The sequence below is a fragment of the Microcaecilia unicolor genome, chromosome 5 (assembly GCF_901765095.1).
Source record: "Microcaecilia unicolor chromosome 5, aMicUni1.1, whole genome shotgun sequence".
Taxonomy (NCBI): Eukaryota; Metazoa; Chordata; class Amphibia; order Gymnophiona; family Siphonopidae; genus Microcaecilia; species Microcaecilia unicolor.
In genome coordinates this window covers 6,996,069-7,239,861 of record NC_044035.1, presented here as the reverse complement: position 1 = coordinate 7,239,861, position 243,793 = coordinate 6,996,069, and the positions used below count along the sequence as shown (strand labels likewise).

Here is a 243,793-nt window from a genome sequence, read left to right as displayed (position 1 = left end):
CCCAGTTACCAGCATGTGGATCATATAATGCCATGTGCTATGTCACATTCTTTATCTGTAAGGCAACTATAGATAAGCTATGTTGTAGGATCATGTGATGTCATTCCCTGGGTCACATTCCATGGTCTATGCAGTCTTAGATACTGATGTCATGGATCACGTAATATCATGGGCCATTTTATATCCTGTGTTTTGTACTTCAGTCATAGACATGTGCCGAGGCGCATATGATGTGATATGTTTCCTGTCATATTCTGTGCTTTATATTGCAGTGATCGATACCTAGACCAGCTGATGACAGCGCAGCCTATAATTAGTGTCCTGTTGAAAAGACACAGGGGCTGATGCACGAAAGTCCACATTTTGTGGGACTAATCCGCTGCTCAAGGGGATTGGTCCCGCCAATTTGAATGTGCTCAGCTGGAGTATTAAGTGGGATGAGCACCTCTTAAAACACTTTTCTCCCCCTGAAGCAGCGGATTGGTCCTGCGAAACGGTGGCCAGTAATAGGGTGATTGATATGCTGCAGTTAAGCTAAGTAGCTGTTTTTTTGGAATTAAAAAAAGCATAAATTGCTAATTATTTGAAAAAAACAAAATATGTTAATTTTAAACATTAATGGGGGTGAGGTCTTTTATGGTGATGATTGATGCAGCAGGGTCATTTATTAACAATGGAATGAAATGTGAGGCTTTTTCCTCTCTCATTTTTTGTGAGAATTTTGATATAGAAAATTATGTCTTGCTAGTAAAAGAAGCTGAACACAATATTAGTGAAGTGCTTTTTTTGATATTGTTTATAACTTCACTTCTCTGGATGTGGTTCATGAGTAGAATGCCACCATTTACATGTGCCTAGAATATGAAACAACCTAAAACTGTAGGTATCTACCTAATATTTTTTGTTGTTTTTTTCTAAATATATTAAAATTAAGAGGAAAAAGATCTCTGCCGCTGTACCAGTGATGCTTATCAATTACAGCTTACAATTTATTAATAGCTTTTATTTATTTATTGCGTTTGTATCCCACATTTTCCCACCTCTTTGCAGGCTCAATGTGGCATACAATGTGTCGTTATTAGAAGATAGTAGATTAGGAGATAACAGTTAGTGTTAAATAGAAAGTAGCATGATCGAAATATAGACAGGTAAATATAATTAGGAGACATTACTGATAGTAGGTAAGGTGGAGATGTCGTAGAAAATAGCGTGATCGAAATTCAAACAAATAGATATGAGCAAGAACATTGTTGATATTTATTTATTTATTGTATTTGTATCCCACATTTTCCCACCTCTTTGCAGGCTCAATGTGGCGTACAATGTGTCATTATTAGAAGATAGTAGATTAGGAGATAACAGTTAGTGTTAAATAGAAAGTAGCATGATCGAAATATAGACAGGTAAATATAATTAGGAGACATTACTGATAGTAGGTAAGGTGGAGATGTCGTAGAAAATAGCGTGATCGAAATTCAAACAAATAGATATGAGCAAGAACATTGTTGATATTTATTTATTTATTGTATTTGTATCCCACATTTTCCCACCTCTTTGCAGGCTCAATGTGGCGTACAATGTGTCGTTATTAGAAGATAGTAGATTAGGAGATAACAGTTAGTGTTAAATAGAAAGTAGCATGATCGAAATATAGACAGGTAAATATAATTAGGAGACATTACTGATAGTAGGTAAGGTGGAGATGTCGTAGAAAATAGCGTGATCGAAATTCAAACAAATAGATATGAGCAAGAACATTGTTGATATTTATTTATTTATTGTATTTGTATCCCACATTTTCCCACCTCTTTGCAGGCTCAATGTGGCGTACAATGTGTCGTTATTAGAAGATAGTAGATTAGGAGATAACAGTTAGTGTTAAATAGAAAGTAGCATGATCGAAATATAGACAGGTAAATATAATTAGGAGACATTACTGATAGTAGGTAAGGTGGAGATGTCGTAGAAAATAGCGTGATCGAAATTCAAACAAATAGATATGAGCAAGAACATTGTTGATATTTATTTATTTATTGTATTTGTATCCCACATTTTCCCACCTCTTTGCAGGCTCAATGTGGCGTACAATGTGTCGTTATTAGAAGATAGTAGATTAGGAGATAACAGTTAGTGTTAAATAGAAAGTAGCATGATCGAAATATAGACAGGTAAATATAATTAGGAGACATTACTGATAGTAGGTAAGGTGGAGATGTCATAGAAAATAGCGTGATCGAAATTCAAACAAATAGATATGAGCAAGAACATTGTTGATATTTATTTATTTATTGTATTTGTATCCCACATTTTCCCACCTCTTTGCAGGCTCAATGTGGCGTACAATGTGTCGTTATTAGAAGATAGTAGATTAGGAGATAACAGTTAGTGTTAAATAGAAAGTAGCATGATCGAAATATAGACAGGTAAATATAATTAGGAGACATTACTGATAGTAGGTAAGGTGGAGATGTCATAGAAAATAGCGTGATCGAAATTCAAACAAATAGATATGAGCAAGAACATTGTTGATATTATTTATTTATTGTATTTGTATCCCACATTTTCCCACCTCTTTGCAGGCTCAATGTGGCGTACAATGTGTCGTTATTAGAAGATAGTAGATTAGGAGATAACAGTTAGTGTTAAATAGAAAGTAGCATGATCGAAATATAGACAGGTAAATATAATTAGGAGACATTACTGATAGTAGGTAAGGTGGAGATGTCATAGAAAATAGCGTGATCGAAATTCAAACAAATAGATATGAGCAAGAACATTGTTGATATTTATTTATTTATCGCATTTGTACCCCACATTTTCCCACCTTTTTGCAGGCTCAATGTGGCTTACAGAGTATAGATATGATAACGTCGTTACATGATTTAAAAACAGTCGATCATAAGCAGAGGTGAAAGAGGATTTAGATGGAAGGTGTTAGGTAAGGTCGTGTGAGAGGTGTTGTTTGGTGTACTTGGGTGGTTTAAGGAATGATAGGCAAGATTGCGATGTATTACATTTATAGTTGCTGCTCTTGTTGGTATGCCTTGTTGAATAGGTGGGTCTTCAGGGATTTGCGAAATTTAGTTAGATCATAAGTAATTTTTAAACTGCACGGCAGTGCGTTCCACAGCTGTGTACTCAGGTAGGAGAAGTGAGATGCATGCGTTAGTTTATATTTTAGGCCTTTACAACTGGGGAAGTGCAGATTAAGGAATGTTTGAGATGACCTTTTAGCGTTCCTGGGCGGCAGGTCTACCAGATCTGACATGTAGGCTGGGGCATTTCCGTGGATGATTTTATGAACTAGAGAACATATCTTGAACGTGATGCGCTCTTTAAGTGGAAGCCAGTGTAGTTTCTCCCTCAGGAGCTTAGCACTTTCATATTTTGTTTTTCCGTATATGAGTCTAGCTGCGGTGTTCTGGGTGGTTTGCAGTCTCTTGATAATTTGTTCTTTACAGCCGGCGTAAAGTGCATTGCAGTAATCTAGTGATTGTAGCAGGTTGCGAAAGATGGTCCTTGGGAAGAAAGGTCTTATCCTTTTTAGTTTCCACATTGAATAGAACATCTTTTTAGTTGTACTTTTCACATGATTTTCAAGTGTAAGATGTCGATCGATGGTAACTCCAAGAATTTTGGTGTGTTTATGGTGGTGAATTTGTGTTGTGTTGTGAAGTGAGTATAAGGCATTGCGTTTTTTCTGCGTTAAGTTTCAGCTGAAATGCATCAGCCCATGAATGCATAATATGGAAACCTTGGTTGATGTCGTTGGTGATTTCCGTTAAGTCTTGTTTGAATGGGATGTAGATTGTTACGTCATCTGCGTAAATATATGGATTGAGGTTTTGATTGGATAATAGTTTTATAGGGAGAGCTTTTTCTCAAAAACCTCTGTTTCTACATAGCAATGATATTTTATGATATTTAATATATTTTCTTCTGGCGATGTGTCTTAAGCCTTTTACTTTTTATTTTTTCCCAATACAAAGCAACAGACACTGGTCTGCCCACGCAGATACAAGTGTACAAGAAGGCAGAACAAAAAAATAAAATAGAAGTGATTTATTGAAACAATTTCCCGACGTGGCCATGTTTTGCCCTTAGGCTGCGTCAGGGGTAAAAACTACAAAATAAAAATCATACATAAAATTTGCATAATAACCATAGTTAAAATGAATACAATACAAAACTTAAAGTATCAGAATTAAAAACATATTATAAAACAATATAATAAAATCATAGTGTAGATTCAGAACTTACATACAGAAGAGCGATACATTTAGTGTGATTTAGTGTACGTGGAGAAGTTGGAAAGAAAACATTCAGATCAGTGCAATTCTCTCTGAGACATGCAAAAGTTCCATAATATGCAATTTGAATTCATCTAAACTTAATGTGATACTAATAAGAAAGTGCTCACATCAAAACGTTGCCAAGTGATGAATCCATAATGTATTGTATTGTAAGCCACAAAGAGGTGGGAAAATGTGGGATACAAATGCAATAAATAAATAATTAAGCAGGGCTGTGCCAACACTGTAAGCGCGGTAAGCGCTGCAGGGGGGCGCCTGCCTTCAAGGGCACCGCGCTGTCGCGTTGTATTTTTTTTAAAAAACCTTACTCCTCCACTCCCCTCCATCCGCGATTCGCCGGCGCTTTAAATTTACCTCGCTCCGCCTCTGACGTCTGCGCAGCATCAGTGAAAGCGCTGCCTGTCTGACGTCTCTCCACCAGCCCAGCCTTCCCTTCGCTCGTTCGTTCCCTCTGTGTCCCGCCCTCAAGGAAATGACTTCGGAAGAAGGTGGGACACAGAAGGAACCAATGAGCGAAGGGAAGGCTGGGCTGGTGGAGAGAGGTCAGACAGGCAGCGCTTTCACTGACGCTGCGCAGACGTCGGAGGGAGGTAAATTTAAAAGTCTGGGGGGGGGGCGCGCGATGGTCTGCAGGGGGCGCCAGAGACCCTAGGCACGGCCCTGTAAATAAGTGTATACGTACCTAAAAGGGGACTATAACATAGCATTCCCCTAAAAGTTAACTAATCAAAACACCTAAAATAAAGAATAAAAATCTAACTTTATAAATGAGAGGTGACCGACTCACCCGCAAATGCGCAGTAGAGAGCAGCTGTTCTGCGCATGCGCAGCACGTCACAGGTCTCTCCCGACATCAGCTGATCATAACTGCAACACCTACTACTACTTATCATTTCTAAAGCGCTATACTAAACATACGCAGCGCTGTACAGCGACCCTCCTCTCTCCCCTGCCCCCCTCCAGCCACCCATGTCCAGCGACTCTCCTCTCTCTCCTGCCCCCCCCTCCAGCCACCCAGGTTGTCCAGCGAATTCTTCGGGGCAGGCAGGAAAGATCCCCAGTTTTGCCTGCCTGCCTGCCCGCTGCTGGCGCTGACTCTCCCCTGCTGCTGGATCTCTCTTCAAAATGGCCACCGAGACTTCAGCAGAAGTCTTGCAAGGCCGCCGCTGGAAGTCTCGGCAGACATTTTAAAAAGCGATCCGGCAGCAGGTGAAAGTCAGCGCTGGCAGCGGGCAGGCAGGCAAGACTGGGGATCTTTCCTGCCTGCCCCGAAGAATTCGCTGGACAACCTGGGTGGCTGGAGGGGGGCAGGGGAGAGACAAGAGTCGCTGGACATGGGTGGCTGGAGAGGGGGCAGAGAGAGATGAGTCGCTGGACATGGGTGGCTGGAGGGGGGCAGGGGAGAGAGGAGAGTCGCTGGACATGGGTGGCTGGAGAGGGGGCAGGGAGAGAGGAGTCGCTGGACATGGGTGGCTGGAGGGGGGGCAGGGGAGAGAGGAGAGTCGCTGGACATGGGTGGCTGGAGAGGGGGCAGGGAGACAGGAGTCGCTGGACATGGGTGGCTGGAGGGGGGGCAGGGGGAGAGGAGGGTCACTGGACATGGGTGGCTGGAGGGGGGGCAGGGGAGAGAGGAGAGTCGCTGGACATGGGTGGCTGGAGGGGGAGCAGGGGAGAGAGGAGGGTCTTAGTATATGAAAGTGTACTGTAGACATCCACTCTCATTTCTTGCTTTGGCTATTTCATTACATTTTTCACAACAAAAATGTCGCCCTTTTTAACGGGCTTTACAGCTTGTAAAAAATAAAAACAACAGCGTCTTAATGCTTGGTCACAATCTTGTGTTACTTCATTTTAAAACCAAAAATGGTTTTGCTCAACATGACTAAAAATGAATCATCAGTTCAAAACAGAGTATTCTTTCGCTCGACGCAATAGTCATCAGCTCTAAAGTCCTAAGAATTCCAACAGGAAATATTCAATGCGCCCATAACAATTAGAAGATTAGCGAGCCATAAAAAGCAATAATGCCGTTACGCCACTAATGTGGGCGAAACATGGCCACGTCGGGTAATTGTTTCAATAAACCACTTCAATTTTATTTTTTTGTTCTGCCTTCTTTTACACTTTTTAATTTTTCTCCAAGTTCAAAGTAAAAACTTGTGACTTACCTGGCAGAATGAATCTTCATTAAGTAACTCAACAGAGTGTCGCTGTTTTGCCGGAGCTTTTTCAAGAGCTCAACTATTCATAATCACCAGCTTATTCTGCAAACAAAAGTTAAAGGTTCGTCATTCAAATTTGAATTAAAAAAAAAAGTAGTATTTTGCTAAGACCTCAGATTTTTTTTTTTAATTCAGATTTGAATGACGAACCTTTAACTTTTGTTTGAACTTGGAGAAAAAATAAACAGTAAAAGGCTATGGAATGGCCTCCCAAAAGCTGTGAAAACAATCCACGACCACCTGAACTTCAGGAAATCACTAAAAACCAACCTCTTCAAAACGGCCTACCCCAACGACCCCACGTAACCCTCTTCACCCAGCAACACAGCAAGACTATAATCGTACTGGACAACACGCAATCTTCATCCCTTCCGACCCTCCACTTATACCTCATACGATCACTATACAACCTTGTATCTGTTATCAACCGACTGGGCCTTTGACGGTACTATGTAAGCCACATTGAGCCTGCAGATAGGTGGGAAAATGTGGGGTACAAATGCAACAAATAAATAAATAATAAGACACATTGCCAGAAGAAAATGTATTGAATATAATAAAATGTCATCGATATAGTAGAATTGGAAAAGGTGCAGCGAAGGGCGACTAAAATGATAGCGGGGATGGGACGACTTCCCTATGAAGAAAGACTAAGGAGGCTAGGGCTATACAGCTTGGAGAAGAGACAGCTGAGGGGAGACATGATAGAGGTATATAAAATAATGAGTGGAGTGGAACAGGTGGATATGAAGCGTCTGTTCACGCTTTCCAAAAATATTAGGACTAGGGGGCATGCGATGAAACTACAGTGTAGTAAATTTAAAACAAATCGGAGAAAATGTTTCTTCACCCAACGTGTAATTAAACTCTGGAATTCGTTGCCGGAAAATGTGGTGAAGGCGGTTAGCTTAGCAGAGTTTAAAAAGGGGTTGGACGGTTTCCTAAAGGACAAGTCCATAAACCGCTACTAAATGAACTTGGAAAAATCCAAAATTCCAGGAATAACATGTATAGAATGTTTGTACGATTGGGAAGCTTGCCAGGTGCCCTTGGCCTGGATTGGCCGCTGTCGTGGACAGGATGCTGGGCTCGATGGACCCTTGGTCTTTTCCCAGTGTGGCATTACTTATGTACTTATGTCCTGTACTTGGCTCACTTTTATTACATAGAGCAGTGATTTAACCTATTGTGATGTCATAGTGGCTCATTCCACCAATAAGAGCCAACCTCATTAGTGATGTCACAATGGCTTGATTGTATAGAATGTTTGTACGTTTGGGAAGCTCACCAGGTGCCCTTGGCCTGGATTGGCCGCTGTCGTGGACAAGATGCTGGGCTCGATGGATCCTTGGTCTTTTCCCAGTATGGCATTACTTATGTATAGAAATGGAGGTTTTTAAGATCGATGAAATGTCCTTATAAAAGCAATTAATAAGTTGCAAGCTTTAATTGATAAACAGGATCTTTTTCCTCCTAATTTTAATATATTTAGAAAAAACAACAAAAAATATTAGGTAGGTACCTAGGCTATGTATAGTTTTAGGTTGTTTCAATTTCTTGCTACATTTGGTCTTGACAGTATATTAGCAAGCAAGAATTATAGGGGGTCTTTTATTTATTTATTTGCTGCATTTGTATCCCACATTTTCCCACCTATTTGCAGGCTCAGTGTGGCTTAGGTAGTACCGTAAGGCGTCCGCCTAGTCCAGATTAGCTTGAGTTATCTGCAGCAGGGCCCATAGGAATAAAATGCGACCTGCTGCAGATAACTCGAGCTCACCTTTAGTGAAAGACCCCCCCCCCCCCCTTTAGCCTTTCTTTGAAGTATCATGCCTAGAATACTCTGTTTACAGGTGTACTTGGCTAGAATTTTCAGGTGGTTTTTAACACCCGAGGGAGAACCTCAATTTCCTCCTCAAGTTCTCCGTCCAACCCTAGACTAAGCCAAGATGTTAGTCTGCAGTTACACATGACCGGGATAAATGCCAATGAGGATGTTTTTTTGAAACCTTTGTATAGTGCTGTAGTGAAATTCGGAATACACGTATATTTTACAACCACACCTAGAATTCACCAACTTTAAATCTGTGCATGTGCACACATTGAAGCAGTGTCTGTTTTAAAATTAGCAAGTTACACGTGTAAATAGCTGAATTTAAAATTGCTTGCGTTATTCTCTGTGCTTCAATTCCAATCCCATCTCCATCACTAATTTGTGTCTCTCTGGCCAGGTCACTCCATTATGAGCGTCATTTTCAAAGAAATGGATGCAGAGTCACTGTTCATTTGGATATGTGATGCAATAACCCTGGGGGAGCCAGCGTCTCGTTTAATGCAATCTGTGCAATAATGAGTTCAAGCCTACATCAGGAAATTTCCTGCCCCATGAGGACTGAGAATGATGCCACATGCCGCTATCTAAGTATAAACAACATCCCCAGATTTCTGAAGGCAGCGTGTGCTCATTTTCACTATCTAACACTTAACCAACACAGGAAGAGAGACAGATTTCAGAGGAGTAGCTTTAGTTTTTAGAGGGAGTTGGTTACTTTAGCTGCTACTTGGAGTCTTGCTGAAATGTTTGCTTTGTGACATTTTAGGGAATGCAATACATGTGAATGTGCAAAGTGTTCCCAAGTCCTGATTGGATCTTCAATGTTTAATGAATTTGCTACGGCGCAAGATACTCCCGGTCAATAGAAGTTCTGCATCAATCAAAGGCAGTGCGTGTGCGAGTCACTCCCTGATGTCCGGCCAGTGAAATGTCATGTGCAATCTGCAGATGTTGTTCTCTGTATGCTTTGGGCACAATAAGCTGTCTGCCTGCAGTCCAGGGCCTGTTAGGATCAATGGGATCAGTCTCTCTGTACAGCAAGCCCTCTTTCCATAGGATGCAATCTTTACAGGTCTCATTGGTTGGCTGACCAGCCTTCTGCTGCAGGGCTTCCAGATCAGGGTCAGAATGTTGTGCTTCCTGAAAAGCATGGCTCTGTCCTATATCAGTATCCCTTGCTGGAAGGGTCATTGCTGATGACTGTCAAACCAGGGACAACAGGTATATCAGAGACAGGTCAGGCTGCCCCATATGGCCCCAGTCATCTCTGGAACTGATTCTGCTGGAAGCTCTGGAGCACTTCCTCCTATTGCCTGGTCAGCTGGTTTCACCTGGATGGGCTCAGTATCTAGAACTAGGGAGGTGATCTCTGCTGGTTTTGTTTGTTGGGCCGCCCGGGTACAACTTCAGGTCACCATAGCGGAAATGCGGACTCTGAGGTCGAAGGTAATGTTCATTGGACCCATATCGGTTCCAGACCATGTTGGTACCGGCATGGTTTTTAATATTCCTACTTCTCTGTATCCAGGCTTGTTACCCCAATCCAGCTATACTCAAGCAGTGGGTACAGTCTCTCTGGATCCATTAGCTAACACTACATCTGCAGTGGGCAGTGTGTGTGTGCTATCTTCCGGCACCAGCGCCGGTCGTAATAAAGACATGCTAGAGTCAGTGACCTTGAGCTCAGATACCTGGGTCTGATTCACACTTATAACAGTGTTGCAGAAACCCATCTGCTTCCTTGCTTGACGAATAGCCAGCAGCTTTTTGTGCTGCGACCACTGCGTAGGCCTCGTCCATGGGCCTGGAACTACCCATGAAAGCTGCCAGCGTCGGTGCAGGAACTGGAATACTCTTCAGTGCAGGCTTGGGGCTATCTGGGCAATCTGCTTTGAAATGTCCTAATTAACTTTCTAGCTTCCTAACTTGTTCAAGGGCCTATAAATCAGAAATCAGGCCAGGGGCACGTAGAAGGGAATTTGTGACCATTAACTGTGATCTACACTGATACTATAGTAAACTCTAAAATAGTCCTTTTAAACGTTAGCCTGTGGAACTGTAACAGAGACTTTAAATGCTAGAAACTATTCCCTAAATTGCTTTTGCTACATAAGCAGGTAAGCATAAGATTGTAAGCTCTTTGAGCAGGGACTGTCTTTCTTCTATGTTTGTGCAGCGCTGCGTATGCCTTGTAGCGCTATAGAAATGCTAAATAGTAGTAGTAGTAACTTAAGGTAAAGACACTGAGATTACCTATTTAACTCTAAGGGGTATGTTTACTAAGGCGTGTCAGTGTTTTTAACGCTAACATGCTAATACATTCCTATAGGCGTGCCAGTGTTTGACGCGCGTCAACCATTAACTCACGTTAAAAACGCGAACGCGCCTATAGCGCACCTTTGTAAACACGAGTCTTAGTTTAAAAGCCATTTCCTAGCAAATACTTACCAGTGAAGTTCTCTTCCTCTCTGGAAGTCCTCACACAGCACATCTTCTGGACTGAAATTCAAGTACAGTAGACATTGCTCCTGTCCCTGGAAGGCTTACAATTTAAGGGGTCCTTTTACTAAGGTACGCTAACGGATGTAGTGTGTGCAAACAATTAGCATGCACTAAATGAGATGATGCCCATAGGAATATAATGGGCTGTATGGCATTTAGCATGCCTTAGCAAAAGGACCCCTAAATTTGTACCCGAGGCAGTGCAGGGTTAAGTGACTTGCCCAAGATTGCAAGGAATGGCAATGGGATCTGAACCCTGGCTTCCTTGGTTCTCAGCCTGCTGCCCTAACCATGATATTCCTGCTCCAGTGACTGGTTATTTATTGAGAGATTCCTGACTGGCCAATTTTAGATCTGAGCAGCCCCTGAATATAGTTCTTAAACTTTACATTTTTCTAGGTTTACACAAGAAAGAACATTGTTTCTAAAGTTACACCCTGATACTTTGGGTGCTACCTATGTGCTTTATTTTGTTACATTTGTACCCCGCGCTTTCCCACTCATGGCAGGCTCAATGCGGCTTACATGGGGCAATGGAGGGAGGGATAAGTGACTTGCCCAGAGTCACAAGGAGCTGCCTGTGTCGGAAGTGGGAATCAAACTCAGTTCCCCAGGACCAAAGTCCACCACCCTAACCACTAGGCCACTCCTCCACTTTATTGGCTTTATTTTCCTTGCCAATGTATTAGGATTAAAAATGTGACATATCTAGATCTATACTTATTTATTTATGGTGATTACGTTGGAGAGGTTTTTTTTTTTATCCTAGGCAGTATGAACATGATGTTCCAGCCGAGGTTACTCCAAGTGATGTCAGTGTCAGTAGTGGAGTGGATGGTTAGCTGGTTTAATTGAGTTAAGGATCTCAGGGTTTTTTAAGATTATTAAATACTAGTAAAACAGGCCCGTTTCTGACACAAATGAAACGAGCGCTAGCAAGGTTTTCCTCAGAGTGTGTATGTTTGAGAGAGTATGTGTGAGATTGACTGTGTGTGAGAGAGAGAGAGTGAATGTGCGAGTGTGTGTGTGTGTGACAGAGAGTGAGACTGCTGGGTGCGAGTGTGTCTCTCTGTCCCCACCCAGCAATTCTCCTCTCTCCCCTGTTCCTCCTCCAGCCACCCAGTGATTCTACTTTTTTCCTTGCCCCCTCTCAAGCCAGCCACCGATGCTCTTCTGTCCCCTGCCCCCTCTCCAGGTACCCACCGTGTCGCCTCTGTTCTCTGCCCTCCCTCCAGCCACCCAGCAATTGTCCTATTGCCCCTGCCCCCCTCCAGCCACTCCTCCACTTTAATCAGCATATATTAAATTCCCCCCATGTTCTACAGAAAAGCACAGAGCACATCCTATAAAATAAAACGCACCTCCAACGTTCTGAAGCCGTAGTTCCGGAACGTTGCAGGAATGCTTCAAGGCTTGACAGCTTCACTTTCTTGGCTTCAGAACGTTGGAGGTGCGTTTTATTACATAGGATGTTTTCTCTGTAAGACACTGCTAGATTTATGACTTTCCACATTTCTTTGGAGCTGATGTACAGTCACCATCCTTTTAAGGTATTCTTATTGAATAGATATGATCACTACATTTTCTGATACTGTAAACAATTGCATTAAAATTTCAAAAGAGCCTGGTGTGGTCTCAAAAGCTCACAGACCTCTGTTATTCTTAGGCAGATTAAAAGAAAAAAAAAACAAAAACAAAGGGATAAGAACTTGAAAAAGATGCAGAGCTCTGAGCCCTAAAATCTTTGAGGGATTACTGTGGTCTGTCCTGCCCTAATTTTTGTTTCATAGAACTGACAGAGGGGCAACAGTGATTTGACGCCCAGGCGGGTGCATGTGTGTGTGGTATCCTTTCTCGTTGATATGAACATATGGATAAGATATCAAAATCAGAAAAATAACAGTTTTATAACACATCCACAAGTGCAAGGACTAAGAGACACACACCCCCCCGAGGGTGTGGGATGCTGAAGCATAAGACGACTACTACTACTATAAATCACTTCTATAGCGCTACCAGTCGTACGCAGCGCTTTACAATTGAACATGAAGAAGAAAGACAGTCCCTGCTCAAAAGAGCTTACAATCTAAATCAGGATAAATAGACAGAATCAATAAGGATAAGGGAAGGACAGACAGAAGGACACATAAGGATAAGATAAAAGTTACAAGTCAGGAGTCGAAAGCAACATCAAACAGGTAGGCCTTTAGCCTGGATTTGAAGGCAGCCAGGGATGGAGCTAGACGTAATGGCTCAGGAAGCCTATTACAGGCCTAAGGTGCGGCGAGACACAAGACAAATGAACTGTATCAACTTTTCTGTACAGGAACCTGGTACCTATGAATCAGCTTGTACAGTACTGTCCTGTCCACATCAGCAGTAGCATAAACACATATGTACAAGATTGTATTGGCGAGACAAATATCTTGACGATGACCACAACATTTCATAAATAAAATCCTGTTATATTTATTGCTAACAGGTGGTTTTGTGTGGTGTTTCTGTTGGCAGATTAACTGGGAAAGAGGCCTTTATAAAGGATACATAGTACAGTGCTGTTGAGTTGGGGTATCTTTCCAAAAATCCAACACCAGCATATTAAATCTTGCTTTCTTTGAGTATTTCATTAGAAGGTGCAGATGAATGGCTCTAGAGCTTCTTATACTGTGGCCCGGCATCTGCACCAGGCACTTCCATAAGCTTTCTAACACACCACAGATGAGCAGACCGCTCTGAACGGATACTGGACAGGAGCACAACAGACTAGGGATGTTATTTCTTACAGGGAAAGAAGCTGTTTCTACTTTAAGATACTGTAAATGTACACCAAGGAGTTATACATTGTTCTTCTAATCCACATGAGCTCCATGTTCAGTTTAGCATAGTCTTTGTGAATCCAGAGGCCCACTCTTGGCCGTCATCCTTGTACATCTTTCCAGCGAGTCTTTGCCTGGAAGAGATGCCGGATGCTCTCACATGTAGCCCATGTTGCTTTTTGTTTCCCACCTTTTCTTGGCTTCAAATCTGAAATGAAGTACAAGGTGTACATTTAATTCAAAATCTCACAGACCCAAAAGAACCCCATATATTGCCCAAGTAAAACCCAGGAATCTTACTTTCATTACAATGCAGATTTCTGAATTATGAAAACCCTCCAATCCCCCCTTCTACCACATGTAATATTATGATACAGACACAACACGATTATGCAAAGATTTTATGTTTAAATATTTTTTTTTATTGAGAATAAAGCATAACAAGAGTGAGTCATATTTTTGTTATTAACAGTAGATAACCCCCTTTGTGTCCCTCCCCCTAGCCACTTCCACCAACCTCCTTCCCCTTATTTAGGTTGTGCTGTAGAGAATCCCCTCTGGGAGCAATGCAAAGATTTTAATTTACAGTATGCAATTGTTAGTGCTCACTGCAGACTCCCTTCACACTTCATTACGAAGCCACATGAGAAAACTAAACCAAGTAACCAGATGCCCGCACATCACCTGTCTAAAACGCTCCGGCTCAGGCCCAACTCAGTCAACCGCTATGAGACTTCCAACACATCACACACAGCTTTCCCTGCCCTCGAAGTAACCGTGAGAGGTATCCTGCAGAGCACTGTGCAGTAAAGTGGGCAGACACACTGACCCAGGCCCAGATTTATGGACAAGCAATGCCGTTTAACATATGACTGATTCCTACTGCAATGAAGAAAAATTGTTGGCAGCACCGTGGGAAACCAGAAAAAAAATGTGCATTCCCTACACTGCACAAGCTGTTTCTTCTCCCAAACAGCTGGAATGAGCACCATCTCATTTTTTCATTGTAATAAAAGCACAGTGGTGGCGAGCTTGGAGGGAACATTAGTTAATAGCTACAACAATGAACAATTAAAACTGAGTAACCTGACCAGAGTGACCAAGAGGGTCTGTGCCAGAGCTGAATTGGAAATGAGGGCAGGGATTAAAGTGACTCACTAAGATGTAATAATAAGCTGTGCATTAGAACTGTATGAACAGATTCACAGCAGTTTCCTAAAGCACATAGTAGAATTAGAAAAGGTACAGAGAAGGGCAACGAAAATGATAAAGGGGATGGGACAACTTCTCTATGAGGAAAGGCTAAAGCGGCTAGGGATCTTCAGCTTGGAGAAGAGACAGGAGATATGATAGAGGTCTGTAAAATAACGAGTGGAGTGGAATGGGTAGACGTGAATCACTTGTTTACTCTTTCCAAAAATACTAGAACTAGGGGGCACACAATGAAGGTACAAAGTAGTAATTTTAAAACAAATTGGAGAAAATATTTCTTCACTCAACGTGTAATTAAACTCTGGAATTCGTTGCCAGAGAATGTGGTAAAAACAGGTCAACAGGGATTAAAAAAGGTTTGGATAATTTCCTAAAGGAATTCCATAAGCCATTATTAAAATGGACTTGGGAAAATCCACTGCATATTTCTAGGATAAGCAGCATAAATTTGTTTTAATTTTACTACTTTGTAGCTCCATTGCATGTCCCCTAGTCCTAATATTTTTGGAACAAGTAAACAAGCGATTCACATCTACCTGTTCCACTCCACTCAGTATTTTATAGACCTCTATCACATCTCCAAGCTGAAGAGCCCAAGCTGTTTTAGCCTTTCCTCATATGGAAGCTATCCCATCCATTTATTATTTTTGTCACCCTTCGCTGCACCTTTCTAATTCTGCTATATCTTTTTTGAGATGCGGTGACCAGAATTGCACACAATATTTGTGGTGAGGTCGCACCATGGCGCAATACAAAGGCATAACATCCTCATTTTTGTTTTCCATTCCTTTCCTAATAATTTCTAACATTCTATTTGCTTTCTTAGCTGCCGCTGCACACTCCGCTTAACACAAGACCATCTCTACTTCAGGAAGCAGGTGAAAGTTTGGCTCTTCAACCAGGCGTTTAACGGAAGACGTAACTAACTTGTTCACTCACACACACCAGGAGTGACTCAGGCTGCACATACTGCACCAGGACATGTTTATCCACTCCTACCCTAGCTGAGATAACATTTTATCATCTCTTTGACCTCATGTGCAACTTTCTTTAAATCAGTCACCTTACTTTCTAACTCTTCTTACTCTCTTTCCTATCTATATGTTACATCTTTGCTTTATCTTTCACTATCAATTACAATGTTCTATTAGGTATTGTGTTGACCTTCATAATCTAGACTAAAAGCCCACTTTTTTGATGCTATTTTTAACACCTAATCCTTACTCACTTGTTCAATACCCATATTTTATTGTTCCCACCTTAGTAATTCCCTTATCTCTTATTTGTCCTGTTTGTCTGTCCTAATTAGATTGAAAGCTCTGTCGAGCAGGGACTGTCTCTTTATGTCCAGTGTACAGCGCTGCGTACGTCTAGTAGCACTATAGAAATGATAAGTAGTAGTAGTAGTATTGTTATTTGAATATTTTTACTGCTGTAATTGCCTATTGCTCATGTTTGATCTATTCTTACTGTATACCGCCTTGAGTGAATTCTTTCAAAAAGGCGGTAAATAAATTTAAAAGATAAAATCATCAACGATGACGCCTAAATCTTTTTCCTGGTCGGTGATTCCTAATGTGGAACCTTGTATCATGTAGCTGTAGTTCGGGTTCCTCTTCCCCACATGCATCACTTTGCACTTGCTCACATTAAATGTCATCTGCCAGTTGGATGCCCAGATGTATTTTGCAGCAGTTTCTTCAATGCTTGCTATAAACCGACTCATCTGTAATCTGTTGTCCTGGGCTGCAACTATCAATCGCTCATCCTTAGGTTTCAATTCACTTCTCTTTACCCGTTCATGTTTCCGGTTTTAATCAACAAATAGTTCCTGTACTTTGCCAATTATTTTTCCTCGCTTGCTGATCTAATTTCTTGAAGATTTTTTTTTTTCACTTCCTTCATAAATTCTACTCTTACCCTTCCTTTTTGGTACCGGTGGATTCTTGCTCATTCTTTTTCCTCTTTGGAATGATTGTCCAAATTTAAATGATGGAAATGGATCCTAGAAGTTTTATTTCTTATTTCAACACCTTTTGCACTTTGGGATCTAATGACACCTAAATAAACCTGGAGGCCTATAACAGGACCTCTTCAACAAGGCCTACAAAAGAGAACCTATAGCCTTACTAAACTACCACGCCAAAACGAAAGGTCACCTTCTATACCTACCCGCCTAACACTATCCTTTTTTCTATTCCCATACTTAATCTCTGTGCATTACTAATTGTATCTGATATCCTGGAATGAAAATGTCATAACAAAACTCTGTAAGCCACATTGAGCCTGCAAATAGGCGGGAATATGTGGGATACAAATGCAATAAACAAATAAATAAATAAATAAATAAATAATCTATTTCTACGAGACTCATTTCTTCTTCACCAGGAAATATACAGTCTTGGCATACACTGATTCTTATAAATGACCTTCTGGGCATGGAGGAGTTTTCTCATTCAACAGCCAGTTTTTCAAGGTCTCTAAAAGGCCAGTCTACAATGTCAAAGTTGTGTGACAGTGCAGAATTGTCAGCTATTGACAGCTCGTATCTTTTTCTGTGATGTTAATGCACTCTTCAATATCAACTTTAGTCTTCTAAAAATATTTTCTTTACTGATCTTTTCTCTCCGTGATTTATGGTTGACTGTTGTTCCTTCACCCACTCCTAGATGTTTATAAACACTTTCCCATTAAAGTTCCTTTATCTCGCAGTCATCAGTCAAAGGATGATTTCAGTTTTGCTCAGATCTCCTCTAAGGAAAATCACCTTAGCAGATTTGTTCAGACCAAACATCATCTTGATGTCATCTGAGAAGCTTTTCATTACTTGGAGTTGATCTGCTAATTGTTGGTCACTAGAACTGTGGAGCTTCAGGTTATCTACAAAGAGAAAGTGTAACACTGACATCTTTAGGAGTAATAGCCCAAAATAATTAATAAAACTGATTAAGTGCCCAACAAAACAGAATTGGTGACAGGGAGTCTCCCTGAAATATGCCTCACTGGATCTTGATGGTAGGCAGGACAAACTGTCCATCTGCATATTGCAGGTGGAGTGTGGTTTGCCACATTTTCATGGTGAACTTCATGTAGTCAATCAATCCAGGGTTTACTTTGTGCATTTCAAAGCAACTTTCTGCCAGGTACCTGTAACCTGGATTGGCCACTGTTGGAAGCAGGATACTGGACTAGACAGACTATTTGTCTGACCCAGTATGGCTATTCTTATGTTCTTAACTTATTGTCCAGGAATGTGAGATGCCATCAAAGGCCTGCTTATAGTCAAACTCATGCTGTACTAAGATTTCTGCTTTTATTAGCACTGCCCACAATGGATTTATTCAGGATTCATTAGTCTTTGGTTCCATATGTTCCCTGTCTTATTACCCGCTTTACTCATACTACCCCTCTCCTCAAGACCCTTCACTGGCTCCCTATCCGTTTTCGCATCCTGTTCAAACTTCTTCTACTAACCTATAAATGTACTCACTCTGCTGCTCCCCAGTATCTCTCCACACTCGTCCTTCCCTACACCCCTTCCCGTGCACTCCGCTCCATGGATAAATCCTTCTTATCTGTTCCCTTCTCCACTACTGCCAACTCCAGACTTCGCGCCTTCTGTCTCGCTGCACCCTACACCTGGAATAAACTTCCTGAGCCCCTACGTCTTGCCCCATCCTTGGCCACCTTTAAATCTAGACTGAAAGCCCACCTCTTTAACATTGCTTTTGACTCGTAACCACTCGCCTCCACCTACCCTCCTCTCTTCCTTCCCGTTCGCATTAATTGATTTGATTTGCTTACTTTATTTATTTTTTGTCTATTAGATTGTAAGCTCTTTGAGCAGGGACTGTCTTTCTTCTATGTTTGTGCAGCGCTGCGTATGCCTTGTAGCGCTATAGAAATGCTAAATAGTAGTAGTAGTAGGAACAGGTTACTTCCTGTTCTGGCCGGGGCAGAGGGAGCTGCAGCGAAGTTAGGAAAGTCAGCGAACTCAGCTGACAGGCATGCGCCGCGGCACCCCCCCCCCCCCCCCAGCGGCGTGCACCCGGGGGGGTTGTCATTTCGCCGGGGGGGGGGGGGGGCCGCATCGGCGATCCGCCCCGGGTGTCATGCAGGCTAGGATCGCCACTGGGCACACCAATTCAGATCAAACTTGTGTAAAAACCCCGATTGCTGCAAAAAGAAAGCAGAAGTGGGGGCCTGCAGGAGCTGAAAAACATATCCATTTATCTTGTGAAAAACAAATGAACTTAAGAGATCTTTTCAAGAAATTTCTGGAAAGCAATAGAAAATGTCTGTTGACTCTAAGCAGTGATACGTGATGAGTGATTTACATAATTCAAAAGCATATTCAGCCTTTCCCTTCCCAGAGCTAAAACCCACAGTTCAACTTACCCCCAAGCAAGTTTCCTCTTCTTCTGAGCTTCTTGTGAAGCCTCCTCCTCTTGCTTAGCTTTCATAAAGTTACGGCAAGCTACAGCGTGGGCAATTTTTACACCCATCTAAAAAAAGACAAAAATGATCACCAAAAACCATAAATGATAATTTTATCAAAAAAAAAGAACGCCTTTTGAACAAGTGTTCATGATGTAAACATGTCTAGGAATAAGCCTTATTCTTCCCCCTCCTGGAGTCTCATTTCATTTTTCTCATCACAGACTTTACATTGGTGAGGGAATCTCATTCATTCATCATCAGTAACCTCATACAACATGACAAGAGACTCGCTCATTTTTCCCATCAGAAATCTTTCACATTGCACTGGAACAGGGGCGTAGCCAGACAGCAGATTTTGGGTGGGCCTAGGCAAGAAGTGGGTGGGCACCAAGTGTTCTCCCCCTCCCCCCAAAAAATATCTAAGCTGGTGTTGCCAGGTGGGCGGTTTTCTGCGACCCGCCGCGGGAAATTTTTGCCCGCGGCGGGTTGCGGTTTTTTGGGCTTCTTTTTTTTCTTTTGGGCGGTTTTCAGGCGGTTTTTTCGGCCGCGGGGGGCGGGGTTAGTGACGTTTTGGGCGGGGGCGATGACGGGGGAGGCGGGGCTGATGATGAGGGAGGCGGGGCCGGTGACGGGGAGGCGGGACCGATGACGGCGGGGGCGGGGTTGATGACGGCGGGGGTGATGACGCGGGGGTGGGGGTGTCAGGGGCGGAGTTTGAGTTTGGGCGGGTTTTGGGCTGTTTTTAGGCTGGATTGGGTGGGGAAAAAATTTTCCACCTGGCAACGCTGCTTGGGCAGTCTGCAGCAGGCATGCGCTGAAAACTGAGTATTCACAGGTGCCAGTAACGTGGAGCACACCATTTTAATTACCATCAGAGGGAAGTCTTCAGCTGGTAGAGCATGGAATCCCCATCAGCTACTGCTAAACATGTGCTACTATTGGGTGGGCCTGAGCCCTAAGTGGGTGGGCCCAGGCCCACCTGTGGTTACGCCACTGCACTGGAAGCTCACTCATTCCTCATATTTCTATTCACAGACAGTGCAGATAGTGCAGCAGTTACTTCACATATAATAAATTATGTCTGTCTACTGAACAACATAGATAACAGAAGGAAAAAAAACCCACAAAACTAAACAAACAAAAAAAAATGACCCACTCGGTGTGCCAGTTCTTTTTTTCTATACTGCAAGGATACATCCAAATTGCCCATCCTAAAGCATGAGCACACGTAAGGTGTCCCCTTATCCAGTGTTATCACCAAGTATAACCCTTTATTGTTAGACACCTTTGGCACATAGCTTTAGAGGTTTTTTTCTGACAATACGCAGTGAGCATACACACACCATAGCACTAGTATAACCATGACATCATTCCATTAGATGTTTCTCACATACATTCAGTATATTGTGCAACTCCACATCCTGTTAGTCTGGACAGTAGTGATTTTATATACATTATTCATTTTTAATTTTCATTCCTTATTTTTTGGACAGTCATTTTAGGCATCTGCTCTATGCGCTGGTTTTTTCCAATCTATTATACACCACACGTGAGTAACCTTTTACTGCATAATCTTATTCATATTGCTATTTATTTTTATTTCTTATTTTTTAATATTTCATTGTTATGATCTTTTATCATTGCTGGTTTGATGTATTTATATTTAGTGTTTGATTACATTCCTATTTTTAGGTTTTCCGTTTTTAGAGTTGCTCCTTTCAGAAGGTTTCAAATTACGTATGTGTCCACCACTCCATTTTTATTATTTAATATGTTACACAATATTTTCACATATTTATATATGTTCAAGGTCTAATGCTGTATATCAGTGCCCTTGCTTTGCTGTTTTTATGTATATGTTCTTATATAGATATTTATTATTTATTACATATATATGTTGGGAATCGTATACATGCTGGTATATATATACAATTTTTAAATACATATAATGCGTTTTTTGTGATGGGGTGATTGATTTATTTATTTCTATTAAGTGGTTCTTTCTATGTACACCACATATTTACTTATTCATGTTTAGATTTTACATACATGTATGTATAACATTTTATTATTATTTTATAGCGTATACATTATCTATTTGTTCATGAATATATGAGAAACTATGGTGGTATGTTGTTTTTATATTTTAAATTTTATTTATTATAATTCAATCTGTTTGTTTATTGTAGCCCCTGACGCAGCCCTTGGTGGGCGAAACACAGCCTGTGTCGGGCAATTTGTTTACATGCGGTATCTTCAATAAAATCTTTCTGATGTTATATTGATCTGGTGGCTTCTTTTTCCATATTGGATTTTGCAGATCGCTTGCCTTGTTGGTTTTTTGTTATCCCCTCTCCTTTCATGTATATATATTGAAGTCTGAGACTTTTTGGTGTAGACCCTGTACCTTCCTGATAACTCCTTACTATACTGTCTCCACTATATTTATGTCCACTTCTGGACGTACTACCTCTAGAACCACATGCAGAACACCAGCTAAAGTTTCACCAATGACCTGTACATTGGCATACATATTTTCTGGTCCAAGAAAGTCAGTAGGCAAACGATCCAGAAAATCCAGCACGGACATGAACAGAGCAGATCACAAATTCCAATTTATTCACCGCTTAAAACAATAAATAAATAAATATACCACTAGCCAAACTTCTAGCCAATCAAAACCTCAATCCCTATATATATGCAGATGATGTCCCGATCTACATCCCATTCAAACATGATCTAAACGAAATCACCAACGAGATCAACCAAAGCCTCCAAATCATGCACTCCTGGGCGGATGCGTTCAAACTGAAACTCAACGCAGAGAAAACACAATGTCTTGTACTAACCTCACAACACAACACAACACAACAAAAACAACTACTCCAAAATAACCACACCATACTGTTCTCTTCCCGTCGCACAAAACCTAAAAATTCTTGGAGTGACAATCGACCGAAACCTCACACTCGATACTCATGTGAAGAATACAACGAAGAAGATGTTCTACTCCATGTGGAAACTCAAAAGAGTAAAACCTTTCTTCCCGAGATATATCTTCCGCACCCTGGTACAGTCAATGGTAATAAGTCACCTGGACTATTGTAATGCACTATACGCCGGCTGCAAAGAACAAACTATCAAAAAACTCCAAACAGCCCAGAATACCGCCGCTAGACGGAAAAACTAAATATGAAAGTGCAAAACCCCTAAGAGAGAAACTTCATTGGCTCCCACTCAAAGAACGCATTGCGTCCAAGATTTGCAAGATTGTACACAAAACCATTCATGCAGATGCCCCAATCTACATGCTAAACCTTGTGGACTTGCCTCCCAGAAACGCTGTAAGATCATCCCGCAAATTTCTCAATCTGCACTTCCCCAGCTGTAAAGGACTAAAATACAAGTTGATACACGCCACCACCTTCTCCTACTTGAGCACGCAGTTGTGGAACGCTCTACCTACAGACCTGAAAGCTACTGATGAGATAACTAACTTCCGCAAAGCTCTGAAGACACATCTCTTCCAAAAGGCCTACAACGAAAACACATAGCCTACAAAACTACCTCAACAATCCACACAGTTATTACAGTTCACCTCTATCCTACCTAACACCTTCTGTCTATCCTCCCTTACCTAACCTTCAAACATCAATAATTGTACCTGTTATCATGAAATGAATATGTCATAACCACACTTTGTAAGCCACATTGAGCCTGCAAATAGGTGGGAAAATGTGGGATACAAATGCAATAAATAAATAATAAATAAAAGCCCAACACAGCCATGTTTTGCTCTCTCAAGGGCTGCATCAGGGGTTTGCAAGATTACCTAGAGGTTTAGTTCCACAGTATCACCCAGAGAGTCACAAGGAGCTGCAGTGGGAATTGAACCCAGTTTCCCAGGACACTGCTCTAACCACTAGGCTACTCCTTCACGCCAAAATTCTACTGGTCTCAGCAATAACAACAATACCTCTCTGGCTCTACCCACTACCTTAGTCCCACTATTTTACTACTTTGAAATGATCGAATATAACCACCCTAAGGCCTCTTGCCTGCTCTGTGAACATCAGTATGTCATAAGTACATATAAGTACATAAGTAATGCCATACTGGGAAAAGACCAAGGGTCCATCGAGCCCAGCATCCTGTCCACGACAGCGGCCAATCCAGGCCAAGGGCACCTGGCAAGCTTCCCAAACGTACAAACATTCTATACATGTTATTCCTGGGATTTTGGATTTTTCCAAGTCCGTTTAGTAGCGGTGTATGGACTTGTCCTTTAGGAAACCATCCAACCCCTTTTTAAACTCTACTAAGCTAACCGCCTTCACCACATTTTCCGGCAATGAATTCCAGAGTTTAATTACACGTTGGGTGAAGAAAAATTTTCTCCGATTTGCTTTAAATTTATACACTGTAGTTTAATCGCATGCCCCCTAGTCCTAGTATTTTTGGAAAGCGTGAACAGACGCTTCACATCCACCTGTTCCACTCCACTCATTATTTTATATACCTCTATCATGTCTCCCCTCAGCCATCTCTTCTCCAAGCTGAAAAGCCCTAGCCTCCTTAGTCTTTCTTCATAGGGAAGTCGTCCCATCCCCGCTATCATTTTAGTCGCCCTTCGCTGCATCTTTTCCAATTCTACTATATCTTTCTTGAGATGCGGCGACCAGAATTGAACACAATATTCAAGGTGCGGTCGCACCATGGAGCGATACAACGGCATTATAACATCCTCACACCTGTTTTCCATACCTTTCCTAATAATACCCAACATTCTATTTGCTTTCCTAGCCGCAGCAGCACACTGAGCAGAAGGTTTCAGTGTGTTATCGACGACGACACCCAGATCCCTTTCTTGGTCCGTAACTCCTAACGTGGAACCTTGCATGACGTAGCTATAATTCAGGTTCTTTTTTCTCACATGCATCACCTTGCACTTGCTCACATTAAACGTCATCTGCCATTTAGCCGCTCAGTCTCGTAAGGTCCTCTTGTAATTTTTCACAATCCTGTAACTTAATGCAGTATCTTACCCACTTAGACTTCCGTACCCCATATAATCCAGTTTTTAAAAAAATTTAAACTAAAACTTAGTTGCTAAAAAGCCAAATACTCCTCAAGCTTCAGAGACCTTTTCTCATACTATCTGCTCCCTCAGCTATGTCCACTTCTGTTAGTATTATCTTAAAAAAAAAAATGTAGTTTAAATTTTTGTAACAGAGTGGAAAACATGAAAAAGGATCTGCGGAAGCTAGAAGAATGGTCTAAGGTTTGGCAATTAAAATTCAATGCCAAGAAATGCAAAGTGATGCACTTATTTATTTATTATTACATTTGTATACCGCGCTTTCCCACTCAAAGCAGGTTCAATGCGGCTTACATAGTAACAGAAATACAGAATATTGTTAGACAGGGTAAGAGTTAAGTATACCAGAATAATAGAAGAGATGAGTAGGTAGAGATCGGTAATGGAGAGGGGAGTAAGGTGGGAGATATAGAGGGGCATAATTGAACGAAAACGCCTATCTCCATGAGCGTTTATCTCCAAAAACGGGTCCGTGAAGGGGCGGACCGAACCGTATTTTGGGAAAAAATAGACGCCCATGTTTTATTCAACAATGTGTGAGCTGGGCGTTTTTGTTTTTCAGCGATAATGGAAAATGAAAGCGCCCAGCTCAAAAACGAATAAATCCAAGGCATTTGTTCGTGGGAGGGGCCAGGATTCGTAGTGCACTGGTCCCCCTCACATGCCAGGACATCAACCGGGCACCCTAGGGGGCACTTTTACAAAACCAAACAAAAAGGTAAAAGAGCTCCCAGGTGCATAGCACCCTTCCCTTGTGTGTTGAGCCCCCCAAATCCCCCTCAAAACCCACTGCCCACAAGTCTACACCATTACTATAGCCCTAAGAGGTGAAGGGGGGCACCTACATGTGGGTACAGTGGGTTTAGGGGGGTTGGACGACTAATAAGCATTAAGCAGCACAATTGTAACAGGTAGGGGGGATGGGCCTGGGTCCACCTGCCTGAAGTCCACTGCACCCCCTAACAACTCCTCCAGTGACCTGCATACTGCTGTCAGGGAGCTGGGTATGACATTTGAGGGTGAAAATAAAAAGTTGAGAAACTTCATTTTTTGTGGTGGGAGGGGGTTAGTGACCACTGGGGGAGTCAGGGGAGGTCATCCCCGATTCCCTCCAGTGGTCATCTGGTCATTTAGGGCACTTTTTGGGGCCTTATTCGTGAAAAAAACAGGGTCCAGGAAAAGTGTCCTAAATTCTAGCTAAAAACGCATACTTTTTTCCCATTATCGGTGAAATGCGCCCATCTCTGTTCGGCAGATAACCACGCCCCAGTTCCGCCTTCGCCACACCTCTGACACGCCCCCATCAACTTTGTCCGCATCCGCGACGGATTGCAGTTGAAAACGTCCAAAAATCGGCTTTCGATTATACCGCTTTATTCGTTTTTGTGAGATAAACGTCCATCTCCCGATTTAGGTCGGAACTTGGGCGTTTTTCTCATTCGATTATAAGCAGGATAGTCTGAGTCAATGTCAAAATCCACAGGAGACGTATGTGTTAGGCGGTGAGAGTCTGATAGGTACGGACGGGGAGAGGGATCTTGGGGTGATAGTATCTGAGGATTTGAAGGCGACGAAACAGTGTGACAAGGTGGTGGCCGTAGCTAGAAGGTTGCTAGGCTGTATAGAGAGAGGTGTGACCAGCAGAAAAAAGGAGGTGTTGATGCCCCTGTATAAGTCGTTTGTGAGGCCCCACCTGGAGTATTGTGTTCAGTTTTGGAGGCCGTATCTTGCTAAGGATGTAAAAAGAATTGAAGCGGTGCAAAGAATAGCTACAAAAATGGTATGGGATTTGCGTTACAAGACATATGAGGAGACGTTCAAATATTTGAAAGGTATTAATCCGCAAACAAACCTTTTCCGGAGATGGGAAGGCGGTAGAACTAGAGGGCATGAAATGAGATTGAAGGGGGGCAGACTCAAGAAAAATGTCAGGAAGTATTTTTTTCACGGAGAGGGTGGTGGATATGTGGAATCCCCTCCCGCAGGAGGTGGTGGAGATGAAAACGGTAACGGAGTTCAAACATGCGTGGGATAAACATAGAGGAATCCTGTTCGGAAAGAATGGATCCTCAGAATCTTAGCCGAGATTGGGTGGCAGAGCCGGGGGTTGGGAGGCGGGGGTAGTGCTGGGCAGACTTCTACGGTCTGTGCCCTGGCGGAGCAGGTGGGGGGAAGAGGGGTTGGTGGTTGGGAGGCGAGGATCGTGGAGGGCAGACTTATAAGGTCTGTGCCAGAGCCAGTGATGGGTGGCGGGACTGGTGGTTGGGAGGCAGGAAATACTGCTGGGCAGACTTGTACGGTCTGTGCCCTGAAAAAGACAGGTACAAATTCAAGGTAAGGTATACACATATGAGTTTATCTTGGGCAGACTGGAGGGACCATGCAGGTCTTTTTCTGCCGTCATCTACTATGTTACTATGTTAGATACAAATCAAGGTAAGGTATACACAGAAAGTAGCACATATGAGTTTATCTTGTTGGGCAGACTGGATGGACCGTGCAGGTCTTTTTCTGCCATCATCTACTATGTTACTATGTAAGTCTTTTCCTGATCAGACCAGTATATACAGAAGTTGCATCTCCCTTTTCAAAGATAGTCCATAGTGCCACCTCCTTTCCGCATATACCCTGCATTTCATCAGTTTTCACTTTTTAAAAACTTTTAATACAGAGATATTCCCTATTTTTCGCTATCTTTGTCCTTTCTGAATCAATTATAGCCTGATTTCATGTGACTCACTTAACAAGGTCTCAGTAATAGCAATAATATCTGCCTCCAAGATGTACAAGAAGCCAATAGTCAATCAGATCAAAAGCAGAAGAATCTTATCCTGGTCCAGGTTAGAACAAATAGTGACATAGTAACATAGTAGATGACGGCAGAAAAAGACCTACACGGTCCATCCAGTCTGCCCAAGATAAACTCATATGTGCTACTTTCTGTGTATACCTTACCTTGATTTGTACCTGTCTTTTTCAGGGCACAGACCGTATAAGTCTGCCCAGCAGTAATTCCCCGCCTCCCAACCACCAGTCCCGTCTCCCATCACCGGCTCTGGCACAGACCTTATAAGTCTGCCCTCCACGATCCTCGCCTCCCAACCACCAACCCCTCTTCCCCCCACCTGCTCTGCCACCCAATTTTAGCTAAGCTTCTGAGGATCCATTCCTTCTGCACAGGATTCCTTTATGCATATCCCACGCATGATTGAATTCCGTTACTGTTTTCATCTCCACCACCTCCCGCGGGAGGGCATTCCAAGCATCCAGCACTCTCTCCGTGAAAAATTACTTCCTGACATCTTTCCTGAGTCTGCCCCCCTTCAATCTTATTTCATGTCCTCTAGTTCTACCGCCTTCCCATCTCCGGAAAAGATTCGTTTGCGGATTAATACCTTTCAAATATTTCAAATAAAACATATGACTCCCATAAGAGATGTTTCAGGGGCACACAACTACTACTACTACTTAACATTTCTAGAGCGCTACTAGGGTTACGCAGCGCTGTACAATTTAACAAAGAGAGACAGTCCCTGCTCAAAGAGCTTACAATCTAATAGATAAGAGTGAGACAAATATAGGACAATCCATTGTGACATCACTGATGAGGTTGGCTCTTAGGCATTGGTGGAATGAGGCATTATGACATCACAATCTCAGCTCTGGATACCAGAGACTGAAACTCTTCACACTAAGGGGGGAAGTGGGCCAAGTATAGGACAGTCGAGCCATTGTGACATCACTGATGAGGTTGGCTCTTAGGCATTGGTGGAATGAGGCATTATGACATCACAATCTCAGCTCTGGTTAAATCACTGCTATATGTAATACCACTACTACTACTACTACTACTTAACATTTCTAGAGCGCTACTAGGGTTACGCAGCGCTGTACAATTTAACAAAGAGAGACAGTCCCTGCTCAAAGAGCTTACAATCTAATAGACAAGTGAACGGTCGGTCCGATAGGGGCAGTCAAATTGGGGCAGTCTGGATTCACTGAACGGTAAGGGTTAGGTGCCGAACGCAGCATTGAAGAGGTGGGCTTTAAGCAAAGACTTGAAGACGGGCAGGGAGGGGGCTTGGCGTAAGGGTTCAGGAACCCTGTTTGATTGAAATGTTAGAGCTTCTCCTGCTCCAGACACTTAGGAAGCTGACCAGTCACTATAGTTTCAACTAGTTTAGAGACAAAAGACAACACGGCCACAGGTTGATAATTTGGTACCTCAGATCCTTTTTTTCTATCCTTAATCATAGTAACATATTTATTTATTTATACATTTGTACCCCGCTCTTTCCCACCATACAGCAGGTCCAGTGTGGCTTACATAGTAAAAGAAAGCATCTTACATGGTAAAGAATACAGTAAAAACAAGGAAATGTAGGCACAGTATTATAAATTGTGATTATAAATAGTAGATGACGGCAGAAAAAGACCTGCACGGTCCATCCAGTCTGCCCAACAAGATATCCTTAGACATGCATAAGCAATCTTCCAACACTGAGGGACATCCCCGCTAGCTAGCAAAGAGGAAATCAAATCATAACGATAAGGTAACAGAAGAGAGCTGAACTGTTTCACAAGGCCAGAAGGCAAAGGGTCGTGGATTGCTGTAGTAGGTTTAGCTGAAGTAAAGATCGCTTGCATTTCCTCAAAAGAAGGAATATGAAAAGAGCTAAACTGCCCACTATCAAGAGCAGAGCTCCTGGGGGAGTTAGGATAAGACAATTATATTACCCCATTATATTTTATAATTACCTCCTTTGTCTACGTTTGGGTTAGCTTCCGTAATGTGGTAAATTGATTGTTTTTCTTCCATTGTGGTAATGATGGTATATCTTGAATGTAAAGTATTTAGTTCTTATTTTATTCATTTTCAAAATTTAATTAAAAAAAAAAAGAAAAAATAGAGCTCCAGTGAACAGCTGCTCAATCAGAGCACCTTTCTGTAACCTAGATATGTCAAGCACCAGGTCTAAATAACGTCAATCATAGATTTTTTTTATTTTTATTTTTTTTGTTACATTTGTACCCCGCGCTTTCCCACTCATGGCAGGCTCAATGTGGCAGGCAATGGAGGGTTAAGTGACTTGCCCAGAATCACAAGGAGCTGCCTGTGCTGGGAATTGAACTCAGTTCCTCAGTTCCCCAGGACCAAAGTCCACCACCCTAACCACTAGGCCACTCCTCCACTGTTGCTACTATTTGAGATTCTACATGGAATGTTGCTATTCCACTAGCAACATTCCATGTAGAAGTCGGCCCTTGCAGATCACCAATGTGGCCGCGCAGGCTTCTGCTTCTGTGAGTCTGACATCCTGCACGTCAGACTCACAGAAACAGAAGCCTGCACAGCCTTCTACATGGAATGTTGCTAGTGGAATAGCAACATTCCATGTAGAATCTCCAATAGTAGCAACATTCCATATAGAATCTCCAATAGTAGCAACAGAATCTCAATAGTAGCAACATTCCATCTAGAATCTCCAATAGTAGCAACATTCCATGTAGAATCTCCAATAGTATCTATTTTATTTTTGCTACATTTGTACCCTGCGCTTTCCCACTCATGGCAGGCTCAATGCAGCAGGCAATGGAGGGTTAAGTGACTTGCCCAGAATCACAAGGAGCTGCCTGTGCTGGGAATTGAACTCAGTTCCTCAGTTCCCCAGGACCAAAGTCCACCACCCTAACCACTAGGCCACTCCTTCACTGTTGCTACTATTTGAGATTCTACATGGAATGTTGCTATTCCACTAGCAACATTCCATGTAGAAGTCGGCCCTTCCAGCTCACCAATGTGGCCGCGCAGGATGTCAGACTCACAGAAACAGAAGCCTGCGCAGCCTTCTACATGGAATGTTGCTAGTGGAATAGCAACATTCCATGTAGAATCTCCAATAGTATCTATTTTATTTTTGTTACATTTGTACCCTGTGCTTTCCCACTCATGGCAGGCTCAATGCAGCTTACATGGGGCAATGGAGGGTTAAGTGACTTGCCCAGAGTCACAAGGAGCTGCCTGTGCTGGGAATTGAACTCAGTTCCTCAGTTCCCCAGGACCAAAGTCCACCACCCTAACCACTAGGCCACTCCACCACTGATGTCCCTTCCCCTTCCGAAATCGGCGTGGACATCCAAATTTTGGCATCTGTCAGGTCCCATCTAAAAGGATGCCTAAACCACATCCACTTGCCATAAGGATAAACAGCAGTTTTAGACGTCCACGTCCTGGATTTATAAAATCAGGATTTGGACGTCCATGCAATATGGATGTCTGAATGCCTGTTTTCAGACATCCAAAACACTAAGAAGAGTTTCTGAAATATGGGCTGTAATCTACTTGGACTTCAGCAAAGCCTCTGACACGGTTCCTCCAGAAGGCTCATAAATAAAATGAGTGGGCTGAAGTTGGGACCCCAAATGGTGAACTGGATTAGAAACTGGTTGATTTGACAGATGGTGGCAGTAAATGGGTTCACTCAGAGAAAAGAAAGGCAAACAGTGAGTGCCTCAAGGTCTGGGACTGGGGCCGATTCTATTCTACTCAATATATTTGTGAGTGACATTACTAAAGGGTTTGAAGGAAAACGTTTGACTTTTTACATACGACATGAAGATTTACAGTAGAGTGTTTGGAGAGAGTGGACAATATAAGAAGTAAGCAACAAATAATAGAAGAATGGTCTAATGTCTGACCGTTAAAATTTAACGTGAAGGAGTGCAGAGCAGAAGTCCAAAGGATCTGTTTGTGCTAGGGGACAAGAGTCTGATATCCACGAACCAGGAGTGGGACCCTAGGGTGATAGTGTGCAATGATCTCAAGGTGGTGAACGATTGTGATAAGGCTGTGGCTACAGCCAGAAGGATGCTGGGCTGTACAGACAGGCATAACCAGAAGAAGAAAAGGGTGTGTTTATGCCCCTATACAAGTTGTTAGTGAGGCCTCATTTGGGGTACCGTGTTCAGTTTTGGAGGCCCTATCTCGCTAAGGACATATATAGACTTGAAGCAGTTTAGAGAAAGATGACAAAAATGGTATAGGGTTTGTGCCAAAAGATGTATAAGAAAAGACTTTAAGTTCTGAATATGTATACCTTAGAGGGATAGGGGAGTTATGATACATAAGTACATAAGTAATGCCACACTGGGAAAAGACCAAAGGTCCATCAAACCCAGCTTCCTGTCCCCGACAGCAGCCAATCCAGGTCAAGGGCACCTGGCAAGCTACCAAATGTAAAAACATTTTATACAAGTTATTCCCGAAATTGTGGATTTTTCCCAAGTCCATTTAGTAGCGGTTTATGGACTTGTCCTTTAGGAAACCGTCCAACCCCTTTTTAAACTCTGCCAAGCTAACCGCCTTCACTACGTTCTCCGGCAACGAATTCCAGGGTTTAATTACGTGTTGGGTGAAAAAAACTTTTCTCAGATTTGTTTTAAATTTACTACACTGTAGTTTCATCGCATGCCCCCTAGTCCTAGTATTTTTGGAAAGCGTGAACAGACGCTTCACATCCACCTGTTCCACTCCACTCATTATTTTATATACCTCTATCATGTCTCCCCTCAGCCATCTCTTCTCCAAGCTGTATAGCCCTAGCCTCCTTAATCTTTCTTCATAGGGAAGTCGTCCCATCCCCACTATCATTTTAGTCGCCCTTCACTGCACCTTTTCCAATTCTACTCTATCTTTCTTGAGATGCGGCGACCAGAATTGAACACAATACTCAAGGTGCTGTCGCACCATGCAGCGATACTTGAAAACTATTAATATACAAATAAATCTTTTCCAGAGACGGGAAAGTGGTAGAATTAGAGGATATCCTCTTATCAATTGAGGTTGCAGGGCAGTAGACTTAGGAGTACTTATCAGAAAACACTTTTTCATTGAAAGGGTGGCGGATGCCTGGAATAGCCTCCTGGTAGAGGTGATGAGACAAAAACAGTGACAGCATTCAGAGATGCTTGGAATAAACACAGAGGATCCCTTTACGGAAATAGGATGAAATCAAAACAAAAGTAACTTAATGGCTTATATGTTATGATGTAAAAAAGCCCCGTTTCTGATGCAAATGAAACGGGGGCTAGCAAGGTTTTCTTCTGTGTGCATGTGGGAGTGTGTGTGTCCCTGCCCTCTCTCCCCTCCCCCCTCTGAGTCCTTCACTGTTACAGAGAGAGCGATTTGATTTCCTGCTTTGCTGTGTTTTCCTTCACTGTTTGTGTTACAGAGAGAGCGAGGGCGGGGCAGACACTCATGGGGAAACCGGATATCTCTCCCCCTTCACACTTCCGGCTGGAGGCTTCATAGAACGTTGGTGTTGCCTTTTATATATAGAGATGATGGGCAGGAGTGGTGCTTAGACAGCGACTCCAAACGTTGGGCAGAAAGGCTAGGCAGGCTTCTACAATTTGTGTCTTGAAAATGGCAAAGGAGGTCAGAATCAAGTATGCCTATTTTATATCACACTTATTTCATATGCTATGAGTGTGGGTGTTATATATCTCCCTGGAGGAGGAGGAGAAGACATCTTGGGGGTTGAAATTAGAGAGCATGATGTTGCTAATTAGCAATATAGCAGGATTGTGGTTTTATCATAATGAATGTTACTAAGTCCATAATAATAAAACCAGACTGCTGGCATGGTGGTGCGATACTGCAACAACACATATAGATCTGCCTATACGTGACAGGCATGGTAACAAAGTGCCAACTAACCCTGGTCGTGATGCCAGTGTTCATTCGTCAAGGAGCGTAACCTGCACAGATTGGCAGGTATGGCTCTGGCGGCATTGCTGGACAATGCAAGTCTTTATCTGCTGTCATTTACTAAGTTATTGTGGATAAAGTCAAAATTCTCCAATGCCTGTCTATACGGTGCTATGTATGCCTAAGAGCACTACAGAAACCAGAAGCAGTAATAGCAGATAATGGTGAAAGGCAAGGGACTGAGAATTAGCACAGAAAACAGAACTATCAGTTATACCTCTCAATCAATACACTGCTCACACATTACATTCATTTAAAGCCAGGGTATCAGCATTTTCCACACAAAATATCCAGTGCTTTCCTGCATTTGAATGAAGACTTCCAAACATTAGCCCAAAGCAATTGCAAACCATGCAGAGTAGGAAGCAGGCAAGCACAGCTCCGAAGGCTTTTTATCACTGCATTTCAGGAACCGAGGGTGCAAAATGTTCTAATTTAGGATATATTAAAAGCCATAAAAGGTCTTTCACAAAGATTAATGGCACTTTGCTTGGATTTAAGATAACAGCTTTAGCTAGTGGGGAAAGCCGGGCCCAGGCGAGACCCTTGAGGCGTTCATCATTACAGGCACTGGGAAGATTTGTAAAGGCGTCTACATAACCTCCGGCAAATGCACTGCGACACCTTTGCAGCTCTCTTTAATACCTTTCAGTTTTCTTGGTTTACACAGTTTGCAAATCCTGCTGGGTAGCAGAGCAGGCCTGTCTGCGTTCAGCACTTCACATTCTACGCGTGTGTCTGTTTTATATATATACAAACCCTTAAAAAAAAAAAAATCAATTTTCTACAAAAACAGAATTTGCCTCCATATAGCAAATCCTCTATGCTTCAATTCAGTGAATATCATTTCAAACATCTTAATGTCACAGCAGCTTAATTCCATATCAAGCAAATGCATCCTTCTCATTAAAAAAAAAAAGACATTTTAGTAAAATGTTAAACTGCCACTGTTTCAAAGGCCTCCAATACCTATTCTAATCACAACCCAGATATACATAAACACACGCCAACTGCTCAATTACTATCCTCCAGCGTTTTCTTATCACATAAGAGGTCTTGATGAAAAATACTGACACTTCCTCATCGTGCCCCTCGTTGTTCTCATCTTTAATTAAAAGGAAAACAGCTGTTTTCTGAAGTAAATCAAACCCACCGCTTTTTTTTGGGGGGGGGGAGGGGGGAGGCTGCTGCTTAAAGCGTTAAGGTCTTTAATTTTTATATCAGTCTGGACTACAATTCCTGATTGTCTTCGCTCGAGCTCAACATTAAATGTCAAACAAGTTACCTAGGAGACGAAAGAGATCAAAGAGACAACCTCCCCCCCCCCCCCCCCCCCATTTCAAATGTCTGATTAATCAAGCCTGCAAACAGCTTATTTCATGCAAGTATGAAAATGAGATTCGCAGCCTAATACACTGGCCAGATCTGCTCATTCTTATCAGAACAAAGCCAGCGGCAGCTCATTTCATGGATCATTGGCGCTGTCAGGACGGCTACACAGAGCACTGACAGCTCCTCGTTCTGAAGCTCGAACAAAATTAGCAAAAAAGTTGCCACAAATTAGCCTCTCATCTTTTCGGTAATATGACATTATTCATTTCCGGTTTTTCTTTTTTTAAATCTAATTTTCTGCATCTCCCCGCCTCCCCCCCCCCCACCCCCACCCCACCCCCACCCCCTCGGGATCGCACTCTAGAAGAGCTGCAGTCAAAATGGATTCTGGAACCAAATGTATTTAAAAATAATAATAATAATAATAATAAAAGCCAGAAAGGAGCTGGAAATTACACTTTCTACAGCTCTTCAAGAATGTTTAGATAATCTGTAATCTTACTGCACCCAGGCTCTTTAAATACATTGGATGATGTCCAGCAAACTGCTCCTAATCAAGTTAATTCACTGAATCCCACTTTCCCACATACTGGAGGGGCCATTATGGTCAGAGCAGCAGGCTGAGAACCAGGGAAGTCAGGATTCAAATCCTATTGCCGCTCCTTGTGACCTTGGGCAAGTCACTTAACCCTCCCCATTGCCTCACGTACAAAACTATTACTACTACTACTACTACTACTACTATTTAACATTTCTAAAGCGCTACCAGGGTTGCGCAGCGCTGTACAATTAACAAAGAAGGACAGTCCCTGCTCAAAGGAGCTTACAATCTAAAGGACAAAAAAGTGCAGTCAATCAAATTGGGGGCAGTCTAGATTTCCTGGATAGAGGTACAATGGTTAGGTGCCGAAAGCGACATTGAAGAGGTGGGCTTTGAGCAAGAATTTGAAGATGGATAGGGAGGGGGCTTGGCGTATGGGCTCAGGGAGTTTATTCCAAGCATAGGGTGAGGCGAGGCAGAAAGGGCGGAGTCTGGAGTTGGCGGTGGTGGAGAAGGGTACAGAGAGGAGGGATTTGTCCTGTGAGCGGAGGTTACGGGTAGGAGCATAAGGGGAGATGAGGGTAGAGAGGTAGTGAAGGGCTGCAGATTGAGTGCATTTGTAGGTTAGTAGGAGAAGTTTGAACTGGATGCAGTACCTGATCGGAAGCCAGTGAAGTGACTTGAGGAGAGGGGTGATATGAGCATATCAGTCTAGGCGGAAGATAAGATGGGCAGCAGAGTTCTGAATGGATTGAAGGGGGGATAGATGGTTAAGTGGGAGGCCAGTGAGGAGTAGGTTGCAGTAGTCAAGGCGAGAGGTGATGAAAGAGTGGATGAGAGTTTGGGTGGTGTCCTCAGAGAGGAAAGGGCGAATTTTGCTGATGTTATAGAGAAAGAAGCGACAGGTCTTGGCTGTCTGCTGGATATGGGCAGAGGAGGAGAGGGAGGAGTCGAAGATGACTCCGAGGTTGCGGGCAGATGAGACGGGGAGGATGAGGGTGTTATCAACTGAGATAGAGAGTGGAGGGAAAGGAGAAGTGGATTTGGGTGCTATTCCACTAGCAACATTCCATGTAGAATCTCCAATAGTTTCTATTTTATTTTTGTTACATAGTAACATAGTAGATGACGGCAGAAAAAGACCTGCACGGTCCATCCAGTCTGCCCAACAAGATAGCTCATATTTGCTGCTTTTTGTGTATATCCTACTTTGATTTGTACCTGTGCTCTTCAGGGCACAGACCGTGTACCCTGCGCTTTCCCACTCATGGCAGGCTCAATGCGGCTTACATGGGGCAATGGAGGGTTAAGTGACTTGCCCAGAGTCACAAGCAGCTGCCTGGGCCTGAAGTGGGAATCAAACTCAGTTCCTCAGTTCCCCAGGACCAGAGTCCACCACCCTAACCACTAGGCCACTCCTCCACTCCATCAGTCTCGAAAAACCTCCAAAAATTATTTGGTAGACTTAGCTAATGTCAAAACTTTAATTCTCATTTATAACATCTACCAAACAAATGATATATCAAAAATTAGAAAAATAAGAATAATAGAAATAGCAGGGCGAACAGCAAAGTGGCTTCACCGTATATAAGTTTGACGGTACCACAGAATCAAAATATACGAAGGAACCCAGTCCTCAGGCATTTTCAGGCCATTCACTATGTAACACCTAGATTTTCTCTTAAGGTAGGCTAAGGTCCTGATGGGGACCTGTTTTGCAACGGCTTCTTCTGGAGACCTTGCCAAAGAATGACTTATGCTGTGCTGTTGACCAAGAGAAAAAGTCAGGATAGAAAGGGCCATTCATGGGATTTAAGTATCGTGAGGCCTGAAAATTGGAGAAACAATCAAAGTTTGTACTATAAACTTTGCACTATTTTTACATTTGTGTGTTGAACAGACACATTTGTGGTGAACTTAAAAACATAAAATCATTTGCGTTAATATTCAGCCAGCGGTGGTGAGTGTTTTCGTACCGTCCCATTCAGTAGGCAGTAGCGTTGAATATCCAGGTTACGGCCAATAATCCATGCTATACCTGCGCAGCTACCCAAGCACAGTCAGGGCAGCTTTTTAGGTGGCCCTATGTGCCTGGCTAGCTATCCAGCCACTAACAGTGAATATTGCCAGTGCCTGAATGACTTCTGGGACTAGGGTTAACATATTTTGTCCCCCAAAAAGGAGGACACATGCCCTGCCTCCACCACACTACTACTACTATTTACTACTATTTAACATTTCTAGAGCGCTACAAAGTGTACGCAGCGCTGTACAAACACAGAAGAAAGACAGTCCCTGCTCAAAGAGCTTACAATCTAATAGACAAAAAGTAAAGCATTTAAATTTAAAATATTTAAGCAGTCAAGCACAAGAGAACAGTCACAGAAGGACAGAAGATGTTGAAGGGTGGTCAGTGTGATTAGGTGTAACTCTGGTTGGAGTAGTGGGAGAAGGTGATAGGAGATATACTATAGGATGTCATTCTGAGGCCAGGCTAAGTCTAAAGCACACCCACCCCCCCCCCCCTTTCACGCCCTCGCTCCGACCTGTCACATTTTCCCCTCCCCCTGTCACACACCCCGTCACACCCCTCCCCTTACTTACTACTGCTCTGGTGGTCTAGTGACCTCTTCCGCCTTCGGGGCAGGAAAGAGCCCCCTCTTTCCTGCCCGGAGCGCTGCCCTGCATGCTTCCTTCCTGTTGCTGATCTTGGCGCCGATTCAAAATGGCCGCCGAGAGTTGCAGTCTTGCGAGGTCACTTCAACTCTCAGTGGCCATTTTGAATCGGCGCCGACATCAGGAACAGGAAGGATGCATGCAGGGCAGCGCTCCGGGCAGAAAAGAGGGGGCTCTTTCCTGCCCCGAAGGCGGAAGAGCTCACTAGACCACCAGAGCAGTAGTAAGTAAGGGGAGGGGAAGCTAGCAATCTGCCCGTCTGTCCGCCCACCAGCCTGGTTGCCCAGACATGTCCTCAAAAAGAGGACATGTCCGGGTAAATCCGGACATATGGTAACCCTATCTGGGACCGACCAAACCTTGCCCGGATTGTATCTCTTGTGACTGCCACGGAACTAAGTGGCACTGCCTGGTTAAATGCCTGAGGGCAGGAGCCTCTCCTGAAAGTTAAGCCACTTTGAATACTGGGACCATTATGTTTTCCATAAAGGCCACTTCCTAGAGCGATCAGAGATGAGGACTGCATCATGAATGAATGAAATGCAGTAAGCTGCACTAGTCTGTCCTCTCTTAAGATACCTAGAAATGGCTTGTGCTTAATAAAATAAATGCCTTAAATATGCAATTTATCATTTTGGGGGTAATTTTAGAAACACATTCCATGTATACAGCGTGTTTAGACTTGGAAGATAACGGTGGAAAGAAGAGCAAACAGCAGCCAGCATGGTTAAAAGGCTAAAAAGGCTTTTACAGCCGAAAGAACATCTTTTAAAAAATGAAAAAAAGAAAACAAGCAGCAGTATAAGCACCAAATGCAGAGAGTGATGAAAAAGGCTAACAGAATATATGAAGAGGAACTTGCTGCAGAGGCGAAAACTCAGTTAATAACCGTTTCAAGTATATCAGAAGCAGGAAGACGGTGAGGGAATGGAGTAAAAGGAGCTGAAGAGACTGAACAAATTCTTTGCTTCGGTATTTACTGAAGAGGACGGACATAAGAATAACCTGTGGCAGAAACGGTTTTCGAGGGTGATGATATGGAGGAACTCAAGCAAATCTCTGTGAACCTGAAAGACATAGAGGAGCACAATCGAAAGGGGCGCCCAAGTTCTGCTGAGGACGTCCTCGCAAAACGTCCCAACGGAGAGACGGGGAAACAGGTATTATCAAAACAAGGTGGGCGCCCATCTTTCGTTTCGATAATACGGTCGGGGACGCCCAAATCGTGACATTTTGGTCGTCCCTAGACTTGGTCTTTTCTGATTTTCAGCTATAATGGAAACTAAGGACACCCATCTCAGAAACGACCAAATGCAAGCCCTTTGGTCATGGGAGGAGCCAGCATTCGTAGTGCACTGGTCCCCCTCACATGCCAGGACACCAACCGGGCACCCTAGGGGGCACTGCAGTGGACGTCAGAAATTGCTCCCAGGTACATAGCTCCCTTATCTTGTGTGCTGAGCCCCCCAAACTCCCCCCAAAACCCACTACCCACAACTGTACACCACTACCATAGCCCTTATGGGTGAAGGGGGGCACCTAGATGTGGGTACATTGGGTTTCTGGTGGGTTTTGGAGGGCTCACATTTACCACCACAAGTGTAACAGGTGGGAGGGGGGGCCTGGGTCTGCCTGCCTGAAGTGCACTGCACCCACTAAAACTGCTCAAGGGACCTGCATACTGCTGCGATGGACCTGAGTATGACATTTGAAGCTGGCAAAAAAGATTTTTAAGGATGTTTTTTGAGGGTGGGAGGGGGTTAGTGACCACTGGGGGAGTATGGGGAGGTCATCCCCGATTCTCTCCGGTGGTCATCTGGTCAGTTCAGGCACAAATTCAGCAGGACACAAATCACACCTTTGAATCATTGTGGGTTGAAATTCCATGTATAAAAGGGAAAAAAACGGTGATAAGAGTGTACTACCATCCGCCTCACCAGGATGAGCAGGTAGATGCAGAAATGATAAAAGAAATCAGAGATGCAAACAAAATGGGCAATGTGATAATAATGGGTGACTTCAATTATCCAAATATAGACTGGGTAAATGTAACATCGGGACACGCTAGAGAGGTACAATTCCTTGATGAAATCAAGGACAGCTTTATGGAGCAGCTGGTGCAGGAGCCGACGAGAGAAGGAAAAATTCTAGACTTGCTCCTTAGTGGAGCCCATGATCTGGTGAGGGACGTTATGGTACTGGGGCCGCTTGATAACAGTGATCATAATATGATCAGTTTTGATATCAACCTTGAAGTAACTATACACAGGAAGTCAAATACGTTAGTGTTTAACTTTAAAAAAGAAGACTATGATAAAATGAGAAGAACAGTTAATAAAAAACTTAGGGGGGCAACTGAGAGGGTAAAAACTGTACAAGAGGCATGGACGCTGTTCAAAAATACTATCCTGGAGGCCCAGGCCAAACATATTCCACGAATTTGAAAAGAAAGACGGAAGTCCAAAAGACAGCCGGCATGGTTGAAAAGTGAGGTGAAGGAAGCTATTAGGGCTAAAGGAAACGCCTTCAGAAAATGGAAGAAGGAACCGTCTGAAAATAACAAGAAGCAGCATAAGGAGTGTCAATGCAAATGCAAGGCGCAGATAAAGAAGGCCAAGAGGGATTACGAAAAAAAGATAGCATTAGAGGCAAAAACACATAGCAAAAAATTTTTTCAGTATATTAAAAGCAGGAAGCCAGCAAAAGAATCGGTTGGGCCGCTGGATGACAGAGGGATAAAAGGGGCGATCAAGGAAGATAAAGTCGTAGCGGAGAGATTGAATGAATTCTTTGCTTCGGTCTTCACCGAGGAAGATTTGGGTGGGATACCGGTGTCGGAAATGGTATTTCAAGCGGACAAGTCAGAGAAACTTACTGACTTCACGGTAAACCTGAAGGACGTAATGGGGCAGTTCAGCAAACTGAAGAATAGCAAATCTCCTGGACCAGATGGTATTCATCCCAGAGTACTGATAGAACTGAAAAATGAGTTTGCGGAGCTACTGTTACTGATATGCAATTTATCCTTAAAATTGAGCGTGGTACCAGAAGAATGGAGGGTGGACAATGTAACGCCGATTTTTAAAAAAGGTTCCAGGGGAGATCCAGGAAATTATAAACTGGTGAGTCTGACATCGGTGCCGGGGAAAATGGTAGAGGCTATTATCAAAAACAAAATTACAGAGCACATCCAAGGACATGGATTACTGAGACCAAGTCAACATGGACAAAGGGGAGCCGGTTGATATTGTGTATCTGGATTTTCAAAAGGCGTTTGACAAGGTACCTCATGAAAGGCTACAGAGGAAATTGGAGGGTCATGGGATAGGAGGAAATGTCCTACTGTGGATTAAAAACTGGTTGAAGGATAGGAAACAGAGAGTGGGGTTAAATGGGCAGTATTCACAATGGAGAAGGGTAGTTAGTGGGGTTTCTCAGGGGTCTGTGCTAGGACCGCTGCTTTTTAATATATTTATAAATGATTTAGAGATGGGAGTAACTAGCGAGGTAATTAAATTTGCTGATGACACAAAGTTATTCAAAGTCGTTAACTCGCGACAGGATTGTGAAAAATTACAGAAGGACCTTACGAGACTGGGTGGTTAAATGGCAGATGACGTTTAATGTGAGCAAGTGCAAGGTGATGCATGTGGGAAAAAAGAACCCGAATTATAGCTACGTCATGCAAGGTTCCACGTTAGGAGTTACGGACCAAGAAAGGGATCTTGGTGTCGTTGTTGATAATACACTGAAACCTTCTGCTCAGTGTGCTGCTGCAGATAGGAAAGCAAATAGAATGTTGGGTATTATTAGGAAAGGTATGGAAAACCTTGTGAGGATTTTATAATGCCGTTGTATTGCTCCATGGTGCGACCGCACCTTGAGTATTGTGTTCAATTCTGGTCGCCGCATCTCAAGAAAGATATAGTAGAATTGGAAAAGGTGCAGCGAAGGGCGACTAAAATGATAGCAGGGATGGGACGACTTCCCTATGAAGAAAGACTAAGGAGGCTAGGGCTTTTCAGCTTGGAGAAGAGATAGCTGAGGTGAGACATGATAGAGGTATATAAAATAATGAGACAGAGTGGAACAGGTGGATGTGAAGCATCTGTTCATGCTTTCCAAAAATACTAGGACTAGGGGGCATGCGATGAAACTACAGTGTAATAAATTTAAAACAAATCTGAGAAAATATTTCTTCACCCAATGCATAATTAAACTCTGGAATTCGTTGCCAGAGAACATGGTGAAGGCGGTTAGCTTGGCAGAGTTTAAAAAGGGGTTAGATGGTTTCCTAAAGGACAAGTTCATAAACCACTACTAAATGGACTTGGGAAAAATCCACAATTCCAGGAATAACATGTATAGAATGTTTGTACGTTTGGGAAGCTCGCCAGGTACTCTTGGCCTGGATTGGCCGCTGTCGTGGACAGGATGCTGGGCTCGATGGACCCTTGGTCTTTTCCCAGTGTGACATTACTTATGTACTTATGTAGGATGCTTAGAAAAGGATTAAATGGACTCCAAGGCAAAAGAGATTTCATAGTTATGATTTCCCTAAGAAAACTAGGAATATAGGTCCATAAGAGAAGTTCCTATCAATGGAAAAAAAGAATTAAAAATCAGACAGAAGAAACAATACTTCATGCAAAACAATCTCTTAAATTCTAAAAGTGGAGGAGTGGCCTAGTGGTTAGAGTACTAGTCATGACATCCGGAGGTGGCCAGTTCAAATCCCACTGCTGGTCCTTGGGATCTTGGGCAAGTCACTTAACCCTCCATTGCCTCAGGTACAAACTTAGACTGTGAGCCCTCCTGGGACAGAGAATGAATGTTACTCACCTTGAGCTACTACTGAAATAGGTGTGAGCAAAATCCAAATAAAATAAATAAATAACATTGTTTAAAATAGAAGTAATAATGACCTCTGGGGACAACCCCACTTCCCGTGCTTGAGCAACAGAAACCAAAGCAGTGAGTAGTCTCTTGGGGGCTGGCGAGTTGTTAGGGAGGGTGTCAGTATTTCTCATCTGGAGTCCTCACTGTCATGTTTCTCTTCATTCTCTCTCCCTTGTACCTGAGTTTCCGAAGGTGCTGCCCCGATCGCACATTGCAGCTCAGAGAGAAAAGAGTTCCCAGTTAAAGACAAATTATCACAGCCAAATCTTTGCATATCTGCACACACATCTACCGCCTCTGTCTGACAGAAAAGGAAAAATAATTAAAGAAAGAAACCAGCCCTCTGCTAGATTACTTTCTATACGCACAGATCACTTTGAAGACAGACAGTTTAAAAAAAAAAAGCTGGTAGGGTTGCCAGCCATTTCTTTATCTCTCTTCTTCTAAGTAAGAAAGCTTATTAGCAAGCTTTGAACTTAAAATCACATTTATAATAATGTGCCATCAACAGTTTTATAAGCTAATTAGAAAAAAAAAGGATTAATTAATGACTGGCTGCTAATAAAATGGCATTCATGAAGAAAGCAAAGCAAGGGTGCTAAGCTTCAACTAGTACCAATTAAGAGCTAATTACAAACAAATTATATATGTGTTTTGCTGTGGGCTTTAATTTACTAAAATGGTTTTAATTAAAAGAGAAAACATGCTGATTAATTGAACGGCTGAAAAAAAATCTACAGTCTAAACTGTGCTTTGGCTCCCTTTAATGAGGCTTGCTACAGTGGAAGTCTTTTGTTAAGGAAAAGATACACACAGCTTAAAACGGCACTGCGCCATCAGTCTGGCGGGTCAAAGATGCATCCCCTCTTGCAGCCTCCCTGATTACAGACTGTAGATGAACCGTCACATCACTTCCTGCGCCAAGCCTCTCACTTATCACCGGAGATGCTCTCAAGTAGGCCGGTTCTTTTCTTTACGCTTCTTTCCCTACCTAACGTAGACTGCGATGTAGTAGCCACTAGCAATCGTTCAGCATCAATTTATTTTTATTTGATACGTAATACTTACGCTGCTTGTTAATTTTTTTTTTTTTTTTTTTTACAGATTTTGTCTAATTTTATAGTTTTAAATTTTAACTCTTATTTGTACATAAGTACTGCCACACTGGGACAGACCAAAGGTCCATCAAGCCCAGCATCCTGTTTCCAACAATGGCCAATCCAGGTCACAAATACCTGGCGAGATGATATCTGACAACGCCCACATGGGGAAGTGTCTTCAGCTTATAAGAATTTTTGCTTGTCACTGTCACTTGGAACCCCATTAGTCTTTAGCAAAGCTTAAACTAAGACAATTTTTAGGGGAGGTGAGTGGGTACATGAGGACCTGGATCCTGCTGTCGATGGAGAAGACCTGCTACAGGTAAGTAACTTGGTTTTCTCCAAAGACAAGCAGGATAGTAAGTCCTTACACATGGACTCCCTACTAATAAGCTACCTTCAACAAGAAAGGGAAATGGGACTTGATATACCGCCTTTCTGAGGTTTTTGCAACTACATTCAAAGCAGTTTACATATATTCAGGCAGTTATTTTGTACCAGGGGTAATGGAGGGTTAAGTGACTTGCCCAGAGTCACAAGGAGCTGCAGTGGGAATCGAACCCAGTTCCCCAGGATCAGAGTCCACTGCACTAACCACTAGGCTACTCCTCCAATCTAAGAAAGAGAAACAAAACATGAAAGGTAAAGGGCAAACAACAAGAATTTTTATAAAGGTGGCCTGAAAATGAAAAAAAAAAAGGTCCCTAGAGGAGATGGACTCTAATCCCAAAAAAAGATTCTGGAGGACTGACTGGTCAAACCTACTGTCACACCTGGAATCACTTTCCAAACAATAATGAGATGTGAATATACATAGTGAAGTCCACGTCACAGCCTTGCAAATCTCTTCTACAGAGGCCAACTAAGTGGGCTATCAACATAGCCAAGCCTGACATGACCCTCAAAGAGTTAGGCCTGCTCTGCATAAGTAAAGCAGATGCAGTCTGCTGGTCAAATGTATAGCATATCCTATAGCAGTCCCCGGTTTGTTGGGGTCAAAACAACTAAAAGCTGGGTGGACTTCCTAAGGGTTTTTATACGCTTCAAGTTGAAGGCTAAAGGCCTGTGCACTACAGTCATTTTTGTGGGCCTGTAGTTGAGGGAAACAAACTGGAAGGACAATTCACTAATTAAGGCGGAAATCAGACAACACCTTAGGAAAGAACCTTGAATGGGTGGGCAGAACCAATGTACAGTGTTGAAAAACTTAGCATAGTTCATTCATTAGGGCCTGAAGCTCACTAAATTTGAATGCTAACGTTATCACCAAAAATACTACTGTTAGGGTCAAATACTCCAGATTACAAAAGTCCAGTGGATCGAAGGAAGTTTTCATTAACTGGGTTAGAACAATGTCAAGGTCCCAAGATACTGTAGATAACTTGATAAGAAAGTTCAATAGAAGCAAGCCCTGGATAAAGCAAACAACCAGTGGCGTAGCGAGGGCGGCTGACACCTGGGGCGGGTCGCCGCTGCGCCCCCCTCCCCCGGAGCGCATTCTTACCACTAGCGCTCCGCCTCGAGTGTACGTCGTTGCTGGGAGCTGCGTCGGCTCCGCTGGTTCCCTGCTCTCTCTGCCCCGGAACAGGAAGTAACCTGTTCCGGGGCAGAGAGAGCAGGGAACCAGCGGAGCCGACACCCCCCCAGCGGCATGCACCCGGGGCGGACCGCCCCACCGCCCCCCCCCCTTCCTACGCCACTGCAAACAACTAATGGCTGTACAGAGATAGGTTTACTTTCTACATTAACCGTAAGTGCCAATGACAGTAGGGTGGTGAGTCCTGGCAGAATTGACTTCAAACTTGACTCAAAGAGTGTACTCAAGCAGTTTTTGTCTGGAGTAGGTAAAATGCATCTAGGGTTTTTCTACCATACCAAACTGCAAACCTCTTCAATTTGAAACCATAAAATTGCCTAGTAGAGTCTCTCCTGGAAACCAAGAGGATATTCAAAATGTTATCCGGCAGGTTCAGAGTGGCTAAGGTTACCTTCTTCATATAGAGGCTTTGAGGAAGAGGGGCCTGACATTGTACTGCAACAATGTCCCCTGAGCCTATGTGATCAGTGTTGGGGAATACACTGTTTTGTCTGCTATTCTCAAGCTGTACAAACACAAGTCTCCAGTCAATGCATAAACACCTACTTGAAGTTCCCAGTGTTTGTATAGTTAGTCTCCTTGGCTTCTGTTCATCCACTTTTCAAGTTATTGGTCCAAAATTATGGAATTCATTAACTCTGGACTTGTGCAAAATTCATTCATTCACGATATTTAGAAAACAACTCAAGACTCTTTGGTTTCAAAAAGCCTACATATGACAGTTTATGACGATTGAGGGGAAATATGATAGGAGTCTATAAAATACCGAGTGGAACAGGTAGACGTGAATCACTCATTTACGCTTTCCAAAAATAACTGGACTATGGGGACACGCAATGAAGCTACTAAGCAGTACATTTAAAACAAATTGGACAAAATATTTCTTAAGAACATAAGACTAGCCATACTGGGTCAGACCAATGGTCCAACTAGCCCAGTATCCTGTTTCCAAACAGTGGCCAATCCAGGTCACAAGTACCTGGCAGAAACCCAAATAGTAGCAACGTTCCATGCTACCAATCCCAGGGCAAGACGTGGCTTCCCCAATGTCTATCTCAACAGCAGACTATGCACTTTTCCTCCAGGAACTTGTTCAAACCTTTTTTTACACCAAATACACTAACAACTTTTACCACATCCTCCGGCAAAGAGTTCCAGAGCTTAACTATTCCTATATGTTTTGAAAACATTTCCATGTAATTTCGAGTGTCCCCTGATCTTTGTACTAAGAGTGCAAAACCGATTCACTTTTACCGGTTCTTCACCACTCAGGATTTTGTAGACCTCAATCATATCTCCCCTCAGCTGTCTCTTTTCCAAGCTGAAGAGCCCTAACATCTTTAGCCTTTCTCATATTAGAGGAGTTCCATCCCCTTTATCATTTTGGTCGCTCTTCTTTGAACGTTTTCTAATTCCACTATATCTTTTTTTGAGATACTGCGACCAGAATTGAACGCAATACTCAAGACGAGGTTGCAACATGGAGCAATAGAGGCATTATAATATTATTGGTCTTATTTTGCATCCCTTTCCTAATAATTTCTAGCATCCTGTTTGCTTTTTTGGCTGCCACACAGTGGGCTGAAGATTTTAGCACATTGTCTACAATGACACCTAGATCTTTTTCTTGGGTGTTGACTCCTAAGGTGGACACCCAAGAAAAATCATAGTTAGCATCGGGTAACTATGATTTAGATTATTATTCCCAATTTGCATCACTTTGTATTTCTCCACATTAAAATTCATTTGCCATCTGGATGCTCAATCTTCCAACTTCCTAAAGTCTTCCTGCAATTTCTCAGTCCACATGTGTTTTGACAACTTTGAATAGCTTTGTTTTATCTGTAAATTTAATCACCTCAGTTGTCGTTCCAATTTTCAGATCATTCATAAATATGTTAAATAGCACCGGTCCCAGTACAGAACCCTGCTGCACTTCACTATTCACCCTCCTCCATTGAGAAAAATGGCCATTTAACCCAACCCTCTCTGTTTTCTGTCCCATAACCAATTTCTAATACACAAAAGGACATTGCCTTCTATCCCGTGAGTCTCTCATGAGAAACGTTTGTCAAAAGCTTTCTGAAATGACATCTAGCAGACCTCCAAACAAAGGTACCAAGAAGCAGGCCTGCAAACTTTCATTGTGAACTCTTAGTAGTACTCAACATTCCTGTGGAAAATCTTGGGCTCCTCTATGGCTATGTAGAAAAGGGCTGTCCTTGGAAAAGAAATCTACTGCACTGAGTAGCACTCGCTCTTCCCAATCAATATTTCCTGGACTCCCTAAAGTGTCCTCTAGAAGAAAAACATGGTTGGGGTGATCTTCTAGGAACCTTGGCCCCAGAAAGACTTAACCGATTTTTTTGAAATTCTCACAAAAAAGCAAAAACCTCCTTTAAAAGGTAATTTACCGAGACACATTTTAGAAGTAACATCAGCACACCAATTTATCTTGATTTGTAGTTTAATGTTCCTAATTGTTCTAGTTAATTTTTGTCATGAATGAAGTTTAACCTATTACCTTCAGCTCTTATCTTAAGACGAACTTTCCTCCTGTAACCTAACCCACTCTGTCCCTCTACCTCAACTATGTATTTCTCCTATCTGGAACTGGTAATCACCACTTACGGAACTATGTAAGCCACATTGAGCCTGCAAATAGGTGGGAAAATGTGGGATATAAATGTTATAAATAAATAAATAAATTTCTGAGCCAGAGACAGTGTCAAGCAGCCACAAGGACAGCCATAAATTTTGCCATAGCCCTGATTAAATCATATGTAGCATGCTCCAAATAGGTTATGCCCATCTAAAAAATTGGAACCTGTTTTATCTCCCACTGATGACTGTACATATTTTTCCACCAATTGCTCTGACCACCTAAAACACATCTGAACTTCATAGACTCCAAGGACAGCCACCTGAAAGACTAAACACAGAGACGTCAAATGCTTGCTTCATAAGAGACTCCAACCTGCGGTCCTGAAAGATCTTTCAACATTACACCTCCTTCCACCAGGCTGCTAACCTTCTTCATTACAGCCAAAACCCTTGCATCTAGGCAGATTGAATCTTTTACATTGCTAAGATGCAACCAGGTAAAACCACTTAACATGAAAACTGGCATTTCGAACCTCCCATTCCATAGAAATGATATCATGTTATCTGAAGGATAGGGAATTTCTGCTTTCTGATATCAACCAAAAGGGAGTACTGGGAACCAGAATTATCACTGGGTATATCCACCGAAATCTTAAGAGTGGACAAACCAAGTCCTCCTTAACAAAAATACAGACCACAGAAGGATCCTCTCCTGATGGAACCATCCTAAACTTCTACCCTTTCCAACCTGAGCTGTGTAACAGCTAAATTAAGAGAAGAGGCAGGAATATTAAGTAAAACAAAAGAAGTAGAGGGTAAATCTCTGCCCATACAAAAGCTCTATGCAACAAGAGAATAAATTTAGATGAGAAATTTTGAGCAAAACTGGTGTCCTGCGACCTACCCACAAGAGAATGATCTGTCACTGCCAGCGGGGAAGGCAGACAACTGAGAAGACTGGTCTCTGGCAGTAACTGCCATGAGTGCTGCAAACATGGCAGTGGTTCCCCTGCCGCTTCAGTCACATCAAAGGGTAAAGGGTCATGGATTTGATATTCCGCCTTTCTGTGGTACAACCAAAGCGGTTTACATTTATTATATTCAAGTACTTTCTCTGTCCCTATTAACTGCTGGCTTTACACAGCTGAAGGAACCAGAACACTGTTCATCCAAAAGTAGGGTTACCATTTTTTGTCCCCGAAAAAGGAGGACACATGCTCCGCCCCCTTTCACAACCCACCCTGCCCCTTTCACACCCTCACTCCACCCCATCACACCCTCGCTCCGCCTCCTGTCATACCCTCGCTCCACCCCCTGTCACAGTTTCCCCTCCCCCCTGTCACATACCCCATCGCCCCCCCTCCCCTTACCTTACTACTGCCCTGATGGTCTAGTGACCTCTTCGGGGCAGGAAAGAGCCCTCTCTTTCCTGCCTGGAGCGCTGCCCTGCATGCACCCTTCCTGTTGGTGATCCTTGGCGCCGATTCAAAATGGCCGCCGAGAGTTGAAGTCTCGCGAAGTCACTTCAACTCTCGGCGGCCATTTTGAATCGGCGCCGAGGATCACCGATTCAAAATGGCCGCCGAGAGTTGAAGTGACCTCGCGAGACTTCAACTCTCGGCGGCCATTTTGAATCGGCGCCAAGGATCACCAACAGGAAGGGTGCATGCAGGGCAGCGCTTCGGGCAGGAAAGAGAGGGCTCTTTCCTGCCCCGAAGGTGGAAAAGGTCACTAGACCACCAGGGCACTAGTAAGTAAGGGGAGGGGAGGCTAGCAATCTGTCCGTTTGTCCAGATTTCTGGACAAACGGGCAGGCTGGCAAAACCCGCCCGGTTGCCCGGACATGCCCTCAAAAAGAGGACATGTCTTGGTAAATCCGGACATATGGTAACCCTATGCAAAAGGAAACTGAAGCTTTCTCCTTACACTGTTAACATTTTCCCATTGCCACGGTAGTGGGACCTTCACACCCCACAAACTGAACAGCACTTGTTTTTATCCTACAGGCCTGCCATAGTGAGGCGATATATCGTCTGAACTCTTTAGAACCCAGGGGTCTGAATACTCATTCACACTGGGGCTGTTACATGCGAGTTCTACTATTTTTGCCGCTCAATTGGCGTCAGTTCCTGCAGCTCAGCCCGATTTCCTGTAGAAGAACCGTTAAAAGACTCTGCCGCCATTGCTGTATACGGCGGTGCAAACAGTGAAGTCATAAAGAACATGTGAGGAGATGCTAGGTGATTGTGATTTTGTGGTTCCCCTGCACTTTTTAAGTTATGACTGACTGGCGTTTCTTTTTTCCACAGGCCAGCTGCAGCTCAGATCCCTTGACAAAGCAATTTGTGAAAAAGGAACCTGTCGGGGGTCCGGAAAGCTTGCAGATCACACAGGTAAGTGACTGATCATTTTGCCTGCCTTTAAAGTGTTCGGTTAAATAAAACATATATTTCCACATTTAGTGTGAGCACAACGCAATGAAAATGATCGGTGGATGGGGGTTTTGTCTATGATTATATTAGCCACACAAAGGACATCACTTATATGGTGACGGCAATATATACTGAGTCCCAGTGGCAGGGGCGTAGCCAGACACCCAATTTTGGGTGGGCCTGGGCCCAAGATGGGTGGGCAGAAGAACTCTGCCTTGTCCCACAAGTAATTTGGTCTCTCCCTCTCTCGCCTGCATACCATATGGTCTCTCAAACATCCCCCCCCCCCCCCCGCATACCTTTTAAATAGATTTTCACTTGGAGCGAGCAGCAACTAATACACACTGCTCATGCTGACCCTATAGCACGTATCAGTCGCTACTTGCTGCAGGTGAAGATCTATTTACTATGTTACTATTTACAAGGTATGCTGGAGGGACAGTTGTTGGGAGTTTTCGGCTGGTGGGGCTTGGGAAGAATGCCTGCCAGCCACATCATAGGTGTACTGCTACTGGATGGGCCTGAGCCCAAAGTGGGTGGGCCCGGGCCCACCCTTGGCTAGGCCACTGCCCGGTGGCATTATGAGACTTTCCCCTTACACCGTTTGGTTGCGTCAGAGTGAACCACTTGCTTATTTTTGTTTTTGAAGGTCATCACTCGTGTTTTGTAAAATACACTTGCACTTCTTTGGATTGGATAGTGAAACACACCAGCAACCCTGCACAGAGGTTAGTCTGACAAAGAAAAATCAATGCAGTCAAAGAAAAGCCCTTCCGGAGCAGCTTCCCCTCTCCCCCACCTTGCAGGTAAACCACAATGGGTAAATAAAGACCAAAAAAGCACAGACACAGGAAATTGCTAGTCAAACTGTCTGTTGAGCAGCAATTCAGTTCAGGCACTCAACCCCCCCCCCCCCCCCCCCCAAGGGAAAGGTCCAAAGCATGAGAAAAACCTAACCCCTTGAGAAAAGGGATGCTTTTTTTTTTTTGGGGGGGGGGGGGGGGTGACCAGGGAAATGGAAACAAAATTCTACCAGACCACCAAAAGGCAACACAGAAAGCCACCTAATGGAGAGAAAGTCCCTGCTCAACAGAGCTTGCAATTAACAAGGCCTGATTGGGCGGAACCAGAAGCAGGTAGGTTCAGCTGGGATTAATGAGGGAAGTGGGCTACTTAAACAAATTTCATGAACTTAGACCTATGCCATAAAAAGTCCAAATAAGAAAAAACTGAATGAGCGGCATTAAGAAAATCAAATTGGGTCTTCAATGCAGAGGGTAATAAACCCAGTCCTCAGCCGACGCACCCAGCCAGTGGGGTTTGGGATATCCAAAAGGAATATGCATAAATAAAATCAGAATAACCAAATTGGTGTCATGCATGCTCTTTGCAGGTATCATGGAAACCCAACTGGCTTGATGAGGGGAAAGGGTTCCCCATGAGATGGTTTGGAAACCCTGCCTTACAGCACCAAGCAAACGGTCAGAAGAATCAGACAAACCACCTTTAACACAGAAAGCTTAGAGAAATTGGTAAAGCAGTGCAAGAGAGCAAAGAATGATTAAACCTACAGACTGTTCACCTCATCCACACTGTCAGCTACAACAGAATGACTAGGACCGAATTTCTAGATTGCAGATACCAACAAAGCATTCCAAAGTCCTACTGCACTGGTCGCTGCATACAGATTAGACGTTTAGTCCTTTGTGACAGCTTTCAAGCAGAAGTGCTTTATCTCTAGATGTACAAGGCTGCAGCCCTCATCACTGGTACCCACTATGAGGGCAAGCAGAATACTCTGAAACCAGCAGCATCCCCTGCCTTTACCAGCAAGTCCCTGTTATACTTCCCGCCCCACCTCTAGGTGCTATAAAACACTCAGAGCACAGTAATGATGCAAAATAAAGCTGCCTTCTACTCCTGGATTCGTTTTTTCCAGCTTTCACCTCTGGATCAGTTAATCTGGCAGCATTCCTCATATTCATACTAGGAAACTAATCCAGTGATAAATGGGGATTAGCTTCCTACCGTAGTCATACTTAACACCCGAGCTGACTCTACAATCCCCTGCACTTAAATTAATCCAGCGTTAATCATTCCAGAAAGTGCTCATCTAGAATCAAGAATTATCTCTGTGAAGGACTCGCAGTGTGAAAACAGCCGTGAGTTTCTAGTGCACAGACCACTCACTATGGGCTGGGAAGCAGCTCTGGCAGAAGTGGTGCCTTACTCTGTTTTATGGGAATAAGTACATAAGTATTGCCATACTGGGAAAGACCAAAGGTCATCGAGCCCAGCATCCTGTTTCCAACAGTGGCCAACCAGGGCACAAATACCCGGCAAGATCCCAAAAATGTACAAAACATTTTATACTGCTTATCCCAGAAATAGTGGATTTTGCCCAAGTCCATTTAATAACGGTCTATGGACTTTTCCTTTAGGAAGCCATCCAAACTTTTTTAAAACTCCGCTCAGCTAACCGCCTTTATCACATTCTCTGGCAACGAATTCCAGAATTTAATTACACATTGAGTGAAGAAAAGGTTTCTCCGATTCGTTTTAAATTTACTACATTGTAGCTTCATTGCATGCCCCCTAGTCCTAGTATTTTTGGAAAGCATGAACAGATGCTTCACATCTAGCCGTTCAACTCCACTTATTATTTTATAGACCTCTATCATATCTACTACTACTACTACTTATCATTTCTAAAGCGCTACTAGACGTACGCAGCGCTGTACACTTGAATATGAAGAGATCTCCCCTCAGCCACCTTTTCTCCAAGCTGAAGAGCCCTAGCTGCTTTAGCCTTTCCTCATAGGGAAGTCGTCCCTATTGAGGACAACTCTTCTGAAGAACTCTTTTACTCCTAGAGCGAGTCTAATGTGTCCTTACTTCAAGTAAATTGTCAACCTCTGACTGCATGAGAAATTCTGCACATTTCCCACTGGCACACATAAGATGAGGGAAGAGACCTGGAGGGGGAGTGATGTGCAGTAATATTCATGCTTCTACTGACTGTCCCACAAGGCCAGTAGCATTCAGGGGCACTGTGTTAAGACACTGGTTCCAAAATGTGTCTTCAAGGACTTGAAACTGGTCAGGTTTCCAGGGCATTCACAATATGCGCTAAAGCAGCCTGTCAACCCAGTCCTCAGGACACAATAAGCCAGTCTGGTTTTCAAGATATCCACAATGAAATAAATTTGCATGAACTGCAAATTAATTGTTGCTGGGGTTTTTTTGTTTTATTTTTTAAATACGTTCACTTACAGGTCAACAAAGTCTTCAGTTGCTCCAGACTAATCTACAGGAGGGGAAAATATATTGAGGCTACTCCATTATTGAACGATTTGCACTGGCTTAGAGTTGAGAGTCAGATTTATTTTAAACTTGCTTGTTTAGTTTTTAAAAGTATATCCAGGCTAAATTCAGATAGTTCCAAGTAGGAGTTATATTTGTGAAACAAGCAACGATTGATATTAGATTTTCTGTCTGTGAAAGGAGTCAAACATAAATCTATGAGAGAAATATCAACTGACTTTCAAAGTGTACGGTTCTGGACCAGCCTAAATGTCGATTTCTGGCAAACTGATTCATATTTAAAAAATCTTTAAAAACCCTTATGTCTTCCAATCAAAATTTTTTTTTTAATAATTTATTTTTTTTATTGATGAATGCATACATGAAACAATTCCATGCCAATCGGTAGAACTGTGGTAATAAACATTTCAAACCTGTACTAATACAGCTAAACTGCTATCATCAACATTTTCTTTTGTTTCCCCCCTCCCCCCCCAACTTTCCCCTCCCCCCTTTCCATATTAATATATTGATTAACTTTGGCATATATATGCGAATGTGCTGTACATAGCTATTGTCAGGAAATCTATACATTAACTTTGAAATGTATCAAGTAGCAACCTGGGCATTCTTCAACAAAAGATTTTGAAAAATAAAATGTAGACTGCTGACAACATTCTGTGGTCTTGGTTTGGTATTTCATTGCTCTATTAATGTCATTTCTTCCCCGCCTTATACTATACTTCTGCCAATCAACAATGTATCATCCGCTAAGCAGGAGAATCACATCGCATCCGTGTGGTGCCACTATCTCTGTCCCACCCCCAGAAGCCTCCCTTCCCTCTATACTGTACCTACCCCCTCATCCCTTCCCCCCCTAAGGTATCTTCCAGAGAAACCAACCTATATCCTATGCCCTCCTTCTTCAAAGTCAAAGGGAATTTAGTACCAGACTTCTACCTCTTGTATGTAGCGACTGAATGTATGGGCCCCAAATGTCCAAGAAAGTCTTCCTCCTCCTAGAGGAGCCTCTTACTCCCCGGCGTTCACAAAGCATCAGCTCATGAAATATATTTCTCCAATGCCAGAAGTCTGGGAGAGTACTGCCTACCCATTGACAAACTAGCAACCTCTTACCCACCAGACAGGCCTTACGGACCAGATGCCTCCCAGATGTGCTCTGTAAGACAAAGACTTCATGTCTATCCAGCAGTACACCCATCGGAGAGCATACAATTTTAGAGCCCAGTAAAAATGACAAATACTGCAAAACAGCTTTCCAAAAATGCTGTACCTGAAAGCATTCCCACAAACAATGGAAGAGAGAGCCTGGCAATCTCCCACACTTTTCAAACAACGGGTCTTCCACCCCTCCCATCCGAAAAAGCTGGGTTTTTGTAAGGTATGCTCTATGAAGAATTCGGTATTGGCATTCACGGAAGCCCACATTACCGGTCATCTCCGGAATCCGAGAAATCAGTATATCAAAATCCAAGGATAGTCCCGGCCTGGCTAAGTCTCTAGCCCAACGCATTCTAATTGACTCTCTGTCCTTCTTAAGTGGCAGCTTCCCCAATAACTTAAACAACTTCGAGACTGAAAATCGATCCATTCCCTCTCCTTCCAGGAATTGTCTCATCCGATGACAATGCCTGTCTCTCAAAGCCTCCAAGTCTAAGGACCTCACATAGTGTGTTATTTGATGATAGGCAAAAATGTTGTTCATATCATAACCGATACCTAAAGCTCCCAGATTTAACAGCATCCCTTGCTTATTTAACAGATGTTCCAAACGACTAATGCCTAAGTGCCCCCAAACCTGAAATGTCCTATTATCCATCCCAGGCTGAAAAGATAAATTTCCACATATGGGTAACATATCCGATGTATTGTTCGATAGGCCCCAAATACCCATCAGGTCTTTCCAAAGAGACCACAAAGATGTCAGCAGCAAGCTGTTCCTCAGATGTTCCAGAACGCTAGCCCTAGGTGCCTGTAATAGAAAATAAAAATGACAAGGGGCAAAGAACTGACCCTCTATTTTACGGGGTGTATAATCTTCACGGTCAAAAAAAAAGTCACTAAAATGCCTCAATAAACATGCCCTATTATACCATTTCAGGTCTGGTAAGCCCAATCCTCCCTCCTTCCAGTGACCCATCAACAGAGGTACCAGCAATTTGGCCTTTTTCCCTCCCCAACAATACTGTCTAAGCAAGCGATATAATACTTTAAAATCTCGTGGTAGATAAGGACGGGCAATAGCCTTATACAATAAAGCCACCTAGGGAATTCCACCATCCGAAATAACTGAATGCGCCCATAGAGTGTAAGGGGCAAAGTCACCCAACTCTTCAGCCGTGTCTCCGTAGCGCCCAGCAGTCTATTCACATTCAATCTATATATATTAGCCGAGTTCATAGACAGCCAAACCCCCAAATAACAAAACGATCCTTGCGCCCACCGAAGTGGAAAAGTCTGCCCCCACTCCCCTAATTATGACTTCTGCATATTTACTGTGGAAAGCCCGAGACCCAAACAACTGCGGGTCCCTGAAGACAGACCAGAAACACTGGTGTAGACCAATGAACTCAGGGGAATCAACGGAGTGCAAGATAAGGGGAAGACGAGCTCATTTTCAGGAAAACTCAATGTGTAACAGAAATGCCCTGGAAAGATTGAAAAGTGCAAGTTTTGTGTATACTCTGTCTTCAACCTGCCTTGCCCCTTTATAACCTTGGGGACTGAATAAAAAACTTTTTTTTTCTACATGGGTAACCCCACATTAATTCGCAGAAAAAAAAACCTCTCCTAGGTTTGCAAAAACTGTGCACAAAGATGAGTAGAACTTTCTGTTTCTTGTGTCATTGGGTGCAGAAACTAGGGGTGGAAAAAGAAATTAACGTGTCTGCTGACAGCAGCGAAGAAATAAGTACATAAGTACATAAGCACCGCCATTCTGGGAAAAGACCAAGGGTCCATCAAGCCCAGCATCCGACAGTGGCCAATCCAGGCTTAAAGAACCAGGCAACCCCCCCCACCCCCCCCCCCCCCCCCCCCCCCCCCAAAAAAAATGTGAATGATGGTAAGCTGAAACAAACTAGACCAATTTAAAAATTATACCACGGACTTATCTGTGGAAAATGAAAGAAGCAGGAAGAAAGGGAAAGGGAAATTGGACTTGATATACCGCCTTTCTGTGGTTTTTGCAACTACATTCAAAGCGGTTTACATATATTCAGGTACTTATTTTGTACCAGGGGCAATGGAGGGTTAAGTGACTTGCCCAGAGTCACAAGGAGCTACAGTGGGAATTGAACTCAGCTCCCGAGGATCAAAGTCCACTGCACTAACCACTAGGCTACTCCTCCACTCATTCCACCAATAAGAGCCAACCTCATCAGTGATGTCACAATGGCTTGATTGCCCGATACAGTTCCCCAGGATCAAAGTCCACTGCACTAACCACTAGGCTACTCCTTCACTCATTCCACCAATAAGAGCCAACCTCATCAGTGATGTCACAATGGCTTGATTGCCCGATACAGTTCCCCAAGATCAAAGTCCACTGCACTAACCACTAGGCTACTCCTTCACTCATTCCACCAATAAGAGCCAACCTCATCAGTGATGTCACAATGGCTTGATTGCCCGATACAGTTCCCCAGGATCAAAGTCCACTGCACTAACCACTAGGCTACTCCTCCACTCATTCCACCAATAAGAGCCAACCTCATCAGTGATGTCACAATGGCTTGATTGCCCAATACTTGGCTCACTTCTGATATTGTGATGTCATAAGGGAAAGGGGGAAAGGGAAATGGGACTTGATATACCGCCTTTCTGTGGTTTTTGCAACTACATTCAAAGCAGTTTACATATATTCAGGTACTTATTTTGTACCAGGGGCTTAGCCAGACAACAGATTTTGGGTGGGCCCAGACAAGAAGTGGGCGGGCATCAAGTGTTCTCCCCTCACTACCACCACCAAAAAAATACCTCAGCTGGCGTGAAAATGCTTCTTTCCACCTTAGCACTCTGCAGCAGGCATGTGCTGAAAACTGAGATTGCGCAGGTGCCGGTATCGTGGAGAGTAGCGTTTTTGTTACCATCAGGGGAAAGACTTCAGCTGGTGGAGCTTAGAATCCCCACCAGCTACTGCTAAAAGTGTGTTACTGTTGGGTGGGCTTGAGCCCTAAGTGGGTGGGCCCTGGCCCACCCAGTCCCACCTGTGGCTACGCCACTGTTTTGTACCAGGGGCAATGAAGGGTTAAGTGACTTGCCCAGAGTCACAAGAAGGTGGCGAGGTCCCCTCACATCCCCTCATTACTCCACAGACATGTGTTCACTGGAAAAGCAGCGCTTTCTCCTTTGTGCAGATTAAGTGTTTCACTGCTCCCAAACGGCAGGACTGACTCCCAATCAAATCCTGCTTTCATGAGTCAGATCAATATCAGATACTCAGCATCTGATGGCAGGCTTTAATGGCCTTGTCTTCCCCATTTGACTCCATTTTTGTTAATGCTGTTGCTACCTTGTCTGATTTTACCAGCTTAGAAATGTTAAGACATGAAAAATTTGTTTCACTTGTCAAGAGAGGAAATGGTTTTCGGAACTGCAGAATCTGTGGCTGACAGCAAAAGCTTTATCTACAAGCTGCAGTCACTGCTTCTGAAGGAGAAACTAAACCCCCTGGTGCTGACTGGAGACCAGCACACCCGATTCCACCCAACCTCTCATCATTATACGCTACATGTTTGCAAGAAAAGGTTGCCCTACAGGCAATAAAATGATCCTCATCATTCCACAAACGCTAGCACCGCACAGTACAAACACTGGTCAGGCATGCCAAACTCCACTTAGCTTTCAATAAGATGGCTTCATCACTCCAACAGGTCTGAAAAAAAGCGTTCAATACCTTCTTCTGTCCCATCTCATCCATCCCCAGATCATCTCCCTATCCCTATGAGCACTGAGGGGACAGAGTCACCTCCTACTGTATTTACCTTTTATTTACTAGTAAAAAAGGCCTGTTTCTGACACAAATGAAACGGGCGCTAGCAAGGTTTTCCTCGGAGTGTGCATGTTTGAGAGAGTGTGTGTGAGTGACTGTGGGAGAGAGTGAGACTGGGTGTGAGTGTGTCTCCTCTCTCCCCTGGCCCCCCTCCAGCCACCCAGCGATTCTCCTCTCTCCCCTGCCCCCCCTCCACCCACCCAGCGATTCTCCTCGTTCCCCTGATTACCTCCGTCAAAGCGGCCACGTTATTGAAAGCCTTGGCCATCTGTAGCCTTCCCTTCGAGTTCGTTCCCTCAGAGTCCCGCCCTCACGGGCGTCCCCTTCCCTCTCAGTGTTCAGCCCTCGACGTCATAATGTTTTGATGCAAGGGCAGGACAGTGAGACAGATGCTTACAGGCAGCACGAACCCTACGAACCGCACGGACCCTACAAACCCTTCAGTGAGAGTCAGCTTCAGAACATTGGGAGTTGGAAATTATTATATAGGATTTTGTTTCATTGTATCCCACATTTTCCCACCTATTTCTAGGCTCAACGTGGATTACATAGTTCCGGAGGGGTGGTTACAGACTTCGGTGTGAGCAAATGCAAAGTGGACAGTACAATTAATCCAATAGGCGAGGCTCATCCCATACAGATTGCAAGGGTGGAATCATGCAGCAAGGAGTTGAATATTGTCCGTTTCTTAGTTTAATTGTTGTGTTTCATTATTCAGTGTTTATGTCGGTCCTGTGGGGTATGCCTTTCTGAAAAGGTGAGTCTTTAGGTTTTGTCAGAAGTTTAGATGAATATTCGAGGTTATAACCCACATTATTGTATGTACTAGGTAGGTTAACAGAAACATACATAATAAATAGATTGTTAGGCTGAACAGAGAGGCATAACCAGCAGAGGAAAGGGAGGTGTTGATACCCCTGTACAAGTCATTGGTGAGGCTCCACCTGGAGTATTGTGTTCGGTTTTGGTGGCTGTATCTCTTCAAGGACATAAAAGGACTTGAGGCAGCTCAGAAGAAGGTGACAAATATGATTAAGGGTTTGTACCAAAAGACATAAGACGAGACTGGAGGACTTGAATATACATACGCTAGAGAAATGGAGAGACAGGTGATATGACACAGACATTCAAGTACTTGAAAGGTAAAGCTTCTGTGGTTAAAAGGACAGATGACGGTTGGACAGGAATCTTAAAATCCACCACAATTCACAAACTAGAGAGACAGATGGACATGAACTCTGCAAGAAACTACTCCAGTCACCTTATAAGCATCTTAGAGTGCAGAAAGAATGAGATTAAGAAAGCACTCTTACCCCAAAAAGGGAATGAGCATGATAACTTTTTAAACAGTGAGTATTAAAAGCACAGGTTCTGACTGGGAGGCCTCTAGATAAGACTAACTGAGAGGTCTTAGCTTTGCTTCCCCCAGGTTTCACAATGAATGTTGGGAAGGGTCATCCATCCTGGAAGCAACCTCCCATCTCAACCCTCAGGGCTCAAGCACATCACTGTCATATTGATCACAAACAGCTAAATCAGAGTTTCCAGGGTTTCAACATAAGGCCTGCTTCAACTGGACACTCTGAGGAGTGCAGACTCTGGTACCAACTTCTGAAAGCAATGTAAGAAGAGACAGGAGACCCGAGATAACCACACACTGAAGGAGAGGACAAATCTACATGAGCCATGAGACTTACCTCACGAGTGGCTAAGGCATCACTCAGCTCCTCGGCTTTTTCAATATCCCCGCTGTTCACAGCTTGGTCTATGCTGTTTTCAAGGCCCGACTGGAAAAAAAGAAAGAAAGAAAGAAAGAACAGTATTATACGTAATCTCCCTGAAAGACCTCTCTCTTTACGTCATTCTTGCCTGGCTACTATCACGGTTTGTGTCCAACTCCCATCCACTGCATATCAACCTTTACTTCACGGCTAACCCCCAAACACAGTGCCTTACTGCAAAACAAAGTCATCAAGACCTATCCAAGCAAAACCTTCAACCCCTCCTCCTCCTCCCCCACCCCCTGTCCGGTCACACAGACACTGGGTGATGCTCAAATTGAAAGCCACTCGACATGCAACTCATTGTCTGCTCTGCTGGTCCTCCCAAAAACAGCAGCTCATGGAAGAAGAGTGGCCTCTGGATCACACAGGAACTTCTCCATTCCATCCCCAGGAAATTCCCTTTCTACTTTGGAAAAAGGCTTCCTCTCATTCTTAAGAACTTAGAGAGAAATTCGTTCCCAGGAAGCGTAACCATTCCAATGGGACACTACATCAGTTTTATTCCCACACAACCCTCCACACTAAGGTTAAGTTGCCCTGCAATAATACTGTAGAAGCTGCACCTCATGTGCACAGTGAACACTGGAGTAATAAATAAAACATTACACAGCCTGGTTTAAGCCTGCTGTAATACAAAATTTTATCTCCAGATTTAGCACATCTCTTCAATCCCCGGAGCCTTTCGAAGCACAATGTGAAGTGTCTGCTCCCTGCTGATGTGAACCATGTCAATTACCAGAGTGTATCCTCTGCTCTCAGATCTTATCTCCCTCCAAAACCTCCAGTCTGGCATCCTGCCACTTCACCGGTTCCCCAGCAAGTCAGATCCAAAGCTTTCCTAGACACACACACTGCCAAAAAGCAGGATGTTTAGAACTGCTGCCGAAAGACAGGTGTGCTAGTGAAGGTTTTCTTGTACTCATCATTCAGGGAGTACGGGAGAGTTTCACCTGAAATTATTTGCTATTCAGCTTGAGGTGAGCAACCACTGTCACCTTCAACAGTTCCATTTTTCCTAGTAAAAAAGGTGCCAATATGGGATGTCTGCATAGCACAGTGGCGTAGCCAAGGGTGGGCTCAGGTGGGCCCAGGCCCACCCAGTAGCAGCACATCTATGATGTGGCTGGCAGGGATTCCCCAAGCCCCACCAGCCGAAAACTCCCAACAACTGTCCCTCATACCTTGTGAATACCAAATGACTGCAGTGAGCAGTGACTGATACATACTGCTCGCACCAGCCCCACAGCCTTCCCTCTGATGTGTTCCCGCCTATGCGGAAACTGGAAGTTACATCAGAGGGAAGGCTGTGGGGGCAGCAGTGTGTATTAGTTGCTGCTCGCTGTCGATGAAAATCTGCTATTTAAAAGGTATGCGGTGGAGGGGGTGATGTTTGAGAGACCATATGACCATATACAACACTGCCACTTGATTATCTTTCTGAATAAGTACACAGGAGTCTTAAAAATGGTGAAGAAAAACTTGCAAGGCATGGAAGGTTAGCTCTGAGTTCCAAGTGATTGACATGAAGAGTTGACATATCTTGGCCACATTTCCTGTGAATGTTGATTGTTGAGATGAGATCCCCACCTTGGTTCAAGGCATCTGTATTCAAGACTGATACTCCCATGGTGCAAAGTGCTACACCGAGTTTGAGTCCACCACTGTATTATAAAGTGCAGATAAGGTTAAGAGGAATGGTGAAGCATCAAGAAAAGAGGTTGGAAGCATTGATCTCATTGAAATTTGAGATCCCATTGTGGACACTGCATTTTTAAATAGGCTAAGGGAACGACAAACAGCTGCGGTCATGTGCCCCTAGCATCTGTAAAATACATGCCAGCTGAGACTTTGGGTGCTGACTGGCTGGCATGAAAATGGGCCATTACTCTGAATCCTGTCTTCTGGAAGAAAAGCTTTGGACTGGATAGTATGTTGGTTGGATGTACAGTGGCCTTCTGAAAGTTGGTAAGAAATTCCAAATATTGAAGAGCAATTATTTTCTTCAGGAGTGTTAAGGTCTGTGACTATGGCTGAGCCACTATTAGCCAGTAATCTTTGGGAGTACCAAATACCCTTTTTTGGGAAGATGGACAGCAGCCATTAAGATATTCTGAAAATATTCTGGGGGCCCAACAGTCCAAAGGGCAGGACTTTGTACTGGAAATGCTGGATTGAAGGGTATGCCTGAGGTACTTCTTGTGAAGAGGATGAATTGGAATATGGGTATATCCATAGTGGGAGATCCCAAATACACATTGTGATAACCAGGAGTGCTGTTGGTCTTTGTGCAGGCCATAAACAGGTAAAGCGACAGTCATTTGGGGAGTCCCTCTATTTTAGAAGGCCAAAAATGTCACGTCTTGGTTCCATTTCCTGCTCTGACCATTCTGTGGACAAATTTTGGCTATGAAAAGTCCTCATATGGAGGTTTATTCTTCAGTGGTGGTAGCTGAAAGTCAGAATTCCTGTACAACCCTCCTCCTCATTCTCTGGAGAGGGTGGCTGGATACTGAAAAGATCTAGGAGACCCTCTACACTAGATAGGAATGGGTTTGGAAAGAAGGGAGGAAGCAAAGGTGCAGGCTCATCTTTGGAGTCTGAAGTACAGAATAGAAGGACACGGGGATCTGAATGAGTGTCTCTGTGCTGAGAGAGGGGCTCCTTGGCCCGTGGTGGCAAAGGAACTTCAGACAACTTCTTGAAATACCCTCCACAAAAAAAAATCACAATTTTTTGTTGTTGTTGTTGTTGTTTTGTTTTGTGCAAAAGAACAGAAATGCTCTGGAAACTGGAGAAATACCAAAGATATGATTAATCTGCCACTGAAACTAACACTGTCAAAGAAGGTGTAGGCTGTTACACAATGTACTACAGAGTCAGGCTGTTCTGCACTGAACATGTCTTTTGCAGTGTTGGGGGGGGGAGGGACTCAAATTAAGAAGTTAATACTACACTGATGGTGTTGCACAGAAAGTGTGTCTATGTGCCTCCTCCTGGGCGTAGGAGATTCTGAGCTGGCAGGTATATACTTTGTCAGCATTTTGGCTGGTGTTGATGACAGCAGCTTTTCCTCATGCTTTTGCAGGAACTCAGTAAGTGGCTACGCTGTAAGCCTGGGAACCTGAAGGGTTACTCAGTCTGCATTGACTAATGTAAGGCAGACCCCTTGGGTAACTAGAATCTTGGGGTCATAAAACCGAAAAGCTGATGACCTTTCCCTGGAAGATTCTTGACTGGTATTTGCAGATATAGGAATCTTTTTTTGAGTGATTTTCCAAGTAGCAAGCTTTAACTCAAGATTCCAAATTCAGAGGACTTCTCCATGCTCATGGCGGAATTCAAGAACAATTTATGCACTCCTTTAGATCAAGTATAAGACGTGTTTGGATTGAGTGTCACAAATCTGGATCTTTCTATTGCATTTCAGCAAGATTTAAAGCTCTTTGATGACATTAATAATCTGTTATCTTTTTTTTTTTTCAGAAAATTAAACTTATGAAATGCAAATTGATTGAGCACTCTTTCAGAAATTCAAAGACTAGAGGACAGGCCATGAGGTTACAAAACAGTACATTTAAAGCAAGTAGGAGAAAATTTCACTGAATGCATAGTTAAGATTTGGCAGTCATTGCTCGTGGAGGTGGTAGAAAGGAGTTAGCACAGCTGAGTGTGAAAAAGATTTGGTGGAGGGAGAAAAAGTCAATAGACTGTTAAGATAGACCTGGGAGTATGTAGCATAAGAAGCCAGTTACTTAATTGTGATCTGGATTGGCTACTGCTGGAAACAAGCTTGGCGGATCTTTGGTCTGACCCAGTATGGCTTTTCACCTCAGATCAGGCGAGGCACTAAAAGGCTTGGGTTTTATGTACGATTATTTATGTTTTACTTTTGTAGGTTTAGGACTGTGATTTTTGCCTGTAATGTATATTCTTGGATGTGTGATGACTGAGTACTAATCATGGAATTTAACTGCATGATAGGGATAGATATTCAGCTGGCGGCGGTGAGAATTTCCTTAGCCACTGCCGGAGTTATTCCTGGATATTCAATGCCATGTCTGGGCACCGGACCTGAATAGCCAGGTTTATGCAGCCAGCTAGCTCTTAATATCACACTTAACCACCTAAGCAACACTGCACAAAGAAAGGACTGTGCTTTATGTGATCCGATTTGGCCACCTAACTTAGGCAGTGGACTGTTGAACTGACTCAGCCCCCGGACCATCCACAAAGTAGCCGGCTTTCGCTTTAGTGGTCTGTGGCGATGCTCAGCAGCACTGACAGGTTAAGTGCACAGGGCAATTTAATCGGCCCGGAGCCTCTCCTGGCCACTTAAACCACTTTGAATATTGATTGGATAGTGTTTTATTGAACATCGTTTCTGGCAGGGGGAAGTCTCTGACCCACACAAGCTTTTAAATTAAATATTTAAGGCCAGTGATGCAGCAGCAAGAATATACAAATGAACTGGCTGGTTTCTGCCATTACAGTAAGACTTAAATTTTATATAAGAGAATAAGCCACATTAAAAACCCAACAAAAGTGCCAAGAAACTATTTTATTTATGTATTTATTTGTTGCATTTGTATCCCACATTTTCCCACCTATTTGTAGGCTCAATGTGGCTTACATAGTACCGGAGAGGCCTTTGCAGGCTCCGGTGTGAACAAATACAGGGTGATGTTGTGGTAAGATAAAGCGAAAACAAAAATAGGCTCTATTCAAACAATTGGGCAGACGTATAAATTAATTAAAACAATGATTTTTATTGTGAATAGGTGACTCATTCAACTGCGGTGCTCTATAATTCTGGTCCTTATCTGTCCACACTAGGGAATCGTACAACGGAAGAGTTGTGTTATGTCCATTACGTTCTTTAGTTTTGTTGTGTTGCAGAGATCAGGCTATGGGATACAGCCACCCCCACCCACCGATTTCTCCTTGCTGTTGTAATCAACCTCAATAATGTACATTTAATCTTCAAATGGTTATCACATCAGAAAATCATTACTACAGCATCAGAATCACCTTTTGAAGTTTCTTGGCAGTCACGGGTGGTTCAAATTTGTCATTTATACCAAAGAACTGTTTGAGCTCATCCAGAGGACTCTCTTTTGGTGGCTCTTGGCTGGAAAATAAAACCAAGTTGTCCATTAGCACAGCAGAGAAGCGATGAATTTCAGCAGCGGCTCCCTTACAATAGTCTCATCTGCTTGGGGACCTCAGATGATATTATATGGCACTGGGTGGGGGGAGGGGGCTTCTAGTTAAATTAACAGATGTACTGACACACAATCCAGCTGTTAGATACAGGTGTGGCTGGGCTAGTTCCACTGAAGGCAACTGTTAACCCAGCAATTAAAAGAAACTCAACTTTCACACATCTCTTTTAGTGCCTGCTGACTGAACAGAAACTGCAGTCTGAAACAGAATGACTGGCTCAGCTAAGTATGGCAGATGATTGGGAAAGGGAAATGGGACTTGATAGTAAAATAGTAGTAGATGACGGCAGAAAAAGACCTGCATGGTCCATCCAGTCTGCCCAACAACATAAACTCATATGTGCTACTTTTTGTGCATACCTTACTTTGATTTGTATCTGTCATTTTCAGGGCACAAACCGTACAAGTCTGCCCAGCAATATCCTCGCCGCCCAACCACCAGCCCTGCCTCCCACCACCAGCTCTGCCACCTTATCTCAGCTAAGCTTCTGAGGATCCATTCCCTCGGAACAGGATTCCTTTATGTTATATACTGCCTTTCTGTGGTTTTTGCAACTACATTCAAAGCGGTTTACATATATTCAGGTACTTATTTTGTACCAGGGGCAATGAAGGGTTAAGTGACTTGCCCAGAGTCACAAGGAGCTGCAGTGGGAATTGAACTCAGTTCCCCAGGATCAAAGTCCACTGCACTAACCACTAGGCTACTCCTCCACTAGCAACAGTCCGTCTAGAAGCCTGCCCTTGCAGATCAGCAATGCGGCCGCGCAGGCTTCTCTTTCTGTGAGTCTGACGTCCTGCACATATGTGCAGGACGTCAGACTCGCAGAAACAGAAGCCTGCGCGGCCGCGTTACTTATCTGCAAGGGCAGGCTTCTACATGGAATGTTGCTAGTGGAGTAGCAACATTCCATGTAGAATCTCCAATAGGGAAAGGGAAATGGGACTTGATATACCGCCTTTCTGAGGTTTTTGCAACTACATTCAAAACGTTTGTTTTTTTTTTTGTTACATTTGTACCCCGCGGTTTTCCACTCATGGCAGGCTCAATGCGGCAGGCAATGGAGGGTTAAGTGACTTGCCCAGAGTCACAAGGAGCTGCCTGTGCCGGGAATCAAACTCAGTTCCTCAGGACCAAAGTCCACCACCCTAACCACTAGGCCACTCCTCAAGGTACTTATTTTGTACCAGGGGCAATGGAGGGTTAATTGACTTGCCCAGAGTCACAAGGAGCTGCAGGGGAAATCGAACTCAGTTCCCCAGGATCAAAGTCCACTGCACTAACCACTAGGCTACTCCTCCACTCCAAGGGATTGCAATGAAGATGCTCAGCTCCATGAGAAGAAAAGACAGTAAAGACTTGGTTATCATTCACTGAATTTGCTAAATGTAATGAGAAAGCCTACTCTAGACCAAAGAAACGACAGTATTTCTGCTTCTACTGAGGAGAGCTACACGCCATGTTATAACCTAAGGACCTGATGAACATGCACAATGAGGCAACAAGTCAGTTTTACGTCCCAGAAACTGGCTACCAGTGTCACTGGAAGCACACAGGACTGACAGGTCACAAAACAACAAATGGTACACACATACACTCACATCTAAGATACAGAACAGCTAATCTGCAAAAGAACTATAACTCCCCTTTAAGGGAAGCTGAGGCTACATGAACACACTGCTTCTGGCAGAGATATGGTCTCAATCTTGCTCAGCTCCTGGGCCGTTACTTTTGTCTCTCAATCAAGAAACCTAGGGGCCCTGTTTACAAAGGCATGCTAGTGTATGCTGTGTTCACACCCCAGGGGCAGACTGACCATTCAGGCAACCAGGCAGTGCCCGAGGGCCCAGAGGCTCTGCCCGGATGTCTAGCGCAGAACATGTTCTTTCTTGCCTGGCCCGCTGGGCTGCCACAATTCCCCCCCCCCCCCCCAACCTGGCACCACCGTATTTTAAAAACGGCAGCCGAGACTGCCTGCAGAAGTCTCACGAGATGACTGTCAAGACCACTGTGGGAAGTCTCGGCCACCATTTTGAAAACACAGCAGCACTGGCAGGCAGGAGAATAGTGGCAGTGCAGCAGGCAGGAAAGAAAATGCCCCCTCCCCCTGCAGAGGCTACCAAGACCACCAGAACCCCTCAGGCAGGACCGGAGCAGCAGTGGCAGGGGCAGCAGCTGTGGCGGCAGGGGGGGTTGTCAAGCAGCGGCCGGGCGGAGTACCCAGACCACCCTCAGTCTGCCCCTGACGCACCCATAGGAATATTGTGTGCGTCTACACATATAACATAGTAACATAGTAGATGACGGCAGAAAAAGACCTGCATGGTCCATCCAGTCTGCCCAACAAGATAACTCATATTTCTTGCTTTTTGTGTATACCCTACTTTGATTTGTACCTGTGCTCTTCAGGGCACAGACAGTATAAGTCTGCCCAGCACTATCCCCGCCTCCCAACCACCGGCTCTGGCACAGACCGTATAAGTCTGCCCAGCACTATCCCCGCCTCCCAACCACCAGCCCCTCCTCCCAACCACCGGCTCTGGCACAGACCGTATAAGTCTGCCCAGCACTATCCTCACCTCCCAACCACCAGCCCTGCCTCCCAACCACCGGCTCTGGCACAGACCGTACAAGTCTGCCCAGCACTATCCCCGCCTCCCAACCACCAGCCCCTCCTCCCAACCACCGGCTCTGGCACAGACCGTATAAGTCTGCCCAGCACTATCCTCACCTCCCAACCACCAGCCCTGCCTCCCAACCACAGGCTCTGACACAGACCGTATAAGTCTGCCCAGCACTATCCCCGCCTCCCAACCACCGGCTCTGGCACAGACCGTATAAGTCTGCCCAGCACTATCCCCGCCTCCCAACCACCAGCCCCGCCTCCCAACCACCGGCTCTGGCACAGACCGTATAAGTCTGCCCAGCACTATCCTCGCCTCCCAACCACCAGCCCCACCTCCCAACCACCGGCTCTGGCACAGACCGTATAAGTCTGCCCAGCACTATCCCCGCCTCCCAACCAACAGCCCCGCCTCCCAACCACCAGCTCTGGCACAGACCGTATAAGACTGCCCAGCACTATCCCCGCCTCCCAACCACCAGCCCCGCCTCCCAACCACCGGCTCTGGCACAGACCGTATAAGTCTGCCCAGCACTATCCCCGCCTCCCAACCACCAGCCCCGCCTCCCAACCACCGGCTCTGGCACAGACCGTATAAGTCTGCCCAGCACTATCCTCGCCTCCCAACCACCAGCCCCGCCTCCCAACCACCGGCTCTGGCACAGACCGTATAAGTCTGCCCAGCACTATCCCCGCCTCCCAACCACCAGCCCCGCCTCCCAACCACCGGCTCTGGCACAGACCGTATAAGACTGGCCAGCACTATCCCCGCCTCCCAACCACCAGCCCCGCCTCCCAACCACCGGCTCTGGCACAGACCGTATAAGTCTGCCCAGCACTATCCCCGCCTCCCAACCACCGGCTCTGGCACGGACCGTATAAGTCTGCCCAGCACTATCCCCACCTCCCAACCACTGGCTCTGGCACAGACCATATAAGTCTGTCCAGCACTATCCCTGCCTCCCAACCACCAGTCCTGCTTCCCACCACCGGCTCTGGCACAGACCGTATAAGTCTGCCCAGCACTATCCCCGCCTCCCAACCACCAGCCCCACCTCCCAACCACCGGCTCTGGCACAGGCACAGACCGTATAAGTCTGCCCAGCACTATCCTCACCTCCCCACCACCAGCCCTGCCTCCCAACCACCGGCTCTGGCACAGACCGTACAAGTCTGCCCAGCACTATCCCCGCCTCCCACCCACCAGCCCCGCCTCCCAATCTTGACTAAGCTCCTGAGGATCCATTCCTTCGGCACAGGATTCCTTTATGCTTATCCCACGCATGTTTGAATTCCGTTACCGTTTTCATTTCCACCACCTCGCGGGAGGGCATTCCAAGCATCCACTACTCTCTCCGTGCAGGCTAATGAACGCTAGCTTGCCTTTGTAAACAGGGCCCCAGGCCTCAAGTTTCTTTTCCAAGGCAGTTATCTCTTTTTCTGATTTATACAATTTTACATAATTTACAAAGCAAATTCACAAGAAATTTTGAGAAACAAGAAGTCTACACATATCTACTATCACCAAGGATAACCAACCTAATAAAACTCAAACTTTCTACATCACGGAGACATTGCAATCATTCTACAGATCATAGCGATATACAATCCAAAAAGCCATCAATAAAATAATATAGAAAGGACAGGGTATCATTTACACCATAAGTAAAAGAGGGAGTCAGTGTTAAAGGTTGACATAGGCTCTGTAAGCAAATAAAGTGATCCCATAAACCAAAATGAATCTTTAAAAGGGATTTAAATTTATTAAAAGAACACTTAGCACAACTGGGCCTTTCAGAGAGTTTCCACTTTCTTATGGTAACATTAGGGCACATTTTCTGTGCGAGTTCACTTGTTTTCATGAACTGACCTTTGTGCACTTCTGTGGAATACCTTTTGGGGATTATCACAGAGACAATGCACACAACTGCATGCATCCAAAATACACCGAATTAATACATAATCCAGGGGTGGGCAATCTGAATTTTATGCAGCCCCGCGAGACCACGGAAGTATACACAGAAAAAGTCATTGACTAGAGTTTTGAGGGATACAATAACGGGACAAGGCTTGTTTAACAGTGTCAGCAACAGTTTGGAAAGACAGAAGTAAACGATAACAGACCCCTCTGGTAATTTATGTTCATTCAGTCATCAAATCGAGTTTTGTTGACAGCGAATGATGTGGCATATTTGTCCATCGCCCCACTTGGGCCAGAGAAAAGTACCTGCACATAATAAATGTAAACGCTTTGACAGAAAGGTGGTAATTCAGATGGCGGAAGTCAACATTTTCATGTCCACCACTGGTTGTATTCCCATATATTCAATGACGGGTCATGTCGGTTACCAGAATTAAATATCTAGTTTTAGATTAGATTGGTTTTTTTCTAGTCCGCCCTTATCCTACTACTACTATTTATCATTTCTATAGAGCTACTAGACGTACAAAGCGCTGTACACTTGAACACGTAAGAGACAGTCCCTGCTCGACAGACTTTACAGTCTAATCAAGACAGACAAACAGGACAAATAAGGGATAAGGGAATTACTTAAGGTGGGAATGATAAAACACGTAGGAAAAAGGCATCTGACACTAGCCTGTCATGTGATCTGAGCCTGAAACAGAACTGGGGAACTTTGATGTCGAGATGAGTGGCAAAAAGATCTACCGAGGGAGCACCCCATTCTCAAAAGATCTTGCAGGCTATGCCCATGTTGAGAGACCCCTCATGCGAGCTTCAGACTGAGTTATAGCACAGAGACTGTAATAACGACCCTTATAATCACAGCTCAGGAAGGAGGTTACTTTAGGTGGAAGGGTTATTCTATTGAAATTTGATATGTCGAGTGCTTTTGACTCAGAAAAGCAAAGTAAAAAATCGTTTCTCGCGACCTAACCCCTTAACACCTTTCCCTAAGGAATTACAACAGACCAATCCAAACAGGTGCTGCTCTTTACAAATCCCATGACAACACACACTAAGAGGCATCTCCCTTTAGACCATGGCGCCTTTGGAGACACGTCCACCGGTGGTGTATTCACTATTTCAGGACCACTCGGCTTTTCAACGCCGCAGCCCAGACATTATCAATAAGGAGTGTTCTGTGTCAGGACTAGAACAAGATTAAGTACCACCCATACACAAACTCCAGTAAGAATCTTTACTACAAACGGCAGAAGAGTTACCAAGCTCTCTTCCCTTCCCATACTCATAAGACAAGTCTTTAGTTTGTCTGTATAATGTTAAAAGCTCTCAGACCAACAGATCTGGTAAAAGGCACACCTTAGAGAACAAGAGAGAACAAACAAAATAAGGTAACACACCTTACTTTACAACGCAGTGCACCAAGAGTTTCCTCCTTTTTGGATCGCCTAGCATCCCCCTCCCCCCAAGACGACCCATCTAAACAACCTCCAACTCTGAAACATGTGACCATCTCCAGCAACAGTTGCATCTAAACATCCACAGGTCATCCTCCATCTCTCAAACTTCGGACTCCCAGCAGAGCTGGTGTATCACAATCTACTCAAGTCACTCACTGGCAATCTTACATTTCTTCTGGCAATGCCAACATATCCCAATATGTTTCAATACCCGACACGAGCCATGTGATGCCAAATAGAGAAATTCATCAAGAAGCAACAATGTTGAAAAAGAAAAGTATATATAAAACTGCAAATTACATGAGCCTTCAAACATGCATCACTCTTATACTAGTTCAATGTTTACAGATTTTTTTGTAAGAATGTATATCCGCAAATTTAATTTACTATTGACTGATGTAATTGGATGCTTAATGTTCTGCGTACTTAGATTGATAGGTGGACTATAAATTCAATAAATTCACTGAATGCAATAAAACTTCAACAGCCTGAAGATAAAGTGTACTTGGTACTCAATTTATCACAGGTGCCAGAATCCTCAGAATTCAAAGCTTTGAGCTCGACTCATTACCTTTCTCTAAGACCCTTAGTGAGACTAGATCTTTAGGATTTCCTTTCAGAAATTGAGTTAACTATTTTTTGTGTATATCTTTGGCTACACAGCTAAGGCAGTAAAAATGTTGCCTTTGAGAAAAGAAATAGCTTCCAAAGGGGCCAGGATTTTACTGCATTATCCTTATAAATGTAAGGTTAAAATTTACACACTGCAGATCATCTCTTCTGGGAGCTTTGCCAACTTCATCTTCAAAAAAGTAGAAATTTAGTTTAACCTGTTAATTTCCTTTTCTTGAGTCCTGCTAGACACCAGTGGGCTATATCCTCCAACCAGTAGATAACGGCAGAAAAACACACACATATTCTGGTGAACTCACTGGTATAGCAGCAGGTGCAGCCTGGAACTAGTCATTACACATCTAACAAAGCCTAAACGAAACCAAACCCCAAAGGGGTCAACTGAAACCAGTTCTAAGAACCCAAAATCAGCTTCTTTTCCTTTACAATTTTTTTTTTTGTTTTTTGAGAGAACACAGAAGTTGGCATGGCACTCCCAACCCTCTAGTTTTCCAGACTGGGGAGGGGGAGGGGGAGGGGAAATGGTCTAGCAGGACTCAAGGAAAGGAAATTAACAGATAAGACTAAATGTCTCCTTCCTTTGTTCAGCTACACCAGTCCACACCAAAGCTGATATATCTAGATGGGAGAAAGACAAAGTTCCCTGCACCACTGCTCTGCCAAAGGCACTCTCGCCTCTGGCCCTCAGATTTATTTTATAATGCTTCACAAAAGAATGGAGGACCAAGTAGCCAAACAGCAGATGTCCTCCAGAAAGATTGTCTATGCCTCTGCCCAGGAAGCAGAGTGGACCTGTAGGCCCAACGGACCTACCTTATTCACCAATATACAGGCAGCCTCTGTGGCCCCCTTGATGCAGCAAGTAATCAATGATTTAGACACTGCCTCCCATTTGTGCTGCTCATGAGCAGTACAGATGGTCAGACTTCCTGAACTCACTGGTCACCACCAGAAACTTCATCAGCAATCTGCATACATCCAATTAACGAAGCAAATAGTCTGCTTCCTCAGGAAAGTGGGTAAGGAGACACCACATTTGGGAGAAAGGAGAGCACCATACACAAGAAGACAGCATCAACTGTAAAAGACAAATAAGGATCACACAAGAAAGAGCCTGAAGCTCAGAAATCTTAAGTGCTGAGAAGATGGCTACCAGAAAAGCTGCCATCAAGGAAAGATATTTCAGGGACATCAACCTGAGGGGCTCAAAGAAAGTCCCTGCCAGCAAGCTCAACACTAAAGCAAGATCCCACTTGGGCAACATCAGTCAAAAGCAGAGGCCAAAACTATTTAAACAACACCTCCCCAAGAATCGGAGGACATCAGGCAGTAACGCTAGCTGCTTTCCCCCAGTGGTCCTCAAAAACAGTCCAAAGCTACCACCTGAACCTTGAGAGAGAGTTCAGGACTAGGCCCTGTTCAAATCCCTCCTGAAGAAGAGAAATGTAGAAGGTCCGCTTTCCATAGAAAGAGCATCCTCTTGATAAATAATGCCTCAAAGGTCCTCCAGACTCTTACATATGCAAGGAAGAGCGAGGCTCTCTGAGTTTGTAGCAAAGTTTCCACCACCCACAATGGATAGCCCTTGCACCTCAAGCAACGGCTCTCAAGACCCAGGCCGAAACACAAAAACATAGTAGATGATGGCAGATAAAGACATGCACAGTCAATACAGTCTGTCCAATAGATAAACTCATAGCGTGTGAAATGATGTTATATAACATACGCATACTTGATCTGTCCTTGCCTTTTAAAAAGCACAGACAGTAGAAGTCTGCCCAGCACTGGCTTTAGTTTCCAACAACTGGAATTGTTGTCGAAGCCCACTCCAGATCTATCTTGCCATAATCGGGACACAGACCGTAGAAATGTAGTCTTACTCCCCAACACTCCAGAAAGAATCTGGGTTTTTCATAATGGGTTTTTCACTTGTCCTTCCCTACACCCCTTCCCGTGCACTCCGTTCCAAGGATAAATCCTTCTTATCTGTTCCCTTCTCCACTACTGCCAACTTCAGACTTCGCTCCTTCTGTCTCGCTGCACCCTACGCCTGGAATAGACTTCCTGAGCCCCTACGTCTTGCCCCATCCTTGACCATCTTTAAATGTAGATTGAAAGCCCACCTCTTTAACATTGCTTTTGACTTGTAACCACTCCCCCCACAATTGATTTGCTTGCTTTATTTTTGTCTATTAGATTGTAAGCTCTTTGAGCAGGGACTGTCTTTCTTCTATGTTTGTGCAGCGCTGTGCACGATTTGTAGCGCTATAGAAATGCTAAATAGTAGTAGTAGTCATGATGGAGAAGACCTTGGCTTCTCAGCAGACAGCGAGGCTCCTGTACCACTATCCAAATAAGGTCCACATACCACGGATGCCTCAGCCAACCTGGAGCCATCAGGTTGGCCAAACCTCGGTACTGTGCAATCCTGCACAAGATCCAACCAACCAGAGGCTGGAGGGGAAAAAATACATAAGAGCATCTGCGTGGGCCAATTCTGTAACAGTGCATCAATCCCTGCTGAGCATGCTGCAGACCCGTAACTGAAGAATTAATGACGTTTCATATTGTGTGGGGATGCCATGAAACTGAACTCTGGATTCCCCCAGCAATCCACAATGAGCAGGAATGTCAAGTTGTTAAGGCCCACTTTGCCGTTACCCAATGAAAGGTGTATATTAAAACTAATAAACCATAAATCCACTTGTCTGAAGTGATGAGGGTCCATTCCCAGAAAGACTCAACTGACTGCCTACATGAACCAGTCTGGGAGTGACCACCTGACCCTCACTGGGCTCCTTTCTGGGTAGCAGAAGAGAAAACAGTGATCTCTCACCCATCCCTGACTTGCTTTGCCCCTCGTAAGGGCTGCCCTTTCTGACCCCTGGCATTGGAGCCCCCCCCCCACCGCCGACTTCCTACAGAGACCTTAAGAGCTCCTTGGGCTTTGTCTTCAAGCAGACAGTGGGGTCCATAAGGTTCTTGACCAACTTCTTAGGGTTCTTGCCAAAGAGCAAGCTTCTCTTAAAGGGGCCTGCTGACGAGCCCCCCCACTGTCGAAGTGACCAAGCTGGAACACATGCAGACCAGATCATAAAGCAAGTCCATCAGAAATGCCACCCAGGACTACAACTGAGCCATTTCCAGAGACAGCAAGAGCTGCTGCATCCACTGGAGCACTTCCCAGGACACATAACCCCTACAGGACTGACAAACCAAAGAGCTGCTTCAACAGCATTTCCTTTTTCCAGTCATGGGTGTCTTGGCGAGTGGTGCTGTCCTCCACTGGGAGATGGCTGTCTTTTTGGCCACTGCCATGACCAAGGTGTCAACCTTCGGGAGAAGAAAAAGATGATCGACATTCTTACCTAGGAATAGCTCCCCTGTGCCCCACGAAGGCAGCCCGATACTTGTCCCTCCATGGGAGTCTCGTGGCCCCAGTTAAATATAGCCACCACTTCCGCCAAAAACAGCAGGTCCCTAGTTGTCGGGGGCCTGATAGCAGGGACAGCTATGAAGGTGCTGTACAGCCCGATGTCTGCTCTGGAGCTCTCCTGGGGCCATTCTCCACCTCCCCAATAGCCCCGTCCCACAATCAAACCAACTTGCTTTGGAAGGTGTGAGGATGTTATAATGCCATTGTATCGTTCCATGGTGCGACCGCACCTTGAGTATTGTGTCCAATTCTGGTCGCCGCATTTAAAGAAAGATATAGTGGAATTGGAAAAGGTGCAGCGAAGGGCGACGAAAATGATAGCGGGGATAGGACGACTTCCCTATGAAGGAAGACTAAGGAGACTAGGGCTTTTCAGCTTGGAGAAGAGACGGCTATGGGGAGACATGATAGAGGTATATAAAATAATGAGTGGAGTGGAACAGGTGGATGTGAAACGTCTGTTCACGCTTTCCAAAAATACTAGGACTAGGGGGCATGCGATGAAACTACAGTGTAGTACATTTAAAACAAATAGAAGAAAATGTTTCTTCACCCAACGCGTAATTAAACTCTGGAATTCGTTGCCGGAGAACATGGTGAAGGCGGTTAGCTTGGCAGAATTTTAAAAGGATTTGGACGGTTTCCTAAAGGACAAGTCCATAGACCGCTACTAAATGGACTTGGGAAAAATCCACAATTTCGGGAATAACATGTATAGAATGTTTGTACTTTTGGGAAGCTTGCCAGGTGCCCTTGACCTGGATTGGCCGCTGTCGTGGACAGGATGCTGGGCTCGATGGACTCTTGGTCTTTTCCCAGTGTGGCATTACTTATGTACTTATATAATTGAAGAAAAGAGGGAGAAAGGCCCGGACTGGAAACATGCACAAAGTAACATAGTAGATGACGGCAGAAAAAGACCTGCACGGTCCATCCAGTCTGCCCAACAAGACAACTCATGTGTGCTACTTTTGTGTATACCCTACTTTGATTTGTACCTGTGCTCTTCAGGGCACAGACCGTATAAGTCTGCCCAGCACTAGCCCCGCCTCCCAACCACCGGCTCTGGCATAGACCGTATAAGTCTGCCCAGCACTATCCCCGCCTCCCACCACCGGCTCTGGCACAGACCGTATAAGTCTGCCCAGCGCTATCCCTGCCTCCCAACCTCCAGTCCCGCCTCCCACCACTGGCTCTGGCACAGACCGTATAAGTCTGCCCCGCACTATCCCCGCCTCCCAACCTCCAGCCCCGCCTCCCACTACCGGCTCTGCTATCCAATCTCGGTTAAGCTCCTGAGGATCCTTTCCTTCTGAACAGGATTCCTTTATGTTTATCCCACGCATGTTTGAATTCCGTTACCGTTTTCCTCTCCACCACCTCCCGCGGGAGGGCATTCCAAGCATCCACCACTCTCTCCGTGAAGAAATACTTCCTGACATTTTTCTTGAGTCTGCCCCCCTTCAATCTCATTTCATGTCCTCTCGTTCTACCGCCTTCGTATCTCCGGAAAAGGTTTGTTTGCGGATTAATACCTTTCAAATATTTGAACGTCTGTATCATATCACCCCTGTTTCTCCTTTCCTCCAGGGTATACATGTTCAGGTCAGCAAGTCTCTCCTCATACGTCTTGTTACGCAAATCCCACACCATTCTCGTAGCTTTTCTTTGCACCGCTTCGATTCTTTTTACATCCTTAGCAAGATACGGCCTCCAAAACTGAACACAATACTCTAGATGGGGCCTCACCAACGACTTATACAGAGGCATCAACACCCCCTTTCTTCTGCTGGTCACACCTCTCTCTATACAGCCCAACAACCTTCTAGATACAGCCACCGCCTTGTCACACTGTTTCGTCACCTTCAAATCCTCAGATACTATCACCCCAAGGTCCCTCTCCCCGTCTGAACCTAACAGACTCTCGCCACCTAACACATACGTCTCCCGTGGATTTCTATTCCCTAAGTGCATCACTTTGCATTTCTTCGCATTGAATTTTAATTGCCAGATCTTAGACCATTGTTCTAGCTTCTTCAAATCCTTTTTCATGTTTTCCACTCCCTCCGGGGTGTCCACTCTGTTACAGATCTTAGTATCATCTGCAAATAGGCAAACTTTACCTTCTAACCCTTCGGCGAGGTCACTAACAAACATATTGAACAGAATCGGCCCCAGCACCGATCCTTGAGGCACCCCACTACTCACCTTTCCCTCCTCCGAGCTAACTCCATTCACCACCACCCTCTGGCGTCTGTCCGTCAACCAGTTCCTAATCCAGTTCACCACTTTAGGTCCTATCTTCAGCCCATCCAGTTTATTTAAAAGCCTCCTGTGGGGAACCGTGTCAAAAGCTTTGCTGAAATCTAAGTAGATTACGTCCATAGCTCGTCCCTGATTCAATTCTCCTGTCACCCAATCAAAAAACTCAATGAGATTCATTTGGCACGATTTCCCTTTGGTAAAACCATGTTGTCTCGGATCTTGCAACTTATTGGCTTCCAGGAAATTCACTATCCTTTCCTTCAGCATCGCTTCCATTACTTTTCCAATAACCGAAGTTAGGCTTACCGGCCTGTAGTTTCCAGCTACTTCCTTATCACCACTTTTGTGAAGAGAGACCACCTCTGCCGTTCGCCAATCCCTCGGAACATCTCCTGTCTCCAAGGATTTATTAAACAAATCTTTAAGAGGACCCGCCAGGACCTCTCTGAGCTCCCTCAGAGAGATGAAAGGGAGTGAAGGAAAAAGGGTCGCAACCCTGTATCTACCTATCATTTAAAGGCTTAAGGGCCCAATATTAAAAATGATTTAACTGGGCAGGAAAGGTTCCTGCTCAGTTAAATTGTGCTGACCGGATGAACCCCAGATTTCCAGGGGATCAAAATGGGACAGTGTTTTTGAAATTCCGGGACAGAGTCCGAGTGGAACCAGGATTTACCCAGTAGTAGTGATTTTCAGTCTGCTAACCGGAGAAGTCTCCTGATAAAGTCAGTATGGCAAAAGGCTGTTCTAACTTTACCTGGGGACCAGTCTGAATATTGCCCAGTACCTGGATAACTTCTCATGGCCAGGCAAAATCCAAATATTCTGTGCCAGTGCCCAGACTAAGCTTGGCATTGAATATCTGGGGCAAAATCTGCCCGATGTGATCAGCACCTTAGAAACTACTGAGTGCTGCAGCTGAATACTGGGCCCCCAGTGCTCTACACATAAAAAAGCAAGAAAAAAAAAAGGTATAAGTAAAATCTGTATTTTGGTTACCTGTCTGTTCCTTCAGCTTTCCTTCTTTTTAATTTATCTGAAAAATAAAATAAAGGTTTGCTGAACAAACTACAAATGGAACAGGGCCTACAAGATCAACCTTCCATCCTTGCTTCTCCTGTGCACTAAGATGGGGCGGGGAGCTACTAAGGTGCATTAAGGCATGACTAACATGAGTTTAGGTTACTGCAGGCTACCTAATAATGAGATGTTAAGCAACATAAACACCTACACTCTGCAACACAGCAAAAACAAAGCTCGTAATGGACACTATATAACCTTTCCTCTTCTCGATCCCCTGAAACACATGTACCCTTTATTCGACCACAATATTATCTTGTATTTTTTATTTTTATTTTTTTTGTTATATTTGTACCCTGCGCTTTCCCACTCATGGCAGACTCAATGCGGCTTACATGGGGCAATGGAGGGTTAAGTGACTTGCCCAGAGTCACAAGGAGCTGCCTGTGCCTGAAGTGGGAATCCAACTCAGTTCCTCAGGATCAAAGTCCACCACCCAAGGCCACTCCTCCACTGTTGCTACTATTTGAGATTCTACATGGAGTGTTGCTATTCCACTTTCCATGTAGAAGTCGGCCCTTGCAGATCACCAATGTGGCCGCGCAGGCTAATGCTTCTGTGAGTCTGACGTCTTGCATGTACGTGCAGGACGTCAGACTCACAGAAACAGAAGCCTGCGCAGCCTTCTACATGGAATGTTGCTAGTAGAATAGCAACATTCCATGTAGAATCTCCAATAGTAGCAACATTCCATGTAGAATCTCAAAGAGTAGCAACATTCCATGTAGAATCTCCAATATATTTTATTTTTGTTACATTTGTGCCCTGCGCTTTCCCACTCATGGCAGGCTCAATGCGGCTTACATGGGGCAATGGAGGGTTAAGTGACTTGCCCAGAGTCACAAGGAGCTGCCTGTGCCTGAAGTGGGAATCCAACTCAGTTCCTCAGGATCAAAGTCCACCACCCAAGGCCACTCCTCCACTGTTGCTACTATTTGAGATTCTACATGGAGTGTTGCTATTCCACTTTCCATGTAGAAGTCGGCCCTTGCAGATCACCAATGTGGCCGCGCAGGCTAATGCTTCTGTGAGTCTGACGTCTTGCATGTACGTGCAGGACGTCAGACTCACAGAAACAGAAGCCTGCGCAGCCTTCTACATGGAATGTTGCTAGTGGAATAGCAACATTCCATGTAGAATGTCCAATAGTAGCAACATTCCATGTAGAATCTCAAAGAGTAGCAACATTCCATGTAGAATCTCCAATATATTTTATTTTTGTTACATTTGTGCCCTGCGCTTTCCCACTCATGGCAGGCTCAATGCGGCTTACATGGGGCAATGGAGGGTTAAGTGACTTGCCCAGAGTCACAAGGAGCTGCCTGTGCCTGAAGTGGGAATCAAACTCAGTTCCTCAGGATCAAAGTCCACCACCCAAGGCCACTCCTCCACTGTTGCTACTATTTGAGATTCTACATGGAGTGTTGCTATTCCACTTTCCATGTAGAAGTCGGCCCTTGCAGATCACCAATGTGGCCGCGCAGGCTAATGCTTCTGTGAGTCTGACGTCTTGCATGTACGTGCAGGACGTCAGACTCACAGAAACAGAAGCCTGCGCAGCCTTCTACATGGAATGTTGCTAGTGGAATAGCAACATTCCATGTAGAATGTCCAATAGTAGCAACATTCCATGTAGAATCTCAAAGAGTAGCAACATTCCATGTAGAATCTCCAATATATTTTATTTTTGTTACATTTGTGCCCTGCGCTTTCCCACTCATGGCAGGCTCAATGCGGCTTACATGGGGCAATGGAGGGTTAAGTGACTTGCCCAGAGTCACAAGGAGCTGCCTGTGCCTGAAGTGGGAATCAAACTCAGTTCCTCAGGATCAAAGTCCACCACCCAAGGCCACTCCTCCACTGTTGCTACTATTTGAGATTCTACATGGAGTGTTGCTATTCCACTTTCCATGTAGAAGTCGGCCCTTGCAGATCACCAATGTGGCCGCGCAGGCTAATGCTTCTGTGAGTCTGACGTCCTGCACGTCACAGAAACAGAAGCCTGCGCAGCCTTCTACATGGAATGTTGCTAGTGGAATAGCAACATTCCATGTAGAATCTCCAATAGTAGCAACATTCCATGTAGAATGTCCAATAGTAGCAACATTCCATGTAGAATCTCAAAGAGTAGCAACATTCCATGTAGAATCTCAAAGAGTAGCAACATTCCATGTAGAATCTCCAATATATTTTATTTTTGTTACATTTGTGCCCTGCGCTTTCCCACTCATGGCAGGCTCAATGCGGCTTACATGGGGCAATGGAGGGTTAAGTGACTTGCCCAGAGTCACAAGGAGCTGCCTGTGCCTGAAGTGGGAATCCAACTCAGTTCCTCAGGATCAAAGTCCACCACCCAAGGCCACTCCTCCACTGTTGCTACTATTTGAGATTCTACATGGAGTGTTGCTATTCCACTTTCCATGTAGAAGTCGGCCCTTGCAGATCACCAATGTGGCCGCGCAGGCTAATGCTTCTGTGAGTCTGACGTCTTGCATGTACGTGCAGGACGTCAGACTCACAGAAACAGAAGCCTGCGCAGCCTTCTACATGGAATGTTGCTAGTGGAATAGCAACATTCCATGTAGAATCTCCAATAGTAGCAACATTCCATGTAGAATCTCCAATAGTATCTATTTTATTTTTGTTACATTTGTACCCTGCGCTTTCCCACACATTGTAGGCTCAATGCGGCTTACGTAGTAAATATAATTACAAATGGGGGTCACGTGATGCTAGGCTAGGAGGAGGACGCCGCACGTTGTAGCTCCGCGGATCCTTGTTTAACATCTGCCCATCGCGGCAACAAAATCTGTTTAAACTCAGTGAAAACGGCGGAGAACGAAGCGGGAATTCCCCTGAAGTAACTTTAATCAAAAGCGCCGCTGCAAACAGGCCGGAATGGCATCAAAAGCGAGCCGCAAAGAGGGAACAAGGAGCCGCGTGGGAGACGGCAAGATGGCGGACGCAGGCTCCTCGGGTGATTCGCCGAGGTCGATCTGGGCGGCGGAGATCGCGGGAGAAGTATCAAGTCTCCTGGAGGTGTCCGTAGATAAAAAAACTGCAGCGGATTTCGGACCAAATCGAGCAGCTAGATGGTAAAATGGAGGGCTTGAAATCTGACATGTCAGGATTCCAGCAGCGCCTGTCAGACATCGAGGACCAGAGCCTGCAGCAAGAATCTAAGCAGAAGGAGATGCTAAAACGTCTGGAAAGCTTAGAGTCTAAAACTGAAGACCTAGAGAACCGCTCTCGCCGCAACAACTTAAGGCTGGTGGAGCTGCCGGAGTCCATTAGGGAAGTGGATCTCCGGCAGTTCTTGGAGAAATGGCTGCCTCAGGTTTTAAATTTGAAACGGCTGGAGAATTGCCTAAAGACTGAGTGGGCCCACAGGCTGGGAAGTCTTAGCCAAGGGAGAGACAGACCAAGAATCATGATCTGCAGAATACTGAATTATATCCACAAACAGGATATTTTGCACACCTGGCGTCTGCGGGGCAAGATCCAGTATGAGGACTCTACAGTGCTTTGCTTCCAGGATTTCTCAGCAGCGGTGGCTGCCCAGCGCAGACAATTTACAGAGGTCTGCAAGCAGCTATATGAGAGGCAAGCAAGTTTTGCTTTACTATTTCCCGCCAAGCTGCGCATTCAGGTGGACGGCAAGCCACACTTTTTTACGTCCCCCGCAGAGGCAAAGCAATTTGTTAAGCGAATGGTGGTCGCTGCGGAGAAGAACGATGAAGTGGAGGTATCTGGTAAAGAGAGTGGCGTGACCAGAGCAGAAAGAAAGCTGTCGGGGGAAGAACGCTGAGAGGAAGCGCTAAGAGCAGCAATGGACAGTAACATAAAGATGTGGGATTCTGTTTTTTGGGAGGTGGATATGTGGGTGTCTACTAAGTTACCTGCCTAAGAGAAGGGAAGCTTTTTGAAGCTGAGGTAATAAAAGTTATATTGATATGGTGATGTCGCTGGGTGAGGGGAGGAGCGGGGGGCGTGACCAGTTCTCAAACGAGGATGCAGTTTAGAGTGGTGGGAAGAGGGGGGGATGGGTTAGGGAGGGTGGGGGGAGGAAGGGTAGGGGGGGTAAGAGTGTGTTTAAGTATTGTGTGTGTTTGGTTTTGTTCATTGTTCCTTTTTCTGTTTTCATTTTTTCCTCTAGAGCAACATGTGACAAGAATGCTATTTTGCCATGCGCAAAGATAATTGGGAGATGGAGGACACATTCAAGGGCTGGGGGGTGTGGACTCACAATATTAGTATTCAGAAATAACGGTAACACAGGGGATTTGCAGGCTGATGGGTTTGATTAAACTAGTATCTTGGAATGTGTGGGGGGGGGATCTCCTCACCTATTAAGCGTACAAAGGTTCTGCAAGCCCTGCGGCGGCATAAAGCCGATATTGTGTATCTGCAAGAGACACATCTAACAACTCAGGAACATAACAAATTTCAGAAGGGTTGGGTAGAACAGGCAGTGGGTTCCCCGGCAGAAGGTAAGAAGGGGGGAGTCCTGATCTTAATTCGTAAAGGTTTACAGGTTCGGGTTAAGTGCGTTAAGCGGGGACCTGAGGGCAGATACGTACTAGCCGAAGTGGAATGTGTATGCTCCTAATGTATATGACCGAAAATTCTATCGACCTCTTGTGGAGCTGCTGGGTTCCTATCAGGGGGGCAATGTAATCCTAGGAGGGGATTTTAATCTGGTGTTTGATGCACAGATGGATAAAACGGGCCCCCCTGTATCAGGTCAGGGCCCAGGGGTGGGGGGCTTGCCCTTTCTCTGTTCCACATTGGACTTGATCGATGTGTGGAGAGTGCTGCACCCGAACATAAAGGATTATTACTCATGTGTCCAGAGTAGTCACGAGTTGACTACTTTCTCATTTCGTGCACTCTCTTTTCAAAAGTATCAGTAGCAGAGATAGGGCCATGCGAGGTGTTGGACCATTCAATCATTTGGTTACAGGTGCAGAGTACAGTGGCTAGGGGGGGAGGGGGGGGTTGGAGATTCCCCCTTGACTTATTTTGGGATTCACAATTTAAAACCTATATAAATGAAAAATGGAGGGAGTACGGAACTCATAACAAACAACATCAGAACCAACCCAGTTTATATTGGGAAACATCTAAAGCGGTGATACGGGGTGAGATAATTGCCTATAGGGCTCGCGTTAAGAAGATGAGGGATAAAGAGATCCTTAGATTGGAGAAGGAGGTCCGTTCTCAGAGGGTTAGGTGTGGGTTACACATGACGCCTGAGGAGAAACACTTTTGGCCACTCAGAAGGCATTGAATGAATTGCTCCATCAGAAGGCGGTAAAATCCCATAAGTATTACCAATATCAATATTTTATTCATGGGAACAAAGCTGGGGCTTTACTGGGGAGATTGGTGCGGGGGAAAAGGGGGGTTCAGAGAATTTTAGAGGTAAAGGACAAGGGTGGCCATCTCCTCAGGGAGTCTTTAGATATCGCAGATTGTTTTAAAAGGTATTATGAGAGATTATATAGGGAGCCTGATGATATTGTGCAGGATAGTATGCTCTTTTTAAGCAATCAAGCCTTGCCTCAGATCTCAGAAAAAGTATTTAAATGGTCCCATTACAGAAGGCGAGTTGATGCTGGCGCTTCAGCAGAGCAACATACAAAAAGCGCCAGGGCCTGACGGATATACCATAGCATATTAAAAAATAGTTCAAGAACAGGTGACAATCCCTTTATTAAATCTCTATAATAACATGGCAACTTCTGGATTAATGTCAGACACCTTGAATATGGCAAAAGTGATAGTACTATTGAAGCCTGGGAAAGTTGAGCAGGAAGTGGGGTCATATAGGCCCATTTCACTATTAAATTGTGACGTTAAACTATATGCCAAGATCTTAGCCAACCAATTGTCTCTGGTTTTGCCAGACTTGATTGCGTCCCCACAGTTGGGATTTGTGAAAGGCAGATCGATAGGGAGTAATGTTCGGGCGCTTTTGGCATCTTTGGAGATGGTGGAGAGACGGAAAAGACCTTCTCTGTTGGTCAGTTTTGACGCAGAGAAGGCCTTTGATCGTGTTATCTGGAATTTCATGTTCGCAGTGATGGAAAAAGTCGGAATGGATGGGCAATTTCGTGCAGCAGTGGGAGCGCTTTACTCTAACCCACAGGCGTTTATGTGGGTCAATGGGGAGCAGTCGGCACTATTTCAGATCAGACGGGGGACCCACCAGGGGTGCCCATTGTCCCCTTTGCTGTTTGTGCTCGCTCTCGACCCATTAATTAGGGAAATTAAGACCCATCCAGAGGTGGATGGGGTGATGTGGGGCGCCTCCTCATTTAAAGTTGCCGCGTTTGCAGATGACATTTTAGTACATCTCACACACCCAGGTCGATCGTTGAAAGCGCTGTTGGAGCTGTTCCAGGAGTATGGTGACTTCGCTGGGTTTAAAGTCAATTATTCTAAATCTTTGGCGTTGACAGCTCATGCCAGTGTGAAGGCGGAGTGTGGAATGGATTTTCCGCTCCTGTGGGCCACTGACTTCCTTATATATTTAGGGGTGAGGGTCTCGATGAGAACGTCCAAGTTATACCAGCTAAATATTGTTAATCTGTTAGACAAGTTAAAGAGTCGGCTGAGTCAGTGGGAATCGTTACCGCTTACGTTGCACGGGAGGATACATTTGTTCCGCATGGTAGAATTTCCAAGGTGGTTATACACCCTCCAGGTGCTGCCCCTGTGGCTTACACGTAAAGACTTCAATCAGTTATATCGACATCTGAGGATGTTTGTATGGAGAGCAGCCAAACCAAAACTACCATTGCACCTCCTCATGGGCCCATGGAGGGAGGGAGGCATGGGACTTCCCAATGTTCGCAGATATAACCAAGCTTGTCTGTTGTGTCATCTGGGAGATTGGTTATTGGGGAGGCAGGATTACACCCCACGGGGTATGGAATATGAGTTTTTTTAAACCATTTCATCCACATTACTTGTTGCATTGTGAGAGGAGAGCCATGCCGATCCATGTCCGTAATAGTGTTTTACTGGGCCCCTTGCGGGAGGTCTGGAGGGAATTGAATAGGATATGGGGTTTGGAGGCGGATGTTTCAGACCTACTGCCATTGCAAAATAACCCACAATTTATTCCAGGTTCAGAAAATCAAATATTTCGTAGATGGGCGGAATTGGGGATCACGAGAATTGAACATGTACTAGATGCAAGGGGGAAGATTTTATCTTTGGGAGCCCTGGGAGTTGGTATTAGTGGCAATCATTTATTTGCATACCACCAGTTGGCTCACTATGTCCGCTCTTTGGATTCAAGAAAGCTGGAGAGTGGACATGGTCGTAGGCTCAGGGCCTTTTGTGGGGCAATCCCCGCAGACCGGTTGTCAGTTTCAGGCTTACAGAAAGCTCTGGGGGAGCTGGAAGGGAAAAGAGACACGAATGTCATTTGCCAAAGATGGGCAGTGGATCTGGGGCAACCACAATTGCAGTTAGATTTCCTTAAATTGACTGCACGCATCCCTCAGATCTCAGTAAATGCAGGCCACCGGGAATGTCAATTTCGTACAATGTACAGAGCATATATGGCCAAAAGTCAATTGTTCAAATTTGGGGAGGCGGTGGATCCACTTTGTGTGAGATGTGCGCGGGGAGAGGGTACGCTGTGGCACTCCCTTTGGGCATGTCATAAGATTCAGGCCTTTGGGAAACAGATTTTTCAATATCTGGAGTCTCTGGTGCATCTTTGGATTCTGCTCTCGCCACAGGGGGTACTATTAGACAAATATGAAGTATTTAGGCTTCATAGTAGGGGGACCCAGCAGCTAATACGCAAGGCAAGTATGGTCGGGAAGAGGCTCATAATGTGCGCTTGGACGAGTGAGTCCCCGCCAGATTTTTGGCATTGGAGGAATAAATTGCATGAACTTCTTTTACTGGAACGCAGAGGTGTGGGGTCTTCCCCCAAGAGGCGGAAAGCATTTTTGGCGGTTTGGGAACCCTATATACAATCCTTGTCACATAAAGATCGTAGTTTAATATTCAATAAGCTGTGACTGAATGGATGTGTGTATGTGAGTGTTTTTTTTTTTCTTTTTATACATCAATTTAATTTTATGTTTTGGCCTTTAGGTGGTCTTGGGGATCTGCTACGAGGGGTAGGTTGCAGGATGAGGGAATTTTTCCTACTCAGTTGGGGACTGGGTGGGAACTTGCGGGAATGGGTTCCTAGTAGACCCTTTGATTGGGTGGGGTGCCATCAGAGTCAAGGAATAGCCTGTATTTTGACAGTTGTTAATAGCGGATTCCCATACACTTAGTGAGTTAGGTCTTTGTTGTGTAGGGGGGTAAAGGGGTGAGGGGGAGGAGGGTTGTATGGGGGTAAAAGAGGTTGGACCATAGTATATCGATCTGTTGAATAGGTGTATATAGCTTTAAGAGTACCTTGAGACAGTAATTATCTGGGGATATATTATCGTCCCTCAGCTGACGACAGTTGTAGGTATAAGGAGGGGGGGAGGGGGGAAGGAGGAACTCCTTCAATAAAAACTACAGTGGTTGTTGATGGTTATATTACTCATATTTACTGATGCAGTGTATTGCAGTAATAGTTTGTGTTGTTTACAATAGTTTAAATACAATGTGCTGAGTCATGCAGGGGAGGGTTTGGGGGGGAAAAGGTTGCGGGTAATCTGTACTATTTTATTAGCGCCATCCACAAACTTGAGCTTGGTCGTTTATATTTTTCTGTTCAATGGCAATGTTCTCTCTGTTTTATCATCAATAAAATGTTACAATCTAAATCCAACAGAAAACGAGTTCACAATATCAATGTCTCTGGTAACATTCAACTGCTAATAACCACAAACCAGGACTCAAAAGCCACCTACTGCGAGTAAGTGTAGTGATAAACAGTTATTTCACCCGTATGTGATCAATAATTTTTGTGTGTAGAGTACCCTCAGATATAAACCACCGTGACTGCAGTCAATAATGCTGCTACAACGTGGCATAGCACTTCTTTCATTGGGTAACTCTTACTATATTTTTTTGGGTAAAGAGCAACCTCTGCTCATAGTTTTTTGCATCCCAATCACCACAGTGCTATAAAATCATTTATATATTTGTTTAAAAAATTACATGTACTAGGTGAAAAAAACTGTACACTTATCTCGTGAGTTCTTGCCCCTCTGGCAGAACTATGTTGCCTTGCTGAAACAATTAGCAATTGCCTTCCCCTGGATCCGCCCGACTCCGCGGGGTTTCAAAACAATTTCCTCAGGGACAAAGGGTTAAGGCTACATAAATCGCTTCTTCTTCTTTATTCTGTCTCAAGCAATCCACAAAACAAGGCAAAACCTGCTTTTACCTTGTGGCTTATAAAGCATCTGCGTCCATGTGAAATCGGAGATCACGTCACTTTTTTCTTTTTTTCTTTTTTCAACTAGCTTTATGCAAACAGTTACAAAGCTAGCAAACAGACGAAATACCAACAGATGTAGAAGAGCTTTGCAGCTCAAATTATGGTGTTCCATTCAACATTGTCATTAAGTCCCAAAGGGTTGATTGTTTTTAAAGTAAAGATCCACCACTGTTCCCGTCTAATCAATGCCGTAGTCCGGTCCATATTATTTGTCCAAGCAGGAACATGGTCAATAATAAACCACCGTAGATCTGCAAATGTATGTTTAAATTGTTCACAATGTGGAACCAGAGGAGCTGTCATGGTTTTTGTAGATAATCTGCTTTTATGTTCTATCAGTCTTACCCTCATATGTCTAATAGTGCGCCCCACATAGAACAAATGGCAGGGGCACTCAATAATGTAAACTACAAAAGATGTAGTGCAGGTCGTGCTGTATCTTAGTAGAAATGTCCTTAACGTTTGAGGATGAGTCCACTGTGTCATAGAATGAGTTTGACTACAAAATTGGCAAGAGCCGCAAGGTTGGTGAATACCTCCCTCTATGCACAAATTATTATGTGTAATAGAGGTATGTACTAATCGGTCCCTAAGATTTTTTCCTCGAGTATAAGCAATGCATGGCTGTTCCAAAAAAATATTATGGAAAGTTAACACCTGCCAATGTTTGTTAATAATTTGAGCGATTTGAGGAGCCATAGTAGAAAAACCCAACACACATACCATCCTGTTTAAAGGTTCCTTAGGTTTATCAATAAGCAATAATGATCTCTGAGCGAACCACGCTCGTTTATATGCTTGTCTGATACAATTCTCAGGGTATCCTCGACACCGTAATTTATCCATTAATAAGGCAGCTTGATGTTTAAAGGATATATCAGTGGTACATATTTTGCGTAAACGTAAAAACTGGCCTATTGGTAAAGACCATTTTAACCTATGAGGATGATGACTATTGAACTGCAATAGAGTGTTTCTATCCGTGGGCTTGTGGTAAACTGTGGTCTGTAAAGTGCCATTTGCCTTAATAATTTCTGTGTCCAGAAATCTAGCATCTTCTTTCCTGCACTCTTTGGCGACTCTTGTCTTGAAATATAATTATTTTGAATTTGAGTCAACATTTTTTCTACAAATCACTGGAGTAGCTATGGGTACGGCAGCAGCCCCTAGCATTGCTAATTTGTATGTCAGTGACTTTGAGGAAATGAATTTATATGCCTCACAGTGGACTACCTATATTTTATACTGGGGTAGATTCATAGATGATATCTTTTTTATTTGGACATCTTCTGAGAGTCATCTAAATCAGTTTTTTGACTGGTTGAATAGCAAAGATGTCCATTTGAAATTTACTATGAATAAACATAGACAACATGATTGATTTCTGGACACAGAAATTATTAAGGCAAATGGCACTTTACAGACCACAGTTTACCACAAGCCCACGGATAGAAACACTCTATTGCAGTTCAATAGTCATCATCCTCATAGGTTAAAATGGTCTTTACCAATAGGCCAGTTTTTACGTTTACGCAAAATATGTACCACTGATATATCCTTTAAACATCAAGCTGCCTTATTAATGGATAAATTACGGTGTCGAGGATACCCTGAGAATTGTATCAGACAAGCATATAAACGAGCGTGGTTCGCTCAGAGATCATTATTGCTTATTGATAAACCTAAGGAACCTTTAAACAGGATGGTATGTGTGTTGGGTTTTTCTACTATGGCTCCTCAAATCGCTCAAATTATTAACAAACATTGGCAGGTGTTAACTTTCCATAATATTTTTTTGGAACAGCCATGCATTGCTTATACTCGAGGAAAAAATCTTAGGGACCGATTAGTACATACCTCTATTACACATAATAATTTGTGCATAGAGGGAGGTATTCACCAACCTTGCGGCTCTTGCCAATTTTGTAGTCAAACTCATTCTATGACACAGTGGACTCATCCTCAAACGTTAAGGACATTTCTACTAAGATACAGCACGACCTGCACTACATCTTTTGTAGTTTACATTATTGAGTGCCCCTGCCATTTGTTCTATGTGGGGCGCACTATTAGACATATGAGGGTAAGACTGATAGAACATAAAAGCAGATTATCTACAAAAACCATGACAGCTCCTCTGGTTCCACATTGTGAACAATTTAAACATACATTTGCAGATCTACGGTGGTTTATTATTGACCATGTTCCTGCTTGGACAAATAATATGGACCGGACTACGGCATTGATTAGACGGGAACAGTGGTGGATCTTTACTTTAAAAACAATCAACCCTTTGGGACTTAATGACAATGTTGAATGGAACACCATAATTTGAGCTGCAAAGCTCTTCTACATCTGTTGGTATTTCGTCTGTTTGCTAGCTTTGTAACTGTTTGCATAAAGCTAGTTGAAAAAAGAAAAAAAGAAAAAAGTGACCTGATCTCCGATTTCACATGGACGCAGATGCTTTATAAGCCACAAGGTAAAAGCAGGTTTTGCCTTGTTTTGTGGATTGCTTGAGACAGAATAAAGAAGAAGAAGCGATTTATGTAGCCTTAACCCTTTGTCCCTGAGGAAATTGTTTTGAAACCCCGCGGAGTCGGGCGGATCCAGGGGAAGGCAATTGCTAATTGTTTCAGCAAGGCAACATAGTTCTGCCAGAGGGGCAAGAACTCACGAGATAAGTGTACAGTTTTTTTCACCTAGTACATGTAATTTTTTAAACAAATATATAAATGATTTTATAGCACTGTGGTGATTGGGATGCAAAAAACTATGAGCAGAGGTTGCTCTTTACCCAAAAAAATATAGTAAGAGTTACCCAATGAAAGAAGTGCTATGCCACGTTGTAGCAGCATTATTGACTGCAGTCACAGTGGTTTATATCTGAGGGTACTCTACACACAAAAATTATTGATCACATACGGGTGAAATAACTGTTTATCACTACACTTACTCGCAGTAGGTGGCTTTTGAGTCCTGGTTTGTGGTTATTAACAATCTAAATCCAAGCAGGAGGATGGGAAGAGGGGTGGGGGAGGGGAAAAGGGGGAACTGGAAAATATGTTGAAGGCAAACTTTACTTACTTTGTACCAATGTTTGATGTCTTTACTGAACGATTGTATTTGATGCGATTTGGTTGTTTCATCAATAAAAAAGTTGAAACAGTAAATATAATTACAATTACAAAGTCTTGAAGGAGAATATTATAAGCAGTGAGTGGGTTTTGAGGATAAAAAAGTTGAACATGTAGAGGCAAACAAAGGAAAGGATAATCAAAAGGAAAAGAGATTGGGAGAGGTGAGGAGAAGATAAAGGGTAAAGGATAGAGAGGGAAAGATGAGGGTATAAGGAGATTGGGATATATAAACTAAAGGTATAATAATCATCAGGACCAGGATTATGAGGAAGGGTTTAAAAGTTAAGTAGGGTTATTCGAGTAGGATGTCTTGAAAAGGTGGGTCTTCAGCATTTTCCTGAATGGTAGATGGTTGTTGATTGTTCGGATGGATATTGTTTCTTTACCGAACTTGGCGTATGCCATTACGGTACTATGTAAGCCACATTGAGCCTGCAAATAGGTGGGAAAATGTGGGATACAAATGTAACAAATAAATAAATATTAATGCTTGCAAAACACCTCATTAATATGTAAGCCGCAAGCTGAATTATTCCTGAAAAATTAACTTTTTCCTGCCCGGGAACACTGGGCACCTAATGTGTGATTGATGCTCCCAAGTGCCATCTTAAAAGGGATGGTAAAAGATCAGTCTCATTCCTTATTGCATAGAGAAAGGTCATTCCATAAGAAAGAAAGCATATATAGATTGACTTGTATCTTTGACTTATTCATCTTCACTCTTGAATAAATATTTGGCATTTATCTTTACTCAAATGACTTCTTTGGCACTCATCTTTTCAAAATGCAACTGGAAACGGACGCCAGCGTCTACATGCGGCATGTTTCGCAACTGCTGCTTCGGGGTATGGTTGACTATCACAATGAAACAGACATTGATGAAATATGTGCAGTGTAAGAATACTAAGTTATGTCGGACCAGGCCCTGAAGCAGCAATTGCGAAACAAGCTGCATGTAGGTGGTGGAGTCCGTGTCTAGTTGCGTTTTGAAAAGATAAGTGCCAAAAAATTCACTTAAGAGTGAACATAAATGCCAAATATTTATTCAAGAGTGAAAGTTTATTTTTTTATTGCATTTGTATCCCATGTTTTCCCACCTCTTTGCAGGCTCAATGTCGCTTACAATACATCATGGATACTGGAGATAAGAAGAGGATATACATTTGATTTTACAGAAGGATTTTGGTTCACATGGTCATGGAATATAAGATAGTGGTATTACAGGACATGTTAACATACATTAGTAATACAAGATAGTAGTACAGCAGAAGACATTATAAGACATTAGGCGTGTTTCGAAGTTCCTGGGTATAATTGGAGATTTTTACATGCTTTGTGGTATATCTTTTCAAAGAGATGAGTCTTTAGTAATTTACAGAAGTTGGCCAGTTCGTTGGTCGCTTTCAAATTGCGTGGTAGCGCGTTCCAGAGTTGCGTGCTCAAATAAGAGAAAGTAGAGGCGTGCATTAATTTGTATTTCAGACCTTTGCAGTTGGGGAAATGAAGACTAAGGAATGTTCAAGAAGATTTTTTTGCATTCCTGGGTGGCAGGTCTATTAGGTCTGACATGTAGGCTGGGGCATCTCCATGGATAATTTTATGAACTAGGGTGCATACTTTGAACGTGATTCGTTCTTTGAGTGGGAGCCAGTGTAATTTCTCTCGTAGGGGTGTTGCACTTTCATATTTTGGTTTTCCGAATATTAGTCTGGCTGCCGTGTTCGGAGTTTTTTTGAGTATTTGTTCTTTATTTTATTTGTTACATTTGTACCCCACATTTTCCCACCTATTTGCAGGCTCAATGTGACTTACATGGTACTGGAGAGGTGTTGATAGACTCTGGAGTAAAACAAATACAAATAATGGTTAAGTTGTGGTAGAAAGGTTCATGTGGTAGAAGCCACATAAAGTAACATGTGGTGGGATCACATAGAGGAAAACAAGAACAGATGAGATTGTTTGGTGATCAATATGAACTGCAGTGTTCTAGTGTCGCGCAGTTCAGGCATTTATTTATTTTTGTTACATTTGTACCCTGCGCTTTCCCACTCATGGCAGGCTCAATGCGGCTTACATATACAGGTACTTATTTGTACCTGGGGCAATGAAGGGTTAAGTGACTTGCCCAGAGTCACAAGGCGCTGCCTGTGCCTGAAGTGGGAATCGAACTCAGTTCCCCAGGACCACAGTCCACCACCCTAACCACTAGGCCACTCCTCCACTGTTGCTACTATTTGAGATTCTACATGGAATGTTGCTATTCCATGTAGAAGTCGGCCCTTGCAGATCACCAATGTGGCCGCGCAGGCTTCTACATGGAATGTTGCTAGTGGAATAGCAACATTCCATGTAGAATCTCCAATAGTAGCAACATTCCATGTAGAATCTCCAATAGTATCTATTTTATTTTTGTTACATTTTTACCCCACGCTTTCCCACTCATGGCAGGCTCAATGCGGCTTAAATGGGGCAATGGAGGGTTAAGTGACTTGCCCAGAGTCACAAGGAGCTGCCTGTGCCTGAAGTGGGAATCGAACTCAGTTCCCCAGTTCCCCAGGACCAAAGTCCACCACCCTAACCACTAGGCCACTCCTCCACTCCACTGTTGGCTTTAGCGTGGGAGTTTATTTATTTGTTACATTTATATCTCACATTTTCCCACCTATTTGCAGGCTCAGTGTGGCTTACAAAGTATCGTAATGGTGAATGTATGATGAGTCTATGATGTACTGAGATTTCAGGGGGTTTTTTTTGTTGTTTTTTTGTTACATTTGTACCCCGCGCTTTCCCATTCATGGCAGGCTCAATGCGGCTTACATATACAGGTACTTATTTGTACCTGGGGCAATGGAGGGTTAAGTGACTTGCCCAGAGTCACAAGGAGCTGCCTGTGCCTGAAGTGGGAATCGAACTCAGTTCCCCAGTTCCCCAGGACCAGAGTCCACCACCCTAACCACTAGGCCACTCCTAGTGTGTTGGGTCGGGGGGGGGGGGGGGGGGGGGGGGTAAGTCTTTTGAAACAGGTGAGTTTTTAGTTTTTTCCTGAATTGGAGGTGGTCGTATGTGGTTTTCACGATTTTTGGTAGTGCGTTCCATAGTTGTGTGCTGATGTAGGAAAAACTGGATGCATAACTTGATTTGTATTTTAGTCCTTTGCAGCTTGGGTAGTTGAGGTCTAGGTATTGTCGTGCTGATGCGGATGTGTTTCTGGTAGGTAGGTCGATCAAGTTCGCCATCAGGCTTATTTTCGAAACTGATGGGCGCCCATATTAAGACACAAATCGGGAGATGGGCGTCCATCTCGCAAAGGCGCCCAAATCGGTATAATCGAAAGCCGATTTTGGGCGCCTGCAACTGCACTCCGTCGCGGAAACAGCCAAAGTTGACGGGGGCGTGTCGGAGGCGTGGTGAAGGTGGGACTGGGGCGTGTTTATCGACCGAGCAGAGATGGGCGCCTTCGGCTGATAATTGAAAACAAATGGGTGTTTTTAGCGAGAATTTAGGTCACTTTTTTGGACCCTTTTTTTTCATGAACAAGTCCCAAAAAAGTGACCTAAATGACCAGATGACCACCGGAGGGAATCGGGGATGACCACCCCTGACTCCCCTAGTGGCCACTAACCCCCTCTCACCAAAACAAAAACAACTTTAACAACTTTTTTTGCCAGCCTCAAATGCCATACCCAGCTCCATCACAGCAGTATGCAGGTCCCTGGAGCAGTTGTTAGTGGGTGCAGTGGACTTCAGCCAGGTGGATCCAGGCCCATCCCCCCCCCCACCTGTTACACTTGTGGTGATTAATGTTGAGCCCTCCAAAAAACCCCAAAACCCACTGTACCCACATGTAGGTGCCCCCCTGCACCCCTTAGGGCTATGGTAATGGTGTAGACTTGTGGGCAGTGGGTTTTGGGGGGATTTGGGGGGCTCAGCACACAAGGGAAGGGTGCTATGCACCTGGGAGCTATTTTAAATTTTTTTTTTAATTTGTAAACGTGCCCCCTAAGGTGCCCAGTTGGTGTCCTGGTATGTCACGGGGACCAGTGCACTACGAATCCTGGCCCCTCCCACGACCCAATGCCTTGGATTTGTTCGTTTTTGAGCTGGGCGCCTTCGGTTTCCATTATCGCTGAAAACCAATAGCGCCCAGCTCAAAAACGCCCAAATCCTAGGCATTTGCCCGGACAACCCGTATTATCGAAAAAAAGATGGGCGCCTATCTTTTTTCGAAAATACGGTTTGTCCCGCCCCTTCGCATGGCCGCCCACGGAGATGGGCATCCACTTTCGATTATGCCCCGCCACGTATTCCGGTGCTTCGCCATAAATGATCTTGTGAACCATACTGCAGATTTTGAAGGCGATGTGTTCTTTGATTGGGAGCCAATGTAGTTTTCCGCGAAGGGGTGTTGTGCTTTTAAATCGTGTTTTTACGAAGATGAGTCTTGCTGCCGTGTTTTGAGCGGTCTGAAGTTTCCTTAAGATTTGTTCTTTACATCCCGCGTATATTCCATTACAATAGTCAGCATGGCTTAGCACCATTGATTGTATCAGGTTGAGAAATATTTCCCTTGGGAAGAATTGTTTCACTCGTTTGAGATTCCACATTGTGAAGAAGTTATTAAGTCAAAGATACAAGTCAAGTTAAGCTACATATGCTTACTTTCTTATGGAATGATCTTCTCTGTGTAAGAAGGAATGAGACTGATCTTTTATAATTTTCTATGGACACTTTTGTTTAAATAAATTATGAAGAAAAAGGGAAAAACTGTGCGATAGAGTCATTCAAGTAGCTGAGAAGTTGTAGATATTTTGAGTGCCCCACTATTTTTTAAATAATTTTTTGACCATTTAATTGATTTATCTTAAGGGGATGGCATGAAAATAATGCAGCAGCTCCCTCCTCCCCCAAGATACCTCTGCACAACCAAGCCCCAGGTCTACCGTAAGGGATCCCTGTTGGTCTATGGCAGGACTGGGAAGAGCAATCCTCATGCAGGCTATGCCTGGAAACCAAAAAAAATCTTCTGCACCAAGCTGCCTCTGCAATACTGAATGAGCCCTGTACTTACTTCTAATTTAAAAATATTACTTTTTCCACTGGCTATGTAATCAGATTATACGATGTCGTAAGTGTACAGGAGGGAAAAATGTTATTGTTATCAAGGGATACAAGAAAGCCAGCTCACTCCAAAGCTGCAAGTTAATCCAGCATCTTCACCGAACAACGTTCTGTGGAAATTATTACGAAACTTGACAACAAAATAATTACACCCTGAAGAGTATTTCAGTTCTAGAGACCACTCATTCAAAAGAGTATAAACCTGATGAAGCAGGTCTAGGGAGCAGCTGCTAAAATGCTCAGTGATCTTCGGCACAAAGCATAAGGGGACTGATTTTAAGATCTAAATAGTCCAGGCAATTATTAGAAATACTGGGTTTTCTGAAGTCTACGGTGGGCTATTGTTGGAGGCACTTCAATTTTTTAGGAAGCCTGAAATTGGCAACACAAGACAAAGACAGCCAAAAGACCTGCTAAATGTTCAACAATTTTTAATAATTGAAATAAATACGTGAAACAATACCTTGTTATTTATTTTTGTGTATGGTGTACAGCGCTGCGAATGCCTTGTAGAGCTATAGAAATTATGCTTAATAGTAGTAGGAGTGGCCTGGTGGTTAGGGTGGTGGACTTTGGTCCTGAGGAACTGAGTTCGATTCCCACTTCAGGCACAGGCAGCACCTTGTGACTCTGGGCAAGTCGCTTAACCCTCCATTGCCCCAGGTACAAATAAGTACCTGTATACAATATGTAAGCCGCATTGAGCCTGCCATGAGTGGGAAAGCGTGGGTAACAAATGTAATAAAAATAAAAAATATTCTAATCATGCTTTTTCATTATTTAAGCTAAGTAACTGGAGAAAGAGGGGATAGAAGACTGAGACCAGACAGGTACTTGTGACCTGGATTGCCTACTGTTGGAAAAAAGATACTGGGCTGGATGGACCTTCTTATGTAAAATCTCAGGGAGTCACTTCCTGAATCCTGACTTAAGTAGACAATGTTCCAATTAAGCTGTGCGGGGGGGGGGGGGGGGGGGGGGGGGGAGGGAGGGGGGGGGAATCCTCCGCCTACATTGCTGAGAGTGGCAGTACTACTTCAATATCACATTCCGAATAGCGAGGGACGGGCTAGTTCCTGCGGGACTCCAGAGGACATGCATGTCCCAAGCGATTGAAAACATGATATTGAAGCATCACCCCCCCCCCCCCCCCCCCCCCCCCGTTGGCAGGAATGTGGCTGTAGGAGTCCCGCACATCTTATAGGGAACATTGCTGGTACTTTGCCAAGACCTTTACAAAGGAAGTGTATCCTCAGAGTTTTTAACAAGTTCATGCTGCTGGCATAAAGCAAAGAGAGGGATATGCTTCAATGCCTTTGCCTGCTGTGAGACTTCTATAGGCTACAGGAGACACCCTGGTACATGTGGTAAGGTCCTCAAATGGCAGGACTGCCTGGCCTTGTGCCCGTTGCTGGGTATTACAGTATATATGATCGGATACCTGGGTTGCAGGACTGCCCAGCTGTGTGCCCATTCCTGGGTATTACTGTATACATGATCAGATACCTGGCTGCATACACATATATCATTCTATACATGATCTTATGCCTGGAACGGTACCCTGACCTGACTGTACATCTTCACTTCTTTCAAGTAAATGAAGTACCTTTTCTACGTCGTCGTCTTCTGTGACCCTGGTCTCTATCATTTGCTTGAGTTTTTATTTCAAAATGCTTCTTCTGTAATTGCTGAAATTTCTGTTCAGAATAAAAGCAAATAATTACGAATGCATACTTCTAGGCAAGATTACACTATCAATGAAAATGAACTTTAATTTCCCCGACAATACTTTATTCTACAGCTAATATTTCTTACCCTTTGTACAACAGATTTAACCTTCTGTTATTAGAAAAAAAAAACTCACTCAGAAAGCTAAATGGAGACCTGCAATATGGACTAATTGCTATTCCACAGTTTGTCATGGCCGACGACCCACGTTCTAATCCTACCTTCACCAATCACCATGAGAAAACCTTGGCAAACTGTTACGGGGCTCTTTAGAACGCGCACCTAGGGCAGCTTAAAACGGCGTACTGTGGGATGCGCTCCGGAATCCTACGGTAACTTCCAAATGTGTGCATGCTAAAAATATATTTTTGAGGGGGCCGCTCAGGTGGGACAGAATGGGCATTCCTGCGCTAATCACTTACAGTTCATTTACAGCCAGCCGTTTCCCAAAAATATAGTTCAAAGAGGATTACAGTAAGATTCTAGAGCACAACAATCTAAGAAGTTACATAATATAAATGCAAAAAATACGTTAACCTTAAAACAATATAACATACTAATAATAAAGACAGAAAGCAACTATGAATCAAATTATTTGTTTGTCACATAGATCTGAAACAGTAGTGTCTTCAGACCTTTCTTAAATATGGTAAAATTATGTATAATCATACCTGATAATTTTCTTTCCATTAATCATAGCTGATCAAGCCATAGACTGGTGGGTTGTGTCCATCTACCAGCAGGTGGAGATAGAGAGCAAACTTTTGCCTCCCTATATGTGGTCATGTGCTGCCGGAAACTCCTCAGTATGTCGATATCAAAGCTCCATCCGCAGGACTCAGCACTTAGAGAATTACACCCACGAAGGGACACTCTGCCCAGCTCACCACCGCCGAAACGGGGGAGGGGAATTAACCCAGCTCATCCCCACACAAGTGGGGGAGGGGAATCCGTCCAGCTCATCCCCGCGGAGCGGGGGAGGGACACCACACCCGCCGATGCGGGGGGATCTGGCTTATCCTGCAACCGCAACCGCGGGAGGAGCTGACTGACCCTAACACCGCCGAAGCGGGAGGGGTACAAAGCTGCCCTACAGCCGCACGAAGCGGGAGGGAGTGCCGGCAGAATTTATGTCTCAATCCAGCCCCGTAAAACGGAGGGGAGAGGAATGCAGCAGCTCACTGTAACACAAACTCGTCTCAACTCTTGAAGAATCCAAGTGAAAGAAGAACTTGAACACGAAGTCCTCCTGAAGTAACTGAAGGCTAAACTTGAACCTAAAATTCAACCAGAATATAAACAGTACAGATATCTGGGAGGGGCTATGGCTTGATCAGCTATGATTAATGGAAAGAAAATTATCAGGTATGATTATACATAATTTTACCTTCCATATCATCAAGCTGATCAATCCATAGACTGGTGGGATGTACCGAAGCAGTACTCACCCAGGGCGGGACATAGAAATCCCTGACCTCAACACTGAAGCTCCAAACCGGGCCTCCGCCCGTGCAGCCACAGTCAAACGGTAATGCTTGGAGAATGTATGAGCCGAAGCCCAAGTTGCCGCCTTGCATATCTCTTCCAAGGAGACGGATCCGGCCTCTGCCATCGAGGCCGCCTGAGCTCTCGTGGAGTGAGCCTTCAGCTGGATAGGCGGCACCTTCCCCGCGGCCACATAAGCCGCTGCAATGGCTTCCTTGACCCATCTTGCCACTGTAGGCTTAGCAGCCTGCAGACCCTTACGAGGACCTGCAAACAGGACAAACAGATGATCCGATTTCCGGAAATCATTGGTCACTTCCAAGTATCTGGTGATGACTCGTCTCACATCCAGATATTTAAGAGCAGAGTACTCCTCTGGGTAGTCCTCCCTACGAAAGGAAGGGAGACAGAGCTGCTGATTCACATGGAAGCGAGAACCAATCTTGGGCAGGAAGGAAGGCACTGTGCGAATAGTCACTCCTGCCTCAGTGAACTGCAGAAAAGGCTCTCGACATGAGAGCGCCTGGAGCTCGGAAACTCTTCTGGCTGAAGTGATAGCCACCAAAAAGACTGCTTTCAACGTCAGGTCTTTCAGAGATGCCCTCGACAAGGGTTCCAAAGGCGGCTTCTGCAATGCTCTTAGCACCAGGTTGAGATTCCACGCAGGCACCACTGAGTGCAGAGGAGGGCGCAGGTGATTAACTCCCTTGAGAAAGTGCACCACATCTGGCTGCGAAGCCAGGGAAACACCCTTCAGGCGGCCCCTGAAGCAAGCCAGAGCCGCTACCTGGACTTTAAGGGAACTGAGCGACAGGCCTTTCTCCAGACCTTCTTGCAGGAACGCCAACACTGAAGAAATTGGAGCAGTGAAGGGAGAAAGTGAGCCTGCTTCACACCATGCTGCAAAGATACGCCAAACCCTGGCGTAAGCAGTAGAAGTAGAGCGCTTCCTCGCTCTCAGCATAGTGGCGATGACCTTGTCTGAGAAGCCCTTCTTCCTCAGACGCTGCCGCTCAATAGCCAGGCCGTAAAACCAAAGGGAGAGGGATCCTCCATCACCACGGGACCCTGATGTAACAGGCCCTGCTCCACTGACAGCCGCAGAGGATCGTCGACTGAGAGCCTGAACAAGTCCGCATACCAGGGACGTCTGGGCCAATCCGGACCCATCAGGATTACCCTGCCGGGATGCTTTGCCACCCGGTCTAGCACCCTGCCCAACATGGGCCAGGGCGGGAACACATAGAGAAGCTCTTGTGTCGGCCACTGTTGGAGAAGAGCATCTACTCCCAGGGATCGAGGGTCCCGTCCTCTGCTGAAAAAGCGCGGCACTTGGCCATTGGCCGATGACGCCATCAGATCTAGGCTCGGCTGGCCCCAGCGCTTCGTGATGTCCAAGAACGCCTGAGCAGATAGTTGCCACTCTCCGGGCTCCAAGGTATGGCGACTGAGAAAGTCCGCCTTGACATTCATGACTCCGGCAATGTGGGCCGCTGAAAGCTGCTCCAGGTTCGCTTCCGCCCACTGGCAAAGACTCATAGCCTCCTTGGCTAGAGGGGCGCTCTTGGTACCTCCCTGGCGGTTGATATAGGCCACAGCCGTGGCATTGTCCGACAGGACCCGTACAGGCTTCAACACCAGTACCGGGATGAACTCCAATAACACCAACCGAATGGCTCTGAGTTCCAGGAGGTTGATAGACCACTTGCCTCTGCAGGAGACTAGAGCCCCTGCGCTGTCCTTCCCAAGCAGTGGGCTCCCCAGCCCATCAAAGAGGCGTCTGGCGTGACGACAATCCACTCTGGGGTCACCAGAGGCAATCCTGCAGACAACTTGTCTGTCTGCGTCCACCAGCTCAGCGCCTTGCGCACTGCTGGGTCCACGGAAAGGCGCACAGCATAATCCTCCGACATCGGAGTCCAGCGCAGCAGCAGAGATAGCTGTAGTGGTCTCATATGAGCCCTGGCCCAGGGCACTACTTCCATCGTGGCCGTCATAGAGCCCAACAGCTGCACGTAGTCCCAAGCCCGAATAGGAGAGGCTACTAGGAACTAGTCCACCTGAGCCTGAAGCTTGACAATCCGATTGTCTGGCAGAAACACTCTGCCCACTTGGGTGTCGAATCGAACTCCCAGATACACCAGGGACTGAGTCGGGCGCAGCTGGCTCTTCTTCCAGTTGATGATCCATCCCAGGGAGCTCAAACGAGCAATTACCCGGTCCATAGCTTTGCCGCACTCTGCATAAGAGGGGGCTCGGATCAACCAGTCGTCCAGATAAGGATGGACTTGTACTCCTTCCTTTAGCAGGAAGGCCGCTATGACCCCCATTACTTTGGAAAAGGTCCGCGGAGCAGTAGCCAACCCGAAAGGGAGGGCTCTGAACTGGAAGTGTCGTCTCAGGACTGTAAAACGCAGAAAGCGTTGGAGAGGAGGCCAGATGGGAATATGCAGGTACGCTTCCTTGATGTCCAAGGAAGCCAAGAACTCTCCTGCCTTCACTGCCGCTATAACAGAGCGGAGAGTCTCCATGCGAAAGTGCCTCACTTTCCAGGCCCGATTGACCCCTTTGAGGTCGAGGATAGGCCGGACAGAACCTCCTTTCTTTGGAACCACAAAGTAAATGGAGTAACGTCCCTTGCCAATCTGATTTTTTGGCACCGGAACGACCGCACCCAGGCGGATCAGGTTGTCCAAGGTCTGCTGCACTACCACAGCTTGACCGGAGACTTGCAGGGAGAGAGTACAAACCCGTCTCTTAAGGGTTGGCAGAACTCTAGCTTGTAGCCGTCTCTGATGACTTCCAGCACCCACGCGTCTGAAGTTATAGTGGTCCACTCGCCCAGAAACGAGGACAGCCGTCCTCCAATCTGCACTGGGGCGTGGACCAAGGCCCCGTCATTGGGTACGAGACCCTGGGGGAGGACCGGAGGGAGCACCTCCGGGACGGCGGTCTCTGCGAAAGGAATGCTGCTTGGGGGAGAAATTCCTCTTGAAGGAAGAGGGGGCAGAGGAACCCGACTTGCCCGGGCGGTACCGATGGGCTTCCTGCAACCGTCCTCTGGAGGTATCGGGACGAGTACTAACCCGAGCCCTGACCTCTGGTAATTTCTTGCCCTTAGACGTGCCGAGATCGGTCACGATTTTGTCCAGCTCGACCCCAAAGAGCAGCTTGCCTTTAAAAGGCAATCTAGCCAGGCGGGATTTAGAGGCGTGGTCAGCAGACCAATGTTTCAGCCAAAGCCACCGCCGCGCAGAGACTGTCTGAGCCATGCCTTTAGCCGAGGCTCTCCAGACATCATACAGCAAGTCTGCCAAATAGGCTAAGCCCGATTCCAGGGCCGGCCAATCAGCCCTCAAGGAAAGATCCGAGGGGGAAGCCCGCTGCACCATAGTCCGGCACGCCCTGGCCACATAGGAGCCGCAAACTGAGGCCTGCAAACTTAAAGCAGCTGCCTCAAAGGACGACCTTAAGGCCGCCTCCAATCTTCTGTCTTGGGCGTCCTTTAGGGCCATGCCACCTTCCACCGGCAACGCCGTTTCTTAGTCACCGCAGTGATTAAAGAATCCACGGTAGGCCACAGATAGGCCTCACGTTCACTCACAGCCAAAGGATAGAGGCGGGACATAGCCCTAGCCACTTTAAGGCTCGTTTCCGGGACATCCCATTGAGCCGCAATTAAGGTGTGCATGGCATCATGCACGTGGAAGGTTCTAGGCGGGCGCTTCGTCCCCAGCATAATGGCAGAGCCAACAGGGGCTGAGGGAGAGACGTCCTCCGGAGAGGAAATCTTCAAAGTGTCCATGGCCTGTAACAACAGGTTGGGCAAATCCTCTGGGCTAAAAAGCCGCGCTGCAGAGGGGTCATCCGCTCCAGCCGAGCGGGGATCTATCTCCTCCAAGGAATCCGCAAAGGATCGTTGGGAGACCTCAGACACGCTGCCCTCATCTACATCGGAGGAGACAAAAGTCCTCCAAGGCCTGGAAATCAACCCGAGGGCGTTTACCTCTGGGAACCTCAACCTCTTTATCAGAAGAGGGAGCAGGGGCAGCGTTTTGCATGAGGAAAGCCTGATGCAGCAGCAAAACAAACTCGGGGGAGAAACCCCCCAGACTGTGCACTTCCGCAGCCTGGGCAACAGCCCTAGACGCACTCTCAACCGGCGCTCGCAATAGCGGGGGAGAGACATGCTGCGCATCCAAAATGGCGTCCGGCGCAAAACTCCGTGAAGGAGCCGCGCGGGAAGAACGGCGCTTAACTTTAGCCGCTTTTGTGCCGTCGCCCAAATTAAGGGCGTTCATGGCATTAATGTCTCCAACCTCAAGGGCGGCCCCGAAGAAGCCGTCCGAGCCGCGTGGCCGGCCAAGATGGCGGAGGCGAGGAGCGGGGGATGGGCGTTTATGGCGGGAAAAAACCGCCACGCCGGAGGAACGACCGGGACATTCATCGGTCACTAAACTATCACCCATCAAGGGCGAATCAGGTTGTAAAACCCCCGCATCCCCTCTAGAAGCGCTCCAGCGATCCGGGGAGCGACCCTTTGCGCCCTCGCCCTCCGACGCCATTGCCACGAGGAGAAGAATCGGGGAACCCCCTGCCCGCTATAAAAAGGTAAAATTACCTGCTTGCCGCTCCGAGCTGTAACGAACTGGTGTCCCAGTGAGTAGCTGCAATGAACGTTTAAAGAAACATCGAATTAAACGCCTTTAAAGACGTTTAAAAATATTTTTTTTTTTTTTTTTTTTTAAACGGAGCCAGCGGGAGGGGGGAGAAAAGGAGGGACCTGGCACCACCAGGTTTGCACTTGCTCAAAAGAGCCCTCAACCCCAGGCCTCAACAAAACCTAAGGATTAGGCTTGGAGGCCTAGCCAGAGCTGCTGCTGTGTGTGACCACCACCTGCTGAGATAGAGAACATACTGAGGAGTTTCCGGCAGCACATGACCACATATAGGGAGGCAAAAGTTTGCTCTCTATCTCCACCTGCTGGTAGATGGACACAACCCACCAGTCTATGGATTGATCAGCTTGATGATATGGAAGGTATAATTAAATATTTCTAAGATTGTCTGGTAAAACTTTCCTAAGTTTTGCAGCTTGAAAAGCAAACAATTAAAAAGCTTCTTTGAGGTGATGCCTTTAGGTCTCGGGAGATCAAATAATGACAAGTTCCGGAAATTATGGGTTTGTTAATGTATAATGCACAGGATTGATTATATATAATAGAACTTATCCAAATGTAATTTTCCATAACAGTTTACTAAGAATCAGGGCCTGCATCACCAGCAAGGAATACAAAAAGTTCATCACGTACATTCCTGAACCTTCACTATCCCAATTGTAGGGGACTTAAATATAAATCAATATATGCATCTAGCTTCTCCTGTTGCAGGAATGGATGCATGAATTTGTGATACTTCAGGAGTCAGACAGCACACACCAGTATGAGAGAAAAATCTTCTTTATTTGCCAGCAAACAAAGCAAGACATCAGTTCTAGCTCTCTTCTCTTTCTCTCAGCTCTCTGTGTCTTTGTCTCAGCTGCTTCTCTTCTTATGCTGTCTTCTCCTTCTTCTGTCTGTTCCTTCTGTCCTTCTCTTTCTTCTGAGCTCCTTCTGACGTAAACTGCTTCTGCTCCTACTTAAATAGGGTCCTAAGCCCTCCTCCTAGCCTAGCCCCCTTTACTCCCAATTGGTTAAGAAATTGATTGGCTACCTTGCCTCAACCAATCATTACTTTTGAAATATCAGTTACATAGGTTCCAGACATCCTAAACTGACCTCTGACCTGGGGCCCCTTAAGCCAGACATTTGGTCTCCAGTCTCTTACATGTTATTATGATTGATTTCTCATATTCCTAGTACTAACTGCTAACTAAACTCTGGCATTCATTAAAGAGGTCAAAAGCCAATCTTACTTAATAGCATACATATCAGGTTATTACTTCCAGGAGGCCAGTCCTACACTTAGCTATAATTAATCAAGGAGAAGAGAGCTGACTAGTTCTGACCTTTTTCACCTCTCAGCTTATACATTGAACCAGCCAGAACTATGGCTAAGTCAAACCACATGTGGATCTCCTCACTGCAGTCTTAAACAGCAGACAAAGAGTAATACAGAATTTAACAGATATTCTACACAGACACAAACCTTATTAATTTACACAGAATCAGTATTTCTTATAAGATATATCTAAACATCAGGAATATCTAGAATTATTTAGAATCTAACTAGCATTAAACTAATTCTTTTAAAACTACGGCATGTCTGGCTCATGCTTTGTTCATTCATAATAGTTTACAGCTGTGCCAGCTAGCATTGGCAATTCACAAGGGACAGAGTTTCATTTCTCACTGACCTTTCCTAACCTTAGCTCGGCCAAGACTTTCAAATAATATGAACCATCTGGCATTCCTTTGCTCTGCTTGCAAGGTAAAAAGCTGATTTTGAAATAGGAATTCAAACACCACTTTTAAACCCCAGATTTTAACAGACTTAACACTTAATATGATTTCTTATATATATAATTATGCCATGGCTGCCTCATTCCCCCCTTTGAGACTAAAATCAGCTTATGCAGAGATAAGTCTCACAACTCAAACTCTGGAGATTATAGTGATCCTAACTAGGAATAGACTTGTGAATCACCATTACCCTACTTGTTAAGGTTCGACGGCATACTGCCGAAGCACATGAGGCCAGGAAACAAAACAACAACCCTGCTAAAACTAAGACTATTAGGGAAATGAACAAGGGACGTATCCAGGAGGTCAATGACCACCACCAGGAGGTAAGATCTAATCCTCCTCGGTAATCCTCCACATTAAGGCTGGCCAACTGTAGGACTTTATCCATGGCATGCCTAACCACACGCGTCCTATTTATGACAATAGTACAGCATTCTGAAGAATTTAGCACTGTGCAGAGGCCACCCTGAGCTGCAAAGAGATAGTCAAGGCCCATACGATTATACCTAGAAACTATACTTAATTCATTAATTTGATCCTGCAATGCATTGACTACCACATTCAGCTCATGAACTAAAACATGGAGTAGGGATTGAAGTCTCCGGGTAGCCATACCTAGTTCAGTAATACCCGCTACCGGGCTTCCAATTGGAATCCAGGCCGTGGCAGAAAGGGCTACAAGTCTCTTTTTAGTCAGAGGATAAGTAGAATTAATATACTGGAGGGCTAATTCAATCGCCTCATCCTCTGTGGCAACGGAGGAGGGTAAGGACAAAGCCTCTCGCTTAGAGCGGTGCGGGGATAGTGGCTTAAGAGGAATAACTTTAGGAAAATAATTCAAGGTTACCAATACACAAAAATTATATGTAGGGGGAAGAATCATGTGGAGGACATTATCACAGAGCCAGTAATGACCAAGAAGAGGGTGAGGAAAGTTCCCAATAAATGTTGGCTCAGGCTGGACAGGGTACTTAGGGTGCCCATAATGCGAGCCCCTATCCCAGGGGGAACGAAGACGAAATGGAGACTTTGCACACCATAGGCGCCAATCCCCAATTGTGACAGGCCGCTCATTTGTTAGTAACTCTTCATACCCCGGGGACTTATGAAAGTAGAAAATAAGCTTGGACACTATAGTCTTCTCAGTGGTACGCTTAGGAGCCAGATAATCACCTGGGTCATAATCTACAGGTATGGTAGCAGGGCACATAGGAGTACCTGGAGAAACTACCCACACAGATTCTCCTTTTTCTGGGAGAACATTAGTATAGTTACAGGGAATGGGAAGAACAGTTGAGATGCTTCTTGTTAAACAAAACACTCCAGAGGCTGGATAGGGAGACGTAAAAACTGGCCTTAGAGAAGAGTCAGAGGGGGAAGTAGCATTATAAAAGGACCACCAAGTATAATCCTGGCTCCAAGGGCCTGAACTCGAAAAGTAGGGAGGTATAAGAGCTGGGAGTTGCACAGGGACAGGTACAGCTGGGACATCTGTGGTATAAGGAGAAAATCGGGAACACACAATACAAGGGGAAGTAATCTTTGCCTGGCTAATTAATTCCTGGACAGAGTGTAACCAAAGGTTGGAGCGAGTTGGGGTATTAGGAACAAGGAGGCAAGGAGTAGAAAACAACAAAAGCATCCAAACTACTAACATTTTCTTTCTTCCTAATCTAAAACAAATACAGCAAACTAATTAAGCAATAATATTTCAACAGTCTGTGCTAATCACAGATTACTCTCATATAGTGTTCTCAGTCTTTGAGTTCTTATACCAGTTGGGATAAACCCTCAACTGATAAGGATCAAGCTTTCAAATTCCAAGAAAGCCAGAATCAGGGCAAGAAAGAGTCCCAGTGTGAAGCCGAAGTTCAGCCGCTCCTGCAGTATGCAGTTGACCCTTCTTTTCAGCTAGTAGATTCTTTGGTTCGGGTCAGGCGCAACTTCAATGGCTCCGCTGGATCACTTTCTGCTCTCCACTGTCTAGGCTCCGTCTGATCCGTGCTGGGCTCAGTCTGGTCAGCAGACTTAATTCGAGACCAATGGACCCATGGAGTTATCCCTGCGACCTTCACAGCTGCAGGGGTAGAAAGCAAAACAGTAAAAGGTCCTTTCCATCGGGGCCCCAAAGGCTGGAGCCTCCAGTCTTTCACCCAAACTCTATCCCCTGGCAGGAAGGAATGTACCTGAGCCTGGAAGGGGACAGGGTTTATTTCTCTCACATAAGACTGAAGCTCAGAAATTATCTTACCCAGGAGGGCTACCTGCTCCTGCACCTGGGCAGACCCTAAAATCCCTATGTCTCCCTTAATTCCCTGTAAAATGGCTGGGGGCTTCCCATACACAATTTCAAAGGGAGAAAGGGCTGTTCCTTTAGTTGGGGTGCATCGGAGGCGAAAGAGGGCTAGTGGCAATGCCTGTGGCCATTTCAATTGGGTTTCCTGACAAATCTTTGCTAGGCTATTTTTCAAGGTTCTGTTTGCCCGCTCAACCTGCCCTGAACTCTGGGGACGATAGGCACAATGCAATTTCCAGGTAATGCGCAATGCGCGGGACAGGGCCTGAAGTGTAGCTTCAACAAAGGCGGGACCATTATCTGAACCTATGGCAAGGGGCAGTCCATACCTGGGGATGACATCCCTAAGGAGGGCTCGAGCTACTTCTGTGGCTTTCTCAGTGACTGTAGGATATGCTTCCACCCACCCAGAAAAGGTACAGACCATGACTAAGAGATATCGGAGCCTACCGCTCCTGGGCATTTCTGTGAAGTCTATAACTAGGGACTCAAAGGGTGTTAGTCCTCTAGACTGAACTCCTGGTGGAATACGGGGTCCCTGACGAGCATTATTCTGGGCACAGAGAGTACATCGGGCAGAGGCAGTGGCAACCAGACTATCCAATCCTTCCAGCACCACTACTCGATTGAGTAGGCGGGCTAGTGCTGTTTTCCCTAAGTGTGATAGGTCATGAGCTTGAGACACTACAGGCCAAGCTAGGTGGCGTGGCACCAGAACTCTGGTATCAGGGAGATGTAACCAGCCATCAGGTCTCCTTACTGCACCTTCCTCTTGAGCCCATTTCTCTTCCATTTGGGTATACATAGGTGTCCATTCTTGCAATCGGATTTGGAACAGGGGAGTCACAGTACTTGCTGGGGGTCCTCGAGCAGCTTCTTTGGCCACCCGATCAGCATGGCGGTTCCCTCGGGCCACTGGAGTATCTATTCTTTGGTGTCCCCTGCAGTGAATAACAGCTACCTTCTTAGGGGCCCACACAGCCTCTAGCAGCTGAAGTATTTCAGGTCCATACTTAACAGGTTGGCCTGCAGGATTTATGAGTCCCTTTTCCTTATACAAAGCTCCATGAGCATGTAGGGTTGTGAAGGCATACTTGGAATCAGTATAAATGTTGGTTACCAGTCCTGCTGCTAACTCCAGAGCTCGTATGAGGGCCACAAGTTCTGCTTTCTGGGCTGAAGTTCCTTGGGGCAGGGCTCTCGCTTCTATCACCTTGTCCTCTGTCACCACAGCATAGCCTGCCAGTCGCTTGGAGTTCTCCACATAACTGCTTCCATCTGTAAAATAAATTACATCTGGGTCCCTCCACGGCACATCTTTAAGATCTGGTCGACTGGAGTACACTTCATCCATAGTTTGGATACAGTCATGATCTGGTGGTCCCTCAGATGCTGGCAAAAGAGTAGCAGGATTGAATGTAGCCACTGTTTCCAGGTGTATCCGTGGATTCTCACACAAGCTAGCTTGGTACTTAACCATGCGGTTATTTGTAAACCAGTGGTTGCCCTTATACTCCATGAGGGTGAGAACTGCATGGGGGACTTTAACAACCAGTTCTTGCCCCAAGGTCAACTTATCAGCTTCCTGGACCAGTAAGGCTGTTGCTGCAATGGCCCTCATGCAGGCTGGCCATCCTTTAGCCACTCCATCCAGCTGTTTAGACAGGTATGCAACAGGCCTCTGCCAGGATCCCATCATCTGGGTCAGCACACCCAGAGCAACCCCCTGTCGCTCGTGGACATACAATGAGAAAGGTTTCTCCACATCAGGAAGGCCTAACGCAGGGGCTTGGAGTAGGGCTTTCTTTATGGCAATAAAGGATTGTTGAGCAGTAGGTCCCCATTCAAATGGTTCCTTTTCACCCCCCCTTTGTGGCTTGGTAAAGGGGTTTCGCCATCAATGCAAAATTTGGAATCCAAATTCTGCAGAATCCAGCTGCTCCCAGGAATTCCCTAACTTCTCTTCTGGACTTGGGTTGGGGAATTGCAGCAACTGCTTGCTTCCTACTAGCATCCAGTCTCCGACTTCCCTGGGAAATACAAAAGCCCAGATACTTCACTTCTGACTGACAAAGTTGGGCCTTTGAGCGTGAGACCTTATAGCCTGCATCCAAGAGTAGCTCCAGCAATTCTCTAGTAGCCTCAAAACACTCTTCCTGGGTCACTGCTGCAATCAGGAGGTCATCTACATACTGGAGTAAAACTCGCCTGGAAGGCTCAGATTTAAAAGTCTTAAGATCTTGTCCTAGGGCTGTCCCAAAAATGGTGGGGGAATTCTTGAACCCCTGTGGCAGGCGGGTCCATGTATACTGAAGCTTCCTTCCTGTTACTGGGTTTTCCCATTGAAAGGCAAAAAGCAGCTGACTGGCGGGGGCCACCCGAATACAAAAGAAGGCATCTTTTAGGTCTAGTGTTGTGAAATGGGTAGCTCCAGAAGGTATCAATCCTAGCAGGACATATGGATTAGGCACTACAGGGTGTAATGAGATAGTGGATTTGTTGACCACTCGTAAGTCTTGGACTGGCCGGTAGTCCTCAGTCCCTGGCTTCTGAACTGGCAATAGTGGCGTATTCCATGGAGACTGACAAGGACGAATAATTCCATGGGATAACAGACGATTCAAATGTGCTTGAATCCCTTCCAGAGCCTTTCTGGGAATTGGGTATTGACGAAGATGGATTGGCCGGGCACTTGGAAGTAAGTCTACATGTACAGGAGGAATATTTCGGGCCAACCCTGGGGGATTATCTTCTGCCCATACCCCACTGACCTGAAAGCTGTCTGCCAGGGGTAGGTCAACTTGGCCCTGCGACTGATGCAGCCGCCATTCTTCTTCAAGAGGGCAGCAGAAACTCAATATACCCTTAGGGCTGGATATCGGGGGCCGAAAGGAGACTGAAGTCTGGCCATCAGAGTCAAAAGAAATTTGGGCCCTAAGCTTGGACAGCAGGTCTCGGCCTAACAAAGGGATTGGACAGTCTGGCATATACAGGAATTCATGAGTGACTATGTGTGAGCCTAATTGGCATCTACGGGTTGTCAGGAAAGGCCTCCGGTTCTGCACCCCCGTGGCACCCACCACTCGGACAGTTTTTCCAGACACAGGCGCTAATCGCTCCGTCACAACAGAATGTTCAGCTCCTGTATCAATCATAAATGGAATTGAGCGGCTCCCTATAGTTAGCTTGACCATAGGTTCCTGGGAGCCCAGTTTGTAGGAACCCGGTCTGTCCTATTCGTCCCATTCTGCCATCTCGGCTATCCCGATGATGTCAGATTCAGGAGGCTCATATCTTCCCTCTCGAACTCGGCCTCGGCTTCCTCGATCTCCTGGTCCCCTTCTCAGTCCCTGGCGCCTCTGGGGGCATTCATCTTTCCAGTGCCCTCTTTCCTTACAATAGGCACACTGGTCCCTCTCCAATCTGGTCTGGGATTCTCCCCCCTTGGCCGGGATTGATTGAAGGAATCTCGGGGCCTGACTGGTGGTCCGGGGTCCCACTTTGGCTTCCCATTAGCTAGAGGTCGACCTCGGTTAAGGGTGGAATTAGTAATGGCTGCCGCTAAAAGGTCGGCCTTCTGCACGCAACTTTGGAATGCACTGCCGATTGCTATAAAAACAACACACGACTTGACAGCCTTCCGGAAACTATTAAAGACTAACCTGTTTAAAGAGACTTATCAAAAGGATCCTTCTTAAAAATATGACATCCATATTGTACCAGAATTAGTTACATTGAACTATTCTTTTTTTTTGGTTGTTCTCAAATACCTGAAACGAATTGTTTAGCTTTTTTTTCTTCTAATTTTATTGTGTATTTTTTATACTCTTACTGTTCCGGAAATGGCGATCGCCACTACGGCATTTGTAAGCTACATTGAGCCTGCAAAGAGGTGGGGAAATGTGGGATATAAATGCAGAAAAATAAATAAATAAATAATTCAAACAGATATTTATGGATTGCTCTTTGCTCTTAGGGCCCTGTTTACTAAGCCAAGTTATAGGCGAGTTAGCGTTTTTAACGCTCATTAACCATGTATGCATGTTAACCGTGTACGCACCTACACAGCATGCACACTAATTGTAGGTATGTTAAAAACGCTAACACGCCTTAATAAACAGGGCCCTTAATTTTCTCATCGTATAGAACGCACTCCTTAATATGGAATTTATTTGGTGTCCCATAGATAATTTATTATCGAATATAACACCCAACAATTTTATGGGTTTATCAAGCACAAAATGGTTCCCACCAACAGATCTGATCTTAATTCTTTGTTCTGCTGTGCCCAGACTAATAAAAATTTAGTTTTTTCTTTTTCATTTTCGAATGGTGAGATGACATCCAATTAGAAATAGTAAGAAAACAATGAGAGACAGTTATGAGTCAAGAGTGTGAAATGTAGCAGTAACAGAGAAGATTAAAATAATGTCATCAGTGTAAATGAAGCTTGTATAACCCTCTCTCTCTAGAGTCGGCCTAAGGAGGACATGAGAGCATTAAACAGGACTGGCGACAGTGGTGAACCCTGGGGCGCTCCCGAGAGTGACCAGTTTTCAGATAAGACTGATAGGTCAAGAATCCCTTGAACCAAGACACTACCTGAGAGTTAGCATATGGATACCGTACAAACCCTTACCGCCTACCAAATGAGCGATGGTAAGTGAACATGTGCTAATATTTCAAAATGAAAGCACGCTAATGGCAATATTAGCACATGTAACCTTAGTGTTCCCACAAACCAAGAATTTTCAAACATAATGGGGGAGATTCTATAAATGGTGCCTAGATTTACTACATAAGTAATGCCACACTGGGAAAAGACCAAGGGTCCATCGAGCCCAGCATCCTGTCCACGACAGCGGCCAATCCAGGCCAAGGGCACCTGGCAAGCTTCCCAAACGTACAAACATTCTATACAATCAAGCCATTGTGACATCACTAATGAGGTTGGCTCTTATTGGTGGAATGAGCCACTATGACATCACAATAGGTTAAATCACTGCTCTATGTAATAAAAGTGAGCCAAGTAGAGGACATAAGTACATAAGTAATGCCACACTGGGAAAAGACCAAGGGTCCATCGAGCCCAGCATCCTGTCCACGACAGCGGCCAATCCAGGCCAAGGGCACCTGGCAAGCTTCCCAAACGTACAAACATTCTATACAATCAAGCCATTGTGACATCACTAATGAGGTTGGCTCTTATTGGTGGAATGAGCCACTATGACATCACAATAGGTTAAATCACTATGTAATAAAAGTGAGCCAAGTAGAGGACATAAGTACATAAGTAATGCCACACTGGGAAAAGACCAAGGGTCCATCAAGCCCAGCATCCTGTCCACGACAGCGGCCAATCCAGGCCAAGGGCACCTGGTGAGCTTCCCAAACGTACAAACAATTCTATACATGTTATTCCCGGAATTGTGGATTTTTCTCAAGTCCATTCAGTAGTGGTTTATGGACTTGTTCTTTAGGGAACCGTCTAACCCCTTTTAAACTCTGCCAAGCTAACCACCTTCATCACGTTCTCCGGCAACGAATTCCAGAGTTTAATTATGCGTTGGGTGAAGAAATGTTTTCTCCGATTTGTTTTAAATTTACTACACTGTAGTTTCATCGCATGCCCCCTAGTCCTAGTATTTTTGGAAAGCGTGAACAGACGCTTCATATCCACCTGTTCCACTCCACTCATTATTTTATATACCTCTATCATGTCTCCCCTCAGCTGTCTCTTCTCCAAGCTGATAAGCCCGAGCCTCCTTAGTCTTTCTTCATAGGGAAGTCGTCTCATCCCCGCTATCATTTTAGTCGCCCTTCGCTGCACCTTTTCCAATTCTACTATATCTTTCTTGAGATGCGGCGACCAGAATTGAACACAATACTCAAGTTGCGGTCACACCATGGAGCGATATAACGGTATTATGACATCCTCACACCTGTTTTCCATACCTTTCCTAATAATACCCAACATTCTATTCGCTTTCCTAGCCGCAGCAGCACACTGAGCAGAAGGTTTCAGTGTGTTATCGACGACGACACCCAGATCCCTTTCTTGGTCCGTAACTCCTAACGTGGAACCTTGCATGACGTAGCTATAATTCGGGTTCTTTTTTCCCACATACATCACCTTGCACTTCCTCACATTAAACGTTATCTGCAATTTAGCCGCCCAGTCTCCCAGTCTCGTAAGGTCCTTCTGTAATTTTTCACAATCCTGTCACGAGTTAACAACTTTGAATAACTTTGTCATCAGCAAATTTAATTACCTCGCTAGTTACTCCCATCTCTAAATCATTTATAAATATATTAAAAAGCAACGGTCCTAGCACAGACCCCTGAGGAACCCCACTAGCTAACTACCCTTCTCCATTGTGAATACTGCCCATTTAACCCCACTCTCTGTTTCCTATCCTTCAACCAGTTTTTAATCCACAATAGGATATTTCCTCCTATCCCATGACCCTCCAATTTCCTCTGTAGCCTTTCATGAGGTACCTTGTCAAACGCCTTTTGAAAATCCAGATACACAATATCAACCGGCTCCCCTTTGTCCACATGTTTGTTTACTCCTTCAAAGAATTGAAGTAAATTGGTCAGGCAAGATTTCCCCACACAAAAGCCGTGCTGACTTGGTCTCAGTAATCCATGTCCTTGGATGTGCTCTGTAATTTTGTTTTTGATAATAGCCTCTACCATTTTCCCCGGCACCGATGTCAGACTCACCGGTCTATAATTTCCCGGATCTCCCCTGGAACCTTATTTCTATAATGCTACAAGACTTACGCAGCGCTGTACATTTGAACATGCAGAGACAGTCCCTGCTTGAAAGAGCTTACAATCTAATTAGGACAAATAAGAGATAAGGGAATTACTAAGGTGGGAATGAAAAGTATGGGTTAGGAGTTAAAAGCAGCATCAAAAAGGTGGGTTTTTAGGCACGGTACAAAGAATATGCTTAGTTGATATGTCAGCGCCTAAAACTACTCGCCTCCATTTATACCAACAAAAAGCACACTGGGCCACCATATTCTATAACTATGCATGTAAATTTCAGAATGCCCAGTAAATGCCCATTTCCCCACCCCTTTTTGCCTGCACGTGTTAGAAGTTAGGTGCACTGCATTACTGATTGCACCTAGCGCGCTGTGCGCATAAATTTCGAATTGACAATTACTGCTCATTATTGCTTAAGAGCTGTTATCAACACTGATTAGCCTGTTAAGCCAATTAAGTTATGCGTGTTATAGAATCCACGCCGATTTCAGCACAGATCACTAGGCGCGCGCTATGTAGAATCCAGGGGAATATGTTAAGTATGGACCTTCAGTAATGATGTTCCCCAAACTCACTCGCCTCCACCTACCCTCCTCTCCTCCTTCCTGTACACATTAATTGATTTGATTACTTTATTTTTTGTCTATTAGATTGTAAGCTCTTTGAGCAGGGACTGTCTTTCTTCTATGTTTGTGCAGCGCTGCGTACGCCTTGTAGCGCTATAGAAATGCTAAATAGTAGTAGTAGAATCAAGGGAATTCAAAGTACACCAAGATCTTCATCGGTCCAACAAGGCAAAAATATCTTCAATTTATTTCCATAAGAGAAACTTTTTTTTATTTTTTTAAAAATCGGTGCCAACATGTTTCGCCATCAAGCTGTTAGAACCTTGTCTTAATTATAAAGAGAAACATTGAAAATTTAAACTTCAAACTGTGGAATCAGATGGCCTTATTAAAGAAACTGAATGGGTTTCACCAATTTGATCAAGTCCTTTGATTGGTGATTGAAGATTATGTGAACTCAGTGAAACGCCGCGGCCATGTTCTCACTTGCAGGGGAATCCATGAACCAGTAAGGAGTATGGTGAAAGGTATGGATGAATTTACAGATAGTAAGTAGGATGGATATCACAGCTGGAAAATGTTTATGCACCTTTGAAGAATTGATAAATGTTTTACTTGGAAGATTTTTAACGATTGTAATTTGATTCATAGCGGAGCGCCCTGAAACAGCTTAATGGTGAAACACACGTCAGTACTGATTCCCCTTTGAAAATTCACTACTGAGATAAGGAATTTCAGATTTTATATATTAACAAAAAGTTATTTTTTAAAAGTTTCTATATTATGGAAAATAAATTGAATGAAAATATTTTTGCCTTATTGAAGCGATGAAAATCATAGTGTACTCTGAATTCTCTTGAGTCATTGGGGAATCCCATTACTGATGGTCCATAGCTATTTCTACACATTATGATTGAATGTTTTTGGTTTGCGGGCACACTAAAGGTTATATTTGAAAATATGATCCCAACAACAGAGTTATTGTGTATAATATTAGCACATGGTCATTAATACTAAAATGTAAAAAAAAATTATTTTTTTAAAAGCCATTTTTACAGCAGTGGTAAAAATGGCCTTAGCGCACAAGAAATACCCGCATAAGAAGGAGCTTTTTACCGCAGCTTAAGGGCCCCTAAAAGCTCCCCGTGATTAAAAGCCACAAAGCCAGCTCATTGGTTTAAGGACTTTTGTATAACTCCGTGGTTCCCAAAGCTGGTCCTGGAGGCCCTCCATCCAGCCAGTCAGGTTTTCAGGAAACCCACAATGAATATTCATGAGAGACATTTGTATACACTGCCTCCACTGCATGAAAATCTCTCATGAATATTCATTGTGGTCTATTCTGATTTTGGCTTGGGACACACTTTCCACGCATTACAAAGTAAAATAATGTACCATACAGATATGTCTGCACACAGGCTTGTTTCTCCCCTATCACTTTGGCATTAGATTTAGTGACTGAGTTAAGGGCTTTTTAAAAAAGTCTCCAGGATGGCTTTGTTCACTCATATTCTGTAGAAGCAGCAATGGCATATGGCTAGTGAGGAATTAAGAGGGGAAGGTTTTGATTCCATTTTTAATTGAACAGGTGAAGGAGTGGCCTAGTGGTTAGAAAGAACATTGGTCTTGACATCCAGAGGTGGACAGTTGAAATAAATACCCAGTGTACCTGAATGTAACTCACCTTACTACTACTGAAAAAGGTGAGCAAAAATCCAAATTAAAAAAAACTATATATATATGTTTTACATAGTAGATGACAGCAGATAAAGCCTTGTACAGTCCATCCAGTCTGCCCAACAAGATAAACTCTTAGTATAAGGTATAATATTTAGTATGTATACTTGATCTTGATTTGTTCATTTTCAGGGCACAGACCGTAGAAGTCTGCCCGGCACTGGCCCTGTTCTCCAGCTACTGAACCACTCCAGACAAATCTGTCCACCCATGATCAGGGCACAGACCACAGAAGTCTGCCCAGCACTGGCTTTGCTTCTTAATTACTGGTGTTACAGCAAACAAAAGAAAAAGACCAACAGCCATAGAAGAAGATAATTTATTGAAACAATACTTGAGGTGGCCATGTTTTGCCCAAAGGCTGCGTCAGAGGTTACAGCTGTTAAACCAGACATACAAATCAAACTAAAATCAAAAATATAAATAATAAAACAACAAACCGATATCATTTATAGTATGCATCTAGAGTAAAAACATGCAAATAAATCATATAAATAACCATAGTAATAACCATAATAATATCCAGAAAGAATGGTAAAGGAATAGTATGATAAAAATGTTCAAAGAGACTTACAATAAAAATCCTCCTTAATGACTTGATTCCATTCTACATCTAAAACCAACTAATACTGATCCCTTCTAATTTGATTATGTTAATCACATTATCACTATTGGTCATTATATCTTACCTGGTTTATTTTGTGTTATGTAAATAATTCTACTGACCTATCTACCTAATTTCTTACACAGTAATATGTTAAATTAGACCATACCTCTTACTCTGTTTATGATTATACCTTTTGCAACATAGTGTAAGCCACATTGAGCCTGCAAATAGGTGGGAAAATGTGGGGTACAAATGCAGCAAATAAAATAAAAATAAAATGATGAATGACCAAAACATGCAAAACAGTGGAGAACAAACTGCATAAGTTATACAAAATGCTTCTGAACTAGTGCAGAACGCAGCAGGCTGAGGTGATATCATTACCTGAGCAAACCACCCTCATCACATACATCATTTTGACTACAGGGTGGTAAAAGAACCAAAAAGGGAGTTAAAACAAACCTCTCCCTTATTAGCAATTGTGCATCCAAGACAGCCTAAAAACAGGTACATAAAAATCTTTTATTGACCTGAGCTGCAGAGGATAAAAAACTGGAAACAATGAATTAAAAAAAAATCTACATCAGAGAGAGAAAGGTACTCATCGTTGACAACCTCCTATGTCAGAACAGGAACTCAAATCAGAGTGGCAGCACTTTGTCTCAATCGGCAGAACAAAAGAAGCTTAGCTGAAATTGGGTGGCGGAGCAGGTGGGGGGAAGAGGGGGTGGTGATTGGGAGGTGAGGATAGGGGAGGGCAGACTTGTACGGTCTGTACCAGAGCCAGTGATGGGAGACGGGACTGGTGGTTGGGAGGCGGGAAATACTGCTGGGCAGACTTATACGGTCTGTGCTCTGAAAAAGACAGGTACAAATTCAAGGTAAGGTATACACATATGAGTTTATCTTGGGCAGACTGGATGGACCATGCAGGTCTTTTTCTGCCGTCATCTACTATGTTACTATCAGGCTCATTTTCAAAGCACTTAGCCTCCCAAAGTTCCATAGAAACCTATGGAACTTAGCCACCCAAAGTGCTTTGAAAATATGCCTCTATGTAATACTGTTTAGAATGCCGACTAAATAGTGGTCTAAGGTGAATGGCTGGAAAAATCTCTAAAAAAAAAAAAATAAAACCTACTGAAAACCAACAATGATCACTTAAAACTGCTTCTAAATTAGATGGATATGATGCACAAAAAGTGCTTAAAAAGTGTAAGACTGATTACTCAATTATAAACTCCAGAAAAAAAAAAAAGATCTTACAATTGTTCATAAAACTGAAAACCAATGATAAAACCCAAGAGAACTGTCTGCTAAGGGCCCTGTTTACTAAGGTGCACTAGCGATTTTAGGATGTGCTAAAAGCTAGAGACACCCAAAAAAAGTTTAAAGCAATATGTATTCCAGAGGCCATTTTGGATGTGTTCCAATGATAAAAATGATGTCACTGGAATTAGGAAGTGCTAATGACCACAGGAGAGCACTTATAAAACCACAAATAAGGCCAATTTATCCATAAATATGATTAAAACTATATAAAAAAGGCAACTGAAAATAAATTAACTAATATATAAATATGCATAAAACATATCTTGAATGCAAAAATAACAACCAATTCAATGATAAAAAAATCAAATCTTTCAAAAACAAACACAAAAAGGAGTCCTTTTTGATGATCACAAAAAACCCCCTGAAAGATCAGACTCCTGATTTAATCTATATGGATGTCGAAACACAGCCGTGTGAAGTCTGTTACACACTACTATGCGAGTGGAATTGTTTGAGAGAATAAAACAGTTTTATACTACATCCTTGGAATTCTCATTCGTTTGTTGCTTCACTTCCTTTGGTTTATTTAATCCATTCAACATCACAGTATTATATTTAAATATAAATCTCTCCTCCTCCTGTAATAATAGTTTATCAATATCCCCTCCTCTCCAGTGAGAACTAAATCTACATAACACAAAGCGCAAATCATCAAGTATGTGGCATTTGGCATGCATGTGTCCCACTAAAGGTTTTTCAATTGCTTTCCTTCTAAGTTCAGATAGAGACCTGTACAGTCCCATCCAGCCTGCCCAAAAAGATAAAGCTCATAGCAAAAGGTACGATGCGATACTACATATGCATACTTGTCATTTTCAGGGCACAGACTGTAAAAATGTTTGCCCATCACAGGCCTTATTCTCCCATTACCAAAGCTGTCATCAAAGCCCCACTCCAGCGCATCCAAATCTGTCCAACCATGATCAGGGAACAGGGCACACAAGTCTGCACGGCACTGGCTTTGCTTCCGCATTGCTGGAGTTTTCATCTAATTACCGCTAAGTTTGTTTAGTTCCATTCTTTCTATACAGGATTCCTTTGTATTTATCCCATGCATTTTTAAATTTTGTTGCCATTTTCATCTCCACCACCTCCACAGGCAAGCATTTCAGGTATCTCCCACCCTCTCCATGAAAAAGTACTTCCTGACGTTATTCCTGAGTTGACCCCCCTGCAGCATAAATTAATGTAAACTAGCTCTACCGAATTCCCAACTCTGGAAAAGGTTTGTTTATCTATTAATGCCTTTCAAATATTTCAATGTCTGTATCACCTCTGTCTCTCCTCTCCTCCAAGGTATACATCTTCAGGTCACCAAGACTCTCCTCATACATCTTGTAGCACAAACCCCATACAATTTTCGTCACCTTCCTCTGGACCACTTCAAATCTTTTTATATCCTTAGCAAGATATGGCCTTCAAAACTGAACACAATATTCCAAGTGGGGCCTCATCAACAACTTGTACAGGGGCATGAACACCTCCTTTCTTCTGCCTGTTATATCTCTCTCTCTGTGCAGCCTAGCATCCTTCTGGCTGCAGCCACCGCCTTGTCACATTGTTTCATCACCTTGCAATCCTCGGACACCATCACCCCAAGGTCCCTCTCCTTCAGCTGTGCCCATCAGTCTCTTGCCTCCTATTTCATACATCTCCTTTGGATTTTAACTGCCAGACCTTTGAACTTTCTTCTAATTTTTGTAGATCTCGTCTCATGATTTCTACTCCCTCCCTCCATTAGCTATCTTCGTGTCATCCGCAAAAAGGCAAACTTTTCCTCTTAACCCTTCGGCATTGTGTCTCACAAATATATTAAACAGAATTGTCCCAATTCCAACCCGAGGCACTTCACTACTCACCTTCCTTTCCTCCGAGCTGATTCCATTTACCACAACCCTCTGCTGCCTGTTGGTCAACCAGTCTCCAATCCAGTTCACCACTCTGGGTCCTAAGTTCAAACCTCTCAGCTTATTCTGGGAGGAACAGTCTTAAAGACTTCGCTGAAGTCCAAGTAGATTACACCTTACACAAGTCCTTCATCCAGTTCTTTGGTCATCCAAAGAAAATCAACCCGATTCGATTGGCAGGATTTCCTTTTGGTAATACCATGTTGCCTCAGATACTGCAGCCCACTGGATTCTTGAAAGTTAACTATCTTTTCCTTCAGAAGCAACTTCATTATTTTTCCTATCACCACTGTGAAACTTACCAGCCTGTATTTTCTCACTTCTTCCCTGTCCCCACTTTTGTGAAGAGGGACCACATCCACTTGTCTCCAATACCAAGGAACCTCTCCCATCTCTAAAGATCTATTAAAGATTTCCCTGAGCTCCCTCAGTATTCTGGGATGTATCCCACCCAGCTCCATAACCTTGTCCACGTTCATTTTCAACATGTTTATAAATGCTTTCTACTATGAACGGTTCAACATCCACTCCTTTCCCAGATATACCCTCGGCAGCCAACTTATTTATATGTACAAATTTGTTTATATGTTTTCTAGACTCCTGAGGCAGGCCTGTGGCCGAAACACAGTGCTGTGTCGAGTCTACATTAAAGTTTACTCATTGTGTATAACCACAGTCACAGCTCCCTGGAGTCATTGGTCCACTTTCCCACTTCTTTGTTTGTGCCCATCATTACAGTACACTCTTATTTTTCAAGTACTGCCCCATCCTTCTATGTATCTAAAACATTCTTCTTTCCATTAGCCTTGAAGCCACTTATTGAACTCCTCTTTTTTTTGTAGTTTTCCCTCTCCCTTTCCATCTTGATCCCAGCTTGTTCTGGAGGTCTCTTTATAGTCACGGCTTGGATCTGCAACCATCCTCGCCCACTTATCTCACTGACTGGGATCACACTTGCAATGCAGTGCTGAATACAATTGCTCCCGTGTCTCAAATCCTCGTACATTCGTAGATTATCACCTTGGTACTCAACAGACCTGAGAGCTTTGAAACGTGAGGTACGACGTATGGAAAGAACTTGGCGAAAAGGCAAATCTGATCAGGCTCGGGAGGCCTGGAAAAATAGTCACCGCAAATATAAACACGCCATCCGATGTGCAAAGCGCACCTACTTTTCAACTAAGATGCAGGCGGCTGGCCGGGACATCCGACAGATATATCAACTACTAAACACCTTCTTAGATACTCGCAAGCTAGAACGCTCCAGTGTTCATTCTCCCTCAGCTACACAACTTGGATCTTACTTCAAGGAGAAAATTCTTACCCTGCGGTCTTCAACAGTCAGCTGCCTCTCTGATGTGGATGACTTTCTGGCATCCTTGGATGTGCCTTCGGGTGCTTGCCCTGCTGACCGCTTTTGGATCAAATTCAATCGCCTGATACCCGACAAAGTAACTGCTGCTCTACGTAAATTCACAAATAAAAGTTGCAGATTAGATGTATGTCCGACCCATCTCCTAAAAGTCGCACCAAAATGTTACATTGAGGAACTGACTTGTTACCTTAACTATATGTTAAGCGCAGGATTTTTCCCGTCAGGTCATGGAAACATCCTTCTCACCCCAATCCCAAAAAATTTAAAGATCAAGCCAGATGTCATCTCTAACTATCGCCCAGTGGCTTCGATACCTCTAGTTATCAAGCTGATGGAGAGTCTGGTCAATGTTCAGCTCAATGACTTTTTGACTAATTTTGATATCCTCCATCATTCGCAATCAGGTTTTCGAGTTCATTACAGCACGGAGACTGTCCTGGTTACCCTCTTATCCAACTTTCGACAAGAATTATCTGTAGGACGGAAGATTCTCTTGCTACAATTTGACATGTCTAGTGCTTTTGACATGGTGGATCATGAAATCCTGCTCCATCTACTGTATTCTTTTGGAATAGGAGGGCCAGTTTTGCATTGGTTCAAGGGTTTCTTGACATCAAGGTCTTACAAGGTCATGGTGAATACCCACACTTCTGAACCGTGGAATGCTTCCAGTGGGGTCCCTCAGGGCTCTCCCCTCTCACCTACCCTATTCAACATAATGATGATGCCTCTAGCCACAGCACTTGCAAATCTGGACCTTAACCCTTTCATCTATGCGGATGATATTACAGTCTACATCCCTTTTCAATCCACAGTATCAGAAGTTGCCAACCTCATAGATGCCTGTTTCTCCACTTTAGAACAATGGGCCAGGGTGTTCCGCTTCAGGCTGAACAGGGAAAAAACACATTGTCTCATTCTCTCGTCCACGCACGCTCATGTAACTGATACAATGCTTCCAGTCCTGGGCTCTGCTCTCCCGATTGCAAACAGCCTGAGACTTTTAGGAGTGCATCTGGATTCACATCTCCAGCTGGTTGATCATGTACACTTGGTCTCCAAAAAAATGTTCCAGGCCATGTGGAGGATTCGACGCATCAGATACCTCCTTCCCAGAGACTTGTTTCGTACCCTTGTCCATTGGCTCGTCCTATCCCACCTGGATTATTGTAGTGGTATTTATGTGGGCTGCCAGGCCTCCTTATTGAAAACTTTCCAAACGGCTCAGAACACTGCGGCGAGGCTCATCCTAAACGAAAGGAGATTCGCACACGCCGACCCCCTGCGATTTAAACTTCATTGGCTGCCGGTACAGGAGCGCATTGCTTTTAAGATCTGCTCCCTAACACATAAAATCATCTATGGGGCTGCTCCGGAATACATGCTCCCCTTGATCGATCTTCCGCCTAGAAATGCCAACCCTGCTGCTCGGTCCTATCTCCACCTCCATTTTCCGAATTGTAAGGGAGTTAAATATAAGAAAATCTTTGCCTCGTCTTTCCGTTATTGGAGTCCCAAATACTGGAACATGTTACCTCGTCACCTTAAAACTCAAGTGGACCATGCCCTTTTTAAGAAGTTGTTAAAGACATTCCTCTTTGCTAAGACTTACCCCTCAATTTACCATGTTGATTAAAGCATCCCTTGTTCCTTACCCTATCTAGTTCACTTTGTTAGTTTCTTCCCTCCTACTTACTTCTTTATGCTTGCCTAAACTGTTAAGTCTGTACTCTTATTTAATTCTCTGTAAGCCACATTGCGCCTGCATGTGTGGGAAAATGTGGGATATAAGTCACAAATAAATAAATAAATAAATAAATAAATATGTAGGAAAGTAGAGGAGTGTGGTTGCCGTGTTAGTCCACTCTTAAAGGTTATCAATAGAGATCAAACAAAATAAAACATGGAAAAGAAAATAAGATACCATTTTTATTGGACATAACTTAATACATTTCTTGATTAGCTTTCGAAGGTTGCCCTTCTTCGTCAGATCGGAAATAAGCAAATGTGCTAGCTGACAGTGTATATAAGTGAAAACATTCAAGCATTACTATGACAGTCTGACAGGGTGGGAGGATGGGGGTGGGTCAGAGGTATGCATGGGGACATCAAAGTGTAAAAAATGTAACGAAGGATGCTATATTGGAGAAACAGGCCAGATGCTTAAGACAAGATTCAATTTACATAGACATCACATGAACAATACAGCCAGTAGGGCCCCCACCCCAGTGGGACAGCACTTCACAGAACCAGGACACTGTACCAGTGATTTCACACTGAGAATCCTGAAAGGTAACTTTAAAACCATACAAGAACGTAAGACCTTTGAAGTCAGAATGATTGAATATTTTAACACCCAACAGAAAGGACTTAACAAGGACCTGGGGTTCCTAGCCCATTATAAACCATAAAGCTGTATGTCTCTGTTGATCACCCCACCCCTCACCTATCCACACCCATCCTGTTAGAATATCAATGATATGCTTTGATGTCCCCATGCATACCTCCGACCCACCCCCATCCTCCCACCCTGTCAGACTGTCATAGTAATGCTTGAATGTTTTCACTTATATACACTGTCAGCTAGCACATTTGCTTATTTCCGATCTGACGAAGAAGGGCAACCTTCGAAAGCTAATCAAGAAATGTATTAAGTTATGTCCAATAAAAAAGGTATCATCTTATTTTCTTTTCCATGTTTTATTTTGTTTGATTTCTATTGATAACCATATGTAGGAATAAATTCAGAAAAAGCTACAGTCTGAACCAAAGACTTCAGTCCTTCTCCAAGCTCCTGGAATGCTCTGTGTGTTCCAAACTTGCTATTGTTGGCCAAACCATTTGACCCCAGGTGGATTACAATATCAGTATTACAATCATGCACTGAACTGCTCCCAGTCTCTTCCCCAACATGACAACACAGAAAACGCTCCCCTGCCATGATGCACACTGTAGTGAGGATAAGTCGGTTTGGAACAGGTTCCCAGAAGGATACGACACCCAAGTGACCTGTTCTCCATTTCATTAGCCTTCTAAGAATGCCGTTTCTGGGCATCCTATTGTGGTTTATTTGAAAGATCAGGGAGTGTTAGTCAAGGAAGGTGAAATTAGATCTTACCTGCTAATTTTCTTTCCTCTAGACCCTCCAGACCGGTCAAGACGCGTGGGTTATGTCCTCCTACCAGCAGAGGGAGACTGAGAAAACACTAAGCTTTTGAAGCCTGTATATATAACCTGTGCAGAACCTCCACTAGCCAGTATACCCCTGACAAAGCAGAGAAACAAAAAACACTAACAACAACTAGCAACCCTGTACGTGGTCACAGTAAACTGCAAAAACAAGAAACATCTTCCGCTTGCTCTTACGGAAACATGTTCCTTTGCCTTTGATAAAACAGTTGGGCTTCTACAGGTGGACTATCAAAGAAGAGCCCCACCTGTCCCGGACTCCTATCACAAAACAGAAATAAACAGTCTGCAATTAGAGAAACAACAATTTACAGCAGCCAAGAATTATCCAACAAACACACCTCCTGGCCTCCAATACAGACAGGGCGGGCTCTTGACCGGTCTGGAGGGTCTAGAGGAAAGAAAATTAGCAGGTAAGATCTAATTTCACCTTCCTCAGCGACCCTCCAGACCGGTCAAGACGCGTGGGACGTACCAGAGCAGTAACTAACTTATGGGAGGGACCTACTAAGGCCAGAGGTCAAAATTGCTGCCCCAAAGCGCACCTCGTCCTTTGCATGCACAGGAATCCTATAATGCTTCACAAAGGAATGCAACGAAAACCAAACCGCAGCCCGACAAATATCTAACAGAGAAATCATACTATTCTCCGCCCACGAGGCTGCCATTCCCCTAGTGGAATGAGCAGACCAGCCCCTAGGCACCACAGGACCCTTCACCAAGTAAGCAGATGCAACCGCCTCCTTCAACCACCGTGCTATGGTCACCTTAGGAGCCGCTGCACCCTTCTTTGGGCCACCATGAAGAACGAACAAACGGTCAGAGGCTCTGAAGTCCTGAGTTCCAGAGAGATAACTCAAAACTCTCCTGACATCCAGCTTGGCAATACCACGCTGCTCCGAATCTCCAGCCATATCACCCAACACTGGCAGAGAGATGACCTGATTAACATGGAACTCGGAAACCACCTTGGGCAAAAAAGGAAAGCACCGTCCGCAACGAAACCTTTCCCTCAGAAAGGACAAAAATGGTTCCCTAAAAGACAAAGCCTGAAGCTCTGAAACACTCCGTGCTGAAGTAATCGCCACCAACAAGACCGCCTTTAAAGATAAATCCTTACAAGATGCCGATACCAGAGGCACAAACGGAGGCCTGATCAAAGCATCCAAAACTAGCTTCAAATCCCACGGAGGCACCATCCGTCACTGAGGCGGACGCAGCAACTTAACACCCTTCAAAAAACGCACTACCTCAGGCACAGACGCGAAGGACTTTCACTGAAGCTTCCCACGAAAACATGACAAAGCTGCCACCTGAACCTTCAGTGTAGACAAGGCCAGACCTCTATCAACACCATCGTGCAAAAATTCCAAAACTTCCGCCACCGAAGAGTGAAACGGCCGAACTCGATGGTCTTCACACCAGTGTTCAAAGATTCTCCAAACCCGGACATACGCCAAGGAAGTGGATCGTCTACGGCAACTCAACATCGTAGCAAAGCCACTGGACGAAAGCCCCTTCTTCTTCAACTTGTGCCGCTCAAGAGCCAAGCCATAAGCGAAAACCGAGCCGGATCCGGCATGATTATCGGGCCTTGACACAGAACTGATCCCAACAAAGGCAGGGCTGCCGCCCCTGCCAACCGCACCAGGTCTCCATACCATGGTCGACGATGTCGATGCGCTATATTACTCGACCGACTAACAGCCACAGAGGAAACACATACAGTCACTCCCGAAGCCAAGGCAACAGAAGAGTGTCGATTTCCTCCGCTCAAGGGTCTCTTCAGCGACTGAAAAAAAAAAAATCTCTGAACTTGCGCATAGCGAGCCGTTGCCCTAAGATCACCGAAAGTCCCCAGACCGACACAACTCACTGGAACACTGACCGAAGAAAAGACCACTCTCTGGGATCTAGAGTGTGCCTGCTGAGATAATCTGCATCTATGTGACCTACCCCGGCCACATGCGCTGCCAAGAGAGCCTGAAGATGAGTTCAACTGCGCCGCCAAGGCTCTTTGTTCCCCCCTTGACGGTTGACATATGCTACTGCCATGGCATTGTCACAGAGCACTCGGACTGCCTTGTGGCGAACCACCGACGTCAAGGCCTGGAGCGCCACCCGAATGGCCCGAGTTTCCAGCCGGTTGATGGACCACTCTGCTTCTGCCCGAGACCACCGGCCTTGAGCTACCTGACTGAGACAATGTGCCCCCCAACCTTGCAGACTGGCATCCGTGACCATTAACACCCCTGTGGGGACTCCAACGGCATTCCTTTCCCAAATTGCGCGGACTGAGCCACCAGCGGAGACTGAGACGAGGGGCCACCGACAGCGGACAACACATTTCCAAGTCCTGCGACAGAGGGGACCAACGACTGAGCAGAGCTGACTGTACCTGACGCATGTGCGCCCTGGCCCACGGAACTACCTCTATGGTCGCCGCCATCAAGCCAAGGACCTGACGATAAGTACGGGCCGTCGGCGCCTTCTCTGCAAGGAACCGACGAATCGGACCCTGTAACTTGGAACCAAAAGGCTGCACAAAGGAAAGTGAAGATAAGCTTCCATCAAATCCAGGGAAGTGAGAAACTCTCCTTTCCTGACCGCACCAGTGACCGACCGCAACGTCTCCATCCGGAAAGAGGGCACCTTGAGTGCCGCATTGACCCTTTTGAGATCTAAAATGTGACGAAAAGTGTCCTCTTTCTTGTGGACCACAAAATAGATCAAATAGCACCCTGAGCGTTGCTGATCTGAAGGAACAGGAACCACGGCTCCCAACGCGAGCAGCCACCGCAGAGTGTCCCTCACTGCTGCCCTCTTGCTCCAAGACCGACAGAGGGATTCCAGAAACACTTCGGGAGAACAGCTTTCGAATTCCAGCGCACATCCGCCTCGAAACACCTTGAGAACCCACTGATCTGACCTGATTTGGGCCCAACTCTGGTAAAACAGACTCAGCCGAGCCCCAACATGCACCAGAGCCTGAGCCCGCACACCTTCATTGGGAATTGTGGCCTGAATACTAACCTCCCGCGGAAAAGCCACGCCCTCCGCGACGACTCTCACGAAAGAACTGTGTGCACTGGAAAAACCGACCCCTAGAGGTCCTACTACTATTAAACATTTCTATAGCACTACTAGACTTATGCAGCGCTGTACAAATTAACATGAAAAGACAGTCCCTGCTCAACAGAGCTTACAATCTAAATTGGACAAACAGACAGCTAGGGGTAGGTCCCACTCGATCTGCCCGGCCTATACCGCTGAGCCTCCCTAAACCGTCCCCGAGAGGAACTAGTTCTGGCCCCTGCCTTGAACCGAAAATCTGGAAGCCATAGAACCTTGGTATCACTAAGACCTCACACTAACTTGTCCAAATCTTCTCCAAAGAGCATAGCTCCCTTAAGTGGCAGAGACCCACAACCATAGCCATATTTTTTGTCTGAAGTAGGCAACAAATCATAAAAGCCTCAGACAAAAAGGATGAACCCATGTCCAAGTCGGCTAACTCCTGACCCCCAGAAGAACCAACATCTACCGAATCATCCAGGAGCTTCTCGGCCCAACGAAAACATGCCCGAGCTACCAGACCCCCACAAACCGAGGCCTGCAGGGCTAGAGCCGACAAAACAAAACTACGCTTGAGAAAAGATCCCAACTTCCTATCCTGAGGATCACGGAGAGCCGTTCCTCCATCAACCGGGATAGCCGTAGCTATAATTACTGCCGTCACTACTGCATCTACCGTGGGAGCCTTAAAGGAATCCCTATCGTCCTGAGGGAGGGGATAAAGCCTCGCCATTGCCTTTGCCACCTTACACGGCAAATCCCATTCCTGACAAATCATCTCCCGGAGATCCTTGTTCATAGGGAAGGATCACGCCTGACGCTGAATGCCCTTCACCAACGGATCCTGGACAGTTTCCCCCAACGCCACCTCAGGACCAAACTGAAGGGTGGACGACACCTGATCTATGAGTTCTGACAGCTCATCTCTATGGAAAATCCGCACTACTGAAGGATCCTCTCCAGGAATCCAACAATCCTGCTCCTGAGAGCCGTCAATTCCATCTGACTCCCCCAGATCACTAAGCGCAGCTTCTGCAGCTACAGGAGAAAAACATTGCCTGTCCTCTGACCACTCTAACCGTGGTCTCTCAGCCAAGACGGAAATAGCCCCCTCTTCCAATTGGGGGGGGGAGGGGGGGTCCCGATCTCCAGGCCTGATACCGCGTCCAGACAAAATCTGGAGGAAAGCCCACCATTCCTGGACCGTCATTAGGCCCTTTTGTGCCAAAAACGGAGGCCGCAGGCCCAAAACCAGCCGGCTCCATGGGCCGCGTCAGACTCAAGATGGCGGCTGTTCCCGCCGAAACTGTTCCCGCTGACAGCGGCCCTGCCTACGCTCCCGCTGACCCGGAGACTCCCGACACCATCGATCCCTCCGCGGTCAAGTCGGGGGGTGCCGCAGCCACCTTTATAGGTGCACCGCAAAGCTACACTGAGCGCCCGGCGCCTCTACCCCTCGCCACGAGCACGCGCGACATCGGAGGAGCTGGGCCGCCATAAACCACGAGGGAAGGGAAAAGCTGTTCCGCAAACGCGCCAAACCAAAAACTCACTCACACTGCAAAAGCACTGGAGAAAGCGCTGCTCTCTCGTTCCAGCAAGGAATCAAAACCCCCGTTCGGTCCGCTGAAAATAAAGAAATAAATGCCCTTAAAGGCACAGTACTCCAACTCTGGCAGCTGGAAATTGTAAGGCACTCAAGGCTACAATACTGAGAAAGCAGCCGAGGCACAAAGCTGCCAAGCAAAACGAAATAGAATAACTGACCTTAAAGGCACAGTACTCTAATTCTGGCATCTGGAAATTGTAAGGCACTCAAGGCTACAATACTGAGAAAGCAGCCGAGGCACAAAGCTGGCAAGCAAAATGACATAGAATAACTGACCTTAAAGGCATCGTACTCTAACTCTGGCATCTGGAAATTGTAAGGCACTCAAGGCTACAATACTGAGAAAGCAGCCGAGGCACAAAGCTGCCAAGCCAACAGAAATAGAGAGCAGCACAGGGGGAGGGACCCAAACATAGGTGTAACACCCCAGGGGGAAAAACTGGGCCCCACCAGACCCAGGGCCCCAAAGCACTTTTTTTTTTTTTTTACACACACGTACAGGGTACTGCAACAGAATAAAGTTTGGAAGGAAAAAATCCTACGACCCAATGACAAACTACCTCACCAGATTATTGGAGACTGCACAGGCTGTCAACTGCTACCTCTGCTGAGACTGAGAAAATACTGGCTAGTGGAGGTTCTGCACAGGTTATATATACAGGCTTCAAAAGCTTAGTGTTTTCTCAGTCTCCCTCTGCTGGTAGGAGGACATAACCCACGCGTCTTGACCGGTCTGGAGGGTCGCTGAGGAACAGAGATTTAAATTGTTAGACAAATAATCAGAAAATGGCAGAAGATTAAAAACCACAGTGGTTGTTTTAGAAGCCCTGTTTACAATTTGGACATCAATTAACCAACAGTTTGACACGTATATCACGTACAAACCCAAATCCTGATTTTAAAAAGCATGGGATATATACATTCAAATCGCACATATGTGCTTATAACAGGGGCATAATCTGGGTGGGATTTCAATTTACATGTCGCTCCCCATTTCAGAAGGAGAATGCACATTTATGTTCTCCAAGATAAAAGTCGGGATTTACAGCTGCTCCCAGGGACATCTAGCTTATCTAAAGGTGTTCATTTTGTACAGAACTCTATGAGAGAAATTAGGGGAAGTCACCCTCTTAAATCCTCCAGTGTTTTTTTTGTCCCTCCTTAAAGCAATAATTGCTTATAATATCAGGCTCTGTGACACATATGTAGGTTTCTAAAATAGTGGATATACGCAACTGTGCACTGTGATATACAAACATGTACATGTGCAGCCTATGGACACATATGTTGCCAAGTTGCTTCTGTCGATGCTGTAGAGATTTATTATCAGCAAACAGATGCTGCCACCACATGTAGCCGGAACATACATGTACACGGAACATACATGTACACTACCAAGTGAATTTTAGAAAATGCTCTACATCAGCAGATCTTTTCCTAAAATGCTAGCAGAATTTGGGATGTCCCAACCTAGACGTCTAAATTCCAGTATCTACACTGCTTTTAAAATTTGCCTTCACAAAGCTTTTCAAGTCTGCTCACAGAATAGAGGGATACTAACATTCCACATATCTGCAGGGACTCCAGAAGGGCATGCTAGGTTTTCTCCTTCCCTTTTTGCCTCTGCTGCTCTATTAGTGCCCTGTGTGTCAGCAGTGCTTGCAAATCCATCTGGCTGAGAATCTAAGGCTTCAATAGCAGACTGGTCGTCTCCCTTCTCTTCTTTAGTACAAGAGATGAAGTCCTCTGATGTATTCTCATCATCCTCAGAACTTAAATCAATATCACTTTCATTCAGACCAGGAGGCAGAAGTCCACTCCACATTCTACAGCCTAGAAAGTGAAGAGAACACAACATCAAAATAGATCAAGAACTACAAAAAGAGACTCTTTAACAGAATGGGAACGAAAAAAAGACTTCAATGGCAAGCAAAATAGTGAAAATTATAAAGAATAAAATTAAAAAACACAAATATGTGGTTTAACGGGACAGCGTCAGCATAGATCCAGCCAAGAGAAGTCTGGCCTCACCAATTTGCTTTATTTCTTTGAAGGTGTGAATAAACATGTGGATAAATATGAGCTGGTTGATGTAAGGGTTCACTTTCAAAGCACTTTCTAAGTCTAAGTACTTTGAAAATAGGTCTCGTAGTGTATCTAGATTTTCAGAAAGCTTTTGACAGAGTTCCTCATGAAAGACTCCTGAGAAAAGCAGAAACTCATGGAATAGGAGGCAATGTTTTCTTTGGATTAGGAATTGGTTATTGGACAGAAAACAGAGGGTAGGGTTACATGGCCATTTTTCTCAATGGAGGAGGGTGAATAGTGGTGTGCCACAGGGATTTGTACTGGAACCGGTGCTATTTAACATATTTATAAATGATCTGGAAATCGGAACAAGTGAGATGGCTAAATCTGAAGTATACAAAAAACTATTCCAAATTGTTAAAACACATCCAGACTGAAAAAATTGCAGGAAATCCTTAAGAAACTAGAAGACTGGGCATCCAAATGGAAGATGAAATTTAATGTTTTGCAAATGCAAAGTGATGCACATTGGGAAGAAAAATTCAAATCATAGTTAATTAATGCTAAGGTCCACATTAGGAGTCGGCATCCAAGAAAAAGATCTAGGTGTTGTAGATAATACGTTTAAATCTTTTGTCCAGTGTGTGGTGGCAGCCAATAAAGCAAACAGGATGCTAGGATTTATTAGCAAAAGGGATGGAAAATAAGATCAAAAATATTATAATGACTCTGTATCCGTTGAGTATCAAGTTCAATTCTACATAAGTAAATAAAGTATTGCCATACTGAGAGAGACTGAAGGTCCATCAAGCCCAGCATCCTGTTTCCAACAGTGGCCAATCCAGGTCACAAATACCTGGCAAGATCCCCAAAAAGTACAATACATTTTATGCTGCTTATCCAAGCAGTGGATTTTCCCCTAGTCCATTTTAATAATGGTCTATGGACTTTTCCTTTAGGAAGACATCCAAACCTTTTTTAAACCCCCGCTAAGCTAACTGCTTTTACTACATTCTCTGGCAATGAATTCCAGAGTTTAATTACACGTTCAGTGAAGAAAAATTTTGTCCCAAGATTTAAATTTACTACTTTGTAGTAAACAAGCAATTTACTACTTTGAGTAAACAAGCAATTCACCTCTACCTGTTCCACTCCACTCATTATTTTATAGACCTCTATCATATCTCCCCTCAGCCGTCTTTTCTCCAAGCTGAAGAGCCCTAGTTGCTTTAGCCTTTCCTCACAGGGATTCCCATCCCCTTTATCATTTTCGTCACCCTTTTCTGGTCACCATATCTCAAAAAAAGATAAAGAATTAGAAAAGGTTCAAAAAAGTGGTGGCCAAAATAATAAAGGGGACAGAACTCCTCTCATATGAGGAAAAGTTAAAGAGGTTAGGGCTCTTGAGCTTGAAAAGTAGATGGCTGAGGTGGGATATGATTGAAATCTACAAAATCCTGAGTGGTGCAGAATGGGTAAAAGTGAATTGATTTTTTTACTCTTTCAAAAAGTACAAAGACTAGGGGACACTCAATGAAGCTAAATGGAAATACTTTTCAAACAAATAGCAACTACTTGTAGAGTGAAAAAATATTCCCTCCTAACTACTGTTACTACATCTTCCAGCAAAGAGGTTTAGAGCTTATCTAGATTTAAAAAAGGTTTGGACAAGTTCCTGGAAGAAAAGTCCATAGTCTACTACTGAGACAGATAGAGGGGAAGCTACTGCTTGCCCTGGGGTCAGTAGCATGGAATGTTACTACTATTTGGGACTTCACAAAAATATGTAATGGAACAATGTCACTCCTCAATGAGAAGATGAAACAGCAAAAGGAGTGAACACAACTGAACAGCAGTGGAGAGAAACAAAAAATTAAATTACCAAAAGGCTCAAAAATAACCAGAAAGGAGGCATCATAAAGCAAACTCAACAGGCTATGTGATCTCCTATAGCGCTAAGCTATTCCAGATCTACAGCATATCGTGTGTATCAATCATTTGCCTCTTATACTGGAATAAAGTTTTATTTTTAAATTATTAGTTTGAATTTATGTAACTTTTACATAAAACTTGTACAAAGAAACCAGAGGTCAGCAACCTAGTACTTAACTGATATAGCAATAGCACAGCGCTGCATATCAAACAGAGCTCCCGACGCCCACTAAGAGAGCACAGCGTTTCAGTTCAAACAAACCTGCTTCCAGAGGATTTTCAGATCGTTCGCTGAGCAAATTGCAGACTGTTACACTTAGGCAGCACCAGGCAAAAAGACGCAAACTATTTGGGACTCTGCCAGGTACTTGTGACCTGGCCTGACCAATGTTGAAAGCAGGACACTGGGCTAGATGGACAACTGGTCTGACCCAGTATGGCTATACAAAGATGGGAGAATCCCCTATTAAGTATCAGTATGGCCAGTATGGCCAAAAAAGTCATTATCTACCCAGTTTTGGCCTGCAAGAGACTTGTCTGTAAAGTCATCTATGCTGTCCACCCCCACATGTGTTGTTTCCTCCTCCCAACTGTTATTTATTTTTCTGGATAAGGTAGATGTGATTATTTATACGCAGGCATTGGGTATACATATAAAAGTATCACATACCATGTAAAATGAGTTTATCTTGTTGGGCAGACTGGATGGTACAGGTCTTTATCTGTTGTCATTTACTATGTTACTCTTTGGGGTTCTATATGGAATGTTGCTACTAATTGGGATTCCAGAATCTTGTAACTCTTTAGGATTCCAGAATCTTCAGAACGTTTAGTTCAAGAACAGTGCTGGGCAGACTTCTACAGTCTGTGCCCTGAGAAAGGCAAGGACAAATCAAACTCGGGTATAAAGTATCACATACCACGTAAAATGAGTTTATCTTGTTGGGCAGACTGGATGGACCTTACAGGTAACTTATCTGCCATCATTTACTATGTTACTATATAAACACATACTGTAAATGCACATATATTTGAGAAATGTATTATCCACACATTCAAATTACATCACAGCAGGGTATAGTGGCAAAAAAGCTAAACACACACCCAATACACATACACAAACCGAATGCTACCTTTTGAGATATTATTTTTAGGCTTGCTTTTCTGAATTAGGCTCTGAAAACTGCAAGGCTGTTTATAACTTTCTACATGCTGTTTTAGATTCCCTACCTGTAATTTTTCAATCTGTATTTTTTATATTTTCATTACTTTTTATTCTTTAATATTTTAGGGCTGAATTTTGATTAAACTTTATAATCACAATTAATCATGCAATTAAAAAGATATGTTATTTATTTTTTCCCCAATGCAGGGAAATGGAAATGGGACTTGATATACAGCCTTTCTGTGGTATTTTGCAACTACATTCAAAGCGGTTTACATATATTCAGGTACTTATTTTGTACCAGGGGCAATGGAGGGTTACGTGACTTGCCCAGAGTCACAAGGAGCTGCAGTGGGAATCGAACTCAGTTCCCCAGGATCAAGGTCCACTGCACTAACCACTAGGATACTCCTCCACTAGCAACATTCCATGTAGAAGCCTGCCCTTGCGGCCGGGCAGGCTTCTGTTTATGTGAGTCTGACGTACGTGCAGGACGTCAAACTCACAGAAACAGAAGCCTGCGCGGCTGTGTTGCTGATCTGCAAGGGCAGGCTTCTACATGGAATGTTGCTAGTGGAATAGCAACTTTAACATTCCATCTAGAATCTCCAATAGTAGCAACTGCAACATTCCATGTAGAATCTCAAATAGGGAAAGGGAAACAGGACTTGATATACTGCCTGTGTTTTTTTTTTTTCTGTGGATTCAAAGCAGTTGACATAGTATATACAGGTACTTATTTGTACCTGGGGCAATGGAGGATTAAGTGAGTTGCCCAGAGTCAGAAGGAGCTACAGTGGGAATCGAATCCAGTTCGCCAGGATCAAAGTCCGCTACACTAACCACTAGGCTACTCCTCCACTAATGGAATTAAAGTGTTAATCAAAATGTAGCCCTAATTATATTTGAAACAACAGTTTCCCAAAAGGTAGGCCCGCAGATTGTGATGAGGGAGAGGCCCTGAGACAGCTTTTTCTTGTAGGCAGGCACTTCATTCTCCTCCTGCCTCCAGAACCCATAAGAAAGCTTTTCCAGCTTAAAAGCTTTTAAAACTAAAATGGGATTAAACTCCAGAACTGCCTGTCTCTCATTATTTTATTTATTGCATTTATATTCCACATTTTTCCACCTATTTGGAGGCTCAATGTGGCTTACAATTTTCTTGACTTATGCCATTTCAGAGTAAAGATACAATCAAACATATAAATGGCAAGTGACCGACTCACCTGCAAATGTGCAGTAGAGACTTCCCTCTCTGTCCCGCCCTCGCGTCAAGACGTGATGACGTCACAGGGCGGGACAGAGAGGGAAACGGACGCTGCCGCTGCCGCCTGGAAAGGAAGAACATTGCCAGCGCAGCAACCTCCTCCACCATCCCCAATGTCGTTGCTGCACCCCTCTGCATCGGGCCCCCTGCACTGACATGACAGCGCCTTAAACCTCTGTGTGGAAGCGCTGCAGGCAGCAGCAGATCGCCTGCAGCACTTTCACAGGGAGGTAAGAGGCACTCTCCTGTCAGTGCAGGGGGCTCGGCATGGAGGGGGGAGGGAGCGGTGGCGAGGAGGTAGCCTGACATGGGGGGGAGGCCAGGGGGGAGAGAGGAGTTGCTGGACATGGGGAGAGAGCAGGGTTGCTGGACATGGGGGGAGGGCAGGAGGCCAAGGGAAAGAGGAGGGTTGCTGGATATGGGGGGGAGGGCAGGGGAGAGAGGAGGTTTGCTAGACGGGGTGAGGCCAGGGGAGACAGGAGGGCTGCTGGACATGGGGGGGGGAGGGCAGGGGAGCGAGCAGGATTGCTGGACGGGGGGAGGGCAGGGGAGAGAGTAGGGTGGGGGGGAGGCAAAGGGAAAGAGAAGGGTTGCTGGATATGGGGGGATGGCAGGGGAGAGAGGAGGTTCGGTGGACGGGGTGAGGCCAGGGGAGACAGGAGGGCTGCTGGACATGGGGGGGGGGGAGGGGGGGAGAGAGGAGGGTTGCTGGACATGGGGGAAGGGCAGGAGAGAGAGGAGGTTCGGTGGACGGGGTGAGGCCAGGGGAGACAGGAGGGCTGCTGGACATGGGGGGGGGAGGGCAGGGGAGAGAGCAGGGTTGCTGGACATGGGGGAAGGGCAGGGGAGAGAGGAGGGTGGGGGGGGGAGGCCAAGGGACAGAGGAGGGCTGCTGGATATGGTGGGGGGAGGGCAGGGGAGAGAGGAGGGTTGCTGGACATGGGGGGGGAGGGCAGGGGAGAGAGCAGGGTTGCTGGACATGGGGGAAGGGCAGGGGAGAGAGGAGGGTGGGGGGGAGGGCAGGGGAGAGAGCAGGGTTGCTGGACATGGGGGAAGGGCAGGGGAGAGAGGAGGGTGGGGGGGAGGGCAGGGGAGAGAGCAGGGTTGCTGGACATGGGGGAAGGGCAGGGGAGAGAGGAGGGTGGGGGGGGGAGGGCAGGGGAGAGAGGAGGGTGGGGGGGAGGCCAAGGGACAGAGGAGGGCTGCTGGACATGGGGGGGGGGGAGGGCAGGGGAGACAGGAGGGCTGCTGGACATGGAGGTGAGAATTACAAATCTCGCCCGTTTAAACGGGCTTAACGGCTATTTGGTAATAGAAACAATAAGTAGTAGTAGATATACAACACGGGTGACAAAGGGAAGAACATACAATAGTATCAGACATTGAACATTTGATTCCAGCTTTGCTCATCAGGCATCCCCGCTGGCTTTCCGGGCCTGTGGGAGTCGGAGCTAACAGCCGCTTAAGAGCCCCCAGAGAACGGCTGTGGTACTACCGGGGGTGGGGGGAGGAGACTGCGCTCCAGCCTTCAACAACGGATCACCAAGACCAGCGCGCCGTGAGGAAAAAGACGCGGGTCTCACCGGACTAGTTTCCACAGAGTCTCTGGAGTGGATCCGCTGCTGCGTCCTGTCAGTCACTCACACACTGCTTCCGGGGTCACATGGGCGGAAGTTGAGGCTCACGTGGCTCGGACGCGCCGCAATCGCTGCGTTGAGTGGGAGTTCCCCAGTGACGTCACGCGCAGACACATGGAAACCGTTAAGTACTATTATGTGACAGGAGGAGGAGGAGGAGGAGGATCCCCTTATTTATGAATCTGCCTTACGAGGTCTGTTTGACTAAAGCGGGTTTTTTGGGAACTTCTAAAGGGGACACAATATATAGAGCATTATTCCTGTAGTTTTTTTTTTTCCCAGACCTTTCTGTGGTGGTGGTGTCTATGCGCATGCGCGCACCTTTCGCTGTCTGTCTGCATTGCTTATGGTTGTCTTGTGGCCCTGGGTGGGGGATGGGATGGGAACTTAGAAAACTTACTTATGGAGCTTCGTGGGATACATTGTCAGGCTGGAGAAGGTGGGTGGGCAGGGCAGTTCGTGGAATGATGCAGTAATGGTGGGGGGGTGATAATTTTGGGGTTGGGGTATTGTGTAGGATGGCTGGGCAGTTGTAGGGAGTAGTTTTGGGGTGTGGGAGTCGCTGACAGTGGTAGAAAAGGACTCCCAACTTTCTGAGGTTTTTGCAACTATATTCAAAGTGGTTTACATAGTATATGCAGGTACTTGTACTGGGGCAATGGAGGGTTAAGTGACTTGCCCAGAGTCACAAGGAGCTGCAGTGGGAATTGAGCCCCAGTTCCCCAAGATCAAAGTCCACAGCACTAACCACTAGGCCACTCCTCCACTCATTCCACCAATAAGAGCCAACCTCATCACTGATGTCACAATGGCTTGATTGCCCAATACTGTTCCCCAGGATCAAAGTCCACTGCACTAACCACTAGGCCACTCCTCCACTCATTCCACCAATAAGAGCCAACCTCATCAGTGATGACACAATGGCTTGATTGCCCAATATTTGGCTCACTTGTGATATTGTGATGTCATAAGGGAAAGGGAACTGGGAAATGATATACTGCCTTTCTGAGGTTTTTGCAACTATATTCAAAGTAGTTTACATACTATATGCAGGTACTTGTACCTGGGGCAATGGAGGGTTAAGTGACTTGCCCAGAGTCAAAAGGAGCTGCAGTGGGAATCAAACCCAGCTCACCAGGATCAAAGTCCACTGCACTAACCCCTAGGCTACTCCTCCACTAGCAACATTCCCTGTAGAATCTCAAATAGGGAAAGGGAACTGGGACTTGATATACTGCCTTTCTGTGGTTTCAAAGCAGTTGACGTGCTATATGCAAGTACTTATTTTGTGCCTGGGACGATGGAAGGTTAAGTGAGTTGCCCAGAGTCACAGTGAGCTGCGCTGGGAAAAACCCAGTTCCCCAGGATCAAAGTCCACTGCACTAACCACTAGGCTACTCCTCCACTCTACAGTTGGGGGGTAGTTTTTGGGGATGCAGCAATTTAGGAGAGTAGAGAATGGAGAGGCAATTTGAAAGGAGGAATTCTCTGAGGGCAAGCAGGCCATATTCTCACATGTGGGTGATGTCATCCAAGTCACTTGGAGCGGAGCTTAAACAAGCTGCTACAGCTTTAAGAGCATGAGTAGTGGGCCTGCCGCATGTGCGTGAGTGCCTTCCTATCCGTTGCGAGAGCGCGGGACTATGGGTCTCTTCTCATCCGCAGTGAGGAGAGAACGCTATTGTCCCGTGCTCCTCACAGCGTCTGGTGCGTGAGCGTACTTTTTTGATTTCTGTGCCTTTCCTTTGGGGTTTTTGCCATGACTTTCTGTTCTTCTTTCTTCGGAAAGGTGTCTCTCCCTTCCATTATAGTTTTAGTTTATTTTTCCCACTTTTAGGTTTCCTTTACCTTTGGCGCCTCAGTAGGCCTTCTTAGGCCTGAGCTCCGTTTGGTTAATTCTCCTTTGATTTTCTGATGAGTGCCCTGTTTTCAGCCACCATCAAGCTGTTTGAGTTGGCCATGGCTGTTTTTCCTTCCATTGAAGGTTCCCAGTGGCTTTAAGTGCTGTAGCTAGTGCAATAGGGCCATTTCTGGCAAAGACACTCATTCTTTATGTCTTCAATGTTTGAGGCCTGAACATACCCCTTCCAGCTGTGAGAGGCTCAAAGGGAAAAGATTTGTGGAGCCTGGTCTGATCTGAATTGACCCATTTTTGAACTTTTGTGTCTTTATACCAGTTTTTCCACATAACAGGTTTCATCTCTTTCCATAACTTCCTCTCCACCCTCATCTCTTCCTAAACTCCTTCCCAGGAACTCCATTCACTAGGCAAATCTCTCCTAATTGCACCCTTCTCCTCCATCGCTAACTCCAGACTCCGTTCCTTTTATCTTGCCGCACCTTATGCCTGGAATAGACTTCCTGAGCCATTACGTCAAGCTCCATCCCTGGCTAAAGGCCTACCTGTTTGATGCTGCTTTTAATTCCTAACTTGTCACCTGCTCGTAACTTTTATTTTGTCTTCCTGGCTTCAATAGTCCCCTTTCCCTATGTGTCCTATCTGTCTGTCCTACCCTTATCCCTTATTTGTCCTGTCTGTCTGTCCTGATTTAGATCGTAAGCTCTTTTGAGCAGGGACTGTCTTTTCTTCATGTTCAGTTGTGAAGCGCTGCGTACGACTGGTAGCGCTGTAGAAATGATTTGTAGTAGTGTAAGGGAGAGTTATTTTGCTCCCAGACAGACAGACCGAAATTTTTGACTCCTCTTTGTATAATTTTCTTTCCAATTTTCATCGGGTTGGAAAGAATAGAAGTGTGAGACCTTATGACTTGTTTTATATTTTGCTTACACCTTTTTCAGTAGTAGATCAAAGTGAGTTACATTCAGGAATACTAAGAAACAAGTGAACCACCTCTGCATGCTGTATGGTTACCCCTATCAGTAGGTAGAATGCCCTGCCAGGTTGGGGGTGTTGCTGAATCCACATACATTCCTAGAGTGGTTTGCAAACCTGGTCGTAGAGGCACTCTAGCCAGTCAGGTTTTCAGAATATCCACAATGAATATTCATGAGAGAAATTTGCATGCACTGCCTCCACCAGTGGCATAGCCACAGGTGGGCCTGGGTGGGCAGGGGCCTGCCCACTTAGGGCTCAGGCCCACCCAACAGTAGCACACATTTAGCAGTAGCTGGTGGGGATCCCAAGCTTCGCCAGCTAAAGACTCCCCCCTGATGGCAATGAAAATGTTACTCCCCACGATACCGGCACCTGCACATGCTCAGTTTTCAGCACATGCCTGCTGCGGACTGCCAAGGTGGAAAGAAGCGTTTTCCCGCCAGATATTTTTTTGGCAGTGGAGGGGGGGGGGGGGGAGAACACTTGGTGCCCACCCACTTCTTGCCCTGGCCCACCCAAAATCTGTCATCTGGCTACGCCCCTGGCCTCCACTGCATGCAAATCTCTCTCATGAATATTCATTGTGGATATCCTGAAAACCTGACTGGCTGGGGTGCCTGCAGGATCAGATTTGGGAACCACTCCCCTAGAGCTTTGGTGATAATGTGACTAGAACATATCACTTGAAATAAGGTCACGATCTTTTGATTTTCAGTAGTATTTCAAGGTGAATTATATTCAAGTACAGTAAGTATTTCCCTGTCCTGGAGGGCTTAAAATCAAAGTTTGTACTTGAGGCAATGGAGGGTTATGTAAATTGTCCAAGATCACAAAGAGAAGTAGTGGGATTGAACCTGGTTCTCAGTCCACAATTCTGACGATTTGGCTATTCCTCCACTCCACAATCAAACAAGTTGGCATGTCAGAAGCAAACATGCAGAAGTGGGGCTGATAACACTGGTTCAAATATGTACCGTGGAAAGATGAACAACCGCAGAAACAAAAGAGGTCCAAAAATTTCCACAAAAGTCCAACACAGAAAAAAACAGGTGGAAAAACAACTTCAAGGGATCAATCCAAGACAAGGGGTGAGATGCTCCAGAAAAACTTTATTAAGGACCCAACACGGTCCGTGTTTCGGTTTTTAAAAAAACCTTCATCAGGGGTCTATAAAATAACAACAAAACACATATATAATTAAATGAAAAATAAATAAAAACAAATTAAATCGAATGTATTACAACAAATTTTAAAAAACCTCAACTTTTCTGCCGTGGAAAGATGAGCCATATAGAAACAGAAAAATGATGGCAGATAAAGACCATCTGGCCTAGCCAGTCTGCTCCATCCAAGCCATCATATGTCTGTTACTACTACTACTACTTACGCAGCGCTGTACAATTTCACAAAGAAGGACAGTCCCTGCTCAAAGGAGCTTACAATCTAAAGGACAAAAAGTGCAGTCAATCAAATTGGGGCAGTCTGTTAATGGAAATCGTAATCATTCTGGTAGAAGATAACAAAAGAAGGGGAAAAGCTCCTGAAACTTTGCCAAAACTGGAAGGGAGGAGGAGATTGGGTGAAAATTAGAGGGTACAGTTGGGCCTGAAAAGGGGGATTTTAACAATGGACAGATTGTAGGAAGCTTCAGTGCATTAGGAAGCTAGCCCTCTTTCAAGAAAATATTAATAGCAGTCAAGGTAGGAATAGCAACAGAACCCGTAAGCTGAAGAATTAGAATATCTTATGTTTTATATTCTTATATGTTTGTGAAGTATTATGATTTTTTATTTGTTCCTGAACCTTGCCTTGAGTGCTCAAAGTTAAGGCATAGGAATAGCTGCTTACAGTGGTGGAAATAAGTATTTGATCCCTTGCTGATTTTGTAAGTTTGCCCACTGACAAAGACATGAGCAGCCCATAATTGAAGGGTAGGTTATTGGTAACAGTGAGAGATAGCACATCACAAATTAAATCCGGAAAATCACATTGTGGAAAGTATATGAATTTATTTGCATTCTGCAGAGGGAATTAAGTATTTAATCCCTCTGGCAAACAAGACCTAATACTTGGTGGCAAAACCCTTGTTGGCAAGCACAGCGGTCAGACGTCTTCTGTAGTTGATGATGAGGTTTGCACACATGTCAGGAGGAATTTTGGTCCACTCCTCTTTGCAGATCATCTCTAAATCATTAAGAGTTCTGGGCTGTCGCTTGGCAACTCGCAGCTTCAGCTCCCTCCATAAGTTTTCAATGGGATTAAGGTCTGGTGACTGGCTAGGCCACTCCATGACCCTAATGTGCTTCTTCCTGAGCCACTCCTTTGTTGCCTTGGCTGTATGTTTTGGGTCATTGTCGTGCTGGAAGACCCAGCCACGACCCATTTTTAAGGCCCTGGCGGAGGGAAGGAGGTTGTCACTCAGAATTGTACGGTACATGGCCCCATCCATTCTCCCATTGATGCGGTGAAGTAGTCCTGTGCCCTTAGCAGAGAAACACCCCCAAAACATAACATTTCCACCTCCATGCTTGACAGTGGGGACGGTGTTCTTTGGGTCATAGGCAGCATTTCTCTTCCTCCAAACACGGCGAGTTGAGTTCATGCCAAAGAGCTCAATTTTTGTCTCATCTGACCACAGCACCTTCTCCCAATCACTCTCGGCATCATCCAGGTGTTCACTGGCAAACTTCAGACGGGCCGTCACATGTGCCTTCCGGAGCAGGGGGACCTTGCGGGCACTGCAGGATTGCAATCCGTTATGTCGTAATGTGTTACCAATGGTTTTCGTGGTGACAGTGGTCCCAGCTGCCTTGAGATCATTGACAAGTTCCCCCCTTGTAGTTGTAGGCTGATTTCTAACCTTCCTCATGATCAAGGATACCCCACGAGGTGAGATTTTGCGTGGAGCCCCAGATCTTTGTCGATTGACAGTCATTTTGTACTTCTTCCATTTTCTTACTATGGCACCAACAGTTGTCTCCTTCTCGCCCAGCGTCTTACTGATGGTTTTGTAGCCCATTCCAGCCTTGTGCAGGTGTATGATCTTGTCCCTGACATCCTTAGACAGCTCCTTGCTCTTGGCCATTTTGTAGAGGTTAGAGTCTGACTGATTCACTGTGGACAGGTGTCTTTCATACAGGTGACCATTGCCGACAGCTGTCTGTCATGCAGGTAACGAGTTGATTTGGAGCATCTACCTGGTCTGTAAGGGCCAGATCTCTTACTGGTTGGTGGGGGATCAAATACTTATTTCCCTCTGCAGAATGCAAATAAATTCATATACTTTCCACAATGTGATTTTCCGGATTTAATTTGTGATGTGCTATCTCTCACTGTTACCAATAACCTACCCTTCAATTATGGGCTGCTCATGTCTTTGTCAGTGGGCAAACTTACAAAATCAGCAAGGGATCAAATACTTATTTCCACCACTGTATATGTCAGAAACTCACCTATGATTCTGCTTTTTGATTGCTATACTTTAAAATGATCAGTTCAGCTGTATTTATTTGAAGGACTCATGACTAAAAGGAGGTCCCAGTCCCCATGAGCTCATTAAGAACTGACTATTAACCTCAGCAGGTTCTGGAGTTTTCATTCCCTGGTTGCAGTAAAGCCACAGAAAAAGGTAGTGCTCATTGCTGACTTAAGCACAACTTTCAGGCAACTGAATACAAAACCTAGAGTGCAATCTTTGTAAAACATGCTGATGGAACTCGCAGGTAGTTGCTGGACTTAATTATGACACTGTTGACAACGGCAGATTAATTCCATAGCAATTGGAATGTGTCATTTGGAAGCAGAGGGCCCAGAAAGAGCCAAGGCAGAGACTAGGGGTGGTGAAGTCTAGTCCCAGGGGCTCCATCAAGCAGAAGGATTTCTAGAAAAGATAACAGAAAATATAGGAAAGGAATTTGCTTGACTTGCTATAAAGGCTCCTCTTGAAGCCAGAGTAGATGCAGAGGGACTTCAGAGGAAAAATCCCCCAAATTAACTAGACGTAAAAGACTAAATTCTATAAAGGGTGTCTGTCCAACTATGGGCGCCGATAGTTATGATGCTGTCTGTTTTGCACCCTTTATAGAGTAGCATCAGAAATATCAGCAACTAATTTCCATGCTGATCATTCGAATGGTTGTCTTTCCTTGTCATTATTTAGATCAGTTCCTTATCTCTTAACTATACGACAAACTTGCCTTGACTTTAACAGACCATCAAATTATCCCAACTCTGTACCACTCATCTTGTTCCCATTCTATATCTGCTCTTGGTCCATCAGCTATATGGTAAGCCATATTGTAGAATAGCATATCTATGTTAGTTGAATGTTCTAATGCATGCTTAGCTTATTAGATGTATCATTAGTATTATGCTAGTACAAGCAAGAAAACCCATTTCATGAAAAATGAATTGGGCCCTAGGAAGGCTCTTGTCTAAGCGATTTCTCCTCTCTCCCCTGCCCTCCCCTCCAATCAATGTCCTGCAATTCTCTTCTTCCCTGCCCTCCCCTCCCCTCCGTGTTCTGCGATTCTCCCCTGCCCTCCCCTCCATGTCCAGTGATTCTCCTCTGCCCTGCCCTCCCCTCCAATCCATGTCCTGCAATTCTCTTCTTCCCTGCCCTCCCCTCCCCTCCCCTCCGTGTTCTGCGATTCTCCCCTGCCCTCCCCTCCATGTCCAGTGATTCTCCTCTGCCCTGCCCTCCCCTCCAATCCATGTCCTGCAATTCTCTTCTTCCCTCCCCTCCGTGTTCTGCGATTCTCCCCTCCTTTCCTCTCCCCTCCCATCCCATCCATGTCCAGTGACTCTCCCCTCCCCTCCATGGCCAGTGACTCTCCCCTCCCATCCATGTCCATCGATTCTCCCCTCCTCTCCCCTGCCCTCTTCTCCTTCCTGTTGCCCTGCCTTTAAGCCGTTCATGTTAACTCAGGTTGCAGCGGCGGCAGGCTCGGCTCGCGTTGCCTCCAGCCTTCCCTCTCAGTGTCCCGCCCTCCTCTGACGTCATTTTGTCTTTCAGCGAGGGCGGGACACTGAGAGGGAAGGGAACGCTGAAGGCGAGCTGACGTCAGCTCATTTGCATTCTCTTACGAACGCAGCCAGCCAGCCATCCAGGGAAACAGAGTGACCAATTATTATATAGATTGTATTATATGTCTGGTATTTGAATTCAGTGCTGTTAAATGTGTACACTTTTTTTTTTACTGTTTCACAGTAGTTCTGTTAGGTTTCAATTTACTGTTTTCAAGTTTACCTCATTTATTGTATTTATGGTTATTCTTGGTTATTTTACTGTAATGCAGTTAACAAAATTATAAGTTTTATGTTAAACTGTACCTGCTGTACACTGCCTTGGGCGAATCTCTTCATAAAGGTGGTTAATAAATCTCAAATAAATAAATAAATGTATTTATTTCTGTGCTGACATCAGCGAGTCACCAGCCAGACCTTTTTGCATCAGACACCATTATACTACCAGCCTAATCCTGGCTAAAGAAGGAAAAGTTGTTTTTCCTGGCAGGGCACAGGAGGAAGTCATATTTCCAGTACAGGAGTGCTTAGCAGAGGCTTACCACTGCCTACAATGTAGAAGCCTCCTTCCCAAGGGAGGTAAGTTCAAAGTGCAAGCAGGGTACAGTGCAGAGTAAAGCCCCACCCCCACAAGAAGCACTGTTTGCATGCTAATTATGTACCTGTGGTAATGGAGGGTGAAGTGAACAGTTCAAGGTGACAAGTACTAGTAGTGGGATTTGAATCGGCCACCCCTGAATGTCAAGTTCTAACCACTAGGCTACCTCCTCTTCTCCGTAGCACAATGTGCTAGGCATCTGTACAGATCCGTTAGAAAAGCAGCATCATGGAAGTCAGAGGGCTGTCAAGAATGGTAACACTGGACTTTTTGTGATGTGCTGTACTATTGTCAGTTTTGATGCCTGTACCTGATTCCATGAAACAATAAATAGTTTACAAAAAAAAAAGAAAAGCAGCATGTTCATGTCAGTGTAATATTGCCATTGCCATATGTCATGACCTGGAAATAAGATTGAAGCTGCCACAACAGCCTGTGGAGGAGTAGCCTAGTGGTTAGTGCAGTGGACTTTGATACTGGGAAACTGAGTTCGATTCCCACTGCAGCTCCTTGTGACCCTGGACAAGTCACTTAACCCTCCATTGCCCCTGGTAAAAAATAAGTACCTGAATATATGTAAACCACTCTGAATGTAGTTGCAAAAATCTCAGAAAGGCGGTATTTCAAGTCCCATTTCCCTTTCCCCCATGACATCACAATATCAGAAGTGAGCCAAGTATTGGGCAATCAAGCCATTGTGACATCACTGATGAGGTTGGCTCTTATTGGTGGAATGAGTGGAGGAGTAGCCTAGTGGTTAGTGCAGTGGACTTTGATCCTGGGGAACTGGGTTCTATTCCCACTGCAGCTCCTTGTGACCCTGGACAAGTCACTTAACCCTCCATTGCCCCTGGTAAAAAATAAGTACCTGAATATATGTAAACTGCTTTGAATGTAGTTGCAAAAACCTCAGAAAGGTGGTATGTCAAGTCCCAGTTCCCTTTCCCCATTTGAGATTCTACATGGAATGTTGCTATTCCACTAGCATTCCATTCCATGTAGACGCCTGCCCTTGCAGATCAGCAATGCGGCTGTGCAGGCTTCTGTTTCTGTGAGTCTGACGTGCAGGACGTCAGACTCACAGAAGCAGAAGCCTGCGCGGCCACATTGCTGATCTGCAAGGACAGGCTTCTACATGGAATGATGCTAGTGGAGGAGTAGCCTAGTGGTTACTGCAGTGGACTTTGATCCTGGGGAGCTGAGTTTGATTCCCACTGTAGCTCCTTGTGACTCTGGGCAAGTCACTTAACCCTCCATTGCCCCTGGTACAAAATAAGTACCTGAATATATGTAAACCACTTTGAATGTAGTTGCAAAAACCTCAGAAAGGTAGAATATCAAGTCCCATTTCTCTTTCCCCTCTTCCTCCATGTCATTAGGCAAATATACTTCCCCAGCTGTAAAGGACTTAAATACAAACAAGCATACACCACCACCTTCTCGTACAGAAGCACACAGCTATGGAATGCGTTGCCCCCAACCTTAAAAACCATGGACAATCTAAGCAACTTTCGCAAATCCTTGAAGACACATCTCTTCAACAGAGCCTACAAAAAGAACCTCTAAAGACACAAATCACCACACAACCCACCCACACAACCAATTACACCTCCTACATCACCCTATTTAACACCCCTTCTCTTTCTTCAAATATCTTCATCCTGCCACCGAATATATCTAATATCCTCTCATGAATATGTCATAATAACTCTCTGTAAGCCACATTGAGCCTGTAAATAGGTGGGATAATGTTGGGTACAAATGTAATAAATAAATACAAATAATAAATAAAATCAGCATGGCAATCTACACTGTGCCATGTGGAGGTGGAGACAGGAGGAGTAATGTAACACAGTAATATCGATCCCCACTGTGAATTGCAAGGTAGCATTGTGAAGCATCTGTCACATACCTGCCACTCAACCTCCTTTTCCCTCTCCCTTCCCACCCCTTGTCTCCATACCAACTGAGGATTTGAGGAAATGCAGCTGGTACCAGTGGCGGGGGGGGGGGGGGGGGGGCTGAGACACCAGCCGCAGGCACAGGCAGGTGAGTAATACTGCAGTGTCAAATGCACACACATTTGCTCCCCCTCCCTCTTCTCACTCATCTCTATGGCAGCCACTTGGGGGCAAGTAGCCATCAATGGTGTCACAAAGTGCAGGTGCTCAGTAAGGTCCCCTAATATGGTAAAGGTCCCTGGCCCAGGTGCAGCACAGACCATTCCACAGGTTGCTGTAGGCAGCAGGCTTACATCCCGGGAACTGAAGCTGTGCTGGAGAGGGTGAGGTCAGTCCTTGATGCCATTGACCGACAACTGAGTGCCCTGCAAGCTGTTCAGGTCAGGAAGTAAGCTCTGTGGAGCAGAGACTGTCTCTTCATGTTTAAGTGTACAGCGCTGCGTACGTCTAGTAGCGCTATAGAAATGATAAGTAGTAGTAGATTGTGCATGCTCTAGGGCTCATTATGTGCTCTAGGGCTTGCTGGGATCCTGCAAACTCTCCTTCCCAGGACCCGCCGAGGGGCATAATCGTCCTGAGGACGTCCCGGCAAAGGGCTGGGGAAACCCGTATTATTGAAACAAGATGGGCATCCATCTTTCGTTTCGATAATACGGTTCAGGATGCTCAAATCTTGACATTTAGGTCGTCCCTAGAGATGGTCGTCCTTAGACTTGGTCCTTTCTGATTTTCAGCTATAATGGAAACTAAGGACACCCATCTCAGAAACGACCAAATCCAATCCCTTTGGTCATGGGAGGAGCCAGCATTCATAGTGCACTGGTCCCCCTGACATGCCAGGACACCAACCGGGCACCCTAGGGGGCACTGCAGTGGACTTCAGAAAAAGCTCCCAGGTACATAGCTCCCTTACCTTGTGTGCTGAGCCCTCAAAACCCACTAACATTGCCCTTATGGGTGAAGGGGGGCACCTAGATGTGGGTACAGTGGGTTTGTGGTGGGTTTTGAAGGGCTCACATTTACCACCACAAGTGTAACAGGTGGGGGGGGGGGGGAATGGGCCTGGGTCCGCCTGCCTGAAGTGCACTCATCCACTAAAACTGCTCCAGGTACCTGCATACTGCTGCGATGTACCTGAGTATGACATTTGAGGCTGGCACAAAATATTTTTAAAGTTCTTTTTTGAGGGTGGGAGGGGGTTAGTGACCGCTGGGGGAGGTCATCCCCGATTCTCTCTGCTGGTCATCTGGTCAGTTTGGGCACCTTTTTGTGGCTTGGTTGTAAGAAAAAAGGACCAGATAAAGTCGTCCAAGTGCTCGTCAGGGACACCCTTTTTTTTCCATTATGGGTCGAGGACGCCCATGTGTTAGGCATGCCCAAGTCCCACCTTGGCTACACCTCCGACATGCCCCCAGGAACTTTGGTCGTCCCCGCGACGGAAAGCAGTTGGGGACGCTCAAAATCGGCTTTTGATTATACCGATGTGGGCGACCCTGTGAGAAGGACGCCTATCTTCCGATTTGTGTCGAAAGATGGGCGTCCTTCTCTTTCGAAAATAAGCCTGATAGTCTACCCCACCTCTTGATGCAGCTCTTTGTCCCTTCCCTCTGTCCACAATGATTCATCCCTCTTCTCTAAGCCTTATTGTTGTGTGTAAATAGTTTTATTTATTCTTTTTTTAATATTCTTTTTGTAAACATTTAAATACATTTATTTTAAGCATATTTAACATTTTATATATTGTTTACTGTATTTTATAATATATTTTGTTTTTATTATATCAGAGTTCTTTGTTAATATGGGTGTTGTGTGTTTTCATTTCAAAGCCCTTGATTGCCCTAACTACTATCAAGGTTCTGAGGCTACTCCAGAGGTTTCCTGCCCACTGCAGGGAGGGATAAGGACCGCTGTCACAATGCCCCCCCCCCCCCCTTGTGCATGTGTCCCTAACAAGCGTATCAACTGGGGCCTTATTTGCAATACATGTTATTCCGAGGGCTGCTGTGAGCCACAATACCTGATGACAATTGACCCAGCCACTGGTCCTTGTTCAGAAGTGTGTTCCCAGGGTGCAGAGATTTTTCCAGCACATGCTGCATGGGGTTCTTTGCTACTACTAATCATGTCTGTAGCGCTACTAGATGTATGCAGTGCTGGTAGTCTTGTAAGGTCTTTCAGCAATTCCTTGATCCTTGCTCTGGTTTGTTGCTCCTCTCCTCCTAGGCTTTTATTCTGTAAGCAGAGCCACCACCCAGTAATTCAAGACCCCCTCAATAGTATGCAGGTTTAGCCTATTGTGACTTCCTATGGTGAACTGGCCCTTTGAGATATATACCTCTTTACAACCTACTTATGATATCATGGGCTGTAGTACATCTATATCTATCTATCTTCTCTCTCCCTTCGCCACTAAAAGTTCCTTTATGTCCATCCCATGCATACTTGAATTTTCTTCCTGTTCCGGCTCCTGTAACCTCTACTTGGAGTATTGTGTTAAGTTTTGGAAGCTAAAATGATATGGGGTTTGCGTAGCAAGACGTATGAGGAGAGACTTGCTGACCTGAACATGTATACCCTGGAGGAAAGGAAAAACAGGGGTGATATGATACAGACGTTCAAATATTTGAAAGGTATTAATCTGCAAACAAACATTTTCCAGAGACAGGAAGACAGTAGAACTAGAGGACATGAATTGAGGTTGAAGGGGGGCAGACTCAGGAATAATGTCAGGAAGTATATTTTTCACAGAGAGGGTGCAAGATACTTTGGGAGGTGGTGGAGATGAACATGGTAATGGAATTCAAAAATGCATGGGATAAACAAAGGGAATCCTGTTGAGAAGGAATGGATCCAAAGAAGCTTAGTGGAGATTAGGTGGCACCAGTGGTAACTGGGAAGCAAAGCCAGTGCTGGGCAGACTTCTGCGGTCTTGGTCCCTGATCATGGCTGAATGGGTTTGGATGGGTTGGCGTGGAGCTTTTCAGGGGCTTTGATGACAACTTCTAAAGTTTTTAAACAAGGACTGTGCCCTGAAAATGGCAAGGACAAATCAAGATCAGGTATACATATGAAGTATCACATGCTATCTTATGTAATGAGTTTTTCTTGTTGGGCAGACCGGATGGACCATAGAGTTCTTTATCTGCCGTCATCTACTATGTTACTTTGTAATTCTAAGTGCTTTGAAAATACACCTCCACGTACATTACTATGTTACTAGAAGTCTGTTCAGTGTCCACCACCTTCTCACTGAAAGCTGATTTTTTTTCACATTCCTTTTCCACTTCATTCTCCAACTTCATATTATAACCCCTTGTCCTTGAACTTCTCATTCTTTATGCTGCCTTTTTGAAACCTATTACATATGTCAATATTTGTATCATATCTCCACCTTTTTTCTTCTAGAGAGTACATCTTTAGCTCTGTTAGATAATAGGGTTCATTTTCTTTTTCTTTTACTTGTATTTCAACTACACTTAATCAAGTACATCTTGACACAGAAGTATATATATAGCAATAATAAGGTGCCTGGAAAATAAAATTAAAAACAAGAAAGAATATCCATACTTCATACTGAGTCCATAAATATGGAGAATCAAATAGAAACCCCTGAATTAATGTATCAATATAAAACCGAATAGGGAAAGTATGCAGGAGTATGGGTTCTGCATTGCCTTCCAACTTGGATTTGTATGGGTTGGGGGAGTTCGTGGTGCTATCGTGTTTGAGAAGAATGGAAGTTATGTGTATATTTGTGGGGTTCAAATCATCTGTGAAGGGATGTGGGTGCATGGGTAAGTGGAGGTGTGTTGATGGATGTAGGGGTGTGTGTATAGGGCTGTGTAGACTCTGGGGATGTGTATTTCATTTTCAGTATCTGTGTCCTGTCTTTATAGGACTAGCCTAAACAAGGCGAATTACAGCAACTAAAACCAATAAACTCAAAATACGGGGAGGGGGGGGCAATTCTACAACTGGGTGCCACAATTTAGGCGCTACTTAATGTGGATTATGAGCCTTCCCTATAATGGCGATTGTGCGTGTAATTTCTGGTATAGCGTCCTACATGTAGACACGCCCACTTATGCCATATCAACAGCAGGCATAAATGCAGCCCTTACTTGTGTAACAGTATTCGATAAGTTAAGAATATAAGCGTTGCCATACTGGGACAGACCGAAGGTCCATCAAGTGGCCAATCCAGGTTAAAAGTACCTGGCAAGATCCCAAAACAGTGCAATACATTTTATGCTACTTATTCCAGAAATAAGCAGTGGATTTTCCCCAAGTCCATTTTAATAATGGCTTATGGACTTTTAGGAAGTTATCCAAAACTTTTTTTAAAATCCTGCTAAGCTAACTGTTACAATATGTGTGTAAATGGGAGACATGCTCATGCTTCTCTCCCTGTGAGCACCCCCTTGTGTTTATGTGCTAAGGCAGTTTCACACTAAAGTAAATACCATTGTGTGTGCGCCTGGCACTTTCACACGTAACTTAAGTGCTAGTGTTGCTGTGCTTTTCTAGCAATGATTGGAGTTCTTATTTGTTTGTATGAGAAGTATTTCTTTCTAATGTAAACCATTCTGTTTTGCAATAGCAATAAGAAACGGTATATAAAATGAATAAATGATAAATGATGATTCTAGAACGTATGTGCGCCATTGGCGCCTAACTTTAGATGACCTGTTATAGAATGAGGGGTGTAGAGGTTGATATTCAAATGCACTTAGCCCCTTAAATGCAGATGATATTTTGGCTTTTCTTCAAGTAAATTCTATTCTGATATTAGTCTTTTCAGGTTACAAAATTAATTGGGCCAAATCCACAGCGTTCCTGGTCAGTGCTGTTTTTCAAAGGAGTGTGTAAAGACTTCTCCTACATAAGCACACAACTGTGGAACACACCACCGAAAGCTGTGAAAACCATGTACGACCACCTGACCTTCCGGAAAGCACTAAAAACCAACTTGTTCAAAAAGGCATACCCATCCGACCCAACCTAAGTGCCTAACCTCGCAACACAACGAAACCAAAGCTCGTAATAGACTCTACGCAATTCTTCCCCTCTACAATTCGCCAATGTGCTTATAACACATGAACCTTATTCGTCTACTACAACTCTCTATATTTGTTTCACTACCGGAAATGGCGATTGCCTCTACGGTATTATGTAAGCCACATTGAGCTTGCAAATAGGTGGGAAAATGTGGGATACAAATGTAACAAATAAATAAATATGTCATGGCTTGATCCAACAAGCCTATAAAATACTTGAGGGTTTGGTATGGCTGTAGCCTACATGAAACCATAGAGGTAAATATGGACTTCATACAGGATTTAATCAAAGGTCTCATCATTGGTCTCCGCTTTATTTATCATGGTGGAGATGGCTAGAAAGCATTAAGACGGTTATCACTCCCAAAGTAAACTATTTTCTTAGTATGCTACCTTGACAACTTCCAGACTCCTTTTTTTAAGCAAATAAAGGCCCTTCTAACTGGCTTTTTGTGGGGCAAGAAAACCCTGCAACTCCCCTTCTTAAGCTTAAAGCCGCCAAAGCACATGGGAGTAGGGTGATGTGTTTTCCAGATTTCTGGGTATAACACTTTGCATTTGTTTTACAACATGGCTGTAAATATTATTGGGACATCCATGGATGGCGACATGCCCTGCTGGCTTTGCTTGGAAGTCATTCTTTTAGCTCCCTATCCTGGCTCCGGGCATGTCTTTCTCTAAGGCCCTGGACTGTCATCTGGTGCTTTGAATGATACAAACAGCATTTTGGACACTGCACAGCATTCTTCTAGGTGGCGATTATTATTGTTATTGTTTATTACATTTGTACCCGCGTTTTCCCACACATAGCAGGTTCAATGCGGCTTACATAGTAAATAGAATTACAAAGTCTTGAAGGAGAATGTTACAAGTTGTAGTAAACATAGTAGTAGTGGGGTTTTGAGGATATGTAAATTGAGCGTGGAGAGGTAAACAAAGATAGGATGAGCAAAAGGAGAAGAGATTGGGAGGGGTAAGGAGTAGGAAGGATGGAGAGGAAGAGATTGAGGAATGAGCATAAGGAGATTGTGAGACACTATACCTCAAAAATGGGTCTTTGGTTTAATGGTCTTTTTAAGATTCAAAAGAAGGTTCTTAATTGATCTATTTGGACACTAGGAGACCGAGACACCCTGATTTAAAATCAGTTTAAGACCTTCCCAAAGCTTCAGCAAGAGTATGGCCTGCCCTCTTCTTTTAACAATGGTTCCAACTGAAACATGCCGTGAAAGCAAGTGGGATGGATATTTCACAACTAGATGATGATTGACTACCAGAGATTTGAGCTAAGATAACCTGCTTGTACTCACTCAAGACCATGTGTAGATATGGAATGTATTAGAGAATTTGATGTAGAGCAACCTTGGACCCTGTGCATTGGAGGAAGTTTTGGTGCCAAGTTACCCAAGTGTTCATGTCAGTGTCTGCTACCCAATCGATGTATTCGCTCACAAGGCTGAACACCAGTTAAATGGGTGATGCTTGGCAACAGGGGCATAGCCAGACAGCCAGTTTTGGGTGGGCCTGAACCCAAAATGGATGGGCACGGAATTCAGCCCCTCCTGGCCCCCCTCTGCTCTGCTCTCTGCATTCTACCTCTCCCCCTACCCTCAAACACAAAATATTAAATACCTGAGCTAGTAGGGATCCTGAAACTGCCCAAGCTGAAGATTTCTTCCTCCTGGGGCAGCACTTGACTTGAGCTGATGCCGCTGCCAGTAGTCTGTACATGCTCGGTGCTTCCTCCTGGGTAAAAACAGCATGTGCAGAGGGGCTGGTGTGTGGTGCCAGCTGCCATTTGGAAGAGCATTGGCAAGAGTGCCACAATTTTGGGTGGGCTTGAGTCCAAATTGGGTGGGCCACAGCCCACCCAGGCCCATCTATAGCTACGCCACTGGCTTGGCAGTGATTCCAATTCCTTCTACTGGTCCTGTAAGTCACAGGTGAGCTCTATGTCTTACATGCTACTTTTCTGTCGTAACCTGGAATACTTCTGAAAGGAAGTATGGGCTCACATTTGTGCAATATTAAATCTTCAAGAGCCCCTGATTTATAAGATTGTAATATTCCATCTTGTGGCTACGCAGTCTTAGCTGACACCAAATAAAACATATTTATTACTACTACTACTAAACATTTCTAAAGCGCTACTAGGGTTACGCAGCGCTGTACAATTTAACATAAAAGGACAGGCCCTGCTCAAAGAGCTTACGATCTAAAGGACAAGTGAGTAGACGATACGATGGGGGCAGTCAATTTGGGGCAGTCCGGATATCCTGAAGGTAAGAGTTCTTATTCTTCTTTTGTTAGCTATTAAGCTTATTTTTGTACACTAGAAGAAGCCATTCGAATTTTGCTGCACGACTCATATTCCACTAGTGTTGCTATGCTCATATTAGCCCTCTCCTCAGGTCACTTCACTGATTCCCTATCTGTTTCTGCATACAATTCAAATGGCTCTTATTGACTTACAAGTGCATTCACTTTGCAGCTCGTCAGTACCTCTCCACTCTTATCTCTCTCTACACTCCTCCCTGGGAACTCCATTCATCGGGTAAATCTCTCTTATCTGTACCCGTCTGCTCCACTGCCAACTCCAGACTCAGTTCCTTTTATCTTGCTGCCCCATACGCCTGGAATAGACTTCCTGAGCCAGTATGTCAAGCTCCATCTCTGGCCATCTTCAAATCTAGGCTGAAAGCCCACCTTTTTGAGGCTGCTTTTAACTCCAAACCCCTATTCACTTGTTCAGCACCCAAGTCTGTTTTTCATTCTCACCCTTTAGCAATTCTCTTATCTCTTATTTTATTTATTTTTATTTTAGTTACATTTGTACCCCGCGCTTTCCCACTCATGGCAGGCTCAATGCGGCTTACATGGGGCAATGGAGGGTTAAGTAACTTGCCCAGAGTCACAAGGAGCTGCCTGTGCCGGGAATCAAACTCAGTTCCTCAGTTCCCCAGGACCAAAGTCCACCACCCTAACCACTAGGCCACTCCTCCACTGTTGCTACTATTTGAGATTCTACATGGAATGTTGCTATTCCACTAGCAACATTCCATGTAGAAGTCGGCCCTTGCAGATCACCAATGTGGCCGCGCAGGCTTCTGCTTCTGTGAGTCTGACATCCTAGCAACATTCCATGTAGAAGTCGGCCCTTGCGGATCACCAATGTGGCCGCGCAGGCTTCTACATGGAATGTTGTTAGTGGAATAGCAACATTCCATGTAGAATCTCCAATAGTATCTATTTTATTTTTGTTACATTTATACCCTGCGCTTTCCCACTCATGGCAGGCTCAATGCGGCTTACATGGGGCAATGGAGGGTTAAGTGACTTGCCCAAAGTCACAAGGAGCTGCCTGTGCCTGAAGTGGGAATCAAACTCAGTTCCTCAGTTCCCCAGGACCAAAGTCCACCACCCTAACCACTAAGCCACTCCTTCACTGTTGCTACTATTTCAGATTCTACATGGAATGTTGCTATTCCACTAACAACATTCCATGTAGAAGTCGACCCTTGCAGATCACCAATGTGGCCGTGCAGGTTTCTGCTTCTGTGAGTCTGACGTGCAGGACGTCAGACTCACAGAAACAGAAGCCTGCGCAGCCTTCTACATGGAATGTTGCTAGTGGAATAGCAACATTCCATGTAGAATCTCCAATAGTATCTATTTTATTTTTGTTACATTTGTACCCTGCTCTTTCCCACTCATGGGGCAATAGAGGGTTAAGTGACTTGCCCAGAGTCACAAGGAGCTGCCTGTGCCTGAAGTGGGAATTGAACTCAGTTCCCCAGGACCAAAGTCCACCACCCTAAACACTAGGCCACTCCTCCACTTTGTTCTGTTTGTCTGTCTTGATTAGTGTGTAAACTCTGTTGAGCAGAGATTGTCTCTTGCATGTTTAGTGTACAGCGCTGCGTATGTCTAGTGGCACTATAGAAATGATTATTAGTAGTAGGATTTTCTTGGGGCAAGTGTGTGTGTAGAGATGAAGGAATGTGCAAGTTTGTGGGGGTTGTGAGGTTAGGGTTGGTTGTGTGAAAATGTATATGGAAGTGTTTGTAGGTGTGTGCTGGATGTTTGTAGGTGTGTGCTGGAAGGGTGTGTGGGAGTTATGTATATAGGGGATAGAGTGTGTGTGGAGTTGAGGTGTTAGATGTGTTTTTGAAGATGTGTGGGAGGGATATATTTGGAGGACGGAATGTGGGTGGGGACAGGAGAGTACCAAGTGTGGGGGGAAAGATGAGGGTTGAAAGTGGGTGGGCAGGCATTGAAAGTATGTAGGGCAGGGGTTCTTAAACCTGTCCTGGGGGAACCCCAACCAGTCAGGTTTTCAGGATATTCACAATGAATATACATGATATAGATTTGCATACCATGGAGGCAGTGTATGCAAATCGATTTTGTGAATATTCATTGTGGATATCCTGAAAATTTGACTGGGTTCCCCCAGGACTGGTTTGGAAATCACTGATGGTGGGGAGAGCCCTTGGGTATGTATTTGTGTAGGAGCTGTGTGTGTGTGTGTGTGTGTGTGAGTGAAATGGTGTATGGAGTGTGTGTTGGGTTGGAGTATGTGGAAGTGCATGTATGAGGTGCATATTGGAAGCTGTTTGGAAGTATGGGAGAAGTGGTTTGAAGCTATCTTTTAGCACCATTCTTCATCAGCTGACTAGTTTGAGGTCACGCTATTTCAACTGATTAAATCACATAATCGACACAGACACTCACAGGAACTAACCTAATCACCGAAGAACTAGATAAATTCTTCCAAACCAGATCAGAAAAACTGATGAACTCAGTTCTGAAAACCACACACCCTCAAGCTATAACACTGGACTTCAAAAAAGACAATTGCCTAACAGACCGCTTCTGGCTCACCTTCAAGGAAAACACCTTGGAACAACTCCAAACAACAATCACAAGATTCTCTAAAGAATCCTGTGCTCTAGACCCATGTAGAGCCAGCCTTCTCAAAACTGCAACCCCTCCAAATCATCGATATGATGCAGACCATGCTGAGGAAAGGAATCTTCCCTAAAGACCTTGGCAGAATCATCCTAACCCCACTACTCAAAAGGAAGAGCCTGGACAGAAACACACCGTAACTACTGCCCAGTAGCCAACATCTCCACCAACTGCAAGATGACCTAGATCAACATCAACTACTAGACAAGATACAATCAGGATTTTGACCTCTATTCAGGATGGGTGGGCGGGAAGGTGGGTTCCAAGGGAGGGGGACAAAGAAATACAATGTCAAGGGGAGAGTGTGGAACATGTGTTAAGCACTAATGATACTAACAGTTACTTTTGTATAAACAGAGAACAGTGGCGGCTTTACAGCTGCCTTATGTATATATTTATTGTTGGTGTTTGTTTACCTTTTCTTTTTTTTATGAATGGTGGACTTTCTGCTTCTGTAATTGTTCCTTCTACCATTGACTCAATAAAAATATATAAAAAAAAATAAACAGTAATGACAAGCATGCTATCTGACCTCCGCCTACTTCTAGACAAGACAAACAAATCTTCATGCAGTTAAACCTAACTACTACCTTCGCCTTGGTCAAGCACAAAACGCTCCTAACAATGCAAGCAGAAATGGGTATCAGAGGATAAGTCATCACTTAGGTTCAAAGAAGAGCTACCAAAATGATAAAGGGGATGGAACTCCTCTTCTATAAGGAAAGGCTAAAGAGGTTAGGGCACTTCAGCTTGGAAAAGAGACGGATGAGGGGAGATATGACTGAGGTCTACAAAATCCTGAGTGGTCTAGAGCAAGTAGAAGTAAGTCGATTTTTTTTACTCATTCCAAAAGTACAAAGACTAGGGGGACACTCGAAGTTACATGGAAATACTTTAAAAACAAATAGGAGGAAATATTTTTTTTTGTTACATTTGTACCTCGCACTTTCCCACTCATGGCAGGCTCAATGCAGCTTACATGGGGCAATGGAGGGTTAAGTGACTTGCCCAGAGTCCCACTAGCAACATTCCATGTAGAAGTCGGAGTCAGCCCTTGCAGATCACCAATGTGGCCACGCAGGACGTCAGACTCACAGAAACAGAAGCCTGCGCAGCCTTCTACATGGAATGTTGCTAGTGGAATAGCAACATTCCATTCCATGTAGAATCTCCAATAGTAGCAACATTCCATGTAGAATCTCCAATAGTATCTATTTTATTTTTGTTACATTTGTACCCTGCGCTTTCCCACTCATGGCAGGCTCAATGCGGCTTACATGGGGCAATGGAGGGTTAAGTGACTTGCCCAGAGTCACAAGGAGCTGCCTGTGCCTGAAGTGGGAATTGAACTCAGTTCCTCAGGACCAAAGTCCATCACCCTAACCACTAGGCCACTCCTCCACTCAACGAATAGTTATGCTCTGGAACTCTTTGCTGGAGGATGTGGTAACAGCGGTTAGTGTATCTGGGTTTTAAAAAGGTTTGGACAAATTCCTGGAGGAAAAGTCCATAGTCTGCTATTGAGGCAGACATTGGAAGCAACTGCTTGCCCTGGGATTTGTAGTATGGAGTGTTGCCACAATTTGGGTTTCTGCCAGGTACTTGTGACCTGGCTTGGCCACTGTTTGGAAAAGAGGATACTTGGCTAGATGGACTATTGGTCTGACCTAGTATGGCTACTGTTATGTTCTCTTATGATCATATCCCTTTTTCTTCAAGCTGAAAAGCCCTAACCTATTTAGATTTCTTCATAAGGGAGGAATTCCCCTTTATCATTTCTGTTGCCCTTCTCTGAATTTTTTCTAGTTGCACTGTATCTTTTTGTACTGGCACCTTTTTTGTGAGGTCCAGCTCACCTGCCCGTTCCCTTCCGTTGGGTGCACCCATGCTCCCTGCTTTGAAATCTTTTGTTTACCCGAAGTCGCGGCAAACTGGCAGTAAAAGCGGCAGGCAGGCTCGCCTCCTCGTCGCTTCCCTTCCCTCTCATCGTGTCCCGCCTTCCTTTGATGTAGTTTCCTTTCCGCAAGGGTGGGACGTGCTGAGAGGGAAGGGAAGCAATGAGGAGGCGCATCTGCCTGCCTGCTGCTTTTACTGCCGGTTCGCCGCGACTTCAGCTAGACAGAAGATTTCAAGGCAGGGAGCACAGGTGCACGAGTGGAAAGTTGGGGAGCCGAGGGTGGGCAGGTGTGGCTGGGGTTTGAACGAATCACAGGACATGGAGGGGAGGGCAGGGGAGGAGAATTGCTGGACATGGATTTGAGGGGAAGGCAGGGAAGAGAGAATTACTGGACATGGATAGGAGGGGAGGGCAGGGGAGAGAGGAGAATCGCTGGACGGATGTGAGGGGAGGGCAGAGGAGAGAGAAGACATGCTGGACATGGAGGGGAGGGCAGGGAAGAAAGAATTGCTGGACATGGATGGGAGGGGAGGGCATGGGAGAGAGGAGAATCGCTTGACATGGAGGGGAGAGGAGAATCATTGGACATGGATGGCAGGGGAGGACAGTGGGCAGAGGAGAATCGCTGGACATGGATGAGAGGGGAGTGCAGGGGGGAGAGAGGAGACATACTGGACATGGATGGGAGGGGAGGTCAGCGAAGAGAGATTCACAGGACATGGGTGGAAGGGGAGGGCAGGGGAGAGGAGAATCACTGGACATGGATGGCAGGGAAGGACGGGATAGAGGAGAATCACTGGACATGGGAGGGGAGGGCAGGGGAGAGAGGAGACATGCTGGACATGGATGGAGGGGAGGGAAGACAAGAAGGAGATGCACATGGATGGGAGAGAGGAGAAATGCTGGAAATGGATGGAGAGGAGAGCAGGAGAGAGGAGAATTGCTGGACATGGATGGATGGAGGACTTGGCGGGGAGAGAGGAGAAATGCTGTACTTGGATGGAGGAGAGGGCAGACAGAATTATTGCTTTATATGGATACAGGGGAGGGAAGAGAGAGGAGAAAAACTGCACATGGATGGAGAAAATAGGCAAAAGCTAGATCCACGTTATACCTCCTCCAGTCAATTCCACGGAGGAGGACCCAGCTTTTACTTATGGATGTAGGGCAAGAAATGAAGAAGAAAGGAGGAAAGTAAAGAAATAAATGGAAAGAAAGCCCTGGAAATGGTGGTAAGGAACAGATAGCAGCAGAATCAGAGACTGGGACCAATATGGATAGAAAAACAAAGTCACCAGACAAGAAAGGTAGAAAAGAAATCATTTTATTTTCATTTTTGTGTTTGGAATATGTTGTGAAGAATAAGGGGCTGTCCTATCCTGGGTAGGCCACTAGGTGGTGCTGTTCCCATAGAAATGGGGGGAAATGCCCAGGTTTAGTCACTAGAGGGAGCCAGTAGGGGAATTTCCAGGTGGAGGTTGCTAGGACCAAGGAGAGTCCTGGGCTGGAAACAGGTGTAGGTGGTTATGGGCTGGGTCCTGCCTGGAATTAGGGGGAAAAGCCTAAAGGGGTGGAGAAGCTAATTAACCACCTTATACCTGCCTGAGTGGTGAAAGAGAAGAGAGGAGCTGGAGACCTGGCAGCTGGAGGAAGAAGATCCCCTTTAAGGTACTGGCTGAACTCTGTGGACTTTTGAAACTCTCTGCTGAAAAGGTGCCAGCTGCACTTCCAGCTGAGAAAGACAGCACTGCGTACATCTAGTAGCGCTATAGAAGTGATAAGTAGTAGTAGTAGTAGTAGAAAGAAAAGTAAATGTTTTTGTTTGGCTGTTTGAACTGTGAAAGTTTGAGGAACTGCTTTAAGTCTGAAAAGGGTTTAAGTAAAAGACTCTGAGTAAATGCCTTTTTGGTTATGGTTTAGTTAAAGAAGAAATATTTGAATTGAAGAAGAAATGTTTAAGTTAAAGAAGGAATAAGCCATGAAGATTATGTTAAAGGACAACTAATAAAACCTTTGGTTATAAGAAGCCTGGTGTTGGTGAACATTTGTGAAGGAAGCTAAGCAGGATCAGCCCAGGCTGGGTCCTGGAAGGGTGACCCGTTCACAATGTCCAATTTGAGAATTTACATCTGCTGTCTTATTTTGCACAGGGTATACTGGAGCTGTAACAGCTTACAGAAATTATTTATTATGAAAAAAATCACATTATTTTTTTCTCCTCTACTAGTATAATATTTTCAATGATATCTGTTTATATGCACTATGGCTGGTATAAGGGGTATGGCTAATGTGGGTGTGGTCATAATACTACTACTACTACTTAACATTTCTAGAGCGCTACTAGGGTTACCCAGCGCTGTACAATTTAACAAAGAGAGACAGTCCCTGCTCAAAGAGCTTACAATCTAATAGATAAGAGTGAGACAAATATAGGACAATCAAGCCATTGTGACATCACTGATGAAGTTGGCTCTTAGGCATTGGTGGAATGAGGCATTATGACATCACAATCTCAGCTCTGGATACCAGAGACTGAGACTCTTCACACTAAGGGGGGAAGTGGGCCAAGTATAGGACAGTCGAGCCATTGTGACATCACTGATGAGGTTGGCTCTTAGGCATTGGTGGAATGAGGCATTATGACATCACAGTATCAGCTCTGGTTACCAAAGACTGAAACTCTTCATACTAAGGGGATAAAATGAGCCAAGTATAGGACAGTCGAGCCATTGTGACATCACTGATGTTGGCTCTTAGGCATTGGTGGAATGAGGCATTATGACATCACAATCTCAGCTCTGGTTAAATCACTGCTATATGTAATACTACTACTACTACTTAACATTTCTAGAGCGCTACTAGGGTTACGCAGCGCTGTACAATTTAACAAAGAGAGACAGTCCCTGCTCAAAGAGCTTACAATCTAATAGATAAGAGTGAGACAAATATAGGACAATCAAGCCATTGTGACATCACTGATGAGGTTGGCTCTTAGGCATTGGTGGAATGAGGCATTATGACATCACAATCTCAGCTCTGGTTAAATCACTGCTATATGTAATACTACTACTACTACTTAACATTTCTAGAGCGCTACTAGGGTTACGCAGCGCTGTACAATTTAACAAAGAGAGACAGTCCCTGCTCAAAGAGCTTACAATCTAATAGATAAGAGTGAGACAAATATAGGACAATCAAGCCATTGTGACATCACTGATGAGGTTGGCTCTTAGGCATTGGTGGAATGAGGCATTATGACATCACAGTATCAGCTCTGGTTACCAAAGACTGAAACTCTTCATACTAAGGGGATAAAATGAGCCAAGTATAGGACAGTCGAGCCATTGTGACATCACTGATGTTGGCTCTTAGGCATTGGTGGAATGAGGCATTATGACATCACAATCTCAGCTCTGGTTAAATCACTGCTATATGTAATACTACTACTACTACTTAACATTTCTAGAGCGCTACTAGGGTTACGCAGCGCTGTACAATTTAACAAAGAGAGACAGTCCCTGCTCAAAGAGCTTACAATCTAATAGATAAGAGTGAGACAAATATAGGACAATCAAGCCATTGTGACATCACTGATGAGGTTGGCTCTTAGGCATTGGTGGAATGAGGCATTATGACATCACAGTATCAGCTCTGGTTACCAAAGACTGAAACTCTTCACACTAAGGGGATAAAATGAGCCAAGTATAGGACAGTCGAGCCATTGTGACATCACTGATGAGGTTGGCTCTTAGGCATTGGTGGAATGAGGCATTATGACATCACAATCTCAGCTCTGGTTAAATCACTGCTATATGTAATACTACTACTACTACTACTAAACATTTCTAGAGCGCTACTAGGGTTACGCAGCGCTGTACAATTTAACAAAGAGAGACAGTCCCTGCTCAAAGAGCTTACAATCTAATAGATAAGAGTGAGACAAATATAGGACAATCAAGCCATTGTGACATTACTGATGAGGTTGGCTCTTAGGCATTGGTGGAATGAGGCATTATGACATCACAGTATCAGCTCTGGTTACCAAAGACTGAAACTCTTCACACTAAGGGGATAAAATGAGCCAAGTATAGGACAGTCGAGCCATTGTGACATCACTGATGAGGTTGGCTCTTAGGCATTGGTGGAATGAGGCATTATGACATCACAATCTCAGCTCTGGATACCAGAGACTGAAACTCTTCACACTAAGGGGGGAAGTGGGCCAAGTATAGGACAGTCGAGCCATTGTGACATCACTGATGAGGTTGGCTCTTAGGCATTGGTGGAATGAGGCATTATGACATCACGATCTCAGCTCTGGTTAAATCACTGCTATATGTAATACTACTACTACTACTTAACATTTCTAGAGCGCTACTAGGGTTACGCAGCGCTGTACAATTTAACAAAGAGAGACAGTCCCTGCTCAAAGAGCTTACAATCTAATAGATAAGAGTGAGACAAATATAGGACAATCAAGCCATTGTGACATCACTGATGAGGTTGGCTCTTAGGCATTGGTGGAATGAGGCATTATGACATCACAGTATCAGCTCTGGTTACCAAAGACTGAAACTCTTCATACTAAGGGGATAAAATGAGCCAAGTATAGGACAGTCGAGCCATTGTGACATCACTGATGAGGTTGGCTCTTAGGCATTGGTGGAATGAGGCATTATGACATCACAATCTCAGCTCTGGTTAAATCACTGCTATATGTAATACTACTACTACTACTTAACATTTCTAGAGCGCTACTAGGGTTACGCAGCGCTGTACAATTTAACAAAGAGAGACAGTCCCTGCTCAAAGAGCTTACAATCTAATAGATAAGAGTGAGACAAATATAGGACAATCAAGCCATTGTGACATCACTGATGAGGTTGGCTCTTAGGCATTGGTGGAATGAGGCATTATGACATCACAATCTCAGCTCTGGTTAAATCACTGCTATATGTAATACTACTACTACTACTTAACATTTCTAGAGCGCTACTAGGGTTACGCAGCGCTGTACAATTTAACAAAGAGAGACAGTCCCTGCTCAAAGAGCTTACAATCTAATAGATAAGAGTGAGACAAATATAGGACAATCAAGCCATTGTGACATCACTGATGAGGTTGGCTCTTAGGCATTGGTGGAATGAGGCATTATGACATCACAATCTCAGCTCTGGTTAAATCACTGCTATATGTAATACTACTACTACTACTTAACATTTCTAGAGCGCTACTAGGGTTACGCAGCGCTGTACAATTTAACAAAGAGAGACAGTCCCTGCTCAAAGAGCTTACAATCTAATAGATAAGAGTGAGACAAATATAGGACAATCAAGCCATTGTGACATCACTGATGAGGTTGGCTCTTAGGCATTGGTGGAATGAGGCATTATGACATCACAGTATCAGCTCTGGTTACCAAAGACTGAAACTCTTCATACTAAGGGGATAAAATGAGCCAAGTATAGGACAGTCGAGCCATTGTGACATCACTGATGTTGGCTCTTAGGCATTGGTGGAATGAGGCATTATGACATCACAATCTCAGCTCTGGTTAAATCACTGCTATATGTAATACTACTACTACTACTTAACATTTCTAGAGCGCTACTAGGGTTACGCAGCGCTGTACAATTTAACAAAGAGAGACAGTCCCTGCTCAAAGAGCTTACAATCTAATAGATAAGAGTGAGACAAATATAGGACAATCAAGCCATTGTGACATTACTGATGAGGTTGGCTCTTAGGCATTGGTGGAATGAGGCATTATGACATCACAGTATCAGCTCTGGTTACCACTGAAACTCTTCACACTAAGGGGATAAAATGAGCCAAGTATAGGACAGTCGAGCCATTGTGACATCACTGATGAGGTTGGCTCTTAGGCATTGGTGGAATGAGGCATTATGACATCACAATCTCAGCTCTGGATACCAGAGACTGAAACTCTTCACACTAAGGGGATAAAATGAGCCAAGTATAGGACAGTCGAGCCATTGTGACATCACTGATGAGGTTGGCTCTTAGGCATTGGTGGAATGAGGCATTATGACATCACAATCTCAGCTCTGGATACCAGAGACTGAAACTCTTCACACTAAGGGGGGAAGTGGGCCAAGTATAGGACAGTCGAGCCATTGTGACATCACTGATGAGGTTGGCTCTTAGGCATTGGTGGAATGAGGCATTATGACATCACAATCTCAGCTCTGGTTAAATCACTGCTATATGTAATACTTGTTGGAATGTAATTGTATTTTTGCATGCATTGCCTGTCACCTATTATTTCTCTGTGATTACTCTGTGACCTCTGATGTGAATTACTTAGAGAGGTCACACTGCTATGCAACTTCCTGTGGGGGTTAGATGCAGCAGATGCAGCACATGGAGCACATGGAGCTCATGATCTCTCCTAACCTGAGAGGATCTATGGTGGTGTGAGCATCCATTACCATCTAAGCACATGGAAGGAGCTGATAATACAAATGTATAGTAATATGTATATATAAGCCTGTCTGATTATAATCTAACTGCTAACTGTGAGTAAACAGATGTTTTGTTACTTCAACTTTAAAGTGACTCAGCAGTGAATTATTCAGGGGTGAATGAGAGAGAGATGAAGAAAGAAATTAACATTTCTAAAGCTGAAGCTGTGTGTACTAAAATCTGCTAATTATTTACTACAAATAATCCAACAAAAGGGTTATGGGCCCAGGGTCCAGGAATTGAAAAAGAAGAGAAATATTACCAGGCAGAAAAAAAGGCCACATTTTTCTCTTAAGTTTTAAAGGAAAGATTCAGTCTGTCTCTCTCTCCCCCCACACAGCAGACAGAAGGCTAAGAAAATGGCTGAGGGAGGAAATTCACTATTGTTCTATTCTCTCAAGGTGCCTAAATTAACTGAGTTTAATTATCAGCAGTGGGAATTAAGATTCATATGTCTCCTTCGAGCAAAAAGATTAAATATATGCTTAGACCAAGACAGAACAGCTGAAAATATGGCTGAATGGGACAATGCAAACTATTATGTGAAGTGCATGCTTTTGGAAGCTCTCTCAGAGAAACAAGCCATATTAGTGGAGGGAAAAGATACACCAAAGGACATTTTATATAAACTGAGAACTATGTATGCAACTACATATGCAAAGCAGCAACCAATTTGGCTGGCAGAGTTGAATGAAACCAAATTAAGGGATAAAAGTAAATGTAATGATCACATTATGCATCTTATGTCTTCATTTCAAAAGTTAGAACTTTCTGGAATTCCCATGTGTGATGCATTGAAAAGAGCATTTCTTTTTACCTCACTATCAAAGAAGTTTGATGTTTTTAGGTCTGTAAATGAGGCCATTGAAGGGCAATCTTTTGAACAGACAACATCAAAACTAAGGCAGGAATGCATAATAAATGATTCTGAGGAGATGTGTTCTCAAAGTCAGTCAGAGAGAAATGAAACAAATTTCTTGGCAAAGAACAGAGGAAGGCGGAGCTATGGGAAAACTCCACCCAAGGGCAAGCTGATTTGCTACTCATGTGGAAAGGAGGGACATGTATCTAAATGGTGTAAGGAAACACAAAACACTCCCTCTAGCTCACCTAAGCCAATGGAACTAAAGAATTTTCAAACCAGGAAATGTATGAAGGACAAAGATAAACACAAGGGCTTTCTAATGACAGAAAAATCTTTGACTATGGTAAATAATAATTCAAATGAAAGTACTTGGATTTTGGATTCAGGGAGCACATGCCATTTAACCAATTGTAAAGATTTCTTTCAGGAAATGTGTCCAGAGGAAGGTATTCTTAAAACTGCAAACGCAGGGACTGCTAAGATCCAAGCAAAAGGTATTGGATTCTTAAAATGCAAAGTGTCTAATGAAGTTACAGAAATTCCTGTAAGTGATGTCTTGTATATTCCCCAAGCAGTTTGTAATATGCTTAGTGTATCTACATTAGATAAGAAGGGATTTGTGATTCATTTTGAAAACAGTAAGTGCACAATCTCTAAAAATGATGAAGTGTATGCTGAAGCTTTTATGCATAATGATGTTTATAAGCTGAACATTTCAGGTGAAGCCTCACATATGGCGCAAGTAAGGAAGAATGATGGTAAATGTAGTCTGGAAATCTGGCACCGCCGCCTGGGACATCGTGATTCTAAGGTGATCCAGGATCTTCACAGTAAGCAACTGGCCACCGGCATTCAGATAAGTGCAGATGCTGGTAAAATGGAGAAATGCATAGACTGTGTTACTCAAAAAGGTGTGAGACCCTCATTTCCTGCATATACAGGAAATAGGAGTAATAAAGTGCTGGACTTAATACACAGTGACTTATGTGGACCGTTTAATATCCCATCATTGGGAGATAACAGATTTGTGCTAATATTCTTGGATGATTTCTCTAGATACTGTGTGGTCTATTTGCTGAAAGAGAAAAGTCAAGTCACAGACATGCTGAAGAAATACGTAGCCATGGTGAGCAACAAATTTGAAAGAAAACCAAAGGTTCTTCAGACCGACAATGGTGGTGAGTTCATTTCACAAAGCATGCGCACATTTCTAGAACAAGAAGGCATTCAGCATATCACAACAGTAGCTTATACACCAGAGCAAAATTCTGTTGCAGAGAGAAAATTTAGGTCACTTGTGGAAATGACCAGATGTATGCTGTCAGATAGCAATCTCCCTAAAAGACTATGGGGGGAAGCCATTCTCACAGCAGTGTACCTACAAAACAGAATGCCAACTAAAGGCGCTGAGCGCACACCACATGAGACATGGCATGGTAGGAAGCCAAACCTGTCACACATAAGAACATTTGGAAGTACAGCATATGCTCATGTACCAAAGCAAAGAAGGCATAAGCTGGATTCCACAACAGAAAGGGGCATTTTAGTTGGCTATGCTCCAGGACACAAAGGATATAGAATTTTGAATCTGAAAACTGGCATTGTTGGCATAAGACATATTACATATTTTGATGAAAACAAAAGGGTTGATAAAGGCTGGATTATCCCAGATGAGCCTTATCATCCAGAATATGAAACTAGAACCATAATAGACATGCCAGTGTATATAAATGCCATACCAAGGCAGATGTCTGAAAGCAACTCACCTGTATCTAACGAGGAACAGGCAGAGGAAGCAGACACAGAAAGGATCATTGAAGAAGACAGTACAGTTGGAGAAGGGGAATCAATTGGAGAAGAACTCTCAGATTTAGAGGATGCGGAAAGGTCAGACCAACCTGTTGTCAGACGCTCATCCAGGGAAAACAAAGGTGTTCCACCCCCAAGACTGTCTTACCTAACAAAGTCAGCAGAAGCTCAAGAGCCCTTAACATGGGATGAGATTGAGAAAATGCCAGCAGAAGAAGCTGCTGAATGGCATAAAGCTGCACAAGAAGAAATTGATGCATTGGATAAAAATAATACTTGGATTCTTACAAAATTACCTCCTGGCAAGAAAGCTATAGGATGCAAATGGGTATTCAAGTTAAAAAGGAATGCACAAGGAAAAGTGGAAAGGTATAAAGCAAGATTAGTGGCAAAGGGATATCTTCAAAAATATGGAGAAGATTTTGATGAAGTGTTTGCACCTGTAGTGAAACACACGACAATTAGAACACTTCTGAGCATTGCAGTCTCAAAAGGCATGCAAGTCAACCACATTGATGTGAAAACAGCGTTTCTTCATGGAGATATAACTGAAGACTTGTACATGGAACAACCAACAGGTTTCATAAATACAAAACAAAGACAGCTAGTGTGTAAATTAAACAAAGGTCTTTATGGATTAAAGCAAAGTGCAAAATGTTGGAATGATAAATTGCATGAAATATTGACAAATTTAGGATTTAAGCAAGGTGAAGCAGATAAATGCTTGTACACTAGGTGCAGAAATGGACAATATGCATACATTTTAGCTTTTGTTGATGATCTGCTCATTGCAAGCAAAAGTGAGCAAGAGTACAAGGACATTGTAAAGTGTTTAAACCAGAATGTTGAGATAAAAGAACTTGGTAATGTGTCATACTATCTTGGTATAGAAATTGAGAAACAAAATGATGGTTCTTATCTTCTAAGCCAGAAGCAGAAAATAAATGAGCTTATTGAAAGTTTAGGTATGCAAGATGCCCAAGTTGTAAGCACTCCCATGATCACTGATTTTCTGAAGGATGAAACAGTAAGAGAACCTTTACCAGATAACATCCAATATAGATCAGCCATAGGTAAGCTTTTATATCTAGCTACCACATACAGGGCTGATATAGCAAATGCAGTAGGAATTTTGAGCAGAAGGGTCAGCTCACCTACCAAATCAGATTGGACTGCAGTTAAAAGGATGGTAAGGTATTTAAAGGGTACCATTGATTGTAAATTAAAGATTTCAGCCAATAGTAATCCAAAACTAATATGTTACTGTGATTCAGATTGGGCAGGGGATCATTCTGATTATAAATCCACAAGTGGATATGTGTTTATGTATGGAAATGTACAAATTTCATGGGCCAGTCATAAACAAAGTATTGTGAGTTTGTCTTCTACAGAAGCTGAATACGTGGCCGTATCGGAAGCGTGCAGAGAACTGATGTGGATTGAAAAACTTTTGCTGGATTTTGGTATAGCTGAACAGAGACCAATCCAGATAATGGAAGATAATCAGAGCTGCATCCGACTGTCACAGAATGACAAGGTTCAGTCACGCACCAAGCACATCGCAACGAAATACCACAACGTGCGAGAGTTGGCAAAAGAAGGGGTCATCAGTCTACACTATTGTCACACCAGTGAGATGACAGCTGACATCATGACCAAACCGTTACCCAGAGAACATTTTGTGAATCTGCGTATAAAGCTTGGACTTTGTATGAATAAATAATTGCATGACAGTTATGCATGAGAAGGGGTTTGTTGGAATGTAATTGTATTTTTGCATGCATTGCCTGTCACCTATTATTTCTCTGTGATTACTCTGTGACCTCTGATGTGAATTACTTAGAGAGGTCACACTGCTATGCAACTTCCTGTGGGGGTTAGATGCAGCAGATGCAGCACATGGAGCACATGGAGCTCATGATCTCTCCTAACCTGAGAGGATCTATGGTGGTGTGAGCATCCATTACCATCTAAGCACATGGAAGGAGCTGATAATACAAATGTATAGTAATATGTATATATAAGCCTGTCTGATTATAATCTAACTGCTAACTGTGAGTAAACAGATGTTTTGTTACTTCAACTTTAAAGTGACTCAGCAGTGAATTATTCAGGGGTGAATGAGAGAGAGATGAAGAAAGAAATTAACATTTCTAAAGCTGAAGCTGTGTGTACTAAAATCTGCTAATTATTTACTACAAATAATCCAACAATACTACTACTTAACATTTCTAGAGCGCTACTAGGGTTACGCAGCGCTGTACAATTTAACAAAGAGAGACAGTCCCTGCTCAAAGAGCTTACAATCTAATAGATAAGAGTGAGACAAATATAGGACAATCAAGCCATTGTGACATCACTGATGAGGTTGGCTCTTAGGCATTGGTGGAATGAGGCATTATGACATCACAATCTCAGCTCTGGTTAAATCACTGCTATATGTAATACTACTACTACTACTTAACATTTCTAGAGCGCTACTAGGGTTACGCAGCGCTGTACAATTTAACAAAGAGAGACAGTCCCTGCTCAAAGAGCTTACAATCTAATAGATAAGAGTGAGACAAATATAGGACAATCAAGCCATTGTGACATCACTGATGAGGTTGGCTCTTAGGCATTGGTGGAATGAGGCATTATGACATCACAGTATCAGCTCTGGTTACCAAAGACTGAAACTCTTCATACTAAGGGGATAAAATGAGCCAAGTATAGGACAGTCGAGCCATTGTGACATCACTGATGTTGGCTCTTAGGCATTGGTGGAATGAGGCATTATGACATCACAATCTCAGCTCTGGTTAAATCACTGCTATATGTAATACTACTACTACTACTTAACATTTCTAGAGCGCTACTAGGGTTACGCAGCGCTGTACAATTTAACAAAGAGAGACAGTCCCTGCTCAAAGAGCTTACAATCTAATAGATAAGAGTGAGACAAATATAGGACAATCAAGCCATTGTGACATCACTGATGAGGTTGGCTCTTAGGCATTGGTGGAATAGATAAGAGTGAGACAAATATAGGACAATCAAGCCATTGTGACATCACTGATGAGGTTGGCTCTTAGGCATTGGTGGAATGAGGCATTATGACATCACAGTATCAGCTCTGGTTACCAAAGACTGAAACTCTTCACACTAAGGGGATAAAATGAGCCAAGTATAGGACAGTCGAGCCATTGTGACATCACTGATGAGGTTGGCTCTTAGGCATTGGTGGAATGAGGCATTATGACATCACAATCTCAGCTCTGGTTAAATCACTGCTATATGTAATACTACTACTACTACTACTAAACATTTCTAGAGCGCTACTAGGGTTACGCAGCGCTGTACAATTTAACAAAGAGAGACAGTCCCTGCTCAAAGAGCTTACAATCTAATAGATAAGAGTGAGACAAATATAGGACAATCAAGCCATTGTGACATCACTGATGAGGTTGGCTCTTAGGCATTGGTGGAATGAGGCATTATGACATCACAGTATCAGCTCTGGTTACCAAAGACTGAAACTCAATGAGCCAAGTATAGGACAGTCGAGCCATTGTGACATCACTGATGAGGTTGGCTCTTAGGCATTGGTGGAATGAGGCATTATGACATCACAATCTCAGCTCTGGTTAAATCACTGCTATATGTAATACTACTACTACTACTTAACATTTCTAGAGCGCTACTAGGGTTACGCAGCGCTGTACAATTTAACAAAGAGAGACAGTCCCTGCTCAAAGAGCTTACAATAATAGATAAGAGTGAGACAAATATAGGACAATCAAGCCATTGTGACATCACTGATGAGGTTGGCTCTTAGGCATTGGTGGAATGAGGCATTATGACATCACAATCTCAGCTCTGGTTAAATCACTGCTATATGTAATACTACTACTACTACTTAACATTTCTAGAGCGCTACTAGGGTTACGCAGCGCTGTACAATTTAACAAAGAGAGACAGTCCCTGCTCAAAGAGCTTACAATCTAATAGATAAGAGTGAGACAAATATAGGACAATCAAGCCATTGTGACATCACTGATGAGGTTGGCTCTTAGGCATTGGTGGAATGAGGCATTATGACATCACAGTATCAGCTCTGGTTACCAAAGACTGAAACTCTTCACACTAAGGGGATAAAATGAGCCAAGTATAGGACAGTCGAGCCATTGTGACATCACTGATGAGGTTGGCTCTTAGGCATTGGTGGAATGAGGCATTATGACATCACAATCTCAGCTCTGGTTAAATCACTGCTATATGTAATACTACTATTACTACTACTACTTAACATTTCTAGAGCGCTACTAGGGTTACGCAGCGCTGTACAATTTAACAAAGAGAGACAGTCCCTGCTCAAAGAGCTTACAATCTAATAGATAAGAGTGAGACAAATATAGGACAATCAAGCCATTGTGACATTACTGATGAGGTTGGCTCTTAGGCATTGGTGGAATGAGGCATTATGACATCACAGTATCAGCTCTGGTTACCACTGAAACTCTTCACACTAAGGGGATAAAATGAGCCAAGTATAGGACAGTCGAGCCATTGTGACATCACTGATGAGGTTGGCTCTTAGGCATTGGTGGAATGAGGCATTATGACATCACAATCTCAGCTCTGGATACCAGAGACTGAAACTCTTCACACTAAGGGGGGAAGTGGGCCAAGTATAGGACAGTCGAGCCATTGTGACATCACTGATGAGGTTGGCTCTTAGGCATTGGTGGAATGAGGCATTATGACATCACAATCTCAGCTCTGGATACCAGACTGAAACTCTTCACACTAAGGGGATAAAATGAGCCAAGTATAGGACAGTCGAGCCATTGTGACATCACTGATGAGGTTGGCTCTTAGGCATTGGTGGAATGAGGCATTATGACATCACAATCTCAGCTCTGGATACCAGAGACTGAAACTCTTCACACTAAGGGGGGAAGTGGGCCAAGTATAGGACAGTCGAGCCATTGTGACATCACTGATGAGGTTGGCTCTTAGGCATTGGTGGAATGAGGCATTATGACATCACAATCTCAGCTCTGGTTAAATCACTGCTATATGTAATACTACTACTTAACATTTCTAGAGCGCTACTAGGGTTACGCAGCGCTGTACAATTTAACAAAGAGAGACAGTCCCTGCTCAAAGAGCTTACAATCTAATAGATAAGAGTGAGACAAATATAGGACAATCAAGCCATTGTGACATCACTGATGAGGTTGGCTCTTAGGCATTGGTGGAATGAGGCATTATGACATCACAATCTCAGCTCTGGTTAAATCACTGCTATATGTAATACTACTACTACTACTTAACATTTCTAGAGCGCTACTAGGGTTACGCAGCGCTGTACAATTTAACAAAGAGAGACAGTCCCTGCTCAAAGAGCTTACAATCTAAGAGACAAGTGAATGGTCAGTCCGATAGGGGTGGTCAAATTGGGGCAGTCTGGATTCAGTGAACGGCAAGGGTTAGGTGCCGAACGCAGCATTGAAGAGGTGGGCTTTAAGCAAAGACTTGAAGACGGGCAGGGAGGGGGCTTGGCGTAAGGGCTCAGGAAGGTTGTTCCAAGCATAGGGTGAGGCGAGGCAGAATGAGCGGAGCCTGGAGTTGGCGGTGGTGGAGAAGGGTACTGAGAGGAGGGATTTATCCTGTGAACGGAGGTTACGGGCGGGAACGTAAGGGGAGATGAGGGTAGAAAGATAGTGAGGGGCAGCAGACTGAGTGCATTTGTAGGTAAGAAGGAGAAGCTTGAATTGAATGCGGAATCTGATCGGAAGCCAGTGAAGTGACCTGAGGAGAGGGGTGATATGAGTATATCGGTTCTGGCGGAATATGAGACGTGCAGCAGAGTTCTGAACAGGCTGAAGGGTGGCCATATGTGGTGACCCCACCCATAATGAGTACTGGCACCTTTTTTCTACAAAAAAACCACTGGCTAAAACTGCACACAGTACTCAAGATGTGGACACACCAGGGATCTATAGAGAGGCATAATGATATTCTCATTCCTTTTCACTTAAATCTAGCCATATAGTTTTTGGGTATTCACAGAGATGGAAGTTATATATTCACTGACTGCCTCTGAAAACTGACTACATTTTTAACCTATACTACTGGTGTGGGAAAAGGCATTTTTGGAGTGACTGAGTGCCTGAGAGACACTGAAAGATTGGCAGGTCATCTGTGAGGAGGACCTTGAAGTAGGGCTTATGTACTTACGGCTGCATTTGGATTAAAATTTTACTGCAGCAACTTGTGACTCTGGTCAGTGACATGCCCAGAGAGTCACAAGGAGCTGCAGTTGGGGGGGAATTTAAGTAAATAACGTATCTTTAGTAGCACAGTTAATCTTGATTACAAATTTTAATCAGAGGAGTGTGGTAGCCGTGTTAGTCCACTCTTAAGGTTATCAATAGAAATCAAACAAAATAAAACATGGAAAAGAAAATAAGATGATACCTTTTTTATTGGACATAACTTAATACATTTCTTGATTAGCTTTCGAAGGTTGCCCTTCTTCCTCAGATCGGAAATAAGCAAATGTGCTAGCTGACAGTGTTTATAAGTGAAACCATTCAAGCATTACTGTGACAGTCTGACAGGGTGGGAGGAGGGGGGTGGGTAGGAAGTATGCATGGGGACATCAAAGCATATCATTGATATTCTAACAGGATGGGTGTGGATAGGTGAGGGGTGGAGAGAAATACAGCTTTATGGTTTATAATGGGCTAGGAACCCCAGATCCTTGTTAAGTCCTTTCTGTTGGGTGTTAAAATATTCAATCATTCTGACTTCAAAGGTCTTACGTTCTTGTATGGTTTTAAAGTTACCTTGAGGATTCTCACTGTGAAGTCACTGGTACAGTGTCCTGGTCCTGTAAAATGTTGACCAACAGGCGTGGGAACCCTGAAATTTTAATGAAAATGCAGCCCTAAAAAAAACTTAAAGAATAAAAAGTAATGAAAAGATAAGAAGTACAAAACATAAATTAAAAAATTATACATTAAAGAATCCAAAACAGCATGCAGAATAACTATAAACAGCCTTACAGTTTTCACAGCCCTACTTCAGAAAAGCAAGCCTACCTAGAAGGTATGGTCTCCCTGCTCTTCAAGACCCACAAGAATGAGATAAGGAACTGTAGCCTCTGGAGCTGTAGCACACAGTCTGCCCAGGGACTCACTATATTAGAGGCGTCCTCCTTTTTTTTTTTTTTTTTTTAATCTTTATTTCCATGCATTACAGCTGAAGAAAATCACTCATGCCATATTTATCTGTTGTTGAGTTTACGGTAAGCATTAACAAAGAAATTACATATTATAGCTTTTGTAGATTAGCATATTAACCTAAAAACGTAGATGCTCCCTGGCTACCATGAACATCTGGCTGATTTCTGGTGTGATGTAATCTGCTGGTACTGATCCAGCTACACCATGGCCTGCAGTGTATTCATTCCGTAATGTCCTTTTCAGGTAGGAAGCAGTTAATGGGGAAGAGAAGGTCATCCCTGAAGCAGCAGAGGAGCCTTCAAACATCCTGAGTGGATCCTCGGGGACAGCAGAATACCATTCATGCAATTAGCCTTCTGATCTTTGTTTACATACTGACTAACTACCTTGCAGTACCTGGAAATGATGGACTCTCCATCATTTTCCTTTTTGGTTTGGACTCTCATAACCTATTGGATTCAAGGTACTACATTACCATATGGGTTACCATATGGCTCCAGAAAAAGGAGGACGGATTGAGCCAGCCGGGTTTTACTTCCATTGCTTTCCATTGAAAGCAATGGAAGTAAAACCCGGGTGGCTCAATTACTTCCATTGAAAGCAATGGAAGTAAAACCCGGCTGGCTCAATCCGTCCTCCTTTTTCTGGAGCCATATGGTAACCCATGATATATACTCCTGCACAAGTCATGAAATTTTGACTCCAAATGCCTTTAAAAAAAAACAGGATCATCTTATCTATTCTATAGGTTGTTCTTCATATCAGCTCATAAAATTAATCATCCCCTCCCCCTCCCTCATTAGTGGGATGATCTGGCATCTCTCCTTCTGCCAGTCTGTGCAGTTTGGCCTCTCAATCCCTCCCCCTCCCTGAGTGCCTTGCAGCAGCAGCTCAGCACACCTAGGCTGCCTACAGCCTGTTCCAAAGTGCTCCCTTTGACCTATCTTGCCCATGTGGAAACAGGAAATTGGGTCGAAGGGAGCACTCCAGAGCAGGTCACATGTGGCCTAGGTGTATCACTGCACTGCCATTACTGTTTAGAAGACAAGTTGAAGGTGCCCGGGGACGGGGGAGATTCAGATGCCAAACCACAGGCTGGCGGAGGGAGGGGAAGGAGAGATGCCAGAATGCACACTATGGGGGGGGGGGGGGGGGGGGGGGGATGGGAAGGTAGAAAGAAAAAGAGATTGATGCTGGATAATGGGAGGGAAGGATGTTGTAGGGCCCGGGGCAGTATGGTATTTAATTTACATAAGTACATAAGTATTGCCATACTGGGAAAGACCGAAGGTCCATCAAACCCAGCATCCTGTTTCCAACAGTGGCCAATCCAGGTCACAGATACCTGGCAAGATCCCGAAAAAGTACATTTTATACTGCTTATCCCAGAAATAGTGGATTTTCCTCAAGTCCATTTAATAATGGTCTATGGACTTTTCCTTTAGGAAGCCATCCAAACCTTTTTAAAACTCCGCTAAGCTAACCGCCTTTACCACATTCTCCGGCAACGAATTCCACAGTTTAATTACACATTGAGTGAAGAAATATTTTCTCCGATTCATTTTAAATTTACTACATTGTAGCTTCATCGCATGCCCCCTAGTCCTAGTATTTTTGGAAAGCGTAATCAGACGCTTCACATCTACCCGTTCAACTCCACTCATTATTTTATAGCCCTCTATCATATCTCCCCTCAGCCTCCTTTTCTCTAAGCTGAAGAGCCCTAGCCGCTTTAGCCTTTCCTCATAGGGAAGTCATCCTATCCCCTTTATCATTTTCGTTGCCCGTCTCTGTGAGATTTCCATGAATTAAATAAAATCAACGCTGAAAATAAATGCACCTAGGCGTGTCCATTTATGCCAACTAAAACCTGATGTAATTGCCGGCACCTAATTTAGGCACCACATTCTATAACACTGCATGTAACTTTTAGTATCATCCATGACCCACCTATGCTTCTCCAATGGCCACGCCCCCTTTTGAGATCCATATGGTAGAATTTACGTGCAGCACTTTATAGAATACGCTTAGCAAGTTATATGCACTAATTCTAATTAGTGTCCATAATTGCTTATCAGTGGCCAATTATCAATTAACGATTGGCTCGTTAATCAATCAAGTTGCATGTGGAATTTGGCCCTGTGGCTAAAATTGCGTGCGTCGCTCTAGTCGCCATATATAGAATCCAGTGTGGTATGTGGTCTGCATTCTCCTCAGTGATAGCAATCTAAGAGTTATGTCATTTTCTGCTTCCTCTTTGCCTCCCTCCTTGCTTGTACCGTCTGTTACGCCGAGCTGCTGGGAGCACAGAGCATGGGCCAGTGAAGACAGAAAGTGGGAGGAAGGAAAGGGAGTGAATATAGGTGATTCAAGTGGCAGAACGTCTGGAAAATGCTGGTCATGGAGCCCTGTCAGTTCAGGAAAATTACTCACAAGATTCATCCTTATGACTTGTCCTAGTCTTGCTTTAAGTTGATTTTTTTTTTTTGTTACATTTCTACCCTGCGCTTTCCCACTCATGGCAGGCTCAATGCGGCTTACATGGGGCAATGGAGGGTTAAGTGACTTGCCCAGAGTCACAAGGAGCTGCCTGTGCCTGAAGTGGGAATCAAACTCAGTTCCTCAGTTCCCCAGGACCAACGGCCACCACCCTAACCACTAGGCCACTCCTCCACTGTTGCTACTATTTGAGATTCTACATGGAATGTTGCTATTCCACTAGCAACATTCCATGTAGAAGTCGGCCCTTGCAGATCACCAATGTGGCCACGCAGGCTTCTGCTTCTGTGAGTCTGACGTCCTGCACATACGTGCAGGACGTCAGACTCACAGAAACAGAAGCCTGCGCAGCCTTCTACATGGAATGTTGCTAGTGGAATAGCAACATTCCATGTAGAATCTCCAACAGTAGCAACATTCCATGTAGAATCTCCAATAGTATCTATTTTGTTTTTGTTACATTTGTACCCTGCGCTTTCCCACTCATGGCAGGCTCAATGCGGCTTACATGGGGCAATGGAGGGTTAAGTGACTTGCCCAGAGTCACAAGGAGCTACCTGTGCCTGAAGTGGGAATCGGACTCAGATCCTCAGGACCAAAGTCCACCACCCAAGGCCACTCCTCCACTGTTGCTACTATTTGAGATTCTACATGGAATGTTGCTATTCCACTAGCAACATTCCATGTAGAAGTCGGCCCTTGCAGATCACCAATGTGGCCGCGCAGGCTTCTGCTTCTGTGAGTCTGACGCAGGACGTCAGACTCGCAGAAACAGAAGCCTGCGCAGCCTTCTACATGGAATGTTGCTAGTGGAATAGCAACATTCCATGTAGAATCTCCAATAGTAGCAACATTCCATGTAGAATGTCCAATAGTATCTATTTTATTTTTGTTACATTTGTACCCTGCGCTTTCCCACTCATGGCAGGCTCAATGCGGCTTACATGGGGCAATGGAGGGTTAAGTGACTTGCCCAGAGTCACAAGGAGCTGCCTGTGCCTGAAGTGGGAATCCAACTGAGTTCCTCAGGACCAAAGTCCACCACCCTAACCGTTAGGCCACTATTCCACTAGCAACATTCCATATAGAAGTCGGCCCTTGCAGATCACCAATGTGGCCACACAGGCTTCTGCTTCTGTGAGTCGGACGTTCTGCACGCAGGACGTCAGACTCACAGAAATAGAAGCCTGCGTGTGCAGGACGTCAGACTCACAGAAACAGAAGCCTGCACAGCCTTCTACATGGAATGTTTCTGGAATAGCAACATTCCATGTAGAATCTCCAATAGTATCTATTTTATTTTTGTTACATTTGTAGCCCGCGCTTTCCCACTCATGGCAGGCTCAATGCGGCTTACATGGGGCAATGGAGGGTTAAGTGACTTGCCCAGAGTCACAAGGAGCTGCCTGTGCCTGAAGTGGGAATCCAACTCAGTTCCTCAGGACCAAAGTCCACCACCCTAACCACTAGGCCACTCCTCCACTTGATGGTTACCTTGACCAGCTACTTTTATTTTTTTTATTTCAGCAAAACAGCTATTAGTACGTGCTCTTTTCCAGTAATATGCTGCTGAGATTTAATGTTCAACAACGACAAAGAGAGTCCAAATCTCCTGTAAAAAGCACCAAAAAAGCACAACGAAAACGGAAGATGCACAGGAAGACCAAACTAAAATCACAAATGTAAAAAAGCCAATATCATTTATTAAGACCCTACACGGTCCGTGTTTCGGCCAGAGAGGCCTTCTTCAGGGGTCGACAGCCACCAACGATGGCTGGCAGAGAGGCAGTTTGTACAGTTTAATGGAGGATTTAGCTGGGAACAGCTGAATTGGTTACAGAGAGTTCTTACTTTTTCTGATGAGAGCAAAGAAAAGGTTGCAGCTGTCGACCCCTGAAGAAGGCCTCTCTGGCCGAAACACGGACCGTGTAGGGTCTTAATAAATGATATTGGCTTTTTTACATTTGTGATTTTAGTTTGGTCTTCCTGTGCATCTTCCGTTTTCGTTGTGTTTTTTTGGTGTTTTTTTTTTTAGATTTAATGTTCTACAGTGAACAGAATAAAATAATGGAAAGGTTGGTAGCATAAATTTTATTATAACGCTCTCTTCTGTACATTTATATTTTAACTCTGACCAGCTGGGGGTGCCATAACATTCATTACACACCCACAGAGCCCCCACAGTCCCCTAATAGCTGCTGCTCTAGCACTTCCTCCGCAGTGTTGCCAGGGCTGCGGGTTTCTCGCCCAATTGGGCTCCTTTCCGCGAGCTGCTGCGGCTTTTTCATGCGGATTGCGGGATTTTGGGCGGCTTTTTTAAGCCCCACTGGTGGGTTTTTTTGCCCACCGCGGTTTTTTCCCCCGGGGCCACCGGCCACGGGTTGGCTGGTTTTCCGGCAGCCGCAGCCAGTAGAAGCCCCACGGAGGTGGGCTTAATGATGTCATTTGTATGCAAATGGCCTCATTAATATTTATTAATGATGTCATTTGTATGCAAATTGACTCATTAATATTTATTAATGATGCCATTCACATGCAAACTGACTTTGTGCGGGGGGGGGGGGGAGGGTTTGGGCTGGCTTTGGGTGTGACAAATTTATTCCATCTAGCAACAGTGCCTAGCAGACCAGAAGCTTCCTCATCCAGTGTTTCCTTCATCTTTCTTCTTCACCCCCACTCCCTCAGTGAGCCTTAACAGCAGTTCAGCAGGTGTAATTTCCCCTTTTATTCATAGCCACCTTGTTTGACATGAGACACGGCATGTGGATAAAAGCATGTCACCAGCACGGCCCATCTCATATCTTCATGCTTAAATTTGCTCACTTATCACACAAGCATTCCCACCACTGTCCTCAGTACAAGCAGACAGTGGATCCACAGCAGGTGCCCCGGCCTTGACGCGTATATTAATAAATGAATTAGTTTCATAAATAATAGCCATAATGACATTTTAGAAGACAATAAGTCTGCGGCTTGTCAGGAACTGGTGGCTGTGGGCACGTCCTGTCTCAGCGAGTCTTGAAAAGGAGCAGGTTTCCACTGGATAGTTCTGATCCACCATTCAGTGCCCGGCTCCCCTTGCATAATTTTCTCCCTGTCAATTTGTATAACCGCATTACACATGCAAATTGAGCTGCCTGTGCAAACAGCACTTAGAGAAGATAAAAACAAATTCAGGATGGCTATATAGAAGAAGGATTTATTTCACTTTCTCACCCAGGTCAAGCAATACATGTATCTAGTGATTGTGTGTACCCAATTTTGTTGTAATTATATCAGCAAATTATTCTTTATAATCTTATTATTTTTACCAGCCTCCTTGTGCTTAGTATAATTAGCTTTCTTAGCTCAGTGTAAAAAAAAAGAAAAAACTATTCGACTTCGTAGCTGAGGCCAAACCAGCACTGTATTATCTGTTTGGGGTTTAAAATTTATTCCCTATATTCTTGGACACTTTTTTGCGTAAATTAAAAAAAATGTTATAGTTCCCCCCCCCCCCCCCCTTTAATATTGTACATACTGCTCGTTCAATGCTGAATTAAGGTCTCTAAATCTCTGCGTTTGCTATTCGATATCTCACCCACTTTATATGTTAATCTGAGCTAATGAATTCCACAACCCCTAGCCACAGAAAGATGACTAAAATTATTAGTACTTACAGAGATATGCCTTTTTCATTTAAAGTTCAATCCAAATTGCTCCCATAAACAGTCTGCCACACAAAGATACCTCCTCTAATTATGAGTTCTAGATGATTACTTTATCGCATGCTGCTTATTGCCTCTTATCCTCCAGAGCTGGAATTTACACTGCCTGGCTGCAGATTTAAGGTTACATTCTGTGCACTGGTAAAGCGGTACATGACATGGCAGCCCGTGCCAACGGAGGAAACAGGGGCCGGATTTGTGCCTTTTCTGGCCCCTAACTTGTAACCAGGGGCGTAGCTACGTGGGGCCACGGGGCATGGGCCCCAGTAGATTTGGCCCTGGCCCCCCCGCCGCCAACCCCTTCGACCCCCCCCCCTCCTGCCTCTGCCAACCATCCCCTGCTGCCGTCGGGTACCTTTGCTGGCGGGAGTCCCCAACCCCCGCCAGCCAAAGTCCTCTTCTCCGGCGCGGCCACGTTGCTGATCTGCAAGGGCAGACTTCTGTTTCTGTGAGTCTGGCAGGACGTCAGACTCACAGAAACAGAAGCCTGCGCGGCTGCATTGCTGATCTGCAAGGGCAGGCTTCTGTTTCTGACTCACAGAAACAGAAGCCTGCCCTTGCAGATCAGCAACGCGGCCATGCCGGAGAATAGGACTTCGGCTGGCGGGGGTTGGGGACCCCCACCAGCAAAGCTACCCGATGGCAGGAGAAGGTTGGCGGCGTGGGGAAGAGGGGGTCGAAAGAGCACCGGGGGGGGGGGGGGGGGGCAAAAATGGCGGGGGGGGTCGGCGGCGCCGGGGGGGGGGGGCTAAAATGTGCCCCCTCACCTCGGGCTCTAGACCCCCCCTCCCGCCGAAGTGTGGCTACTCCCCTGCTTGTAACATTAAGTAGGAAGTACATTTTAAGTCTCGTCGTTTTCGATACTAGTGAAGCGTAAGGCCCTTTGTGATGTGAGACCCTAAGCTGTAGCTTTTGTAGCTTATACATAAATTTGGCACTGCTTGGGAACATGTTCCCCACTGCAGCTAAGACGTTCAGTCCCTTAGGTTGCTAATAAACAGTTCTCCGCTCTTTGGACTTTTCATCTCTCTTCCCCTCCCCCCGTGCCCCATATGTACTCTACTCTGTCTCCTGTTTACTATGGCCTGCCAGGTATGTCAGAGAACCCACCACCCTGGATTCTTTTTTCATGTGATGAAAACCTAGTCTCAGGCCTTTTTTCACTTTTGAAAAACTATTGATTGGTTTTCTAAACATTTAGGGGTCGATATTCAAAAGGGTTTAACTAAACAGGAGAGGCTCCTGCCCAGTGAAACCCTGCTGAGCTGGCCAACTGCTGATACTTAGCAGCACTTAACCGGGCACTGCCACTGAATATCAGATCTTAACTGGCTATGTGGTCCAGGGGTAGAGTTGGGACCATCCTGGAAGTTATGCGGATACCAGCAATACGCAGTGCCAGTGCCCACATAACTAACTGTGCAAGTAGGACGTAGTAACATAGTAGATGACGGCAGAAAAAGACCTGCACGGTCCATCCAGTCTGCCCAACAAGATAACTCATATGTGCTACTTTTTGTGTATACCCTACTTTGATTTGTACCTGTGCTCTTCAGGGCACAGGACCATGAAAATTGCAGTCCTAACTTTGCCTGGATGGCTATGTGACTATGGCGCTGAATATTGGCCATACCCACAATAACTTCTGGGTATCACAGCTAACCCAGACATGGTCAGCTTTGAATATCTGGTTCTAACACTGCCAGCAATGGTGAGCATTTAAAAAAGTGTTCACCATCACCATCAAGACTTTTGCTGAAACTCAAGCAAGACCGCAGACCATGATTCTGATCGCTCCTTACTGGCCTCAACAGATCTGGTTCCCTCTTCTTCTAGAGTTATCCTCTGAAGAACCATGGAGATTGGAGTGTTTTCTGACCCTCATCACACAGAACAAGGGATCTGTTCTACATCCCAACCCCCAGTCTCTGGCTCTCACAGCCTAGATATTGAGAGCCTAGAATTTGGTTTCCTGTCTCCTCCTGAGAGTGTCTCCCGGGTCTTGCTGGCTTCCAGGAAAGATTCCACCAAGAGGTGTTACTCTTTTAAATGGAGAGGTTTGCCATCTAGTGTGAGGGCAAGGCCCTAGATCCTAGATCCTTCCACATACCCTGCTTGGATACCTGCTACACCTTTCTGAGTCTAGCCTTAAGCTAGGCAGAGAGAGAGAGAGCAGACTCAGGTGCGTGGAAGCAAAGCAGAGAGAGAGCAGACCCAGGTGCATGGAAGCAAAGCAATCAAGGAGCCTGCAGCCAGAGTAGAACTGCACACACATGGCTCAGGGCTGTGCCAGTCAAGTGTGCGTGTCAACGGGACCCCGCGAGGAACACCCACCGGGAACAAGGCGGAACCCAGACAGACCGGTTCCCACCGGACTGGAGCGGCAGGTCCAGAACAGAAGCCACAGCAGAGAGCAGGAAGATAGTCCACAAACCCAGCAGAGTCGTGAGCAGGCAAATAAAGGCAAGGTCCAGATCCAGGCCAAGGTTCAAAGGCAGGCGGCAAGCAAAGTCAAAGTCCAGGTCCAGGCAAAGGTTCAAAGGCAGAGATAGGCAGAAACTGAAAGTAGCAAGGAAGCACAGCAACAATCAATCGCAGAAGACACACCTCTGAAGAGCTCTGTTGCAAGGCAAACTAGGAAAGCTTCCAGGTGGTTAATAAAGGCAAACAGCCAGGGAGGTCACCAGGTATGGAAACTGCTTAGTTCCAAAAAGTCTCAAGACCAACTGGTAGGCTAGAAAATCCGGACCGGACCGGCATGACTTCTGGAACCGGGAAAACCACAAACAGACAGTCCATTGCGACCACCAGGTCTGACCACCAGGGGGCGAGATGAATGAGAGCATGACACAGGGGCACAGTCATAACAGGAATCCAGTCTTGATATTATGATGGCGTGAACCACTGTTACAAGACTTGCCTTCTTGATGTATGGAGAGAGACAGCATAGATAGAAGCGTCTTTTGAAGGTTGCTTCAAGGTTCTTGACCCGTGATTAAAGGGGGAGTTTATAGCTCCTAAAAGGAATTTTGATGTCAGGTGTGTGACTGCTTGTGTTAGGAACCCACAGCAGCGCTGATTTACTTGGCTTCAGGCAGAGTTTTGTTATTTTTAGCCCATTCTTGAATTGGTGTTAAATAGATAGTTTATTCAAGGCTGTAGATAAGTCTGGTTCAGTGGATATAAGGATTTGCATATCAGCCATGTAGATGTACAACCGAGTGTTCATTGACCAAATCAGCTTGGCTAGTTGCTTGAGGTTGATATTGATCAAAATAGATAACCGTGTCAATCCTTGTGGTACCCATAGATCAGCACCCACAGTGGCAGTGAGGTGCTTCTAAACAGTATGCACTGTTGCCTATCTGATAAGATCTGATCCAGGCAAATACTATGCCACTGATATCTGTTTCTGCCAGTCATGTTAGCATGATGTTGTGTGCATTAAAATAGAGTTTTGTTCAATGACCTACACATCAGACTCTATACTATAAAGTGGGTAAATGTGGCAGCCAGATCCTTGCAGAGCTGAGAGAGAAAGAAACTTGTCCGACCTCTGGGGTGGGGACAGTTGGAGAAGTCCCTACAGAGACAGGCTCGCTCAGATAGCCTGGGAAATTTCAAGGAATTATGGAGGGTGTAGACCCTAGTCCTTTCCTCCAATAGATGAGCCAGAAAAGTTGAACCAATCAGGGAATTCCAGAACCAGAGGCAGTACTCTCAAAGCTAAGGTGCTATTTTTACATTTATAAATGATATGGAAACCGGAACGACGAGCGAGGTGATTAAATTTGCAGATGACACAAAAATATTCAAGGTTCTGAAAACACGTGCGGACTGCGAAATATTGCAAAAAGACCTTAGGAAATTGGAAAACTGGGCATGCAAATGGCAGATGAAATTTAATGTGGACAAATGCAAGGTGATGCAGGTTGGAAAGAATAATTTGAATCATAGTTACCTGATGCTAGGGTCCACCTTGGGGGTCAGCGCTCAAGAAAATGATCTAGATATTGCTGTAGTTAATACGCTGAAATCTTCTGCTCAGTGTGTGACGGCGGCCAAAAACGCAAACTGGATGCTAGGAATTGTTAGGAAAGGGATGGTGAATAAGACCGGAAATACTTGTTAACCTGTTACTAGTAATCTGTAGCCTGTTATTCAAAACGGCCATGTACCTGAGGATTGGAGAATCTAAGCGGGTTACAATAAGGTAAGAATACATGAAAGTGCTATAAAGCAGTTGTTAAGTTAAACATTTAAATACTTATCAAAAAGATAAGTTTTCAGCACTTTTCAAAACAAAAGTACCCTGAACATGTACGTATTGCTAAGCTTAATGGGAACAAGTCAGCATGGATTCAGCAAAGGCAGGTCTTGTCTTACCAATTTATTAGAATATATTTGAAGGTGTAAACAGCAAAGTGGATAATGGCGAGCCAGTTGATAGTATATTTGGAGTTTCAGAAAGTGTTTGACAAAGTCCTTCTTGAGAGATAGTACTTAGTTTCAAGTTTATTACTCACTTAATATACCGCTCTAGAGAAAAAAACAAAGCGGTTTACAATTCCAAATATCAATACAGAGAAGAAAAGAACTACAGAAAGAAAGAAAGTCGGAGATCAGTTCTGCCACACATCAGACCATCTTTCCTTCCCCACCTCCAATCAGGCAACAACCCAACACCTAGACCCGAAAAGCTTGACTTAGGGAATTAAAGAGCCATGGGCTAGAAGGCTAGGGGGGCACTTCTATAACTTGGCACCAGAGTTTAGGTACCCTTTACGCAAGCTATGAGTGTATCCTATAACAATTACACACATAATTTCTGTTATAGCAGGTGTAAATACGTGCACCTAAATGTAGCAGAGATCCTTGTCCTGAATGCTGGTGCTCTTGGGCATTCACGTAAATGCAGGACCTTTTTGAAGAGCCTTAAATTTAACTCACTAGCGGCATATCGACTGTCCATCTTGTAGTGCTGCTTGTGTGCATAAGCAATTTTTGATGTCTATGGATGAACACCGTACGAAAATTCCAGCAGTAGGCATGGCTCATAGGATTATTACCAGGGAAAGTGCCTTTTTTGGCTGGTCAACTTCCTCTTGATATTAGGAAGGAGGCCTCCTTCAAATGGTTTAAAGTCTTATTGAAAACATTTTCTTTTTCGCAAGCTTTTGACCTAGATGTTCCGTGATTAAACATCATAGATTTGCTATATGTTGAATAATAAGAGGAGATAGTTAGATTGTTGGTGTAGAGGACAGCAAATCTGTGGTATCTAATCACCAGTGTTCGGTAAAGGTTCTCCACTAAATTTGACTTTCAGTGTGTCAGTAGTCACATGGCTCCCAATAGTACCAGCATTCAGGACAGGATCCGCACTAAATCTGACTTTCAGCATGTTAGGGGTCATGTGACCGCCCAATAGCATCAGCTTGGGAGATCCATTGTTCATCCCTGGAAAGGAGCTATGGGAAATAGATGCACCTTCTGGGATCTGCCTGGATTGGATACTGTCAGAGACAGGATGCTGGGCTAAATGGATTTAATCTGACTCGACATGGCTTTTCTTATGTACTTAATGAAGGAAGACAGTGAGAGAAGAAATAGGAAATGGAATGAAGGCCTTGGAAAAGGATCAACAAGAAGTGATAAAGAGATCAGGACTAGCCCAATTCAAACAATTTAAATGATCAGCCAACAAAAGTACAAAAATTTTATTTTCAGTTTTTGAAAAATGGACTATGTCAGCTTTGAACTTAAAAATGTACATTTCTTATGTCTTTATTTTGCTTATTACAAAAAGAAATGTATTTCTGTTTCTCTCACTGCAGTGTTCCGCTGCCCACGTACTCTGGTTTCTCAGGTTTTCCATTCCTTTTCTTTCTTCTGCATATTTTTCTAATTTGTAGTCTCTTGGTAGAAGACTGAAATAGACCAAGTTGATTATAAAGTAAAATATTCAGACAACAAAAGTAAAGAAGATAATATTTTATTTTCAGTTTTTATTCTTTCCAATCCAAAGGATATTGGAAAGAATTATACAAAGGAGGTTGAGAAAAATCTGTCTGTCTTGGGCCAGGACAAGTCTCTGAAAATTAAATGGAATGGGGTGCAAGAACTTGGGGGGCAAACCATGCAAAAACATTGACTTTGAAAAAGGGAGAGCCAGATCAGACCAGCGAAACATTCCCCCAAGAATGGTGATATGCATTTGTATAGAAGAAGTAGTTCCAGCTTTTGCACCATCGAAACTAAAGATAAAGTGAGATGTAGCAGTTAAGGAATTGCACCTTACAAACTGCTTCTCAACTCTCCCCAACCATCAAACTACCTCCACCTTTGAAAACTAATCCCCTGCAACCACCCCCACACAGTTACCCTACTGCCCCAAACTGCCAACACCATCCTAACCTTCCCCCTGCAACTACCTCTCACAAATCACCGTGACCGCCAAACTGCCCCACTCCCTAAACTTCCTCTACAACTGTCACTACCCATCAGACTGCTCTCAACCACAAAACTACCACCCCCCAACTGAACCTCCACCCCCTGTAACTGCCTAAATCCCTCCAATTTGCCTTCAGCTCCCAAAACTACCCTCCCCCACAAACTGATCTCTCCCTCCCAACTGCTTCCAACCCCCAAACTGCTCCACCCTCCTAGCTATCTCCTGAAACTGTGCCCCCCCTTGCAACTGCCCCACCACACCCAAACTTCCTTTAAAACTACCCCCAAAGCTTCCTCAATCTCCAGAAACTGACTCTACCCACCAAATCTACCCTCGCCCCCTAAACCTACACACAAACACATACATTCACAAGCAACACATGCATACAGGTACACAAGCACACGCATATCCACAAACCCCACAGGCAGCACAAACATACAGACATATACCAATATACATACATAGAGGGTTGGAAAGAAATTTACGAGCCATGCCTCGCATTCTATCATCACTATTTAGAGTTGAACATATTTCAGCTTTCAGAATGTTCATTTCAGTATAGGCAGTGTTTTTTAATCCCTCTCTACGACCCGGGGAGACCCATTTCTATGGAGACGTAGAGAGGGTTTGCGCCTCCACAGTCTGCTTGAACGCCTCCCTGAATTCCAGTGGTATCCCTCCCCAAGGGAATTGGCGTTGAGGAGGCATCAGAAGGCTCAGTTCTAACCTTATTCCCATCACCACAACTTTCTGCCTTTCAGGATCTAGGTGTATCTTGGGCCATTTATGTTCCCACATATATATTATTAAAATCCACCCTAATTACTTGGGGAAGTAAGTGTCACCTGTGTGTGGATTATTTGGTAGAGCAAATGATAGATAAATAGTAGAAATAAAGACAAGGATAGTTTTCAGAAATAGGATTTTGTTTATTCTTACCAAAATAAAGTCTTCTATTCAATACATTCATCAGACAGGTTCTGGGTTCAATGGAACAGAGCTTCTGTTCTCCAAGACAAGTTGGGGAATGTTCCAATGATCTGCCAAAATCTCATCTCTTTTATAGGCGCAGATCTCAATACAAGTCAATGGAAGAGCTTTTTTTTTTTTCTCAATATTTCACAACCTCTGAATCATTTTTTTCTCTTTTCCGGCAGATGTCCATCTGTACCTTCTTCTTTCCGGTTTTAGCTATTACAAGATTTCCGCTATTGTCAATAACATGTTTTTAAAAAAAATATCTTGCACCTGTTTCCGCTTTTGTAAACATCTTATTTTTCTCTTCTTGATACAAAATTAACCTATTATTGACATCTCAGTTTCATATCTACTTTCATATGCTCTTATGATCTGAGTACCACAAACTTGCAAGGTTCCGCGTTAGGAGTTACGGATCAAGAAAGGGATCTGGGTGTCGTCGTCGATGATACGCTGAAACCTTCTGCTCAGTGTGCTGCTGCGGCTAGGAAAGCGAATAGAATGTTGGGTGTTATTAGGAAGGGTATGGAGTCCAGGTGTGCGGATGTTATAATGCCGTTGTATCGCTCCATGGTGCGACCGCACCTGGAGTATTGTGTTCAGTACTGGTCTCCGTATCTCAAAAAAGATATAGTAGAATTGGAAAAGGTACAGCGAAGGGCGACGAAAATGATAGTGGGGATGGGACGACTTTCCTATGAAGAGAGGCTGAGAAGGCTAGGGCTTTTTAGCTTGGAGAAGAGACGGCTGAGGGGAGATATGATAGAAGTGTATAAAATAATGAGTGGAATGGATCGGGTGGATGTGAAGCGACTGTTCACGCTATCCAAAAATACTAGGACTAGAGGGCATGAGTTGAAGCTACAGTGTAGTAAATTTAAAACGAATCGGAGAAAATTTTTCTTCACCCAACGTGTAATTAGACTCTGGAATTCGTTGCCGGAGAACGTGGTACGGGCGGTTAGCTTGACGGAGTTTAAAAAGGGGTTAGATAGATTCCTAAAGGACAAGTCCATAGACCGCTATTAAATGGACTTGGAAAAATTCCGCATTTTTAGGTATAACTTGTCTGGAATGTTTTTACGTTTTTGGGGAGCGTGCCAGGTGCCCTTGACCTGGATTGGCCACTGTCGGTGACAGGATGCTGGGCTAGATGGACCTTTGGTCTTTCCCAGTATGGCACTACTTATGTACTTATGTACTTATGTACTTATATACTAAACTTCATTTTAAAAACCAGATTTTATCCATTTTAGTCCATTATTCAATCATCATATGTGCTACATTCAATTTGTAAGTTGTACCAAGTTTTATTAAGACTCATCATATAGTCCTGCTTTTGCAGGTTCTCAACTGTAATGCCATTAGTGGGTTATCAGGCCTAGTCAAGGCTTTTCAGCTGACCAAAGTCCTGTAACTTGGCCCACCACCATTCCAGTGGATAGGCCTTAAGCTACAACACATATTAACAGCAGGAATGTACTTCTGTTTCTCTCCTGTGTTACTTCTCATAATTTGACTTCTCTCAAGGTTTCCATTTTCAGTTTCTTTTCTAATTTGTGAGCCCTAATTTTTTTAATAGATGGAAGACCTGTCCATGTTGGGCATAAGTGGCCGAAAGTTTAGAAATCTGTAACAGTCCTGCTTTTCCGTTTTTCCTAGTATAAGGTGATATTTGCCTGCTGCCTGTTCATGGGGTGTATGACTGATTGCAGGGGGTGTGGCCTCAGTGAGGGCAGGACCCAGGATGGCCATCCTAATTGTAAGGAACGGACCGGTCTTACGAATTTTGACACTGAAAGAAAAATATCGCCTGGTCGCAGCATCAATCGTCTTGGGAGCTGGTGTGGACGGTTAAAGAGCAGATTTCAACGGCCGCTTCACATCTCTTCCTGCCTCAAACGATGCTTATTTCTCCAGGTCTGGATGGGTATGCAAGTGCTCCCAAAAATGGTTTGCCTTGCCGAAAGCTGTTCAAGCCACTCGGAACCATCTCAGCATCTGGAATCTACCTAAGACCAGCCTCTCTCGGAAAGCCTACTTCAGAAACTCCACATATTACCTACAGTCCTTCCTAATAACATGCCCATAGACCTTTTTAGTACCTTTCCCCTTTTTCTTCTTACCCTGTTCCTTCTATCCTATTTAATGTAATTTGTAATTGTATAACCACTGGTTTGGCGATAGCCTTATCAGTATATTGTAAGCCACTTTGAGTCTGCATACATGTGCATAAATAAATAAATAATTCTACACAGAGCCTAACTATACACTGGAAACTCTATCAACATAAAACTCAGCCAGTCTGGGCTTACAGCCAAGACCTTGCTTAATCTCTTGAATTTCAAAGAAGTCATCCCACTGATGCCTGATGAAAATTCTTCATAGAGAGCACAATAAAAAAATAAAGAAATATATACAAAATAAGAATCATAGAAACAGTTTGCAAAAACAATGTTATATTCTGTTATCTATTTCATAATAGTTGCACTGGGCTTCATAGAAGGACGGGGGAAACCAGCATGTAGCAACCACCAGTGAGAATGGGGAGGCAAAATGTTTCAGACGATGGCCTCACTGAATTTGGTGGCTGTATGGGGGGCATGAAGGGTGGTGGCGGTGGTCAATTTGTAGAAATCAAAGAAGAAGATGACAAGGTCTGGTGTGGTCGGCTGGTGGATGTGATCGAAGCTGGTGTTGTGGCGTGGCTTGGACATGCTTGGACTGGTGGTGAGGAACATAGAGGGGGAAGTGTTGGGAAGTCAGGTGATAGACATGAACATAAGCATTGCCATACTGAGACAGACTGAAAGTCCATTAAGCCCAATATCCTGTTTCTAACAGTGGCCAATCCAGGTCACAAGTACTTGGCAAGATCCCAAAACAGTACAATACATTTTATGCTTAGAAATAAGCAGTGGATTTTCCCAAGTCTATCTTAATAATGGCTTATGGACTTTTAGGAAGAAATCAAAACCTTTTTTAAACCCTGCTAAGCTAACTGCTTTTACCACATTCTCTGGCAACGAATTCCAGACTTTATTTACATGTTGAGTGAAGAAATACTTTCTCCGATTTGTTTTAAATTTACTACTTTTTAGCTTCATTGTGTACCTCCTAGTCCTAGTATTTTTGGAAAAAGTAAACAAAGAATTCTCGTCTACCCGTTCCACTCCACTCATTTTATATACCTCTATCATATCTGCTCTCAGCCGTCTTTTCTCCAAGCTGAAGAGCTCTAGCCACTGTAGCTTTTCCTCATAGGAAAGTCGACTCATCCCCATTATCATTTTCATCACCATTCTCTGTACCTTTTTCTAATTCCAATATCTTTTTTGAGATGCAGTGACCAGAATTGCACACAGTATTCAAGGTGTGGTCGCACCATGGAGTGATACAAAGGCATTATAACATCTTCATTTTTGTTTTCCATTCCTTTCCTAATAATACCCACCTGAAGATTGGAGGGTGACCAATGTGACGCCGATTTTTAAAAAGGGTTCTAGGGGTGATCCGAGAAATTACAGACCGGTAAGCCTGACATCAGTGCCAGGCAAAATAGTGGAAACTATTATAAAGAATAAAATTACAGAACACATAGACAAACATGGTTTAATGGGACAGAGTCAGCATGGGTTCAGCCAATGGAAGTCTTGCCTCACAAATTTGCTTCATTTCTTTGAAGGCGTGAATAAACACGTGGATAAAGGTGAGCTGGTTGATGTAGTGTATCTAGATTATCAGAAAGCTTTTGGTAAAGTTCCTTATGAGAGACTGCTGAGAAAATTAAAGAGTCATGGGATAGGAGGCAATGTTCTAGTGTGGATTAGGAATTGGTTATTGGACAGAAAACAGAGGGTAGGGTTAAATGGTCATTTCTCTCATTGGAGGAGGATGAACAGTGGAGTGCCGCAGGGATCAGTACTGGACCGTGCTATTTAACATATTTATAAATGATATAGAAATCGGAATGACACAGATGACACAAAACTATTCAAGGTTGTTAAAACGTGAGCGGACTGTGATATACTGCAGGAAGACCTTAGGAAATCGGAAGACTGGACATCCAAATGGCAAATGAAATTTGATGTGGACAAATGCAAGGTGATGCATATTGGAAAGAATAATCCGAATCATAGTTACCTGATGCTGGGGTCCATTTTGGGGGTCATCACTCAAGAAAAAGATCTAGGTATCATTGTTAACAATACGCTGAAATCATCTGCTCAGTGTGTGGCGGCGGCCAAATAAAGCAAACAGGATGCTAGGAATTACTAGAAAAGGGATGGTAAATAAGACCAAAAATACTATAATGCCTCTGCATCACTCCATGGTGTGATCACACCTTGAGTATTGCATTCAGTTCTGGTCGCCGTATCTCAAAAAAGATATAGCAGAATTAGAAAAAGTTCAAATAAGAGCGACCAAAATGATAAAGGGGATGGAACTCCTCTCATATTAGGAAAGGCTAAAGAGGTTAGAACTCTTCAGCTTGGAAAAGAGGGGAAATATGATTGAGGTCTACAAAATCTTGAGTGGTGTAGAACGAGTGGAAGTAAATTGATTTTTTTTTACTCGTTCCTAAAGTTCAAAGACTAAGGGACAATCAAGGAAGTTACATGGAAATACTTTTAAAACAAATAGGAGCAAATATTTTTTCACTTAACGAATAGTTAAGCTCTGGCACTCATTGAAAGAGGATGTGGTATCAGCAGTGAGTGTATCTACTACTACTACTATTTAACATTTCTAAAGCGCTACCAGAGTTACGCAGCGCTGTACAGTTTAACAAAGAAGGACAGTCCCTGCTCAAAGGAGCTTACAATCTAATGGACAACATGTGAAGTCAATCAAATTGGGACAGTCTAGATTTCCTGGATAGAGGTACAATGGTTAGGTGCCGAAAGCGACATTGAAGAGGTGGGCTTTGAGCAAGGATTTGAAGATGGGCAGGGAGGGGGCTTGGCGTATGGGCTCAGGGAGATTATTCCAAGCATAGGGTGAGGCGAAGCAGAAAGGGCGGAGCCTGGAGTTGGCGGTGGTGGAGAAGGGTACTGAGAGGAGAGATTTGTCCTGTGAGCGGAGGTTACGGGTAGGAGCGTAAGGGGAGATGAGGGTAGAGAGGTATTGAGGAGCTGCAGATTGAGTGCATTTGTAGGTTAGTAGGAGAAGCTTGAACTGTATGCGGTACCAGATCGGAAGCCAGTGAAGTGACTTGAGGAGAGGGGTGATATGAGCATATCGGTCTAGGCGGAAGATAAGACGGGCAGCAGAGTTCTGAACGGATTGAAGGGGGGATAGATGGTTAAGTGGAAGGCCAGTGAGGAGTAGGTTGCAGTAGTCAAGGCGAGAGGTGATGAGAGAGTGGATGAGAGTTCAGGTGGTGTGCTCGGAGAGGAAGGGGCGAATTTTGCTGATGTTATAGAGAAAGAAGCGACAGCTCTTGGCTGTCTGCTGGATATGGGCAGAGAAGGAGAGGGAGGAGTCGAAGATGACTCCGAGGTTGCGGGCAGATGAGACGTGGAGGATGAGGGTGTTTGTCGACTGAAATAGAGAGTGGAGGAAGAGGAGAAGTGGGTTTGGGTGGAAAGACAATGAGCTCAGTCTTGGCCATGTTCAGTTTCAGGTGGCGGTTGGACATCCAGGCAGCAATGTCGGATAAGCAGGCTGATACTTTGGCCTGGGTTTCCACAGTGATTTCTGGTGTGGAGAGGTAAAGCTGGGTGTCGTCAGCATAAAGATGGTATTGGAAACCATGAGATGAGATCAGCGAGCCCAGGGAAGAGGTGTAGATTGAAAAAAGAAGGGGTCCAAGGACAGATCCTGAGGAACTCCAACAGAAAGCAGGATGGGGGTGGAGGAAGATCCATGAGAATGTACTCTGAAGGTACGGTGGGAGAGATAAGAGGAGAACCAGGAGAGGACAGAGCCCTGGAACCCAAATGAGGATAGTGCAGCAAGAAGTAAATTATGATTGACAGTGTCAAAAGTGGCGGATAGGTCGAGGAGGATGAGGATGGAGTAGTGGGTTTAAAAAAGATTTGGGCACGTTCCTGGAGGAAAAGTCCATAGTCTGCTATTGAGACAGACATGGGGAAGCAACTGCTTGCCCTGGGATTTGTAGCATAGATTGTTGCCACGATTTGGGTTTTTGCCAGGTACTTGTGACCTAGCTTGGCCATTGTTGGAAACAGGATTCTGGGCTAGATGGACCATTGGTCTGACCCAGTGTGGCTACTCTTATGTTATGTTATGTACTTTCTTAGCCACTGCAGCACACTGAGCAGAGGGTTTCAACATATCATCAACAATGACACCTAATTCCCTTTCCTGGTCGGTGACTCCTAGTGTGGAACCTTGCATCACATAGCTATAGTTTGGGTTCCTCTTTCCCACATGCATCTCTTTGCACTTGCTCACATTAAACGTCATCTGCCATTTGGATGCCCAGTCTCGTAAGATCCTCTTGCAATTTTTTACAATCCCTTGCGATTTTGACAACTTTCAATAACTTTTGTGTCGTCAGCAAATTTAATTACCTCGCTAGTTATTCCCATATCTAGATCATTTATAAATATGTTGAAAAGCAGCGGTCTCAGCACAGACCCCTATGGAATCCCACTATCTACCCTACTCCATTGATAATACTGACCATTTAACCCTACTCTCTATTTTCTATCTTTTAACCAGTTTTTAATCCATGTACCTCCTATCCTATGACTCTCCAATTTCCTCTGGAGTCTTTCATGAGGTACTTTGGCAAATGTCTTTTGAAAATCCAGATATACAATATCAACTGAGTCACCTTTATCCACGTTTGTTCACTCCTTCAAAGAAATGTAGTAGATTGGTGAGGCAAGGTTTCCCCTCACTAAATCCATGTTGGCCATGTCTCATTAATCTATGCTTTTGAATATACTGTGTAATTTTGCTCTTTATAATAGTCTCTACCATTTTGCCCACCACTGACGCCAGGCTCACCGGTCTATAATTTCTCTGGATCTCTGGAACTTTTTTTTAAAAATCAACTTTACATTGGCCACCCTCCAATCTTCCAGTACCATGCTTGATTTTAAAGATAAATTACATGTTTTTATTTATTTGTTGCATTTCTACCCCACATTTTCCCACCTATTTGCAGGCTCAATGTGGCTTACATAGTACCATCAAAGGCGTTTGCCCAGTCGGTGGATAACAAAGTTGTATAGTGATCGTGTGAGGTATAAGTGGAGGGTCGGAATGGATAAAGATTACGTGTTGTCCTGTTCGATCATAGTCATGCTGTGTTGGTAGGTGAAGAGGGTTAAGTGGGGTCGTTGGGGTAGGCGTTTTTGAAGAGGTTGGTTTTTAGTGATTTCCTGAAGTTCAAGTGGTCGTGGATTGTTTTCACAGCTTTTGCGAGCCCATTCCATAGTTGTGCGCTTATGTAGGAGAAGCTGGCTACGTTGTATGTTGTATTGTATTTTGCTTTTTGGGGATCCTGTCAGGTACTTGTGACCTGGATTGGCCACTGTTGGAAACAGGATGCTGGGCTTGATGGACAATACTTATCTCCTCATTTTTGTTTTCCATTCCTGTCCTAATAATGCCTAACATTCTATTTGCTTTCCTAGCCACCACCGCACACTGAGCAGAGGGTTTCAAAGTATCATCAACGATGATGCCTAGACATGTACGACTGAGAGACTTTCCCATCTACATTTGGAGCTCCTGTTTCTACCTTATTTTATTGTAAACCGCTTTGATCTATATTGTTAGGTAAGTGGTATACTAAGGTTTCCTTTTATTCAAGTGTGCTAATGGATTTCGCACGCGCTAATTGATAAGAAGCTCATTATATTTCTATGGGCGTCTCATCATTTAGCGTGCACAAAATCTGTTAGTGCACCTTAGTAAAAGGACCCCTGAATGTTTTAATATGCATAAAAATGCTATAAACTGGCTCTCAAGATATGATAAACTTCTCCACAGCATTTGAACTGGTACTCAAAGACTGTGTTTGAACTTGTGCGCATTGGACTGAGCAGCTATAATACAATTATGAAGATAGTATGAAGCAATGATTGAAGAATGCTCTTTGATCTTACATTCTTCATATAATGTAAATGAAGGCCTCTGTATTAGTTGATCTGATGTGCCAAGGTGATCATGATAGAAAGAGAATTGAGCGTTATGAGTGAATGCGACGTGTGATTGTGAGTTCTGAGGATTAGGACAAGATATAGGTATATGTGATTTAATAAATAAGTTGAAGAAATTTACGGTGTAAGGAGTACTTTATGTAAGTACCTAATTTTAGGTGCCACAAAGGAGTGGCTTAGCACCAATTCTATGATGGCTTAAGGGTGCGTCTAAGTGCGCAGCCCATTGCCTCCACCCATTTCTACACAAAAGAATGTGACCAGAGCTATCCCCAGGGAGGGGCTTTTCTGCGCGTTGAGGCTACTTTTAGCATGGCGGTAAAATGGCCATTAGCATGTGAACATTTGCCAACATCTATTTTCCAGGCAGGAAGGGGCTCACTCGCTAACCACCTACTGTCCACTCCCAGACACTCCCCCAGCGCAAAAAAAGAACATCTTTTTTTTTTTTTTGCATGTGGGAAGCATTTGCAGATCCTGAAACTACCGTGGTTATTTTTATCCTGTAGTAATTAGACAGTGCTCATCTGAAGAATAGGATGATCCTCCTTACACTGCCAAGGACACTAAGGTCCTTCCAAGGACTTTCACTAACTACACCCTCTCCAAAAGACGTTACACGATGTGATACCCGCAAGCGAGCCTTCTCCGGAGTAGCCCCCACACTCTGGAATGGACTCCCTGAAAGGCTCCGCTTAACACAAGACTATCTGTACTTCAGGAAGCAGGTGAAAGCTTGGCTCTTCAACCAAGCCTTTAATGGAAGAAGTAACTAACTTGTTAGTCTCACTCAAACACACAAGGATTGACTCGGGCTGCACATTCTGCAGCGGGACATGTTTATCCACTCCTACCCTTGCTGAGATAATATTTAACCATCTCTCTGACCTCACGTGCAACTTTCTTCAAATCAGTCACCTTACTTTCAAATTCTTCCTACTTTCTTACTCATCTATATGTTACAACTTTGCCTTACCCTTCACTACCAGTTATAATGTTCTATTACGTATTGTGTTGACATTGTAAGCAGTATACCATGCCATATTTTGTATTGTTACTTGAATATTTTTACTGCTGTAATTGCTTATTGCTCATGTTTGATCTATTGTTACTGTACACCGCCTTGAGTGAATTCCTTCAAAAAGGCGGTAAATAAATCCTAATAAATAAATAAAATAAAAAATAAAAGGGCCCTGACGTGACTTAGGTGCATTTGTTATGGAACAGCATCTATGTGTGTATTTTAAATTAATTTAGATTTTACTCACACCTTTCTCAGGTAGTAGCACAAGGTGAATTGCATTCAGGTACAGTAGCTATTTCCCTATCCCCAAAGGGTTTGCCATCTAGTTTTGTTCCTGAGACAACGGAGGGTTAAATGACTTGCCCAAGCTCACTAGAGCAGCAAAAGGATTTGAACTAGATATCCCTGGATGTCAAGCCTGGTGCTCTAACTATTAGACTACTGATCCAATTTGTGGAAGTAGGCCATGCAAGTACCCGTGTCTGTTTTGTCATTCCCACCATACTTAATTCCCTTTTCCCTTATTTGTTCTGTTTGTCTTGAATAGATTGTAAGCTCGGTCGAGCAGGAACTGCCTGATACGTGTTTAGTGTACAGCGCTGCGTACGTCTAGTAGAGCTATAGAAATTATTAGTAATAAGTACATAAGTAATGCCACACTGGGAAAAGACCAAGGGTCCATCGAGCCCAGCATCCTGTCCATGACAGCGGCCAATCCAGGCCAAGGACACCTGGCAAGCTTCCCAAACGTACAAACATTCTATACAATCAAGCCATTGTGACATCACTAATGAGGTTGGCTCTTATTGGTGGAATGAGCCACTATGACATCACAATAGGTTAAATCACTGCTCTATGTAATAAAAGTGAGCCAAGTAGAGGACATAAGTACATAAGTAATGCCATACTGGGAAAAGACCAAGGGTCCATCGAGCCCAGCATCCTGTCCACGACAGCGGCCAATCCAGGCCAAGGGCACCTGGCAAGCTTCCCAAACGTACAAACATTCTATACAATCAAGCCATTGTGACATCACTAATGAGGTTGGCTCTTATTGGTGGAATGAGCCACTATGACATCACAATAGGTTAAATCACTGCTCTATGTAATAAAAGTGAGCCAAGTAGAGGACATAAGTACATAAGTAATGCCACACTGGGAAAAGACCAAGGGTCCATCGAGCCCAGCATCCTGTCCATGACAGCGGCCAATCCAGACCAAGGGCACCTGGCAAGCTTCCCAAACGTACAAACATTCTATACAATCAAGCCATTGTGACATCACTAATGAGGTTGGCTCTTATTGGTGGAATGAGCCACTATGACATCACAATAGGTTAAATCACTGCTCTATGTAATAAAGGTGAGCCAAGTAGAGGACATAAGTACATAAGTAATGCCACACTGGGAAAAGACCAAGGGTCCATCGAGCCCAGCATCCTGTCCATGACAGCGGCCAATCCAGGCCAAGGGCACCTGGCGAGCTTCCCAAACGAACAAACATTCTATACATGTTATTCCTGGAATTGTGGGTTTTTCCCAAGTCCATTTAGTAGTGGTCTATGGACTTGTCCTTTAGAAAACCGTCTAACCCCTTTTTAAACTCTGCCAAGCTAACCGCCTTCACCACGTTCTCCGGCAACAAATTCCAGAGTTTAATTATGCGTTGGGTGAAGAAATGTTTTCTCCGATTTGTTTTAAATTTATTACACTGTAGTTTCATCGCATGCCCCCTAGTCCTAGTATTTTTGGAAAGCGTGAACAGACACTTCACATCCACCTACTACTACTACTAATAGTGGTAGTTGAGCAGGGACTGTCTCTTAACATGTTTACCGTACAGCTCTGCATATGTCTAGTGGCGCTATAGAAATGATAAGTAGAAGTTGAACAGGGACTGTCTCTTCATGTTCAGTGTACAGCACTGTGCACATCTTGTAGCGCTATAGAAATAAGTAGTAGCAGTAGTAATACTAGTCTATAACTTAGGAGCAGTCTTTGTGGCTAAATTTAGGTGCCAGCGTACAGAATTGCCATTTTAGTCTCATCTCTTACTAAATAACTCTTCAGAACCCTTTATAATTATACTAAAAAAGAAGGAAAATGTCTTAGTAACATAGTAGATGATGGCAGAAAAAGACCTGCACGGTCCATCCAGTCTGCCCAACAAGATAAATTCATATGTGCTACTCTTTTATTTGTACTGTCCTCTTCAGTGCACAGACCGTATAAGTCTGGCCAGCCCTATCCCTGCCTCCCAACCACCAACCCCGCCTCCCAACCACCAGCTCTGGCACAGACCCTATAAGTCTGCCCAGCACTATCCTCGCCTCCCAACTACCAGTCCCGCCTCCCACCACCAGCTCTGGCACAGACCGTATAAGTCTGCCCAGCACTAGTCCCGCCGCCCAACCACCAGCCCCGGCACAGACCGTATGTCTGCCCAGCACTAGTCCCGCCTCCCAACCACCAGCCCTAGCACAGACCGTATAAGTCTGCCCAGCACTAGCCCTGCCTCCCAACCACCAGCTCTGGTACAGACCCTATAAGTCTGCCCAGCACTATCCCTGCCTCCCACCACCAGCTCTGGCACAGACTGTATAAGTCTCCCCAGCACTATCCCCTCCTCCCAACCACCAACCCCGCCTCCCACCACCAGCTCTGGCACAGACCATATAAGTCTGCCCAGCACTATCCCCGCCGCCCAACCACCAGCCCCGGCACAGACCGTATAAGTCTGCCCAGCACTAGCCCCGCCTCCCAACCACCAGCTCTGCCACCCAAAGCTCCTGAGGATCCCTTTCTTCTGCACAGGATTCCTTTATGTTTATCCCATGCGTGTTTGAATTCCGTTACCGTTTTCATCTCCACCACCTCCCGCGGGAGGGCATTCCAAGCATCCACCACCCTCTCCGTGAAAAAATACTTCCTGACATCTTTCTTGAGTCTGCCCCCCTTCAATCTCAATTCATGCCCTCTTGTTCTACCGCCTTCCCATCTCCGGAAAAGGTTCGTTTGCGGATTAATACCTTTCAAATACCTTTCTTTATATAGCTTCTGAACCTACTTACTGTTGGAAATGCAAAACAAAACGCAACATAGTTTGTTCACTTTCAAAGCTTGGGTTAGTTTTGTTTCAGATGCATTGTTAATGGAAATTATAAGCTATAGTTGGTTCGTTAGTGCTGTAATAGAAGTATTTTTTAAACGGGCACATCAACGTAATGCTTTTGGAAAAGTCTACAAATCTGTTTAGAGCTGAAAGCTAGAGGTAGGGATGGCTTGGGTGCAAAATTGTAGAGGATGTGGGGGGGGGGGGGGGGGGGGGGGGGGGGAAACAATGCTGGTACATGCTGATGGCAAATCTACAGGCTCTGGAGGTCTGAACTGATGTATTATCCATGTGTGAGAGTACCGATTAACTAGCAAGGCTGGTCTCTTGAGAATCCCGCTTCTTGATAGAAGTGTGCGGAAATAGACTGCTGCTTATATCAACACCATTTGGGCAAGATGAGGGAGGAGGGAGGCCCAAGCCAGCCACCACAGAGAAATTCAGTTGTGTTTGTTATTTAAGACTGCAAATGAAATTCCCTCCTTCCCATTTCCATAGCCTGTATGTACAGTAACCTCTTCAATATTCCAGCAGATGAAATTTCAATTATTCATTTTCCTATTTTATTGTGTCTTTGTCCCCTGGGTTATTTCAATAGTACGTGAGCTGAAAAGACATCGGTGCCTGGGGAGGTGGTATATAGTGTTCCAGGTACAGGACAAGGCAGAGCCAAAGGAATTCTGGGAGTGCAGAGAAGATGGCTGCCAGGCACAGAGAGAGATGCAATAGGGGAAGGATGTGTCTGGCTACCTGAGTGTCCTCTAGTTCAAACACAGCTCCTTTTGGCTATAAAAAAAATAAATAAACCGGCCATGGCAGCTAATTAATCAGGTATGCCTTCGCCAAGTGGGAAATGCCAGCTCTGCCACTGTTCAATTATGCCTTCAGCCGGCACAAGGAAGAGGCTAATTCTTTTATGTTTTCCAGTCTCAACTCCAATGATAATGGCGAAAAGGCCACTGCAATGCCACGTTAGCACGTAGAGATGCGCACAGCAACTAGTTATTTAGAAGCAGAGCAGAACAAGGACCGTAAAATAAAAGAGAAATTGAGCAGTAACAGAGGGAGCAGCTAGTTCTGGTTCTGTAGGCTGAGCCAGGGCTGCTTTTGACCCTTGCATGTAAGGACTTGTACTCCTAGTCATAAATGACTAGGAAGCATAAATTGTGCAGGAATGAGTTTGTAGAGGGATCATACACGTAACAGGCCAGTCTGTGTTCCAGCATGCTCCCCAATTAAAACTGAGGTACAGGGAGATAGAGTGGCCTGTTCAGACTCACACACGGAGACAGTGATGAGCCAGGAGAGAGCTGAGGGACAGAGAGATTTTGAAAAAAAACCTCTCGTAGAGTCATACAGAGAGTCGTGACAAAGCTTAGGCACAGTGAGATAAAGGGCTAGATTTACTCGGGCCTCACACTCCTGCTACCCTGCGCTCCTTCTGGCCATCTGGCACTGGTGCTGAGGAAGTTTTGTAGCCCATTTGCATATTCCTTCCTTACTCCTATGTCTACCCTGAACCTCTTGGGCCTCGGACACACCTGACAATATATCCACTAATTAATCCACTGTAATAGTAAACTAATAACTTCATAAAGGGTAGGGAAAAGCCTTTATGAACTTCTTGGTTTTTTATTACAGTGGATTTCTTATTGGATGTGGATGGACTCGAACCTATAATATCTCCACAGGTTTCTATTTCTCTTCTCCTTCCATTTCCTCTGGCTCCACTACACTTCCTTATCCTGATGCTAACTCTTCCCAATCTTATTGCCCATCTCAAACCACTATATAAGTCAAGACCACGCTCCCCATTTTCTACTTTTATCACCAGCCATTTTGTCTTTTAACTTACTACTACTACTACTATTTAGCATTTCTATAGCGCTACAAAGCGTACGCAGCGCTGCACAAACATAGAAGAAAGACAGTCCCTGCTCAAAGAGCTTACAATCTAGTAGACAAAAAATAAAGCAAGTAAATCAATTAATGTGTACAGAGAGGAGGGGAGGTGGAGGCGAGTGGTTACGAGTCAAAAGCAATGTTAAAGAGGTGGGCTTTCAGTCTAGATTTAAAGGTGGCCAAGGATGGGGCAAGACGTAGGGGCTCAGGAAGTTTATTCCAGGCGTAGGGTGCAGCGAGACAGAGGGCGCAAAGTCTACTACTATTGGAGATTCTAGATGGAATGTTGCTACTACTACTACTATTTAGCATTTCTATAGCGCTACAAGGCGTACACAGCGCTGCACAAACATAGAAGAAAGACAGTCCCTGCTCAAAGAGCTTAAAATCTAATAGACAAAAAATAAAGTAAACAAATCAAATCAATTAATGTGGACAGGAAGGAGGAGAGGAGGGTAGGTGGAGGCGAGTGGTTACAAGTGGTTACGAGTCAAAAGCAATGTTAAAGAGGTGGGCTTTCAATCTAGATTTATTTATTTATTTACACATTTATCTGAGCTTAAACCAAGTGGCTTAGAAAATAACATATCACCCAACAAATAATAGCATAACTAAGCTATCCCCAAACTTACAAGTGAAAACAAAACGAAAATAAAAGCACATAGACATGAAGGGGGGAGGGGGAGTCATTAAGCACTAACTGTGGGGGCCAGACTTAGCCTGTTGAAACCCAGTATAAACGCTGGTATCCAAGTTAGACACACCGACCCATTATTACTACTACTACTACTATTTAGCATTTCTATAGCACTACAAGGCGTACGCAGCGCTGCACAAACATAGAAGAAAGACAGTCCCTGCTCAAAGAGCTTACAATCTAGTAGACAAAAAATAAAGCAAATAAATCAATTAATGTGGTTACAAGTGGCTACGAGTCAAAAGCAATGTTAAAGAGGTGGGCTTTCAGTCTAGATTTAAAGATGGTCAAGGATGGGGCAAGACATAGGGGCTTAGGAAGTTTATTCGAGGCATAGGGCGCAGCAAGACAGAAGGTGCGAAGTCTGGAGTTGGCAGTAGTGGAGAAGGGAACAGATAAGAAGGATTTGTCCATGGAGTGGAGTGCACGGGAAGGGGTGTAGGGAAGGACGAGTGTGGAGAGATACTGGGGAGCAGCAGAGTGAGTACACTTATAGGTTAGTAGAAGAAGTTTGAACAGGATGCGAAAACGGATAGGGAGCCAGTGAAGCGACTTGAGGAGAGCTTCTCCTGAGCTTTCAAGCTTCGGTGTTTTCTTCCTTCCATTCAATCATATCTCATCTTCATTACTGTCATGATGTCTCCCCTATTCTTGTGTGTACTCTCTTGCTCCTTCTCCTCTCCGCAAGGGATATCAGGCCTACCGAGAGGGGGGACATGATTCCCCAGGCCCAGCCTCGAAGGGGGACCCGGACCCCTCCACTTTGGGCTCAGGCCCGCCCAGCTGGAGTACCTTAAATGGCTGGTGGGGATGCCCAAGCCTTGCCAGCCAAAGAGCTCCGAAGCCCAAACCTCCCCTGCTGTGAGGAAAATCGGGCAGCATGCTTTCTAGCAGCCAACACTGGCACTCCACACATGTTGAATTCATGCACATGAACTGAGGATGTGCAAGGAGTGCCAGTGTCTAGTTAGAAAGCATGCTTTCTGACTTCCTCACAGCAGGGGAGGGTCAGGCCAAGGAGCTCATGGGCATCCCCACCAGCAAAAGTAACATTATTAATGGGAGGGATAGGGGTGTGTGGAATGGAGTCGCAGAGAGTGCAGAAAGGAATGGGTGGCCCCAAAGCCCCGGGCCTGCTTTTGTCTCTCGGCAGTCCTGCTCACTATACCTTTCCAGGGCAAACTACAAACCCTCCAATGTTGTTACTATTTCTCTCCTTCCTCTCTCTTTTCTCCCTTTCTAATGTGCCCTGTGGAATGTTTGTTCTGCCTCTGGGAAGAGTCTGTGAGTCTGACGTCCTGCACATACAACGTGCTGCGACGTCAGACTCCAAAACTGGATGCAGCTTTGAACAGCATGAGGACGAAGAAGAACTTCAAAGACCTTGGCTCGGCTGGTGGGGGTTGGGGTCCCCCGCCAGCTGAAGGAATATTTTTAAAGGCAGCGGCAGGAGGAAGCGGACCTCGGCTGGCGGGGGTTGGGGTCCCCCACCAGCAAAGGTAGGTGACAGCAACGGCGGGGGAGGGTCGACAGCGGTAGGGGGGTCCAGGGTGAAATCTGCGGGGGCCCAGGCCCCTGTGGCCCCACGCAGATACGCCCCTGATCTAGAGATGGGAATAACTAGTGAGGTAATTAAATTTGCTGATGACACAAAGTTATTCAAAGTTGTTAAATCACAAGAAGATTGTGAAAAATTGCAAGAGGACTTTGGGAGACTGGGCGTCTAAATGGCAGATGACGTTTAATGTGAGCAAGTGCAAAGTGATGCATGTGAGAAAGAGGAACCCAAACTACAGCTACATGATGCAAGATTCCATGTTAGGAGTCACCGCCAGGAAAAGGATCTAGGCGTCATCATTGATGTTACGTTGAAATCCTCTGCTCAAGTGTGTAGCGGTGGCCAAGAAAGCAAACAGAATGTTAGGTATTATTAGGAAAGTAATGGAAAAAAAATGACGATGTTATAATGCCTTTGTATCGGTCCATGGTGAGACCACACCTCGAATATTGTGTTCAATTCTGGTCACCGCATCTCAAAAAAGATATAGTAGAATTAGAAAAGGTACAGAGAAGGGTGATGAAAATGATAAATGGGATGGGAAGACTTCCCTATGAGGAAAGGCTGAAGCGTCTAGGGCTCTTCAGCTTGGTGAAAAGACTGCTGAGGGGAGATATGATAGAGGTCTATAAAATAATGAGTGGAGTTGAACAGGTAGATGTGAAGCGTCTGTTTACGCTTTCCAAAAATACTAGGACTAAGAGGCATGCAATGAAGCTACAAAGTAGTAAATTTAAAACGAATTGGAGAAAAGTTTCCTTCACTCAACGTGTAACTAAACTGTGAAATTCATTGCCAGAGAATATGGTAAAGGTGGTTAGTTTAGCGGGGTTTTAAAAAGGTTTGGACGGCTTCCTAAAGGAAAAGTCCATAGACCATTTTTAAAATGACTTGGGGAAAATCCACTATTTATTTCTGGGATAAGCAGCACTAAGCACTAAGATGGCCGCTACCTAGAGGTCACGAACAGTTAGTTCAGGTGACCCAGGTTCCAGATCGGCCAAGGACGGGGGTCGATAGGCCCCCGCACACAGCGGACTCACATCTCGAGGGTGAAGTGGGCCAGAGCCTCCTGCGGGCGCTCTGTCGAGGAGTAGTCACTGTCAGAAGCCGACTGCGGTCACCACCCTGTCTGGGGTCGCGGCCGCCGCCGATTGAGCGGCCGCCGCCACCCCAAGAGCCAACCAAGGCTCCCACCTTGCCTGGAGTCGCAGCGCCGCCCATGGCATCACCCAGCCGACCAGAGCCACTACCCGACCGGATGCCGCCCAAGGCGGTGGGTCGAGGAGAAGAATGGGGAGCATCGCTGCAGACCCGGAGCCGGAGAGGCGGGCAAGAGGAGCCGAGGCTGGAGAGGCCGGTGATTGCAGGGCTGATCCGTGCGGTGCCAGGCAGCTTGGACCCGTTGCAGGCGGACCAATGGTAACGAACGAAAACGTGCACCAGGCAACTCACAGGTTTGCTTGCTTTGTTTTAAGTGTGTGGCAGTGACGGCTGTGCGGGGGAGTGGAAACAGAGATTAGCCGGGGACTAGCAGGACTAGACAGGACTCACGATTTTACAGGACTAGACAGGCTCACTTCCACTCCAGTCCACTGAACCTCCTCGACAGTGATCTGAGTGAGTGGCAGTGATGACCGCGCAGGGCATGGAAACAGAGACTGACCAATAAACCATCAGATAGGCTCACTTCCACTCCAATCTATTAAATCTCTCTGATAGGGAATTGAGTGTATGACAATAACGGCTGAACGTGGGAGTGGAAACAGAGATTAACAAAAACTCTTGCAGTGGACTGGACAGCCTGCCTCCCACCCGCCCGCCCCTCCTCCAACCCAGCACAACAGGAGGCAACCAAGCCCCACACCTGGGACCACATAATCGAGCGACCCTGACCGTGCGTCCAGATCTGCCAACTAGCAACTCGCCTACCATTTTGTGAGGGCAGCGGGAGCGAGGCATCGGATCCAGCGAGGCCGCATCGAGAAGCGGAAACAGGGAGGACGCGTGAGCGCTCCTGGGAGCAGACGGAACCGCCAAGAGCCTACAGAACGTGGCCTGCTAGGAGCCCAAATTGACCTGTCACCAAAATGAATTCCTTCAAATTACTCCTAGTAATTTACTCCTTATCACTGCTTCACCTAACACTAACTATCCGACTCGCAGAAAACAACATCATCCCCATACTACTCTATCACCAAAGACTGACCAGGCACACCTCACCTCACCAAACCGATAACAACCAAAACAAAGGAAGAACATCAACATGCGGACAACCCCAACAGAAGGGAAAGAACCCCCACAATAAACCCACAACAACAAAGAATCGACAACTAACAAAAATCCACATAACACCAAACATAGCTGACCCATACCAAACAATTCAAACAGGCTACATCAACGCCAGATCCGTAGTAAGCAAAACGACACGTAACAGACTGGATCACGTCAGAAAACCTTGATCTACTCTTCATCAATGAAACCTGGATCCATGACCAAAAGGACCCCATAATCCTAGATCTTTGCCCCCCAGGATATAAAATCGTTCACTGGACCAGAAAGGAAAAGAGAGGCAGAGGCATAGCATTAATCTATCGATCCCAGTTTACAGTCAAAACCACTGCCGAGTCCATAACACCCCAACTTGAAATTGCCTCAATCAGAATCCACAGCAAAACCCTGCATGATCACCTGAACTCTGTCCTGTTTTATAGACCACCAGGAAATTGGAACAAAGGCCAGACTATTTTCACTGACTTCATTTCAAACACTTGTGCGACCAACTCCAACATACTAATACTAGGAGACATCAACCTTCACCTAGAAGACCCAAACTCCGCCAACGCATGAGAATGTAAGGAATTCCTCCATTCATGGGACCTCAAATGGCCATAAATGCAAGCAACCCATGTCAAAGGGCATACACTGGACCTCATCTCACACAAACTCCCAACAGACCAGAACCTAATAATAAAAGATATCAAATGGACAGAAACACCATGGACCGATCATTACAAACTAAACCTATCACTAAAATGGCAGAAGAAATGCTCACACCGCACACAAGAACACACAACCTACAGCACCAGAGGCCAAATAGATTTGGAAACCTTCTGGCTACAGATATACAATAACGAATAGAAAGCACAAACGGATTTCACACATTATCTCACAGAACAGGACAAGAGATACAGAAGTATACTAGACGAAATAGCGCCCTTACGAACAAGAACCTCACGTAGGCATAACTTTATACCATGGTTCAACGATGAACTGAAAAAACTAAAAACACAATCCAGGAAACTCGAACGAGCATGGAAAAAAATAAAAGATGAACACACAATGCATGGAAACAAATACATAGAAAATACAAATACGCAATAAGACAAACCAAAAGGACATGCTATAAAACTAAAATAGGGCCTGACTTCAAAGACACGAAGAAACTTTACCAACTTGTGAGCAAATTACTACACACTACAGCAGTCACTGCAGCCAATACAGACATTCCATCTGCAGACAAACTCGCTAAATACTTCAATGAAAAAATCACAAACTTACGCAAAACACTACCTCAGGACAATACTGATACCAAAAACTTCATCAATAGCTTGGATCCAAACCCTGGAGAATACCCAGCTGACCGAACTTGGTCAAACTTCACGCTCCTCGCTGTCGAAACAGTCGCCCAGGCGATCAAGAGGTTCTCCAGCACCCACTGCAAACTGGATACCTGTCCCAGCCACCTGCTAAAATTCGCCCCTGACTGCTTCATAACAGACCTTACATCCCACCTAAACTACTTGCTCTAACAAGATCTTTTCCCTGAGGAATATGGCAACATCCTCCTCACCCCAATCCCAAAAGATTCCAAGAAAAAAAAACAACCGAACTCGCCAACTATCACCCAGTTGCATCTATCCCACTAGCAGTCAAACTGATGGAGAGCATGGTGACCAAACAGATTACTGACTACATGGACAAGTTCTCACTTTTACATGAATCACAATCGGGATTTCGCCCCCTCCATTACTATTATTATTTAGCATTTCTATAGCGCTACAAGGCGTACGCAGCGCTAGTACCGAAACTGTGCTAATCACTCTCCTGGCCAAATTCAAGCAGGAAATAGTTACAGGCAAGAGCATACTTCTCCATTTCGATATGTTGAGCGCATTCGACATGGTAAACCACAACATACTACCAAGACTCTTAGACTATGTCGGGATTGGTGGAAATATACTTAGCTGGATCAAGGATTTTCTTACCACCAGAACATACCAAGTGAAATCAAAATTAATCATATCACCTCCTTGGAAAGCAGACCTCAAGGATCACCACTATGACCAACACTCTTCAACAAAATGATGATCCCACTGGCCAAGTCCTTATCAAAGCAAGGTCTCAACCCGTTCATCTGCGCAGACGATGTCACAATATACATTCCCTTCAGACATGACCTAAGAGAAATCTCACTTTTACATGAATCACAATCGGGATTTCGCCCCCTCCATAGTACCGAAACTGTGCTAATCACTCTCTTGGCCAAATTCAAGCAGGAAATAGTTACAGGCAAGAGCATACTTCTCCAATTCGATATGTCGAGCGCATTCGACATGGTAAACCACAACATACTACTAAGACTCTTAGACTACTTCGGGATTGGTGGAAATATACTTAGCTGGATCAAGGATTTTCTTACCACCAGAACATACAACTGAAATCAAAATTAAACATATCACCTCCTTGGAAAAGACTGTGGAGTACCTTAAGGATCACCACTATCACCAACACTCTTCAACATAATGATGATCCCACTGGCCAAGTCCTTATCAAAGCAAGGCCTCAACCCATTCATCTACGCAGACGATGTCACAATATACATTCCCTTCAGACATGACCTAAGAGAAATCATCAATGAAATCAAACTCAGTTTGAACACCATGGACTAATGGCAAATTCTTTTCAACTGAAACTGAACACTGAAAAAACACACTGTCTTATCCTCTCATCTCAACACAATTTGTACAAACCCACAACCTTAATCACCCCAGACCACACCCTCCCTATGTCAGACAGTCTGAAAATACTCAGCGTTACAATCGACCGCAACCTCACATTCGAGAGCCAAGTGAACTCTACAGCAAAGAAAATGTTCCACTCAATGTAGAAACTCAAACACGTAAAACCTTTCTTCCTGAGGGAAATATTTCGCAACCTTGTACAATCAGTGGTACTAAGCCATGCAGACTACTGCAATGGAATCTATGCGGGATGCAAAGAACAACTTACAAAGAAACTCCAGACCTCTCAAAACACAGCAGCTAGGCTGATATTTGGTAAATCGCGATTCGAAAGTGGCAAACCCCCCCAAGAAAAAATGCACTGGCTTCCAATCAAAGAACGTATCACCTTCAAAATCTGCACCTCGGTCCACAAAATTATCTACGGCCAAGTCCCAGGATACATGACAAACCTCATCAACCTACCAATCAGAAACATAACCAGTTCATCTCGAAAATACCTAAACCTCCACTACCCAAACTGCAAAGGACTCAAATACAAAGCAAGCTATGCATCCAGCTTCTCCTATATAAGCACACAACTACGGAACGCACTGCCAAAAGCTGTGAAAACAACCTACGATCATCTAAACTTCAGGAAATCACTAAAAACCTACCTATTCAAAAAGGCATACCCCTCCGACCCAACATACTACTACTACTACTTATCACTTCTATAGCACTACAAGGCATACGCAGCGCTGTACACCATACATGAAAAGACAGTCCCTGCTCAAAGAGCTCACAATCTAAATAGGACAGACAGACAGAACAACTAAGAGACCTATACTCTGCAACACAGCAAAACCAAAGCTCGAAATGGACACCACATAACCTTTCCTCTCCTCAACTCCCATTGTACCTGACACACATATACCTTATTTGACCACAATATCACCTTGTATTTGTTTCTCTACCGGACTTGGCGAATGCCTTTACGGTACCACGTAAGCCACATTGATCCTGCAAATAGGTGGGAAAATGTGGGATACAAATGCAACAAATAAATAAATAAAATGTATTGAACTTTTTTGGGATCTTGCCAGATATTTGTGACCTGGATTGGCCACTGTTGGAAACAGGATGCTGGACTTGATGGATATTCAGTCTGTCCCAGTATGGCAATACTTATGTTCTTACAGCACTGTAGTATGTCTAGTAGCGCTATAGAAATAAGTAGAAGTACATATCGAGGGATAGGATGGATGGAAGAGAAAGGGCTAGATGCTGGATGGGGAAGGCAAGGGGGAGATGCTGTGCATGAGGAGGAACAAGAGAGGCAGAAGAGTTAGTGACAGACTGAGGAATAAGAAGTTAAGGAAGGAGAGATATGAGTAATGACTTTTCTAGGGTCAAGCAAAGAGTCCATGATAAAGTTGGGTATTAGAACTGAGGCACAGGGCAATAGAACAATTTGTTTAAGGTCTCACAGTCAGTGGCAGAGGTGGGGATCAGAAGTGGGGAACAGTGAAATAAAGTAATTTCCCCAGGGCCATACAGAAAGTTGAAGATAAAGAAGCATTTGAACTCAGGACTTTCTTTGATTTCAGACTCCTGCTTTAGGTAGCATGGTGGTTTGATTAAGTTCTGCTCTTCAGCTATCTATGTTGCATTACTGCATTATGAGTATCAGTGTAAACCTTACATGGGACTCTGATAAATATGTTCTGTTAAATTGCTGGGGCTGAAGGATACCTCCAAGGCCCATGCACAAACCTCCAAGGCCCATGCACAAACAAAAAAAACAGGGTGATGGACACTGAATTGACAAATACAATAAGCACTTATTTTTTACCCCAATTTCCCCTAAATAAAACCCCACCTCACTTCTCCAAATATCTTCTCTCTCAATGCACACAGATGATTAAAGGTTCCCCCAACGACATGCTTAATACTAATTAGGCACAGTAAATTCAGATTAAAATACTTTTTTCTACCTTTGTTGTCTGAGTATTTTATTTTTCTATTCGCTTTGGTCTCGGTGTCTCTTTTTTGTTTTTTTCCTGCCTTTGCAGGGTCTCCTGTCCATTTGACTTTTCTTCTCTGTCCATGTTCACAATCCATCTTCCCTCAGCATCTTTATCTGTCCTGTCCAGCATTTCCCCTCTGTGTCCCCCCCCCGTCCCTATCCCTCCCTCCACATTCAACATCTGCTCTCTCAGTGACCTTATTCTCCTCTATTTTCAGCATCTCTCCTCTGCATCACTATCTTGACTCGTCCAGTGTCTGTCCGCTTTCCTTCCCCCTCCCTTGTTCCAGCATCCCTTCCCTTTCTAGTTCTACCCCCTTCCGGGTTCCAGCATCCCTCCCCTTCCACCCTCTCACTCCCTCCCTTCCCACGGTCCCTCACACTTTCTTCCCTCGCTGCCGATAGTGGCACTGCTTCAATTAAATTAGCCTGCCTCAGGGATTCAGGCTGTCTCTGTGACATGTTGCACCCTTGAAGCAGGAAGTTGCATCAGTGAGGGTGGGATACGTCATAGGGAAAGCCTGAAGCCCCAAGGCAAGCTCATTTAATTGAAACAGTGCCGCTACCGGCGGTAAGGGGGAAAAAAGAGAGGGACCATGGGGAGGGAGGAAGAAGGACAGACACTGGAACCGGGATGGAGGGGGAAAGAGAGGTGCTGGATCAAGGGAGATCAATGCAACCTGTAGGCACATGGACTGGTCCAGTGAGAGTTGGGGGCTTGCGGCTGGTGAGGCTTAGCCTCCCCAAGCCTCTTATACCAGGCACCTATGCTTTTGGGCATGGGTAAAACTCTGTTCCTTACTGCTCACTGTCACTTGGTAAGAAAATATTCGTGCTCCAATCACATTTCTTCCGTGCTCCGATCACACTTCTTTCCACGCTTTCAACTCAGTAGCACAGACAGAAATGTATTTATGAGACCACATATTTCCTATCTGCCCCTACTACTACTACTACTACTTAACATTTCTAAAGTGCTGCTAGGGTTACGCAGCGCTGTACAATTTAACAAAGAGAGACAGTCCCTGCTCAAAGAGCTTACAATCTAATAGATAAGAGTGAGACAAATATAGGACAATCCATTGTGACATCACTGATGAGGTTGGCTCTTAGGCATTGGTGGAATGAGGCATTATGACATCACAATCTCAGCTCTGGATACCAGAGACTGAAACTCTTCACACTAAGGGGGGAAGTGGGCCAAGTATAGGACAGTCGAGCCATTGTGACATCACTGATGAAGTTGGCTCTTAGGCATTGGTGGAATGAGGCATTATGACATCACAATCTCAGCTCTGGTTAAATCACTGCTATATGTAATACTACTACTACTACTACTACTTAACATTTCTAGAGCGCTACTAGGGTTACGCAGCGCTGTACAATTTAACAAAGAGAGACAGTCCCTGCTCAAAGAGCTTACAATCTAATAGATAAGAGTGAGACAAATATAGGACAATCCATTGTGACATCACTGATGAGGTTGGCTCTTAGGCATTGGTGGAATGAGGCATTATGACATCACAATCTCAGCTCTGGATACCAGAGACTGAAACTCTTCACACTAAGGGGGGAAGTGGGCCAAGTATAGGACAGTCGAGCCATTGTGACATCACTGATGAAGTTGGCTCTTAGGCATTGGTGGAATGAGGCATTATGACATCACAGTATCAGCTCTGGTTACCAAAGACTGAAACTCTTCACACTAAGGGGATAAAATGAGCCAAGTATAGGACAGTCGAGCCATTGTGACATCACTGATGAGGTTGGCTCTTAGGCATTGGTGGAATGAGGCATTATGACATCACAGTATCAGCTCTGGTTACCAAAGACTGAAACTCTTCACACTAAGGGGATAAAATGAGCCAAGTATAGGACAGTCGAGCCATTGTGACATCACTGATGAGGTTGGCTCTTAGGCATTGGTGGAATGAGGCATTATGACATCACAGTATCAGCTCTGGTTACCAAAGACTGAAACTCTTCACACTAAGGGGATAAAATGAGCCAAGTATAGGACAGTCGAGCCATTGTGACATCACTGATGAGGTTGGCTCTTAGGCATTGGTGGAATGAGGCATTATGACATCACAATCTCAGCTCTGGTTAAATCACTGCTATATGTAATACTACTACTACTACTACTACTTAACATTTCTAGAGCGCTACTAGGGTTACGCAGCGCTGTACAATTTAACAAAGAGAGACAGTCCCTGCTCAAAGAGCTTACAATCTAATAGACAAATGAACGGTCAGTCCGATAGGGCCCCTTTCCTCTCCCCCTGCCCATGTTAAAAATTAATACCTTAGCTGGTGGGGATCCCCAAGCCCCACCAGTTGAACGCGTCCTCTGAGGAGCCCCTAGGACACATTTCCAGCCAATGAGGCTGGCATCCCCCGCACATGCTTAGTTCATGGTTTGTATTAACTGGTGGAAACATCTGGAGAAGATGAATTCCTCTATTCCCTCGATTACAGACCAATGAAAGGAATGAGCTGAGAAGCTTGATAAGTCTCCTTATGGCACAAGACCGAGCTAGCAGGGAGTCAGAGCCATTCTTTAAATCCTTTTGTAAGGCCAGAGCAGTCTCTGCTTTCAAGACACTCCTGTAAATGTCAGGCTCAAGAAAACCCATGCCTTTTCCACTTCCGCTCTCTGTCCCACTTTCCTCTTTTTCCAGTTTACAGCTGCCTTTTCCATTTCTACTCCTGTCTCCTCTTTCTTCATCTGCTTCCTCATTCCTTTCTGTCCTCTGCCCTCCTTTTTCTCGCACACTTTCTTCTGCCTCTCTCCTGTTTGTGTCCTCTGGCAAATTGTCTCCTGTGTGTCCCCAAGAATGAAATATAATTCAAAACATAGAAGGAATCTCAGTTACTCTGGGGTTTTTATTTCCTGTCAACTGAACTGTCTTTAAAAATGTGTTGGCTTGATCTATTTCAGGACTTCCCAAACCTGCCCCAGAATGAATATGCATGAGCTATATTTACATATATGAGGTGTCAAAAATATGCTTTTTACTTATTCCATATTCACTGTGCATGTTCTGAAAACCAAACTGGCTTTGGGGTCGTCTGTTTAGATTTGGGAAGCCCTACCCATAGTCCCCCCCTGCCGATACCAGGTCTGTAGGATCCTTTGTACCCAGCATCAAAGTTTGCAGTAGCTAAGGATCTTCTCCCACCATGTTTCTGCTGCTTCTGTTTATTGATTTGATTAAATGCCTTTCAGCACTGCTGTGGAGATCATAACAAGCAGATAAGCAAACTGGGCACATATTAATTAGCAATTGAAACAAAAGGCATGGCGTGACAGTGAAATATAACAAAATGAATCCTTAATTTGCTGTAATGTACTTGGGGAGGGTGGAAATGGTAGAAAAAGAGGAGTGAGGAGGCTCCAGCCCAGGTGCACGTGCGTAACCGGTAAGATGGGAAGAGGGGGAAAGGTGCTGCCCATGGTTCCGATGATACAGCTTCTAAGCCTGGTCGTTAAGGCTGCCTAACCAGAAAATACTCAGCCCTCGGAGGCAGCAGCAGCTTTAAAACACTGGCCAGGGTGGGCTAAATTAGACCCGGAGTGGCCTAGTGGCTAGAGCACTGGTCTTGAAATCCAGAGGTGGCTGGTTCAAATCCCACTGCTGCTCCTTGTGATCTTGGGCAAAGTCACTTAACCCTCCATTGCCTCAGGTACAAACTTAGATTGTCAGCCCTCCTGGGACAGAGAAATATCCAGAGTACCTGAATGTAACTCACCTTGAGCTACTACTGAAAAAGGTGTGAGCAAAATCTAAATAAATATATGGAATGTTACTACTATTGAAGATTCTACATGGAATGTTGCCATGTTTTGAGATTCTGGAATGTTGCTACTATTTGAGATTCTACACAGAATGTTGCTAGTGGAGGAGTGGCCTAGTGGTTAGAGCACTAGTCTTGAAATCCAGAGGTGGCCGGTTCAAATCCCACTGCTGCTCCTTGTGATCTTGGGCAAGTCACTTAACCCTCCATTGCCTCAGGTACAAACTTAGACTGTCAGCCCTCCCAGGACAGAGAAATATCCAGAGTACCTGAATGTAACTCACCTTGAGCTACTACCGAAAAAGGTGTGAGCAAAACCTAAATAGATAAATCATCAGTGCTGAACTAATATCCAGGTCTGTAGTGTCTTCTGGAAGTTCTCCCGATTGTGCTGATATCCAGTGTTGGTGCCTGCATTGGTTAAGAGACTCCTATATCTACTTTCCTCCTGCATGGATTATTGGCAGTACCCCGATAACCTGCTGCTCCACCGGGCATTAAGTACAGCTGAATATCAGCTCTGGACCTGGTCCCTGTGATTTAACTGAGAAGGAGCCATCCTGCCTGCTTAAATCACACTGAATATTTATTATATTTGTACCCCGCTAAAAGTAACTGAATTATCTGATCTGAAGTCTCCTGGCCACAGAAGACGCACAAGTCACATTGTGAGGATCTAAGCTACGTAATTATGGGAATTAGAAGTGGCTGCCAGCGCTACAGTGGCATGGTGATAAGTACCAGCTTCATAAAGGACTTTGCAAAGTTTTCAGTGACCTGCCATCCCAACACTACCCCTTACAGAATAATCTGGGTAAAGGGGTGCCCACCGTTCCTGCTGGTGAAAAATACCTCCTGTTATTTCTGTAGCTTGTGAGCTTTGTCAGGAAGGTACAAAAGTGTGCGTGTTAGACATAAAGGCGCCTGTGGGAAAATGCTAATACACTGTTGAGTATCAACCAAATAGCTTTATCCACATTTGTTTACACCTCAAAAAAAAGTAATACGTTTGAAACACATGACTTGTCTTTACTAAACTCATTCTGACTTGTTCCCATTAAGATATTTTTATCTGCATGGTCGTACATTTTGTGTTTTAGTGTAGCTTGTACCATTTTATCCAGCACCAAAGTCAGGTTCACTGTTCTGTGATTAGTGTTTTACTATGGGTAAGTTTACATTACAAAGGCAATTTAATTTCGTTAGCTCTAGGTAATAACAAACTATCCCCTTCTGTGCATGAGTGAAAGATCTCACTGACTTGGATGTAAACCTTAGTTAGGTCCCATCTACATTTAAATGCAACACCTTTTTGCTATGTACCATCACCTCTATGCTGAGTCCCTGAGGCCCCATGTTCAGAGCAAACATGGAGGTTAGAGGCTATTGGGCAGACTGGATGGACCGTTCAGGTTTTTATCTGCCGTCATTTACTATGTTACTATCCAGCTCATTTTCGAAAGTGATCGCCGGCCATTTTCCGAAATAAATCGGGAGATGGCTGGCGATCTCGGAAAAGCAGCCAAATCAGTATAATCGAAAGCCGCTTTTTTGGCAACATCGCCGCTTTCCTGTCGCATCACCGGCCAAAGTTCAAAGGGGCATGTTGGTGGCGAAGCGAAGGCGGGACATGGGCGGGCATGGGCGTGGCTACCAGATGGCCGGCTTTCGGTGATAATGAAAAAAACAAAAGCGGCGTTAAGCAGTATTTCGCCGGGTTTACTTGGTCCTTTTATTTTCACAACCAAGCCTCAAAAAGGTACCCCAACTGACCAGGTAACCACTGGAGGGAATGGGGGATGACCTCCCCATACTCCCCCAGTGGTCACCAATCCCCTTCAAAAAAAATAAAACTAAAAACCTTTTTGCCAGCCTGTATGCCAGCCTCAAATGCCGTACCCACCTCCATGACAGCAGAATGTGTTGTATCCTCCGACAGCCTTTCCCTGGTTGCGATGTGGCTCTCGGGTGAGTGTGACACCTTTTCTGTTACGTGCCCTGCACAGTCACATTAGCAATGCATTGTGGTGGGTGTAGGGTACTGGGCTGTACTCCCATGGTGCTTTTCCCCCCTGCTAACTGGGTCAGAGTGCGCCCTGTTGTGTTTCCGGTAGTCCATAAGGTAATGGCCATTTTTGTAAGCCAGTTTTAGATCCCTTTCATGTGTTACCCACGTTAGAGAACGCTATTACCTTGAATGTAGCTGAAAGAGGGCATTGTACACCATTCTGCCACCTCTGACCTACTGCTAATCTCAGTACCAGGGAGACTCTTTGCCAGTGGGGCACAACCTCTGATCTGCAGTTAACTGTGAGTAAATGTGCTTATTCAAATAAAGGACTTTGTCAAAGAGATTAGTCTTCAGGTGTCAACTAGTGTGCCAAGGTTATACAGCAGCAACAAGTCCTAGAGGCCTGCATGTATGCAGGTCCCTGGAGCACTTTTAGTGGGTACCGCAGTGCACTTAAGGCAGGCGGACCCAGGCCCATCCTCCCTACCTGTAACACTTGTGCTGGTAATGGAAGCCCTCCAAAACCCACTGTACCCACATGTAGTTGCCCCCTTCACCCCTAAGAGCTTTGGTAGTGTTGTACATTTGTGGGTAGTGGGTTTTAGGGGGGGGTTGGGGGGCTCAGCACCCAAAGTAAGGGAGCTATGCATGTGGGAGGTTTTTCTGAAGTCCACCGCACTGACCCCTAGGGTGCCCAGCTGGTGTCCTGGCATGTCAGGGGGACCATTGTGCTACAAATGCTGGCTCCTCCCAGGACCAAATGCCTTGGATTTCACCGGATTGGAGATGGCCGGCATTTTTTTCCATTATCGCTGAAAAACAAACCTGGCCATCTCAAACCCGGCGAACTCCAAGGCATTTGGCCGGGCTAAACCGTATTATCAAATAAAAAGATGGCCGGCCATCTTTTTCGATAATACGGTTCCGGCCAGCTGTAGCACCGCCGTCAACATAGATCACCGGCGATCTATTTGGCTGGCGACATTCGATTATGCCCCTCTATGTGTGGTTATCAGGACCTATCATTTGCTTTGACTCCAACTGCTCTTTAATGTCCCCCCAGAAGCTGCCCTAGGCCATCGCTTCATCCTGCCTCATGGTGGGGCTGGCTCTCAGGGACATTTTCAAAAGAGAAGGGTGCCCATCTTCCGACACAAATTGGGAGATGGGCGTCCTTCTCACAGGGTCACCCAAATCGGCATAATCGAAAGCTGATTTTGGGCGCCCTCAACTGCTTTCCGTCGCGGGGATGACCAAAGTTCCTGGGGGGCGTGTCGGAGGTGTAGCAAAGGCGGGACTGGGGCGTGCTTAACAGATGGGTGTCCTCAGCCTATAATATAGTAACATAGTAGATGACGGCATAGAAAGACCTGCACGGTCCATCCAGTCTGCCCAACAAGATACACTCATATGTGCTACTTTTTGTGTATACCTGACCTTGATTTGCATCTGCCATTTTCAGGGCACAGACCGTAGAAGTCTGCCCAGCAGTAGCCCCACCAACAGACCACTAGCCCCGCCTCCCACCACTGGCTCTGCCACCCAATCTCTGCCAAGCTTCTGAGGATCCATTCCTTCTGAACAGGATTCCTTTATGTTTATCCCACACATGGAAAAAAGAAGGGCGTCTTTGACCAGCACTTGGCCGACTTTACTTGGTCCATTTTTTCTTGCAACCAAGCCTCAAAAAGGTGCTCGAACTGACCAGATGACCACCGTAGGGAATCGGAGATGACCTCCCCTTACTCCCCCAGTGGTCACTAACCCCCTCCCACCCTAAAAAAAACTTTAAAAATATTTTTTGCCAGCCTCAATTGTCATATCCAGCTCCCTGACAACAGTATGCAGGTCCGTGGAGCAGTTTTAGTGGGTGCAGTGCACTTCAGCCAGGCGGACCCAGGCCCATCCCCCACCCCTACCTGATACATTTCTGGTGGTAAATGTGAGCCCTTCAAAACCCACCCAAAACCCACTGTACCCACATGTAGGTACCCGCTTCACCCCTTAGGGCTATGGTAGTGTTGTACAGTTGTGGGGAGTGGGTTTTGGGGGAGGTTGGGGGGCTCAGCACCCAAGGTAAGGGAGCTATGCACCTGGGAGCAATTTCTGAAGTCCACTGCAGTGCCCCCTAGGGTGCCTGGTTGGTGTCCTGGAATGTGAGGGAACCAGTGCACTATGAATGCTGACTCCTCCCACGACCAAATGACTTGGATTTGATCGTTTCTGAGATGGGTGTCCTCGGTTTCCATTATTGCCGAAAACCGGGGACGACCATCTCTAAGGACGACCTAAGGATGACCATCTCTAAGGTCGACCTAAATGTTGGGATTTGGGCGTCCCCGACCGTATTATCGAAACGAAAGATGGACGCCCATCTTGTTTCGATAATATGGGTTTCCCCGCCCCTTTGCCGGGACGTCCTTAGAGATGGGCGTCCCCGTTCGATTATGCCCCTCTCTGCATCCCAAGTACAATCAGATTCTGTTGCCCTACCCTAGGCTGACAAGTTCTTCCAGGAAATGGCCACCCTAGGATGTTTTCCGTATCTCCACCCTCTTACCATGACCCATTGCCCTTGAATTTCCAATCCTTCACTTCACCCACCCCACCCTCTTGCTGTGAGACTGTCATTGGAATGCTTTGGTGTTTATTTATCAACATTTGCTTATTTCTGATCTGAAGAGGAAAGATTACTTTCAAAAGCTAATCAAAAATGTATTGTTAGTCCAATAAAAAAAGGTATCATCTTATTTTCTTTTCTCTGTTTTATTTTATTTCTATTTATTACCTTTATAAAAGTGGACTAACACGGCTACCACCTCTCTCTATCCTTCACTGAAACCGCAATAGTCTTTGATTTAAGAATTCCACAATAGCTGCACATGGGGGATTTTGCACCAATCACTGGAAAAGCAATAACCGCATTTCCCCTCATCCTTCCAGCCGCCTTTGAAGCCCACAATGCAGAAACCTTCTTGAAAAATCTTTCTGTGTATTTAGCTAACAAAAGCTGCTGTTTGCTGAATCTGGTGCTGGCAAAAGGTTCCAGGTAAGCTTCTCTATATAAGCTTACAGCCCCATTGAATAAATCTCCAAGCACTGAAGGGAAAAGGAGAGAAAAGCCAGTCTCATTACACTGCAGTCATTTACTCTCCCTGTCCTCTCCTCTTTAGTCGCATTAAGATGGGATGTAAATTCAGCGGCTAATGCTGTTAGGAAAACGCAGAGTTCAAGAAGGGCAGGAATTAATGGGCTGATAAGCCCTTTTCCCTCTGCAGTGGCATCTATTTAACATTCATAGGGGAAGCCGTCATCAAACAGTGTTATCACAGCCCTGTTGATGGCTCTGGAACTTCATCACTATGATAATTCAAGGCTGGATTTTTCCTTTAATGCTCAGACAGAGAAAGGATCTTTTCTGTCCTCCCTCAGTAAACGTGAAAGGGGGGGGGGTGGCTGATCATATTCAGTGACGCTAGACTAGATTTTAAGGGGGGGAGATATGGCTTTTTTTTTTTTTTAAATCTTTTTATGTTTGAACCATTTTTATTCATATAACCAACAGGTGAGTGCAATACAAACTGACACAGTTTCTAACAACAGATATTTTCCTTTTCCAAGCCCACCCTCCCTCTCCGTCCCATTCGCCCCTCCCTCCTACCTCTCATCCCCTTCCCACCTACAGCACAAGAATTCTTTAAAAAAATCTTTTTATTAGATAGTTTTAGACAAATAATTACAAAAGTGGAGGAGTGGCCTAGTGGTTAGGGTGGTGGACTTTGGTCCTGGGGAACTGAGGACCTGAGTTCAATTCCCACTTCAGGCACAGGCAGCTCCTTGTGACTCTGGGCAAGTCACTTAACCCTCCATTGCCCCATGTAAGCCGCATTGAGCCTGCCATGAGTGGGAAAGCGCAGGGTACAAATGTAACAAAAATAAAATAGATACTATTGGAGATTCTACATGGAATGTTGCTACTATTGGAGATTCTACATGAAATGTTGATATTCCACTAGCAACATTCCATGTAGAAGGCTGCGCAGGCTTCTGTTTCTGTGAGTCTGACGTCCTGCACGTCAGACTCACAGAAGCAGAAGCCTGCGCGGCCACATTGGTGATCTGCAAGGACCGACTTCTAGTGGAATAGCAACATTCCATATAGAATCTCAAATAGTAGCAACAGTGGAGGAGTGGCCTAGTGGTTAGGGTGGTGGACTTTGGTCCTGAGGAACTGAGTTCGATTCCCACTTCAGGCACAGGCAGCTCCTTGTGACTCTGGGCAAGTCACTTAACCCTCCATTGCCCCATGTAAGCCGCATTGAGCCTGCCATGAGTGGGAAAGTGCGGGGTACAAACGTAACAAAAAAATAATAATAATTAGAAAAGTATAACAATAACTTTGTATACATTACAATTTTGTTTATGGATCTAACAGACACTATTACAAGTAAAACATAAGGATTACTATTCATCCAGTGGGGGAGGAGGGTGTTTGAGCATTTTGTTTAGCTGCCACCAGTTTTATACCCCGATATTCAATATCGGGCCATGTCCGGGAATCAGCAATTAATATCTGGGAATGTGCAGAGAGTCAGCATTATCTGTTTCATTGTACAATAAGAGGAACAAGTGAGTGATGTTTGCCTGGAAATTTCAGCAGATTCGAGTGCGAGACATGAAGTGAGAGCAGATGGATGTTCTCTGATTAAATGTGTTTATTTTTGATACTATTTCATGGCAGTCCTATCAGCTTTTAATTTTTTGTTCTCTAGTTCACCTTAGTTATCGCATTTATGTTTATATTTAGTTATTTTTACTATTGTTAGGCTGTTAACGAAATTGTAAGCTTTATGTTAAACACTGCCTGCTGTACACCGCCTTGGGTGAAACTCCTCTTCATAAAGGCGTTAATAAATCCCAATAAATAAATTTGTCTGGTTAAGGCCAGTAATCAGACCTTAACTGGATAGGTGAAACCAGACAGATAGGACTGTGTTTTATGCGGCCTGATTTGTCCGTTGGTTACCTTAAGTGCAGAATCCGCCCTGACTCCATCCCTGGTCTGTCATTTGACATAACCCTTAGGCCACTGGTTCCCAAACCTGGTCCTGGAGGCACCCCAGCCATACCCACAATGAATATTCATGAGAGAGATTTCCATCCACTGCATATAAATCTCTCTCATGAATATTCATTGTGTATATCCTGAAAACCTGAGTGGCTGAGGTACCTCCTGGACAGGGGCGTAGCCAGACATCGGCGGGAGGGGGTCCAGAGCCCGAGGTGAGGGGACACATTTTAGCCCCCTCCCAGCACCACCGAACCCCCCCCTGCCGCCACCACCAACAACTTTGACCCCCCCCCGCGCTGAAGACCCTCTCGACCCCCCCCTCCCACCGCCAACCCTCCCATGCCTTCGCCTACCTTTGATGGCGGGGGTTGGGGTCCTCCGGCCAGCAAAGGTAGCGGACGGCGACGGCGGCGGGGGAGGGTTGGCAGCGGGGGGGGATCAAGAGGGTCATCGGCAGGGGGGCCAGGGCCAAATCTATTCCGCAAGTAGAAGAAAAAAAGGGGCGAGACATGACAGGGCCTGCTTGCTGAGGCTTCTGTACTTGCTTGGAGGTGGAAGCTGGAATGAGGAACCGAAACATCATTATTCGTATGAAGAAAGGGATTTAAGCAATTTTCAATGCAGGAGAATAGGGAACACTGGTCCTGAAAAAACAAGAGAAGATTTCAACCTGCCAGGTACAGATTGGAAAGTCCCATCTGCAGAATTAAGAAGTAGATACTTTGTGGATGCTTTCAAAGTGCTCTGCTCTGGCAATGGGAGGGAAAGCAGGGGGTGGAGGGCAAGGGCTCTGCTGGCATCAGTGTGCAAGCAGAGGATCATATATGCATATGTGGTAGGATTGCCCTAAAATTAAACATTTCTGGGAGACAGTGTGGAATTACATAAAGAGATGGACTGGAGGGATAACCCGAAACATTTCCTCCTTGGAGTAAGTATAGGGATGGATAATAAAGAGGTTTTTTATAGTTGTCTGGTACATCTGCCAGGAATGGTAGGTAAAGTGGCTGTTGTGAGACACTGGAGGGATGTGGAAGCTCCTGAGGTGGAGAAGTGGTTGGGGGTCTGTAAGGAACTACAGTTCTAGGATCAGCTATCAGGAGAGATGAGAGGACAAGGAAAAGAGTATGCTCAAAGGAGAGATTGGGTAATGTTGGATTAATTATACTTCCCAAAAAGAATTTGGTTGTTTGTATTGGGGTGTGGGGTAGGTTTGGAGGAGGGGGGAGAGGGAAATTGGGGAGCCAGGAAGGTGGAGAAGGGGGTTTATTTACTTAAAATATTATTGCTTAAGGCTACGGTTATTGTTCTAGAATTTGAGAAAGGAAGTTATAAGCAATTTCTGCTGTGATAATTGTTCAATTACTTCTTAATCGAGGCTATGAAGTTTTTGTGATGATCTTTTGTGAATGTGCTAACGTGTCCTGTTTGACATAAAAATTATTGAAAAAAAATGCTGTGCTCAGACAAATGGTGATGGAACCCACAAGGGAAGAAGCGATGCTGGATCTGGTGCTCACAAATGAGGAGAGTGTGTCTCATGTCCGAGTGGGTGCCTACCTGGAGAGTAGTGATCATCACACAGTGAGCTAAAGCGGAGGGCAGTCAAACAAAACTCAAAAGTCCTGGATTTCCAACATGCTGACTTTAGTAAATGGGGGAGTACCAGAAGAAAGAAATGTCAGGTTGGAAAGGCATAAGAGAAGTGGAAAGACAGTGGTCTAAGCTGAAAGGAACATAAGAGTAGCCATATTGGTCAGACCAATGGTCCATCTAGCCCAGTATCCTGTTTTCCAAACAGTAACCAAGCCAGGTCACAAGTACCTGGCAGAAACCCAAATCGTGGCAACACTCCACACTACAAATCCCAGGGCAAGCAGTTGCTTCCCATGTCTGTCTCAATAACAGACTATGGACCTTTCCTCCAGGAATTTGTCCAAACCTTTTTAAAACCCAGATATGCTAACCGCTGTTACCACCTCCTCCAGCAAAGAGAAATCAAGAGCTTAACTATTCGTTGAGTGAAAAAATATTTCCTCCTATTTGTTTTAAAAGTATTTCCATGTAACTTCCTCGAGTATCCCCTAGTCTTTGTACTTTTGAAAAGACTAAAAAATCGATTTGCTTCTACTCGTTCTACACCACTCAGGATTTTGTAGACCTCAATCATATCTCCACTCGTCTGTCTCTTTTCCAAGCTGAAGAGCCCCAACCTCTTGAGCCTTTCCTCAAACGAGAGGAGTTCCATCCCCTTTATCATTTTGGTCGCTCTTCTTTGAACCTTTTCTAATTCTGCTATATCTTTTTAGAGATGCAGAGACCAGAACTGAACTAAATACTCAAGATACAGACACACCATGAAGCAATACAAAGGCATTATAGTATTTTTGGTCTTATTCACCATCCCTTCCCTAATAATTCCTAGCATCTTGTTTGCTTTTTTGGCCGCCACTGCATACTGAGCAGAAGATTTCATAGTAACATAATAAATGACAGCAGATAAAGACCTGTACAGTCCATCCAGTCTGCCCAACAAGATAAACTCATTTTACATGGTATGTGATACTTTATATGTATACCCGAGTTTGATTTGTCCTTGCCTTTCTCAGGGCACAGACCATAGAAGTCTGCCCAGCACTGTTCTTGTACTAAAAGTTCTGAAGATTCTGGAATCCTAAAGAGTTACAAGATTCTGGAATCCCAATTAGTAGCAACATTCTATGTAGAACCCTAAAGAGTAACATGGAGGGGCATAATCGAACGTCGCCGGCGAAATAGATCACCGGCGATCTATTTTGGCGGCGGCGCTACAGCTGGCCGGAACCGTATTATCGAAAAAGTTGGCCGGCCATCTTTTTTTTTGATAATACGGTTTAACCCGGCCAAATGCCAGAGCTCGCTGGGTTTGAGATGGCCGGTTTTGTTTTTCAGCGATAATGGGAAAAAATGCTGGCGATCTCCAACCCGGCGACATCATGGGAGAAGCCAGCATTTGTAGTGCAGTGGTCCCCCTCACATGCCAGGACACCAACTGAGCACCCTAGGGGTCAGTGTGGTGGACTTCAGAAAAAGCTCCCACATGCATAGCTCCCTTACTTTGGGTGCTGAGCCCCCCAACCCCCCCCCAAAACCCACTACCCACAAATGTACAACACTACCTTAGCTCTTAGGGGTGAAGGGGGCAACTACATGTGGGTACAGTGGGTTTTGCAGGGCTCCCATTTACCAGCACAAGTGTTACAGGTAGGGGGGATGGGCCTGGGTCTGCCTGCCTTAAGTGCACTGCGGTACCCACTAAAAGTGCTCCAGGGACCTGCATACATGCAGGCCTCTAGGACTTGTTGCTGCTGTGTAACCTTGGCATACCAGTTGACACCTGAAGACTAATCTCCTTGAAAAAGTCTTTTATTTGAATAAGCACGTTTACTCACAGTTAACTGCAGATCAGAGGTTGTGCCCCACTGGCAACAAGTCTCCCTGGTACTGAGATTAGCAGTAGGTCAGAGCTGGCAGAATGGTGTACAATGCCCTCTTTCAGCAACATTCAAGGTAATAACTAAGTTCTCTAACGTGGGTAACACATGAAAGGGATCTAAAAGTGGCTTGCAAAAATCACTACCTCATGGACTACCGGAAACAAAACTGGACACACTCTGACCCAGTTAGCAGGGGGAAAAGCACCATGGGAGTAGAGCCCACTACCCTACACCCACCACAATGCATTGCTGATGTGACTCTAACAGAAAAGGTGTCACACTCACCCGAGAGCCACATCACAACCAGGAAACGGCTGTCAAAGGATAGAACACATTCTGCTGTCATGGAGGTGGGTACGGCATTTGAGGCTGGCATAGAGGCTGGCAAAATATGTTTTATTTTTATTTTTTTAGTGTGGGAGAGGGTTGGTGACCACTGGGGGAGTACGGGGAGGTCATCCCTGATTCCTTCCGGTGGTCATCTGATCATTTGGGGCACCTTTTTGAGGCTTGGTCATGAAAATAAAAGGACCAAGTAAACCCGGCAAAATACTGCTTAACGCCGCTTTTTTTTCCATTACCCGTGAAAGCCGGCCATCTGGTAGCCACGCCCATGCCCACCTATGTCCCGCCTTTGCTATGCCGCCGACACTCCCACTTGAACTTTCGCCGGCGAGGCGACGGGAAAGCGGCGATGCTGTCAAAAAAGCCGCTTTTGATTATACTGATTTGGCCGATTTTGAGAGATCGCCGGCCATCTCCCGATTTATGTCGGGAAATGGCTGGCGATCACTTTCGAAAATGTGCTGGATAGTAACATAGTAAATGAACGGTCCATCCAGTCTGCCCAACAAGATAAACTCATTTTACTTGGTATGTGATACTTTATAATACCTGAGTTTGATTTGTCCTTGACTTTCTCAGGGCACAGACCGTAGAAGTCTGCCCTGTACTGTTCTTGTACTAAGTTCTGAAGCTAATGCTGAAGCCCCTTAAAATTTACACTCCAGCTCATCCCTATCAATTCAGTCATGATCAGGACGTAGACCGCAGAAAGGCATCTGAAGAAGATTTGAACATGGTAGATTACTTTTGGCCTTCCTGCAATCTAATCTGGCCAAAAACTAACCTGGCTTTCCTCAGTCCAGCTTCCCAAAACAGCATCTTCTCCAGTGTCATGAACAAACAGCAGGTCAGATAGCCATCGGCCCTGTCATTTGTAATATCTATAAATATCAATAACGTTGGTTATTTGCTATTCACCTAGACACAAAAGACAGCCTAACTCTCCTTTTCAGCCAATTTCATGGAGACAGTTCCCAACAAAAGTTGGAGTAATCTAATCTTGCGAGAGAGCTCGAGCATGTTAAATGTGAAAGTAATGTCCCTGATAGGTAATGAGGCCTGTTCTGAAAAGACCCTTTCTTCAGTAATCTCATGTTGCCAATTATCTGCTGGAGAGGATACTTTCTGAAGGGTTCTAATGCATCACATCTGTATTCATGTTAGAGGCAGAAGGAAAGCTTTCTTTCAGAGCCTTATCTGGCCTTTACCTGCCTGACTCCAGGGTTTTGGGGATGGGGGAGGGGAGACAGGGTTTCTTTTCCTGCAGACTGGGATGAGACTGGTGTTCCCTCATATGCTTCTGTCCTGCTGGCAGTAGGTTTTGGCTTCAGACCCATGGGCAGAAAATAGGTTTCTTACTTGATATACCACATATCAAAGCCATCTATGTGGTTTACAATGATTAAAATGATAAAATCTGAAAAGAAATGAGCACCATCCTATATAATAATTCTCACCTCCAACGTTCTGACTTGCTGCCTGGCACTGTGGCTCATTCTGAGTTCGTCTGCTAGGCTCCGTAGATCAGGCTGACATCACCGTAGCCATTATGATGTCAACTTCAGAACCCGGGGGGGAAAAAAACCATGCCTCACAGCTGATCCATGTCCAGAGGAGGGTCACTGGACATGGGTGGCTGGGGGGGGCAGGGGAGAGAGGAGGGTCACTGGACTTGGGTGGCAGGAGGGGGGCAGGGGAGAGAGGAGGTTCGCTGGACATGGGTGGCTGCAGCGGGCGCAGGGGGAGAGGAGGGTCACTGGACATGGGTGGCTGCAGGGGGCGAGGAGGGTCGCTGGACATGGGTGGCTGCAGGGGAGAGAGGAGGGTCGCTGGACATGGGTAGCTGCAGGGGAGCCGAGGAAAACCTTGCTAGCGCCCATTTCATTTGTGTCAGAAACGGGCCTTTTTTACTAGTTTTATTATAATAGGATAGAGGAGAAAACTGTAAAGGCCAAAAGTCGCAGCATGTGAATCTCAAAAAAAGAGCAACTGAGATGAAAGAAACTAGGAGTGCGCTCTGAGTGAATTAGTCTTTGTGGGGACCCCTCCCTACTTTCATCTAAGGACTTTTGGTTCCAAGTTCTTTAGAAGTTGATGTAGTGAGGCAAAGCCAGAACTGCATTAGCCTGTCTGAATGTAAGGACTGTATATGAGAGTATGTAGAGGGGGCATTGGGAACTCTACACGTTTAATCGAGGGAGTATATAAAAATCCCTATGGTTAACAGGGGTAACTTGACATTCTTCAAGTATGTCTATGAAAGGAGGAAACCAAAAAACAACAAGGCAACCGATCTGCAAAATCCAACGTGGAAAACAAACTAGCAGATCAGTATAATATCCCAAAATTTTTTTATTGAAGATACCGTGTATGAGACAAATGCCCGACACAGGCCGTGTTTCGCCCAACGATAGGGCTGCGTCAGGGGCTAGTCTGTATCTTTCTTGAATAAGAGCGGTATCAAATAATCTATCAGGACAAGGATATAAGAAATTTTCTTCATAAAAAACCAGCAAGAGCAGCTCAAAATAGCATATCCTGCGTGACGCCAGATAGTCGATAAATAGTCTGCTGTCAGAGGCATTTGTCTCATACACGGTATCTTCAATAAAGTTTTTTTTGGATATTATACTGATCTGCTAGTTTATGAAAGGAGGAAAGCCAGAGATGGGTTTTCAGAAAGCATTGGCAAAGTCCCTCATGAAAGACTCTGGAGGAAATGACAGTCATAGAATAACAAACAATGTCTTTTCAGGGATTAGGAACTGGTTCAAAGATAAGAATCAGGGTTAAATGGTCAAAGATAAGAATCAGGGTTAAATGGTCAATTTTCCCAATGGAGATGTGAATAGTGGAGTGCCCCAGAGATCTGTACTAGAACTAGTATTCATGGGAACAAAATGCAGATCTGAAGATGAGACAAAATTATTCAAAGTTGTTAAATCACATGCATTGCCCCTTCTCTTCCCCACCTCACGTCCAGCATCCCCCCCTTTTCCTTTCTCCTTTCCAGGCCTGCTATCTCTCCTCATCCACTTGCCAAGTACTTGTGATCTGGATTGGCCACTGTTGGAAACAGGATGTTGGGCTTGATGGACCTTTCGTCTGTCCCAGTATGGCAATACTTATGCACTGCTACCTCCACCATCTACCGCTGGCTGGACCACCTTGCAGCACTAAAAACAGTGCACATGGTCTAAGGCCCTTGCACACACGTGTGATAGAAGATATTCAAAAGATTGGTATGAAAGGGGAGGTGCTACTGTTGGGAGATTTCAATTTGTCTGACATGGATTAGAACGTCCCGCCTGCGGAATCGGAAAGAAGTAGGGAGATTGTGGATGCCTGTCAAAGTGCCTTGCTCAAACAAATGGTGACGGAACCCACGAGGGAAGGGTCGGTGCTGGATCTAGTGCTCACTAATGGAGGTAGTGTTTCCAATATCCGAGTGGATGCCCACCTATGTAATAGTGATCATCACACTGTATGGTTTGATATAAGGAAGAAGGAAAGTGCGGACGCACAAAACTCGAAGTACTGGATTTCAGACGTACTGATTTTGATAAAATGGGGGAATACCTGAAGAAGGAGCTGTTGGCGTGGGAAGGCATAGGAGAAGTGGAAAAACAGTGGTCCAAGCTAAAGGCTGCTATAAATATAGCGACTGATCTTTTTGTGAGGAAAGTAAATAAAAACAAGAGAAGCAGGAAGCCTATATGGTTCTCCAAACAAGTAGCTGAAAAAATAAGAGCAAAAGAGGCTTTGTTCAAGAAATACAAAAGAACGCAACGAGAGGATCAAGGAAAAGATTATCGGATTAAACTCAAAGAAGCGAAGAGGGAAATACGGCTAGCGAAAGCGCGAGCGGAAGAAAAAATGGCTAAAGATGTAAAGAGGTGACAAGACTACTACTACTACTTATCATTTCTATAGCGCTACTAGACGTACGCAGCGCTGTACACTTGAACATGAAGAGACAGTCCCTGCTCGACAGAGCTTACAATCTAATTAGGACAGACAAACAGGACAAACAAGAGATAAGGGAATATTAAAGTGAGGATGATAAAATAAGGGTTCTGAACAAGTGAATAAGGGTTAGGAGTTAAAAGCAGCATCAAAAAGGTGGGCTTTTAGCTTAGATTTGAAGACGGCCAGAGATGGAGCTTGACGTACCGGCTCAGGAAGTCTATTCCAAGCATATGGTGCAGCAAAATAAAAGGAACGGAGTCTGGCGTTAGCGGTGGAGGAGAAGGGTGCAGATAACAGAGATTTACCCAGTGAACGGAGTTCCCAGGGAGGAATGTAGGGAGAGATGAGAGTGAAGAGGTACTGAGGAGCTGCAGAGTGAATGCTCTTATAGGTCAATAAGAGGAGTTTGTATGCGGAAACGGATAGGAAGCCAGTGAAGTGGCTTGAGGAGAGGGCTAATATGAGCATAACGACCTTGGCAGAATATTAGTCATGCAGCAGAATTTTGAACAGATTGAAGAGGAGAGAGATGGCTAAGTGGGAGACCTGTGAGAAGCAAGTTGCAATAGTCTAAGCGAGAGGTGATAAGAGCGTGGATGAGGGTTCTGGTAGTGTGCTCAGAAAGGAAAGGGCAAATTTTGCTGATATTATAGAGAAAGAAACGACAGGTTTTAGCAGTCTGTTGAATATGTGCAGAGAAGGAGAGGGAGGAGTCGAAGATGACCCCAAGGTTACGAGCTGATGAGACAGGAAGGATGAGAGTGTTATCCACAGAAATAGAGAATGGGGGAGGAGGAGAGGTTGGTTTAGGGGGAAAGATAAGAAGCTCAGTCTTGGTCATATTTAGTTTTGGATGGCACTGAGACCTTTTTCAGATATATTGGAGAAAGGAGAAGAGATAGGAATGGAATTGTGAGACTGAAAGATAATGAGAATGGCTATGTGGAGAGTGATGAAGATAAAGCGAACGTGCTAAACAATTATTTCTCTTCGGTGTTCACGGAGGAAAATCCTGGAGATGGACCGCAGTTGGCTGCCGAGGGAATGTCTGGGAATGGAGTGGATACTGCGCCGTTTACGGAAGAAAAAGTTTAGATACAGCTGGAGAATCTGAAGGTGGACAAAGCTATGGGGCCGGATGGGATACATCCCAGGATACTGAAGGAGCTCAGAGAGCTCCTGGCGGGACCTCTTAAAGATTTATTTAATAGATCTTTAGAGACAGGAGAGGTTCAGAGAGATTGGAGACGAGCGGATGTGGTCCCTCTTCACAAAAGTGGAGACAGAGAAGACATGGGAAACTACAGACCGGTAAGTCTCACGTCAGTGGTAGGAAAAATAATGGAGTCACTGCTGAAAGAAAGGATAGTTAACTTTCTAGAAGCCGACGGGTTACAGGACCTGAGGCAATATGGCTTTACCAAAGGAGAATCCTGCCAAACAAATCTTATTGACTTCTTTGACTGGGTGACCAAAGAACTGGATGAGGGACATGCACTAGATGTAATCTACTTGGACTTCAACAAAGCCTTTGATACGGTCCCCCACAGAAGACTCGTGAATAAGCTGAAAGGGTTGAACTTAGGACCGAAAGTGGTGAACTGGATAAGAAACTGGTTGACCGACAGGTGGCAGAGGGTGGTGGTAAATGGAATCCGCTGAGAGGAAAGGAAGGTGAGCAGTGGAGTTCCTCAGGGGTCAGTGCTGGGGCCTAGTCTGTTTAATATATTTGTGGGAGATATTGTTGAAGGGTTGGAAGGAAAGGTCTGCCTTTTTGCGGATGACACGAAAATAGCCAATAGAGTGGATACCCTGGAGGGAGTAGAAACGATGAGAAGGGATCTCCAAACATTAGAAGAATGGTCAAAGGTCTGGCAGTTAAAATTTAATGTACAACCCTCTGGGGTAAATATGTCCATTCGGTTTCTACTTTCTATTTCTAAGTGTCATACAAAGAAACCACTCAGCTTCAAAAAAAACAAAAATAAAGATAAAAAGTGCGTAGTGTATAACAAATATTTTTTCTTTTTTCATCTGCTAATAGTGCTCAGTAGGAGGGGTCGTAATCACAGGACTATCTTGCAGTATGTTACTGCTAACACCCCTTAAAACATCATATCACTCCTACCTCTCTACCCTATTCACAATGTATTCTAAGCATCCCGTTGTTCTAATGATATAAAAAAAATAGTTCTACTTAGCTCATTCAGGAGTGTAGGAGTTCACTGATGTATCAGACATCCTGTGGGGATCCCCATCCGTATTGTGACTTAAAACATGAACCGTAGTTTGCACTACTCCCTATACTTGGGATTAAAGTCCAACATCCAAGATGTTAGGTGTTGCAGGTTCCCTACATGCTGGCATGTTTCACTTCGTTAGCATCTTCAGGGGAGCACCATTTTGTCTGTGGCAAGACTTAACAGCTTCTACCTTCCGTCAATCAGACGCGCATGCCCCGGTAGAAGCGTGGGAGGGGAAGAAGAATGAGACCGGGGGGATGTAAGGTTAACTTTAAAATGTCTTCGAGTGAGTCCTCGGAGGAGAATGAAGGTAGAAGGGATAAGACGCATTACAGAAATAATGAAACAGTGGTCAACAAAACCCAGCAGGGAGATAGTATATTGCCTAGTTCTTTTTTACGGATCACCGAGGAGGGGGCAACAGAAGCCAAAGCAGAGACAATCAAGTCAATTGTCAAATCAAAGAAAACAAACAAAAAAAAACGGTAATGTAATAAATATTTCCTGGATTCGATTAACATCAGAGCAAGATCACGTATTGAACAAGGGGCTTTCGTTTGTCCCGTCCAATCATTATAATCCTTTCGCTACATGTCAAAGTCTATTCAGATTTTTTCGTGAGCTTAAACTTTGCTTATTTTTTGCAGTATAGAATCTGGTAATAATGATGAAATCAAGTGGCCTCGCACAAGATACAAATCTAGATGGGTTCCCCCCGGTCCCTCTGATCCCTCCATAGCAGCTTTCCAAAAATTAGTCTTGCGCAAATTGCAAGGTATTGAAAGGCATAATAGATCGACTGGCAACAATTTGTCTAATAGCCAACGAAATTGCATTCGCCAATTGTCTAATAATAAACAACTCACTATCCTAAGGGCTGATAAAGGAGGGTCCACTGTAGTGATGGACATGCACAAATATATATTGGAGGGGTTGCACCAATTACAACAGACTCAATATTATGAATGTATAATTGAAAACCCTACGCAACATCTCAAAGGGATAATTAATAAATTGGTGGAGAAGGCTGTATTGGATGGTGTTCTGACATTGAAGGAACAACGGTTTCTTTGCCATCCATATCCTAAAACCCCGTATATATATTTCGTGCCTAAGATCCATAAATCTATGGTGGACCCTCCAGGCCGTCCCATTGTGTCCACTAGAGAATCTGTCCTGGAGCCGCTGTCTATATATTTGGATAACACTTTGAAAAAATATGTTATTCAGGCCAAATCCTACGTGCGGGACTCCACTCAATCTATTGAACTGCTAGAAGCATGGGATCACCATATGATTGATCATCATGAGTTTTATATGGTAAGGCTGAATGTCATTGCCCTTTACACTAACTTGCCACATAAAGAGGTGATTCAAGTGGCATCTGAATATTTAGGTAAGACGGGGGTATCCTGACACTAAACTTGCTGTCATGAGTCAGTTGTTAACTCTGGTGATTACTGAGAACTATTTCGAATTCCAAAATAAATTTTACAAACAGAAGTGCAGTGTAGCGATGGGGGCTACTGTAGCTCCCTCTCTCGCTTGTCTTTATATGACAAAATGTGAGCAGATGCATGTGTATGCCTCTCCACACTTCAATCATAATGTTCTGGCACGGATCTGAGAGCAGTCTAGGTACTTTCTTGGATAGCCTTAACAGTGCTGATCCTCATATTTATTTATTTATGGCATTTATACCCCGCTCTTTCCCGCTCGATAGCAGGTTCAGTGCGGCTTACAATGTATGGGTACAAGTATCACATAGATAACACAATGTATGGGTACAAAGTATCATAAAGGTAATACAATGTATGGGTAAACAGTATCACAAAGATAATGCAGTTGTATAAGGAAGGACAAGAGGAAGAGATGTTGGGGGGATGGTTGAGGCATGTTTAATGTTAGTGGTGTGAATTAGGGTTGCAAATTAAGTTGGGTCGTTTGGATAGGCTTGTTTGAAGAGGTATGTTTTCAGCAGCTTTCGGAAGCATAGATGTTCGTTTGTTGTTTGGATGAATCTTGGAATGGCGTTCCAAAGTTGGCTACCTATAACGGAGAAGTTGGATGCATAGTAGGTTTTGTATTTGAGACCTCTGCAATTAGGCAGGCGAAGGTTGAGATATGTTCGAGAAGATATGGGACCTGTTCCTGGCTGGAAGGTCGATTAGATTGGTCATGTAGCTTGGAGATTCTCCGTGGAGGATCTTGTGGATCAGTGTGTGAACTTTGAAGTTTATTCGTTCCTTGATGGGTAGCCAGTGGAGTTTTTTCCAGAGAGGTGTTGCACTGTTGAACCGTGATTTACCAAGAATGAGTCTGGCTCACGGGCTGAAAAAAAGGTAATTGATTTTTTGGACATTCGTATTAACATGATGGACAATGGAGCATTTGAAACCACAATTTTTAGGAAGCTGACTGACAGGAAAACCCTTCTTCATTATTCTAGTCATCATCATCATCAAGCATTACGTAAGGGTATTCCTGTCGGTCAGTTCCTTAGATTGAGGCGGTTATGCTCCACAAAAGATGAATTTAAGAAACAAGCTGGCGATATGATGGATCGGTTTATGTATAGAGGCTATCCAAGAAAGGTCATAAAACAGGCGTATGGGAGAGCGCTGCTTGCCAATCGAGCTTGGTTGTTCTCTCCAAATCGGAAAGAAAATCTATAGCTTGCGTGCTTCCATTCTCGCAAAAAGCACCTTTAGTGGGGCACCTCATCCACAAGTATTGGCATGTGCTGTCTGTGCACTCGGTATTCAATCAGCATCTGAAAATAGCTTACTGCCGGAATGCTAATCTGGGGGAGCTATTGAAAAGATCGAGTGTTGTGACATGAGGCGTCTGCTCCCACTCTCCAGCAGGACTCATCAGCCTGTGGCCTCTGAACAGGACACCAACCAGTCTCTTCCTAGCAACCTGAGCCATCCAACCTCAAACTCCTGGGCCCCTTTTTCACTCAGGGTGAGCTGGTTCTCAGTATGCAAATTGTATGCAGATTAGCTTGTTACCCTTTCTCACTCAGGGTGACCTGGTTCTCCAGAGGCAAAATTAAACAGGTCTCACCAACAGCATATACAAGCAATTCTTTATTCCAGCCCCTGGGCACAGTTCTTCTAACTTAAATACTTTATACATTTACATATCTTCACACTGAGCCTCCCCACACTGATTCCTGGGCTCAGCATTAACCTCAATACTTTGGGGACTTCTAACCCCAGGCTTTTCAGCCTGTTTCTTAGTACTGGGACACACAGCCCTACTTCTTATTTGGACACCCAGTCCTTTATTTCTTTAGACTCACAGTCCTTTCTTTGAACTCACAGTTCCTCTAAGTACTGAGGCTGCACAGTCCAACACTAATGCTTTAGGGACTTCTTACCCCAGCCTGTTTTTCTTCCTTGAGCACACAGTCCACCACAAGTCCATAGGGTTTAGCCAGTTCTTTCCAGGGGGACTCTCTTTCTTCAGCTACCAGCTCTCTTCTTTTTCTTTCACATCTCAGGTGGGGTATAAAGTGGTTAATAGCTAAACAGGACCCAGCCCATAACCGCCTGCACCTGTAGCTATCCCAGGACTCTCCCCAGTCCTAGCGACCTCCACCTATTCTCCTAGCGCCCTCTAGTGGCCTACCCCGGACATCCTGGACATTTTTAGGGGAACAGCGCCATCTAGGGGCCTGCCCAGGGTAAGACAGCCTCTTACTTATCACAGTGTTCATGGGTATGATGGTAGTCATGCGCCTTGTGGCAGCTGCAGCTATTGTAAATATTCAGCTAATGTCAAATGGATTGCTATCCCTGGATCCACACGGAAGTTTTATTTTAAATATCATACTACATGTAAAAGTGAGCGAGTGGTGTACTGTGTTTTTTGCCCGTGTGGTCTTTATTACATCGGACACACTAAGAGACAATTAAGGAATAGACTAGCGGAACATACCAGTAATATAAGACTTGGTAAGAAGGAGGCGCCATTGGTAGCCCACTGGATTGAACTGGGTCATTCCTTAAGTGATCTTCAATGTGTGGCATTAACCCAGGTAGGGTTTCCCCACAGAGGAGGCAATATCAGTGCGCTTTTGTTCAATATGGAAAAACGTCTCATTTTTGAATGGGGTACGGTGGCTCCAGGGAGGCTTAACTTAGAGGTTGAATGACTATAGGAGCGTGTATAATGGAGGGGAGGAGCTAGCAGGATATTTAATTAACATGCGTGCGTACAGCTGTAATTGAGGCTGTAGGCGGCGTAGGGGACGCCCAGCTTGAAAAGGAGCCCTGAGGGTAAGCAGCCATAACAGTTTATAAAATATTTTCATTTACAGATAAGAGAATACATAACTATGAGATTGTGGCATTAGATGAAAATTGAGGAGTATTGTGTTAATGTTGTAGGGGTCGAGATTAAGTTCCTCCTGATGAAGGTTTACTGAAATGCGGTCACGCATTGAGGAACAGTTTGAATAAAGCCCACGGCTTGCCATACATACCGTATTTTTCGGACTATAAGACGCACTGGACCATAAGATGCACCTAGGTTTTAGAGGAGGGAAATAGGAAAAAAAATTTTTTTCCTTTTTCCCTCCTCTAAAACCTAGGTGCTCCGGTGCATCTTGTCCGAGTTCGGGATCGCCCTCCCCTACTCACGTCACGCGATGTTCTCTGGTGGTCTAGTGACGTCGGGGCAGGAAAGAGCCCCCTCTTTCCTGCCCAGCGCGCTGCTCTCCGTCCTCCTGTATGCTGCCTGACGGTCTCGGCGAGATTCAAATGGCCGCCGAGACTTCAATTCTCGGCGGCCATTTTGAATCTCGCCGAGACCGTCAGGCAGCATACAGGAGGACGGAGAGCAGCGCGCTGGGCTTTCCTGCCCCGACGTCACTAGACCACCAGGGAACATCGCGTGACGTGAGTAGAGGAGGGCGATCCCGAACTCGGGGGGAGGGCGATCCCGAAATCGGACCTCGCTACCTTCGGACTATAAGACGCACCCCCCATTTTCCTCCCAAATTTGGGGGGAAAAAAGTGCGTCTTATAGTCCGAAAAATACGGTATGTTTTCCTCAACCAAGGCACAGAGCCAGCTTGATTGAAAATTGAAATCTTTATGGACTAAAAGCGTCTAAAACGTCCATAACCCTGAGTGGATTGTTCATACAGCCTGAACATTTCGGTAAAGCTGTTTGGTGGATTATAGTTTGTGCACATGATACAGCGTTGTGAGTTGGTACAAGACCAGACTGATAAGATGAACTAATAACAACGAGTGATTGTTACTGTTGAACGCCTAAAAAAATGGAATATGTTTAACCTTGTGTTTATTATGACATAGATCCGCAAGGGGGTTGCATAAAGAGCATAAAAGTATTAGATAAAAGTAGATGAATGAAAGCTGGTACAGATTTTGTAAGTTTGCCCACTGACAAAGACATGAGCAGCCCATAATTGAAGGGTAGGTTATTGGTAACAGTGAGAGATAGCACATCACAAATTAAATCCGGAAAATCACATTGTGGAAAGTATATGAATTTATTTGCATTCTGCAGAGGGAAATAAGTATTTAATCCCTCTGGCAAACAAGACCTAATACTTGGTGGCAAAACCCTTGTTGGCAAGCACAGCGGTCAGACGTCTTCTGTAGTTGATGATGAGGTTTGCACACATGTCAGGAGGAATTTTGGTCCACTCCTCTTTGCAGATCATCTCTAAATCATTAAGAGTTCTGGGCTGTCGCTTGGCAACTCGCAGCTTCAGCTCCCTCCATAAGTTTTCAATGGGATTAAGGTCTGGTGACTGGCTAGGCCACTCCATGACCCTAATGTGCTTCTTCCTGAGCCACTCCTTTGTTGCCTTGGCTGTATGTTTTGGGTCATTGTCGTGCTGGAAGACCCAGCCACGACCCATTTTTAAGGCCCTGGCGGAGGGAAGGAGGTTGTCACTCAGAATTGTACGGTACATGGCCCCATCCATTCTCCCATTGATGCGGTGAAGTAGTCCTGTGCCCTTAGCAGAGAAACACCCCCAAAACATAACATTTCCACCTCCATGCTTGACAGTGGGGACGGTGTTCTTTGGGTCATAGGCAGCATTTCTCTTCCTCCAAACACGGCGAGTTGAGTTCATGCCAAAGAGCTCAATTTTTGTCTCATCTGACCACAGCACCTTCTCCCAATCACTCTCGGCATCATCCAGGTGTTCACTGGCAAACTTCAGACGGGCCGTCACATGTGCCTTCCGGAGCAGGGGGACCTTGCGGGCACTGCAGGATTGCAATCCGTTATGTCGTAATGTGTTACCAATGGTTTTCGTGGTGACAGTGGTCCCAGCTGCCTTGAGATCATTGACAAGTTCCCCCCTTGTAGTTGTAGGCTGATTTCTAACCTTCCTCATGATCAAGGATACCCCACGAGGTGAGATTTTGCGTGGAGCCCCAGATCTTTGTCGATTGACAGTCATTTTGTACTTCTTCCATTTTCTTACTATGGCACCAACAGTTGTCTCCTTCTCGCCCAGCGTCTTACTGATGGTTTTGTAGCCCATTCCAGCCTTGTGCAGGTGTATGATCTTGTCCCTGACATCCTTAGACAGCTCCTTGCTCTTGGCCATTTTGTAGAGGTTAGAGTCTGACTGATTCACTGAGTCTGTGGACAGGTGTCTTTCATACAGGTGACCATTGCCGACAGCTGTCTGTCATGCAGGTAACGAGTTGATTTGGAGCATCTACCTGGTCTGTAGGGGCCAGATCTCTTACTGGTTGGTGGGGGATCAAATACTTATTTCCCTCTGCAGAATGCAAATAAATTCATATACTTTCCACAATGTGATTTTCCGGATTTAATTTGTGATGTGCTATCTCTCACTGTTACAAATAACCTACCCTTCAATTATGGGCTGCTCATGTCTTTGTCAGTGGGCAAACTTACAAAATCAGCAAGGGATCAAATACTTATTTCCACCACTGTATGTATGTGCAGAGGTAGGGGGAGCAGTGTCTGAGTATTTTATGTGCTTGTTTGTAATGTGGTGATAAGTGTTTTGTAACAATAAATTAAGAACATTGTTTGAGTTGTCAGAGGTCAATTTTATTGGATATATGAGATATAGCACTCTGTGCATAAGATTTGTTCCCCTGGTATACGTAAGTTAAAATTTAATGCCAAGAAGTGTAGAGTGATGCACTTGGGGTGCGGAAATCTAAAAGAGAGATACCGGATAGGAGGGGAGAGATTAGTAAGCTTGACACAGGAGAAAGACCTTGGGGTGGTGGTGTCAGAGGATCCGAAGGTGAAGAAACAATGCGACAAGGCGACAGTCGTAGCCAGAAGGACGCTAGGCTGCATAGAGAGGGGTATAACCAGCAGAAAAAAGGAGGTGTTGATGCCCCTGTACAAGTCGTTGGTGAGGCCCCACTTGGAGTATTGTGTTCAGTTTTGGAGGCTGTATCTTGCTAAAGATGTAAAAAGACTGGAAGCAGTGCAAAGAAAAGCTACGAAAATGGTATGGGATTTGCGTTGCAAGCCGTACGAGGAGAGACTTGTTGACCTGAACATGTATACCTTTGAGGAAAGGAGAAACAGGGGTGACATGATACAGACGTTCAAATATTTGAAAGGTATTAATCCGCAAATGAACCTTTTCCGGAGACGGGAAGGCGGTAGAACTAGAGGACATGAATTGAGGTTGAAAGGGGGCAGACTCAGGACTAATGTCAGGAAGTATTTTTTCACGGAGAGGGTAGTGGATATGTAGAATGTCCTCCCGCAGGAGGTGGTGGAGATGAAAACGGTAATGGAATTCAAATGTGTGTGGGGAAAAACACAAAGGAATCCTGTTTAGAAGGAATGGATCTTTGAAATCTTAGCGGAAATTGGGTGGCAACGCTGGTAATTGGAGAGTAAAACCAATGCTGGGCAGACTTCTACGGTCTGCACCCTGATCGTGGCTGAATAGATATGGATGGGTTGGAGTGTAAATTTTAAGGGGCTTCAGAACTTAGTACAAGAACAGTACTGGGTATGCAGGCCTCTAAGACATGTTGCTATAAGTCCTATATC

General features: G+C 44.5%; 1 protein-coding gene across 2 annotated transcripts; it reads right to left on the bottom strand.

Moving 5' to 3' along the window:
* Positions 1 to 11,499: 11,499 nt before the first annotated feature.
* Positions 11,500 to 139,017, bottom strand: FAM204A (family with sequence similarity 204 member A). 2 transcript variants are annotated; one of them, XR_003942080.1, is made up of 9 exons: positions 138,932 to 139,017; positions 132,518 to 132,789; positions 98,413 to 98,503; positions 79,056 to 79,092; positions 65,518 to 65,617; positions 60,403 to 60,492; positions 19,298 to 19,404; positions 13,416 to 13,895; positions 11,500 to 11,713 (listed from the first exon to the last, which is right to left on the bottom strand). XR_003942080.1 is itself a non-coding variant. In XM_030202633.1 (8 exons), the coding sequence occupies exons 2-8, from the start codon at positions 132,779 to 132,781 to the stop codon at positions 13,844 to 13,846; spliced, it is 741 nt and encodes a 246-aa protein (XP_030058493.1). In that variant the 5' UTR covers positions 132,782 to 132,789; positions 138,932 to 139,017; the 3' UTR covers positions 13,065 to 13,843. The 2 variants fall into 2 exon arrangements, 1 of the variants encoding a protein (XP_030058493.1); XM_030202633.1 differs by lacking the exon at positions 11,500 to 11,713 and having other exon boundaries at positions 13,065 to 13,895.
* Between the last annotated feature and the right edge of the window lie 104,776 nt (positions 139,018 to 243,793).

Excerpts from the sequence above, each read along its gene's own strand:
- FAM204A (XM_030202633.1), bottom strand. The coding sequence starts at position 132,781 with ATGTGGAGTGGACTTCTGCCTCCTGGTCTGAATGAAAGTGATATTGAT. Across the intron at positions 65,618-79,055 it reads AAAGCTGAAGGAACAGACAG|CCAAGAGCCACCAAAAGAGA; the intron begins GTAACCAAAATA and ends TTTATTTTCCAG. Across the intron at positions 19,405-60,402 it reads ATGCCTTAGCCACTCGTGAG|ATGGGTGTAAAAATTGCCCA; the intron begins GTAAGTCTCATG and ends GTCTTTTTTTAG.